This window comes from Antedon mediterranea, chromosome 3 (genome assembly GCF_964355755.1).
Source record: "Antedon mediterranea chromosome 3, ecAntMedi1.1, whole genome shotgun sequence".
NCBI lineage: Eukaryota > Metazoa > Echinodermata > Crinoidea > Comatulida > Antedonidae > Antedon > Antedon mediterranea.
Genome location: NC_092672.1, coordinates 21,145,252 through 21,389,044, shown reverse-complemented (window position 1 = coordinate 21,389,044; position 243,793 = coordinate 21,145,252). Strand labels below are relative to the sequence as shown.

Here is a 243,793-nt window from a genome sequence, read left to right as displayed (position 1 = left end):
TATTTAAATCGCCATTTAAAAAATACCTGAAAATATCAACATGCCCATTTTTTGTCAAACGAATATTTACATTACATAGTAACTTTTTATTTAGTCACTCGTTTACTCAAAAATTGAGGAATTTTTTTATGGTCTCGTAAAAATGTACAATATTATTATTGATAAAAACCGTATAAAATCTAACAAAAAGAAGAGCAAATTCAATGATTACCTGACACGATCATAACTGCTATCCTGTTCCAAAAACCAAGTCACATGCTTCTTCAACCCTTGCTTTAATTATTGTCATGAATTATTCATAAGGAACTATAATTTAAGGCTTTCAATTGGTTAAAAGAGTTTAACCCTATTAAAATTTTAAATTCACATCATTTCCGGGTGATGTTGTCGCGCTTCGATGAATCTCAGAAATCACAAATGACCGCTAGAGGGCTCACTACTTTTTGTCTAGTCTAAATGAATGTGATATCCACCAAAACACGAATTACTAAGACTCATCTTATATACAAAAAAACTGCAGTTACAGCAAGTCCTACAACAGTCAATTACATTATAAAGTCCCATTCCCTACGTTTTTTAGATCTAATCTAAGGTCACAAACTACATTTAATGTAAAAATAAATTCTATACGGTCCTATTGAGATACCTTTTGTCATCTTTAAACAGTTTAAAATGCAATTCTAATAATTTGTTAAATTTTGGCGGCCCACTATAAATCTCAAGATGCATTGCTGATCTTGTTTTTGGTATAGAGCGAGTACACAACTCACACGCACCAGTTAATAGTTAAAATTGGTTTTATAATCCCAATTGTTACTGTATTATATTATATATCAAGCGCCCCTTTTAATCATAATAATAATATTGATAATCATAATATTGATGGTTATGCACACTATATAGCATTGGCACTCAGTTTCATGTGTCAAGAAATCAAAATAAACAATGATTTATCAGCTAAATCAACATGTCCCTGTTATTTTAAAGCCTGTTGTGTTTAAATGCCTTGACCATTGTATGTAGTTGATGTGCTGCTGCATCTTGCCAGCTATCAGCTATATCAACACGTCCCTGTTGTGTTAATGCCTTGACCATTGTAGGTAGTTGATGTGCTGCTGCATCTTGCCAGCTATCAGTTATATCAACACATCCCTGTTGTGTTAATGCCTTGACCATTGTAGGTAGTTGATGTGCTGCTGCATCTTGCCAGCTATCAGCTATATCAACACGTCCCTGTTGTGTTAATGCCTTGACCATTGTAGGTAGTTGATGTGCTGCTGCGTCTTGCCAGCTATCAGCTATATCAACACGTCCCTATTGTGTTAATGCCTTGACCATTGTATGTAGTTGATGTTCTGCTGCATGTTGCCAGCTATCAGCTATATCAACACGTCCCCGTTGTGTCAATGCCTTGACCATTGTAGGTAGTTGATGTGCTGCTGCATCTTGCCAGCTATCAGCTATATCAACACGTCCCTGTTGTGTTAATGCCTTGACCATTGTATGTAGTTGATGTGCTGCTGCATCTTGCCAGCTATCAGCTATATCAACACATCCCTGTTGTGTTAATGCCTTGACCATTGTAGGTAGTTGATGTTCTGCTTTATGCTGCCAGCTATCAGCTAAATGTACACATCCCTGTTGTGTTAATGCCTTGACCATTGTAGGTAGTTGATATTCTGCTGCATGCTGCCAGCTATCAGCTAAATCAACACGTCCCTATTGTGTTAATGCTTTGATCATTGTCTACCTCTTCCAACATGTCATATTCATCATGTCTGTTTTTACCTGTGGTATTACTGATAACATCCCATTGAATACCAAGTCGCACTGCCAGTCGTATCCACCTATCCACAGATGAATAAGAGATCTTGAACAAGCTGTAAAATTAAGGAATGAATTAAAATTTACAGTTTACATTCAGTAAACATTATACAAAATAATGAATATTTATGGACTGGAACGGGTATATGTTCTATTTAACGAGGCAGAAAATATTCTTCCCATTTAATGAAAAAAAAAATTCATCATTTATATACTGTCCTAAAGTAAACATTTATTCAACGTCAATGTCATCTTTATCACCAACTTCCTTGACACTATCATATTTTGTTTATCATTATGACAATAATTTTAATATTACTCTATTATATCTCTATCCACTATCCACATAACTTGCCTTCACTCGGTTGGCTTCACAATACTTAATGCTATCTCAATGGTTCTTCAGTGGTGCACGGTGTATCAGTGGTGCCTTAATGGTGGCTCAGTGTTGCCTCAACGGTGTATCAGTTGTGTTTCAATGGTGGCTCAGTGATGTCCCAATTGTGTGTCAGTGGTGCCTCAATGGTGTCTTAATGGTGGCTCAGTGGTGCTCCATGGTGTCTCAGTTGTGCCTCAAGGTTCCTCAATGGCATCTTCAATAGTGTCTCAGTGGTGCCTCAATGTTGTCTCAGTGGTGCCTCAAAGGTTCCTCAATGGCATCTTCAATAGTGTCTTCAGTGTTGATGCAATGGTGTCTCAGTGGTGCCTCAATGGTGTCTCAGTGGTGCCTCAAAGGTTCCTCAATGGCATCTTCAATAGTGTCTTCAGTGTTGATGCAATGGTGTCTCAGTGGTGCCTCAATGGTTCCTCAGTGGCACCATCAATAGTGTCGTCAGTGTTGCCGCAATGGTGTCTCAGTGGTTCTTCAAAGGCATATTCAATAGTGTATTCAGTGTTGCCGTAATGGTGTCTCAGTGGTGCCTGAATGGTTCTTCAATGGTGTATTCAGTGTTGCCTCAATGATCATCTTCTTTGTTGCCTAAAAATTATCACAATGAAAGTTTAAATCAAGGTATACACTTTCTTTAGTTAATTAAACAAGCTTTCTCACAATGACATAAACTGTTTTAGCACAAAATCCCCTTTTACAGTTTCCTGACACATGATGATAAATAACATTACTATAAAATAATTAAGAATAAATAACACAAATAGTAATAAAACAGTATTTGCCTGCTCAAATGGCAGTTGTAAGCTCTGTCTACACTATCAAATTAGTTTGACAAAAATGTGTGATGTGTCCAAATACGGTAGTGATGTGCCCAACTATGGTAGTGATGTTCCCAAATATGCAAGTGATATGACATCATCATGTCCATAAAATTGCACATCACATGTTTTGTCACATAAAGTTTGATAGTATAGACAGAGCGTTATAATGTTGTAAAGGGTATAAGAACCTTAGTGACAAAGAAAAGTCAGGATGTGAAAACATTCCTGTTATTTTATGTTCTTAACCTGTGTCAACAAATCATTTTGTATCATACGGTCATCATCTAATGGTCCAGCATTCATTCTATATTATGAGGGGGCAACTCAATGTATTCTCAATATATTTTTACCCTTTTCTAAAAATTCTGGTTTGATGCCAGTTATTGTGGGAGAATATTTACGTGACCTACAATCTGTGGATTTAAGGTAAGAAATCTCTCAAATTGACTTACACATTATTTTATTTGGGATTGGTCCAAGCAGCTCAGCAAACTTCTCTCTTTCTGATTCATCTACCAATTTGGATTTGCTCTCTAAATAAAATGTTACATCCCAAATGGTTGGTTGTTCCAATTGATAACAAGCTGTAACTCTATTCAACTCACTTGGGTTAAACTGTTTCAATGCCTTACACAATCTTTTTCTATATGGGGACAACTTCTGTTGATTACTAATGTGTACATTGTTGTCATTCATATACTGTTTTACAAGATCTTTAGCATGTTTAATTTCTGATAGTGTTGCCACTTCAAGCAGAAGGTTGACGTCGGTTGGTTTGATCTTTCCTTTATCAGCGAGTTCATTAAAATAATCATTTGCTTTGTAATCTTTATTGCCAAGGACTTGTAAATCTACTTCATCAAAGAGACAACATCTCAAAAATAAGAATTTTCTCATATTCTTCATAAAGACTTCACTGAAATCATAATTTAACTTGTTTAACTTGTCTTCCAGTGAATTTGGACTTGTTTCTGTAATAAAGAATTATTGTTAATGACTACAATTCACCATATTAATCATAGGCCATGTTTCCTTTTGTTTAGTTGCATTGAGAAAAGGAATAAATCAGGCTCTATGTTAACATATTTTGGCTTCTCCGCTGTTATTTTAGGTAATCCTGCCTCATTGATTTACAATTGTTATGTTTTCATGTTTGTATTTGTTCAAATGAAATAAATGATATGATAAATTTAGTGTTTCTCTCTTAGCAGTAGTTTTTATTATAGCTGGTACTACATAAATGGTTGTAACACTGCCCTAATGATCTAATGTTACTCACCTATACCTGTCCCTAATGATCTAATGTTACTCACCTATACCTGTCCCTAAAGATCTAATGTTACTCACCTATACCTGTCCCTAATGAACTAATGTTACTCACCTATACCTGTCCCTAATGAACTAATGTTACTCACCTATACCTGTCCCTAATGATCTAATGTTACTCACCTATACCTGTCCCTAATGATCTAATGTTACTCACCTATACCTGTCCCTAATGATCTAATGTTACTCACCTATACCTGTCCCTAATGATCTAATGTTACTCACCTATACCTGTCCCTAATGATCTAATGTTACTCACCTATACCTGTCCCTAATGATCTAATGTTACTCACCTATACCTGTCCCTAATGATCTAATGTTACTCACCTATACCTGTCCCTAATGATCTAATGTTACTCACCTATACCTGTCCCTAATGATCTAATGTTACTCACCTATACCTGTCCCTAATGATCTAATGTTACTCACCTATACTTGTCCCTAATGAGCTTGCAGCCAAAGGAGCAGCAATAGGTGCATCTATGCAAAATAAACATATACATTAGTCATAATCAAGAATACCAGTATTAAATCAACTATTCTGCTAATGACACCAAGATGTTATGCTATTATGTATATTCATGTAATTTCAGACAAACTGTCCATATGATACATAATGATCTAATGATAACCACTAACCTGTCTCTAATGAGCTTGTAGACAGAGGAGTAGCAGTCTGTGTATCTATGCAAAATAAACGTATTAGTTATAATAACAAAAACAGTATCACTTACAATTCGTTGTATAAGTTGCGATGTGAAAAACTGTTATTTGATCGTTAGTTGTCGTGTACATAAAGCAAAAATATAAATATAATAAAAAATAAAATAAAAATCGTTAATAAAACTTTTTAAAAAGAGTAAAGATATAAGGAAGAAAAGCAAAGAGATCATGGAGCGGCTGTACCAGAATATACAACACTAAGTATTGTAAAGTTAAAAACTAAAAATTTAGGCGATCTTGTCAAAGGTCAAGCGCCTTCAGTCTGCCACGTTTCGATATTCAATATTGAACTTGACCTGACGTGGTTCCACAATATCTTTATATGAAAATGGTAGAATTGATAGAAAATAATTAATTCAAAATTTACCTAAAAATGGTTTTGATGAGCTTATAGCCACAGGAGTAGTAGTAGCATCTGGTGTATCAATCAACTGACCTGATGGTAATGATGAGCTTATAGCCAGAGTAGTAGTAGTAGCATCTGGTGTATCAATCAACTGACCTGATGGTAATGATGAGCTTATAGCCAGAGGAGTAGTAGTATCATCTGGTGTATCAATCAACTGACCTGATGGTAATGATGAGCTTATAGCCAGAGGAGTAGTAGTATCATCTGGTGTATCAATCAACTGACCTGATGGTAATGATGCGCTTATAGTGGAGCTACACTCAGACTTTCTCAGCTTATATTATGTTTAAGTATGTTTAATTGAAAGTGATTACATAAAAAAAACAGGAAAAATACGGAAATATTTTCCAAAAACTCATTTCTAAAAAATCGGTCAGAAAATAGTGTTTTTTTACAAATTACAGTTTTTCAGTAACTTAGGGGTTATTAGTTTACAATACGTCGCGAAACGCGTTACACTTAGCGACTGACGCGTTTTAGTCGCTGGTCAACGCATTGTGGAAATTTCTTCCCTTTGGTAAATTATGTGTCGAAAAATGGGGAATAAATTTTATACACACAATTAATACGATTTGTTTAGGCCTAAGTAATATTTCCGATAAGAATGTCAGTATAATTTACATGTAACCTCATGATTTTCACTGTACAACAACAGCATTATAATCTTATCAGATTGCTTTTAACTTTAAGCTAGGGCTAGGCCTAGCTAAGCCGTCTGCTCAGCCTAGCTAGCCTTGAATTTTTGTCTAGAGGCCTATGTATTCATAGGCATGGTCGTTTCGCCCCATTTATCGTTCCTGGGTTTTCTCGCATATTAAGAATTGTGAAACACAAAATCCTATACATAACAAGAGTAGTAAAGAATAGTAAAGCGATGTGCAAGCTTAGACCTGACTGAAAAGCAACTATTCAGGCACCCTATCATGGCCCATGGGTAGGCCAAGGTCGGGTGACAGCAAAACAAACTTCACTGCTGTCAGCCTAGCCTAGCTGGAGGCCAAGCCACTAAGCAGCATCGGTACATAGCTACACTCTAGTAGGCCTAGGCCTAGCTTTATTGAATATATAGCCACATCTTTCTCAAATCTCGTTAAATTTGACATTTTAGTAATAGTCTCATAATCACATTATTACACTGTGAAACATAATAGGGTCACATTCAGAATGTTTTAATATACTTTTCGCCCGTCAAAAACAACATCGCGACAAAATAACAGATCGCCAGCAGCTGCAGTAGTGTGATTGTGAAAAATGTCACGTGATCGTACTCCCTAGCAAAATAAAAAACCCAATTGGACCCGAACGGGGGAAAGTGTCTATTTACGCAAAATTGCGCAATGTATACGTGATAAAAATACCAGAAATAGAAAGATCTGGAAAAATTACATAAATATACATTTTACATTTTTTTTTTGGTGAAGAAATGAATTTTTTAGGATTATTCAAATATACCCCCCTTTTGCATGTAAAAGAATAGGAAATTACAAGGTATCCCCCCAAAACGCAAAAAGGCGTGATTTTCAAGAAAATCGTACTCATTGAAAAAAAATTCAAAAAAATATGAAGTATAAGGGATGATATTTTTAAATAATAGTTGAAATGTATGAAAAATAGTAATTTTCTGGGTGGAGCTCCACTTTAAAGCCAGAGGAGTAGTAGTATCATCTGGTGTATCAATCAACTGACCTGATGGTAATGATGAGCTTATAGCCAGAGGAGTAGTAGTATCATCTGGTGTATCAATCAACTGACCTGATGGTAATGATGAGCTTATAGCCACAGGAGTAGTAGTAGCATCTGGTGTATCAATCAACTGACCTGATGGTAATGATGAGCTTATAGCCAGAGGAGTAGTAGTATCATCTGGTGTATCAATCAACTGACCTGATGGTAATGATGAGCTTATAGCCAGAGGAGTAGTAGTAGCATCTGGTGTATCTATGCAAACAAAAGATATCTATCAGTACATGTATTCGTGAAAAAGAAATTATTAAATTAAATAATTAGAATATTTATTTGAATGGTTTTGAACTGAATCGATGAATGTCTTGTCGTTGTACGGTTTTGGTTTGGTTTAAAAGTACTGTATGTTCGATAAAGTGCGTGAGCGTATTAGAATGAAATGCTAGCGTATACAATGTGCGCGGTGTCAAATTGTGTACTTATACAACGTAATTTTGAAAACTACAACCATTTTTCTATATACATACAACGTACATTTCTAGTCTAACAAAAACATTTTTCTAAACTTTCTATTATTTAAAAGTCGAAGATAGCCAGGTCTCGGGTCCATTCTATTGTCGCCACAGATTGATATCTTCATCAGTACTTCTATGAATGGATGATTAGGTGGGAACACGAACGCTAGTTGATCATACCCAGTACCGTTTTGATCGTACGATTAATCGGGAAACCATTTCACGACAATATCTCTACCTGTAACTCCTCGAGCTCCCCCCCATGCTCAATGTTTTTGTTTCTATGAAGCGCCAAAAGAGCAACAATAATAGTACAAGTATAAAACAGAAAGAAAACGAAACAAAAAAACTTATTATCATGATTTTTAAATTAAAATTTATTTGCCAGTATTTATTTCTTCGTACTTGCATGATTATACTATTATCATTACAATTTTAATTTTACATTGTTCCATCTGTAGATGGACTCCACAGAGTTTTCAGCCCTCTATATAATTTTTGCTCTTTTGACGTTCCATAGAAACAAAAACATTGAACAGCGGTAGACCTACTGTACTGTAGGCTAATCATGCGAAATTCGCAAACAGTTTGTGTGCGAGAAAAACGTCTGTAAAATCATCAATTTAAAATTTTATTTGTTACTTTTTATGTGATTCTTTTTCATAAAAGTGCCAATTCTAAGGTGTGGTATTCAGAATAAATGTTGGGAGTTAAAATACAAGGCAGGTGCGAAAGATAAATATTTGTAATCTTAGGTCTTGGGTCTTAGCTTTCGTGATCTTAGGTCTTAGGGGGTCTTAGCTTTCGTGGTCTTAGGTTTTGTGACACCCGTTAAAAATATGTTATATGGTACTTGATATGTAAAGTTTGGAAAATGTTAGTATTTTAAACAATTTTTGATAAGGAAAATGTCAGATGGTGGTTTCAGACAAATCTCATGATTTCAAAATACATGAATAAGGTCTAATTTGAATTGCATAAAACAGTGCATCCTAGTGTTGTTAACAGAATAGTTTATTTAATAAAAACTAACTTTTAAATGTGTATTGAATATTGTGATACTGTTTTTGTTATTATGACTATGTATATCTTTTATTTTGTATAGATACACTAACTACTACTCCTCTGGCTACAAGCTCATTACGGACAGGTTAGTTGATTATCATTAGAGATCCTTGGATAGGGTAGTGTTACAACCACTAATGTAGAAAATATTAGCTAAATGTAGAAATGGTAATAGCTAAATGTAGAAATAACAAATTGCTCATATGTAATTAGTACCAGCTAAGGTGAGAAAATGCTTTTGAAAAACATTGTACTGTAGGCTAGTCATTTTGTGTGCGAAAAAAACGTCTGTAAAATATTTGTTACTTTTTATGTGATTCTTTTTCATGAAAGTGCCAATTCTAAGGTGTGGTATTCAGAATAAATGTTGGGGAGTTAAAATACAAGGCAGGTGCGAAAGACAAATATTTGTAATCTTAGGTCTTGGGTCTTAGCTTTCGTGATCTTAGGTCCTAGGGGGTCTTAGGTTTCGTGACACCCGATGGTAATGATGAGCTTATAGCCAGAGGAGTAGTAGTAGCATCTGGTGTATCAATCAACTGACCTGATGGTAATGATGAGCTTATAGCCAGAGGAGTAGTAGTATCATCTGGTGTATCAATCAACTGACCTGATGGTAATGATGAGCTTATAGCCAGAGGAGTAGTAGTAGCATCTGGTGTATCAATCAACTGACCTGATGGTAATAATGAGCTTATAGCCAGAGGAGTAGTAGTATCATCTGGTGTATCAATCAACTGACCTGATGGTAATGATGAGCTAGCCAGAGGAGTAGTAGTATCATCTGGTGTATCAATCAACTGACCTGATGGTAATGATGAGCTTATAGCCACAGGAGTAGTAGTAGTAGCATCTGGTGTATCAATCAACTGACCTGATGGTAATAATGAGCTTATAGCCAGAGGAGTAGTAGTAGCATCTGGTGTATCTATGCAAACAAATGATATCTATCAGTACATGTATTCGTGAAAAAGAAATTATTAAATTAAATATTTATTTTAAAGTTATGCAGGCCTTCCAGAATAAATACTGCAGATAGATAAATCCTTATTGTGAGAAGAATGATTTCTGCAGGGAAAACAATAGATTTACATGACGCCTCAAGTTATTTGGGATAAATGTTTAGCTAATTAGCCTAAATCTGTTTTATTTTTTAAAAAATGTTAAAAACCCCAAATGCCAATTAGTCAACTGATTTTCATTAGGTTGTAAATAATAAGAATAAATGTTATCTATTATTCAAAGGGCCTTTGCAGATATTTCTAGACACATCTTTGTATATTGTATTGATGTGGTATGAAAAAAAACAAACAAACACACACATGTTCCTATGTCATTAAAACAAACTAATAATGTTGCTATTGAAGAAAATGTTGATGATAATTCAAAATTTCAATTACCTTCCGAAAATAGGTTCTTTAAACGAGTTGTATCCATGAGCTTATCGCCACATTTAACACCATCGAAATCTTGTTCCAAGCATCGTTTAAGACCATGTAAATGAGGCTTCTCTGCTGGATTACAAGCAGTACACAACACACATAGATTGTAGCCAACTGTTTCACTTGTGACAAGCACATTTTGTAGTTGATGCTTCAAATATCCTAACACCTACAACAAAATGAAGAACTTAAGTTAAAAATATTCTTTCATTACATTCTAGTACTGTTTTGTTGAAAATGTTAACACATATTATCCTTACCTCTATGCAGAAGCTTCGATGTGGTTCATTTTTTGGGCCTGTAGTATTGCCATCAACTTTAATTAGATGAGATATTTCCAGCTGATAAGAAAAGTTTACTAAAAAAAGTTAATAAATGCAGAAAGGTTTCATTGGATTATTACAATTACCTTTTGTAGGTTCATGTTCAACATTCATTCATAAACATTTTAATTCAGTAAAAGTGGCAAAATTAGTTCAAAATGTTATGTTTGATTTTCTGTTCTAATATATTTCTTTGAAACTAAATACATAAATAATTTCTGTACCTTTAATGCATGTCGGTTTTCAATTTTCACTGTGCCTAAATTAACCCCATGATCCTTAAAGTCAAATTCACTGCAATTTTGAAACACAACTGGTTCACCAGGTCTACCTTTGACCTCCATCAAGTCCAGAAATGCAACAACCAATGTATTGTATACAGCATTGGGAAGAAAGTCCGTAGGTGTAAGATAGATCGATACCATATTTTCCTCGTCCATTTTAACTTCAAGACTCTCTTTCTTAGTTTGCATCCGAGATGGAACCAAGAATACCCGGTTACTTTCAGGTACCTGCGGATGTAAGCAAAGTGTTGTAAATATAAGTATAACATTTAAGCTAATTTAAGTAATAGCCAATCTAAAATAAGATGTTTAACTTACCTCTGATTTCTCAAAGAGCAAACCAAATGTCTTCATCACTTCAGTAAAGATTTCAAAGCGATGTGGATCTTCCTTTAATTCCTGTTTCCATAAATACCGTAGCAGTCTTTCCTCCAGTATTCCTTCCTCATCAAGCCTTTTCCACAGCACACTGATTTGCTTCTATATTTAAAAAAAAACAGTTTATTCTTACTTTACATAGTACAGTCACATGATCAATACAATTATACTGTTTCACATCAAGTTACTAAGAACAGATTATTAACATCACCTATACATCCACATTTTTGACAATTTAATATCATAATAAAATACATTATCTACCTACCACTTTAATAGACGGTTTAACTACCGTGATCACTTTTGTCACCATTTGAATCATCATTTTAAGATCTGTTATCACAGTGTTTTTCAGTTTTTTGTTAGTACTTGAATATAAAATGATCCCTATGTCATTCATATACTCTATGGCAATGGCGAGCCTCTCTTTGGATATTCCACATTCAGTGCCAATCCCGGAAACCTAATAAAGAATTAAATTTAAATAAAAAAATAACTTAGCGTAGAACTTTAGAAAATATAATGGAAAATTCAATGATAGGCCAGGACAAGAAAACCTTGTTGTGTTTAATTTCAGCAAAACAGGTAACAATCGCATGTATACCCATTCTAGTATTGTATATTGTCAGGTAACAATCGCATGTATACCCATTCTAGTATTGTATATTGTCAGGTAACAATCGCATGTATACCCATTCTATCTAGTATTGTATATTGTCAGGTAACAATCGCATGTATACCCATTCTAGTATTGTATATTGTCAGGTAACAATCGCATGTATACCCATTCTAGTATTGTATATTGTCAGGTAACAATCGCATGTATACCCATTCTAGTATTGTATATTGTCAGGTAACAATCGCATGTATACCCATTCTAGTATTGTATATTGTCAGGTAACAATCGCATGTATACCCATTCTAGTATTGTATATTGTCAGGTAACAATCGCATGTATACCCATTCTAGTATTGTATATTGTCAGGTAACAATCGCATGTATACCCATTGTAGTATTGTATATTGTCAGGTAACAATCGCATGTATACCCATTCTAGTATTGTATATTGTCAGGTAACAATCGCATGTATACCCATTCTAGTATTGTATATTGTCAGGTAACAATCGCATGTATACCCATTCTAGTATTGTATATTGTCAGGTAACAATCGCATGTATACCCATTGTAGTATTGTATATTGTCAGGTAACAATCGCATGTATACCCATTCTAGTATTGTATATTGTCCGGTAACAATCGCATGTATACCATTCTAGTATTGTATATTGTTCTGTATAGTGTTCACAAATAGAATTCTATTTATTTACGAAAATATAAGCTCTGTATAGATTTTAGCACATTTATATCCCAGTACTGTTATGGCTATAAATATTGCTAGTGTACTGTACAGTAGGTAAACAAAGTAACAATAAAATAACTAGATTTGAACTCGTCACGGTGACAAGTTAGGCTATCACGCAACGCATCGTAACATACAGATGCTATTTATTAGGTTTAGTCTACAGTAAGCTGCACCACAACGATTGTACAAACAGCATAGCATCGATCAAAATCGTTCAACAAGCAGTTGACTTTATTGGCATTGTATACGGTTTGTTGACGGTTAGTTTTTATTTTACACCACCCACGTTTATTTAATTGTTTGAATATGATGAAATTTTCAAATTAAAAATAAATATGTCTGAAGGAAAAATAATATTATTGAAAATTGGAAGAAAATTGATAACGTTTACGCGATATGCGCTCTATTGAATGTGACAAACTGATGAAAGAGATGAAAATCCAATTTTTAAAATTCAGATGGACATATGATGATGTCATAACATACTTACGGTCTAAATTTCACATGAATTCATATACAACTCATTACCCTTTACAATTAGTGAAAGAAATAGGGGGGTCACCAGCCATCCTGGAGAGCTATAACTGATTCAAAATAGGCATATTTTTAAACAAATTTGCATAAAATTAACCATTTTCAAGCGCACGATTTTTAAAGTTTGACGCGCATGTGTGTCATTATTTTACATTCATAATTCATCAAAAATTAAAGGAACTTATCACAAAAGGTATACAGAACAACAACCAAGTGCAAAAACGGTCTGTCTAACTCATTAAAAAGATTCATTCGGTTGGTATTCCAAATAAAATATAATAGTAAATAACGATTATTTTATTTACCTGACGTTTCGCCAACTATCAGTTGGTCTGTCTAAGCTGAAATTTTTTGAAAAATGTGAAATGCTTAAAATGTCCTGAAACATTTGATTAGAAATTGATTTTGAGCATTTTTATCTTTCAAAGCGCGCAAACGCGTGAAAATATCAATGTTCAAAATGTTGCTGATGATACAGGAAGATGACCCTTGACATGAAGCATCCGTGTGTCCAAGTTTCATTTGAAAAAGGCTGTTAGTTTTGAATTTATAGTCAATTTAAGAATTTCAGAAAATTGCGTGTAGTTACGCTACGTTACATATATACGTGCATCTGCTGGTCAACATAACTTTCGAGATCTGCCTGACACAAAAAATGAGCAGAAAAAATGAAGTTTTTGACAATAACAATAGGCTATTGCTCTACAGAGAGCGATAGCCTAATAATATTATTCAATTACATTGGAATAACAATCAAAACTTTACCTCTTCAAATGTAACACACAATTCTGTTTCACCAATTCTTTGCAAACGTTCTTGTAAATTAACCCACTTTACTGGAACTTCTCTCACCATTTCCTTCATGTATCTACCAACGTTTCGCCTAAGTTTTGTAATACCTTCATGTGATTTCATGGTGTTATCAACCATGTACATTTCACGATCTACATGGTGAGCATATGGCATTCCTTCCATTTTATCAAACATTTTCTTGTACATCTTCATGACCTTCAATTAATAAATACAATCATTGCTATATACTGTACAATTACATCTAATAAGTTATATGGACGGTGTCTTGTAAACTTAAATGTGTAAACAAATAGAATAAACAGTTTAGAAAGGAAAATTGATAGGCATTATAAATACAATTTACATCAAATTGGCAGCCATTTTGGATTTTTACAACCATTTTGGATTGGAAGGATCTAAATCTCCCTACTCCAATCCAGGAGTTCTTCTACGCATGTGTAGATATCTACTACGTCATCATAATATATATCGTATTTTATTTGCGGTCCGGCCATGTAGTATATTACTCTCACATCGCTATTTTATACCGTATTACTTAAATAATATATATCGCTTTCTCATACCATCCCACAGCTATATATGCTATAATACACATGAAATGAAAGTGTACCAAACATTTGCAGCAGTTGAAAAAGATAGTATGATCGGGTTATGTTTATGCTGTAGGAAAAAGGAGAATCATCGTAAACGAACTAATCATGCCTACTAAACTATTCCGGAATCCACTGTATAGCCGTACCTGCCCTGACGTATGACAAATAATGAATATATTATTTGTCATCCTTCAGGGCAGGATTGTATGATGCCACTATAGCCGTATACCTGCCCTGACGTATGACAAATAATAAATATATTATTTGTCATCTTTCAGGGCAGGTATTGTATGATTCCACTGTACATAGCCGTATACCTGCCCTGACGGATGACAAATAAGACATTTATTATTTGTCATCTTTCAGGGCAGGTATTGTATGATTCCACTGTACAAGCCGTATACCTGCCCTGACGGATGACAAATAATAAATATATTATTTGTCATCCTTCAGGGCAGGTATTGTATGATTCCACTGTATATAGCCGTATACCTGCCCTGACGGATGACAAATAATAAATATATTATTTATTTGTCATCCTTCAGGGCAGGTATTGTATGATTCCACTGTACATAGCCGTATACCTGCCCTGACGGCTGACAAATAAGACATTTATTATTTGTCATCCTTCAGGGCAGGTATTGTATGATTCCACTGTACATAGCCGTATACCTGCCCTGACGGCTGACAAATAATAAATATATTATTTGTCATCCTTCAGGGCAGGTATTGTATGATTCCACTGTACATAGCCGTATACCTGCCCTGACGTATGACAAATAAGACATTTATTATTTGTCATCCTTCAGGGCAGGTATTGTATGATTCCACTGTATATAGCCGTATACCTGCCCTGACGGCTGACAAATAATAAATATATTATTTGTCATCCTTCAGGGCAGGTATTGTATGATTCCACTGTACATAGCCGTATACCTGCCCTGACGGCTGACAAATAATAAATATTATTTGTCATCCTTCAGGGCAGGTATTGTATGATTCCACTGTACAAGCCGTATACCTGCCCTGACGGATGACAAATAATAAATATATTATTTGTCATCCTTCAGGGCAGGTATTGTATGATTCCACTGTATATAGCCGTATACCTGCCCTGACGGATGACAAATAATAAATATATTATTTATTTGTCATCCTTCAGGGCAGGTATTGTATGATTCCACTGTACATAGCCGTATACCTGCCCTGACGGCTGACAAATAAGACATTTATTATTTGTCATCCTTCAGGGCAGGTATTGTATGATTCCACTGTACATAGCCGTATACCTGCCCTGACGGCTGACAAAAAATAAATATATTATTTGTCATCCTTCAGGGCAGGTATTGTATGATTCCACTGTACATAGCCGTATACCTGCCCTGACGTATGACAAATAAGAAATTTATTATTTGTCATCCTTCAGGGCAGGTATTGTATGATTCCACTGTACATAGCCGTATACCTGCCCTGACGGCTGACAAATAATAAATATATTATTTGTCATCCTTCAGGGCAGGTATTGTATGATTCCACTGTACATAGCCGTATACCTGCCCTGACGGCTGACAAATAATAAATATTATTTGTCATCCTTCAGGGCAGGTATTGTATGATTCCACTGTACATAGCCGTATACCTGCCCTGACGGATGACAAATAATAAATATATTATTTGTCATCCTTCAGGGCAGGTATTGTATGATTCCACACTGTACATAGCCGTATACCTGCCCTGACGGCTGACAAATAATAAATATATTATTTGTCATCCTTCAGGGCAGGTATTGTATGATTCCACTGTACATAGCCGTATACCTGCCCTGACGGATGACAAATAATAAATATATTATTTATTTGTCATCCTTCAGGGCAGGTATTGTATGATTCCACTGTACATAGCCGTATACCTGCCCTGACGGCTGACATAATAAGACATTTATTATTTGTCATCCTTCAGGGCAGGTATTGTATGATTCCACTGTACATAGCCGTATACCTGCCCTGACGGCTGACAAATAATAAATATATTATTTGTCATCCTTCAGGGCAGGTATTGTATGATTCCACTGTACATAGCCGTATACCTGCCCTGACGTATGACAAATAAGACATTTATTATTTGTCATCCTTCAGGGCAGGTATTGTATGATTCCACTGTACATAGCCGTATACCTGCCCTGACGGCTGACAAATAATAAATATATTATTTGTCATCCTTCAGGGCAGGTATTGTATGATTCCACTGTACATAGCCGTATACCTGCCCTGACGGCTGACAAATAATAAATATTATTTGTCATCCTTCAGGGCAGGTATTGTATGATTCCACTGTACATAGCCGTATACCTGCCCTGACGGATGACAAATAATAAATATATTATTTGTCATCCTTCAGGGCAGGTATTGTATGATTCTACTGTACATAGCCGTATACCTGCCCTGACGGCTGACAAATAAGACATTTATTATTTGTCATCCTTCAGGGCAGGTATTGTATGATTCCACTGTACATAGCCGTATACCTGCCCTGACGTATGACAAATAATAAATATATTATTTGTCATCCTTCAGGGCAGGATTGTATGATTCCACTGTACATAGCCGTATACCTGCCCTGACGTATGACAAATAATAAATATATTATTTGTCATCCTTCAGGGCAGGTATTGTATGATTCCACGGTACATAGCCGTATACCTGCCCTGACGTATGACAAATAATATATATAGCATTTGTCATCCTTCAGGGCAGGTTGTGATTCCACTGTACATAGCCATATACCTGTCCGACGTATGACAAATAAGACATTTATTATTTTTCATCCTTCAGGGCAGGTATTGTATGATTCCACTGTACATAGCCGTATACCTGCCTTGACGGCTGACAAATAATAAATATATTATTTGTCATACGTCAGGGCAGGTATACGGCTATGTACAGTGGAATCATACAATCCTGCCCTGAAGGATGACAAATAATGTGTGGTGTGTGAATTAGTTTATTGTAATTGTTTATTCATTTAAAGAAACCCAATTAGGGTTGAGGGATGGGAAAGAGGATAGGTACAAAGAGGAACAATTTTTAAATGTATTCTTTATCCACGTCAGTAACGAAATATAAATATAGTAAAACATTTGCGTTTTAATACTTTGTTAAAACTGTCACTGTCATAGATAGTCGATTGAAATAGTAAAGTACATGTAACGATACATTAATTGGCCCCCTGTTGCAATGAATTCTGCTGGTCCCAAGGATTCCAAAACTGCCAAGAACTCAACTTGAGCATTAAAATCTCACGGAATTACATTAGGTTCCCCACTAATAGGTGCCTAAGTAATTAAAACTTTAACGACGTGATCATTCTATACAGTTGACCGGCTGCCGAGACTAAACACTGTTTATGTTGCAAGTATTATAGACACGCCTGAAAGTGTTCTAAAACGTGTTGATAACATAATTTTTGACTTTTTGTGGGATGGAAAAAGAGAAAAGGTTAAAAGAGTAGTTCTTATTATACAGATATTGACTGCTTAGAGGTTAAATATAAGATTTGACATCCCCGAGGGAATGATATTAAGTTCGAGGGAATATATATTTCCCGAAGCTGGCGCTTCGGGAAATATATATTCCCTCGAACTTAATATCATTCCCTCGGGGATGTCAAATCTTATATTTAACCGATATAAAAGGCAATATCTGTTATATTATATAGGCCTAGCCAAGAACAAGTCTGCTGGGTTGGGTGAAGCTAGGCTAGGCCTCCTATAGTATTTGTATTGTATTTAAAACAAGCCTGCCTAGACACCTTACCTTGCGAAGAATAATATACAGATAATTACTAATTAATGATTCCTTGGCAATAAAATATTCACTTAGGCCTAGGTCGTTTAAATTAACAGAAGAATTTCCATCAATAAGCCTATTAATAATAATATTATAATCAGGTAGGCCGAATAAACAACGCCGTGGTTAGGATTCCGGCACCGGAACTCAACTGCCCAGCGTTAGGGATTCCGACACGCTATTGCGCATGCCCAGAGCGAGGTAATCGGCGACTCTATACTTATCAACAGCGATGGATTATTTCATAGCTGCGCCACACGGCGAACTAGCCTAGATGCCTTCTAATATGGGATCCACTAATCTAGGCTAGGGCTACCAGTTAGACTACGTGACCAGTGGGCCTATAGTATTTATTTTGTAATTAAAAAGTGGTTGCTTCATTCATATATAAAATTCATATCATTATGAATTATATAATTACATGACTAGTTTTATGATTTTTCATAACGCATTATACTGTACATATACAACATGCAATCACAAGTTGATTTGTTGACGGCAGCCACCGCGTGGATGTGAAAAAAACTGTTCGGGAAGTCAGGGTCGCAACGCCAAAAACAACATTACGATTCTTAGATAGATACTGATACTTATTAATATCATTATAATTATTTTAACGCGCGGCGTAGTCATATTTTAATTATTAATTCATTTATGGCATAGGCCAAGTTTCATCCATCGCTCCCTCGCTCGCGCAACGACTATCTAGGCTACAGTAAATCCCTATAACTCTCCGTGGTGTGGCACTATTATTAGTGCAAGCTATAATTCACTTCCCAGAGCTCTGGGCATGCGCAATAGCGTGTCGGATTCCCTAACGGTGGGCAGTTGAGTTCCGGTGCCGGAATCCTAACCACGGCGAATAAACAATTCGTCTTCTCTCGATCTTCGCGAGGAGCCGAATCACCGGATGTTCAGCGCGTACTAGTTACTAGGTTACTACCGTGAGTATTGACCAATCACAAACGGTGTTTCATCACATTTAGGGTGGACTTATAACAAATGAGGGCGCTATGTATGCATAGCTTAAATAGTTTAGAAGATTAATTTCTTCAAGCAAATTCCGTGGCCCAGCGGATGAAACGTTGTCTTGCGATGGAGTGACAATTCCACCCGAGTTCAAGATCGAGTAGATTACTTTTGTTTATTTATCGGCAAACTCGAGTGTTGCACACGAAAATTACACAGTCAATATCATCGTACTCGAGAATTTATATGATTAATGACAGATAAGATAAGATAAGATAAATTTATTGAACGAACGCTTTTGTATCAGCGGCACACGTTTATAAGACGGTGCGTTCATTTACAAGGCAATGTAAAAACAAAAAGAAAAGTATCAAAAAATAACATTTAAGTCTTAAAGTGGAGCTCCACCCAGAAAATTACTATTTTTCATACATTTCAACTATTATTTAAAAATATCATCCCTTATACTTCATATTTTTTTGAAATTTTTTTCAATGAGTACGATTTTCTTGAAAATCACGCCTTTTTGCGTTTTGGGGGGATACCTTGTAATTTCCTATTCTTTTACATGCAAAAGGGGGGTATATTTGAATAATCCTAAAAAATTCATTTCTTCACCAAAAAAAAAATGTAAAATGTATATTTATGTAATTTTTCCAGATCTTTCTATTTCTGGTATTTTTATCACGTATACATTGCGCAATTTTGCGTAAATAGACACTTTCCCCCGTTCGGGTCCAATTGGGTTTTTCATTTTGCTAGGGAGTACGATCACGTGACATTTTTCACAATCACACTACTGCAGCTGGCGATCTGTTATTTTGTCGCGATGTTATTTTTGACGGGCGAAAAGTATATTAAAACATTCTGAATGTGACCCTATTATGTTTCACAGTGTAATAATGTGATTATGAGACTATTACTAAAATGTCAAATTTAACGAGATTTGAGAAAGATGTGGCTATATATTCAATAAAGCTAGGCCTAGGCCTACTACTAGAGTGTAGGTATGTACCGATGCTGCTCAGTGGCTTGGCCTCTAGCTAGGCTAGGCTGACAGCAGTGAAGTTTGTTTTGCTGTCACCCGACCTTGGCCTACCCATGGGCCATGATAGGGTGCCTGAATAGTTGCTTTTCAGTCAGGTCTAAGCTTGCACATCGCTTTACTATTCTTTACTAGTACTCTTGTTCTGTATAGGATTTTGTGTTCCACAATTCTTAATGAACGATAAATGGGGCGAAACGACCATGTCTATGAATACATAGGCCTCTAGACAAAAATTCAAGGCTAGCTAGGCTGAGCAGACGGCTTAGCTAGGCCTAGCCCTAGCTTAAAGTTAAAAGCAATCTGATAAGATTATGATGCTGTTGTTGTACAGTTAAAATCATGAGGTTACATGTAAATTATACTGACATTCTTATCGGAAATATTAGTTAGGCCTAAACAAATCGTATTAATTGTGTGTATAAAATTTATTCCCCATTTTTCGACACATAATTTACCAAAGGGGAGACATTTCCACAATGCGTTGACCAGCGACTAAAACGCGTCAGTCGCTAAGTGTAACGCGTTTCGCGACGTATTGTAAACTAATAACCCCTAAGTTACTGAAAAACTGTAATTTGTTAAAAAACACTATTTTCTGACCGATTTTTTATAAATGAGTTTTTGGAAAATATTTCCGTATTTTCCCTGTTTTTTTTATGTAATCACTTTCAATTAAACATACTTAAACATAATATAAGCTGAGAAAGTCTGAGTGTAGCTCCACTTTAACTAAGAAGCGAATTATACAAGTAAAATGAAATTAGTAAAAACAAGGTAATCTTACATATCGAACAATACTTAACCTATATGATGGAGTTAATGTTATTATCTATTTATTATCAGTATTATTAATATTTTCAAGTTTTAAGCGAATATATTATCATTATTATTACTAAAAAAAAAAAATATATATATATATATATAATTGCTAATTGATTTATTATACTGTTATTATTAAAATAAATGCAACTTTTATATGATTATTTGTTCTTATTATATTTAATATTAATAGTTATTTGTAATTTAATTAAATGTGATACAATTTTTATTATACTATTTAGTCTTATTTTTAGTACTGTATTATTTATTTATTTTATTTAGATTTAGGTTACATTATATAATTTTGAAGAAAGAAAAAAAAAAAAAAAAAAAAAAAAAAAAAAAAATATATATAAAAATATAATATATTATTGAATTAGATAAATGGTAAAATAATGTTAGTAGATAATATGGTGGGCGGTAAATATTTATATATTATATATTAAGTGTAGTCTTTCTATGTCTCCATGCAGCAGTTAAGTATTGTTTACAGTGATAGTCTACAATTTCACCGATTCTCTCAAATGGAAATTCTAAATAAAGGTCATCAAGTAAAATATGATGTTGGTATTCGATTGTACCACTTCTAAAATTCTCCCAGAATGTATCATAACCACAATACAATAAATCCATTTTTAGTAAGTTAAAATGTGTTTCTCTTACATTTTTAAGGTTTGAACATTCAAGTAGAAAATGGTCTGTAGTTTCAATTAACTGATTGTTGCATAGCTTGCAAAAACCAGTCTCATTTTCTGACCATGTATTTTTTCTACCTTCTAAATCAAGAGAGTTAGACCTCGCTTTAAACTTTAAACTAATGGAATCAAAATTCACCATATCAAACATGTATGTCTCTGCTTTAGGTTCATGTTTATATTTCAAATATTCGGAGAGGGTTGACTTTGTTTTTGCACCTTCTAACCATTCCTTGATATTTTCTATAGAGTTGGCATGTGTAAAACTCTTGAACCATTGACTTTCCGGATTTAAATTAAACTTATTTCCTAAATCAAATTTACATAATAAATCTTTGATATGGTTAATCCACTTCCACTTGATCCACTTGACAGGGGACACGATAATTACGCGAAAATTACACAGTCAATATCATCGTTCTCGAGGATATATACGATTTACGATCCTCGCAGCGGTAGTCATGTGATGCAGTTTCAACCAATCACGTTCGCGTATTTACATAGGCTATGTAATATAAACGAATATGAAATTGGTGGTGTTAAAGCGCCTTATTTCAGGTCACAGGTTAAATCTTTAAAAATATCTTGGCTTAAAAGATTGTATAACAATGAGGATTCAAAGTGGAAATGTCTGCCAAACACATATTTTAATAGAATAGGCCCAAAAGATATTATTGAAAACATATCATATATTGATAAGAAAAATGCTATTTTTAAAGCCATACCCGATTTCTATAAATCTATACTATGTATTTTAGTCAAACTTAATAGTGGTATGACTAAACGTCAATTATGTTATGATGATATATTGCATCAACAACTCTGGTATAACAAAATGATTTTATACAATGACATGTCATTATTTTTTAGAAACTGGATAAGGTCAGGTGTGCGAAATAGTAAGGATATTGTAATTGAGAATAGGTTCATTAACGCAAATGAATTACTTGATATGCTTAGGTATAAATCAAACTGGATTGCTGAATGGCAAATTGTATTAAACGCAATTCCAAAAGAATGGAAAGAGAAAATCTTTTTAAGGGATAAAAACCAAAAGCACTAAAAAACAACACACGTTCGATGTTTGAATATGAGTAGCAAACAAATATGTTCTTTCTTTATTAAGGAAAAATGTCTAGAACCATCCAAAAGTAAAACAAAATGGGAAACATATTTTAACATGGAGAACGATTGGTCTCTAACATGGAAAAGAAAAATTAAAGATATTAAAGATAATAAACTTAAACAGTTGAACATCAAACTATTGCATTGTATAACACCTACCAAAAGAAGGCTGTTAAAATGGAAAATAAGCAACACAGATACTTGCCTACAATGCAACGTAGTAGAGGATGATGCCCATTTCTTTTATGAATGCACTGAAGTAAAACCCTTATGGGAATATATTAACATTTACACCATGCACAAATTTGGGATCGAGGCAATTATCGAAACATTGTACTAGGTACAGGAAACAAATATGTAGACCACATGTTCTCTATTGGATGCTTCTCCGTTTACAAGGCACATACTTTGAAAAATGTAAACAAATGGACCGGATCATTGTCTCGTCTTTTTATGGCAGAAAAAAACAAAAGATCTTACCTTAACCACCTATTATAATTTATATTGAGGTGAATCTGATTATTTAAAATATATTACATAATAATGTTGTATAATACACATAGGCAGTTTCATTATATCTTATATGAAATATAAATTTAAAAAAAAAAAATTATAAATTAATATTGAAAACAAAAAAGAAACGTAACGCAACATAAGTAACGCACGAGAAGATAAGCAAACAAATATAACCATGAGACATAAAACTAGACACAGGAGTAAGAAAAGCATTTTTAATATTTTTGTTTTTTTTTTATATTCGTATTTTAAAATAATGTATATAATCTGTATATAGGGTATAAATGAATTATATGTCAAAAATACTACCGAAAATAACTATACAACATTAGTAAATGTATCTCCTACAGTACATTTATTAGTTAAGTGTTCACAATTTCAGATGTTGAGAATTATAGAACAAAAAAAATACTAGAAAATTATGAAAAAAGGTGGATAACAGAAAAGAAATATTAATGCTCTGATTCCAAGAACAGTAACGTTGATAAAATAAAATAAAATATATATATATATATATATATAAACCAAACAAAAGTAAGAATAACAATGAATAGTTATTATTATTACTAGAAATAATTGTATTAATCTGTTGATGAAATGAAATGAATAAATAGTGGTTAACGCCACAAAAGAGAAAAAAAACACTGTTTTAATTTGGTCGCCTGGCATGCGTTTGTAGATCCGGCCATGGCGGTACACAAAAAAAGAGGATGCGTAGTTTATACATGGATTTAACATTCTTTTCTTTTCGTCAAATTACTATTTTTCAGTGGTTTCGGAGGAGATACGTAAAATTACGCAACAAATTTAGTAGCATTAATATATAGATTCTTCAATAAAATATGTATTTATAACACTTGCTTTGTAATTCATGTAACTTTTAAATGTTCATATTATATATTGATTGATTGTAAAAACATGTGACCTCAAAATGCTTTGATGTTAATGGGTTGATGTTAATGGGTTGTCTACAGTCAACCTTTTTGTGAGCAACGATAAAGTAAAATCTTAACTTACCTTACCACGTGTAGGAAGGAACTAGTATGCGTGAGCACTTATAAGGTAACATTGAACCGATCTCTACCCATACCACACGTGTGACACAATTCAAACCTTTTAGTTGCACTTCCAGAAAAAATAGAACATGGGCAACTGAAATGAACTGTCTACATTTGTGTGTGTTGGTCAGTTGAGGTTAGTTGAATTTAGTTGCTCAGAGCGCTAATGTCAACAGAGTTGAGTTAAGTTAAGAGAAGAAAAAATCAAATATAAATATACTATAGCTATTTACCTCTTCCTCTTTTTCCGATGCTGTCCCTGGCAACTTGTCCACATGAGTTGCAACCAAACAGATAGGAGGTGACTCTATGTTCTTGCCATCAATTGAAATAGTGTTTCCAGAACCATGTTGTGACACAGTATGTTCATAAATGGATCTTATCCAGAACAAATTCATGTCCAAATTAGTCATTCCTAGCTGACCCTAAATTAAGAATGTATAAATTATGTATAAATTAAAAACCAAATTGTTATAATTAGATGCTACTGCAGACTATTAATAATGAAATTATTATTTATTGTCTACCTCCTTTCTCTGCAGTATCCTAAATGAGAGTGTCTTTAACAATTATTATTACTAAACTGGCCACTGTCTGGGTCCCAAATAGGCGTGTAAACACCATCAAGGTCAGTCAGTCAGACAAGAATATGCTGTCAAAACTAGTCATCCAGGGGTGTTGTTCAGATATGCATGTTACAGTATCAGAGTTGTTTTCAATAACATGACATCCCCCTGAAAAATGTGATTTTGCTTTGGAAAATCAGATGTTCAAAGAACTCTAAAACACCAGTAAACTTTAAACATCTTAAACATCATAAACATTGACCCATTTCAATCAGTGTACCGACCACATCATAGTGTTGAAACTGCACTACTGCGTGTCTCCAATGATGCCCTACAAGAAATGGACAAGGGGACTTAAGCATTACATAATGCTGGATGGCAAGGTTCTTGATTGGTGTTCCTCATACCATTCTGGCTGTCCACAAGGGTAAATTTTAGGACCCCAGTTATTTAGCATATATTTACTTCCAATTCATGAAAATGTCTCAAGGTTTTAAATGTCTTACCATATATATGCCGATGACACCCAGGTTTACATTTCATTTAAGCCAACTGGGGATGTAGGGGTTAAGTTTGAGACTCTTAAAAATTGTGTTGTTGAGCTGAAGACCTGGATGTCTCATAACTTCCTTAAACTGAATGATGACAAGACGGAATTCGTTATTTTTGGATCTCCTCATCAAAAGAAGAAATGCAAAGACCTCATGCTTCAGCATCGGAGAGTGTGAAATTGATCAAGCTCCATATGTCAAGAATTTGGGCATCTTGCTTAACTCATCAATGACCATGAGTAGACAAATTTAGAATAACCAGTAGATCAACCTATCATCTTCAAAATATTAGAAGGATAAGGAGGTATATTTCAAGGGAGGCAACTGAGCAAGTCATACATGCATTTGTGACGTCTATGGTATTCCTAAGGGATCCATACATCGCCTTCAACTGTTACAAAATACATCTGCTCAAATCATAACTGGAACAAGGAAATTTGATCACATCACTCTGATTTTGAAAGATCTACACTGGCTGCCGGTCTCATATAGAATAATTTTAAAGATTTTACTTATAACGTTCAAGACATTAAATGGTGAAGGTCCGCTGTACCTCCGTGATTTTCTGGTCAGGCATGCGTAAGCTCGGAATCTCAGGTCTAGTAGTCTGCAACAGCTTAATTGTGCCTAGGTCCAGGCATTCATGGGGTGATAGGTCATTTGCTGTTGCAGCACCTCGTTTCTGGAACGCATTACCATCCCATATTATATCTAGCAAGTCTACTGATAGTCATGAGGTAATTTCCCGCACTTTTATCGAACATAATTTAAACCAAACCAAATCATACATACAACGATAAGACATCAACCGATTCAGTTCAAAACCAGTTTAAGGTAAACATTTTAAATTTAAATTAATTTATGTTTCTATCCACTCTACCATTTTCATATAAAGATATTGTGGAACCACGTCAGGTCAAGTTCAATATTGAATATCGAAACGTGGCAGGCTGAAGGCGCTTGACCTTTGACAAGATCGCCTAAATTGTTAATATATTAACTTTACAATACTTAGTGTTGTATATTCTGGTACAGCCGCTCCATAATCTCTTTGCTTTTCTTCCTTATATCTATATTTTTTAATTTATACTAACAAATATCTTTTTATTAATATAATAATAATAATATATCAAAAATTTATTAAATAATATTCATGGCATAATATGCAATCTACGATAATTTAATTAATTGATATAACAAATAGGCCTATATTAAATACATTACATCATTGGAATAAAAAGAACAAATCACATATCTACACATAATCATAACATCGTATACTCTATCTCTAACAATTTATTCAATCTTCTATCGACTAAAGCCGAAGTATAGTCGTTATCTCGGGACCGTTCTATGGCCACCACCAGGTAGGCTTACTTCATTAAGGCTTCTATGAATGGATGTACTGGTTGGGAGCAGGAACGCTAGTAGACCAAACCCAGTACCGTTTTGATTACGATCAATCGGGAAATTACCTCATGACGGGAAATTACCTCATGACAACGCTAGAATTATTTCACCTAAAATAAACTTACATTAATTTATACTCATTTTTGTCTAAATTTAATAAAATATGCATATTTTCCAAAAATAACATCACATAATTAAATACAAGTTGGGTAGCAATGGGTAGCATATTGTATATGCTTTCATTTGATACCATACAGTGTGTCCATTGACATTTTAAATATTTAACCCGAAAATGTGTTTTTTGGTCAAAGGTCAGTAAAAGCATTTCCGGTCATTTTTTGGGGTAAAAGTTATGTTAGACCGAATATAAATATGTATATTCTGAACAATTTGACACCAAAAGCAAATCTGTATGACAAGTGGTTTTCGAGATATAAGAACCACACATTTCTAACCTTTGACCCCGATTTTGGGCATGTTCGCCCCAGATAACGAATTTGACACATATCCCATGTTGTTCCTTGGGGTCAAATTATCCTATAACAGTTGAGATATTCTCTCCTAAATTGAATGCATACAAATCTTACTCAGGTCCTACACTAGCAGTAGTTATTAATGAATAAATGTCAATGACCTTTGACCCGACTATCTGACCAATGGCACAAGTAACCCAAAATTTGCAAAAACTTTATTTTGTTGTTTGACCACTAAAACATATATGTAGAAACCACATTTGTCTTTTTAAACCCAGGAGTTGAGGAGTTATGAGCCATCAAATGCCACAAAAAGGTGACTGACCTTTGACCCTCAATATCTCACTAACGCAGCAACTAGAAGGCTGCAAACATTTTTTGGTAATTATTGACACCTAAAGCTACAAGAAAATACCAAAAGACCTTTTATTAGAATTTTTTCAAGGTCAAACCATATATACCCTCTACTATGATGTGTTCAAGAGTGCGCACACATCTGCTGTCAGCTGCCTTTGGAAATGTGTAAGGTTATTGTTTAGCTAGATACCCACATTACTGAGAACACCTGTGAGTAATGTACTGGTAGATCCGTGCACATTAAATTGCCAGTAAACAGAAGCAGTCATGTGGGTTCGATTGGTCTGCTTTTTTTCGTTTTTTTTTTTTGCAAAATTTTTTGTTGTTTTTAGTTTCAAGGTTAGTATTTTTTGCCTTGAGCACTTAGTGAATATGTGCGCTTTATAAATCTTATTATATCTTATCTTATCTATCAACTTCTTGTTCTGCTCTGTGACTGGGTAAGGTCTAATGTAAAACGGTGTGTGATCTGTTGGATCGAAGTCTACCTCGAAACCAGGACATGTACCTAATTCACCATAAAGACTAAAGGATTTTGTATATTTCTAGATAACATTTTAAAGACATTTTTTTCTACTTCATTTAAATCACTATCTTTAAGATTAATTTGATTATGAATCATTTCTATATCAGTATAATCTAACCGTGAATCGTCAGGTTGAAGATGAGGATATTTGTGCAAGTTGTTATTTTGTGTTTCTCGCAATTTACCTTGAAGTCTTATCATGCACACAATTATCTGAAGCAGTAACTGAAGGTACAGTAGTTGTTGACAAATGTGGATAGTGTCTTTAGTATTAAAATGTGCAACTCGGCGACATTTATGTAGAAAAATATGTTTAGTAGTGTTATTGGTAACGGGATTTGAAGCGTTCCCTCTATGCAATTTAACTAGCATGTTGCTCGGGCTAACCTTGGTGAGATATTTTGTAGATAGTAATACAACCTCGGAATTTTTTAGGATGGAAGGCACTTTTCCGTAAAATTGAACCAATTTAGTTTCACCAGGTTTTAATACATCCTTGTGATATGGGGAAAACTGAACTTTTGTGGGTTTGATTGTAATTTTGTGGAAAAATCTAGTGTACTGTTTAGTTCTGCAAGAGTACTGTTACCTAACAAAATATCTGGTCCAGATAAGGAATCAACAATAACAGCACTAACCAACACATTTTTGCATTGAATTATAATATTTATATTAATTGTGCTATCTGCTTGTAAATATTGTCCGTTGCCTATTCTAAATTTTAATGGATGTATAGATTTTACTGGCAATTGAGATAGATATTTTGAACCATTATACGGTACTACCACTAATGAGGGAATTGGTGGCTCCTATATCAAATAATGGAAGTAAAGATTGACCAGAAGGTAAATAACCTTTAACATAATTTCTACTATATAAATGTAATACGGATGGGCAATCACCAAGACATTTGGACTTTTCTTCGACATGGTTATGTGTAGACACGAAATTATCATAAGGGATGGATGTCACCTGGGCTCTAGTGAGATCATCCCAATCTAAAAATGTGGCTGATTGTTGTATGGACAATTAGGACAAGGTGGTTGATATTGACCATGGAAGTATGAATTCTGTTGTGGCATATTCCAATGAGGCCTACTGTAGGTCTAGCTTTGTCATATAAAAGTTGACGACATTCACGCCATTTATGATCAGGTTTGTTACAGTAATGACAAAGTAACGACAATCTGCTACAGAACATATTTGCGAAGTGGACCTAGTACTACGTTGTGCCCTATCAGGTGCATATCTAGGCTTATACGTCTATGAAGGTGTGGTGAATAGTCACCTCTAGATTTACGTTCTGGTCCATTGTTTAAGGTTAGGGAATGTATCTTAGCTTCTAAATTAGCAATTTTATGGTATGTGTAATGTATCACGAACTGCATACTCCAACATATGATGTTGTCGCCCTCTATAGGGATAATAAAAACAGTCGTACACAAACATGGCTCCTGTCGTTATTTAACATCACATGGCGTCAGAAATAATCGGATAAAATCGAACCCCAAAATAGACATCCGCAAAAATGGATCGAATGTATTGAAGCATTAGACCTCCAGAACCACTAAAGGAAAAAGGGCGCTATATAAATCTGGTATTATTATTATATATAATTCATTCACGTTCACATATGAAGCAGATAAAAACAGGTTAGAGCCAGTGTCATAAACAAATTTAGGGAGCGCTGTCAACCATTGAAAAACATAAAATATGACAGATATAAGTTCTTCACTAGAAAACAAGGCGAGAAAGAACAATTCAATGACTTCCTGACAGATCTAAAGACAAAAGCACGACAATGTAAATTTGGTGAGCTAATGACAGCCTCATTAAAGACCAAATAGTCATTGGAATTAGAGATAACACAGTCAGAAAAGGACTTCTAAAAAATACTAAACTAACACTTGAAAAGGCAACCACGTATTGCCAAGCTGCTGAACTGAGTGAAACAAAGACATTGGGTGCTACAAACCAGTCCACAGAGAAAACAATTGAAGTTTTAAAGCAACAGCAGAAAACTGTGACTGATTGCCGTCAGTGTGGGAGAACACACACACCAAGAAAATGACCGGCATTCGGGAAAACCTGTAAAAAAATGCAACAAACCAAATCACTTTCTCTGGCGGTATCTCTTTGTACGAATCTTTCATGGCCCGGCCGGCTCACTGCGGTATACGCGTCGACATATCTGGGATGTATCATATTACATCCAGGGACCAAAATGTGTATTTTTCAGATTCCAGGCGAAAATCGAAAATTCATTTGCAACTACGCATCAACGTACGTTCATACAGGGATAAAGGTACGAGTTATGTTCTCACGGTTGAGTTTACGAATTGTTTCAATTTACCAATAACCCTTGGTGAACCGCGTATGTTCGCTGTCGATTAAAGGGGTTTGGGTGGGGGTTCGATTGGGAAAAGGAAGCGGTTGGCCCGAACCATAAAATAGGGTCTGGTCACCTTTCTTTTTGCGCATAAATCTCGATCTAGGGTAGGGGGGTGAATAGGGTGGCTAGCCACCTCCCTTAATTCTAAAGGGAAAAAAAAGATGCACACAACCCGCGACCGTCGCTAGACGCGGATTCGACGCACTTGACTCTTTTAATTAAGAAGAGTAGGCTAGAGCTATAGTTGTGTATATAGGCCCACATATTGAAAGAGCTAAGAGTTTAATTACTATTTATGAATTCAAGAGTTTAAAAAGAAAAAGCGATTTAAAATCTTCGGAAAATACCCACAACTGAGTTATTTTCAAAACACATGCACTCCCACTACCAGCATCACGTTGTCTTAGCTCGCTCCTCGTGTGACGTCATCACTCTCCAAAAATACACCATTTTCCGCCCTGGTCCGTGTGCAAGCGTTAGCGTGGACCTGTATATTTACACCTCTGAACAAAGTAGAGTGTAATATCGTGAACTTTTTTCTCGCGTATGAAGGTTTTTTATATAATGGTATGCAGTATAAACGATAAAAAAAAACGATAAACATGATGTTCTTTTATTATTATTTCATAGGCATAACATAAACAAGAAATGTCTTGTTCTATGTACACGGCCGAAAAAACGTGTGGCGTATTTGGCATTTTATTGATTTGTGTTATAGATAAGGCGATTACGGCAATCATCATTGTATACTAAATTACATTGAGTTATTCACCCGGCTATAGGGTATATATCTGAGGTTAACAGACCACCAAAGCACAGTCGTACACTAAACACATGCACTATCGAGGCATTTTCGGAGTGCCGCCTTACCAAATGTTCATTTCGTTTGAAGTGTTTTTCGATCAAAGTTTATTATTAGTTCATCGAAAAAGATCCGTATTAGAGTATTTAGGAAGGAATTATTTAAATTTACATTATTATGTGACATTGTTATTAAATGTAATGGAAACAGTTGCTCTAGCCTATTAAACAGTGTGTAAGCATCTATTTTTTCAAAATTTTCTGAGGAATACCCCCTCCCAAACCCACCCCCGCTTTCGCGCGTACGGCCCCCGTGGGGGAATTCACCCCCCCCGTCGGGGAAATCCTGGCGCCACCGAATTTGCTTAGACCCTCGCGAACTAAAGAAGGCTACACGCCGTCAGCACTACCCAGTGAATACTCTAGAATCGGTAATCGCGAAAATGCCAAATGCTAAATTTTTTTCGAAATTTGACGCGACATGGCTACTGGCAGTTAATGCTAAATGAGAAAAGCTAATCACATTTAACACCCCTTGGGGTAGATATAGGTTTAAACGCATGCCGTTTGGTATAAACTCCGCAGGAGAAATTTGACAACGTGCCATGGAAGAGGAGTTCGGTAATATACCAGGAATTGGCCAAATCGTTGACGACATGCTAATAGTCGGAGATAATGATGCGCAACACGATGAAAGGTTGCAAATATTTTTTGACAAAGTTTGTGCATCTGGTCTTAAACTAAATCGCCCTAAATCTGAAGTAAGTGTAGATCACGTTGAATATTCGGGACACCTACTTACAGCCCAAGGCCTAAAACCGAGCCCTAACAGGATTGAGCCCTAACAGAAATGCCCAGACCCAAAACAAAAAACGAATTGGAAACCTTTTTGGGAATTATGGTATACCTTGCCAAGTTCGTCCCTAATTTATCCAACGTGACAGCCCCACTTCGCACACTTCTTGCAAAAGAAGTTGATTGGTCATGAGAATCTCAACATGAGGAAACATTTAAGAAACTCATATATATATCTCCACAACAGCGCCAACATTAAAATACTATGATGCTAGCCAGTCAGTAAGAGTGGCAACAGACACAAGCAACCAAGGTTTTGGTGCTATGATTTGTCAAGCAGGACAACCGGTAGCCATGCATCCCGTAGATTAAACCAGGCTGAAAATAATTACGTGCCTATCGAGAAAAGAAATGGCCGCCATCCAATTTGGATGTGCACGATTTCATGATTATATTTATGGAGCAAAAACAATCGTGGAAACCGACCACAAGCCCATAGTGGGAATATTTAAAAAACCACCCCATAAATTAAGCCCCAGACTACAGAGAATGTGATTAGCACTTCTTAGATATGACCTTGAAGTTGTGTGGGTACCCGGTAAGGAAAACCTTATCCCAGACACGCTAAGCCGTGCTACCCTTAGGGATGACCCCCCACAAATCGAGAACGATGAATACATAGTATCAAGTATTATAAACCAACTACCAATAACGGACGAAAAATTGGTAGAACTAAGCAGAGCATCCAAAAGAGACCCGACACTCGCATTAATACATGTATTCGCAGAGTCCAAATGGCCAGAAAAAGCAGCAATTCTAAGTCTCGAAGTTTATTAGTACAGAATGATTATGGAAAGGTATTTAAGAGGAACCGTAGACACATGTATGATACCAAGGAAAACCATATTCCGCAACAGACACAACATGATTCTGATGTTAATTTGCCTGAACATGATATGCCTGATCAGGATGAAATACCACAAAATTATCACAATAATCCTATTGTCCACAACCCATCAGGCTATGAATCAGTTCAAATTAAACCAAATGTAACTACACGTAGTGGCAGAATATCTAAGGGAGCAACTAAGCTCAATATGAAAGTCGACAAAGTATAAATCAATCATGTAATTTTATTTTTTTAAATTTTTTTATTTTATTTAATCGAAACCAACAGCCATAATTACCGCCACTAACAGGTTTGATACAAACAAAGCCAGGACTGTTTAAAGCACCTTGATTGGTCCTAACATTAATCAAGGGCTTCTCTCGTCCAGTGCCCACCTTGACCAGAGGAAGGGCATAGGCCAATACGTCTGAGGCAGATACTAGATGCAAGGGCTGCCATAAGAGTCAGCAGTGCTGATTTCAAATGCCTAACGGGACCCCCAGCTCCATATACAGCACCCGTTATTCCCAGATGGTCTCCCATCCAAGCTCTAATCAGGCCCAACGTCGCTTAACTTCGGTGATCTGACGAGAACCGGTGTTTCAACGTGGTAAAGCCGTAATGATATACAAGCAAACACAAAGATTAGGTAAACTGTGTTAAAGAGTTATTTAGTGTTAATTATGAGTTATTGTTTTAAGGTTAATAGAAATAATTATATGTACGCATTATTCACGTTTCAGATTTACTTTATTGTAAGAAATTCATGTACAGTACAACATGTTAAATCATAAGAAAAATCACTATTTGTATTACTGCTAAAAGCACCATCTACTCAGTATTGTAATAATATTAAAGGGAGCATGTAATGTATGAAACACACTAACTGCATACGCCAACATATGATGTTGTCGCCCTCTATAGGGATAATAGAAACAGTCGTACACAAACATGGCTCCTGTCATTATTTAACATCACAGTCTGTAAAAAGGTAAGATTCTTGATTTAGGAATGCCTTGTCGGAAGTTGTGGGGTTTAAGTTTGAAGTATCCAGATATTTCTGGGTAATGGTAACCAATTCATCGGACGTTGCATCGTCAGGCATGACCATGACTACAGCACGGTGACATGCTTTATGGAGGAGTGAACTGACAAACTTATTACAAATCTGGTTTTCAGTGCAATTGATTTTGGCTGCATGTTGCCTAATTTTAGTCATATGTTGTTCGGCGGAGTCGGCAGATTTGGAAAGTATGTTATCAAAAAGCTGGACGTTAGCATACGTGGAATGGACTGGAGTAAATCAGCGCATAAATGATTTCTTAAGATCGTCTATTGAATTAGAAGTTTTTCCATAACCTAGCGGTGCCTATCAAAGTGTGTTTAAACAAGTTAACTACCTGTAAAAGTGCGGCATCATCATCCGGTGCTGCCAAGGCATGCGCTTCTAAATAATCTACAAAGCTAAGAAAGTGTGCAGCGCATAAATCGTAATCAATTATAGCGCCATTGAAATGCGCTGGTAGAAAGTCGGTTTGGCGTAATTGCACTGCCATGCTAGCTTACTATGATAAATGTATGTTTAAAAAAAATTGTTTCTATGAAACATAGGGAAAACTATACAGATCGATAATTATTGGAATGTATGATCAATAGAAATGTTTTGCCCGCAACTGGGCTTTAAGATATCAGCGAAAGCATGTTCTAAAACCTGTAACTTTTTCAATTTTCACGCGGTCCCGGCTGCGCGTGGCCGTACTTGGTTTTGTAATACTTCACGTCCGTGTGTATGGAAGGCAATCGCCGCCAAAAGTAAAACGAACTACGTACTTTCACGAACGAACAACATACCTTCACAAACAAACGATCTAAATTAAAACAAAAGAACGTACTTTCACAAATGAACAACCTACTTTCACAAACGAACGAACTAATGTAAAATAAACAACGTACTTTAAAAAACGAACAACCTACTTTTACGGGAACAACGTATTTTTTACAAACGGACAACGTACATTGATAAACGAAACAACCTGCTTTACCAAACGATGTAGATTGCAGAATGAACTAAGGACTGGTCCATTTTTTAAGTCCGGTATAAAAAAATGCGGTCATTTTAGAATTCGGAAATTAAAAAATAAACTAGATTTGAACTTGTCAAAGTGACGAGTTAGAATATCCGCACGACAAACACCACATGTACGTCATACGTTCGAAATTGCGCATTATGCCATTATGACCTGAGGAAAATAAAATGTTGTTAATAGTGAGCTCTCTATTTTGTGTCTAAGAATATAGAGTATACACTATATAACTACATACAGTGTAGCATAGGTAAAATTATCGCCTTTTATTTCAATATTTATCATGATGACATCATCAAAATGAACACGAAGATAGCAATTTTGGAACAACATATTAACGTGTAGAAGAATTTGGATACGTAGAATATAGATGTGCGCTATTTTAAATGTGATGAACTATGACACAAAATATAAAAATACGACTTTTATAATTCAACTGGCCATAAAATTTATATGTCACAACATCCGATATGCAACATTTTTTACATGAATTCGTATCTAGAATTCAACAGCTTCCAGAAAACGTTTTCATGAGGGTCACTTTTCCTCCATTTGTCAGGATGAGTTTTGCTTACGCGAGCAAGATATAGGCTGCTCATTTTGAGCTACGGCATATCCTCTTAAATTGAAAAAGTTACAGGTTTTTTATGCTTCAACCCAACCTAGGCTTAATCTAGGCTTACACTAAAGACAAACATTAAATTAAATTGTTTTAATATTTTAATTTAATTTGACTTACATTTGTTGTTTTGAAATATAAGACCTTAAAAAGGTACAAAAACGTGAAAATATTGTTGCGTTTTAAAAATTTTAATTTTTAAAATTCAAGAGTCAGCACGTACCTATTTTTTTCACAACTGCAAAGACTAATTTGTGGACCATTTGATTGGTCAGTTTTAATGATTTTAACGTTACAGTTGAACTCGGTTCAACTTTAACGATTTCAGATTTTAACGATTATTAACGAAGATTTTTACCCCCTTTTCCTGTAAAATCGTTGAATCCTACAGTACAACGCAACTCAACTTAACGATCAACAGTAAAACAGGCTTAGTACCACACCATTTACAATTTAAAAATTTGCTAATAATGTATTTCTGATTTGTCTAAAATACTTACTTTTGACGAATCTCGTGGATTAGCTTGCTCATCCAATTTGTCCATGACATTAAATGCAACACAGTACGATACTGTATTTGTCAGAAAAAACTGAAACAATTAAAATATGTAGAGTTACCAATAGTCTTTTTTCATTGTTTTAATATGTTCACCTAATTCTTTGATGTATTTATTAGTAAAAATGTCATAACACTTCATAATAATATATGATAAGTTTTCTGTACATATTTTAACCTTGGAAAACAGAATATCTCTATTATTTTGTCTCTTCCTTTACATTTACTTATTTAGCCTGTACAATGACATCCCTCCTGATGGGCAATGATTTACTATATGTATGACATAGTAACTAAAACATACATAGAACATGCAAACAGTAAAATAAACTTTAAATTTGGGAAATATTGCCATTTTTACACTTCGGGGAAAAAAGTACAATGTTCAAATGCAATGATAGACCAGCCAATGTAAAGTAAAAATGTGTTAATTTATTGACTGGGATTTTGAGGCTGATGCATGATTTGTCGCATTTTTAGTTATTTCCTGAGGTGAGAAAATAATAGAATATGAAACAGTTTGTCCACAAATTGCACCCTTACACTAAAAATCATAGTGCTGCTACCATATTTAGAAGTTTCAAAATAGTGATGATGTAAATGTTGAACTATGAAAACATAGACCCGCCATGGGGTGCAGAATTTTTGAGAATATGAAAGGTGTCCTGAAATTGCACTTTTATGCACGTGCAACGTATGCACATTTCACCAAGTCATGATTATGTTAAATAAATTGAAGAATTGTTATTAATAATTTAAAACTTTTCATCAAAAACTAAACAATTTTGTTTTTAAATATTCCAAAAGTCTAAACAATCTTCTTTTGTAATTTTTTCCCTTTAACCCTGGAGCCTTCTAGCAAACTCTGGCACTAGTTTAAGAGTGAATATGTTAAAACATGCCAAAACAACATCATCAATGGAACAACAAAAACAAAACCACATGTTTGTGTGTTTTGTGTGAACAGGGAAATGGCACATGAAAATGAAACTAACACAATGATAACCCTGTTAAAAAGTTCTTAGCAAAATGGTTGAATCAGATATAACTGTTAAGAACACATATCATGTAGAAAAAAAAGATATTAGTATTATAGAGCTTCCATTTTTATTTGTATCTGAACCCAATAAAAAACTTTTTTTTAAATGCGACTCTCATATCAGACCAAAAGTGACAATACAATAATGAAAACATACCCTGTGCGTTATATAGTATTCTAGTTGACCAGCGTAGTCCCATATACTAGTTATGTCACTCACGTTTTTGTTTCCTACTACCATCCTTTTATACGTAGCATTCTTGATTTTATCCCAGATTCCAACACTGCCTTCTACATAAAATAATATAAAATCAAAAAACATTACTATACAGTGTTATAGGCCTATTGAAAATAAACTGAACTGGTCATTGTTAGACAGGGTTACGAAACTCGATTGGAAAAACCTTTAAATACAATACAATAAGATACCTAAGAATAAATAATATGTCATTTCAAGTTGCTGGTGGCAAAGTGTGGAATAAACCTCCCGATATCATTACAGGAGGCTGTCATGTACAAAATCTTCAAACATAAATACAATGCAGAATTTTAAATAAATTTATACTAGAATACAAATCTTTTAAAAAAAGAACAATTATAACAATAATTATGTTAATTGTGATGTCTTTTTCTTTATATAATAAGGAATTATTTAAATAAGCACTTTTTATCATATGTTCTATAAGCAAAAACAAAATGGATATGTATTGTTAAAAGTATTTCTCAATTATTATCTTTACATGGATCATTTGTCAGAACATTATATTTAATGAAAATTGTATTCATTTTAAATAATTATGTTTATAAATAAATAAATAAAAATAATAAAACAATGGGAACATTAGTTAGATGTTGAAAAATGTTTAATTGCTTAGGGTGTGCTTACCTTTTTCTAACCTCTGATCAATTTTTTTTTCTATTGCACTTGAATGGGCTTGCTTTGATATCTCCATATCTGTAGAAAGCAAGAAATAGGTAAACAATTATGATAGAGGTTGTATGAGGTGTGTTTAAAAGAAATAGTAGAAAAGAAAAGTAGTTCAATTGTTTGATGTGTGCATTTCTTTAGGCATATAAGAATAAAAATCTTTCTAAATGAAAAAAATATCCAATATCTAATATACACTTTTGGTATAACCATTGTGCAACCAACAAACGGCTGTATCAGTGGAAAGTTAAGGAAACACAAACGTGTGACAAATGTGGAGAAATTGAAAATGAAAATCATTTGTTTTTTAGTTGTAGATTTATTCAGAAATATTGGAGGAAAATGCTTAGTATCTTTGTAAGTTTAAATCACAATAATATATCATTTAAACAATTAATACTAGGAACGGGAGATAAGCTAATAGATTATATTTACACTTTTGCAGCATTTACTATTTATAGAATAAAAATGTTATCTGCACTAAATAAGCCAGTGGGTAAATCTTTATGGAATTCATTTAAAAGCAATATGTTATATAATATTGAATGTGAAACATATAACAATAAAGAAACAAGTATAGAAAAATGGATAGCTTTAAGAAATAAGATTATGATAATATAATTTCTAATTTGATACGATCAACCGAAAAAGAATTACAGTGATACGGGTTACTGGTGGTACTGAGCTATTATTGTTTTTTTTATCATGTATATAAATATATTGTATAATCCGGGTTGTAAAATGAAAACAAACAAATGAAAATGTGTGAACTATTTTAAAACGGGATAGATGATAATGATGATCCTGTCAAGTGTATAACAAAATATAAGAAAATTAATGAAAAAAGGAGTAATACAGAATTAATATATGTAAAAAATGTTACTTATGAACTGTAACGACATTTACAAGTTAAATAATACGATTTTATGTAATATGAGATAATATGAATGTGAATAAAAGTGGTGTTTGCGCCACAAAAGAGAAAAAAAAACCATTGTGCAACGTCATAATAATTGAATATAGTGTATAGTCACATTTAAGTAGGTAGCTGTCATCAGCATTATTATACACAGTTTCACAAAAAAATAAAGGTTAATATTAAAACTAGCAACATTTAGACAAATGTGTTTATATGCTATGTTGAAACATAAGTATAAGTTGCTTTATCTCACCATTTACATTCTTTATCTTTTTCCATTTTCTAGAATCTTTCTTAGTTGATTGAAACACTGTTGTGGTAACAATGCCATCTGTGGATGGTTCTTTAGAATTGAAACTGTTATAACAAAGTATAGTAAAGTTGAACTCCCAATATGCAAGTTAAATAGATGGAACAAATCAAAATATCATTCTGTTCAGGACAAAACTGGATATTACATTTTCAGTAATGACAACCATGAATTGTAAAAAATACTAGTGTTTCCTACTTATACACATTTGCATATTAGTGGACACAAACTAATCTAATAGGTAAGTTACGTTTTGGTACATAAGGGAACAAGCGGCTGTTTCAAGAGTAGTCAGTATAATTGCAGTCAGTATAACAATGGCCCCGTTTCTGCTGCCAAAAATATACTGTATATATACGGTATATTTTATATACGGTATATTTTTTGGCAGCAGAAATGGGTCTCATAAAAAGTATACCGTATATATATGCGGTATATATACCGCATAAATATCCCCATCGTTTGTGGATATTATACGGTATATTCCAAAATATACCGTATATTTCGTAAACCGTTTTTGCTGCACTCAAAATATACCGTATATGTGACCCGGCCCATGACACGAGGTCAAAAACTAACAGAGCGTGACGCGTTTGTTTGGTTTTTCTGCTGCATTGACACACACGTGTATAAGCAAGCAACAGATCAAAATATCACTGTGGACTGAAGAAATAACTATTTTTGCAATTCAATTGTGGGGAGAAGCGAAGGTTGGGGGGAGACTGCATGGTAACAGAAGAGATACCGAGATTTACAAAAGTATCTCAAACAAAATAAAAGCAGAATTTGTGGTAGACTTAATAACGCCAAAGTTATCGGCAAACACCGTCGTCTTCTTTGCATAAATCTAGTCAATGCCCATTCTACATTTCTAGATTGTTTGTGCGGTGTAAATTCGTTGCCACTTCTGCTCATTAGATTTAAAATAAAAAACAATGCTACGACGTTTTGAGAAACCATCATTGTTTTGTTTTTGTCATGTAACCTCACTACACGAGACTCTAGGTCAATCCATACTTCCGTCTCACGAAATGCATTTTGGGTAATGGAAACCAACTTTTTTACAGCCCACCCACGAAGTATGTGGAGCGGGAACGATGCACGAATTTCATATACGTTATATTTATACGGTATATTTATACGGTATATTTGGGATTGGCAGCAGAAACAGGGCCAATGTTACAATTGTGTTTTTATATATTTGTTGGTGTACACACTATTGTTATGTGTATATGTTATCACAAACTTATGAACTTATTTGATAGAAGTGAATAGAATTAATATAATTTTGATTACTATAGAAACAAAGTAAACTATTATGAGAATGAGAATAATTATTCAAAAAATACAAAATCTTGCCAGTATAAGATATGTATTGTACAAATTTACAAATTATAATATTTTTGTGTAAAATGCAAAAAAAAACCTGTAGAATATTCTCTATAGCAATCTAACAGGTGATGAAGTCTCTTATGACAAAATCAAAATTAATTCTTTTACTGCAGATATATAATTTTAATTGTTACCTTTCTCCAACCATAGCCTTTACACAGCTAGTCTTGCCAGCACCTTCTTTCCCCAGGAACATACATCTTGAATTCACAACTGAGATTTTACCAGATGCAAGTTCTTCTTTATATATTTTAATAGCATCTTTACCTTTGCCAAATATCTCTGCAGGAACTAATTCTAATATTAAATTAAAAAAAAAGAAGATCCCAACAATCACAAGGGTTATTTGCCAAGTGCATATAAACAAAAAAGATAAACTAACAATGTCAAAATGTTAAATCATCCCTATTCACAGTTATATTTTATGTTCAAAGTCTGATAAAGATAATCAACTATTTCTGAAAGTCTACCTTAGCTGGTTGGCCTTTAAAGGACAATTTTACCGATAACCATATTTTGACAATGTATAGGGATGTACATATGATTTCAGAACAATTGCGAGATTTACGATATCACCGCGCGCGCTCGCTGTACAACCGTCTCCGTAAATTACTGTGACGTCAAAGTGTGCTTAGCAAAATCTACCTCATGAGTTTTCTCGGTAAAGTTGTCCTTTAAAGGAAGAATTTAGAAAAATAAAATTAAACTTTACTCACTGTCAAAATATTTTAAAATCTTAATTTTTTCTGACTGGAATGTGCTGTCCACATTGTTTTTTACCATAGACTCTGGTGTCTCTCCTTTCTAAAAACAAATGTTTTTGTTTATTTATTTAAGCTTAAATATTAAGTTGATATACACTCAGACTCAACTAAAACAAAAACCTATTCTGGTTTTATAACAATAATATAAATTTGAACATAAATACTAAATAAATTTGAAATTCAGACACCCCAGCATTAAACAACTTTGGGTTTGATGATTTAAAAAGAATAGTTTTTCAATACAAATTATGTATGAAAAACTATTTTTTCAATCAGGTGTATAGTCTACGCTTTATGATGAGACATCGGAACATGCATTATTAAGCATGTAGGAAGTGGGTCAATGTATCCCATAGAGTTTTTAAATAATCTCATGGATACATACTATAATTACATTGCATGAATTTTTTCAGTTTCTATTCTAATAAAATATTAAAATAAATATTATATTTTTGATTCAAAATAAACATTATCAAATTTTAAAAATATGCAAATATACACCATATATAGTAAATATTTCTTGCTGTTTATTATTCAATTGTACATCTAACTAAAGTCAATTTGTTGATATTTAAAGAACAATTATTGGTCAAAAAAAAAAATGAAATTGTATATAAGGCATCAGACAATGGTACTGACTGATGTATATTTCTGTTTACCTGTATATTCAAACTGTACACTACCGTAATAATAGGAATATATAATTGGCTTTTTGAATGAATTTTTATGGATGTAATATGGTAACATGTAATTAAATAAATCCTCTCTAGATATGAAAATACATAATTAAATCTATATATTAATGCCTTTTCCCGTAATTTTACGTATCTCCTCCGAAGCTGCTGAATGTTACGGTACGTGCTCACATTTGGCAGGCTGATGTTTATTGAGGGGCCACACACGATAGGCTATATCACTTTCCTTAAATTTAAGGATAGACACTAAAAAAATGGCAAAAAATAACAGTAATTTGACATGTTTTGTGAGTTGTTACGTACAGTATTTCAAAGTAAGGAATACTGTAAAACCAGAAACTTTCGCGACATGAAACTTTCGCGAATCGGTTAAATCGGCAATTTGAAAATAAAGTACAAGTAAATATACTGTACTGTAAAAAAATCGTGTCAATTCATGGTGGGTGCGACCTTCGTATATAGCGAATGTTGAGTCGATCCAGAAACGATACAGACAAAAAAGATCTTACAAAATTCTTTCTAAATATAGTATCAGAACGTTCAGTCAGTCACTCAAAAAGACTGAAGAACGTAATTAATGCAGACCTAGTTTTTTTTGGTCACATGGCATGAAACACGATACTCTCTGGCTGTTTTACCGCAATCTCTCACATGACAGTAATTAGGATCGTGTACCTGGATTTTGTGTCACATGGCATGAAACGTAATACTCTCTCTTGTTCAGACTCACGGCGTTAAGGTGCCGTTATGTAAGCGGCGTACATACATTTGTGTCTGAACTAGGCCGCGGATTAGCGTGAGAGAGACGTTACGCCGCGCCAGTGGTGTTAATAACTCTGGCAGTAGAGTGTAGATTTAATAACTCTAATCCAGTGATGCACCAGTGATTTTAACCTTAACCAATAAAAAGACACAACCACGATTAGCAGACAGCAACTACCTGTACCCTAGTATACGACAGCGAAATAGCTATGTCAAATGTATTTTCAGGTTTTCAATTTTAAAGAACAGTAAAGTTGGCGTCAGTGATATGATATTTTCATAAATTAAGTCAATTAATCAGATAATTGTCTGTGTAATAATTAAGTTTTAAATTATTTTGAATTAAAATGCAATTCTACAAGTATTAAGAACAAATCAGTATATTTGAAGGTAACATTATATAAATAAAAATAACAAAAAAACAATTTTACGATGTAAACTTTAATTTGTCATGAATTTATACATATATAGTTTACCTCCGCCAAGGAGGTAAATACGAAAGCCCATTAATGCCATTTGAAGTATATGTTTTTCGAACGTAATCCGTTATAACGAATTAGTAATTCGTTTGAACGGATTAATAATTCGTTTGAAGTATATGTTTTTCGAACGTAATCCGTTATAACGAATTAGTAATTCGTTTGAACGGATTAATAATTCGTTTGAATTAAAATGCAATTCTACAAGTATTAAGAACAAATCAGTATATTTGAATTAGTAATTCGTTTGAACGGATTAATAATTCGTCTGAAGTATATGTTTTTTGAACGTAATCCGTTATAACAAATTAGTAATTCGTTTGAACGGATTCATAATTCGTTTGAATTAAAATGCAATTCTACAAGTATTAAGAACAAATCAGTATATTTGAAGGTAACATTATATAAATAAAAATAACAAAAAAACAATTTTACGATGTAAACTTTAATTTGTCATGAATTTATACATAAATAGTTTACCTCCGCCAAGGAGGTATATACGAAAGCCCATTATTAATGCCATTTGAAGTATATGTTTTTCGAACGTAATCCGTTATAACGAATTAGTAATTCGTTTGAACGGATTAATAATTCGTTTGAACGGATTAATAATCTGTTAATTACTAATTTGTTTAAACGGATTACTAATTTGTTCAAACGGATTACTAATCCGTTCAAACGAATTACTAATTTGTTTAAACGGATTACTAATTCGTTCAAACGAATTACTAATTTGTTTAAACGGATTACTAATTCGTTCAAACGAATTACTAATTTGTTTAAACGGATTAGTAATCCGTTCAAACGAATTACTAATTCATTCAAACGAATTAGTAATCCGTTTAAACGAATTAATAATTTGTTTAAACAAATTAGGAATCCGTTCAAACGGATTAGTAATTTGTTTAAACGGATTACTAATCTGTTTAAACGAATTACTAATTCGTTTAAACGAATTATTAATCCGTTTAAACAAATTATTAATTTGTTTAAACAAATTACTAATTTGTTTAAACGGATTACTAATTCGTTCAAACGAATTACTAATTCGTTCAAACGAATTACTAATTCGTTCAAACAGATTAGTAATCCGTTTAAACAAATTATTAATTTGTTTAAACAAATTATTAATTTGTTTAAACGGATTACTAATTCGTTTGAACGAATTAGTAATTCGTTAAACAAATTAGTAATCCGTTTAAACAAATTAGTAATTCGTTTGAACGAATTAGTAATTCGTTTGAACAAATTAGTAATCCGTTTAAACAAATTTGTAATTCGTTTGAACGGATTAGTAATCCGTTTAAACGAATTACAACATATACTTTAAATGGCACTTGTTGTATATGTTGCAATTCGTTTGAACGGATTACTAATTCGTTTGAACAGATTATTAATCCGTTCAAACGAATTACTAATTTGTTAGAACGGATTACGTTCGAAAAACATATACTTAAAATGGCATTAATGGGCTTTCGTAGGTATATGTAACCAATCGCGTGTGTTTGTTACTTGGCAAAAAAAAATGTTGCCAAGTATAGTATTTACTTTGTTATGTATGTATGTTTGTATGTATGTATGTATGTTTGTTTGTATGTTTGTTTGTATGTATGTTTGTTTGTTTGTTAGCACGATAGCGCCTACCGTTTTCAAGTTATCGTTCTGAATCTGTGGGTGTAGATAGGTATATACTTTTAGACCATACCTATTGAAAATCAACAAAATTGGTTTATTAATAACTTCACGAATAACAAAAATGATATTATTTTCACACCGGCTAGTGTTAAAAGATAGGAGACAATTTTCAAAAGTCAGCGAGCAGTCTTAAAATAACAAGTTTACTGAAATTGCATTTTCTCGAGAACTACTAGTCCAAAAACATAATTTTTGTACAAGAGGCAAGAGTTATAAATTGTGATTTGTAATTTTCAAAACATAATTTGATTTAAGGTACAGGTTTTTTAATACGAGTAGTTTTAAAAAACCTATTTCTTTTCAAATCCATTGTTTTTCGCGTTGCTGTTCTATTGTTATTCAAATTAATCTATTGTTAGTACCAGCGTGTGTCCTTCCTTTTACATAGGGGTATACTTACAGAACATGCCTATTGATTTTCAGTAAAATTGATAAATATTTGTCATGTCACAAAAACTTATCTTCCGTACGATATATTAAATAGTATGCATTCTGTCTTCTTTTAACATGGACATATTCTTTGATATGGACCAAAATATTAGTCGCCTGGTCGAGTGGTTAAGCTTACTCCATGGGTTAAGGCAGGGGCGCTGAAAATCAGCACAAGACAGACAAGACACTCCTCAACTCCTGGTTAATCTTGATTTTAGAAAGATCATTGTTGCAATGACGGAGTTTGTTTGTATTACAAATTATTTAAACCAATTATAAACCCCATCTGGATTTGAATCATGTTAAAACTAATACCTAAAGCAAGAATTTTTTCAAAAGCCGGCGAGCAGTCTTAAAGTAACAAGTAGCTGAAATTGCATTTTCTCGAGAACTACTTGTCCAAAAAACTTCATTTTTGTACAAGAGGCAAGAGTTATAATTTGTGATTTGTAAATTTAAAACATAATTTGATTTAATGTGCACCTTTTTGATGCGAGTAGTAAAACCAATTTATTTTCAAATTCACTCGTTTGATTTTTGCGTTACTGTTCTATTGTTAGTCAACTGAAGCTATTGTTAATTTAAAGGCTTGTTACATAACCATTACACCAAACTCGCATACACATGCTTGAAATGAAATTAGCCTAAATCACAAACAGCATTAAGACAAACACAAATATAATATATTATATCTTTTCCCGGAGAAATCTTATGTAGGAGAATTTTACAGTAGGCGGAGGTATGCACTCTCCGAGTGGCTTTCTAGTTCTATCTACTTTGACCTGATCGGAGTGTTTTAAACGTAAGGCATTGGAATGTTGATCGTTGTGTCTGAACACCTTGGCTTTTAACGCCACGGATTACTGTACGCCTTGCATAGATAACGCTACTTTAACGCCATGAGTCTGAACCTACCCTTATACTAAACTGTTCTCACTACTCACGTTGTTTCCACGCCAAATTCTAGCCTTTTTCTTTACACACATCATAATAATAATTTAAAAGGCCTATGTTATATTTTGTTGGTATCCTCCCTCTAGCCTACAGTAGGTGTCGTTTTTATAATTCGCTAACCCAATGTAGGATTAAATAATTTATAGTGTAGACCGCTGAAACTAGGCTAGCCTCATACCCTGCGTGAACTGAGGCCAACTGATTTTCAGCCAAATTAGGATAACCGATGCGTAGGGCGGCTAAAAAAATTGACGTCTTCTAGCTTTAGATAGGATTTTAATTAATAATTTACTTTTTGCATTGTCCATGCTTCTAAAGGCAATGACAATGGTGGTTACTAACCCTACGAACCACCTTATGATGGACGAGTAGATAATTATCATAACAATACATCGTATGACCTACGATCAACCTAAGTGTAGGCTATAAAAGGTTACGCAAAGATACAAGCATGTGATGTCCTTTGTGTTTACCGACAGTAGGCCTACGCGATGAACAAACAACTATCGCTATCAGTATATAGCCGTGCGTGTACTGGAATATGCTTCCTACTGAATTTTGCGTACTCAATACTTCCTTATTTGCGGCATGAAGCTTTCACGAATTTCAATCACTCGCGAAATTTGTTTAATAAGTCTAATGCTCACGAAAGTTTCTGGTTTTACAATACTTCGTGTATAACAAAATCAATGGACGTAAGTAGTTCCGAATTTTATTCTTGACAATTTGTTTGTTTAAATAAAAAATAATTTGTCAGGGGCCGGGAAGAGTGCGCTTTTATTATACTTAATCATACCATGCAAATTATTATTAAGGCAAACAAGACTGCGTGTGGGGCGCGGCATGGGTTACTGCTAGATCACAATTTAATTACAGAAGTGCCAATAGGTAACAAATCTCGCACACAAAAACATTTGAAAAATATCAAAACCATTGAAAAAATTATAAAATGTAAATGAAGACACACACACTCTCGCCGCATTGCTTGTATCCGTAGGCAAGATACTTTACTTACGTTTGCCTCTCTCCACCAAGGTGTATGGGTACCCGATTAGATCAAAAGACACAACTTTGCGCTGATGTAGCTGCATTATAGAAGCATGTTTCCATACGTGTTTGATCCTAAAAATGACTGGGGTAATAATGCTCAGCGCATTGAGAGCATGCTTATATGCGCTATATAAGAATGAACTATTATTATTATTAAACAAAAACTTATTCCAAATGGTTTGATATATTGTTGAACATGAAAACAACTTAACAATTCGTGATTCTGCACCAATGTGTTTTTATTTCGATTTATGTCCACTTTTTTGTTGTATTTATATGTATCAAATAATTAAACACCCGAAAAACACCCATTTTATACTTTCGTTATATATTATTTGCGTGCATCATCTACACAAGCAGATTTTTTTAGCGTCTTTCGTAAAGTCTGAACAGTCAAAAATAAAGTCTAAAGTTCCATATCCAGTATTGCTTTCATTTTTTAGCTTACAGATATTTCATAGTGAAGGATAGTATATAACAAAATGAATGTCCGTAAATACAGTAGTTCCAAATTTTATTCTTGAAGGTACTTTTATCAGAGTGCACTTTTATTATACTTGCCCATGCAAAGTATAAGCACATATTAAGGCAGGAAAAGACTGTGTCGAACACGGGTTACTGCTAGTAAATAATCAATATCAAAAAGTAAAAATAATAAGTAAAAATTATATCAAAATGCTTGGTAAATTGTAGATCATGGAAGTCAATGTATTCTACTACAATTAATACAAAATAAAAGATCTAAAATATTGCAAAGAATCCTATTATTGACAAAGAACATGAAAATGATGAGATAGGTTTGAAAATGATGAGATAGGTTTTCTGACAGATAGATAATTATTGATGGGACAACCTATTTGGTATATTAGTGTTTTTCTTGTTAAATAAACAGATATTTTGTGTTAATTGAAATTAATACTGATGTTATAATTACTTAATATTGGCAAACGCTAATATTTCTTCAACAAAATAGAACAGCAACATTCCTAATAATTTTCTGTAGATTACCTTATTTTGCAATATTGTTAATGAACAATTTTTTATGAGACAAGTCACAATTTCTAATGTAGGTTCATTATATCCACGACTCAGATATATATGCAGTGCAGTGTTTCCTTCCTGGAAAGAGATAATAATCATGAAGTATACAAATATTGATTACAGATTCCTGCATTATATTCACAAATACTATAGGGTGTGCTTTGGTGTTGTTGAACCTTAGGAAATGTATTAAGTGAATGTATGTAGGAATATTGAGTAAGAGTGAGAAAAAGAGATTTAGAACTGAAATACCAGTAACTGAATATCAGTCACACATTAATTAGAACAATTATATCAGAACAATTAATACTTTGTTGTCATTACTAAACTGAGAAAACCATGTTTGTTTTTGTAATTCTACAATTTGTTAGACATTATAGATAACAATTATATTACAGCATCATATTATGTATCTGTATCAAATAATTATAGGAAAAATGTAAACTGTGATGCTGTATTGTGACACAAACTTTTAAAATATTTCCATATAATATATAGAAATCACATGTAAAGAAATAATTGTTCTAAAAAATCCTGCAACTGTACCTTACCTTATTTTGCGATGCCAATATTGCATTGTCCTTGTTTTCATCATGGAAAGAAATCATAATCATAGGTTTAAAAATACTGATTAAACAAAAAATGTTAAATTGATGTTCTGTTACATCCTGCTGACAATTTAATTCCCAACTGTGTTATGGCAGGCATAAAAATATGGTTCTATTATAATAAATTCACTGATACTAGTCTAGGGTATGCTTGTAGCACCAGCTTTACCCTCTTTAAGATGGTTGTTTTATAATAAATTCACTGATACTAGGGTAGCACTAGCTTACCCTCTTTAAAGATGGTTGTTTTATAATAAATTCACTGATACTAGGGTATGCTTGTAGCACTAGCTTACCCTCTTTAGGAACATGGTTTTAAGCTTTAATTATTTTCTTTATTCAAATACTTAAACATTAGTTTATGTAAGCTATTTCTTACAATTGTCTGTATTACCTTAGTTGGAAATGTTAATACTGTACCTTTATGAGACAATTCACTATTTCAGAAGTAGGATTGGGGGTTGTAATCAGGTATTCATGTAGTGGATTGTTTCCATTCTGTTGAAAAAACAATCATATAATCAAGTTTACAATGCTAATTTACAGATAAAAATGTGAATTGGTTTTCTATGATGGCAGGCACAGAAAAAAAATGTAAAATGTGATGCTGTATTTATCCTATCCTTCAAAATAATTCCATAATTCACATGTGATAAAATAATTTGTTTAACTATCTTAAAAAAGTAAATATTTAACATCTTTCCAACACAAACACTAATGTTTAATTATTGTCATCTTTGGGAAGATGGTTTGCTTTATTTGTTTGTTTATTATTTTATTTTATTCAATCGAAACCAACAGCGATAATTACCGCCCCTAACAGGTTTGATACAAACACAGCCAGGACTGTTTGAAGCACATTGATTGGTCCTAACATTGATCAAGGGCTTCTCACGTCCAGACGTGACCTCCTTGACCAGAAGAAAGGCATAGGCCAATACGTCTGAGGCAGATACTAGATGCAATGGCTGCCATAAGAGTCAGCAATGCTGATTTCAAATGCCTAACGGGACCCCAGCTACATCTCAGCAAACACAGAACGTTTGTAAACGTAATCGAAACGTTTGCATTTGGGTTTTTTAAGGTTTGGTTTTTCTAAAACGTTTCTGTGTAGAAATAAATTATATATTCGAACAATGTTGCATGAAAACGTTTACAGAACGTTATATATAACGAAATAATTACCAATTTTCAGAACAGTTGTGATCATATTTTCGAAACGATTTTAAAACATTGTTTTTTAACATTGCAGTTTATAAGAATTACGTTACATAAAGACACAGAAAAAACGTTATAATAACGAATGCAAAATACTAAAAAAGTCTGACAAATAGAAGAATGAAATCAAACGTTTACATGAAGTAAACAAATATTGATTACAGATTCCTGCATTATATTCACTAATACTATAGGGTGTGCTTTGGTGTTGTTGAACCTTAGGAAATGTATTAAGTGAATGTATGTAGGAATATTGAGTAAGAGTGAGAAAAAGAGATTTAGAACTCAAATACCAGTAACTGAATATCAGTCACACATTAATTAGAACAATTACATCAGAACAATTAATAATTCGTTGTTATTACTAAACTGAGAAAACCATGTTTGTTCTTGTAATTCTACAATTTGTTAAATATTTTAGATAAACATTATATTACAGCATCATATTATGTATATGTATCATATATAGAAAAAATGTAAACTGTGATGCTGTATTGTGACACAAACTTTTAAAATAATTCCATATATATAGCAATCACATGTAAAGAAATAATTGTTCTAAAGAATTCTGCAACTGTTCCTTACCAAATATCACTGATGTTCCGAAATATGTATATACACAAGTTACAAATCTAATATATAATTTTATTTGGAACAATAAAAGGGAAAAGATAAAAAGAAAAACTCTAATTGGTGATGTTGAGATGGAAGGCATTAAAATGCCTGATTTTACTCTTCGTGTTAATGCACTCATGTGTGGCTGGTTAAAAAGAATTATGAATGATGATGGTGCTAAATGGAAAAATATTCCAATGTATTATATTAAAAAAATATGTGATGTTAATGTTTTACTTAATATTGCATGTTATAACATTATTGATGTTAATTCTGATAAAATTCCACTGTTTTACAAAAATATGATAAAAGTACATAAATTATAACAGAATCTCTAAAAAAAACCTGAAACTTATAACGATATAATGAATGAGCAACTGTGGGGAAACCACTACGTTAAACTAAAAAAAAAATCGCTTTTCTACAAGCATTGGATTGACAGTGGCATTATCAGTATTGAAGACATTGTTAATAAGAACACTTTTTTAACATCAAACGAAATACTCGTGGAACTACAATGTAAAACAAACTGGTTAAATGAGTATTTGTGCATTATTAAGGCAATACCAATTCAATGGAAACGTATTATTAAGGAGGTAGATATTTTCAATTGTGATGATAATGATGAATTAGTTGGGACCAAGTATGAGATTAATACTACCAAACTAATATACTCATGGTTTGTGAAAGAATATTCCATTATTCCAATGTCACAACTAAAATGGGAAGAGTACTTCAATGATAACAACATTGATTGGAAAACTTCTTGGTTACGGAAAGTATAATGAAAGATAAGAAACTAGCACAATTCAATAAGATGTTACATAGAATACTGCCTACCAACAAACGGCTGTATCAGTGGAAAGTTAAGGAAACACAAACGTGTGACAAATGTGGAGAAATTGAAAATGAAAATCATTTGTTTTTTAGTTGTAGATTTATTCAGAAATATTGGAGGAAAATGCTTAGTATCTTTGTAAGTTTAAATCACAATAATATATCATATAAACAATTAATACTAGGAACGGGAGATAAGCTAATAGATTATATTTACACTTTTGCAGCATGTACTATTTATAGAATAAAAATGTTATCTGCACTAAATAAGCCAGTGGGTAAATCTTTATGGAATTCATTTAAAAGCAATATGTTATATAACATTGAATGTGAAACATATAACAATAAAGAAACAAGTATAGAAAAATGGGTAGCTTTAAGAAATAAGATTATGATAATATAATTTCTAATTTGATACGATTAACCGAAAAAGAATTACAGTGATACGGGTTACTGGTGGTACTGAGCTATTATTGTTTTTTTTATCATGTATATAAATATATTGTATAATCCGGGTTGGAAAATGAAAACAAACAAATGAAAATGTGTGAACTATTTTAAAACGGGATAGATGATAATGATGATCCTGTCAAGTGTATAACAAAATATAAGAAAATTAATGAAAAAAGGAGTAATACAGAACTCATATATGTAAAAATGTTACTTATGAACTGTAACGACATTTACAAGTTAAATAATACGATTTTATGTAATATGAGATAATATGAATGTGAATAAAAGTGGTGTTTGCGCCACAAAAGAGAAAAAAACAAAACTGTTCCTTACCTTATTTTGCGATGCCAATATTGCATTGTCCTAGTTTTCATCATGGAAAGAAATCATAATCATAGGTTTAAAAATACTGATTAAATAAAGAATGTTAAATTGATGTTCTGTGATATCCTGCTGACAATTTAATTCCCTACTGTGTTATGGCAGGCATAAAAATATGGTTGTATTATAATAAATTCACTGATACTAGGGTATGCTTGTAGCACTAGCTTACCCTCTTTAAGAACATGGTTTTAAGCTTTAATTATTTTCTTTATTCAAATACTTAAACATTAGTTTCTGTAAGCTATTTCTTACAATTGTCTGTATTATTTTAGTTGGCAATGTTAATACTGTACCTTTATGAGACAATTCACTATTTCAGAAGTAGGGTTGGGGGTATTAATCAAGTATTCATGTAGTGGATTGTTTCCATTCTGTGGTAAAAAAAATCATAATAATCAAGTTTACAATGCTAATTTACAGATAAAAATGTGAAATTGGTTTTCTGTGATGGCAGGCACAGAAAAAAAAATGTAAAATGTGATGCTGTATTTATCTTATCCTTAAAAATAATTCCATAATTCACATGTGATAAAATAATTTGTTTTAACTATCTTAAATGGTAACGATGTTAATCTATTTCCAACACAATCACTTTAATGCAAATAAAATATAAAAACCCATGTTTTCACATATCATAAACTAATAGTCCATTCATTACAATTTTTGTGGCAAACCCTATGTTTAGACATTAGACCATAAAACACGCTACTAAAAATGTAAAGGTTTTGGTATTTATAATAGTAAATATGGGTATGCCAAATGGCGGAAAATACAATATTTCAATTATTAAACAATACATGAATTTATTACAAACGTTGTGCGGATATTTAGCATATTTTCTTTTTCTTCTTATCGAGAGTCTTAATAGGGATTAGAAATATCAGGATATTTTTTCTGTATATTCACAATTGGTTTTGCCATTATCAGCATAGTTGGGAGGTCTGTTGAACCCACAAATGTAAAAACGCCCACAAATACATTTGTGGTTGTTTTCACATTTGTGGGTGATGCGTTTTAACATTAGTGGTTGTTTTCACATTTGTGGGCGTTTTCACATTTGTGGGTTCAACAAGGTCTGCTCTTTATAAGTTATTTAACTGAATGATTCAGATTTCCATTTCAATTTCTAGATTGAATTACAAATTGAGAATAATCCTGACATCTGTTAAAAAAATAACATTTACTTATGAAACAGATTGAATTGGGACAAAATTGAGCAAAGTTAGAATATGATGTGGTTCATTGGATAACAAATTATGGAAAATATTCTTTCTTTCATTCAATTGAGATTCGAGCTGTGCGCATGCGTAGATCAATATTGAAATAGAGATGGCTACAGAGTATAATAATAAAGCATAGGTTATAGGATTAAACGCCCTTATTAAATAACTTATATGAAGCATGGGTGGGTGTGGACGGGCACATAATCTCTACCCACTACCATTACTTCATGATGTCAAAATATCCGATAGGTCCAATATATCTCAGCATAAATTATACAACCCACAATCTTCCTATCAGTTTAAAATCGCTGTGATATTAGATATTGTCATCTTTGAAGGAATGGTTTTTTAAATAGGTCTACCAAAAATCACACAATTTAATAATAAAAATAATTATTATTATTAATTATAATTATGATGAACCAGATATAAAAAAAGAAAAAAAAAGAATAGAATAATTTACTAGAGTAGGTGAAAGATTGTTGCCATACAGTATTACTGAAATTGTCTGTACTAGATGGTACGCTCTCTTCGCTCGCGTACCATCTAGGTCGTGCTCACAGATGGTTCTCGAATACATAATAATTTCAGCGTTAAAAAACTGGCGATTTCAAATGTACGTACCACAGGACAATAATACATGTCGTTTACAGGAACGAATAAATAGACACTGTGATTTATGTACTCAACTAAAATTAGCACCCTGGGAATTACTTCCGAAAGAGAAACTTGTCACAAAATGAGACCAATTGTTTAAGTCAAATTTAAACAAACTTAATTTGTGTTTTGTATGTAACATTAGGGTTGAGGGATGGGAAAGAGGATGGGTGCAAAGAGGAATAATTTTTTAATATATTCTTTATCCATGTAGTAACGAAATATTAATTGTTTTCATGTTTTACAAATAATATACCACTAAACACAGTAAAACATTGCGATGTAATACTTTGTTGAAACTATCTCCGTCCTAGTCGATTGAAATAGTATAGTACATGTAACGATACATCACTACGACGTGTATATGTTTATATAATGTAAAACAATTTGTGAAAACCACCTCTATTCGTGGCAAATCATAAATTCGATTTAATCGTCAATAATATTAAATTATCTAACTCAACTTAATTAGTAGGCCTAATGGTTTTCAATTGTTTCTTAGCGCCAATTCATACTTAAGTTGGTTTCTAACCCTACCCACCAAAGTTGTTCTGCGTTTAGGGCATGTGATGCACCGTAGGCCTATCCTCTACTGGCTTTACAACGCTACTCATGCCAGTGAGGGAAGGGTGATGATGTCACGTGGGTGGTTTAACTGCAATAATAAAGATTTGTTTATTTTTTTATTTTATTTTTTTTTTTGGTGTATTAAAATCTTTTTCAAAAGAAAACAAAGAGATGAATCTATTAAAATAAAGAAGATTTAATTTTAATTTTATGACTATTTATTTGATGTTAAATTATGGTTTTATGGAATGAAACTACAAAACAGTATTCGCTGTATAAATGCTGTATTCAGGTTGGATAAGGTATTCAGATTAAGGTGTAGTATAATTATTCAGATGGGTATTGTAAATACTATCTATACATGTTGGTAGTGTATTACTACAAAATGTGAACATATATTGTTATAGTAGTATAAATAATCAAAATACTACTGATATGACCATTCTAAAACTTCTGGTGAATTTCTCTAAATAAATCAATGATTAAAAATGTATAATAATGGCATTTCAACTAAGTATTAAATAGGCTGTGTACATCATAAGTTAACAGTTTTTAGTCTCATTGAGCTTTATAGCTCCATGATTTGGTAGACTGCAATTGTATATTAAGAACAGCACTTAAAATTGATAAAATATAATAGAAATACAATTGAAAGTTTCTAATGTAAATGATTTTAATTAAGATAATTTACATTGTCAGATCTCACTCTGAATACATTTAACGATTTCACATATAAACATCAGTGTGGTAAAATAGATTTAACATTCAATCCAATGGACGGAGTAAAGTTCATTGCATCATTTTGAAACCTTGCAACAATAAAAAATGGCTGATCAGTACGCAAAGGGAATACACATTGTAGTTTTTCATTTTTAGTTTTAATCATATTTTGTCTTTTTATATAGTATGTGTAGGCTGTGAATTCAATTCAATTTAATTTCAATTCAATAACATTTATTCAATAATGGTAAGACAAGAAAAACAAGCATCCTCGTAGCCTCTTTTTAAGGTTTTTATTAGGTGTTTTAATTCATCCTTTTGAACTTTGCTAACTAAACTTTAAATTTAAGTTAGTTATTTTAGTTAAAATAGTGTCACTTAATGACTATGCAACTAAAGGCACGATCACTGTTTTAAATTTTTTTTCATTTTTGAAACAAGTTTATTTTTAATCTTTGATATTTTGTGGATAAATAAAGTTTGAATTAAAAAGAATGTATAAACAAATATTAAGCTTTACAAAATCATTAAAGTTGATCTTTTTATATTGTGATTTTCAAATAGTTTACTGTTGACATTATTGCTTATACTTGAATGAATGCTATAAAGTAAGCATTGATAATCTGTCATTGTTCTAAAATATGAAAACTGTAGCAACACCAACATTACAGTGTGTAGATTTATATTTAAACGAGTTTGTTTGTTATTGTCTTATAATGATGAAGAAGATGAATAAATATAACAATGATAGAAGATGGAATCATTTTAATTATACTACAGACTGTGCAAAGCACTGGTGCTCACTGCTGTTACCTATTTAATAAAACATTCCATAATAATAACAATAATGCTTACATTTTGTAATCATTCCTGATGATGATAAAATAAAGATCGAAACGTTGAATCATGGCTTGCCTCTCGTTATTTGGAGTCAGTTTTATACTATGTTGTATTTATTATTATTTAAATAGATGATTAACAAGGCCATATACATGGCTGCAGTCACATGCGCAAATTTGAGTTAGTGTTTACCGACCGACCTACCGACCGACATATAGTGAGCTATAGAGTCTCATTTGCACATGACTAAAAATGCCAAATTAGACTAAGACAACAAATATTACCGTATAGCTCAGTGATTAAGTTCACTAATTACTGTAGGTTGACCCTGGTCTCCCCAACTTCAGGTTTTTTTTATGCATATACTGAAATAGACCGAATAATGAAATGAAATCATCTTCTAGTTTAATGCTGGTAATTGTTTTTTTTTTATTTTAAATGCTATTTCAATTAAAATGTGTTTCGTAAAAAAGGTCTAAAAAATTAAATTTAATTAAATTTTTTACAGATTTGTTGGCCTTTATTGAACAGTACACTGGTACTAAAAGTGTGAACAAAAAAAGAAATAAGTGATGAGTGAGGGCACTGTGTAATATAAAATGTATAGGCCCTTGTATTGTATTATGGAAAAAATAAGCACAAACTAAAAATTGGTCTAATATGGGTCTATATTACATCCTTTAATATCATTGCTCTTCACTATTTAATGATAAGGAGGTGGTGCACGGAGTTGGTAGTGTGTTGACAATAAAAGAGAGTATGGCAAAATGCATTACTAAAAATGATGAATAAAACATGTCAATACTAAAATATTCAGTACAACTAGCATCTTTGATCATTATAATACACAGGGATCATGAGGGCATTTTTAAGTGACTTGTCTAAAAAACAAATTTGTGAAAATTGCACTTTTAAAATACAAAATCATATTTAAGAACAATTGAAGGTTTGTGAAATTTTAAGTGTTTTTGTTAAAAATGCAATGTCCCCCTGAAAAAAAAAATTATTCTTAACAACATTTTAGTTGAAAGTGCCATTTAGACCAAAAATTTGATCCAAAAAAATGTATTTACCTGAACAAATTTTAAATTAAATATTTTAATGAAAAAATGTTCAAATTAGCTGCCAGCCAATGGGTTTTTGGTTGAATTTAACCATGAAAACATTTTTTTTTTCTACGGAAGTGATTACAGTTACTTTATTAAAACCCTACAAAACAACATATTCAAAATCTGATTTAATTAATCTTCATTTTTCATGATTTTGGGACAATACACCTTTTGATTAAATACTGTTTAAAAAAATAATATTAATTAAATAATGGTCAAGGCACTATTGTAAATGTTTTATAAAGTATTTCAAATGGAAATTTATGACCATAGCGTGAAAAAACATAACGTATATAGCAATATGTATTGATAATAATACACATTAAAGATTATATTTTAAATTAGAGCATATAACTGTACACTGTTGCTACAAAAAAACTGATATTGTTTTGCACACAACTATATTTAAGCCTAATTGTCAAAACTAGATGGTACGCTCGCTTCGCTCGCGTACCATCTAGGTCGTGCCCACAGATGGTTCTCGAATACATAATAATTTCAGCGTTAAAAAACTGGCGATTTCAAATGTACGTACCGCAGGACAATAATACATGTCGTTTACAGGAACGAATAAATAGACACTGTGATTTATGTACTCAACTAAAATTAGCACCCTATTACTTCTGAAAGAGAAACTTGTCACAAAATGAGACCAATTGTTTAAGTCAAATTTAAACAAACTTAATTTGTGTTTTGTATGTAACATTAGGGTTGAGGGATGGGGAAGAGGATGGGTGCAAAGAGGAACACTTTTTAAATATATTCTTTATCCATTTAGTAACGAAATATTAATTGTTTTCATGTTTTACAAATAATATACCACTACACACAGTAAAACATTGCGATTTAATACTTTGTTGAAACTATCACCGTCATAGTCGATTGAAATAGTACAGTACATGTAACGATACATCACTACGACGTGTATATGTTTATATAATGTAAAACAATTTGTGAAAACCACCTCTATTTCGGGGAAAATCATAAATTCGATTTAATCGTCAATAAATATTAAATTATCTAACTCAACTTAATTAGTAGGCCTAATGGTTTTCATTTGTTTCTTAGAGCCAATTCATACTTAAGTTGGTTCCTACCCTAATACCCACCAAAGTTGTTTTGCATTTATGGCATGTGATGTACCGTAGGCCTATCCTCTACTGGTTTTACAACGCTACTCATGCCAGTGAGGGAAGGGTGATGATGTGGGTGGTTTAACTGCAATAATAAAGATGTGTACATAATATACGGCGAGTGAAAACGCTAGCTCATTATCCGTTAAAAAAAATTTATATCCAACCTCTGCAGCACAGATTGAAAAAAAAAATGGATCTAATTTCTGTTATGAGTATACAGTACTTGCCTTTACGACGCCTGAGGGAATAGACGCTTGTGGAACAGAGATTGGAATGTTCCATTCATCGCAAATCAATACATTTGTATAAACGTATATTAATTCTATCAAAATAGTATTTTTTAAAGAAAATCGGCCTGTCTTCAACATTATGATGCTGTACTCGAGCTGTTCAATCGGTTTTCAGCCATTAAAAACAATTATCGTAGGAGGAGATAGGAAAATGCGAAGCATCCTCGCATTATTGTCTGCAGGTATTTATCAAGACGGACATCCATTAGACAGTGTATACCACGATCGAAAAACACCCCTATTTGGGGCAAATCGTTGAACCTAAATTCGTTTTAATCGTCAATAACTAATTATCGAACTCAATTTAATTAGTAAACAGGGTTACATCAGGTGGTTAAAATCAGTACCGAAAGTACGAACCAACTTTATATACCATCGAGTAAACATTCTAGAAATAACGCGCGTTTTACCGAATTTTGCCCTTACGTAAATTTATATATAGATACACAAAATTAATATATTATGATTTGTTTTATTTTATTTGATTTGTTTAATCAATTTTCAATAAATATTCAATAAATGTTCTCCATACATATATTAAAAATACATAAAATAATAATTATATAAACACTATAATAATAACCTATAAAAAACATAGTATGTGTGGAAGGAAACCTATATAAGTTGAAAAACTTTACGCCTAGGCTCCCTGAAAAAAATAATAAAAAAGTTGGGAAGAAGATGAAAATACAATATATATCCAAATAAAAAGAAGGAGAAGGAGAATTGAAAACACCAGACAGTCGAAGATTCAGGCAAGCTCATTGAAAAAAAGGTAATTTTCAAAGAATGCAATTAAATACCAAAGATGGAGTAAAAAAAATTAAAAATGTTTGGGTGCCAACCCATCAAAATACAATTATAAAATTATAAACAAACCCTCCTACTGTATTTTGAATGCTACAAATTGAAATGATTATCTATTTGTGATAATACTCCAGGAATATTAAATATTTTAAATTATATTGAACAATTTGAATTAATTAAATAAATTGTTCTATTTCTGTTGATTATGATTCATTATTAAATTCCTTTTACATATCACTATTACAAACTGTCATGTGAATAACCTTTAGTGTAGAGAACTCAAATTCTTATTTACAGTAAAATTAAAGTGCTATGGACATCTCTGAGTGAAGACATACAATGCTCTGTATAATATTTAATTCCCAACAGTTGATCATTCTGCAAGTATTACATTTTACTAAGAATATAAGCCTAGGAGTATTCATAACCAATTAATAGTGCTTTATCTTGAACTATGAATACAAGAAAAACACGAATTCATAGTATAGGTATAAAAACTGAGCCTACTGAACAAGCTATGAATAAAAAAATGTTGAATGAATGCATTGAGTGATGAAATGAGTAGCTTAGCAGCTGACATAAATAGTAGGATTGACAAGGAAAGAGCATCACTAAAGAGTAACAAGCATTGCTAAAAACAGAAATGTTATGGAACTTCAAAGTAAAAATTAAGGATAAATTTAAAGCTACAACGGATAGTTTGACATGAATGTGTGAAACATCAAATCTAAACAGGATACAATAGCTACATGGAAGCTGAATTGCTACGAGTTGAAAGGCATTTTAGAAGCTACAACCTATGATTTGGTGACATCAAGGAAAAGATCAAATGCACCTTGTAAAGGACATATTTAAAACTGATCTTGGCTTAAATAATATTTCGATTGAAAATGTACACTGAACTAGAAAAATTGAGGTGAAGATCTCTGCCCAAGACACATTATCATTTATAGGCCGCAAAGATCCATTGTGATTCGAAAAGCTAAGGCTATGAAGGCAACAACATTTTATGCCGGCTGTCGACATCTAGAAAAAGCATGTAATGAAGAAAAATTATTAAAAATAGTAATCTTTAGGCCAAATAAAATTAATAACCAGTTTATCGTCCGGGATTTTTAAAAAAACGATGAGGGAGGCCCTTTTTATTTTTTATTTAAATTTATGCAAATTTTTCCAATATGGCCGCCAACTTATATTTTTATTCTTGCATTTCTTTTAAATTCTAAAATGTATGTAAATAAAAATACACTTGAAAACAGTCTCATTTGAACACTAATAATTTTAATTAAGCATTACCAAGGCATAACTTAGTACAAAGCTTAAAATATTAGGTCTATTTAAAGTTCAGCATAGTTTTTACACTTTTGGAGAAAATGCCCTGGTGTTCCTTTTCTTGGCAGCTTTGCCTCCATCCTTACATCCATCACATATAGGATAGCTCTCCGCTTCTTCGATTAAAGATCACATGACACGTTTTAAAAGTAGCAATTTTTCATCAAAATACGTTCTGCATACAACTATATATTGATATATTTAACATTTTTTGCAAAATTTTATGAAAAAAGTGATATTTAACGATGTTTAATAGAGGAAATTTTAAGGTGAGTGACGAAATCCTAAAAATCGGCAATGTCACATTCCAATCAGTTCGTGACGTCACTAATTGTAGTCGTCCGAAATTCGGTCAGAGTGCACCGTCGCACTGCATGTGGTACACCACAGTATCTCCTCCATCCCGGCCCTCCATCTTATTGTGTTGTATTGTATCTCTATTGAGCGAGTATATTTTCATCGAAGTTTTACATTATTTTCCGATATTATGCCAGTCAATTGTGTCGTTGGTGGTTGTGTTCTTACTTCAAACGATGATGTAAGTTTTTTGGCTTTCCAAAAAAACCCAGAATAAGACGCCAGTGGATTCGTTTTGTCCAGTTTACTAGAGCCGATTTTCCTAGAGCCGATTTTCCTAGGCCTAGCTAGCTAGGCCCTAATGAATATATGCAGCGTTCACTTTGTGGAAAACGAATGTTTTGAGTCGTCCTGTATGATGAAAAGAAAATTGGGACTACCATCCACCCTAAAACTTAAGGTGGCCGATGCAGTCCCGACCATAAGAAAAAATAAAAATAGTGAAACTGCGGAGAAACGCAAAAGGACAAGTTCTGTCAAACGCCGGAGACAGGATGTTAATTGTTATTGTAAGTATTCATTCCCATTACTAGTTAGGCCTAGTCTAGTAGGTCCCTGCCCCTAGGCCTATTTTCATTATTCTATCCAAACAAATCTCATTGTTGCCTTTAGTGTCGGGGTCCCATCAGTGGACGTAGGCCTACTGTATCAATATTAATAAAGCTCAACTGATTCAATAGCATTTTAAAGAATATCTACATGCACCCATACCAGATGGCAGAAAAAAAATGGCTTAAACCAGGTACTAATTTATTTGTGCATTTTAAAATCACTAATAATTTGTTAGTACTGTTGTTTTAAATAATTGTGTAAATTTTCAACAGGCTTGTGAGAAGCTTAGACTTGCCCCAAGTCTGTATTTATTGTCTTCTTTTTTTTATTTATTTGTTTTTATTTCGACCGCGATTTTTGTCTGAAAATACAGACTTGTGAAACACGTATAGAAATCGAGTTGCAGATCGCAAACATCTGATAAGAATGACGTAGGTTATCATACCGTATTTGGCTATATGGGGCGGGCGGTATTTAAATATGGATTTCGAATCAACCAATGATCATTTTGTTTCAAAATGAAAAAGATCGAGTACGTACGTACAGTATGCTGATTGTACGATGAGACTGAACAACTGTTGAAAATCGTGTTGCCAAGTTGTTTTGTTTATTAATTGTTTAGTCCTGGCCTAGGCCTCCTTCGTAGGGCTACTCAACTCGTACGTATGACCTTCCAAATAAAACGCCAATAAGGTAGGCCTACATACCACCACCGACCGGCACACAACAGGCTACACCACCACACAGAACAGGACAGGGTCTGGGTGGGAAATAAATCTAATTTTTTTCGCATAATAAATGATCCATTCAATGTTTGATTTGGCGGAGAAGCTAGCCTATCATATCAAGACGAGTTTTCATGTTCTTGGGAAAAATCTCATCAAATGTTTACCAGACTACTAGGCATATAAAATCATTTTTAGCCTTCGGAAACTTTCATCAATGTACCCAAGTACACATTGTCTAAACGTAACATAGCGCATGCGCATCGTCTTAAGGCCCGGTCACACCTAACCGATACCTATCGGACGTGAAATATCGGTCGTGACTTATCGTTCTCAATCGCGGTCACACTTCAACCGAAATCGTTTCGTTGTGATGACGCCCCCAACGGTTAAAAAAAGTTGTTGTTGTATGGATAGTAATTAAAGCAAAGATAGTGTAGTACTACACTATCTTTGATTAAAGTTAAAATATACATGATGGCAGACGACAGCGAAGAAGTACTTCTGATGTATTTGTTATTAAGAAGACAAAAATGTCGACAAAAAAGACGTAGATTGTGGGTACACCCAATTTAATGAATCTAGGGCAATGTATGGGGAATTCCAAACATTGTTCAGAGAATTGTCTTCTCATGAAGACAAATTTTATGAATACTTCAGAATGTCAGAGCAACAGTTCTATACTATTTTAGACTTGGTACGAGGTAAAATACAAAAGGAAGACACCTTTTTTAGAAAGAGTGTAAGTGCAAATGAAAGGCTAGCAATATGTCTTAGGTAAGTATATAATTCTTAAATATAATAAATTAATTGAGCACTAATCATAATTAGTTAGTACTACAGGCCACTAACTAGAGCAGGCCTCTCTAGCGCCTAGGGTACAGTAGTACCTACTTTAGTAACAGCCTAGGCCTAGTAGTAGCACTAGGCATAGTACTACTACAAGACTAGGGTGAGTTACAACTAATTACTATAGACCTAGGCCAAGACCACTACTGATCAGTAACCCCACATTTTCGGCATTAATATTGCTGTGAAATTATTTTGTTAAATTTAAAAAATGAAATAAAAGTTAAGTAATAAATACCCAAACAAAGGAGACCTCAACACTGGTTAATTCAAAATTAAAAACGTTTATTTTAATTGCCTTCTTTGAAGTATTGCCAGCTAAATTAAAATATTTAAAATACTGCAATTTTAAAGATATAGTGTCATCCCGGAAAAATACAAGTTAATTTATTTTTCTTGTCAATGTTGCTAATGTACAAAAACAACATTTTCAACAACCCGAAAGTGTTGTGGAACAATAATAATAATCAATTTTTATACAATTATTTTTATAAAATAAAGTCAAATTTAACAATAAAATTTAAAACCTAAAGCAAATACTCTATCTCAGCCTCATGGACCAATTTGTGAATTTTAAATCGGATGTCAGCCCTGGCCCTTTCAGGCAGTTTTCTTAAAATTTCGGCCATTGACAAAAAAAAAACAATGAATGTCGTCTTTCTTGTTTTCTTTCTGATCTTCCAGATACTTCAAAATTGATTTGTCAATGTCAACACTGTCACTGTCATCTGGTAACTTTCTTTTTTTTGGTGTGGGTTTTTGTGTAGATGTGTGTGGCAAGTCTGGAATGTCCTCATCACTAATACTAGTATTGCTTTTACTTAATACTAATAGTTCACTTGGACTATTGAGGTTACTTGAGGTCCTGAAATGAAAAACAATTGTTAATGGTCTACAGACTTATATTACCTTTGATGTGATATACATTTGAACCACAGGCAAAATGTTCATTTGTTTAGTAAATATATTATGTTGTTTACTATTTATACAGAAGTGAATTAATTATTATTATTAACATTCGATTTTACTTACTCTCTGTGTTGGATAAATGGTTTTAAAAAGGACAAGATGTCTTCGAATTTGTACTTCTTTATGTACTTTTTGGCATCTCCACTTTTAGATGCAGCTTTTCGTTTACTGCTGCTGTAAGCATCCCTGATGTTGCCCCATTTCTTGCGTGCCAAGTCTCCTGTAAATATAACAAAAAAGTGTAGTTTTAAAAATAACATTGAAAATATAAATATCATGTAAACAACTACTGTAGTACAAATAATTAATAGTTACAATAAACATTTTTATCTATTTTTTTGTGTTGAAACGTTATACAAATCAACACATTGCATACTGCACAGTACATTTTAAAGTCAAGGAATAAATTAAAACCATTTATATTTTTTTTACAGATACTTGGCTACTGGAGACTCGTACAAAACTATTTCTTTTAGTTACAGAGTCGGAAAAACAACCATTGTCAACATTGTGCCTGAGGTGTGTGATGCTATTTGGCAATGCATGCACCCTCAATATATGCCTGTTCCAACAGAAAATGAATGGAAAGAAGTAGCAGCTGCATTCGAAACAAGGTGGCAGTTCCCAAACTGTGTTGGGGCCATAGATGGGAAACATGTTGTTATTCAAGCCCCACCATATACAGGATCAACCTTCTTCAATTACAAAGGTACTTTTTCTGTAGTACTGATGGCTCTGGTAGATGCCATGTACCGTTTCATACTGATTGATGTTGGGAGCATATGGTTCCCAAAGTGACGCTGGCATATTTGCAAAAAGTGCAATGGGCAAAGCGATACAAGCCCATCAATTGGCCTTTCCAGCTGATAAAGAATTGCCAAATGCACCAGAGCTTGGTAAAGTTCCCTATGTCATTATTGGGGATGAGGCATTTCCACTGAAATCAAATATAATGAGATCTTATTCTGGCAGTGAACTTGATGACAGCAAACGAATTTACAACTACAGACTTTCTAGAGCCCGGAGGATAGTGGAAAATGCATTTGGCTTTTTGGCAGCAAGGTGGCGTGTCTACCAAAGGCGAATGCAATTACAGCAACACAATGTGGACAAAATAATCAAAGCTACATGTGTACTGCACCATTTTTTACAGAAGACGGGTGACACTGTATCAATGCACAAGTAGATTCTCAAAGGTCTGCACATCATAAAGTCATTCAGAACCTGCGTTTAACAGGAAATCATGCCTCAAATGACGCAATAGCAGTCAGGCACACATTCAAAGAGTACTTTATGTCACCAGCGGGTGAAGTGCCATGGTAAAGGGATGCTTGTTTTGGCAAAGCAGTTTAATTATTCATTATGAAATAAAATAGTAGATGAAATGAGATACATTTCATTATTATTAATTAATAATATTATAATAATGCCTAACAAAAAATGGTTGGTTTGCTGTAACATTGTGAAAATTATTGTGGAGGGGCTGGTGTAAAAAAGTTTTTGTCATTAAATATGTTATGTTTAAAATAATTTCATATCATAGTAATATATTTTAGTTTTAAATTACATTTCAGAGTTGGGAAAAAACATCTTTTTATTATTTTAATATATTTTAAATGATATGACTTAAACTTGAATATATTTGTTAAAAATCTTGTAATTGAATAAAATATATTGTAAAGATTATTATGCAATATTACTATCTATAGTACTACTACTAGTATTGATACTCTATTAATTATTCAAGAGTAATAATAATATTATATATATTATATATATTATATTTGTTAATGTTGTAATTGAATAAAATCTATTGTGAAGATTATTATGCAATATTACTAGTAGTACTACTAGGCCTAGTTTTTTTAATTATTTTTCATTCCATAAATCACATTCTGTGGCCTACGCTTACTAGTTAGGCCAAGCTGGTCCACCACATGATAATTGGTTGACAGTCGTACCCGTGCGCGCGCTCTGACTGACATCTGCGGACTACTGTATACTACTACATAGGCCTAGAGTACTACTACCTAGGCCTAGGCCTAGAAATTACAGACGCCCGCCTAGCTTGGAATAATAGCTGTTAGTTATTCACTTACCAGTCATTCCAACCCTCTCGCCAATCTCGTTCCATATATCATTTTTTTAAATGTTGTTTTTGTATTCGGCGTGTCCCTTGTCATACAGAACTGTGTTATTTGAACGTTCAAAATCAGTGTTTCCAAAACAACGTCTGATGTTGTGTCAGCCATCGCGCCACAGAGAGGAGGAGAGGAGGAGTGGAGAAATTCACTGTTGATGACAGGTATGACGTACCATCATCTGATTGGCTAAAAACAAAATTATCGGGCGATACAAAAAAAAAAATCGCTAAAGAAGCCATTCGACCGATTTGGCTCCCGATGACCGTCTCGATTATCGCTCTAGTGTGACCGCCCCCGCTCTTATGCACTATACCGATATTTTTGTATCGATATCGGTCTAAAATATCGGTAAGGTGTGACCGGGCCTTTAGACGTTGAGTCTTTGAAATTCTGAAATATGAATATTAAAACAATGTACGAGTGAGTAGCCAATGGCATGCGGCTGAAACTAGTCAACTGGATAATTTATGCACCAAGAATTCTTGGTGTCAAACCACGTGACTTATGCGTGTTTCCCCAGACGGAGTATCCAAACTCAAGTAATACACGTATGAAACGCCATATGTGCAAAAATATTTATATTTTTACAAAACTCCGTCTGGAGCCCAGACTAGTGAGAAGCTGTGCGACCTGCTAGAAAATACTCATCTACGAAAGGATGTTCAGAAATTAAGTCCACATGCTCAACATCAGTAGTAGAGGCGTTCCATGGAACCATACTACATTTCACACCCAAAATGCTTGGGTATTCATACAATGGCATGTTAAGCAGGTACTTACTACTATAATTGTCATTTATCCTTACACTTACTATTGGTGTAGCATATTAAAAGTTTACATAAAAATATCAAATATCCAATTTTGTATCTTAGGGCAATACTCGCTGTATTACACTACAATGAAAATTCTGGCAGGGCAGCAGCAAAAGATAGAGATGGAAATGAACGGTTCTCGCTGGTGTTTCCAAGAGCAAAAAGTGGTGGCTACACACTTAAAAGATTATTGACAGATGCAACATTTGGTAAGCCAAACAAATTTGATTGATAAGCTGTATACTATTTTGTTTAATGACTTTGTTCATTTATTGACAATTGCATTTATTTTGTAACCACAGCTTATGTTGACGAGCTTATTTCAGAAACATTATACTTGTGCAGTAGTGGCAAGAAAAATTCTTCAGATTCAATTCCTGAATTAAGTTCACCACCACCACCCGTGTGCTCAACCTTCGTTCGGCCAGATAAAGATGTTGCAATTTCAGATTAATGGTTTGCAAAGTAGAGCAAGACTCAAGAGCAAGAGCCACCATTTTTTTCAATTTACTTCCATAATTTACTGTAGCACATATATAAACAAGAGATAGCATTGTCTTTTTTACTTTTTTTTTTCATTTTAATTTATAAATATATACAGTATAAACAGGGAATAGCATTGTCTTCTGTTACTTTTTTACTTCTTTCATATTATACAGTAATGTTCTGTAAAACGTATAGGCCTAAACAAGGGATAGCATTGTCTTCCGTTACTTTTTTACTACTTTCATATTATACAGTAATGTTCTGTAAAACGTATAAACAAGGGATAGCATTGTCTACTGTTACTTTTTTACTACTTTCATATTATACAGTAATGTTCTGTAAAACGTATAAACAAGGGATAGCATTGTCTTCTGTTACTTTTTTACTACTTTCATATTATACAGTAATGTTCTGTAAAACGTATAAACAAGGGATAGCATTGTCTTCCGTTACTTTTTTACTACTTTCATATTATACAGTAATGTTCTGTAAAACGTATAAACAAGGGATAGCATTGTCTACTGTTACTTTTTTACTACTTTCATATTATACAGTAATGTTCTGTAAAACGTATTATAAACAAGGGATAGCATTGTCTTCCGTTACTTTTTTACTTCTTTCATATACAGTAATGTAGTGTAAAACGTATAAACAGCATATAAATAACAACTTGAAAAAAATTAAATATCTGCAATATTGCCTAATTTAAAGCCTGTGTAGCCATCTTCTTCTGGGTTTGGAAAGGTTCTTCTTCACTGCACATGACGGGAGAACAACTCTATTTTTCCTACCAAGGTAGCCCCAACAGAATCTCACCAGGTTCCTGTATGCAACATGTCTATACTGCCTGTGAAAGTATTGTTAAAAGTTACAGGTTTTAACAAGATACAAGAAAATGGAATGAAAGCATATTGCACCTAGTATTCGTATGCATAGAACAGCTCAACTTACTCTTCATTAGTGTGGGGTAAAGCAGCCATTGCGCCATACTGCTGTTTATATGAAAGGTATGCTACTTGTAGCACCACTCATTTAAACAGACTTCTCTGAATCCTGGATGGCGTGTTAAACACTCTTCATTCATCTCCACTTTCTCCATTTTCTCTCTCGTCTTTGCGATTTCCTGGCAGCAAATGGACTCTCGTGCTTTTGGCATTGGTACACAATTTTTACACATACACCTGAATAAACAGGAATGTCAGATACACTGTTTTTACAGTTATATATGATGTGACAGGGGTTGCATCATTGCCATTACTATTTATTAATTACTGTATTAAGATTTTTTTACAACATTGAATCAATTATGAATGATAAAGGCGAATTAATAGCAAATAAATAAACCTAGGCCTATTAGACTAAAGCTAGTACTCTGCAGTAGTAGCCTAGGCCTAGTAGTAGTACTACTACTAGCTCTAGGGCCTAGCCTAGCTAGGTAGGAGGTCTACTAAGTGTAGGCCTCTACACTAGTAGCTAGAGGCCTATAATGATATTAATAATACAGTATAATAAAAAAAAATAGGCCTAGTTTAGCGCAGCCTATTATTATTACTACAACTTTACTTCATTCATCATCATTATAAGCTATATTGTACGTACCACTCTGTATTGAACAGCATGGCCCTTTCGTCGTTAGCGTTCTCTTCGTGGTCCTCCATCCAAGCCAAGTCTTCAACCTCTCCTCCTTCGTACTCAGTCAGCAGGCTCGAACATGCTTGTGCGTTAGGCCTAGGCCTACATCACCATCGTCATTTTCTATTTCTATATCTTCTTCTTCATCAATATCATCATCGTCAAATGATGAAGAATTGTAATCGAGATTCAAACTAACTAGGCCTAATGTTTTCTTCGGAATCAGATTCCATAATACTGTGTTGTCTTTGATATTACTGTATCACAGAGGCTTTCAGTGTGTTTGCCTTTTTTTTACTCCAACTTGTGACGTAGCAGTGATGACCTATAGGGTTGCCGCTTTTTTTATGACAATTTGTCCCAATTTTGAACAACGTAATTAAAAAATATTTTTAAAATATGAATTCGACCGAATTACTAATTACAAACACTTTATTCTTATTCTAGTAATTATTATCTAGCATATAAGTACAAAAATCTACAATATGTGATTTCAGTGTCATGTGATCTTTAAGTTATGTTCGCTGCCAGAGTATACTGTAGGTCTGGATTGGGGCTGATTCATACAAGCCTATCACTCACACTCTTTCTTGAATTATGCAAGATCAACCGCCATTAACTAGCCTAGGCCGGATCAACTGCCGTTTTGGCTCCGGAGTTTTTTTTAGGGTTATTCCATTATTAAAGTGGGGGTGTGTGGTTATGAATATTGTGTGCAGGTACGTCAATAGAAATGACATTGAGAGCCCTCTTCTGTCAGTTGACTGGTTCCCGGTCTACCGCCTTGTAATTGACTTAATCATGATCGAATTCCAACAACTTAAGAATATACAAAATGTTTACATAATTATATAACAATGTAGATCTATCTAATAATGTTTTTATTTTTTTGCAGATAAAGGAGGATCATCAATAAAATAAAATGATAAAAATTCCAGGCATTTAATATACGGTTTACTGATAAAATATAATGTACCAATGAAATAAACCTGGTGTTCTGAAACATATTTTAATAACTTTTGCCGGCCTAGCGCCTATGTGTATCTAAATCTATCTAAATAATTAAGTTAGTACAGTATTAACAAATAAAGGGTTAGGGTTATGTATAATAAAATGATAGAAATGAGGCATTATCTAATAATGTTTTTATTGATTTTCTTTTCTGATTTTTTTAGTTTTAAAATTCAAGTACCGTTTTTATAGCGTTACGTATCCTGTAAATGGTAACCTAAAAACGTTATCTGAATGTTTCTTTTTACGTTATAGAAATGTAATAAAAATAACGGTTATAGTGAACCTAAACATTAACCAAACACTAACATTAGAAAACCACTATGTGTTTGCTGGACTGCCACAATGGAACAATAGACCTAGGTATGTTAAACAAAGAAATCACGTCAAAGCAGGGTGGAGACGGAATTTTAAGACAAAGGCGTTCTATACAAATGCAAATCTGGTGGTGGAATACAACATGATCAATGCTGACAGAAATTCACGTAAACTCTGCAGTAAAAAAAATGTGGAAACATTATTTGCGTATTAAATCACTATATAAAATGTTCAGCTTGTTTAATTAATATACTGTACAATAATAACCGTACTATGATTTTCTTTTTTAACCTGTTTTGAACGTCTATTTTATCTACTACAAGGAATAATTTCGCCAGTGTGGCATAGCAAAAAGCTATACAAAACAACCTTATTGCTACACATTTCGAAAATTGTGTAGCAAAAAATACAATACAAAAGCTATGTTTCTCGACTAAATCAGTTTGATTAGCAATTTTGCTAAAATTTTTAAATGAAATTTTTCACTGTACTACAGATTCCCACTTGTAATTTTAATGCTAGTCGATATATGATTTCTATACTGTACTTACTGTTTATTACAGCTCATACATGAGTTGCTATTCTCTTGAGGCTCAAGTCGACCAAATAGACAGTTTGATATCCAAGTACAACTTGTAACTAGAATTTAATTCGTCACTTTGACGAATTATAGGTGATCATTTTTATCATTTTATTGACATTCATATTTTTTAAACATGCACCTACGTTAACATACAATCGGAAATTGTTGATGTATGCCATCCTATTATACGCTTATAGTGCTGAGTTGTGCCTATTATATGCCATATACAATATGTACAGTATATACTGTACTGTGTATATCTATATACATAGCATAGGTGAAATTACGGGACCCACATCACATCGTTCTAATTTTTTGGTATGATGACGTTGTCAAAATAAACTTGAAGATAACAATATCGAAAGATAATGAATTGAGTAATAAAATATAACAATTGGAAGAAAATTTGGCACGTGGACGGGCGGTGCGCGCTATTTAAAAATTGTATAACTTTTACGAAAGCGATGAAAAAAAATACTTTTTAACTTCAACTGGCCATACGGTAACGTCACAACATCCAATAGGCTTAATTTTTATATGAATTAATATAAGCTTCGCTTGACGACGTTACACAAATGTCAAAATGTTAACATAGTTCACAAAATGTTATGTTTGCAAGTTTCAGAGAAAAGCGTTGCACAAAAATCATACAGAAAGAAAGAAGAGAAATAAAAAGTTGATGTTGATGATGATTTCGTACAATCACAAGAGGTTATCAGCAACTTCGTTGCGGATAACCAATAACAATACATGATCATTTTATTCTAAATGATCACCTAATTATGAATATTAAATTCCTGCTTCCAGACGACGTCACACTTGGGTTTAATCAGACCTTAAAAAACCTAGTATTTGATTTTCTTTACCAAAATGATTATATATTGTACCGTTACTACTGTATTATTCCAACACGTAATTGCTATTCTCTCTCTCTCTTTTATTTCTAGGCGTTTTTTAAAGATAAATCAGTCCTTAAAAACCTAGCTATTTTGGTTTGAAATAATCATAACCTATTGTACCGTTATGTTGATTTGTTAAACAGTACAGTACATAAAATTTCATTAAATTCAATGTTCAATTTGAATGAAAAAGCTAAACGGTAGTGTTTCAAATTTTGAGTTTAAAAAAAAATGGTTGGGAAGAATAAATATTAATAAAATATATGTAATCAGGTTAAGAAACAAAAACCGCTGTAGCATAGTTTTACTTTTTTTTATCGCTGCACAAAGGTGTCTCATTGAAGCTTACAATATTACATAATAAAGCATATAACAATATCACTCATGCCGACATGGAGCTATGTATACAAACTAAAATATGGCACATGTATATAAACCAAGATCAGTTGTCTTCAAATCACCAACTTTCAACTATATTATAGGCCTACAACTCCGATATTTTACTGCGTTCTCGATTTGATTTTACTGCGACTTAAACCAAGGACCATGCTGCCGAAGATAGGACCACATTTGTTTAATGGATTTGATGACTACCTGGACTTTTTCCAACGAAGGGGTTTTTATCCAACTGCCAAGGATTGCTCGTACTGTAATGTACCAATGTACATGTCTACTCGTAACCGTATTCTCATCATTAATTATTATAATTACATTTAAAAAACGTAATTTAAATATTTATAACCTGTACCATTATATGTATACTTATGTCTTTATTATAACCTGCATTTTATGTGCAATTATTTAGTAATTTTATGTACCATTTATTCAGTTACTGTAATGGAAGTTAAGTAATTAATTAATTGTAAGTAAATAATGATGTAATTTAATAAAAAATATTTATATTATTGAAATGAATTTCTAAATAAAAATACATTGTCAATTTAATTTTGTTGTTGTTATGTTTGGTTTATTTTTTGCTATCCTATGTATTATGATAATTTTGCTATTCTATGTATTAGAATATTTATATATAACAGCATATCAAAATCTTTTAATAAAGAAACTAAACAAAATTTGTAAAAAGTATACATGAATGATTTGCATTTGTATAGAACACCTTTGTCTTAAAATTCCGTCTCCACCCTGCTTTGACGTGATTTCTTTGTTTAACATACATAGGTCTATTGTTCCATTGTGGCAGTCCAGCAAACACATAGTGGTTTTCTAATGTTAGTGTTTGGTTAATGTTTAGGTTCACTATAACCGTTATTTTATTACATTTCTATATTTTTAGGTTACCATTTACAGGATACGTAACGCTATAAAAACGGTACTTGAATTTTAAAACTAAAAAAATCAGAAAAGAAAATCAATAAAAACATTATTAGATAATGCCTCATTTCTATCATTTTATTATACATAACCCTAACCCTTTATTTGTTAATACTGTACTAACTTAATTATTTAGATAGATTTAGATACACATAGGCGCTAGGCCGGCAAAAGTTATTAAAATATGTTTCAGAACACCAGGTTTATTTCATTGGTACATTATATTTTATCAGTAAACCATATATTAAATGCCTGGAATTTTTATCATTTTATTTTATTGATGATCCTCCTTTATCTGCAAAAAAATAAAAACATTATTAGATAGATCTACATTGTTATATAATTATGTAAACATTTTGTATATTCTTAAGTTGTTGGAATTCGATCATGATTAAGTCAATTACAAGGCGGTAGACCGGGAACCAGTCAACTGACAGAAGAGGGCTCTCAATGTCATTTCTATTGACGTACCTGCACACAATATTCATAACCACACATCCCCACTTTAATAATGGAATAACCCTAAAAAAAACTCCGGAGCCAAAACGGCAGTTGATCCGGGCCTACCGTCGCGGTAGGTGGCCGACTCGGCCGAATACTCGCATGATCTTTCTTGAATTCTGCAAGATCAACTGCCACTCCGCCGTCAAATTCACCACTTGCAAAGTCAATAAATATCTGACGGAAGGTAGTACTGCTATCAATTACTGTCCTTGCAAACCATGGCTTTATAACTTTATTCCTCTTGCAAATTAAAACACAAACAAATACCCCCATTTTATCGTAGTTCAACAACGAGTAAGTAAGAAATCACGATGAACAAATAATAAAGAGATTCTCTGTGTACCGCGGAAAAAAAACTGCGCAATGTGAAGTCGGTCGGGCCTCACTGTTCCAGACGTGTACCGATGTCAAACTAATTAGTCACGCGTGTTGCATACTGCAAAACGGCTGCTGCATGACTAAGTAAGGTTGACCTTATTTGACCCGAGCCTAGTACACACGATGTGTGGGCTGTACTCTCGTACGGTATCTAGGCCTACATTATTTTACATTACGATTTACGGAAAGGTAAACATTTTGTAAATATAAATTCAAATAATAATATAAAAAATAAAATAAAAATCGATGCGGCGCCAAAAATCGGAGCGGGCGGGGACGATAAACTGGTTATAAATTTTATTTTGCCTTAAACATATATACTATGTTGGTCATGACTTAGGCTACAGTTGGTAGGTAGGCCTACAGTGTAAAATGTGAAATGTGTAATAATTGGCCCGCCAATAATTTTTATCAAAAAATATATAAATATATTAGTATTCTAAACAAATTAAAATAAAATGTTTTACTTATACACTGTACTGTAACATTGTTTGGGCTGGTGCTTACGCCCCCTCTAATCCGAGGGTGAAGGTTTAGCAATTATTTTTAAACCAAAAAATAATGCTTAACCACAAAATTAAGTATTTAACAAAAATATATTTAAATTTCTTAACTGACAAGCCAAGTGGGCTGTACACTACTGATTCAATCATTTTTAAGTTGTTTAAATGAGTTTTGCTATGTTTTTTGGAGGATTGCAGAGTTTGGCAATTATTTTAAACAAAAAATAATGTTTTACCCCAAATATAAGTGGAATAGTCTTGATTTAACCATTGTTTCTAATTGTAAAAACTTTTAAATGATATTTGAAAAATCATTATCTGATGAAATAATATGCTATTGTCTATATTTCTTTTGAATTTATTTATTAGTTTTAAGTTCTGGTTCCTGTAATGGTCATTACCTTTATTCATGTAATTTATTTTATGTTTTCATGCTACTTTTTAAACAAATTAATGTAACCTAAATATATTTTCTGTTTTGTATTCATTTGACCATTACGAAAAAAATTGTATTGAACTTTAACTTGATAATATTGTTATTTGATTTTCAACTCATCACAAGTCCTCAAAATGAGTGCTTATGTTTTTCATATGTACATTTGGATAAAAGAAAAAGCCAGTATACAATCTAAATTAATAGTTGTGCATTGAATCAGGGCAATTATTAAATACATTACTAAGTCAATGTTCATTTTATTTTGATTCCAAATCTGAGGGAATAATTAATTTATGTGTGAAATTATATGACAATTCTCAATTAAAAAAAAAATTATAACAATACTGCTAGAACATTAGATGAAGGAGAAACCTGAATCATTGAATGTCAGTAACAGAATAAATACTGTACATTCTTATATAATTGACAGAAGGTGAAAAGGTGTAGTTTATAAAACTAATCAAAGTTTTAACATCTACAAGAAATAATTCAGAAACAGAAGGACTTTGATTGTTTCATAGTTTTGTACCACAATACTGTAAATGAAATCTGCATAATTTTATCTAAAATAATACAAGGTTTGGGTAAAAGGAAAATTAACATTAAGTGCATATTTTATAAATTTTTTACAAAAATACTAGATAGTGTAAATTTATTTGGGTTTATTTAAAATATTAAATAATTCAGTGTTTGAACTATCAAAACTATTGGTGGTTGGAAATTATTGTTGGACACAGATACCTGGGTCTTTATACATAGAGAGTAGAAGGCATGGGACCACTTTAGCACTATTTAGTCAGTGGAATCAACTAGTAGCCACATGCTAGAAAGATGTCCTATTGACGCTGCCGTGCTGTTTAAGGATATTTTATGCTGTGGGTACAATGAGTATCTATTTGGACTGCATAGCATTCGCTGGGTTGGTGTTACCTCAGCCGCTAACGCAGGGGTTTAAGGTAGGTTGTTATAAAGCATGACCAATGAAAGGTAAGCCACATTTTAAAGGTTTCCCAGTCATTGGGCTTATAGTAATGTTGTTATGCATTCAGCCATATGTGTACTGTGGTCTCTAGGCACTAAAATAGTTTTTTATTAGTTGTGACCTTGAAATATGACCTTTTCCCCTTACAATCGGACTCGTCCAAGGTTTTGGGGCATAGATCATTGTGGCCAAATTTGGTGAGAATCGGATGAAAACTGTGGCCTTCAGGCTGTTCACAGACACACATACACGTGCACCCACACCCACACACAAACATACAGGGGTGAAAACATAACCTCCTTGGCGGAGGTAATAATTCCATCTATTTATTCATAGGAAAATTGTTATGGGATATAGTTTTATTGAATTAATCTTAATAGATAAATTTTAATTTACTCCGTGAACATGAATGTAAATTGAAAAGATAGGACAATATCCAACTGAAACAAGGATGAACCAAGGTCAATATTAGTTTAAAAAAAAGATTGTACTAAAATAGATCTGCAACAATGAAGAGTTTATAAAGAATTGTAATACATTTATATAATGCAAAGTCATTTACATCCATTGATTAAAATATAAAGTTATGCTACAATAACTTGGCATAAGTATATTTTTGTTAAATAGCTTGTACTGAAATTTGAAATGTGTCTATATAAGTTCTTTTAAAAGTAATCTTTTAACATTAATGTTAGAAAATGTTAAACTTAAAATTATTAAAGTTGAACCTTACGTATAGCTACTGTATGTTTATCCTCAAAAATGTTTTGTTTGATAAAGTTGGATGATGGAGATAAATATGAATGAATAAAACATGATAAAGTGCAACTGCAGACTTTGCAAAGCACTGGTGATCACCATTGTCAGTGGTCTAAAATATTTAATAATGTTAAATGTTGGATACACTCTGAAATTGTTACAGTTGTGTATAACATTTAAGTCTAGTTCAACTTTTTTGTTTTTCTTTGTTGTTTTTCACCTCTAGGTTGTTTAGTGTTAAACAATTTCCCTTTATTTGTATTGTGTATTTACTATAATTTACTATGTGTGTGTGATATATTTAAATAAATGTTAAGAAATAAACATCTTTTTGAATAGACTATAAATATTCCAAATCATCACCTAGTTATGCTAATGATGATTTGTTTATTTTTACATTTTGTATGACATTGTAATGGTGGTTTGATACTGTAATTATTATGTAAGGTGATTTGTTAAAAACTAGCTACGGTAAATAACTTACAAAATTATATTTGTGCCGCTATTTCAGTTTTATTTATGTTTGTTAATCCTGAGTATAAAGAAAGAATACATGTGGCAGATATACTATCTGTATCTTATATTGTATATGGAAAAAATAATTACAACCTAATAACAAAGAACTATAATTGTGGTGTGTATTAACAGATCACTTTAGCTCTCAACCAAATTCTGCATCATCATTCTTGGGATTGGTGGTAAGTAAGTAAGTAATATTTATTGCTTTCCAAATACAGTACAAATAAATAAAACAGTATAATGTAAATGAAATAAAAAGAGAAACATTAAATATAAAAATACAAGACTAGACAAGAAAAAAGCATGGAAAGCAGGGGATGGCCCTTTGAGCCCAGAGGCTTGTTTCCAAAGGGGTCCCCAAAGGGATCCCCAAAGGTGACTATAACCAGGAGGTGGTTGGAGTTGGTGGTGATGTTGTTGAAAGGAATAAAGGAGAGTATGGCAAATGAGTATGATGATAATTATAAAATAAATGAATACAGTTTATATGTCTATCAACTAGCATCTTTGATCATTTGTACCTCTATGTGATATATAGGTAGAATCATACTGTTTCAAAAGTTATTAAAACATTTTGGTAAAAAATGAACTTTTCAGATATACAAAATCATAATGATCTAAAGAAATATTAAAATTGTTAAAAATTGTAGTCTTCATAATACTGTTTAAATTACTGTATATCAATACTGGAATAAGGATGATATATTTCAATTGTGCATATAGCATGTTGCTGTAGTTTAGTTAAGTAAAATTGACACTATCATTTTCATTGTTTTAATTGTTCAATGGAAATACATGACAAAATGTTAATGTAGTGTCATAGCAATTTTCATGACTAGTATCAGAGAAAAAAATATATTGATCTTCAAATTATGCCAATTTCAGCATCAATGGAGTTTTATACATTAAATATTATTACCCAAAATATCATTATGTTTAAAATATAAAATGTTATATATTTAAAAATTACAATGAATAATAATGAAGATGACTTACTTTGTTTGATACATTGACACCTGCTCCTGCATTCACCAGCAGACTGCAACCGTCTGTGGCTCCATTGGCTGCTGCTAAATGCAAAGCTGTCCAACCATTCTATAATATGAAATACATACAATATTGGTTATATCATTTCTCCATGGTTATATCTTACAGTTGCACATATTCATTTGTTATGTAATTTATACAGAGGGTTACTTTACAAAAATCAATTTGCAACTATTTACTGCATCATCATACGCAATGTAACCAAGTCAAATTAGTTTTCAGAATTTGATTTCTACTTTTGTATACATTTTTATAAAAATATGATAATTATGTTATATACTTTTATACAATTTTGTATTATTTCAATTTTAATGTCAAAATGTTGTTGCTGGTATTTAAATTATCAATCACATTTTAGTTTTATTTATATAAATTTTTTTAAATATAAAATTATTGAAGGTTTGGCATACAAACTTTTACTTTCAGGGGCATGTTTAAGTAACTTCATTATGTTAATTATCCTTTATGTGATGATAGAGCAAAGAAATAGTCCATTGCTCTATGGTGTGGTGGTGGAGTTTAGCTAGTACAAGTTCTTGCAAGTGTAGCATATTAGTCTAAATATTGATTGTAACAATGTTAATCTTGAGTTTAATCTGACAAAAAAAGATGGATAATTTAATTGTAGACATCTTTTTGAACCATATTTGTTTCATTTTTTAAAGTTGTTAGATCAAATGGACAGTTTTTAGAAATACCATGACCATTTTTATACCTCCCTGGATAGCTCAAGCCTGTCAGAGAATTAAAATGGGTAAAGGTTTGGCTGATGCCAGAATACCAAGAACCTAACAAATCATATCAATGTGAAAAATATTGAATCTGAAAATCAATACAGTACATAAGAAATGCAAACTTAACATTTATACAGTTTAATAGATTTTAAGATCTTTATTATTTGTGTTATACTTATTGAATTGACTTACAAAAAATTAATAAAATTTACATTAAAACAAATTCATAAAAATTGTTATTCTTTTTAATTCAAAGATATAAAAAAAATCACTGGAAATAAATCATTATACAGTAATTATAACAAAGAAATACACATTATTTATTCACATGTATATATACCAACATTTGAAAAAGATTCAATGCAACTAACAATTATCTATACTATAATTCCTATAACTAATGATTTTATAACAAGCTAATAAATATTAATATATTATGTTGATGAACATTGAAGACAAACAGTGGAATGATATACATTGTGTATAGGATGTGAATAATATTCACTGAGGCTACATACAACTTTCCTAGTAGACCATGCATACTGAATATACCAATAAACAAATAAAGTGCTGTATCACATGTTCCAATCATTGCTTATTCTATTGAAATGTTTTATACTTCAGTAAATAAAATGAATGAAAAAGTAAATTTTCAAAAAGTACACAACAATTTTTTTTTTGTAGGCAGTTACATTCAGGAGAATGGAAGCATTAGGAAACATTTACAATGCAGGCTTATAATAGTTTATTAAGGCTGAAAAAATGGGTACTTAGAAACACAAACTGGACATGAGCACACCTCAAAGCACGTCTGGGAAAAGAGTCTAAATGGGAATTTTTAAACTCAAACTGGGCATGCGCACAGAGAGTCTATGAGATGTATATAGACATTAGTTTGACCTATGTTCAATAAACAATGTTTTGGCTGTCAACATAGGGGCTAAGTATAATTACCGTCAGATATATCATTGAATAATTAATGGTCAAAACAATCCTTCTTCTATGGTAAATATTTTTGGCGAATGGGGTATATATAGATAATGAATTTTTTGATTAGCGAGTACTTGTCGGCTGCTGCTGTACAACGAAGGCTCATGAAAAATTATACATTTTTTTGTTCACTAGAATGTATGGGTATGAGTGGGTCACTCCAACCTTAGTGAGTAATGCCACTCAGAATATGCATAGTACTATAGTCTAGTAATTCAAACTATATTTATGTTACACAAAATGTTTACTACTGATTTTTAAACTGTTATCTCAGAAAGTCTTTCTTATGTTAAAAAGTTGTTTTTTTTTGTTGTTTTTTATTTGTATTCATTGTTGTCTGAATTATTGGAATTGATAAAGTTATTAGCAGCAGCAGTTACTGGCAGTACCAGTATAATGTAGTGAAACAGAAAGATGTGGGCCAGTATGCGTACCAATTTGTCTGGCCAATTTATCTATATTTTATTTTATTGTGGTTATCAACCACATGTGTATTCATACTTTATAGGGTATTTAAATGCGCAAAAAGAAAAATAATGTAAAGGTTTGCTAATGCTTACTGTACTGTACATTATACAAATGGAACATATTTGTTGAGTAGATAATATTTAAACATTACATTCAATCAACTGCTGATGTGAACGATGAATTAAAGTATATGACATCTCAACTTGAACAAATGAAATATTGAGAGGTTTTATGCTAGTTATGTCCACACTAATAGCGTGCACTATAACATTTGTGGAAAATATCAAAACATAGATGGCACTATTAAAAAAGGAAAGATATTAATGTATATAACAGTATAAACATGGGTATTGCAAAGACCGAAAATGCGGTGGCAACGGTATAAAAAAGCAATGATGTACAACAACAAAAAAAGCAATGATGTACAACATGTGTACAAAGAGTCTTAATTTATTATATTTTAGTTTATACTTTTTAAACTATAAGATAATATTGACAATTTATGGTATAATTACAGTAATTAGGCATACAACTAAAATGATTCACAGCCTACTGAAATCATTAAAAATACTACTTATTAAACTAATATTTTTTTAGTACAAATACTTTTAAAACAATATAAACAAGAATTAACTATTATTACAAAGAAACTAAAAAGATTCAGAGTAATAATAAGCAAAACTAATTTGTTGTGTATTGGAATAATAAATACTTTTAATAATAAATTCATTACTTTTTGGTATTTTATTTAGATATAACTATGATTATTTATAAAAGCAAAATATTATTAAACAATAAACTTGTTTTGATATTAGTCAAATGATTATCCAACATGTTTGGTATTAATAGAAAATTAAACTGTTTATATAATTAATACACAGCCATACGTAGCCATAATAACATGTCTATAAAATGTAATAAACCATTATCATTAACATTTTGTTTTACAACTATACTGTTTGAAACATAAAAGTGTACAGCCTAAACAGAGGCTCTCATTTTCATCATTTTTTCATTTATTTCAACCAAATATTCATTTTTAAATTTCAAGACCTGAAATTAGGCAAGTGATCAAAAAAACAAACTAAAAAACACTACACTATCTAGAAGAACCTTGTGAATTCATTTTGAGAAGAGTTAACAAACTAGATAAGATAGATAAGGGTTATGATACTTCAGTTGTATCAATGATTATAGGTCTATGCCCTGGAAATTAAAATCAAGAACATTTAACTGATACTTTCAATCAACTGCAGGTGGTGCCAACTTTACCACTATTCACCTGATATTAAGCACCAAAATGGCAAAATGTATGTAAGCTAAAAAGGCAGAAAGCACTCAACATGTTTGGTGTTAATTAATCATTCAAGAATGTAATAGTGGTAAAAGCAGAACTATATTATTGAGTAAACTTCGATAGCAATTCTGCTAAACAAACTATTTTACTAGCTTATAGTTAAATTATTATTTATTTTTTACCCCATTACCATCCCCAGATTAAATGAACAAAATGCTTTATATTTTAATATCAATTTTTAAATAAATTAAATAAATTGTCATTGTTTGAAATTAATTAAATTTATTTTATTCAAATCACTAAATCAAATTCCATGTGTGTTTCAGTATCGACTGTCACTCAAGCTCAACTTCGGTGACAAACATTTTAGATTGTGTTTCCATATCAAATGCCCATTTGCTGGGTTGTTATTGAAGGTGGGGATCTTTTTACTAGAAAATGTACTGAACCTGTGTGGTTGTGGTGCTGATAGGTTTCAGAGATGGGGACCTGGTAGGGTGCATGGATGACAATTTGATTAAACACCCTCTTTTGAATAATCCCCCACGAATATTACGTCCCTATAGAACATCATTTGGACTATTTCCTTGAGTAAACGCCCCGCCACATGCATTGCATGCCCACAATATTGCATTTACAACATATTTCTATTTGTAGTAGAATTCATTGATTGACTAATAGTAATTACCCCGCATAACAAATAAATAATTCAAATCCTGGACATGAAACGAACAGTCTTACAATTTGTGTTATTCAGTCTTTTCCTAACCATGGTGATAAGGGTTGCCAATGACAATCCCTTTGTTTTATTATCAAACAAATCTATCAATAAGTGTAAAAAGTTTGATCTCAGATAGATATTATCAGGAAAACTAGGTTGTAGACTAAGTTCCATTTAGCTTTTAAGAAATGTTGAAATTCATCAGGATATAAATGTTGATAGTAAATGTACATGTTTTATAGCCTATGATATTATTACAGTACACCTACTCAAAACTAAACAAATTACTGGTTATTGGTCAACTAACTTGAACTGCAACCAAAGCTTTTAATATATGCACTTATTCACGGATTTTAGTATACCAAGTTTTATTTTTTATTTGTGTTTGTTAATTTCTTTCTTTAAATAAAAAGCAAAATAATCACTGTCAAGTACATTGGTTTTTGTTGAACAGTACACTGGTACTGAAAGTGCGAACAAAAAAGAAATTTTAAAAAGTAAAATAAATGATGAGTGAGGGCACTGTGTAATATAAAATGTATAGGCCCTTGTAATGTATTATTTTTATATTTCTGTTGATTATGATTTATTATTAAATTCCTTTTACATATCACTATTACATACTGTCATGTGAATAACCTTAGTGTAGAGAACTCAAATTCTTATTTACAGTAAAATTAAAGTGCTATGGACATCTCTGAGTGAAGACATACTTGCTCTGCATAATATTTAATTCCCAACAGTTGATAATTCTGCAAGTCTAAAGTAATTACATTTTACTAAGAATATAAGCCTGAGTATTCATAACACATTATTAGTGCTTTATCTCGAACTATGAATACAAGAAAAACACAAATTCATAGTATAGGTAAAAAAACTGAGCCTACTGAACATGCTATGAATAAACAAGCACGAATGTGCGATACTCGGGGTACAGCAAAAGAAGCTGTAATGACGTCAGAAGACGGGATGTAACGTCACATACACATCAATAACCTTGCTACCAAATACGGCTATTTTTTGCTATTTCCGGGAGCAGAAGTACTACAACGAATAAGGGAGGAGTAGTACTTTATAAATCGCATTTTTTCCGATTGGTACCATGTTTATGACGTCATAATTGACGATTGAATAATGAACATTTTCTCTCTATAGCTTTGTTCACCTATTCCCCTAGTATATGCATGCAATGTTTCAGAGCTGGCAGACAATGCGTAAAGAACTAGTAGGACTTGAAAGTTGGCTCTGTAGTGTCCAGATGGAAAAGAAGAGAGAGTCCTAGACTCGGGTACCCCAAGTAAAAAATGTTGAATGAATGCATTGAGTGGTGAAATGGGTAGCTTAGCAGCTGATAAATACTAGGATTGACAAGGAAAGAGCATCACTAAAGCAAGGCTAACAAGCATTGCTAAACAGAAATGTTATGGAACTTCAAAGTAAAACTTAAGGATAAATTTAAAGCTACAACGGATAATTTGACATGAATGTGTGAAACATTAAATCTAAACAGGATCAGGATACAATAGCTACATGGAAGCTGAATTGCTACGAGTTGAAAGGCATTCTAGAAGCTACAGCCTAAGATTTGGTGACATCAAGGAAAAGATCCAATGCAACTTGTAAAGGACATATTTAAAACTGATCTTGGCTTAAATAATATTTTGATTGAAAAATGCACACTGAACTGGAAAAACCAAGGTGAAGATCTACAGTATGCCTAAGACACATTATCATTTATAGGCGCAACCGCAGAGATCCATTGTAATTCGAAAAGCTAAGGCTATGAAGGCAACACACTTTTATGCCGGCTGCCGACATCCAGAAAAAGCATTTAATGAAGGAAAATGATTAAAAATGGTAATCTTTAAACATATATACTATATGTTGGTCATGACTTACAGTAAGTAGGTACAATGTACAATTGATAGTTTATGATTCAGAAATTCTAAACAAATCACCACCTTTGTCATACGCATAATGTATTTAATAAAACTGTTATGAACATTTCAGAACACAATTATTGATTTTTTTTATTACAAAATATAACCAGATTTATTATTGACAAAAGAACTATATGAGATTCGCTTTTTATAAATCATTAAACAAAAAAGAATTCTATAATTGGCTTTATTTACAAGTCAACTGAAATCTAAATAACATAGAGAACATTTTGCGGTTATTATAAATTTTAATTTTAATTAAAATTGTTTTAATCAAATTTAATAAGCATAATCTATTTAATAATTGTTTTATATCATCTTATCAACTATTGTACTTTTTTCCCTACGATTTCTAAACCAACGAGAATTACAAAAACTAATGCAGAATTACTTATTGATTATTTTTAAACAAACAATAGGCCTACCAATTTTGATATTTTATTGGGTATCGGTACAATTCAGACATCTCTGATCATTTACCTATTTAAAAAATAATTGATTATGGTTGACGTCTGACCATTCAGACTGAATTAAGCCCTTTTCACATAGAATTACGGCAATATGCCCAACACCACTCCGTGCTAAAACTGCCCGATCGTGATGGCCATTATACAGAAACAAAATCTATTAGGCCTACAAATAGACGCGAATTTAATTATCAGAAGCTGTTATGAGCTAGCACCAGGCGCGCACACCACAGGATATTCCCGCTAGAACTATGCTAACTAGGGCCTAGGCTTACGTACGTTACAGCAAGTTAAATAATCTTTGGACCAACATCTGTTATATTTTTATTATTATTGCCCGTATTCTTCCATTGTATTATTTAACCTAAAAAAATATATATTGATATAATCTAATAATTTGGCCTAAAATAATTGCCACAGTCTTTCTCAATCAAGTAAAATGTCCCAAATTTATCAATGCTTCGCTGCGTAAGCAGGCCTTATATCGTGGACTCTTCACACAGATCAGGCTTACAGTACGACCGTGACGGTAATATTACTGCAATTTTACTAGGCCCAGAGGTGGTCTAACGGTAGCCTGCATTAAGGGGTTTTTACCCTTTTCGCACATATAGAGATATAGGGGCATTTTGCTTTGATCTTTCTCAAACTGATTCATCTAAACTATACAGTTAATTCTAATGTTGGATACATTTTTTTATATACTTTTTGCAGTTCATGAAAAAAAAAACCAAACACTAAAACAACTATGGATGACACCACTCTACCTACACCATCTAAACAAAGTTAGTAAACATAAGCATAAACTTAAACAAATTCATAAATGTTCAAATATCTCAAGATATAAAAAGTATAGCAACAATATTACTGCACTCTGTAAAATTTCAAAGAAAAAAATGCTACGAAACTAAATTCAATCAGATTAAATGTAACATAACAAATGAGAAGTAATACATTCTGTAATTAATCCCGGTAAAGAAAGTAAAAATACACCTCATGTTTAAAAAATGATTGATGAATATTTTTATGATACAAACCTAATTAGCCAGAATGTAATTAAATTATTTTTCAAAAATGTGTAAAACTCTGTAATTATAACCTAAAAATACCAAAGACCTAATCTCTTAATTACTACCTCCCATAAAGCCTCTCATTTATATCTGAAACAGAAGTGCTTAATATAATTAGTAATTTGAATTCTAGTAAAGGTTTAGAGCATGATTCTTAAAAAGGTTGCTCCTTAATTATAAGCCATCTCACATACGCCATTAATTAATCATTCATGATGGGTTATTTACCTAATCATATTACAATTTTAAGTTAATCTTGTATTTCAAAACGGATATACAGTACTTTATATTTTAATATTTACCAATCTTAATTTTAACCATTTAAAAAAAAATATTGAAATATGTACTGTATGCATACCATACCACTTGTCATGCCTTTCCTAAACTCTCTAATTCTGTTAATACTGCATTTAAAAACAATTAATTTTATTAAGTACTTTTCTAGATTTATCAAGAAACTTTTGATGTTGTTATACATGATATTTTCAAGTTGTTTCGCTATATACAACTTTATATCAATATTGATGTATTGTTAAACTTTTTAAATTTAGAGTTAAGTAAGCTAGTGAATGGTTCACTACAAACCAATTATTAATTTATACGGCTAAAACAAATTGTATTAGATATAAACTTAAACACAACAATTGTTATATTTTTGTAATGGAAAATTAATAAGTGAAGCATTCCTTGGTCTTTTAATTGGATTATTGGCTGCCAACAACTTTTATCAAATAAAATATCTAAATTTATTAGTATTCTAAAGAAATTAAAATAAAATGTTTTACTTATACAGTACTGTAACATTGTTTGGGCTGGTGATTACGCCCCCTCTAATTCGAGAGTGAAGGCTTAGAAATTATTTTTTAAACCCAAAAATGATGCTTAACCACAAATTTAAGTATTTAACAAAAATATATTTACATTTTAATTGACAAACCAAGTGAGTTGTACACTACTTATTCAATCACTTTTTTGTTGTTTAAATGAGGTTTGCGATGTGTTTTGGAGGATTGCAGAGTTTGGCAATTATTTTAAACAAAAAATTATGTTTTACCTCAAATATAAGTGGAATAGTCTTGATTTAACCATTGTTTCTAATTAGAAAAACTGTTTTATAATAATTTTTCTGATGAAAATAATATGCTATTTTCTATATTTCTGTTGATTTTATTTATTTATTTTAAGTTCTGGTTCCTGTAATGGTCATTACCTTTAATCATGTATTTTATTTTATATGTTTTCATGCTACTTTTTAAACAAATTGTGTAACTTACATATATTTTCTGTTTTGTATTCATTTGACTATTACGAAAACAAGGGCAACAGCCATAAGTCGCGTGCTAAAACGCATAGTGATACCGGACCGACGGACCGACAGACAGACCGACAGACCGACCAACCGACATAGTGAACTATATTTTCTGTTTTGTATTCATTTGACCATTAAGAAAAAAATTGTATTGAACTTTAACTTGATAATATTGTTATTTGATTTTCAACTCATCACAAGTCCTCAAAATGAGTGCTTATGTTTTTCATATGTACATTTGGATAAAAGAAAAAGCCAGTATACAATCTAAATTAATAGTTGTGTATTGAATCAGGGCAATTATTAAATACATTACTAAGTCAATGTACATTTTATTTTGATTTCAAATCTGAGGGAATAATTAATTTATGTGTGAAATTATAGGACAATAAAAAAACATTATAACAATACTGCTTGAACATTAGATGAAGGAGAAACTTCAATCATTGAATGTCAGTAGTTAGTATTATTGTAATCAATTCCCCGTCAAGGAGCCACTATTGTTGTGTATACAAAGCAAAAGTGATGATACTGTCAGTTTCATAATTTATCTTTGCAGGGAGTCATGTTATGTATGTACCTTGATACCTTGATATGTAAATAATGCTAGTCACGGTTTGTTGTCTTGTAGTCACTGTTCATGGTATGAGAGCTGTGCACAATAGGCGATACGTTGTATTAACGTTGTCGTACACCTTTAATGCTCCGTGTGGAGACAATCTTATATATTATTATTTACTTATGAATTAGTTAGGTTTGATAGACATAATGATGATAGTATGCCCATGTTAACGACGAATTATGTATGATAAGCCGTAGTATACGTTAGAGACGTGCTTCATGGCGCCGTGTCAATTGTTTCTCTGTTTGTTTTTATTTTAGTTTACCGGGTGAACGGATGGATAGAAATAAAGTGAGCAAATATAGCTCGACAAAGAGAAGCTATTCTTCTGTGGTTTTGTCCGCGTTTAAACTGCGGGGGTTCCATGTAGAACAAGGACATTAGGTTATGTTTTTTTAAAGATGTATTGTCCCCCAAAAACATGAAAAATGAAGATTAATAAAATCAGACTTTCATAGGTTATTTGTAGTTTTAATCAAGTTAATCAATTGCGTAGAAAAAAAGAAGAAAAAATCATGTTTTCACTAAAATGACACCAAACCAAAAATCCATTGGTATGGCAGGCAATTTAAATTACAGTTTTTTCAGGTAAATAATTTTTTTTCCAATCCAAGTTTTGGTCAAAGTGGATAACTATTATATGATATTAAAATGGCATAATCAACAAATAAATGTAAAAATAAATTGTTCAGGGGGACAATACATATATAAATAATGAACATGTCCATTATCATTTGTTGTATGAGAGAATGTATCTGGTGGGTGAAAATACCATATATGGCTCTGTGGTCTAGCGGTATGATACTCGCCCTGTAAGCGAGAGGTTGCATGTTCAAATTCCGCCAGAGACATTATTTCATACAACTAAAAAGTATGGAACTTTCACCAATGAGCTATGCTCAACGCGATTATGAGACCATGTTCCGAATATGAGCACTGTTTCTATAATTTACAGAATGATTTATATAAAATTCTCATATATATATATCTATATTATAAGTGAGAGAGTTTGTCTGTTTGTCTGTCTGTTTGTTTGTTTGTTCGTTATACAAAATTATGTTTCTGCACGTAACCATACGTATGGGGTATCAAAATGATGGCAATTGTACCCGGAAGGTTTTAAACTACATTTTTAAAAATTCCCCCGACTCCTGGGGTTTTTGTGGGAGGGGTGGGAGGGGTGGGGCGGGGGTGGTGTGGTGGTTTGTGATGTCATTTTTTGCTAGGGCTCGGGGTTGTAGGCTATTGAATTGTAAAATTATACTACAAAAGTTTTACAGTATTTTAATTATCCTCAGCAAGGCGTATATAGATATACATATTTTATTCATTAACCAATATGACACCTATTCATTTACACATTTAGCAAAGTACTTTAACCATATCCAGCTATGTATCGGTCTCTTGGATTGTCTCATTACAAACATCCATTCCTGTTTGAACACACAAACGTTGTTTACTGTTACTGTGTTCAACTACACCACCAATCCTCCAAGGGAAAAACGCCCATTGTGGGAGAGTGGGGTTGGGAGATAGGGTTTGGGTTCAGGGGATAGTGGGGATTTTGCTTACACCAGAATTGTGGTTGGAAAATGTTAAAGTATTTAATCATCCCTGGGAAGCGGATGGGGTGGAGATGTAGGCCTATCACCATGACTGAAACTGTATTTGAAAACTGTCCATCCTATATGATTGGATTGTACTAGGAAAAGTTACTAAATTTGAACTGTCCAGGGGAGGAGTCAAGGTTTGTTGGTGGCTGGGGTGGTGAAAGAAGGCTGAGGACCGCAGTATCTAAATTACATATTTTAATTATCAGCCAATATGACACCTATTCATTTACACAATTTACAACGTACCATTTAACCATTATTAGACCCATCGTAGCTATGCATACTCCTCTCAATTCGAAGCTTAGGTTGAATTGAATTTGTCCATCACTGGGAAGAATTTGTTTTTAAGAAAGAGTATGGGGTGTTATTGAAGAGGGGTGGAGGTTGGCGAGTATAGACAGATACTCATGGCGTCGGGTGTTATGTACTGAGAAGGCTGTAAACTAATTTTGAAACCCGCCCTGGGGCGTGTATAATTCTATAACTCTGTTTAATTTAAGCATCGTTATGCACATGTTTATAGCTATGAATATGTACGAACACAAGTTAACAAAACACTGAGTTCTAGATTATTAAACAATTTTAGGTAGGGTATGATAAAAAATAGCTATAAGTACAGTTTTTCTTGTTCAAACATTTAATTCTTTATATCAATGTATAGAGTAATGTCTACTCTACATTTTAGTAGAAGAAGAAGTTTAATATTTGATTCAATTTGAATTCAGTTTAAATTTTATGCCATTACTTTACAAATAACATATCCTGAAATCAGAAAAACTACAAACTTTTGTGACAACATCAGTATAACAAAAATGTATTCCCCAAAGTTGTTTGCCTTTTATCCATTCACACAAGGTCCAAGATACCATTACCATCAGAAACGTGCCTGACACATCAAAATTGTGCAGCATGAAACAAATGAGAAATGCATGAAATGCATTCAATAATATTATAATCGTGTATTAAAATTAGCATTACTAATGTAATGATTAAAAAAGTTTTAAAAAGATTGATTAAACAAGGATATTCTGAGACAGATATAATGCAGGATCTGCATTAGTTGTAGTTGTCATACCAACAAGCAACTTCAAGCACTAAGCAATCTAAGCGCTATAGTTTTCATGACATTTATTTAATAGAGAATTACTAACTAAATTACAGTAATCCACCAAATGATTGCTAGATTAACTGCAGCTTTTTAATAGCCCAAAAAATAGCATTTTAAACTTGTTTAATTTGTTGTTGTTAATGTTGACTTGTCTGCACTATCTTGATGGTATAAATATGTTAAATTCAAGATGTAGAATAATTAGACAATTTAATAAAAATTTCAAATAAGAAAAAAATATGAAGGTATTAACAAGTAGCCTCTATACCATAATAAAATAATTCCATTCTTAGGCTACATTTTGTGCTATTCTGTTTGAGGAACAAGCATTTTAAACTAAAATGAAGAATAAAATTTAGGATTCTGATCCTGAATGGTTCTCAATACAAACATTAATTTAACATTAATTTATGACTTAAATTATTTTGTTGGTCCACTGCTGCTGCCATGTCTACCAACATTTGGCAGACATCAACATGACCATTTGCTGCACCCCAATGCAATGCTGTTTCGCCATTCTATTTAACATTTTAAAAATAAATATGTTAGAGAAATGCACATTTTTGTTAATAATAAAAAAAAAAACAAAATGACAACCTTTACATAAAATATCACAGTTGAATAAAAACATATCTTATACTAGTAAGTACAGAATACCTGTTACAATTATAGTTTAAAACTTCACAGTACAATCAGTCAGTTTGATACCTCATTACCCCGAGGTGCCTCGCCCTAATTGCGGTCACTTTCTATTCCCCATATGTATGGATGCATGCAATAACAAAAACAGACAAAATAATAAAGATGTTATGGTTATATGGTATTAAAGTCTCTTTGAACATGATACATATTTGAGGAATGTGACTTTGTCACCTTCACTAAAATCAGGTCACATACTAAGCAGTAAGCGAGTATGACCATACTGATGTAGCCATACCCCTGTACCAGACACCACACAATATAGAATTTGGTATATTTGAATGATTGTTCAGATGTTTTGCCCTACTCTGACGTCATTTGTACTTCATACTAAGTACATTTGAGAATACTTGCGAAAAAAGTTCTTGGGTGGGAGACGAACCCACGACCTCCAGATCACTAGCCTGCCGTTCATACCTCTGACCACTTGATGGCTAGTGGTTAGATTCGAGCCCAAGTACGCAGCGTAATTGTATTAAACTACTGTGGAGTAGCTTTGCGTCAGGGAGTTGAGTAATTGGTCAGATGTTTTGCCCTATTCCCTACTCCACAGTAGTTTAATACAATTACAACCCTATATATTTGAATGACTTCCAGCCCTATAGTGATTATGATCATACTACTGTAGCATAGGACTACCCCTGTACCTACTACACCACATAAAATATAAACAGTAATTATGATCACTAGAGGGTGAGCTCGCTCCCCCTCTAGGAAGTGTAGACGATGGTTTTCGGAATGATAATGTTCTCCTTATACGTTTTCTGTCGGTTACCATTATTGAAAATACTTGACATTCATAAAACTAAACTACTTTGTTTCACAGTGTTTTAGAGGATTAATAACATTTTAAAGTACAGTTTTTATTGTTTGGTAGGTCCCTTTGGGGAGGCGGAGGTCATTTGAGGGAGGTGCTTATTCGAGGGATATATGTTAAATTTTGTAGTTTTAATAATATGGTAACATTTATAATCAAATGAAATCCTCTAGTAGATATGAAAAGTTCTAAAAAAGAATAACAAATGCTTGGTAAATTGTAGATAACAGTGCGGTGAATTCTACTACAAATAGTACCGTATAATTGTGTTGTTATAAATATGTGGATGGACGTTTATTAGATAGTTGGGTTGGGGGGGGGGGGGTTATTATTCAAAGTGATGTTTTATTGGAGAGGCGTTTATTCAAATGAATACCATCCTAATAATTATTATTACATTATTTAATTTAATCATCTTTTGAAACTAACTGCCGTGACAGAGTGGGCCCAAGAAAGAAGACATTATGGTACGGCTTGCAACATGGGCAGACATCTCGGTCCTAACGGGACAAAGATAGCCTACAGTTATTCCTGCAAGCTTACTCAATAAAACTCAGTTATCGGGATTTCACTCGAAAAATGTCTTATCATCAAATCTCCCTATGTAATTTTATAATACTATTCCCCACAATATATTCTGATTCTTTATGGCGTATATTTAATTTGATCTTTATTAATTTGCAGTATAATTCCCTTATTTAACTACTGTACCTTCACACACGCGCGGTATGTTTTAAAATAAACAAAAAAATAAAATGGCTATGATTTGTCCAACTTAAGCTCCAGTCCTACTATATCTGATTTTTTTTTCGTCTTCCAAAGGGACACTGTATTGATTGATGGAAAGTGCCTGTTTCCAGTCACCTTTAGGGTCAAATCTATTATTTTAACTGCTCCCTTGTGTATAAAAGAGAGAAAATATTTGAAACCAGGTTGTTGCAAGGTGAACTTATCTTAAACCCGGAAATTACTTTGACCGGGAAGAATTGAAATTGAAATGAAAATCTAATGTTGAAATCATAAATTGTGTTAAAAAACTCTTTATAACATCTTCCTAAGATAGAAATATGGAACAATAGCGTCGCTGTGAACACTAATGTTATCAAATCTACGTTTCGCGGTACATCTCAGATAGATAAGGTATAGGTATCCAAGGCGGAGATTTGTACCGAAGTTTTTGCATTGTGCTCGCCTATGTCAGAATTAACCATAATTTATAGATACTGCTGTAGCTATAGACCTACCCCTGTACTCGTTTCACCACACAAAATATAAACAGTGCATATGGTCAACTGCTGTTACGCATACTCTAACAATCTTAAGATAATGAAGCCTAGTGTATAGCTACAAATGAATATCAATATATTATCTACAATTGTAACTCAAAGTATTGATATGGTTTGGCATGGTAAAGGTTCTGGTCAAATTCATTTACACAATTATTATTTAAAGAATATTTTAAGGCACTGTAATCAATAACTATTTAAAAGAGTACCCATGGGACTACAGAGGTGATTACTGAGTAATAATTGCATGTAATAAGTTTGTTTGTCCCAACATTTAGTCTGTCCATTTGTCTGTAGTCTATCCAGGGAGATTTATTTTACATCTCCCTGGTCTATCCAATTTTTTTGTGAATTAAATCAAGCAAATTGACCAATCACAATGTGATGGATTATCCGAAATGTTGCTTGTTATTGGTCAACTCACTTGCATAGCGCCTACATTGTGTTGACATTGACAATCAAATCTTTAGTAAACCAAGTTTTATTTCTGGTTGACTATTATTTACTTTTATTGACTTACTACTGTATGTTTGATAGGCTTTGTAGCAGACCTACCACATAGCTTTTAAACAATTCAACATTTACTTTTAATTTGATTATTTATACATCCTCTATATATCTCTTTATTTAACCTCAGATTGACAGGTTACCTTCCTGTTACCTTCACTTTTCTAGCTAATGGATTTTAAGAATGTTAATGACTCTAACAGAAAACCACATTAATTCTCTTAATCCTAATTGGTCAGATGAGATGGGCCAAGCCCAATATTACCATGCACTGACCACATTATTAACACACTCTTTTCTCAACCAGCATCTTAGCTACACCGTTTACTGCATTGTCTTATCAAACATTGTATATTGTATTTTTTATCTATTTATTGAGAATCCTCACTTGATTCACTTGGAATAAATTGCATAGTTTACTGTATACATTTAGTAGTTGTTTTGTTTTACCGTTGCGCCGACAATTACTAAAGTGGTGACCCTCGACTTTCTTATACCGAATTTAACTTAAAATGGAAGGACAACAGCAACAACGACAGCTACCGCAACCTCCAGCACAACCCCAGCACCAGGAACAACCTGTGGTGCCCGCTCCTGACGCAGCAACCGTCAACAGGCCAATTTCTTCGGTAGCGTTGAAACTGCCTCCATACTGGCCCAATGATCCAATATTGTGGTTCACCCAAGTGGAAGCACAGTTCACAACGCGTGGGATTACAGTAGATGCTACAAAATACGCTTACTTAGTCGGATCATTGCAACCTGAAATTGCGCAGGAAGTTCGGGATCTACTTCTCAACCCGCCTACTGATAACAGGTATGTGAACTTGAAAGATACCTTAATACGTCGGACAACTGACTCCGACCAACAGCGCCTCCGCCAACTCCTGACGGCCGAGGAGTTGGGGGATAGGAAACCGTCGCAATTATACCGACGGATGTTGCAACTCTTAGGCGACAGGCCACTTGAATCTTCAATTATGAAACAACTATTCTTAAGTCGCCTCCCAACTAATGTACAGCTTATCCTAGCTTCAACCAAGGATGAGTTGGACCTGGGAAGCTTGACATCATTGGCTGACAAAATTATTGAAGTATCTGTAACTGCAACTGCGCCAACAAGTGTATCGGCAGTACACACGGACAATACACCCTCCTTGTCTGCGACCCTTGAAAACCTGCAAAAACAGATTCAACAACTGTCAACGCAAGTTAATTCCTTGCAATCTGACCGACGGCACAACAGATATCAAAGTCGCAGCACAAGTCGACATCGAAATCGATCGAGTGGTAGGCATTCATCTCCTGCTCAACCTAACAGTACCAATCGCTCAGCTCAACATTCAAACAACACTCCTCAACTCTGTTGGTACCATGAAAAATTTGGAGTAAATGCTCGAAAATGCAATCCGCCGTGTTCGGAAAACTCCAACGCCGACAACTAAATGCGACAAATGTTGCTGGCCGTCAAATCGTAAGTCGCCTTTTCTTTATTGTTAATCAATTATCCAAACAACGTTTCCTCATAGACACTGGGGCAGAAGTTAGCGTTGTTCCACCTACTCGCCATGAGCGTCTACATAGGCGACAAGAGTCTACTTTGACTGCCGCAAATAATACATCTATCAACACTTATGGACATCGCTCTGTAACCTTAGACTTAGGTTTGAGACGAACATCTCAATGGTTATTTGTTGTCGCAGACGTCACACACCCCATCATAGGGGCTGATTTTTTAAGACATTTTGGACTGTTAGTCGATATGAATAATCGACGACTCATTGACACTACCACCAACCTGAGTATTCAAGGTGTCGCCTCCAAAACTTCGCCTCTCGGTCTTATATATACCACCCTTGAGGCTAAGTCCAATTGGGACTACATTCTTACAAAATTCCCAAACATTACACGCCCTTGTTATCAGGAAGCGTCGCTAAAACACGATGTGACACATTATATTCAGACCCATGGTCCACCAATTTCGTCACATCCTTGACGGCTCGCACATGACCGCTGCAAAACAGCCAGACATGAATTTGAACACATGATGCAGCTTGGAATTATACGCCCCTCTAAAAGTAACTGGGCATCACCTTTACATATGGTGCCTAAGAAAACTCCTGGGGATTGGCGTCCCTGTGGGGATTATCGAGCATTGAACAATGCTACTGTTGCAGATCGGTATCCTATCCCGTACATGCACGATTTTACAGCATCTCTGCACGGATCCACTATATTTTCTAAGATTGATCTCGTCCGAGCTTACCATCAGATACCAGTTGAACCTGCTGATGTTCATAAAACAGCAATTACTACACCATTTGGACTTTTTGAATTTGTTAGAATGCCATTTGGCCTCCGCAATGCCGCTCAAACTTTTCAACGTTTTATTGATCAGGTAACGCGTGGATTGGATTTTTGCTACGCTTATATCGACGACCTGCTTGTTGCCAGTTCCAACGCCGAGGAACACGAAACTCATCTTCATCAACTATTCACACGTCTTAATGAGTATGGCGTTGTTCTCAACCCAGCGAAATGCCAATTTGGAGTTTCGTCACTCGAGTTTCTTGGACATCATGTTGATTCGCAAGGTGTCCGACCACTTCAAGTAAAGGTCGAAGCGATACAAAACTTTCCACAACCAACTTCTTTACGCAAACTACGTGAATTCCTTGGACTTATTAACTTTTATAGGCGATTTATACCGCAGTGTGCCCGGATTTTACAACCTGTCACAGCTCTACTTGTTGGGGCAGGTAAGAAACAGGATCCGGTATGGACCGACGCAGCTTTATTGGGATTTAATAATATTAAAGTCGCCCTCGCAAGTGCTACACTTCTCACCCATCCGCAGCCAGATGCACCTTTAAGTATCATGGTTGACGCTTCGGATGTGGCCATAGGGGGTATACTACAACAATGCATTGACAACAATTGGCAACCTATTTCATTTTTCTCACAGAAGTTGAAACCAGCGCAGACGCGATACAGCACATTTGGTCGTGAACTTTTGGCGGCATACCTTTCAGTTAAACATTTTCGTCATTCACTTGAAGGACGCTCATTTCATATTTTTACTGACCATAAGCCACTTGTGTATGCTTTACTCGCCAAACCAAATCGTCACTCGCCACGCGAAATCCGTCATCTCGATTTCATATCTCAATTCACAACGGACATACGCCATGTGAGTGGAAAAGCTAATGCAGCAGCTGATGCATTGTCGCGTATCGAACTTAATACTTTCAGTCACAACACAACTAACATTGTTGATTTTAGTCTTATTGCTGCTGCACAAAAGAATGACGATGAATTGCACAAGCTACTTGAATCACCGTTTTCACTACAATTTCAAAACTTTCCAATTCCAACTTCTGACTCTACAATTCTTTGTGATATTTCCAAAGGCAATCCACGTCCATATATCCCACAAGAATTCAGACGCATAATATTTGACACTCTACATTCGCTATCACATCCTGGTATACGAGCAACACAACGTTTAATTACTGACCGTTTCGTATGGCCAGCAATCAATCGTGATGTACGACGATGGTCTCAAACATGCATTCAATGTCAACGTTCCAAAGTACACCGGCACACCGTTTCGCCACTCTCTACTTTTTCTACACCTGACGCCCGTTTTGACCATGTACATATAGATATTGTTGGACCTCTCCCTCCGTCAAATGGTTTTTCTTATTTACTCACTTTTATCGATCGTTTTACTCGATGGCCCGAAGCCGTACCTATTCCGGATATCACAGCCGATACTGTCGCACACGCATTTGTCAATCGATGGATCGCTTCATTCGGAATACCTTCAACCATTACAACAGATCGAGGAAGACAATTTGAATCTGCATTATTTCATTCACTCGCCAACTTACTAGGAACTAAGCACATTCATACAACTGCCTACCATCCTATTGCGAACGGACTTGTAGAACGTTTTCATCGACATTTGAAGGGTTCTCTCAAAGCACATAATGATCACACTAAATGGACAGAACATTTACCTATAGTACTTTTAGGCATTCGTACAGCCCTTAAGGCTGATCTAGGTCATAGTGCAGCTGAACTTGTTTATGGCACTACTTTAAGATTACCTGGACAATTCTTTAATTCAAACTCTGAACATTGTGATTATTATAATTATATTGATAGATTGCGTGATAATATGAGTAAACTACGTCCCACACCTACCCGCACCAACTCTAACCGTAAATCCTATATCAATCAAGAAATATTTAATTGTACCCATGTTTTTGTGCGAAGGGACTCTGTTCGAAAACCCTTACAACGTCCATATGATGGTCCATTTAAGGTATTAAGTCGAACAGACAAACACTTTGTTCTCGATCTAAATGGTCGACAGGACACAGTCAGTATTGATCGCTTAAAGGTAGCTCATTTGGATACTGATATATTTAAAAGCCAAGAGCAAACCCTCACTCCCAAGCTACAAGCATCACCCCTAGTCAAACCAACCAACCCGTCACCCATTTTGGCAACCCCTCCCCGTACTACTCGTTCTGGTAGACATGTTCATTTCCCTCAACGTTTTGTCTCGTTCTATCATTAATTCTTTCACTGGAAGGGGGCTCCTGTAGCAGACCTACCACATAGCTTTTAAACAATTCAACATTTACTTTTAATTTGATTATTTATACATCCTCTATATATCTCTTTATTTAACCTCACATTGACAGGTTACCTTCCTGTTACCTTCACTTTTCTAGCTAATGGATTTTAAGAATGTTAATGACTCTAACAGAAAACCACATTAATTCTCTTAATCCTAATTGGTCAGATGAGATGGGCCAAGCCCAATATTACCATGCACTGACCACATTATTGTAATATAACGTTTGGGTTGTTGAGGTACTAATGAAGACTCTGACTCGCTTGACTGTCGTAACACATATATTATTTATTCAGTATAATACTTCAGTACAATATACAACTATAAGTATAGATAAGGAACGCGGAGGATCAATGATGCTGTCGGTGAGGTGTGAAGTGTGTTAGTCTGCTGTGAGGTGTGTGCTCCGTGAGGTGGCTGTAAGGTGTGTCTGGGCCCTTCTGAAACTTGGGAGTATATTGGCTCAGTTCATTTGCATAATGTCATTACATCATCTGTGAGGGTAACGATTGGTCCTAAGTTGATCCAAGGGTGTTTAAGTGGGAGTGATTAACGGTATAATAAGGTATTTCTGTGATGGATTACACTGTCAAATCTGTACTTAAATAGTGTCGATCACTCCTGGTTTAACGATGGGAAAGTCACAAAATTAAGCTAAGTGTTCTCTTTAGGGATTCTATTATAAACTAAATGGTCATTAAAACATCTGGACAAACTCTCCTTTGGACTTTCTGGGTCAAGTTTGTGAACCTATTTAAATTCTGATACAAAGGTCAATTTCTTAAATATAAAAGTATATCTTTATATCACATTATTAACACACTCTTTTCTCAACCAGCATCTTAGCTACACCGTTTACTGCATTGTCTTATCAAACATTGTATATTGTATATTTTATCTATTTATTGAGAATCCTCACTTGATTCACTTGGAATAAATTGCATAGTTTACTGTATACATTTAGTAGTTGTTTTGTTTTACCGTTGCGCCGACAATTACTAAAGGCTTTATAACTGTTTTATGTATCATCATCTCCATCAAAGCAAAGAACTGATAACACAAGAATCTCCTGTTCTTCAATTTGCATTTAAAACACAGTATCGGAAGTACAGGGTTAAAGGTCAAACTGGGTGACGCCATTTCACAGCATGGAGCAGCGCCCCCTCCAAACTAGAAGTCAAAACTATTAATTCCTATAGAGGGCTCAGTCAATTACTCTATCCCCCCTATAGTATTAGCAGATCCCCTCCATGATTTTTACTTTCTAATTTGATGAGGGCGCGCTTCTCCATGGCTCACAATGGCGCCACCCATTAGCTCTATTCTATCTCACAATGCCTTTCGAAATTCGAAATATACCAATGTATTTGTATTTTAGTTATTCTGTTTTTTTAGGCTTCATCTTTCACATGTATTTATTCTGAATTAATTTGAATGTTAATGTAAGAGGCTGAATGCAATGAAAAAGAGAGTAGTATTGTTTTACAGTAGAATGAAACTATAAGAATGAAATTGTCAGTCCTAAATGAATATATACGATGGAAAGAAAGACATTTTAAAAATCCCAAATTTTTGGTAAAGGGTGGATGAGTAGAATGTATGACTGACTGATTCTAAGAGGTATCTGTTGACTATTAATTTACAATAGAAATGAAAATACTGACAATAATTAGTACTACTATTTAGTATTAGCTGTTGCACGTGGTGTGCTGTTAATTTACAATAAAACCTACTAGTGACTTTATGACAGGACAGTAGATGAAGGTGGACGGTAGATGAAAGGATACGGTAATCTACACAAAACATTAATCTGCGCATGCTTATGCACAGTATACTGAGCATACTCTGTTCTGTTAATTATCAGGACTTATATTTGGTCAATTTAACATTCAATCCAATGGACGGAGTAAAGTTCATTGCATCATTTTGAAACCTTGCAACAATAACAAATGGCTGATCAGTACGCAAAGGGAATACACATTGTAGTTTTTCATTTTTAGTTAAACTTAATTAAAACATCATATTTTGTCATTAATGTATATTAAATATGTGGTGGCTGTGAATTCAATTCAATTTCAATTCAATAACATTTATTCAATAATGGTAAGACAAGAAAAACAAGCTTCCTCGTAGCCTCTTTTTAAGGTTTTTATTAGGTGTTTTAATTCATCCTTTTGAACTTTGCTAACTAAACTTTAAATTTTAGTTAGTTATTTTAGTTAAAATAGTGTCAATGACCAACTTAAGGAATGATCAATGTTTTAAATTTTTTTCATTTTTGAAACAAGTTTATTTTTAATCTTTGCCATTTTGTGGATAAATAAAGAACAGTCTGTTAACAAATATTAAGCTTTACAAAATCATAATAATAAAGTTGATCTCTTTATATTGTGATCTTCAAATAGTATACTGTTGACATTATTACTTATACTTGAATGAATGCTATAAAGTAAGCATTGATAATCTGTCATTGTTCTAAAATATGAACAACTGTAGCAACACCAACATTACAGTGGGTAGATTTATATTTAAATGAGTTTGTTGGTTACTGTCTTATAATGAAGAAGAAGATGAATAAATATAACAATGATAGAAGATGGAATCATTTTAATTATACTACAGACTGTGCAAAGCACTGATGCTCACTGCTGTTACCTATTTAATAAAGCATTCCATAATAATAACAATAATGCTTACATTTTGTAATATATTCCTGATGATGATCAAATAAAGATCGAAACGTTGAATCATGGCTTGCCTCTCGTTATTTGGAGTCAATTTTATACTATGTTGTATTTATTATTATTTAAATAGATGATTAACAAGGCCATATACATGGCTGCAGTCACATGCGCAAATTTGAGTTAGTGTTTACCTACCGACCGACCTACCGACCGACATAGTGAGCTATAGAGTCTCATTTGCACGCGACCAAAAATGCCAAATTAGAATAAGACAACAAATATTACCGTATAGCTCAGTGATTAAGTTCACTTACTGTAGGTTGACCCTGGTCTCCCCAATTTCAGGTTTTTTATGCATATACTAAAATAGACCGAATAATGAAATGAAATCATCATCTAGTTTAATGCTGGTAATTGTTTTTCTTTTATTTTAAATGCTATTTCAATTAAAAGGTGTTTCGTAAAAAAGGTCTAAAAAATTAAATTTAATTCAATTTTTTACAGATGTTTTGGTTTTTATTGAACAGTACACTGGTACTGAAAGTGCTAACAATATAAACAGAATTTAAGTAAAATAAATAATTAGTGAGGGCACTGTGTAATATAAAATGTATAGGCCCTTGTAATGTATTATGGAAAAAATAATTACAAACTAAAAATGGGTCTAATATGGGTCTATGTTACATCCTTTAATGTCATTGCTCTTCACCTAATGAGGAGGTTGTGTTGGACGGAGTTGGTAGTGTTTTTTGAAAATAAAAGAGAGTATGGCCAAATACATTACTAAAAATGATGAATAAGACATCATACTAAAATATTCAGTACAACTAGCATCTTTGATCATTATAATACACAGGGATCATAGGGCATTTAAGTGACTTGTCTGAAAAACAATTTGTGAAAATTGCACTTTTAAAATACAAAATCATATGTAAGAACAATTGAAGGTTTGTGAAATTTTATGTCCCCCTGAAAAAAAAAATATTCTTAACAACATTTTTGTTGAATGTGCCATTTTAATGTAACATAATAGTTATCCATTTTGACACAAAATTTGATCTAAACAAATGTATTTACCTGAAAAAATTTCCAATTAAATGTTTTAATGAAAATATGTTCAAATTGGCTGCCAGCCAATGCAGCCAATGGGTTTTTGGTTGAATTAACCATTTATTTGTCATTTTATAAGTGAAATCACTAGTTTTTTTCTACGAGTGAAGACATACTGTACTTGAATAGCTCTGCATAATATTTATTTGATTCAGAAATCCTTACAAACAAATCACCATCTTTGTCATACGCATAATGTATTTAAATAAAAATGTTATGAACATTCTAGAACACAACTAATGTTTTTTTTTTATTACAAAATGTGATAGTTATTATTGACAAAAGAGCTATATGTGATTCGCTTTTTATAAATTAATAAAACAAACTATAATTGGCTTTATTTACAAGTCAACAATAACACAGAACATTTTGCTGTTATTATAAATTAATTGTTTTCAAGATTTAAATCATGAAGATTTTGTAATATTGTAGGAGAATTCAACATTGTTTTAATCAAATTTAATAAGCATAATCTATTTAATAATTATTTTATATCATGTTATCAACTATTGTACTTTTTTCCCTACGATTTCCAAACTGATGAGATTTAGAAAAAATAATGCAGAACTTATTGATTATTTTTACACAGACCAATAGGCCTACAAATTTTGATATTTTATCAGGTATTACAATTCAGACATTTCTGATCATTTACCTATTTCAAAAATAATAGAAAATACAGATCTTTACAGTTTATCAACATAGTAGCGTTGAACGCATTTTTTGTTTGGCTAGCAACCATGCAGCGGCCACTATCATTGTGACGTCACACCATGATACTCTATAGGCCTACAAATGTTGATATTTTATCAGGTATTACAATTCAGACATCTCTGATCATTTACTTATTTCAAAATTAATTGATTATGATTAACTTTTAATAAGGTTGACGTTCTTGACCATTGATAGTGAATTACAGATATAGGTGCATTTTGCTTTGATTTTTCTCAAACTGATTCGTCTAAACTGAACAGTTAATCCTAATGTTGGATACATTTTTTTATATACTTTTTGAAGTTAAAAAAAACCCAAAACACTAAAACAACTATTGATGACACCCTCTACACACCCCACCTAAATAAATTTAGTAAACATTAGCATAAACTTTTAAAAATTCATAAAAGTTCAAATATTTCAAGATATAAAAAGTATAGCCACATTTGTAAAACTCTGTAATTCTATATATTCTAAAATGGCAAAGACCTAATCTCTTAATTACCACCTCCCATTTATATCTGAAACAGAAGTGCTTAATATAATTAATAATTTGAATTCTAGTAACGGTTCAGAGCATGATTCTTAAAAAGGTTGCTCCATTAATTATAAGCCATCTCACATACGCCATTAATCAATCATTCATGATGGGTTCTGTACCTAATGATATTAAATGTAAATCCTGTATTTAAAAACGGATACTTTTATACCAATCTTAATTTTACCCATTTTTCAACAAACTCACTAATTCTGTTAATACTGCTTTTGAAAGTACCTTTCTAGATTTATCAAAAACTTTTGATGTTGTTAACCATGATATTTTCAAGTGGTTTTGTTATGGTATTTTGGAGCCTTTCTTACATTGGTTTAAAAGATATTTTACAGATCGAAATCATTATTTCAAATTAATAATTAGTAAATTTTTCAGACAAATTTTTGTATGCAGATAATACAACTTTACATTTTAATAACAATATTGTCTTGTTGAACTTTTTAAATTTAAAGTTAAGTAAGTTAGTAAATGGTTCACTACAAACTAATTATTAATTAATACGACTAAAACTAATTGTATTAGTGAACTTACACACAACAATTTTTATATTTTTTTAATGGAAAATTAATTGTGAAAAGTGAAGTATCATTCCTTGGTCTTTTAATTAGATTATTGGCTGTCAACAATTTTTCTCAAATAAAATATCTAAATATATTAGTATTCTAAAGAAATTAAAATAAAATGTTTTACTTATACATTACTGTAACATTGTTTGGGGCGGTGAAGGTTTATCAATATTGTTTTTAAACCAAAAAATGATACTTAACCACAAAATTAAGTATTTAACAAAAATATATTTAAATTTGTTAATTGACAAAACCAAGTGAGTTGTACACTACTGATTCTATCACTTTTATGTTGGTTAAATGAGGTTTGCTATGTTTTTTTTAGGATTGCAGAGTTTGGCAATTATTTTAAACAAAAAATAATGTTTTACCCCAAATTTAGGTGGAATAGTCTTGATTTAACCCTTGTTTCTAATCAGAAAAACTTTTGTATAATAATTGAAAATCATTATCTCTCCAACTACTTTTCTGATAAAATAATATGCTATTGTCTATATTTCTGTTGATTTTATTTATTTATTTTAAGTTTTGGTTCCTGTATAGTTATTACCTTTGTTCATGTAATTTATTTTATGTTTTCATGCTACTTTTTAAACAAATTAATGTAACCTAAATATATTTTCTGTTTTGTATTCATTTGACCATTAAGAAAAAAATTGTATTGAACTTTAACTTGATAATATTGTTATTTGATATTCAACTCATCACAAGTCCTCAAAATGAGTGCTTATGTTTTTCATATGTACATTTGGATAAAAGAAAAAGCCAGTATACAATCTAAATTAATAGTTGTACATTGAATCAGGGCAATTATTAAATACATTACTTTGTCAATGTTCATTTTATTTTGATTTCAAATCTGAGGGAATAATTAATTTATGTGTGAAATTATAGAACAATTCTCAATAAAAAAACATTATAACAATACTGCTTGAACATTAGATGAAGGAGAAACTTCAATCTAACATTGAGGTCAAAATTATTGAAATAACTGTAAATAACAATTTTAACGTTTTAATATGTGCTGTTTATAGGCCACCGAGTTCAAATGACGATTGGCTCAATCAATTCCACGATGTCGTTGATTTTATCCTATCTATTTTACATAAGTACTGTGGTATAATTTGAACTGGTGATTTTAATTATGATTACAGTGTCGATAGTCCCTTAGTTTATAAGAAATTTAAATAAATTATTGCTCCACTTGATACTATACAATTTGTTGATTTTTTTACCCGTGTTTCTAACACCAAAAGTAGCATTATTGATCTGGTCTTGTGCAATAACCCTGACATTGTAGGTAATTTCAGAAGTCATCCCGGTCTCAGTACAAGTGACCACCTTGGGGTTTATTTTAATATTAACGCTAGACGCAGTAAAGTTAAACCTGTAGATATATATTATTATCAATATAGTAAATGTGACCATGACGATCTTTTTACAACGTTGGGGGCGGTTCCTTGGGGCCTGTGCCTGGAACAATCAGACTGTGAGGAAATGTGGGAAAATTTTAAAGACCTCTTTCTCGCCACTATCAACGATTGTATCCCTAAAGTCAAAAGTAAAAAGAGAAACAGGCCAGCTTGGATAACTCAAGAAATGGTTACCATGGCTCGTAAAAAGAAACGAATGCTAAAAGAGGCTCATTGTCATCCTCATAACCCAAGTAAGATGGACAAATATAGAAAGTTTAGTAATAAATTATCAAACCTAACAAAAAAAGCTCATCTACAATATATTAGGAAATTAAGTGTCGCCTGTGTAAATGGTGACTCCAAAAGTTTTTTTAGTTTTGTTTTTAACGGTATACCCTTGGTTTCCGATATCGATGCGGTAAATGCATTTTCCACATTCTTTGCGTCAAACTTTAACGAACCTAATCGTAATTTCAATGTTAACCATGAGATCTGTAATTGTGTTCACCCAGATATTGTTCCCCTTAATAACATTAATATTACTGAAAAAACTATTTTCGAGGCTCTATTGTCCTTGAAACCCAACAAATCCCCTGGACCTGACGGGATTACACCTAAAATGTTATCCATGTCAGCTCCAATTATTGCCCCAGTGTTGTGCAAAATGTTTAACAAGTTCTTAACGGATGGCTTTGTACCAAAAGATTGGAAACTCGCGAATATCACTCCTATTTTTAAGTCAGGTAATCGTAACGATGTTAAAAATTATCGACCCATATCGCTATGTTCTATTATAGGTAAGGTTTTTGAACGTATTATAGCAGATAACATTCTTTTTCATCAGTCCCACGCAACACGGGTTTTATCCAGGTAGATCGTGTATTACACAGGCCTCAGCGTTATATCATGATTGGTCACAAACAATGGATGTTAGACAACCTCCTGTAATTGATGCAATATTCCTTGATTGGGAGAAGGACTTTGACCGTGTTCCCCATGATTTAGTAATCAAGAAACTGCACAACATGGGAGTATGTGGATCTCTCCTAAAGTGTCTTCACTCCTTTCTCAGTGACAGATTCCAACGGGGAAAGCTGGTTATGTTCTCACGGTTGAGTTTACGAATTGTTTCAATTTCCAATAACCCTTGGTGTACCGCGTATATGTTCGCTGTCGATTAAAGGGGTTTGGGTGGGGGTTCGATTGGGAAAAGGAAGCGGTTGGCCGAACCATAAAACAGGGTCTGGTCACGTTTCTTTTCGCGCATAAATCTCGATCTAGGGTAGGGGGTGAATAGGGTGGCTAGCCACCTCCCTTAATTCTAAAGGGAAAAAAAGATGCACCAAACTCGCGACCGTCGCTAGACGCGGATTCGACGCACTTGACTCTTTTAATTAAGAAGAGTAGGCTAGAGTTATAGTTGTGTAAATAGGCCTACATATTGAAAGAGCTAAGAGTTTAATTACTATTTATGAATTCAAGAGTTTAAAAAGAAAAAGCGATTTAAAATCTTCGGAAAATACCCACAACTGAGTTATTTTCAAAACACATGCACTCCCACTACCAGCATCACGTTGTCTTAGCTCGCTCCTCTTGTGAATGCGGACGTCATCACTTTCCAAAAATACACCATTTTCCGCCCTGGTCCGTGTGCAAGCATTAGCGTGGACCTATATTTACACCCCTGAACAAAGTAGAGTGTAATATCGTGAACTTTTTTCTCGCGTATGAAGGTTTTTTATATAATGGTATGCAGTATAAACGATAAAAAAAACGATAAACATGATGTTCTTTTATTATTATTTCATAGGCATAACATAAACATGAAATGTCTTGTTCTATGTACACGGCCGAAAAAACGTGTGTGGCGTATTTGGCATTTTATTGATTTGTGTTATAGACACGGCGATTACGGCAATCATCATTGTATACTAAATTACATTGAGTTATTCACCCGGCTATAGGGTATATATCTGAGGTTAACAGAAAAACCAAAGCACAGTCGTACACTAAATACATGCACTATCGAGGCATTTTCGGAGTCCCGCATTACCAAATGTTCATTTCGTTTGAAGTGTTTTTCGATCAAAGTTTATTATTAGTTCGTTAAAAAAGATCCGTATTAGAGTATTTAGGTAGGATTTATTTAAATTTACATTATTATGTGACATTGTTATTAAATGTAATGGAAACAGTTGCTCTAGCCTATTAAACAGTGTGTAAGCATCTATTTTTTTAAAATTTTCTGAGGCTCGGGAGAGGGAATACCCCCTCCCAAACCCACCCCCGCTTTCGCGCGTATGGCCCCCGTGGGGGAATTCGGCCCTCCGTCGGGGAATTCGGCACCCCCGTCGGGGAAATCCTGGCGCCACCACTGATTCAGTCGTCATGATGCACTTACCTTACAACAGGATCTTTGTAAAATTTCCAAATGGTGCGAGGATAATAAAATGAAATTAAATGCAAAGAAGTGTAAAGTCATGCACATAACTAGGAAACGTAATTATATCCCTCATTTTATTTATACAATCGAATCCAATCCCCTTGAAGCTGTTAATTCACATAAATATCTTGGTATTAACTTCTCACGTGATTTAACATGGTCTGCTCACGTTCATGATGTATCGATGAAATCTATGAGAATGCTTGGGTTTATCAAACGGTCTGTAGGTTTCAATGACACCGAAATTTTACTACGATTTTTTAATGCACTATGTCGACCTGTTATTGAATATGGTGCTCCTGTGTGGGATCCACATCAAAAACAACATAATATAGCTATTAACAAGTCATTAAGACGGGTTACTAAATTGTGTGTTGAAGGCGATTTCACTGACAGGCTTAAGACAATAAATTTACCAGATATGGTTCAAAGAATGAAATTTCATTCATAGTATAATTTTTGTAGTTAAGTGTTTGCATAAGTTAATTTATTTTGATATATTTGAATACCTTACAATTAATTCTCGGTATCCAGAGTCCCTCACCTTTAAACACATGTATGCTAGAACTAATGCATTTAAATACTCCCTGTTTGTTAATTTCCCTCAAATATGGGAATGTATCCCGCATGAAGTTCGTAACAAAGTCCTGTTTAACTTTGGGGGATTTAGAAGGGATTTGAAAAAATGTATTACTGATAATGATATCGAATTTATCTAGACTATCTCTGTGTTTTTATGTCTATTGCGTTTTTCGTACTATTAGTTGGGAAAGCCACTCGACAGTGTAGTTCTTTTGAACTGATCCGCTTTTGGTTACCCGCAGGTGCTGATAGTACTTTTGTTCTGTTTTATTGAATGATGCCGTACCTTGTTTATAATGTTTGTATGTTTGTTTGTACTGAATCTATATATACATTTACGTAAGGGCAAAATTTGGTAAATCGCGCGTTATTTCTAGAATGTTTACTCGATGGTATATAAAGTTGGTTCGTACTTTCGGTACTGATTTTAACCACCTGATGTAACCCTGTTTACTAATTAAATTGAGTTCGATAATTAGTTATTGACGATTAAAACGAATTTAGGTTCAACGATTTGCCCCAAATAGGGGTGTTTTCGATCGTGGTATACACTGTCTAATGGATGTCCGTCTTGAAAAATACCTGCAGACAATAATACGAGGATGCTTCGCATTTTCCTATCTCCTCCTACGATAATTGTTTTTAATGGCTGAAAACCGGTTGAACAGTTCGAGTATAGCATCATAATGTTGAAGAAAGGCCGATTTTCTTTAAAAAATACTATTTTGATAGATTTAATATACGTTTATACAAATGTATTGATTTGCGATGAATGGAACATTCCAATCTCTGTTCCACAAGTGTCTATTCCCTCAGGCGTCGTAAAGGCAAGTACAGGTACTGTATACTCATAACAGAAATTCGATCCATTTTTTTTTTCAATCTGTGCTGCAGAGGTTGGATATAAATTTTTTTTAAACAGATAATGAGCTAGCGTTTTCACTCGCCGTATATTACACATCTTTATTATTGCAGTTAAACCACCCATATCATCACCCTTCCCTCACTGGCATGAGTAGCGTTGTAAAACCAGTAGAGGATAGGCCTACGGTACATCACATGCCCTAAACGCAGAACAACTTTGGTGGGTAGGGGGTGGGTAGGGTAGGAACCAACTTAGAATTTGCTCTAAGAAACAATGTAAAACCATTAGGCCTACTAATTAAGTTGAGTTAGATAATTTAATATTTATTGACGATTAAATCGAATTATATGATTTTCCCCGAATAGAGGTGGTTTTCACAAATTGTTTTACATTATATAAACATATATACGTCGTAGTGATGTATCGTTACATGTACTGTACTATTTCAATCGACTAGGACGGTGATAGTTTCAACAAAGTATTACATCGCAATGTTTTACTGTGTGTTTAGTGGTATATTATTTGTAAAACATGAAAACAATTAATATTTCGTTAATAAATGGGTAAAGAATATATTTAAAAATTGTTCCTCTTTGCACCCATCCTCTTCCCCATCCCTCAACCCAAATGTTACATACAAAACACAATTTAAGTTTGTTTAAATTTGACTTAAACAATTGGTCTCATTTTGTGACAAGTTTCTCTTTCGGAAGTAATTCCCAGGGTACTAATTTTACAGTACATAAATCACAGTGTCTATTTATTCGTTCCTGTAAACGACATGTATTATTGTCCTGCGGTACGTACATTTGAAATCGCCAGTTTTTTTAACGCTGACATTATTATGTATTCGAGAACCATCTGTGGGCACGACCTAGATGGTACGCGAGCGAAGCGAGCGTACCATCATCTAGTGTTAGTAATTCTTAAATAATTGACAGAAGGTGAAAAGGTGTAAAACTAATCAAAGATTTAACATCTACAAGAAATAATTCAGAAACAGAAGGACTTGATTGTTCCATAGTTTTGTACCACAATACTGTAAATGAAATTCTGTATTTACCTAAAATAATACAAGGTTTGGGCAAAAGGAAAATCAACCTTTAGTGCATATTTTATTATTTTTTTTAAAAAATACTACATAGTGTAAATTTTAGTTTATTTAAAATATTAAATAATTCAGTGTTTGAACTATCAAGAACTATTGGTGGTTGGGCATTATTGTTGGACACAGATACCTGGGCCTTTATACAGTACATGCTGATATAGAGAGTAGAAGGCATGGAACCACATTAGCACTATTTAGTCAGTGAAATCAACTAGTAGCCACATGCTAGAAAGATGTCCTATTCACGCTGCTGTGCTGTTTAAGGATATTTTATGCTGTGGGTACAATGAGTATATTTGAACTGCATAGCATTCGCTGGGTTGGTGTTACCTTAGCCGCTAACGCAGGGGTTTAAGGTAGGTTGTTAAAAAGCATGACCGATGAAAGGTAAGCCACATGTTAAAGGTTTCCCAGTTGTTGGGCTTATAGTAATGTTGTTATATGCATTCAGCCATATGTGTACTGTGAATAAAGTGTATGTAGACAAGCAATTTTACGTCTCTTGTCTGTTATTTAACATTCTTGATACGGTGCTCTACTACAAGGAAAGGGAAGTTGGACTATTCTGTCTTAAAGGGTGGAAATGGGAAGATAAATTTAGTTTACTATTAAACTATAGCACAAAAATAAAAATTTGAAATTGCATAAAAACACCGGAAACATAAACGTATATATTAAATATATTTAGTCATCTGATAATATTTTTTACCACACCGTTTATTTCTCCTTTATTGTAGCAAAATAAAATTAAAAAAATTATGAAACATCAATAATTATTAGAATGTACGATCAATAGAAATTTATTGTCTATTATAAGACTATTATATTGGTCCCATGACAGAATTCAGCTTGTTAAAGCCATAAAAAAGTTAATAAATGAATCAGTTAATGAGATGTAGTAGTAAAATAAACATTTTCTATGCATATTATTAGTTAAAAAATGAAAAAAATATTGCTAAATGTGTATGAAAATGGTCTGAATCAAATCAATAAAGGAAAACACCAGAAACGTAACATTATATTACCTATATTATTTTCATCTGATAATATTTTTTACAACACCGTCTAATTTTCCAATTTGTTTTTAAAGTGCCTCAAAGTTTATGTACAAAAGAATAGAGATTTTACTGTGTAATTTGAACTTTACTGTAGCAAAATAAAAATCCAAATTATTCTGTGATATTATAAAAAACAATTATGGATTATTAGGATGTATGATCAATAGAAATTGTTTGCCTATTAAGACATTTTTTGCCTTTGACTATTATATTATATGACAGACAGAATTTAGCTTGTTAAACCCATAACAAAGCTAATAAATGAATTGTATAATAGTAGTAAAATGAACAGAATATTGCTGGATGTGTAAATGTGTATGAAATTGGTTTGAATCAAATCAATAAATAAGAATAATTCCATCTATTTATTCATAGGAAAATTGTTATGGAATATAGTTTTATTGAATTTAATCTTAATAGATAAATCCTAATTTACTCTGTGAACATGAATGTAAATTGAAAAGATAGGACCATATCCAACTGAAACAAGGATGAACCAAGGTAAATATTAGTTTAAAAAAGGTAGTATTGAAATAGAATCTACAACAATGAAGAGTTTATAAACAATTGTAATACGTTTATATAATGCAAAGTCTTTTACATCCATTGATTAAAATATATAGTTATGCTACAAAAACTTATATATATTTTTGTTAATTAGCTTGTACTGAAATTTGAAATTTGTCTATATAAGTTCTTGTAAAAGTAATCTTTTAACATTAATGTTAGAAAATGTTAAACTTAAAATTATAAAAGTTGAACCTTACATATAGCTACTGTATGTTTATCCTCAAAAAAGTTTTGTTTGATAAAGTTGGATGATGGAGATAAATATGAATGAATAAAACATGATTAAAGTGCAACTGCAGACTTTGCAAAGCACTGGTGATCACCATTGTCAGTGGTCTAAAATATGTCATAATGTTAAAAGTTGGATACACTCTGAACTTGTTACAGTTGTGTATAACATTTAAGTCTAGTTCAACTTTCTTGTTTTTCTTTGTTGTTTTTCACCTCTAATGTAGGTTGTTAATAGTGTTAAACAATTTCCCTTTATTTTTTGTTTACTATAATTTACTATGTGTGTATGTATATTTAAATAAATGTTAAGAAATAAACATCTTTTTGAATAGAATAAAAATATTTCAAATCATCACCTAGTTATGCTAATGATGATTTGTTTATTTTTACATTTTGTATGACATTGTAATGGTGGTTTGATACTGTAATTATTATGTAAGGTGATTTGTTAAAAACTAGCTACGGTAAATAACTTACAAAATTATATTTGTTTCGCTATTTCAGTTTTAGTTATGTTTGTTAATCCTGAGTATAAAGAATAAATGTGGCAGATATACTATCTGTATCTTATATTTTATATGGAAAAAATAATTACAACCTAATAACAAAGAACTATAATTATGGTGTGTATTAACAGATCACTTTAGCTCTCAACCAAATTCTGCATTATCATTCTTGGGATTGGTGGTGGTGACTATAACCAGGAGGTGGTTGTTGTTGGTGGTGATGTTGTTGAAAGGAATTAAGGAGAGTATGGCAAATGAGTATGATGATAATTATAAAATAAATGAATACAGTCTATATGTCTATCAACTAGCATCTTTGATCATTTGTACCTCTATGTGATATATAGGTAGAATCATAGTGTTTCAAAAGTTATTGAACAGTTTTGTGAAAATGAACTAAAAAAATTTGAAATTTTGTGTAATAGAAGTGTACATAATTCCGACTTAATTACTGTATATCTACACTTTGGAATAAGGATTATATTTCAATAGTATGTTGCTGTAGTTTTCATTGTTTTATAAAGAGTTCAATGGAAATGTTTAAACATGACAAAATGTATAAACAAGTTTATTTTTAATCTTTGCTATTTTGTGGATAAATAAAGAACAGTCTGTTAACAAATATTAAACTTTACAAAATCATAATAATAAAGTTGATCTCTTTATATTGTGATCTTCAAATAGTATACTGTTGACATTATTGCTTATACTTGAATGAATGCTATAAAGTAAGCATTGATAATCTGTCATTGTTCTAAAATATGAAAAACTGTAGCAACACCAACATTATAGTGGGTAGATTTATATTTAAACGAGTTTGTTTGTTATTGTCTTATAATGAAGAAGAAGATGAATAAATATAACAATGATAGAAGATGGAATCATTTTAATTATACTACAGACTGTGCAAAGCGAGTGTTGACAAAGTGCAAGGCAGCGAGGCACGCGAGGCATGCCACATATTTGTGCGAGGCATCATTTTATCATTTCCAAAAGTGCGAGGCATGCGAGACATATAGTTTACAATTTCAAAAAGGTGCGAGGCATATCTTAACGTGCTATTATGCTATATTATAGGCCTAATAATCAATCGATACAAGCGTATCTAAATAGATTCGTGTATACACTCATCATGTTGTTTATTTTTATGTAACGATTGTTTTTTCATTCAAGTCATATCGTGTCAAATTTTACTTTTACAAAAGTGCCCAAACTACGGTTCAAAAATCTGAACGCCAATCTTCAACTTTCGATAAACAATAATTGTTATAGCAACACACTCATCAAATGACTGCAATGTTTGTTGGCATTTCGAGCGTGTTCACTCACATGTCTCTCGAACCTAGCAGAGTGAAAATAATATTTTGTCACACCCCTGCGCCTAGATCCGGTAGACCCGAGAGATGGAAAATCCCTCTGTACTATTTAGCAGGTAGCGGAATGATTCAGCCCTCAGCTCAGAGGATTGTGGTGCATTCCCCTCCTATAGCACGTGGTTTTAGCAGCAACGCACAGACTTCTCTCTCTGAGCGGCGTGCCAAAGACATTTTTGACATTCTATTCTCTAGGAACAACACGTGTACCTCTCTAAAGTTGAATAACTGGCGGTGAATAAAAGGTAACTGATATGGCGATCCAATAACATGCCGCAAAGAAAAAAATTGCGACAGAATTCTGGAGCACGTGTGAAAAAAGACTTACGTCCGACAATTGTAATACTAGGCCTAAAATTAAACTTTAGCTAATATGCAATTAGCCCTAACCTAGATAAGAGGCCTATGTAGAAAATAATTTAATCAATTTTGATATAATAATAATTGGTGTAATATTTAATAATGATACACAGTGACAAAATCTATTGAAATTGTACTTGATTTTCACCAAATAATGCGTTAAATATATTCCACAGAGTTTTTAGCCCTCTAATTAATTTTGCTCTTTTGGCGTTCCATAGAAACCAAAATATTGAACATTGAGTGTGCGAAATGCGAGAAAAACAACGTCTGTAAAATTAGCAATTTAATGGATTTATTGTTACTTTTATGTGATTTTTCTTCATTAAAGTAGGCCTACTAATTCTAAGCTGTGGTATTCAGGATAAAGTTGGTTAAAATACAAGGCAGGTGCAAAAGGAAACTAGCCTAGCGGGCCTAGGCCTAGGCTACTTCAATTTCGGTGATTTCAATTTTCAATTTTGAGAAATGATAAAATGATGCCTCGCATTTTTTGATGATGGTAAAACGATGCCTCGCATAAATTTCTGACTTGCCTCGCATGCCTTCCCTGCCTCGCGTGCCTCGCACTTTGTTACTACCCGTGCAAAGCACTGATGCTCACTGCTGTTACCTATTTAATAAAACATTCCATAATAATAACAATAATGCTTACATTTTGTAATCATTCCTGATGATGATAAAATAAAGATCGAAACGTTGAATCATGGCTTGCCTCTCGTTATTTGGAGTCAGTTTTATACTATGTTGTATTTATTATTATTTAAATAGCACATGCGCAAATTTGAGTTAGTGTTTACCGACCGACCTACCGACCGACATAGTGAGCTATAGAGTCTCATTTGCACATGACTAAAAATGCCAAATTAGACTGATACCCCTTTCACACCAAAAGCAAAACTCCGGAGACACTCCGGAGACACCCCGGAGTTGACGTCCCGCTGTTTGGTGTGAAAGGTAAAATCAAGCAACTCCGGAGTTTAAAACTGCGGGATTGAACAGCTGAACATTCTCCGGAGAGCGAACTCCGGGGACACCCCGGAGTTTTGGTGTGAAAGGTACCAACATTAAACTCCGGAGTGTTTCGGGTCAAAAGGTCATCATCACACGATCACTCATTGCTTTAGTTTTATTTCAAAATACTTTAAATATTTGTAAAAAATATATAGCGGGTCTAGAAAATAATAAGTAGTATCAATAAAATATTATATTACTTCTGAGACTTTTGAAATTAATTATTAAATTAAACATATTATTAATTAAAATGATTCTAATGATCGTCGCTATGTAAACAAACAAAATAGAGGGTGACATTTACAATTTTATTTTATAAACCCCGGAGTTGCTAGGTTGGTGTGAAAGGGGTATCTCCGGAGTTTCTCGACGTTTTGAATGGTCATAAACCTCGGGGTGTCTCCGGAGACACTCCGGAGTTTTGGTGTGAAACATTAGGTGTACATCCCCATTAGAACTTTTTGGTCAAAATCCTTATCAGATATATCAACTAAGCAGGTGATTAATGACTTGAATCCTATATCCCTGTGATATTATTAGCTCTCTTGTAATTGATTGATTAGGACAAGGTACATTCTTCAGTATGTTGCAAGGTCAATGGTCAGGCAAAAACTAGCAGAAGTCGGCAATGATCAAAAGGTTTAACGACCTGTTAGCGCGTGTGAAAAAAGACTTACGTCCGACAATTGTAATACTAGGCCTAAAATTAAACTTTAGCTAATATGCTTAGCCCTAACCTAGATAAGAGGCCTATGTAGAAAATAATTTAATCAATTTTGATATAATAATAATTGGTGTAATATTTAATAATGATACACTATTCCTGTTTTAGTAAGCTAGGTATATTACGAACGATTTTTATTTATTGTTGTCCATGTACGTACTAATAAACCTGGCGCTAGTTTCCTTCGCTTGTATTTTTACTCCAAATTTGATAACAACTTTATCGTGTGAATACCACACCTTAGAAGTATACCTCATGAGTACTTTAATGAAAGAATCACATAAAAAGTAACAAATAAATCCTTAAATTAATGATTTTACAGGCGTGTTTCTCGCACACTGTTCGCGAATTTCACTTATTCAATGTTCAATATTTTTGTTTCTATGGAGCGCCAAAAGACCAACGATAATAGAGGACTAAAACTCAGTGGAATGCGTCAATTTCTCATGCATTTATTGGTGAAAAACACGTTTTATTTCAATATATTTGTTAATTTGTCAATAAAAATGCTGTAATATGTTACTGCTGATACTGTTCTGTTTTCAAAGAATAATAATCGATCCTAAATCAACATCACTACCTAGTCTAGACCTAGGACATCCTACTAAGGATATTATGATGAATTTTTCTATTTTATTCTTTAAAAGGTTACCGAAACCGTGTACATTATCAACAGTACACCGGTGAACAGTAACATTTTTCCTTACTGACAGTGACAAAATCTATTGAAATTGTACTTGATTTTCACCAAATAATGCGTTAAATATAAATGGATTCCACAGAGTTTTTAGCCATCTAATTAATTTTGCTCTTTTGGCGTTCCATAGAAACCAAAATATTGAACATTGAGTGTGCGAAATGCGAGAAAAACAACGTCTGTAAAATTAGCAATTTAATGGATTTATTGTTACTTTTATGTGATTTTTCTTCATTAAAGTAGGCCTACTAATTCTAAGCTGTGGTATTCAGGATAAAGTTGGTTAAAATACAAGGCAGGTGCAAAAGGAAACTAGCCTAGCGGGCCTAGGCCTAGGCTACTTCAATTTCGGTGATTTCCTGCCTTGCAATTTTGAGAAATGATAAAATGATGCCTCGCATTTTTCGATGATGGTAAAACGATGCCTCGCATAAATTTCTGACTTGCCTCGCATGCCTTCCCTGCCTCGCGTGCCTCGCTGCCTCGCACTTTGTTACTACCCGTGCAAAGCACTGATGCTCACTGCTGTTACCTATTTAATAAAACATTCCATAATAATAACAATAATGCTTACATTCTGTAATCATTCCTGATGATGATACAATAAAGATCGAAACGTTGAATCATGGCTTGCCTCTCGTTATTTGGAGTCAGTTTTATACTATGTTGTATTTATTATTATTTAAATAGATGATTAACAAGGCCATATACATGGCTGCAGTCACATGCGCAAATTTGAGTTAGTGTTTACCGACCGACCTACCGACCGACATAGTGAGCTATAGAGTCTCATTTGCACATGACTAAAAATGCCAAATTAGACTGATACCCCTTTCACACCAAAAGCAAAACTCCGGAGACACTCCGGAGACACCCCGGAGACACCCCGGAGTTGACGTCCCGCTGTTTGGTGTGAAAGGTAAAATCAAGCAACTCCGGAGTTTAAAACTGCGGGATTGAACAGCTGAACATTCTCCGGAGAGCGAACTCCGGGGACACCCCGGAGTTTTGGTGTGAAAGGTACCAACATCAAACTCCGGAGTGTTTCGGGTCAAAAGGTCATCCTCACACGATCACTCATTGCTTTAGTTTTATTTCAAAATACTTTAAATATTTGTAAAAAATATATAGCGGGTCTAGAAAATAATAAGTAGTATCAATAAAATATTATATTACTTCTGAGACTTTTGAAATTAATTATTAAATTAAACATAATTATTAATTAAAATGATTCTAATGATCGTCGCTATGTAAACAAACAAAATAGAGGGCGACATTTACAAATTTATTTTATAAACCCCGGAGTTGCTAGGTTGGTGTGAAAGGGGTATCTCCGGAGTTTCTCGACGTTTTGAATGGTCATAAACCCCGGGGTGTCTCCGGAGACACTCCGGAGTTTTGGTGTGAAACATTAGGTGTACATCCCCATTAGAACTTTTTGGTCAAAATCCTTATCAGATATATCAACTAAGCAGGTGATTAATGACTTGAATCCTATATCCCTGTGATATTATTAGCTCTCTTGTAATTGATTTATTAGGACAAGGTACATTCTTCAGTATGTTGCAAGGTCAATGGTCAGGCAAAAACTAGCAGAAGTCGGCAATGATCAAAAGGTTTAACGACCTGCCTATCAAAGTTGGACTTATATAAACACATGTCACAGTAGGAGGTTAAGCAAAGATAGTGTAGTAGGAAGATGTTACACTTCGCTCAAAAATTAGAGAACCGCTCGAGACAGGGCGCCTCTCACGACGAGTAGGGATAGACGAATCTGAAACATGAGGAGCGCAATGGCAAAGCCCAATGAAAATGGTGTTTTCGGCAATAAATTGTAAAAATAAGCCACAAAAAACAAACAAAAACTTCTTTTTTGTCTTTATTATACAAAGTTAAAAATTAATATGATGTTTTCATACTGTTTTTGGATCTTTTTAATTGTTAATACATTTATTTGGAGTGAGTTTTGTCATGACATGACTGTAAACACTGAGCTAGGATCAGGAGGAGGCTTACGCGCGCCTGTAGACGCATTCATGAATGGATGGTGGTCATCTCGTACCCAAACCAACCCGTACCCAAACCAACCCGTACCCATAAAAACTCGCTTACCTATCTTGGTAAACCCCAGTTAAGTCTGAAGTCATAATGCTAATTTTACAGTATACAGTATTGTTGTTGACAAACAATATATGATTTATGAATAAATTATAGCAATTCTTCTGCAATTTCTATAAAACTCTAGGGGTAGAATCTGTAAATTCGTTTCTATAGAAATTATCTGTTTCTATAGATTAACATAGAATTCTAAAACTTCTATAGATAGAACATTTTTTGTAAGGGTAGTATAATGAAAGGGGGTAAAGTAGGCCTCCCCGCGGATATTTTTTCCTTGATATAACCTTACCAATAATGAACTCACTGGCTTATAACTAATATTATCAATAATGTTAGGCGCTAATCAGGGCATATACAATTACGATGAATGCACGAAAGTTCGGAGTGTTACAAGCATAATATAATAATTAGTTACAGTATTATTAAATTATTAAAATTAATAGATAATTAACAATAATTGTTTTTTTTTTTCAGTAAAAAAACATACTCGTAGTCCTAAATTCCTATAATGTGCAAGCCTACTGGTACCGTATTCAGTTTATGCAGATCGACTATTTGTATAATATTATTGATTATAATAAATATTGATTGATTGATTGATTGATTATTGATTACATGCCATACTACATATTCTCTTTTATTACCCTTAGAAATAAACCACGTAATGGATTATTATATAGGCATACACATTGTAGGCCTATTTACCACTATAGGCTCCTAATATATTTATTCACTCTGATGAAGAAGTGTTTCTAAAGCTAGGTATTAAATTTTCTATCTATGTCCAATGATAAACAATTAAATGTAAATAATTTTAAAAAGTTCAATTGATTTGCAAATAAAAACATTAAAATAAAAGAAATAAAATACGGGTAGATAAATTCCAGGTACCTAAACAATTCCAGGTAATTGAAACACAAATTTGTATTCCAAAACATATAAATATGATTCATTTGCACTTTCTATAAAGATAACATTACATTTTAAATGTTAATTCGTATTAAATCTTAATTTTACAATCATATTATTCTACTGTTATAATAGCCTATTTCCTATACAATAACTTTCCGTATCCCTACTCGACGTGCGAGGCGCCCTTTAAATTTAGCTCCATGTTGTCTCGCTTTTATTTGCATTGAACGAATAGGAAGTGTAACATCTTCCTACTACACTATCTTTGGGTTAAGTGACATTTACCCGAAGTTTTGAAAAACTTCGGGTAAAAATGAACACATTCTCTAATGGGTCTGTACACGTAATGAAGGGGTATAAGACAACAAATATTTATTTTTATTTATTTATTTATTACCATATTTACAGAGGGTAGCCTATCCAGTTCCTAATAGAACTGATCATTCAGGGCCCTCGATAAAACAAACATACAGTACAATACATAAAATATAAAATATTCAAATGACATAAAAAATATTAAAGGCTTAAAGATTTACAATGATTATATAAAATTCATATAAAAGTTAAAATCGTTGACAGATATATATATACATATATATACCGTATAGCTCAGTGATTAAGTTCACTAATTACTGTAGGTTGACCCTGGTCTCCCCAACTTCAGGTTTTTTTTATGCATATACTGAAATAGACCGAATAATGAAATGAAACCATCTTCTAGTTTAATGCTGGTAATTGTTTTTCTTTTATTTTAAATGCTATTTCAATTAAAATGTGTTTCGTAAAAAAGGTCTAAAAAATTAAATTTAGTTAAATTTTTTACAGATTTGTTGGCCTTTATTGAACAGTACACTGGTACTAAAAGTGTGAACAAAAAAAGAAATAAATGATGAGTGAGGGCACTGTGTAATATAAAATGTATAGGCCCTTGTATTGTATTATGGAAAAAAATAAGCACAAACTAAAAATGGGTCTAATATGGGTCTATATTACATCCTTTAATGTCATTGCTCTTCACTATTTAATGATGAGGAGGTGGTGGACGGAGTTGGTAGTGTGTTGACAATAAAAGAGAGTATGGCAAAATGCATTACTAAAAATGATGAATAAAACATGTCATTACTAAAATATTCAGTACAACTAGCATCTTTGATCATTATAATACACAGGGATCATGAGGGCATTTTTAAGTGACTTGTCTAAAAAACAAATTTGTGAAAATTGCACTTTTAAAATACAAAATCATATTTAAGAACAATTGAAGGTTTGTGAAATTTTAAGTGTTTTTGTTAAAAATGCAATGTCCCCCTGAAAAAAAAAATTATTCTTAAAAACAATTTTGTTGAAAGTGCCATTTAGACCAAAAATTTGATCCAAAAAAAATTAAATATTTTAATGAAAAAATGTTCAAATTGGCTGCCAGCCAATGGGTTTTTGGTTGAATTTAACCATGAAAAAATTTTTTTTTTCTACGGAAGTGATTACAGTTACTTTATTAAAACCCTACAAAACAACATATTCAAAATCTGATTTAATTAATCTTCATTTTTCATGATTTTGGGACAATACACCTTTTGATTAAATACTGTTTAAAAAAATAATATTAATTAAATAATGGTCAAGGCACTATTGTAAATGTTTTATAAAGTATTTCAAATGGAAATTTATGACCATAGCGTGAAAAAACATAATGTATATCATTATGTATTGATAATAATACACATTAAAGATTATATTTTAAATTAGAGCATATAACTGTACACTGTTGCCACAAAAAACTGATATTGTTTTGCACACAGTAACAACTATATTTAAGCCTAATTGTCAAAAAGCACTAAAGTGGAACACCAACAATATTAAAACATAGCAATGCTATAAAACAATAAAGTATACAATGATTAGTGAACAATAAAAACAAAATGTGTTTTAAAATATTCCATGTGTTTGTTATACAAAATGAATAGCAAACTTCTTTTTATTGTGCACACAATTTAGATAAACTTAAATGTCGCCCTCTATGATGAAGTAGCCTATATGCTTGGAATTGTACTAGGAAAAGTTACTATATTTGAACTGTCTAGGGGAGGAGTTAAGGTTTGTTGATTGTGGCTGGGGTGGTGAGAGGAGAAAGAAGGCTGGGGCCCCGCAGTATCTAAATTACATATTTTAATTATCAGCCAATATGACACCTATTCATTTACACAATTTACAACGTACTTCAACCATTATTAGACCCATCATAGCTATGTATACTCCTCTCAATTTGAAGCTTACGTTGAATTGAATTTGTCCATCACTGGGAAGAATTTGTTTTTAAAAAAGAGTATGGGGACGTGATATTGAAGAAGGGTGGAGATTGGTGAGTATATAGACAGATACTGGCGTCGGGTGTTGAGAAGGCTTTAAACTAATTTTGAAACCCGCCCTGGGGCGGGTATAATGCTAGTGGTTAATATTAGGAGAGTCTTTGCTGTATGGCTATGAAAACCTGAGTTATGATGTCATGTCCAAAAACAGCAATATTTACATGTTGCATGACATGATATCCTGACAATTCTTACAAAATTTGAAGTATGAATGAAAAAATGTCTAAGCCACAGAAAAAAAAAATGAAATGATTTTATAGGACACCTAATGTAGTCAGAACTGTTGTATTTATGATTAATCCAAATGTCCAATTAGAAAAAAACAAAAGTATTTTTATTTATTTATTCTATTCACAAAAATATTGTCTGCTATGTATTATAAGCCCAGAGGCCTAGGCTAACTCTATTGGTTTAAAGAATACCTGTACTCACTATTAAACAATAGTTTCACTTTCATTTATGTAATGCCAGTTAATCAAAATGGTCATTTTAATTTCAAAACATGACACTAGCTTAGCTTACTCTAGTAATGCACATTAATTGTATTATTAGTCTTACTAGATATAAACCAAAATTTAAACCAGTAGCCCAATGGTATTCGTATACAACATGTGAGTTGTTTACTAAGGCATTTTTAGCATATACACAAAATTAATATATTATGATTTGTTTTATTTGATTTGATTTGTTTAATCAATTTTCAATAAATATTCAATAAATGTTCTCCATACATATATTAAAAATACATAAAATAATAATTATATAAACACTTAATAATAACCAATAAAAAACATAGTATGTGTAGAAGGAAACCTATATAAGTTGAAAAACTTTACGCCTAGGCTCCCTGAAAAAAATAATAAAAAAGTTGGGAAGAAGATGAAAATACAATATATATCCAAATAAAAAGAAGGAGAATTGAAAACACCAGACAGTCGAAGATTCAGGAAAGCTCATTGAAAAAAAGGTAATTTTCAAAGAATGCAATTAAATACCAAAGATGGAGTAAAAAAAATTAAAAATGTTTGGGTGCCAACCCATCAAGTAATACAATTATAAAATTATAAACAAACCCTCCTACTGTATTTTGAATACTACAAATTGAAATGATTATCTATTTGTGATAATACTCCAGGAATATTAAATATTTTAAATTATATTGAACAATTTGAATTAATTAAATAAATTGTTCTATTTCTGATGATTATGATTTATTATTAAATTCCTTTTACATATCACTATTACATACTGTCATGTGAATAACCTTAGTGTAGAGAACCCAAATTCTTATTTACAGTAAAATTAAAGGGCTATGGACATCTCTGAGTGAAGACATACAATGCTCTGTATAATATTTAATTCCCAACAGTTGATCATTCTGCAAGTATTACATTTTACTAAGAATATAAGCCTAGGAGTATTCATAACCAATTAATAGTGCTTTATCTTGAACTATGAATACAAGAAAAACACGAATTCATAGTATAGGTATAAAAACTGAGCCTACTGAACAAGCTATGAATAAAAAAATGTTGAATGAATGCATTGAGTGATGAAATGAGTAGCTTAGCAGCTGACATAAATTGTAGGATTGACAAGGAAAGAGCATCACTAAAGCAAGGCTAACAAGCATTGCTAAACAGAAATGTTATGGAACTTCAAAGTAAAACTAAGGATAAATTTAAAGCTACAACGGATAGTTTGACATGAATGTGTGAAACATCAAATCTAAACAGGATACAATAGCTACATGGAAGCTGAATTTGCTACGAGTTGAAAGGCATTTAAGAAGCTACAACCTATGATTTGGTGACATCAAGGAAAAGATCAAATGCACCTTGTAAAGGACATATTTAAAACTGATCTTGGCTTAAATAATATTTCGATTGAAAATGTACACTGAACTAGAAAAATTGAGGTGAAGATCTATGCCTAAGACACATTATCATTTATAGGCCGCAAAGATCCATTGTGATTCGAAAAGCTAAGGCTATGAAGGCAACAACATTTTATGCCGGCTGTCGACATCCAGAAAAAGCATTTAATGAAGGAAAATTATTAAAAATAGTAATCTTTACACATACTATGTTGGTAATGATTTACAGTAGGTAGGTACAATATACAATGTGTAATGTTTATGATTCAGAAATCCTTCTAAACAAATCACCATCTTTGTCATACACATAATGTATTTAATAAAATGCTATGAACATTATTACTGCACTGTAAAATTTCTAAGAAAAAATGCATGAAACTAAATTCAATCAGACTTAATGTAACATAAAAAATGAGACGTAATACATTCTGTAATTAATCCTGGTAAAGAAAGTAGAAATACACCTCATGTTTAACAAATTAATGATGAATATTTTTATGATACAAACATAATTAGCCAGAATTTAGTGATTATTTTTCATAAATTTGTAAAACTCTGTAATTCTATATTCCTAAAAATACCAAAGATCTAATCTCTTAATTACCACCTCCCATATAGCCTCTCATTTATATCTGAAACAGAAGTGCTTAATATAATTAATAATTTGGATTCTAGTAAAGGTTCAGAGCATGATTCTTAAAAAGGTTTCTCCATTATTATAAGCCATCTCATGCCATTAATTAATCATTCATGATGGGTTCTGTACCTAATCATATTAAAAGTAAATCCTGTATTTAAAAACGGATAGTTTTATACCAATCTTAATTTTACCCATTTTTTTCAAAAAATAATGAAAAATGTATACTTGTATACTTGTCATACTTTTCTTGAACTCACTAATTCTGTTAATACTGCATTTGAAAACAATTAATTTTATGAAGTACTTTTCTAGATGTATGAAAACATGTTGATGTTGTTAACCATGATATTTTCAAGTTGTTTCGCTATGGTATTTTTCTTAGATTGGTTTAAAGCTATTTTACAGACCGAAATCATTATTTCAAATTAATAATTAGTAAATCTTCCAGACAACCTTTTTTATGCAGATAATACAGTACAACTTTATTTTATTTTAATAACAATATTGATGTCTTGTTGAACTTTTTAAATTTAGAGTTAAGTAAGCTAGTGAATGGTTCACTACAAACCAATTATTAATTAATACGGCTAAAACAAATTGTATTAGATATAAACTTACACACAGTAATTGTTATATTTTTTTTGATGGGAAAATTAATAAGTGAAGTATCATTCCTTGGTCTTTTAATTGGATTATTGGCTGCCAACAATTTTTATCAATTAAATATCTAAATATGTATTCTAAAGAAATTAAAATAAAATGTTTTAATTATACAGTACTGTAACATTGTTTGGGCTGGTAATTACGTCCCCTTTAATCCAAGAGTGAAGGTTTAGCATTTATTTTTTTAAACCAAACAATAATGCTTTATGGCAAAACAATTAGTTAAACAAAAAATATATTTAAATTGACAAACCAAGTGAGTTGTGCACTACTGATTCAATCACTTTTATGTTGGTTAAATGAGGTTGGTTAAATGAGGTTTGCTATGTTTTTGGAGGATTGCAGAGTTTGGCAATTATTTTTAACAAAAAAATAATGTTTTACCCCAAATATAAGTGGAATAGTCTTGATTCAACCATTTATCGTATTCAACTTATTAGTGATGTATTGGATCCTAGTATTTTTGGACGATGGTTGGTAAGAGAGGTTCCCATGCCGCATGTACTAAAGTCTCTAACATTGTTAAAGATGTATTGTCCCCCAAAAAATGAAAAATAAAGACAAAAAAAATCAAATTTTGAATAGACCGTTTTGTAGTTAACATAAAGTTATTCACTTCTACCGAAAAAAAATCCGAAAAAAATATTGATTTCGCTTATAAAAAAATCAAAATAAGTTTACCATTTTTTCGAACTCATCGGCTCAGAAATTAGGCTGGTAGAGCTAACTCATACATATGCATGATATGTTAATGAGCATCCACACAGCAGAGATCTGATCTAACAATGGACGATGCACGTTGTATGGTACAACAACACCACCAGAGAAGATCGACGCGACTCGACTGTGGGTTTCCCTGGGATGGCTGATCGTATAAATATGTAAAGCTGAGCTGTTAATTTGTCGGTATGTAGGCCTAGACGGTTATTTTAAATATAATAATATATATAACGCAATAATAACAGGAAGGTAAATTAATTAACTTAGCCTGGGATTTTTTCAGTTCAGGGCTAGGCCTAGAATAATTAATACATGCTGCTGCATAACTAGGCTAGTAGCAAGCAGACTGTGACAATCGGGTCCCTGCAGAAGATGCCCAGCTAGGCCCTATACATTGTACTCTTCATAGACTGGCCTAGGCTATATGCCATCAATCTTAGCTACATTCCGAAAATACAGCCAGCTTGCTGTACCATATATATTTACAGTTGAAGCTTGTTTAACTAATTTTCATGATAAAAATAAAACAAACATTTTTCAGGGAAAATGGTTGCAATACAACTTACAAGCCTGAAATTGAGAACCTTCCAGCAGCACTGTACAAGTAGACAGAGGGGAAAAGCCAGCTTAGCCATTTTACAACATAAAACAAATGTTCTCTGTACTGTAGTAAGTCAAATATTTATTTTCTATTTTTATAAGTTATAACATTATAAGTAATGTGTTTTAATTACCATAGAAGGTAGTATACTTATTTGACTATGTCAAAGTAAGCAATTTCACTAGCCCAATTTTGCACTAAATATGCATGATCTATTTTTTCCAGATTTTCATACTTTGCTTTTACTTTTTTTAAAGACGTTGAGCTGATGAAGACTGGAACAGAGGTCACCCAAAGACAACAATGATAGACTCGGTATTGGAATATGATTGGATATTGCAGGAAAAATATTTCTGACTCTCCTGCTGCATTCGGCCAATATGTTCTTGTCCAGCTTGTAAAATATTGTATAATTTTTTTGTATTATATGTACAGTATATTATTTTGTAAACATAACATTCAATAAATAAAAAAAAACTACTACAACAGTACACAGGATAAATTCTTCAAATTTACTTACACTTCATAATTTTACTGTAAATATTACAGTGCAAAAGGAGTTAATAAAATATATATATACAGTATATCTTATTGAATTCCTGTATTGTTTTTTGTGTCAATTTTCTACTAATTATCAATGTGTTGATTGTGGCAGTAATTACGACAGCTATAGTCTTCTAAGATCGCTCACATCCATTACAAAGTGTCATTTTAATAGTAAGAAACGTTTCAATAAATTGTGAATGTTGCCACTGTACGATACATTTTATGTTTCTCACTACTTGCTCTTAAGAGTCTTATTGTTCAATCAATCAACCTAAAAAAAAAGAAATTTGTGTCAAAATATCTGCATAAAATGTTTATTTGCGGAATGTTAATTTGAACCTATTGCATTTGATACAGAAAATATTTTTAAAATATTGCATCAGTAAAACATCCAAAACAATATTTAGATTTTCTTTTTTTTTTAATTTTCACTGCCGGATAGATAATTGAAATCTTTAAAAATTAAACCAATTCATCATGATTAAAACAAAAATACATCCCTTCTGGTGGTGGTCTACTGTAGCCCTAGCTAGCAGTGTACTGCCTAGGCCTACTACACTCTACTTCTAGAGACAGAAGTAGGCAGCAGTTAGGCTACTCGAGACTGTCAGTGCTAGTAGTACTAGGCCTAGCCTAGTAGTAGTAGTAGTAGTAGACTAGTAGTACAGTAGCAGCAAATTCGGGCCTAGGCCTAGCTAGGCCTCTCCTGTTAGCGAAACAAAAACTCACCTAAATGAATAAGATTCAACATCAACGTCACCAACTGTAATTCTAACTTAGCATTCTGCTAGCTATAGTTTTCGTGTTTTCTTCAAGATTCGTCTCGCATCACTACTCGACTCTCTCGCACGCATGGCATTGCTATCGTTGTTTTGGAAAGCGTCATCATCCACACGATGTATCCATACAATATGAATATTTATGAGCTAACTCAGGTCAAGGGTTAAATTAAACCGGAACACATTTGTCTTCCAGACAAATAGCTTCCGGTTGGTTAATTTTTGCATTAAATTGCGATTTTCCCGTGTAAAAAATTATTTTTTTCAATCCAAATTGAGGTCAAAGTGAATAACTTTTATGTGCAATTAAAATGGCCTATTCAACAAAAATATTGAAAAAAAATTTTTTTTTCAGGGGGACAATACATCTTTAAAACGTCAAAAAATCAATATAGGATCTAAGTCCGGTTGTAACCTGGCTATGGCTGGTTTGGGTTTATTAGAGGTCAATCAGGGTCTCCCTCACTATAGGTCCAGAGATTTGTTGTTAGTTCTCAAGTTGTGGCATTTTATTACTACAGCGAGTGGGGGTCTAGTTATTGAGGAGATATTTTTTTGGAAGCAAAATATTTTTTTGATTATTCAATTACATTTACTGACGCTAGTGGAGTGAATTGTGAAGCGAGGTATATGACCGTTTGCAGTTTGTCTCGGCTGGAATCAGCATGAGTCAGTCAGAAGCTGTACGTGTAGAGAACTGAAAGGTGTGTTATTGGCATTGCAAGCATTTGCTCCTAACTTAAAAGAGAAACAAATTAAAATATTTACAGATAACAGAGGTGTTGTTTCAATTTGTAGGAAAGGTAGCATGCATGAAGACTTGAATCAGTTGGCTTTAGAGCTTTGCGAAAAAAAATTATTCAGAGACGTCCAATGGGTGCATAGAGAGCGCAATTGGGAGGCTAATCTGCTCAGCAGGGAGATAGATTTTTATGAATGAGATTTTTTTCTATTATTTGGAATGCCATTTGGGGTCCACTCACTTTTGATAATTTTAAGATTCCTCGGTTTAGTAGCTCAGTGTTGGTTGCGTATAGATGCTTTCCAATTGCCAATTGGGAATGGTTAAGTCAAATGACTAAGGAAAACTGAATGGCTACAGCCACAGACCAAGCGCCCATAAACTGGATGATTGTGGCAGGAACCGTATTGGTTAGGCTACCTACTAAATGGTTAATTGAGTTATGGAGTCGATAATGTTGAACAAATGCTAAGTTGTATTTGGTTGTGATGGTGAATGGTGCTATTCCAGGATTGAATCTCCATATTTCAGTATTAAATGGGAACATGATTGCAGTCTAGAAGAAGAAGACAATAACTCAAGTGTAATTGCACATGATATTGGAAGGTGCTAAGCGTAGGTGCAAAGGCGTTGTGCGTAAGAAAATGCAGGTATACAATTTTTACTAAATGCTTGATCTAGTGCTTTCTTTATTTGGTTTTATGAGAAAAAAATAAGGTTATTCATTTGAAGGTGGGGAACTTATCGTTCCATGATAATCATGTCAACATTAGGAGCATTAGGATTAGCATTAGGATCAGCCTAGCGAAGGAAACAGTGTAGTTCTAGCCACAATAAACAATAAAACAAAAATAAAAATTTGACCATAAAAACACCAGAAACGTAACGTTATATTATCTATATTATAGTCATCTGATAATATTCTTTACAACACCGTTTATTTTTTCAATTTTTGTTTAAAGTGCGTCTCTATCATTTATGTACAAAAGAATAGAGATTGTACTGTGTAATTTGAACTTTATTGTAGCACAATAAAAATCAAAATTATTATGTGATTATGAAACAATTATGGATAGATTATTAGGATGTATGATTAATAGAAATTGTTTGCCTATTAAGACATTTTTTGCCTTTGACTATTATATTATATGACAGACAGAATTTAGCTTGTTAAACCCATAACAAAGCTAATAAATGAATTGTATAATAGTAGTAAAATGAACAGAATATTTCTGGATGTGTAAATGTGTATGAAATTGGTTTGCATTAAATCAATAAACTAAGAATAATTCCATCTATTTATTCATAGGAAAATTGTTATGGGATAAAGTTTATTGAATTTAATTTTAAAGGAGATAAATTTTAATTTACTCTGTGAAAATGAATGTAATGAAGGTAGGACCATCCAACTGAAACAAGGATAAACCAAGGTCAATATTATTTGTGCTACAAAAATGAAGAGTTTATAAACAATTGTAATACATTTATATAATGCAAAGTCATTTACATCCATTGATTAAAATATAACTTGGCATATTTATTTTTTAAATAGTTAAATAGCTTATACTGAAATTTGAAATTTGTCTATATAAGTTCTTTTAAAAGTAATCTTTTAACATTAATGTTAGAAAATGTTAAAGGAAATTTAAAGTAATAAATTATAGTTTATACAGAGCACAAGTACTTTCTTTTAACTAAGGATGTGGTATATAATGTGGGTAGATTTCAGAGTTACAGAAGTGTTAGGATGAATGGTATATTGTTTCTACAGGTAATTAAAGTTCCAACCACAGTAATTGACAATGTATTTCTACAGACCAACGGGTATATCTAATAGTGGAACCACAAAATGTAGGATAGGCTAATTTCTAATTGGCAACCAATGGGAATTCAGAGTATTTTAGTTGTTTACTAAGATACATAATAGCACACTTCATTGTTAAATTAGCCGTTTAATAGTTGTACAAACTTTTCAATCTTCCCACCCAGCCATCCCCCGGCATCATCCAACACCTAACTTCAACACAGGCGCTAACTCATATGTTACTCATGCTATTCGCTCATTTGGCTGGTATAATTCTGGGGAATTATTTTTCCCCCAAATTCCACAATTTACCTAACGGATGTCACTTACATCCTTCCGATATACTTAATAACAACAATTTGATTTACTCGCTCCTGTGACAACACACTGGACCTTTAATACAGCGATGTCATATGAGTGGTAGCCCCCAAGAGGCCAAATGTAGTATATTATTAAGCTTTAGTAGTATTTAGCATTGCTTGTACAGTATCAGTAGAAATAAATATTATGTATTGTTAAATGTATACTATGAATAAACTGGGAAAGCTTTACTTATTTGTGTTGTGTGTAAAACTTTTAAAAATTATTAAAGTTGAACCTTACAATAACTATGCTTATCCTCAAAACAGTTTTGTTTGATAATGTTGGATGATGGAGATAAATATGAATGAATAATTACAGAAACTGCAGACTTTGCAAAGCAATGGTGATCATCATTGTCGGTGGTCTAAAATATTTCATAATGTTAAATGTTGGATACACTCTGAACTTGTTACATGTTTAGTAGTATAGTTCCCCGTTCAGTCCAATGAATAATTCATAAATTAATTAATGAATATTAATATATTAATTATGAGTGTACTATTTATGAATAATTAATTAGGGGGTAGTTTTATGAATATTTAATAATTAAAATGGTATTATTTTTTAATAAATGAATAAATTAATTTGTTTAGCGATCTCAGTCCAATGAAGAAGTAATAAGATATTTTAATATTCATGAATATTAATATATTTTTATTAATATGAGGGGTGTTTTAATGAATAATTAGTAAATGAGTGATAGTTTTACGTATAATTTTTAAACGTAATACATGTATTACATGATGTTTAAATAAATATTTACATTTAAATATTAAAGACAATGTGCTTACCTTCATTGAGAAGTCTAATGTACAGTTTAATGAATAAAATCCACAAGTTTAATCAGCTTTGATTACTGTTTTTTATGTTTGTATAAGGAATCATAACATCAATTCGCTGTCTTTCCATGGAATTAGTTTACATGTGAGGCGTGGACAGGTCATTTTTTGTAATTCTGTGATTTTAGCGGGTATGTGACGTCATCCGGCAATGAACCAATAAGATTCCTTATAAGCATAATGCTAATGAAATTAGAATTCGTTGTCCTTGTTGAGATATTCAAAGATATTAAAAGTTATTTAATTATTTTATTAGTTTTTTATCCTTTTGTTTTTTCGTTTAGTTAAATAACCGCATTATTTTTTAAGGGTATTCCTTCAATATATAAAGATGGTAATAAATAAATAAATAAATAAAAATTAAAAATAATGTGCTTACCTTCATTGAGAAGTCTGATATTATAGTATATTTTAATGAATAAAATCTACAAGTTTAATCAGCTTTGATTACTGCTTTTTTTATATGTTTGTATAAGAACAAAATCATAACATCAATCCGCTGTCTATTTTTTCAAATCCTGTGATTTTAGAGGGTATGTGACGTCATCAGGCAATGAACCAATAAGATTCCTTATAAACATAGCGCTAATGAATTAATCTACCAATCATAATTCGTTGTTTTTGTAAGCGTAGCGATCTCAGTCCAATGAATAAGTAATGAGATGTTTTAATATTCGATCGTGAATATTAATATATTTTTATTAATATGAGAGTGTTTTAACGAATACTTAGTAATTGCGTTGGTATTTATTCTATGAATTATTGAATTAAGTATGATATATGTAAATTGTTTTATTTTTAACACGGTACCTGATTTACTATATATATATACAGATTGTTAATTTGAAAACAGTACAGTTTTTCTGCTTTAGATTTTTAACATTTAGTCATCTGTTCTTTATCCTGCTGTTATTATCTATCAGGATGAATTCTACTCAAAATCAATCCGGTAGTAAGAGAGTTTTTTCTTCTTCAAAAGGACAGAGTCCTGTATCTAATCGAGTAAAGATACACAAAGTTTCACATCAACACGGCACAGCAGTACCTTCAAATTGTATGACGTGTTTAATGGCGATTCAACCTCCACCTCCAATGAACGTTGATTTCAATAATGTATCTAATACTGAAGAAGACGAACATTATAGATCGAGAATAATTTCTGAAGAGGAGAGGATTGTATACGACGACACGTCATCGGTAGTTGACTACCACCTATTTCTGGCAAGAAAATCCGATGTAGAAGATGAGGTAGAAGATGAGGTGTTTGCAGAAGAGTACCTGAACCCTGTGCTGGAGGCGGAGATTAAGAAAGAAACTACCGAACTTGAGTACAAAGAAATAATGAGAACAATTGAGAAGGTTTTCATAGAAGAATTTATATTCATTCTGAAGGACATGGTTGAACGTTATAACTTTCACGGCTCAAGATATGAACAACTCTTAACATTTTTTCGACCAATTCTGGCATTGAAACTTGTGGACAATAGCGCTACCCATTTTGAATGGGCGCTAAACTACTTTCATTTACGTTGTATCAATGTTGATGCGTTCGATAAAGCCATAAAGTTGATTACAAATGATTCAGAGCTTTTTAATAAGATTCTTTACCAATTGTAATTTGTACAAATTTAAAATAATATCTTAACACTTTTTTAATTAATGTTACATAATTTTATAATTCTTATTTCTTTTCGGTAAATTTATTATTATTATGGTTATAAATTATATTGAAATAGAATGTGTGTTAAAATAAAGGTTGTGTTTTTTTCTTTTAAAAGCAACAACAACAAAAATGAAATTTGATCTTTGCGTGTTATTTAAGTATTTGATTTATTTTTTTAATTTTCATTTGGGTGAATGAGGGTAATGAATATGGATGAGTACTTAAGAAAAGTATATTAAGATCCTAAGCATCCTGATAGTTTTGGTGGTGTGGACCGACTTTATCAAAATGTAAAAGACGATTTAAATATTACCAAGAGACAAGTTCAAGACTGACTGAACAAGCAATACATTACACACATCCATTCAACGTAAATTCAAACAAAACTGGGTACTTGTAAGTGCTATTGATGAACAATGGGGAATGGATTTGGAAAAATAACGTGTATAAAATTTGATTCAGACAAACTGTTTGCAAAATCAAAGGTTTGACTCTAGATTTCCAAAAATCAAAGGAAGTCAATTTTGAAATAGTTGGTAGCATGGTACGAGGAATCGGACTGGAAAAAATAACAACAACTAATCCTAACAAAATAACCCGTAAACCAAAATCTCACTTAATATTTATTTTGTATTATAAATTTGTAAAAGTAGTTACCCTATTTTAATTCATGGTAAATTTATTTTTCGAATTAATTTAATTTGTTTTATTTTCTGTTGAATTTTTATTATTATTATGTTTGTAAAGTGTATTGCAATAGATTTGTTTAATAAAATAAATTAATTATGTTTTGACTTAATTTATGTCAGTGTAAATTTGTAAAAGTAGTTTTCCTATTTTAATTCATGATAAGTTTATTTCTTGACTTTACTTAATTTTTTTCTTTTCTGTTGAAGTAGAATGTGTATTGAAATACATTTTGTTTTTAACATCAACAACAAAAAATGAAATTTTATCTTTGCGTGTTGTTTAATTCGTGTATGATGTTTTTCTAATTTATTTAAAAAAAAAAAAAAAAAAGAAAACAAGTTTTTGAATTTGTTAAATGTAATTGCAAACATACAAAATAAATGATTGCGATTAAAAATTATATTTTGTAAAGTGAATTACAATAGAATGTGTATTGAAATACATTTTGTTTTTAACGTCAACAACAAAAATGAAATTTGATCTTTGCGTGTTGTTTAACTCGTGTATGAAGTTTTTGAATTTGTTAAATGTAATTGCAAACATACATATTAAATGATTGTGATTAAAAATATTCTGTTTACTTTTTATTTTTTATTTTAAACAGTAGTATTTTTAACAGTAGTTATATTTTATATATAATAAGTAATATTACAAAAATAAACATACAAAATGTATAAAGTATAGACTTATTAAATTTAAATACAATTTCTTTTTTTCAAAATGAATTTCATTTTATACGTGTTTTCAATTTTAAATCTTTTAAGAAAGACACAATACGTACTGATATAAAAACGCACACAAAAGGAAACAAATTTGAGACGCACGGTTTGTAACGACACTTTCAATAAGAAGGCATATTATAAATGTATTTTTACAAAATTTATAAAGTAAATGTTTATTATTGAGAAATATACATTTTAGATAAATGATAACACATCTAAAAGTAATTAGAGAGATCAATACAATATGGTGTTCATAATAATTTGTTTTGATGACTAGACGAAACATCTGAAGACATTCAACGAAAAACAAGCGTTAACACCATACCAGTCACTAAAAATGCCACTGCTTTGAAAAAAACATCTCCCTTCCTACACAGAGACAAATTCTGAACGAAAATAATAAATAAAAATAATTAGTAAACAAAACACGCGCATTATAAATAAAATGAATAATTTAAGAATATTTGTTAAACTACCCACGAACAAAAAACGAAACATACTAACCGACTCATCGTCATTACGAAGTTCAAATAACGAAAACTTTTCCTTGAAAAATCCACAGGAGACACGTTTTACATTTTCTAACTGCAATTCAGTGTCACATTGTGTCGCAACACATGTACATACAACGAGTCCTGTCACAAGTCTGCCGACGTTTATTTTTCTATCGCTCATCATTTGTTCTAATACATAATACAGCGCTTCCAAAGAAATATCTTTACACAATTCTAACACATTAAAATTGTTTTCCAACTCTTTACAAGCACGAATAGTACTCTGGAGGATGGGTGAATCCAAAACAACTAACCCCGTCAATTTATATTCAATGTATGCTAAAACTACTTCCTCTAAATCAACCATAACGCTCGACAAAACAAATGATAATGGATGTAATTACCAAGAAAGTTACAACTTAAAACCTTTATTTTTGTTTTTAAAAGAAGTTGTAACATAGAAACTAATTTTGTCAGGAAATGTGTTTTTATTATTTATGTGATTTATTTGTGTTTAGAAAGTTACAACATTAATATTTAATTTGGTAAAAAAATGTGAATATACGGAGCCGATTGTAATTTTTAATCCTTAGTATAGTGAGAGATTTTATAAACAAAAAAAGAGCGAACGGAAATTAATGATTGCAGATTAGACATATAGAAATGGATTGAAATTGGAAATCTACATGATCAAAGAAAAGAAACCCATTGTTCCGACAGAAGCTAATGACATTTACAAAGGATGACACACTTTGAATAGAATAAATACCGTATAACATAATTAAATTTTGTCAAGATAGTTGTCAAAAATAAATAAAATATATTATACTGAATTTACTTTGTACATTTATTTAATTTAGGCCGTAATTAGGTTTATTGTTCATTTATGATTGTGAAAAAAAAAAAATACATACTAATAAAACAGCATAGGCCTATAAAAAAAGTAAAAAAAAAAATAATGATTCAGTGTTATAATTTTATTTACCTGTCATTATGTTAATAAAACATATTTAAATTTAATTTATGTCATGTTAGATATATTTTCAAGGACATTTGTTACATACAAATAATTTTGTAAAGAAATTTGTTACATAAGATAAATTTGTTAAGAAGTTTGTTTCATAAAAATATTTGTGAAGATAAATTTGTTACATAAAAATAATTTTGTAAAGAAATTTGTTACAAAAATTTATTTTTTACAAGAAGTTTGTAACAGAAAATTATTTTGCAAAGAATTAGTTGCATCAATTGATTTTATCAAACGTATGTAATATAAAAAAATTATGTTGTTGTTGAATAAAATATTTTGTAATTCAGTCCATTTGCTCAGTAGTTTGTTTAAGTTGTTAAGTCTTGTTTGTGTAATATTCTTGTAAATAAAAGAATTTACTTTTAACCTTTGTAATTATTTTGTAAATATCATTTATGCATTTTTTTTTTTTTCGTAAATAATTGAATTTATTTATACTTTTTTTTTTGTATGGGAATCAATATTTGTTTATAAATTTAATTGTGATTATAGATTTCTTCTTTATTTAGTATGTCGATTAATTTCAGATTCAGAAACATGTTACACAAGAAACAAACATTTTCATGAAATTCGTTACATAACAAATAATTTATCAAGAATCTTTTTTTACATAAATTTAAATTTATCATTAATTTTGTTGTAAAATTTATTTTGTCATTAAATTTTGTTACATAAAAAATAGTTGTTTCATGATTCTTGTTCTTTTTGTTCAGTACTTATATGAAAATTCAAGTTAAGAACGCAATGACAATGACTGGATGTTTAGCGTGATTAGAGGACCGCTTTCCTTCGGTAAATCGGTATTTGTTAACAATCTTTTAGAGAATAATTACTTTGACAAGTCGTTTGATGATATGACATAGTGTTATGGCGAATATCAAACTTAGTTTACGGAACTAATTACTGCAACATCTGACACAAGTTATAAGAAGGGTATACTTATACATTGGATGTTTTCGATGTTAGTAAATAACACAATGGTGAATAACTAGATGTTTACACCTTCACTGCTATAATTACAGTTAGAATGTCATAAAGGGTAAATCGGTATTCTTTAAAGAATTAGGCCTATAAAACAATTAAATTGTCGAGTTGCTTGACGTTAGAGAAGTAAATGTTGTTTGTGTTTACATGTGTGTCATAGTAGAGAATGAATTATAAACCATTACATTGTCGAGTTTCTTGACGTTAGAGAAGTAAATGCTGTTTGTGTTTACATGCGTGTCATAGTAGAGTTTTGTGTTTACATGCGTGTCATAGTAGAGTTTGTAATTACATTTTTTTCTCAACAACTATCGACAACATATAATACATTTATATTGAGAAAAAAATGTAATTACAAACTCTACTATGACACGCATGTAAACACAAAACTCTACTATGACACGCATGTAAACACAAACAGCATTTACTTCTCTAACGTCAAGAAACTCGACAATGTAATGGTTTATAATTCATTCTCTACTATGACACACATGTAAACACAAACAACATTTACTTCTCTAACGTCAAGCAACTCGACAATTTAATTGTTTTATAGGCCTAATTCTTTAAAGAATACCGATTTACCCTTTATGACATTCTAACTGTAATTATAGCAGTGAAGGTGTAAACATCTAGTTATTCACCATTGTGTTATTTACTAACATCGAAAACATCCAATGTATAAGTATACCCTTCTTATAACTTGTGTCAGATGTTGCAGTAATTAGTTCCGTAAACTAAGTTTGATATTCGCCATAACACTATGTCATATCATCAAACGACTTGTCAAAGTAATTATTCTCTAAAAGATTGTTAACAAATACCGATTTACCGAAGGAAAGCGGTCCTCTAATCACGCTAAACATCCAGTCATTGTCATTGCGTTCTTAACTTGAATTTTCATATAAGTACTGAACAAAAAGAACAAGAATCATGAAACAACTATTTTTTATGTAACAAAATTTAATGACAAAATAAATTTTACAACAAAATTAATGATAAATTTAAATTTATGTAAAAAAAGATTCTTGATAAATTATTTGTTATGTAACGAATTTCATGAAAATGTTTGTTTCTTGTGTAACATGTTTCTGAATCTGAAATTAATCGACATACTAAATAAAGAAGAAATCTATAATCACAATTAAATTTATAAACAAATATTGATTCCCATACAAAAAAAAAAGTATAAATAAATTCAATTATTTACGAAAAAAAAAAAAATGCATAAATGATATTTACAAAATAATTACAAAGGTTAAAAGTAAATTCTTTTATTTACAAGAATATTACACAAACAAGACTTAACAACTTAAACAAACTACTGAGCAAATGGACTGAATTACAAAATATTTTATTCAACAACAACATAATTTTTTTATATTACATACGTTTGATAAAATCAATTGATGCAACTAATTCTTTGCAAAATAATTTTCTGTTACAAACTTCTTGTAAAAAATAAATTTTTGTAACAAATTTCTTTACAAAATTATTTTTATGTAACAAATTTATCTTCACAAATATTTTTATGAAACAAACTTCTTAACAAATTTATCTTATGTAACAAATTTCTTTACAAAATTATTTGTATGTAACAAATGTCCTTGAAAATATATCTAACATGACATAAATTAAATTTAAATATGTTTTATTAACATAATGACAGGTAAATAAAATTATAACACTGAATCATTATTTTTTTTTTTACTTTTTTTATAGGCCTATGCTGTTTTATTAGTATGTATTTTTTTTTTTTCACAATCATAAATGAACAATAAACCTAATTACGGCCTAAATTAAATAAATGTACAAAGTAAATTCAGTATAATATATTTTATTTATTTTTGACAACTATCTTGACAAAATTTAATTATGTTATACGGTATTTATTCTATTCAAAGTGTGTCATCCTTTGTAAATGTCATTAGCTTCTGTCGGAACAATGGGTTTCTTTTCTTTGATCATGTAGATTTCCAATTTCAATCCATTTCTATATGTCTAATCTGCAATCATTAATTTCCGTTCGCTCTTTTTTTGTTTATAAAATCTCTCACTATACTAAGGATTAAAAATTACAATCGGCTCCGTATATTCACATTTTTTTACCAAATTAAATATTAATGTTGTAACTTTCTAAACACAAATAAATCACATAAATAATAAAAACACATTTCCTGACAAAATTAGTTTCTATGTTACAACTTCTTTTAAAAACAAAAATAAAGGTTTTAAGTTGTAACTTTCTTGGTAATTACATCCATTATCATTTGTTTTGTCGAGCGTTATGGTTGATTTAGAGGAAGTAGTTTTAGCATACATTGAATATAAATTGACGGGGTTAGTTGTTTTGGATTCACCCATCCTCCAGAGTACTATTCGTGCTTGTAAAGAGTTGGAAAACAATTTTAATGTGTTAGAATTGTGTAAAGATATTTCTTTGGAAGCGCTGTATTATGTATTAGAACAAATGATGAGCGATAGAAAAATAAACGTCGGCAGACTTGTGACAGGACTCGTTGTATGTACATGTGTTGCGACACAATGTGACACTGAATTGCAGTTAGAAAATGTAAAACGTGTCTCCTGTGGATTTTTCAAGGAAAAGTTTTCGTTATTTGAACTTCGTAATGACGATGAGTCGGTTAGTATGTTTCGTTTTTTGTTCGTGGGTAGTTTAACAAATATTCTTAAATTATTCATTTTATTTATAATGCGCGTGTTTTGTTTACTAATTATTTTTATTTATTATTTTCGTTCAGAATTTGTCTCTGTGTAGGAAGGGAGATGTTTTTTTCAAAGCAGTGGCATTTTTAGTGACTGGTATGGTGTTAACGCTTGTTTTTCGTTGAATGTCTTCAGATGTTTCGTCTAGTCATCAAAACAAATTATTATGAACACCATATTGTATTGATCTCTCTAATTACTTTTAGATGTGTTATCATTTATCTAAAATGTATATTTCTCAATAATAAACATTTACTTTATAAATTTTGTAAAAATACATTTATAATATGCCTTCTTATTGAAAGTGTCGTTACAAACCGTGCGTCTCAAATTTGTTTCCTTTTGTGTGCGTTTTTATATCAGTACGTATTGTGTCTTTCTTAAAAGATTTAAAATTGAAAACACGTATAAAATGAAATTCATTTTGAAAAAAAGAAATTGTATTTAAATTTAATAAGTCTATACTTTATACATTTTGTATGTTTATTTTTGTAATATTACTTATTATATATAAAATATAACTACTGTTAAAAATACTACTGTTTAAAATAAAAAATAAAAAGTAAACAGAATATTTTTAATCACAATCATTTAATATGTATGTTTGCAATTACATTTAACAAATTCAAAAACTTCATACACGAGTTAAACAACACGCAAAGATCAAATTTCATTTTTGTTGTTGACGTTAAAAACAAAATGTATTTCAATACACATTCTATTGTAATTCACTTTACAAAATATAATTTTTAATCGCAATCATTTATTTTGTATGTTTGCAATTACATTTAACAAATTCAAAAACTTGTTTTCTTTTTTTTTTTTTTTTTTAAATAAATTAGAAAAACATCATACACGAATTAAACAACACGCAAAGATAAAATTTCATTTTTTGTTGTTGATGTTAAAAACAAAATGTATTTCAATACACATTCTACTTCAACAGAAAAGAAAAAAATTAAGTAAAGTCAAGAAATAAACTTATCATGAATTAAAATAGGAAAACTACTTTTACAAATTTACACTGACATAAATTAAGTCAAAACATAATTAATTTATTTTATTAAACAAATCTATTGCAATACACTTTACAAACATAATAATAATAAAAATTCAACAGAAAATAAAACAAATTAAATTAATTCGAAAAATAAATTTACCATGAATTAAAATAGGGTAACTACTTTTACAAATTTATAATACAAAATAAATATTAAGTGAGATTTTGGTTTACGGGTTATTTTGTTAGGATTAGTTGTTGTTATTTTTTCCAGTCCGATTCCTCGTACCATGCTACCAACTATTTCAAAATTGACTTCCTTTGATTTTTGGAAATCTAGAGTCAAACCTTTGATTTTGCAAACAGTTTGTCTGAATCAAATTTTATACACGTTATTTTTCCAAATCCATTCCCCATTGTTCATCAATAGCACTTACAAGTACCCAGTTTTGTTTGAATTTACGTTGAATGGATGTGTGTAATGTATTGCTTGTTCAGTCAGTCTTGAACTTGTCTCTTGGTAATATTTAAATCGTCTTTTACATTTTGATAAAGTCGGTCCACACCACCAAAACTATCAGGATGCTTAGGATCTTAATATACTTTTCTTAAGTACTCATCCATATTCATTACCCTCATTCACCCAAATGAAAATTAAAAAAATAAATCAAATACTTAAATAACACGCAAAGATCAAATTTCATTTTTGTTGTTGTTGCTTTTAAAAGAAAAAAACACAACCTTTATTTTAACACACATTCTATTTCAATATAATTTATAACCATAATAATAATAAATTTACCGAAAAGAAATAAGAATTATAAAATTATGTAACATTAATTAAAAAAGTGTTAAGATATTATTTTAAATTTGTACAAATTACAATTGGTAAAGAATCTTATTAAAAAGCTCTGAATCATTTGTAATCAACTTTATGGCTTTATCGAACGCATCAACATTGATACAACGTAAATGAAAGTAGTTTAGCGCCCATTCAAAATGGGTAGCGCTATTGTCCACAAGTTTCAATGCCAGAATTGGTCGAAAAAATGTTAAGAGTTGTTCATATCTTGAGCCGTGAAAGTTATAACGTTCAACCATGTCCTTCAGAATGAATATAAATTCTTCTATGAAAACCTTCTCAATTGTTCTCATTATTTCTTTGTACTCAAGTTCGGTAGTTTCTTTCTTAATCTCCGCCTCCAGCACAGGGTTCAGGTACTCTTCTGCAAACACCTCATCTTCTACCTCATCTTCTACATCGGATTTTCTTGCCAGAAATAGGTGGTAGTCAACTACCGATGACGTGTCGTCGTATACAATCCTCTCCTCTTCAGAAATTATTCTCGATCTATAATGTTCGTCTTCTTCAGTATTAGATACATTATTGAAATCAACGTTCATTGGAGGTGGAGGTTGAATCGCCATTAAAAACGTCATACAATTTGAAGGTACTGCTGTGCCGTGTTGATGTGAAACTTTGTGTATCTTTACTCGATTAGATACAGGACTCTGTCCTTTTGAAGAAGAAAAAACTCTCTTACTACCGGATTGATTTTGAGTAGAATTCATCCTGATAGATAATAACAGCAGGATAAAGAACAGATGACTAAATGTTAAAAATCTAAAGCAGAAAAACTGTACTGTTTTCAAATTAACAATCTGTATATATATATAGTAAATCAGGTACCGTGTTAAAAATAAAACAATTTACATATATCATACTTAATTCAATAATTCATAGAATAAATACCAACGCAATTACTAAGTATTCGTTAAAACACTCTCATATTAATAAAAATATATTAATATTCACGATCGAATATTAAAACATCTCATTACTTATTCATTGGACTGAGATCGCTACGCTTACAAAAACAACGAATTATGATTGGTAGATTAATTCATTAGCGCTATGTTTATAAGGAATCTTATTGGTTCATTGCCTGATGACGTCACATACCCTCTAAAATCACAGGATTTGAAAAAATAGACAGCGGATTGATGTTATGATTTTGTTCTTTTACAAACATATAAAAAAAGCAGCAATCAAAGCTGATTAAACTTGTAGATTTTATTCATTAAAATATACTATAATATCAGACTTCTCAATGAAGGTAAGCACATTATTTTTAATTTTTATTTATTTATTTATTTATTACCATCTTTATATATTGAAGGAATACCCTTAAAAAATAATGCGGTTATTTAACTAAACGAAAAAACAAAAGGATAAAAAACTAATAAAATAATTAAATAACTTTTAATATCTTTGAATATCTCAACAAGGACAACGAATTCTAATTTCATTAGCATTATGCTTATAAGGAATCTTATTGGTTCATTGCCGGATGACGTCACATACCCGCTAAAATCACAGAATTACAAAAAATGACCTGTCCACGCCTCACATGTAAACTAATTCCATGGAAAGACAGCGAATTGATGTTATGATTCCTTATACAAACATAAAAAACAGTAATCAAAGCTGATTAAACTTGTGGATTTTATTCATTAAACTGTACATTAGACTTCTCAATGAAGGTAAGCACATTGTCTTTAATATTTAAATGTAAATATTTATTTAAACATCATGTAATACATGTATTACGTTTAAAAATTATACGTAAAACTATCACTCATTTACTAATTATTCATTAAAACACCCCTCATATTAATAAAAATATATTAATATTCATGAATATTAAAATATCTTATTACTTCTTCATTGGACTGAGATCGCTAAACAAATTAATTTATTCATTTATTAAAAAATAATACCATTTTAATTATTAAATATTCATAAAACTACCCCCTAATTAATTATTCATAAATAGTACACTCATAATTAATATATTAATATTCATTAATTAATTTATGAATTATTCATTGGACTGAACGGGGAACTATACTACTATGTTTGTATGAACATTTAAGTCTAGTTCAGCTGGTTTCTTGTGTTTCTTAAGGCTGGTTTCCTGTCGACGTAAGAAGTCGAATTTTGCAACGATTCTTGCGTTTCATACGTTTCTTACGTCTCTTACGAAAGTTGAGAAAAAATGGACGTCGTTGACGTTAGTCAAGATCGTATCGGGCCGCAGAGAAACATCTGTAGTTATGCTGCTCCCGAAAGTTGAAATGTTGGCTGTGAAACACACGTCGTATGCTTACGTCGATTTTAGTGTTGTTACGAAAGTTGAAATTTTTTTCTTACGTCGGTCAGATTTATGACGTATTTGAAAAACATCTCTGATTGAGTGTTTCTTTTTAGAGCGGATTTTATCATTTTTCGCGAGAAATGTTGAATGATGTTATTGTACCTGTAGCTACTCAACAGCAGTGTCAGTGCAGCACACCAACATATTATTTTTAGTAGATAGGCTAGGCCCTTAGTATTAGTAATAATACTAATTTAATACTGTACTAATAGGAATTGATTTGACCAAAATCTAATCAAACTAGCCTAGGAGCCTATGCTAGTAGGCCTTTGTACTATTGTATGAATCAAAATATAAATGAATTATCCTGGCCCTCTAGGCCTAGCCTTAAACTGTTTTCAAAATTTAAAAAAAGCAAATCATTTCGGGATTCCTATTATTATTAGACCTACCTAGGCCCTAGGCTAGGCCTTGGCCTGTGGGCCCAGGCATACTCTAATCGAGCATGAGATAGTAGGCCTACTACCGCAGTAAGATACCCATTATTTACAGGCCTATAATAATAATAAATTTAACAAAACAATATAAATTATACAAAATCAAGCAAACATTTTTTTTTAAAGTTACATAATAATATTATATTGCTTACAAAGGGGCTTTCTATATCTTATCTTGTTGAAAATATTCACTTTTCGCGACGTTTCTACCGACAAATAGAACAGAAGAATGTCGGTTTCTTTGAAATGCTGATTGTTTATTGCACGTCCATAAATAGGAGTATTACATTTTGATATGAGTTGTAAACTCCCTGATTAGAACATTATTATATTGAAACTACTGTGCATTTGTAAAGTATGTACAACATCGTAAAGTGGGCTAAAATACAGTAGTAAATACATACAAATGTTATTGTCCGGCTTTATTTCACTATAAGGTCATACACATTACGTCATAACTCTTGTCGGTCATTGGTTGCTTGTTACAATTGCGCTTACGTCTCTTGCGAAAGTTGACTTCAAGTCAACTTTCGTAAGAGACGTAAGAAACGTGACGCAAGGGCGTTCATTCAAGCGTAACGCAACAATTGTTAGGTCATCGGTTTCCTGTAAAATCGTTTGTCGTTACCATTTTTCTTACGTTGCGTCGATTTTATAAATTTTCGATCGTAATCGGTTTCCTGTAAAATCCGCATTTCTTACGACAAATCGACGTAGTCGCAACAAAAGTGATGTTCTTATGTCGACAGGAAACCAGGCTTTAGTTATTTAGTGTTAAACAATGTCACTATTTTTTGTTAACTATAATTTACTATGTGACGTGTATGTATATTTAAATAAATGTTTAAGAAAGAAACATTTTTTTCAATAGACTAAAAATATTGCACCTAGTTATGCTAATGATGATTTGTTTATTTTTACAAATTTTGTATGACATTGTAATGGTGGTTTGATACTGTAATTATTATGTAAGGTGATTTGTTAAAACCTAGGTACGGTAAATAAACAAATTATATTTGTACCACTATTTCAGTTTTATTGTTGTTTTTAGATGTGTCACTTTAAAAAAGTTATTCTGAGTATAAAGAAAGAATAAATAAAGATAGATAAAAGATAAGTGGCAGATATACAATCTGTATCTTATATTGTATGGAAAAAATAATTAATTACAACCTAATAAAAAAGAACTATAATGTGGGTGTGTATAAAAGATCACTTTAGCGCTCAACCAAATTCTGCATCATCATCCTTGGTGACTAAAACCAGTAGGTGGTTGGAGTTGGTGGTGATGTTGTTGAAAGGAATAAAAGAGAGTATGGCAAATGAGTATGATGATAATTATAAAGTAAATGAATACAGTCTATATGTCTATCAACTAGCATCTTTGATCATTTGTATTTCTATGTGATATACAGGTAGAATCATAGTGTTTCAAAAGTTATTAAAAAATATTGTTAAAAAATGAACTTTTATGATATACAAAATCATAATGATCTAAAGAAAAATTGAAATTTTGTGAAGTTGTAGTGTTCATAATACTGTTTAAATTACTGTATATCAACACTTTGGAATAAAGATATATTTCAATTGTGCATAGCATGTTGCTGTAGTTTAGTTAAGTAAAATTGACACTATCATTTTCATTGTTTTAATTGTTCAATGGAAATACATGACAAAATGTTAATGTAGTGTCATAGCAATTTTTATGACTAAATATAAAAAAAAAATATATTGAATAACTTCAAATTACTGTATGCCAATTTCAGCATCAATGAAGTTTTATACATTAAATATTATTACCCAAAAGACCATTATAATTAAAAAACTAGAATTTAATTCGTCACTTTGACGAATTATAGGTGATAATTTTTATCATTTTATTGACATTAATATTTTTTTAAACATGCACGTACGTTAACATACAATCGAAAAATGTTGATGTATGCCATCCTATTATACGCTTATAGTGCTGAGTTGTGCCTATTATATGCCAATACATTATGTACAGTATATACTGTACTGTATATCTACAGTATATACAGTGTAGCATATGTTCCATTTTTTGTGGTATGATGGAATTATCAAAATAAACTCAAAGATGACAATTTCGAAATATAATGAATTGAGCAAATAAATATAAGAATTGGAAGAAAATTTGGCACGTAGAAGCGCTGTACGCGCTCTTTGAAATTTGTATAACTTTTACGAAAAAGATGAAAATACTACTTTTTAACTTCAACTGGCCATAATCTTAACGTCACAACATCCAATAGGCTTGATTTTTGTATGAATTCATATCTACATTTCATCAGCTTTCATAATAAATTATAATCATCAAGGTAACCTTTAATTCTGAAGAGCTGTAAGATATTCAAATTTACGGTGAAGGTGAAATTACACGACCTATGTTAATCAAGTTTTTACGCGTGATGACGTCATCAAAATAAAAGTAGTGGCAAGTCATAAGAAAGTCAATTAATTGAGCAATCACATACTGAAAATTGAGCGAAAACCGGGCACAAAATAACAGAGATGCCTTCTATTGAATGTGAAAAAGAATGACAAAAGAAAAAAATAACTTAATTTTAAATTCAAGTGGCCATTTGATGACGTAAACACATTTTGTACGTAAAATATGTACATGAATTCATATCTACAACTCAACGGCTTCCAGAAAAAGTTAAAAAAATTGGGGGTCATCGTGCATTCTGAAGAATTATTTTCATTTCTAAAATGCCTTATTTTTCACGATTTTCAACACTTTGATGCAATTAATTTGCGCATTTTGTCATTTTGAACCTGCTCGTATAGCGTTATTTTATATCGGAACTGACTCAAATTTGGTGAATGTACTAAAGATGGTGAGTAGAATGCGATTTGTAAAAAAAAAATCGTATTTTTTACGCTTTTTAAGTATCGCGCGCTCAAAAATTTTTTTTTGCGCAGTAATTTTCTGAAACACGCAAATGGCTCTCTAAAATCATGCTCTAAATTGATCAAAACTTAATTTTGAGGTTTTTAAATTTTTAAAGCGCAATTTCACGCGCATAACCCTACGTGTGCGTGCGTTTTTATTTGCTAATATTTTTACAATTGACCTGAAGTTTACGTTTAGTGAGTTACATTAATATGTGATAATTAATTATGGAGATATGATTGATAATGTGATTTCACAAAATGGCGTATAAATTACGTCACGGTGAAAAGTTAGTTAAAGTTAAAGTATTTGAAAGACATTGTGAAATTTTGGTAATCATTGACATTAAACTTTTTGAGATATCTGTTACACAAAATCTGTACAGAAAGTAATAAATAATAACTAGACATGTAACTCGTCACTTTGACGAGTTAGTTATCCGCACGACAAACGCCACGCGCACGTCATACGTTGGAATTTTGTACACGGAAAAAGATTATGGCAATATGACCTGAACTGAAGAGTATCATATGCTGTTAGTGCTGAATTCTGTCAATTTTGTGTCATATAGTATATACAGTGCAAACGGTATAATCTGTATACATGTTACATACAGTGTAGAATAGGTGAAATTACGGGACCCCCCGTTTATTCTTATTTTTAACATGGCGACGGTATCAAAATGAAACACTAAGATAGCAATTTCGGAAGGACATTATCTCAGCAATCACATATTACCGTGTAGAAGAAATTTGAATACGTAAAATATAGATGCGCGCCCTTTTAAATGTGATGAACTATTACGCAAAATATGAAAATACGACTTTTATTATTCAACTGGCCATATGATGACATCACAACGTCGGATTGCAAAAATGTTCACATGAATTCGTATCTACAATCCAATAGCTTCCAGGAAACATTTTAATCATGATTATCACTTTTTGTTCTGACGAGCTATAACAGATTGAAATTTACTGTAAAGATGAAAATAATTGACCCACGTTATTTACGTTTTTAGACATGATGACGTAATAAAAATTAAAATAGTTTTAATTCATGCGAAAGATAGTTGATTGATCTAGACAATATCACAATCAGGGTGAAAATGGAAAACGGATAAGTAGAGATGCGCTCTATTAAATGTGATGAGCTACGACGAAAGATACAAAAATCCTATATTTTAGATACGCGTGGCCATACGATGACGTCACAATGTCCGGTTAGCCATATTAATACATGATCCGATATCTATCACTCATCAACTTCAAGAATATGTCATCCACAAAAAATTGACCGTCCAGTTTAGAAATTACGACTGTTTAAAAAAAGGCATAATTTTGACAAATTTTGACGAATTTTTTAACTTTTTCATCAAAAACTCGCGAAAATTATCCAATTCTACGTGCCCGTATTACGTGATTTTAAGTCGAAATTGTTTAAAAATTTTAAACGCGCGTGCGCGCGTAACTTCGTGTGAAACATGTCATTTTTTTTACACATAAAGTTAGCGCATGATATAAATTAAACTTATGCTAAGTTTCATTTGAAATTGTTATATGGTTTTCGATCTATGTTAAATACGCGAAAAACGTAAAAACGCGCGTAAGTCATGTTGCGTAACTCTGACGTCATTCACAATAAGAGGTGCACAACTTCACGCGAATGCCCATATGTTGACAAAGTTCTGAAATGTTATGTTTACATGTTTTAGAGATACGCTCTGCACAAAAATGACAGAAAGAAAGAAAAATACAGAAAAAAAAGAAGATGAAACAGGACAGTTACAAGGAGTTATCCGCTGAATGCGGATAACTAATAACAAAGATTGCATACAATAACAATAGGTGATCATTTTATTCTAAATGATCACCTAATAAAATGTTATATATTTAAAAATGAAAATGAATAATAATGAAGATGACTTACATTGTTTGATAGATTGACATCTGCTCCTGCATTCAACAGCAGGCTGCAACAAGCTGTCACTCCATTGGCTGCTGGATAATGCAAAGCTGTCCAACCATTCTATAATATGAAATACATACAATATTGGTTATATCTTACAGTTGCACATATTCATTTGTTATGTAATTTATACCGAGTGTTACTTTACAAAAATCAATTTGCAACTATTTACTGCATCATCATATGCAATGCAACCAAGTCAAATTAGTTTTCAGAATTTGATTTCTACTTTTGTATACAATTTTTTATTAATATGATAATTATGTTATATACTTTTATACAATTTTGTATTATTTCAATTTTAATGTCAAAATGTTGTTGCTGGTATTTAAATTATCAATCACATTTTAGTTTTATTTATATAAATTTTTTTAAATATAAAATTAATGAAGGTTTGGCATACAAACTTTTACTTTCAGGGGCATGTTTAAGTAACTTCATTATGTTAATTATCCTTTATGTGATGATAGAGCAAAGAAATAGTTCATTGCTCTATGGTGTGGTGGTGGAGTTTAGCTAGTACAAGTTCTTGCAAGTGTAGCATATTAGTCTAAATATTGATTGTAACATTAACAATGTTAATCTTGAGTTTAATCTGATGGACAATTTAATTGGATAGCTCAAGCCTGTCAGAGAATTAAAATGGGTAAAGGTTTGGCTGTTGCCTGAATACCAACAACCTAACAAATCATATCAATATGAAAAATATTGAATCTGAAAATCAATACAGTACATAAGAAATGCAAACTTAACATTTATACAGTTTAATAGATTTTAAGATCTTTATTATTTCTTTTATATTATATACTTAATAAAATTAATAATAACATTTACATTAAAACAAATTCATAAAAATTGTTATTCTTTTTAATTCAAAGAAATAAAAATAAATCACTTGAAATAAATCATTATACTGTAATTATACCAAGAAATAAACATTATTTATTCACATGTATATATACCGACATTTAAAACAGATTGAACTAAAAAGTATCTATATAAATCCTACAACTAATGATTTTATAACAAGCTAATAAATATTAATATATTATTTTGATGAACACTGAAGACAAACAGTGGAATGATACATTGTGTAAAGGATGTGAATAATATTCACTGAGGCTAAAACTTTCATAGTAGACCATGCTCACCAGGAGTATACCAATAAACAAATAAAGTGCTGTATGTTCCATAATCATTGCTTATCCCATCAACATTTTTTATACTTCAGTAAATAAAATAAATAAAAAAGTTAATTTTCAAAAAGTAAACAATAATTTTCGCGCCACACCTTTAGGCAGTTATTCAAAAGGACGAAAGTATTGGGAAACATTTACCATGGGGAAGCTTATAGTTTACTAAGGCGGAAAACATGTTTCAAGTTTACTCAGGCTGAAAAATGTGTATTTGGAAACATGGAGAGGGAATGGAGGTAAAAAAAAACTTATTTTTTACCTCCATGGACTGGGCATGTGGATACCTCAAAGCAAGTCTGGGAATAAAGTCTAAATGGTAATTTGTAAACTCAAACTGGGTATGTACACAGAGAGTCTATGAGATATCTATGCAGCTTTCAACGTAGAGGTCGAGTATAATACTATCAGGTATATCAATAATGTTCAAATATTTTTGCCGAATGGGGTGTGTATAGATGACAATTGTTTGATTAGTGAGTACGTTTGTCGGCGGCTGTTGTACGATGAAGGCTCATGGAAAATTATATATGTTTTGTTCACTTAAATGTTTGTGGGTATGAGTGGGTCACTCCAACCTTAGGGAGTAATGCCACTCAGAATATGCATAGTACTATTGTCTATAGTAATTCAAACTATATTTATGTTACACAAAATGTTTACGACTGATTTTTAAACAAAAATAATTGATAATAAATCTTTATTTCTTAAATTATTAAATAGAATATCAATTTAGAAAATATCATTTAATGAAGAAAGAACAATAATTAAAACTGTTATCTCAGAAAGTCTTTTTTATGGTAAAACAAATTCTTTTTGCATTCATTGTTGTCTGATTTATTGGAATTGATCAAGTTATTAGCAGCAGCAGTTACTGGCAGTACCAGTATAATGTAGTGAAACAGAAAGATGTGGGCCAGTATGCGTACCAATTTGTCTGGCCAATTTATCTATATTTTATTTTATTATGGTTATCAACCACATATGTATTCATACTTTATAGGGTATTTAGATACGCAAAGAAAAAATAATGTAAAGTTTATTTAATGCTTACTGTACATTATACAAATGGAACATATTTTTGTTGAGTAGATAATATTTAAACATTACATTCAATCAACTGCTGATGTGAACGATGAATTAAAGTATGACATCTCAACTTGAACAAATGAAATATTGAGAGGTTTTATGATAGTATGTCCACACTAATAGCATGCACTATAACATTTTAGGAAAATATCAAAACATAGAGGGCACTTACTAAAAAAAGAAAGATATTAATGTATATAACAGTATAAACATGGGTATTTCAAAGAACGAAAATGCGGTGGCAATGGTATAAAAAATCAATGATGTACAAAATGTGTACAAAGAGTCTTAATTTCTTAAATTTTAGTATATACTTTTTAAACTATAAGATAATATTGAACAATTTGTGATATTATTACAGTAATTAGGCATACAACTAAAATGATTCACAGCCTACTGTGTTAATTAAATCATTAAAAATACTACATATTAAACTAATATTTTTCTACTACAAATACTTTTAAAACAATATAAACAAGAAATAACTATTATTACAAAGAAACTAAAAAGATTCACAGACTAATAATAAGCAAAACTAATTTGTTGTGCATTAGAATAATAAATACTTTAAATAATATATTCATTACTTTTTGGTATTTTATTTAGTAAAATTATGATTATTTATAAAAGCATAATATTATTAAAATATTAAAATTGTTTTGATATTAGTCAAATGATTATCCAACATGTTTGGTATTAATAGAAAATTAAACTGTTTATATAATTAATACACAGCCATACGTAGCCATAATAACAAGTCTATAAAATGTAATAAACCATTATCATTACCATTTTGTTTTACAACTATACTGTTTGAAGCATAAAAGTGTACAGCCTAAACAGAGGCTCTCATTTTCATCATTTTTTCATTTATTTCAACCAAATATTCATTTTTAAATTTCAAGACCTGAAATTAGGCAAGTGATCAAAAAAACAAACGAAAAAACACTACACTATCTAGAAGAACCTTGTGAAATCATTTTGAGAAGAGTTAACAAACTAGATAAGATAGATAAGGGTTATGATACTTCGGTTGTATCAATGATTATAGGTCCATGCCCTGGAAATTAAAATCAAGAACATTTAACTAATACTTTCAATCAACTGCATGTGGTGCCAACTTTACCACTATTCACCTGATATTAAGCACCAAAATGGCAAAATGTATGTAAGCTAAAAAGGCAGAAAGCACTCAACATGTTTGGTGTTAATTAATCATTCAAGAATGTAATAGTGGTAACAGCAGAACTATATTATTGAGTAAACTTCGATAGCAATTCTGCTAAACAAACTATTTTACTAGCTTATACTTAAATTATTATTTATTTTTTACCCCATTACCATCCCCAGATTAAATGAACAAAATGCTTTATATTTTAATATCAATTTTTAAATAAATTAAATAAATTGTCATTGTTTGAAATTAATTAAATTTATTTTATTCAAATCACTAAATCAAATTCCATGTGTGTTTCAGTATCGACTGTCACTCAAGCTCAACTTCGGTGACAAACATTTTAGATTGTGTTTCCATATCAAATGCCCATTTGCTGGGTTGTTATTGAAGGTGGGGATCTTTTTACTAGAAAATGTACTGAACCTGTGTGGTTGTGGTGCTGATAGGTTTCAGAGATGGGGACCTGGTAGGGTGCATGGATGACAATTTGATTAAACACCCTCTTTTGAATAATCCCCCACGAATATTACGTCCCTATAGAACATCATTTGGACTATTTCCTTGAGTAAACGCCCCGCCACATGCATTGCATGCCCACAATATTGCATTTACAACATATTTCTATTTGTAGTAGAATTCATTGATTGACTAATAGTAATTACCCCGCATAACAAATAAATAATTCAAATCCTGGACATGAAACGAACAGTCTTTAACAATTTGTGTTATTCAGTCTTTTCCTAACCATGGTGATAAGGGTTGCCAATGACAATCCCTTTGTTTTATTATCAAACAAATCTATCAATAAGTGTAAAAAATTTGATCTCAGATAGATATTATCAGGAAAACTAGGTTGTAGACTAAGTTCCATTTAGCTTTTAAGAAATGTTGAAATTCATCAGGATATAAATGTTGATAGTAAATGTACATGTTTTATAGCCTATGATATTATTACAGTACACCTACTCAAAACTAAACAAATTACTGGTTATTGGTCAACTAACTTGCACTGCAACCAAAGCTTTTAATATATATGCACTTATTCACGGATTTTAGTAGACCAAGTTTTATTTTTTATTTGTGTTTGTTAATTTCTTTCTTTTAATAAAAAGCAAAATAATCACTGTCAAGTACATTGGTTTTTGTTGAACAGTACACTGGTACTGAAAGTGCGAACAAAAAAAGAAATTTTAAAAAGTAAAATAAATGATGAGTGAGGGCACTGTGTAATATAAAATGTATAGGCCCTTGTAATGTATTATGGAAAACTAAAAATGGGTCTAAAATGGATGTATATTACATCCTTTAATATCATTGCTCTTCACTATTTAAAACAAATTACCGGCCTAGTATTCATTTATTCATGGTCAAACACAGAAAAATATGTACATTATTTTTGTTTGTTCAAGTTAAAAATTCACATAAAGATATAAAAATGAGTTAAAAAATGTTAAAATTTGGTAAAATACAGATAAAATAAATCGTTTAAAATACAAAATACAAGCAAGATTGGTGTGTGTAAGGGTATAGCATAAAATGATCAATGTTTCCAAGTTTCATTGAATTGACTCATTGCAGTAGGGAGAAACGAGTTTCTCATCCTATTGGTTTTCCATCTTGGTACTAAAGACAAGGTAATGATGAGGAAGGGTGATACTCATCCGACATAATTACTTTTTACTTATGGCACTTTTAACAATATATTTAGTGTTCTCTTTAGCTCCTATTATTCTATAAGCTCATCATTAAAATATTTGATTGTATAGTATTAAAAGAGGACGAAAAATCTAGAAATAAAACCCTAGCATAAGTATTTAGCACAATCAAGATGAGCAAGCAAGTTATGTATTAATGTAGTAATAGATGTTCATAAACACCAAGCTAATTGAATTCAGCTATCAAAACTAATTTTTTATTATGTAATTGAATAATAAATACTCATTTCAATAATAAATATTCAACTCATTTTATCTTAATTTTTTTTTAAACTTTAAAGCTAGAATACCAAATAGCAGCACAAGACAGAAAAACTAACAAAGTGATATCACTCTGTGTGTGTGTGTGTGTCATCCATGTGATACCAACATATTTTATGTGTTTAAATTATCCACTTTCAAATAATCAATAATCAGTATTTTGTTTCACATGCTTAGAATTATTTACAGGGGTGGTAGCAGTGTAATGTATTGTATTCATGATCATGTAGAATAATGATACAGCGCCCTCTATCCGATGTGGATTCATGTATTTGTTGGTGAATAAAGCACTCCAGTACACACGGCAAAACGAGGTGTCCATTGTATTTATTTTCGTTAATGAATCACATAATATTAAACATAATATCGGACATTGCATGGTGTCAGAAGTGCAGGAACTGTGAAGTAAGTACTGGTGACCACAAATATAGCGGAATTAACAGGAATTCCAATACCTACGATAGATTGGAAGGCACAGAATTTGCCGGAGGCACTAAGAAAGTTCAAGCGCACAGTGACGCTGATCTTCGAGGGTCCACTGGCTGACAAGCCAGACAAAACCAAACTACGCTACCTCCTACTTTGGGTAGGCGAAACGGGACGTGACATTAAAGATTCTTGGAACCTGGCAGATGGGGACGAAACTCTGGATAAGCATTGGGAGAAATTTGAAGCATATGTCACCCCAAAATCAAACTTCCGGGTAGCACGATTTCAACTCCGAGCGTTAAAACAGAAGGAAGGAGAAGTTATTGACAGTTTCATCACAAAAGCCAAAATCATACTGGCAGACTGCGATTATACAAACAAGGAGGAACAGCTGCTAGACTGTATCATAGCCGGGGTTCACAATGAAACCACCAGAAGGAAACTCATCGCAAAGGACAATAACATGACGGTAGACCAAGCCCTGACCATGATCCGAGCACATGAGTGTACAACCCGTCAAATGAACGACATTCAAGAAGCCCAGTCCATGAAAAGCCAAGAGCAAACGGTCCACGAAATGAGATTCAAGAGGCATTATGAGAGACCACAAAAGCATGGACAATCGTTCCGAAATACAAACTCACACGGTAAGAATTTTCAAGCTGCTGAACCAATATACAATCACAACAAACATCCATCGCAGAGGTTTACCACTACAGGGAACCATAACAAATGTGGGCGGTGTGGTTATAACAACCACAAGGATGGTGTCAGGTGTCCCGCAATTGATGCGCAATGCAACTCATGCAACCGCAAGGGACATTTCAGCCGGGCGTGCAGAACAAAGGGCGTTGAGAAACAGATGAAGGAACTCAGAGTGGAAAGCGACGAAGACGGCGACAATTGCGACCTGTTTGAAATGACAGAAATAACAATATCGGAATTAGAACGAGAGAGGGCCGCAAAAGGTTGGTTCCAGGAATGCCTGGTACAACATGGGTTTCCAGTATCCTTTAAAATAGATACTGGCTCTGAAGCCAATGTAATCTCATCTGATGTAATGTCTTTAATTGATGCTGAATTTCAGCAAAAATTGATAAAGAAACAGGATAGGTTAAAGGGATTTGGTGGCAAAATAGTCAAACCAATGGGCCAAATTCAAATGCTTTTGAAAACTAAAGTATCAAAAGCAAATGTTGAGCAGATGCTAACATTCCAAATTATAAAGGGGCCTTGTTTGCCTATACTTAGTTTAGACTCATGTGAACAACTAGGCATAATTAAGCGGGTGGAATCCATTGAGAAAGAACAAGTAAATTATAATGCCAAATCGAGTCACTACTAGAGGCAAACAAAGATTTGTTTGAAGGGTTGGGCTGTCTTAAGAACTGTGAATTCGACATTAAGGTAGACAAGTCTATACAGCCCAAGCAACTCCCACCACGTCAAATACCGCACAGAATCAAAGATAAAGTTAAAGAGGAGTTAGAAAGAATGACCAAACTCGGGGTAATAGAGCGTGTTACTGAGCCCACAGAGTGGGTCAGCCAAATCACATCTGTTGCAAAGAAGAACGGTAAAGTTCGAATATGTTTAGATCCTAGAGAATTGAATAAAGCCATATTAAGACAACATTACCCAATGAAAACCGTGGAAGAGGTTGCCGCTACAATGCCAAACGCTAAAATCTTCTCAAAACTTGATGCCACATCAGGCTATTGGCAGCTCAAACTAACAAAAAAGGCGTCACTACTAACGTGTTTCAACACTCCTTGGGGCCGGTATAAATTTAACAGAGCCCCATTCGGAATAAACTCCATTGCGGAAGAATGGCAACGGGCAATGATAGAAGGTTTTGAAGGAGTACCTGTTAATATAATAGTCGATGATTTCTTAATTACTGCAAAAGATACCTAGCAACATTTCGAACGGCTCAAAGAGTTCTTAGACCGTGTGAGACATACAGGCCTAAAATTAAATCGAGATAAGTCAGAAATCAACCGAAGCGAAGTAAAATATGTGGGGCATCTAATCACCAGCGAAGGTTTAAAACCAAATTCAGAACGAATTAGAGCCTTGAGAGACATGCCGAAGCCTGTAGATAAAGCGCAGCTCCAAACATTCTTAGGAATGATGACATATTTGGCAAAGTTTCTCCCTAACATGTCCAAAATGAGCGAGCCGCTCAGACTACTTCTTAAAAAGGGGAACGAATTTGATTGGAGTACTGCCCAAGAGCGAGCGTACAATGAGTTAATCATAGCTGCTACCACGGCTCCAGTGCTAAGGTATTACGATCCGACACTACCGATCACACTTGCTACAGATGCGAGCAACCACGGTTATGGGGCAGTCATCATGCAAATGAACCAACCAGTCGCATATGGTTCCAGGTGTTTAAATTCGGCCGAATAAAATTATGCACCAATCGAGAAGGAGATTAACGCTATTGTATTTGGGTGCAATAAATTCCACCACTACGTATATGGTAGCACAGTGGTTGTAGAAACCGACCATAAGCCCTTAATTGGCATATTTGACAAGCCATTACACAAACTGAGCCCAAGAATTCAAAGAATGAGAATGGCACTATTAAGATACGACCTGAAACTAAAATGGGTGCCCGGTAAAGACAATGTAATCGCAGATACATTAAGTAGAGCAACCCTTAACGATAAACCAAAAGACAAAGAAGAAGACACGCCGTTAGTGTTAAGCGTAATCTCGCAACTATCCATCTCTGATGAAAAGCTACAACAAGTCAAACTAATGACCAATAACGACGAAACACTCGCACAAGTAAAGACATTAATTCAAGGTGGTTGGCCGGAACACATTAAAACCCTAGCCAATGACTCGCCAGCAAGGCCATATTTTAAATACAGGAACGACCTCTCATGCTGCGATGATGTCATATTTAAAAATAATCAAATAGTTATTCCAAGAAAAATGCAAAAAGAGATGCTAAAAAAGCTACATGCAAGCCACCAGGGTATGGTAAAATCTAAATCAAGGGCTAAAGGGATAATGTTCTGGCCAGGAATGAACGCCCAAATAGAAGAAATCATCTCACAGTGCAAAACATGCATGGAGATAAAACCACAAAGGCCAAAAGAGCCGATGATTCCACACGAGTTGCCAGATGCACCCTGGATTAAAATAGGAACAGATTTGTTTGAGATTCAGGGAAGGAACTATCTGATACTAACAGACTATTATTCGAAATTCCTTGAGATCATAGAAATACCAGATAAGACTGCAAGCTCAGTAATCAAAGCTACATTGGACGTCTTTGCAAGACAAGGTGGACCACAAATTATCATTAGTGATAACGGTCCATGTTACTCGAGTGAAGAATACTCGAACATGATGAAAGAATGGGGCATAAATAAGCATATTACAATCAGTCCAACCCACTCTCAATCCAATGGTCAAGCCGAAAACACTGTTAAAACTGTAAAAACATAATCAAGAAGTGCACTAAATCGAACGAGTGTGTGTATAATGCCCTTCTCGAATTGAGAAATACACCACTGGATGGAACATACGGATACAGTCCAAGCCAGCTACTAAATGGAAGACTTTTAAGGTCAAAGCTCCCCACTAAACCCGGACTGCTAAGACCACAATACATACCAAACGTATACAAGCAACTATGTGCTAGACAGGACAAACAAAAGTACTATTATGATCAACATGCATCTAAGCCCATACCACCATTGAATGAAGGACAGAAGGTTAGATTTCAAAATGGAAACAAATGGGAGTATGGTACCATGACTAGAGTCTTGAACAACCACGTAGTATGTTGGTAGAAAGCAGCAGAGGAAAAAAATTCAAAAGAAATAGCAAGCACATTTATCCAACAAAAGAAAAAAGTGAACCGTTAGATAGCAGTAAGATTAGTAGTGATGTTGAGGATGAGCCTACTGAAGGCCCAAATACCACTGAGGTCACACCACACCAACACAGTATAAAAACACATAATCAGAAGTATGACTCTGTGCCAGCGCGATCTAATGTAGTAATAACAAGGAGTGGGCGTGGGAGTCCATATATAGATATATAAGTAAAGCGCATTGAGAAAGCAAGTAGAAAGTAGTATCTTAAGTAGCGATTGTTAAAATGTAAATAAAAGAAAATGCCACAATGCAATAACTCATACTATTGAACATCTTTTCAAAATGTCAGTTTATCACAAACTACTGTATGTACAAACTAATTTAAAAAAAAAAATTAAAAAAATAAATATAATAAAAAGGGGCATGTAATGTATTGTATTCATGATCATGTAAAATAATGATACAGCGCCCTCTATCCGATGTGGATTCATGTATTTGTTGGTGAATAAAGCACTCCAGTACACACGGCAAAACGAGGTGTCCATTGTATTTATTTTCGTTAATGAATCACATAATATTAAACATAATATCGGACATTGCAGCAGGACTATCTTAAGGGGATTGCCCAAATGTCCAGGGCCTTAGCCAGGATCTGAAAAGGGAGCGGGATTTAAAGCAAATTTTGTTAAATGACACCTCTAGATGGCCGGAAATGCTTTCGCACATGAAATTCATAATAAATGGCACCTCTAGTTTTTTTTTAACTTCTAATTTTATAGGCCGATTGTGTTTCGTTTAAATTATTATTCAGTAGAAACAATTTAAATACAACTAGAATAGAAGTAGGTAACTTCGAAACTGGCTTATACGTTTGTTGATATCAAAGGTTTCTTAATTAAATGATTGATTGCTGCTATGTCAATTCAGATGGAAAATCCACAGACATACAATACTGGCAATAAAACTATTCCATTGGATGACACACTTTTTCAACAGCCATGTTGGAAAAGGGTGGATTTAGGGGGTAATTTGCTAATAATGTAGTGAATATCCTTAAAAAACGAATTGCATGTTGGAAAAGGGTTAAGACTGAGGGCTGGATTTAGGTGTGAATTGCTAATATTAAATGTAGCATATCTTTTAAAAACTTTTTAGTGAAGAAGAATTTTTTAGGGTAAATTCATGGAAAGTCTGTTTTTTAGCAGCTTAGGGAAGCTCATTAATATTCATGAGATATTCACAAAATCACGTCACCAGTGGATTCCAAACTCGCGACGTCATGTACGTTGTGTTTGTCAACTAATTTACATCTCTCTCCCCTGTCAAACGACGACCACCATTGTGATCCTTGTGAAATACATTTTTTGTAGATTTTCTAAGCTAGGCCTAAAGTGTAATAATAACAGTAGTAGCAAATATTTATTTGACATTTAATGAAATACAAAATTTAGTACAGATACGGAGTCATAAATTATACTATTTTTATACCTCTATAGTACAGATCGTATTATCGGCTTCACGTACAATACTACTCTAGGCCTAGCCTAATAATAATATGGGCGAGAGCCATTCTGACTAGGGATTCCATGCCACGATGGCTACGTTAAAACAATGGGGCCCATGGGCCTAGCTAGCCTACTACTAGACGATTGGCCCATAAATAACAAAACCCATCCTATCAACCAAACTCTTAAACAATCTAAACCTAAAACATTCTACAAAATCGGCTGTAAATATTGAAGCAAAACAAGGTCCGATCGCCGTCCACACGTATGGTGTCCCGATCGTCTAAGTAGGCCTAAAATAAATAGGTTTAGTTTACTCTCCAAAAAATCGGATACTCATGCATCAAGCAAGTAGACCAGGTAGTAGGAAGGAGACCTAGCCGATCTGGCCCAGTTAAAAATTGAGCTAGCCAGTGTAGTAGACCCTATGCGAATTGATACTACCAGGCCTTTTACTATAGGCTGCACTACACAAATATTCCAACTCTCTCATTCGAGCTATATTATCTATACCATTCCGGTAGGTCGAGTCGACCTTCAATCAAATACTGTACATCGTTCATGTTGTGATTATAGACGGGGTATACTCAACCCGACCAGTTTGGTATTGTTGTATCTGCTTATCACGTGACGATGCCAGACATGGGCAGCAGAGAGAGCACGTGTATCGTCGTCTCGCTCGATCCGATCCTCAGCAGGAATGTACAGTATACGTTACGCTTCATTGATTTTGATTTTTCCCTAAGTCGGTGCGAAAATCGGCAAACGTAAAGTGCAAACATATCTAATTTTTCACTGTTTTGATGAATTTTCATAAAAAATTGACTTTATAAATGGGAAGATCGACTAAAATTACATCAGATAAGTATAATTTTACAAAATTAATTGATATGGTTTATGATAACGAGTCGTCGGAAGATGGACCATTTTACGAATTTCCTATTTTGTAACCACAGTGTGATTTTGCCGTAGCTGCACTTGTAATCTGGCCTGATTTCACAGCCTTCGTTCTGCTTCACTGGGCGCTTATATAAATTGAAACTTTTACCGTTCAAGAGACAAACAAATATATTTTACATTTTTTACTATTCATTTTAAACCCGGAACCCCCCTTTAAATGTGGGCATTGGAATGTCGATCTTTGTGTCTAAACACCTTGACTTTTAACGACACGGATTACCTTGTGTTGGATAACAAACCTGACGCTGTGAGTCTACCCTTAGGTATTACTATTAATACCAACCTTTAGTCATCCCAATGGGGCATTAATGTAAGATAGGCCCTGTTTCTGCTACAATATGTACGGCATAAACATACCGTAATAATATATTAGAATTATAATTGTGTGACCTGTTTCTTTTGAAAACTACTTTGTGGGATTGTATGGATTGAGGAATAGATAGCTATGGTTCGATCCCTTAAAATTCCATATGGGACCGGAAAACCCCGTGTCTACCCAACTTGCAGTCATTGTCCATGGTCAGTTTGCTGTTTTCTGTTTACTTGTTTTGACGATAACCAAACTCCACATCTCCTGTTATTACCCTGAAGCCTCGGTTCTATCACATTTAAATAGAGCAAATATCTTAACATTTTCAGTCCACTGTGATATTTTAGTAATTGTTCTAAGTAGGGTATGCTCAACAAACCTTGTGTTATGGGTGAACAATATAGATGGTATATTCATAAGGCAGCAGAAAGGTGCAAGAAATATATGATAAAATATCAGAGATAACGATATCGATAATGATCAAGATAAATATGCGGTATATTTATACCATGGAGCTATAAAAACTAATTTTATAGCTCCATGTTTATACAGTATATTTTTTATGAGACCCATTTCTGCTGCCACAAAAAATACCATATAAAATATACCATATACAGTGTGTACATTCTTGGCAGCAGAAACAGGGCCATAGTATAATATTTGAAAACTTCCATGTGATAGTTTAATGCAATGCTGATTTAGCCATAATTCTGTAAATAAATTCTCTAGCATTAGTGGTTTTACATTTTGGTTTTTGAGCAACAAATATGAAAATTGGTGAGTACCGCCCATGTGCTATGATTTTAAAGTTATTTGTGATTTATTTATCCATTATTATTATTATTTTATCATTCTTTATGAGGGACATATTGGGACCACAATTAATTGGATTGACCATTGTTTCTAGCAGCGTGATTGTATTACATTATTACTCCTGTCTAACTAAATAATTTGCTTGAATTCAAATTATATAGTAGTATAATAATTGCAATGAATTAACTGAAAATACTGGTAAGTTAAAGAAAGCCATTGCATGTATTGTGCTCCTTCTCTTATAGAATTGTTTAATGGAAATTATATAGAACTGAAGTATGATCATAACTGTAATAATGACCATATACACTTAAAAATACAATTTAAAATAAATTATGTAAGAATATATTGGTTTTTTGTTTTTAAGAGAACAGCAAATCTCAATTTAACTTAACAATTTGGCACATTAATATCAATATTATTAAATTACAGTATTTGATTAATAAAATTTAAAAAAGTGTGAGGAGTATTAATGATTAATCAATAACTTTATTGTTCCATGTAATTTTGAAATAACATAGTACTTTAAATATTATAATTTACATTGCAGAAAGTAAGTATATCAAGTGTAAACAAACTTAGTGATGATTTTACCAGCATTTGTAAATAAGAAAGTTTGTAAATAATAATTACAGTACATAGGTGGAAAGGTTAACTGTATTATAATTATTATTTTTGACAATTATGTTTAGCTTTAATCATTTAACATTGCTCCAAACTGGCGTTTTTTATTTTAAAATAAAGAAAAAAGAACACTGTCAGATACACAAGCTGTAGTATATATAAATCATAGATTAATAACATTGAAAGATAAAATAAATTAAAAAAAATGTTAATTAGTTTCATATTTCCTTTATAATCAAATTTTGTAGATGGAAGACTTTCTAATTTAATAGCTACATTGTATATTTTAATAGTAATAAAAAAAATAAAAATGAAGCATTTATTACACACTCTAAGGTATGCAAACACAACTGAACTGTAACACCATCTTTCACATATTTTGTACATTTCTCAAATAAAAAATAAAAAATTCAAATCCTGGACATGAAACAAATTTGGCCTATTCAGTTTTCTTTAAAACTGTATTAACTATGGTGATATAAACAATGGTTTGCAATGAAATAACCTTTGTTTTACTGTCAAATTCATCAGAAAGGCATTCAAACAATGTTTTATCTCAGAAAAATGAAGAAAACTAAGTTTTTAGGAGACAAGTTTATTTAGCACTGAAATTTAAAATTGATCAGGACATGTTTACTAATATGAGATTAATATTAGAGGCCTCAACTTGAATGATTTTCACATAATTAATAGCTAAAATTAGAATATAATTTACTTATTTCACAATATTGGATCATTTATTGACAAAGTTGGGTACATTTTGAAATAAATTAAGAGGCCAGCCAGTTACCATTTGCGACTATTGAAGAAATGCATAATTGTTTTCATTAATTCATTTTAAATATTGTATCAAATATTTCTTTTTTTTTAAACCATTTTCTAAAAAAGTTACATATAATTATATTCAATCAACTTTCTTTCTATAGCTAGCTGTTGTTGAAAAACATCAAGATCCTACTTTAAATTGAAGAATATAATTACATTGCATAAAATAAGATAATAAAATGTTTCATGGCATGCTTAGAATTTCACAATTTTACATATAAATGAAAGATAATATATAAATGAAGTTAAAAAATAAACAAATAAGATATGTATGTTAACAGATGAGAAGTGAAAGAGGATTCTTCCAATGTACTTTACTCACATCTAGGATATTAAAAAGGTACAATAAAGAAGACTACCTTTTAGATAGTTGTTCATTATGTTCAATATAATTAATATGCTTGCAAATTATTCTCTGCATTTCTTTAAATTTAAATCAATTTAGCTATCCATTTTTTTCATTTGAAACAGGTAAATATAACATATGAATTAGACATGGATGCCTTTATAGTTAACACAGGCCGGGTAGTGGGATATTATACTACAAGCAATGGGGTACAGTAGGACGATAGAGCAAAGACCAAAGCTTTCAAGGCACATTCCGAAGAACGATAATACTCTTTATGAGCAAATGTAATTTGGTTTTATTATCTACAGTAATTATATGCTGTAATTTGTTGAAATGTGCCACAATTATATTTGACAAACCTGTCATTTAAAAATATAAACTAATGTATTGTATTTGTTGTATATGTATTAATGTAAGTAAATCATTAAAATAATGAATAAGGTTTAAGATGAGTGAAAATTTTGTAACTATAATTACAACATTAAATCAGACAAAATCTTTACTACTCCAATTTGTAGATTTTGTGAAAAATTAATCTATACTTTTTAAATTGGAAAAAAAAGTTATATACAATTACTTGAGACACTTAAATACAAGTGTGCATGACTTACCTTGTTTGCAATATTCACGTCTGATCCTGCATTGATCAGGCACATACATGTGCTGCTGTCACCAGCTTGGGCAGCATACGATAAAGGTGTTCTTTGATACTGAAAATATTAAGCACATAGAGGTTATTATATTTCATATAATATAGATAATTATCATACCAAACATCATGTTCTTATTCTCAGAGTCATAATGTATTTTAGTAAACTTTGTTATACTGTAATTTAAAAAAACAAACTCAAAGGTAACATTTTTTTCTCTTTTAAATTCCTAATAATAAAGTACAACAATTTGTACAGGTAATGTGATAATGAGGATACTTCCTTTGATTATTGTGTTTGCATACCAGATGGTTATTTGCATACCTGATGGTTATGCCAAGTCAGACAATTCAGAATGAAAACAAATTAGATTAACAATGGATATAAACCAGCTCAGAATCTGTCAGAAGATTTCTTAGTGTTAGTATCAATAGATCAGCACTAGTTTGCCTTGTGTTACAGAAGTTGCGTTGACGTATTACAATATTACTAAGAATAAGCAAGGAGCAATGAATTAACATGGAAATCTGTCAAATCAACCCGCTTCAGAACCACTTTGATTTCTTGTAAGCAAAGATTCATTGGAGATGATGACACAATTGTATTCTGCATGCTCAGAAGGAACCAGTGGTCTGAATTTGTGGCATAAAACATGAACGAGAACTTCACTTTGCTGTTGAATCTATAAATCCAAGTTAATTCTGTCAGTGAAAAAACATCCTAATGTCGAGTCTATGCCATTGTTTGTACTGTACAGATGTATCCTATGAAATGTGGGGTTAATTAAAGGGGGATTCTGGGTTTAAAATTGCTTTTAAATATCGTTTATTTATTAAATAAAAAATATTATAACAATATAGACATGTCAGAATGAAGAAATAATAACGAGAAATTAAAAAAATAAAATTTCATATACATTTTAGGGTAAATTCATGGAAAGTCTGTTTTTCAGCAGCTTAAGGAAGCTCATTAATATTCATGAGATATTCACAAAATCACGTCATCAGTGGATTCCAAACTCGCGACGTCATGTACGTTGTGTTTGTCAACTAAATTTACATCTCTCTCCCCTGTCAAACGACGACCACCCGATCATTGTGAAATACATTTTTTGTAGATTTTCTAAGCTAGGCCTAAAGTGTAATAATAACAGTAGTAGCATATATTTATTTGACATTTAATGAAATACAAATTTAGTACAGATTACGGAGTCATAATATACTATTTTTATACCTCGAATAGTACAGATCGTATTATCGGCTTCACGTACTAGGCTAGGCCTAGCCTAAATCATTTTTTTTCATGGGTGAGAGCCATTTTGACTAGGGATTAAAACGCTATTAAAACATTGGGGCCCATGGGCCTAGCTTGCCTACTACTAAACGATTGGCCCACTACTAAACGATTGGCCCATAAATAACAAAACTCAGTGGATTCCAAACCCATCCTATCAACCAAACTCCTAAACAATCTAAACCTAAAACATTCTACAAAATCGGCTGTAAATATCGCCGTCCGCACGTATGGTGTCCCGATCGTCTAAGTAGGCCTAAAATAGGCCTAGAGGCCTAGTTTACTCTCCAAAAAAGCGGATACTACTGCATCAAGCAAGTAGACCAGGTACTAGGTATAGCCGATCCGGCCCAGTTAAAAATTGAGCTAGCTAGTGTAGTAGACCCTATGCGAATTGATACTACCAGGCCTTTTACTAGGCTACACTTCTTAAAATTAGCAATACTTATGTTTACAAATATTCAAACTCTCTCATTCGAGCTATCAATCAATCAATCAATTTATTTGGAAATTGCACCTTTACATCGGTGGCACACACAGGAAGTGGTGCATCCATATTGAACACAATTAACATAAAATGACGGATACGGATACTTAAGCTAATTTGAATTAAAATTAGTACTATATACTGTGGCAATATTTGTCTGACATGAGTTGATACATTTTAGTTAAATATATTTATATACATAAAGAGGAAGTAGTTACAAAAATATTTGTTGATGACGATATTAAAATTATCATGATAGTTAATATTGAAATGGTTTCATATACAGTATAGTATATAATACTATATTATCTATACCATTCCGGTAGGTCGAGTCGACCTTCAATCAAATACTGTACATCGTTCATGTAGTAATTATAGACGGGGTATACTCGACCCGACCAGTTTGGTATTGTATACTGTATCTGCTTATCACGTGACGATGCCAGGCATGGGCAGGTAAAGCACGTGTATCGTCGTCTCGCTATCCTCTCGCTCAGCAGGAATGTATACGTTACGCTTCATTTATTTTGAAGGCTTTCCCTAAGTCAGTGCGAAAATCGGCAAACGTAAAGTGCAAACATATCTAATTTTTCACTGTTTTGATGAATTTTCATAGAACATTGACTTTATAAATGGGAAGACCGACTAAAATTACATCAGATAAGTATAATTTTACAAAAGTAATTGATATGGTTAATGATAACGAGTCGTCGGAAGATTGACCATTTCACGAATTTCCTATTCTGTAACACAGTGTCATATCGCCGTAGCTGCACTTGTAATCTGGCCTCATTTCACAGCCTTCGTTCTGCTTCACTGGGCGCTTATATAAATTGAAACTTTTACCGTTCAAGAGACAAACAAATATATTTTACATTTTTTACTATTCATTTTAAACCCTGAACCCCCCTTTAAAGGGTTATAAACACCATTGTCCATACATATGAAAAACAATGTTGTAATTATTTATGATTTATGGATTTCATTGTTGTTAGGCCACTCTCAACATTGGACGAAAAAAAAAATACACATTTTTTACCCAAAAAAAATTATGTGGCAATATTTCTAGCTGCTAAAATGTTTAGCAAATTAGGGCGAGTAGACTATATGTAAAGTAATGTACAGTACATTTGCCTTAAATTTGTTTTGATCAAAATTACTGGTTGACGTGTCATTATTGAAATTAAAATATTTTGTTTATACTGGGCAACCTCTTCAGTCAAAGACTGGTCTCCAAGAGGGCCCAGTTATGATCAGTGGCTGTGATGTATAGTACAATAAATTATCTAATTTAGAAATTTAAACTTTAATATGCTGCATTAGCAGTAATGCTATTAGACAGAAACTAAGAAGGTTTATTATTTACTAGTGAATTTAAAAACTGAACATGTCATATAAACACTACACAGCAGCTTATCCCTATTTTGGAATAATAGTGGCATTCAAGCTTCCCTCTTCATAATATTTAAGTCTTGATATACTAATTGTTATCAAAGTATTTTAGTGATGAGTTGACCAGCATCCTGTTTTCACAGTAAAGTAGACCTATGTTAAGTATAAGCCCACCATTAATAATTTGAATTCTAACAATCATCAATGTTTAAATATGCAGTCAGCAGACAGTTAAATATGCCATAAAGCAGACTAAAGATCTATTGTATTGGTTTTTCCATTTTTTATTTATATAAGTTTGATGACCATCTGATCTCTAATGGTTTCAATAATTGTCAAATTCATTTATCAAAAATGATATCTTTGAAATGCTACAAGGGGTATTTCATCTATGTAACTATGCATTTTTTTATAATAGATTTAATTGGATAAAATGATCAGTATTACATTCCCTTTCCGATGATACCATGGATGACAACGTTTAGTGTGGGATGTCGGCCATTTTGAAGGAGTGGTCGAAAAAAATGGCACCTAATTTTTTGGAATTCAGCAACTCAAGAATAACAAAGTTAGCCAATAAAATCTATTTTGGCACAAATATCAAGCTGGAGCTAGTTTTCCTTACATATGTGGCTGTATACTATTGGGCTTATAGTAATATTGTTATATATGCATTTAGCCATATATGTGTACTGTGAATAAAGTGTTTGTAACAAGCAATTTTAGTATTTACGTCTCTTGCCCGTTATTTAACATTCTTGATATGGTGCTCTACTACAAGGGAAGGGAAGTAGGACCTTTCTCTCTTAAAGGGTGGAACCGGTAAGATAAATTTAGTTTTACTAAACTACAGCACAAAAATAAAAATTTGAAATTGCATAAAAACACCAGAAACGTAAACGTTATTATATTACATATATTTAGTCATCTGGTAATATTTTTGACCACACCGTTTATTTTTCCTTTATTGTAGCACAATAAAATAAAAAAAATTATGAAACATAGGGGAAATTATGGATCAATATATTATTAGAATGTACGATCAATAGAAATTTATTGTGTATTATAAGACTATTGTTGTTGTTCTATGTAATATATGCTTTTTGTATTGTTTTTGTATTATTTTTCTGGATAATAAATGAATATGAATATGAATATGAATATTATATTGGTCTCATGACAGAATTCAGCTTGTTAAAGCCATAAAAAAGTTAATAAAAGAATCACTTAATGTGGTATTGTAGTAGTAAAATAAACATTTTCTATGCATATTATTAGTTAAAAAATGAAAAAATTATTGCTAAATGTGTATGAAATTGGTCTAAATCAAATCAATAATGTAAATTGAAAAAAAAAGACCATATCCAACTGAAACAAAGGACGAACCAAGGTCAATATTAGTTTAAAAAAAGGTTGTACTGAAATAGAATCTACAACAATGAAGAGTTTATAAACAATTGTAATACATTTATATATGCAAAGTCATTTACATCCATTGATTAAAATATAAAGTTATGCTACAATAACTTGGCATATATATTTTTGTTAAATAGCTTGTACTGAAATTTGAAATTTGTCTATATAAGTTCTTTTAAAAGTAATCTTTTAACATTAATGTTAGAAAATGTTAAACTTAAAATTATTAAAGTTGAACCTTACATATAGCTACTGTATGTTTATCCTCAAAAATGTTTTGTTTGATAAAGTTGGATGATTGAGATAAATATGAATGAATAAAACATGATAAAGTGCAACTGCAGACTTTGCAAAGCACTGGTGATCACCATTGTCAGTGGTCTAAAATATTTCATAATGTTAAATGTTGGATACACTCTGAAATTGTTACAGTTGTGTATAACATTTAAGTCTAGTTCAACTTTCTTGTTTTTCTTTGTTGTTTTTCACCTCTAATGTAGGTTGTTTAGTGTTAAACAATTTCCCTTTATTTGTATTGTGTATTTACTATAATTTACTATGTGTGTGTGTATATTTAAATAAATGTTAAGAAATAAACATCTTTTTGAATAGACTAAAAATATTCCAAATCATCACCTAGTTATGCTAATGATGATTTGTTTATTTTTACATTTTGTATGACATTGTAATGGTGGTTTGATACTGTAATTATTATGTAAGGTGATTTGTTAAAAACTAGGTACGGTAAATAACTTACAAAATTATATTTGTGCCGCTATTTCAGTTTTATTTATGTTTGTTAATCCTGAGTATAAAGAATAAATGTGGCAGATATACTATCTGTATCTTGTATTGTATATGGAAAAAATAATTACAACCTAATAACAAAGAACTATAATTGTGGTGTGTATTAAAAGATCACTTTAGCTCTCAACCAAATTCTGCATCATCATTCTTGGGATTGGTGGTGGTGACTATAACCAGGAGGTGGTTGGAGTTGGTGGTGATGTTGTTGAAAGGAATAAAGGAGAGTATGGCAAATGAGTATGATGATAATTATAAAGTAAATGAATACAGTCAATATGTCTATCTACTAGCATCTTTGATCATTTGTACCTCTGTGATATATAGGTAGAATCATAGTTTTTCAAAAGTTATTAAACAGTTTTGTGAAAATGAACTAAAAAAAATTGAAATTTTGTGTAATAGAAGTGTACATAATTCCGACTTAATTACTGTATATCTACACTTTGGAATAAGGATTATATTTCAATAGTATGTTGCTGTAGTTTTCATTGTTTTATAAAGAGTTCAATGGAAATGTTTAAACATGACAAAATGTATAGTGTCATAGCAATTTTTATGACTAAATATCAGAGAAAAAAATATATTGAAAAACTTCAAATAATCCCAATTCTAGCATCAATACAGTTAAATAAAAACATTAAATAGCATTATAACATGCAGATATTACTACTCAAAAGATCATTATATTTAAAATACAAAATATAAAAAAATATGACTATGAAAGAATGTATAACTTACTATGTCTTGGATATTGATGTCTGACCCTGCATCAACCAGCAGGTTACAGCAGGCTGGGTGACCTGCCAGAGCTGCCAAATGCAAAGCTGAGCGTCCAACCTAAAATATAAAATCATACAAGTTACATCTTTTACATATTTATTGGTTAATTAATATTTTATATAATTATACATCCATTAAGTGTCAATTTTCAAATTCAATTTGTAACTTGTATTTGCTGTGTGATCATATACGCAATGCACACAAATACTATCAAATTAGCTTTTTTAAATTTTATTTCTACTTTTGTATACATTTTTATTATTATTCCAGTTTTTACATAAAAATGTTGTTGCCTGGTATTTAAATTATTTAACTTTTTTTTTATTGAATATTGTTTAAATATTAAATTACTGGATTGGTTTGGTGTACAAACTTTTACTTTCAGGGGCATGTTTAAAACTTCAATATATTTAAATTATCCTTAGTTCATTGCTCTATGGTGTGATGGTGGCATTAGCTAGTATACAAATAATGAATGTTTATGAGTGTAATGGTACAAATAATGGCACTTGGTGAATGATGAAAGGTTATATCAACTCGGCGTTGCCTCGTTGATATAACCTTTCATCATTCACCAAGTGCCATTATTTGTACCATTACACGAATACAAAACATTCATTATTTGTTTTATATAACATCTAAATAAATTCTAGTTATTTGAATCAAATAAAAGGTAGCCCTAGCCAAAGATTACTACATTTCCTTCACACACATTGATTAAAAACAGTAACATTTGGTGTTTAATAATTTTATATTAAATGTTATATTTATATGGATTTCATAAACACACCTACTTTTGTGTTAATTATGTCAACAAACGACCAAACAATCCTAGGCCTAGCAAGGCTCAAACGCCTAGGCTAGGCCTAGCCTAATACTAGCATGGCCTAGGCTAGACCTAGTAGCCTAGCTAGTAGTACTAGCTTGGCTGAAAGGCAAAACTTCGACAGACAATTGGAACTTATCTAAGCTAATTATGGTTTTTCCAACAATTCCACGTCTTGTAGGGATGTCCCCATTAATTAATCAAAATCCTAAAAACGATCTAAAGCTAATTTAAATGCCTTTTTGAATGAAATTAGTACATAATGTCCAAATCGTACACAAATATCTGCAGCTGTTGCATATCTCGCGGTGGTGTTTACAAATGAAACTGAGACCAGACGACAGGTGGCGCTGTTGTATTTCACAGTACGTACAGAGCCATATCATAGGATAATTTGTGTACTAGATTTTTTTTCATCCGTGAGACGTTTTTTTTTCGTACACAAAAATGTTTCAAAAAGTACTATTAAACGATCGTTTAATAGTGCGTACTATTGCACGCCATGTGACCCACAATCGTCCAATCAAATGACAGGAATTTATTTAGGTGTTATATAATACAAGTTATTGTGAGTGTAGTATATCATATTTTATCGATTGCTTTGGTACTTTCATTTCAATTGGAAGCCTTGCACATGGAATATTATTTTGTCTGTAATGCAAATCTATTATTTTATAATATCAGAGATAATGGTCTGCACTATTCTAAAGAAAAATTTGTTAGTGTACCAACAAAACATTGTCCGTTTCAAGAGGTTTGACGTACACACGTTAGTCTAAATATTGATTGTAACAATATTAATGTTGAGTTTAATCTGATAAAAAAACAAGGCCATATACAAATTTGAGTTAGTGTTCACCAACCGACCAACATAGTGAGCTGTAGAGTCACGTTGCACATGACTAAAATAGATAAACAAGTTAATTTTAGACATCTTTTTGAACCACATAACAGATATGTATAAACATGTTTTCATTTTTTTAATTTGTTAGATCAAATGGACAGTTTTTAGAAATACGATGACCATTTTCATACCTCCCTGGATAGCTCAAGCCTGTCTTTAAAGTGGGTGAAGGTTTGGCTGATGCATATCAATGTAAAAAATATTAAAATTTATACATTTTAATAGATTTTATAACATCTTTATTATTTGTGTTTTATATTTATTGAATTGACTTATTAAAATGATTAAAATTTACACCAAAAAAAATATTATATTCTTTTTATTTCAAGGATATAACAAAAACAATCACTGGAAATAAGACATTATACAGTAATTATAAAAGAAATAATAAACATTATTTATTCATATGTATACATACTGACATTTCAAACAAATTTAATGCAACTAACAATTATCTAATAAAAAATTATATAAATCCTATATAACTAATTTAAAACAAAAATAATTAATCTGATATTAATATATTATTTTGATGAACATTGAAGACAAAAAGTTCAATATATTGTGTATAGGATGTGAATAATATTCACTGAGGCTAAAACTTTCCTAGTAGACCATGCTCACCAGGAGTATACCAATAAACAAATATAGTGCTGTATGTTCCATAATCATTGCTTATCCCATCAACATTTTTTATACTTCAGTAAATAAAATAAATAAAAAAGTTAATTTTCAAAAGTAAACAATAATTTTCGCACCAGTCCTTTAGGCAGTTACATTCAAGAGAACGGAAGCATTAGCCATGCAGAAGCTTATATTATATAACACCTATATAAATTCCTGTCATTTGATTGGACGAATGTGGGTCACATGGCGTGCAATAGTACGCACTATTCAACGATCGTTAAATAGTACTTTTTGAAACATTTTTGTGTACGAAAAAAAAACGTCTCGCGGATGAAAAAAAATCTAGTACACTAATTATCCTATATGATATGGCTATTGTACTGTGAAATACAACAGCGCCACCTGTCGTCTGGTCTCAGTTTCATTTGTAAACACCACCGCGAGATATGCAACAGCAGCAGATATTTGTGTACGATTTGGACATTATGTACTAATTTCATTCAAAAAGGCATTTAAATTAGCTTTAGATCGTTTTTAGGATTTTGATTAATTAATGGGGACATCCCTACAAGACGTGGAATTGTTGGAAAAACCATAATTAGCTTAGATAAGTTCCAATTGTCTGTCGAAGTTTTGCCTTTCAGCCAAGCTAGTACTAGGCTACTAGACCTAGCCTAGGCCATGCTAGTATTTAGGCTAGGCCTAGCCTAGGCGTTTTAGCCTTGCTAGGCCTAGGATTGTTTGGTCGTTTGTTGACATAATTAACACAAAAATAGGTGTGTTTACGAAATCCATATAAATATAACATTTAATATAACATTATTAAAAACCAAATGTTACTGTTTTTAATCAATGTGTGTGAATGAAATGTAGTAAGCTTTGGCTAGGGTAGGGCTACCTTTTATTTGATTCAAATAACTAGAATTTATTTAGATGTTATATAAAACAAATAATGAATGTTTTGTATTCGTGTAATGGTACAAATAATGGCACTTGGTGAATGATGAAAGGTTATATCAACTCGGCTTTGCCTCGTTGATATAACTTTTCATCATTCACATCGTGCCATAATTTGTACCATTACACTCATAAACATTCATTATTTGTATAATAGATTACTGAGGCTGAAAAAATGGGTATTTAGAAACACAAGCTGGGCATGAGCACACCCCAAAGCATGTCTGGTAAGAAAGTCTAAATGGGAATTTGTAAACTCAAACTGGGCATGTGCACAGAGGGTCTTGAGATATGTACAGTATGCAGACATTAGTTTGTAAGACCTATGTTCAATAAACAATAACTGTATTACATAAAATTTCTTTTTGAACAACCAAAAATAGTATAAGCGAACTTACAGTACGTTTCGAAACCTATCAGGTTTCATTCTCAACTGGCGTTTCATCGTCTAGCGTTGTTAATCCCATGACGACGATGAGTTGGTATAGCGCCACCAATAGGTCCAAAAGGACGTGCCCCCTTCTCCAATAGTTGATCATAAATGTGTGACAATTCGTGGGCTCCTTCATCTCTGTTCATGATTTTTCCATGTTTTCTGATGTTGATCGATTCTTTTATTTGCCTTTTTTGAGTGTTGCATTCTTTCTCAAGGATAGCAGCGTTCCAATCAATGAGGTGATTGTGTTGTAGTGCATGATCTGTTATTGCAGATTTATGTACGATTGATGATGTAGACGATCTTTGAGCCCTGGTTAATATCCCTCCCGTGTTGTTTTCTGTGTCTGTGCGATGTTCTTTTATGCGTATTTTTAAAGCCCTCCCTGTTTCCCCTATGTAAGCTTGTGGACAGTTCAAACATTGTAGTTTGTAGATGCAACCGCATACTTGGTCTTTTTCGATGCGGTCTTTCGGATGAACGAGGTTTTGCCTGATCTTATTAGATGGGATGAAAAAGGTGTCAATTTGATATTGGTTGAAAACTCTTTTTATGCGTTCAGACAGACCTTTAGTGTATGGGATCCCGATGTTGCAACGTGACTTTTCTTTAGTAGATGTTGTACCTTTGCTGCGATTTTGATCAAGCTGTCGTTGCTGTTTTTGGAGTCGTTGTTTTTCTACCTTCTTGAATGTCCAATCTGGGTATGTGATCCAATTCCTGTTTCTGTCCTTCAGGTGTTGAAACTATGTTTTCACATCTGTCCACAAGCGTATTAATAACACTGAGTTTGTGTTGTAATGGGTGATTTGACTTGAAATTTAATTTTGGGTAGTATCAATGTTGTTTAAGTGATTGTTTAGATAAGTAGCTGCATGCAAGGGAATGCTGGCAAGAATGTCATCGAAATAGTCCTTTTGGACCTATTGGTGGCGCTATACCAACTCATCGTCGTCATGGGATTAACAACGCTAGACGATGAAACGCCAGTTGAGAATGAAACCTGATAGGTTTCGAAACGTACTGTAAGTTTGCTTATACTATTTTTGGTTGTTCAAAAAGAAATTTTATGTAATACCTATTCCACAACCAGATGAAATTCTTCCAACAAAAACAGTAACTGTGTTTTGGCTGTCAACATAGAGGCCAAGTATAATTACCATCATATATATCATTGAATAATGGTCAAAACAATCCTTTCTCTATGGTAAATATTTTTGCCGAATGGGGTGTATATAGATGACAATTGTTTGATTAGTGTGTATGTTTGTCGGCTGCTGCTGTACAACAAAAGCTCATGGAAAATTATACATTTTTTGTTCACTGAAATGTTTGTGGGTATGAGTGGGTCACTCCAACCTTAGGGAGTAATGCCACTAGGAATATGTATAGTACTATAGTCTATAGTAATTTAAACTATATTTATGTTACACAAAATGTTTACTACTGTTTTTTAAACAATAATAATTGATAATAAATCTTTATTTCTTAAATTATTAAATAGAATAACAATTTAGAAAATATCATTTAATGAAGAAAGAACAATAATTAAAACTGTTATCTCAGAAAGTCTTTTTTTACAGTAAAAATTATTTCTTGTTTATTTTTATTCATTGATGTCTGAATTATTGGAATTGATAAAGTTATTTGCAGACAGAAAACACCATAGAATCTCACCTTTTAAATAAGTTTCGGAATTTGTTTAAATAGTGAGATTGCTCTGTAGAAATAGATTCAACTGGCAGGACCAGTATGATGTAGTGAAACAGAAAGATGTGGGCCAGTATGTGTACCAATTAGAATTAAAAGAACATGTATGTCATGTCTGGCCAATTTATCTATATTTTATTTTATTGTGGTTATCAACCACATGTGTATTCATACTTTATAAGGTATTTAGATGCGCAAAGAAAGAATAATGTAAGGTTTATTAATTTATTACTACTAGATGGTACGCTCGCTTCGCTCGCGTACCATCTAGGTCGTGCCCACAGATGGTTCTCGAATACATATATAATAGTGATTTCAGCGTTAAAAAACTGGTGACTTCAAATGTACATGCAGGACCCGACAATAATACATGTCGTTTACAGGAACGAATAAATAGACACGGTGATTTATGTACTCAACTAAAATTAGCACCCTGGGAATTACTTCCGAAAGCGAAATAAGACCAATTGTTTTGTAACAAACTGAATTTGTATTTTGTATGTAACATTATGGTTGATGGATGAGGAAAAAGATGGGTGCAAAGACGAACAATTTTTAAATGTATTCTTTATCCATTTAGTAACGAAATATTAATTGTTTTCATGTTTTACAAATAATATAGGGCCTACACTAAACACAGTAAAACATTGCAATTTAATACTTTGTTGAAACTGTCACAGTCATAGTCGATTGAAATAGTACAGTAGGCCTACATGTAACGATACATCACTAATTACATTATTAATTAATACAAACGTTCAGAAGGAACTGTCAGTAATAAAGTAAACACCTCTATTTGGGGAAAATCGTAAATTCGCTTTAATCGTCAATAGATAATTATCTAACTCAACTTAATTAGTAGGCCTAATGGTTTTCAATTGTTTCTGAGAGCCAATTCATACTTAAGTTGGTTCCTAACCATCAAAGTTGTTCTGCGTTTAGGGCATGCGATCCTTCGTACTGTAAGCCTGTCCTCTACTGGCTTTACAACGCTACTCATGCCAGTGAGGGGAGGGTGGTGGTGTGGATGGTGGTTTAACTGCAATAATAAAGTTGATTGTACATAATAGAAGACGACTGGAAAGGCTAGCTCATAATCCGTTAAAAAAATACCTTTATCCAACCTCTGCAACACAGATAGAAAAAAAAAATGGATCGAATTTCTGTTATGACTGTACTTGTCTTTACTACGCCTGAGGGGATTAGAAACTTGTGGAACAGAGATTGGAATGTTCCATTTATCGCAGATCAAAACATTTGCATAAACGTATATTAAATCTATCAAAATAGTATTTTTTAAAGAAAATCAACCTGTCTTCAATATTATGATGCTGTACTCGAGCTGTTCAACCGGTTTTCAGCTATTAAAAACAGTTATCGTAGGATGAGATAGGAAAATGCGAAGCATCCTTGTATTATTGTGTGCAGGTATTTTTTAAGATTGACATCCATCAGACAGTGTATACCACAACCACGAAACACCCCTATTTGGGGCAAATCGTTGAACCTAAATTCGTTTTAATCGTCAATAACTAATTATTTAACTCAATTTAATTAGTAAACAGGGTTACATCAGATGGTTAAAATGAGTACCGAAAGTACGAACCAACTTTATATAAAATCGAAAAAAAATTCTAGAAATAAACCGCGATTTATCGAATTTTGCCCTTACGTAAATTTATATATAGATAAATTATACAAATGGAACATATTTTTGTTGAGTAGATAATATTTAAACATTACATTCAATCAACTGTTGGTGTGAACGATGAAATAAAGTATGACACCCCTAAAGTGTAAAAATTAAATAAACTTAAATACAGAAAAAAAGTTTAAAATAACATTTCACATTTCATTGAGTTCAGACAGGTATTTGAGGCAAGTTTTTCTAAGTGAATATATAAATGAAGAAAGGGAAAACTATCTAAAACTAACTAGACTATCTAGACAAATTTTGAGTAATGTAATTAATGTTTCGTGGCCAATACATTTATAGCGGCCGAAAATGTTGGCCAAATTAGGGCGAGTAGACCTTGATATACATAGTGTAAGCCTCTATGATAGGGTCTACTTCACCAGAACAGAAGATCAATGTAAATATTGCAGTATAGTATAAAGTCATTTTGATAACAGCATAAAGTATTGTAGTACAAAACAGTCCCATATAAATGATAATAATGTGACTATGAAAACAGTTAAGTGGAGAAACAATTGTAAAGTACATTTACATTTGTTTTGAAGATAATGTGTCATCATTGTGTAACTTTCATTTCATTTTCAAGTGCATGTGTATGTAAAATGAAATGTGTGAGCTCTCACTGTAATATTGCAGTATAATCATTGTAAGTATGAGTTTAGGGCTTTTGTACATTCCTACTAATAAATGATATTCAAATTGTTGCAACTTCATTTTAATTATTGTTTTTTAAATATTTTTGATCCACTGATTTTTCAAAAAATACAACAATTCTTAAACACATTTCTGCCTCGAGCACCAACTTGGCATCATAGTTTTTGTTCACTATTACTAGTATAATGCCTTTTTTAAATGTCGTACAAAAAGGTCATGTGTTTATTTATTGCAATTCAAAAGATTTCTATGCATAGCTTTTATCTAAAATTGCTTTAAATAAAATTATAATAGTTCACCATAAAAACATACTATACAAATTATTGCTTTAATGTAAGTGGAAATGGTGATGAATTGGTGGTTCTCAATTTGTATGTATAAAATATGAACTGGAAAGATAAATGTACTATAGAAATCCAGAATGTGGGTATTGACGGTAAACAAAATGCATAACCAAAAACAAAAATGTTTCCTCTGTCTGTTTGAGTGCTCTATTCATTAAATTATAAATCCCATCTTTTTATATTTTTGGTATTGGTATTCCTATTTTTCATGGCTGTATATATAAACATGTTATGACAAACTAATTTTAAAATGAGGGCAAGTAGACAGTTAAATATGCCATAAAGCAGACAATTTAATCTGTTGTTTTAGATCTCTATTTTAATTTTTCATTGATCTGTTTTAGATAAATCGACCATGTTTATGTTGGTATTACAACAATCAGAAAATATTCATGAAAAAATTGTAGTATTGCTACGAAGCAGGGAGTTTGCTAACATTTTGACATGGTACAATCTAGTATCAATTAGACTATAACAGTTGAAAAATGACTTAACCACTAAGTTCTTCAAACTTCACCCTATTTGGTTTAGCGTTATTATTACAAATTGGGTATACATTAATTGAAACCATAACTTTCCATAAATCTCTGAATACAATTTTACACTTGATCCTGTGATTCATTAAGATTATTAAATATTCTCTATTTTCATTTTATAGTATTGGAGTAAAGTCATATCGATGCTAGCTTTGCTACAGATTCTACATAACCTATAAAGATGTTGATATAATATGATGGCACCAATAATATGGAGGTTTCGCAACCTTACAAATACGATAATGGAAACGGATAGGTCATACATTTGTTAAACTTTTGAGCCGATATTCGTAAAGCGTATTTGTGTTGAAGAAAATCACTAGTCATAGTTTTTTATCTGTTTTGCACACTTTGCATTGAATAAAAAATTGATTCATGATTATAATATAAATATAGATAATTTATTGAAAGTAATTTAGTAAAAATGCCAAGTCAATTTTGATAAATAGTAGTTTTTAAAGTCCTCTCTCGCTACACTAGGCCTATAGGCAACCATTGCAACATGTACCTGCGCTTCATTCAAATTTACAGCAGTCATATTTTGGATGGCGCTCTCAATATTTCTTTGCCATGCGAAACAGATTTGTACTGGCTTACGAAAACGAATAAGTTTGTGTGACGTATGCAAAACCTCCCAAATGTTTGCACAACTACTGTACGTCCACTTTTATGCTTCTTTGCCAGGAACCTGTATTTGCATGCTATAAAATGTTAAGGACAGAATTGTTCTAAAAGAGTTACTCGATGCAGGGTGGGGGTCTTTAATGTTTTGTAGAGATACATCATTTAGGTCCCTCACCATATTTCAGAAAAGTAGTAATTCAAAAAAATGTTGAATCCTGGAAGTGAACTCACAACTGAGACAGTTATGAAAAGGAGTTGCACAGTATTGCTATAGTTAAGTCACTGATGACAACATTTCTACATAGTATTTTTGATTAAAAAGTTTAAACTGTGATATATGATTTTGATATAAAATCCTAATTATAAAAAAAGTCTTCAGAACTATTAAAATTCTTCTTTGCGATGCTGTAGGGGTAGTTTTATCTATGATATCCACACAAAATACCAGTCTAGAAATGGGTTTTAATACCTTTCAAATAATATTTGGCCGCACACCCAATTTAAAGGCCAGGTGCGGGCCAAAAATTTCTATTGATCATACATTCCAATAATTATTGATCTATAGTTTTCCCTATGTTTCATAATTTTTGGGATTTCATTTGTGTTACACAAGCTTGTTGAAAATAAGCATTTTATTATCAGTAGTTCAAATTACACAGTAAAATCTCTATTCTTGTGTACACAAATTTTGTAAATAGAGAGGCATTTTAAAAAGCTATGAAAAATAAACAGTGTTGTAAAAAATGACTAAATATAGGTAATATAACTTGAATTTTACATTTCTGGTATTTTTATTCAACTTCAGATTTATATTTTCATACTATTATAGCAAAAGTTATCCACCTTTATATCCACCATCTTTTTTCATAATATGCCCCGATGGTACCTCGTATGCTGATACCCGCAGATACCTTAACATCATCGCTCTATCTGAACGCCGCAAGAAGTTGTCAAGAAAATTCTTTGATAAAATGAAAAAAGAAGATCATATATTACACTCTCTCTTACCTAAACCTCCCACACACAACCATCAGCTCCGACGCGTTAGATTGTTCACCCTTCCCAAAGTCCGGACACAACGCACAAACAACTTCATTACTTTCCATAGAGTTTTCAATGATTGGTGAATGATCAGTAACTGAGTTATGATAAGCAAATGGTGAACCCCTATTGGTTTGTGTTACTGGATGTACTGTACTATGATGGCCATTGAAAGACTGATTTGTAAACTATGATATATTTTAGTATTACTTGTTTGGACTGTGTTATACTATATGTTTACATAATTATTTACTATTATATTTATGTAAACTTCATCACTGTTTACTTGATGCAATAAAGGAAATAAATAATAAATAAATAAAGTAGGGAGTCACCAGACATGTTATTACATTAGGTTAAACTACCTAACTACTGAAAAAAAGTCTTCCTGGCAGAATTTTGCCAAATGTTGTATTTGGGGCACCTTAGGCTACTATAACAAGTTGAATTCAGGACAAACCAGCCCACCAATGTGCCTACTGTATATGCCTGGCTTCTAATTCTATTATTAGTGCCTGGTAGCGTTTTATGATATGAAATATGAAGTACATAATGGACTAACATTATGTTTAATATTATTCATTTTGATATTTAATTATTCATTTATGCAATTCAATTTCAAGGTGTGTACAAGGAGGTACAAGGAGAATGAAGTTGCAATCATATTTACTTCTTTTTAATTACACCACACAGAAAACAGGCATTGTTGCTCATCATAAACAAGGGCGGATCTAGCCTTCTAGTAAATGGGAGAGGGGACGCAACCAGTCACCAAGTACATGAGGCACAGGTGGGACCTGTGGTGAAGCAAATTTTGTTAAATGACACCCCTAGACGGTTAGAAATGGTATTCCCGCACGTAAAATTTATGATAAATGGCACCTATAGTTGGTCGGAAATGACACTCCCATAGCGTGTTAAAAATTGGTAAAAAGATCGTAGTCTACTTATTCCGCTGGTAAACACACGTTCAATGTGACCATCAGGGGGAATTCCCTGATAAAGGTACTTCCGGTATGGCAATAACAGTGAGCTTTCAAAGTGGCGACGCGAGACGCGGAAGTCAGTCAACCATGGATACCGTTGCATGCCTTTCGCATCACGAATTATAAACTGTTTCAATTTTATAAGAACGTGATCAGGTCATTGTCATATCGCTAATACTAAAACACCTGCCATCGCCATCCTTATCACCATGATTCATGATGATGATCGCATTTCCCTACTAGGGTCTATAGGCCTAATTTAACACATTGTCATCACACAACAGTTCTTAAATATCTTTCTAAATAAAATACAATCAGTAGTACAAGTCATGTCTTCCAGGCATATGCCAAATCAGCCGGATCTCGTCTCATGATGAGAAGGCCGAACAAACTGGCTTTGCTCTCGCATGCGCAGTAGGATTTCAGTCTTTTTTATCTCGATAATCGCTGCGTCGTGTGTTTCGAAAGCTGCCTATTAACTACTTTAAAAAAATGACACGACTTCAAATTTATCATATTGCCCTAGTTATGTTAAATAATATACATAGTGAAAGAGCGTGTTTTAGGATTTTAGGGCTATAGGCCTATATCTTATTTTAAAAAAGGTCAAAAGGAAAATTATTAAAAAATGACAATGCTGTGGTAATCAGTGGCTGAATCTCTATACTGCTTATTAATTTTATTATCTTAACAATAACATGTAATAACAATGCTGTAAATTTAATAAATAAAAATAGGCCTACATACTTCATCCAGCGGGGATACATATTCACATACTTAAGAATAATGACATCGTAATAAAGTTGTCCTGATGAACAAACATCAATAACAATGCATTTAAGCGATCTTCCATTATGGTACCTCAAAGATAATTTTTTACAGTCTCCAGAGCTAAATGTTCTCGATCTACTGATGCACTTTTTGCAGGGTTTAGTAATCAAAAAATGCAATTGAACATCTTTTCAGTAGTTTTCAAACACACAAACTCTCCAATGTTTTGGAGAGACTATCAGGACTGTTTTCAAATTACAGTATAGGAATCGCTTGGGTAAATGAGTATTCAAATATTTCTCCTGTGCGCTCTTTGTCTAGGCTGATAATATTCTTCAGAATTATCTAGCTAGGCAGCAAAAGAACATGTGTCATACCACTTAGCAAAACACCCATAACAATAATTTTGTGTGACGACAGCAACAGCAATGGCAACCTCTAATAAAGACTAAATTAGCACGGCGCTAAAACAATGTGTTTTAATTAATGAATTGAAAGTACTTTACTTTCTCCCTCTGGATCTGCCATCCATTCCTTTCACCACAAATCAAGACATTAAAAACATTGAACAATATTAGAGTGCTAGAATATTTGAACTGATATTAAAGAACAGGCTTTGAAAGCTCAGAAAACGTGACAATGAATGCAGTTTTAATGTCCTACACCAAACATGAAGATGGAAAATATGTGACTGACATATCGTCACTCGTCACACGAACCGGCGAATCGTCATTTTTGGCGCGAAATTCTTTTTTGTATATTTCGAAAGTATTTATTCTAAAGAACAATTGATGCAAATATCAACTGCGTATCTTATTTTATTAATTAATTATTTTAATTATAATTTGGCGAATATATTGTGATATTATAATCATTCGTCCCACGATGCGTCGAATATCGATTCGTCACTTCGTGTGAGCAAAACGCGCATCGCGCACACTGTTTACGCACCTCAATAAACGGCGAATATGCAATTCGTCACTAATTGCCTGTGATCTGATTGGTTTATTGCATATATCTGGAACATTCCATTATTTTATGGGAAATTTTCAGTCCCGCGAAGTTAGATTGAGCATAGATTATAGAATATTGAACAGTATTTTAACCAGTAAAAACTGATTTTTGTGGTTATTGATAAATTATTTAGTAATCTAATTATATAAATACATTTCAGGAAATGTAATGCAACGTTTCCATGTTTGTTCTTTCGTACGTTCACTCGAGCACTAGCAAAAACATTAAATTAAATTATGGTACTGACAATACATACACAAAACGGTACGGTAACGATTAGGCCTACATCAATGTTATAGTCATAATTATTTTGAAATATTTAATTTTTTAGAGAATAAATAACCTGATTATTAAAAAGAAACATCAAATTTCACCTTTATTGTTAATGGATAATGCTACTAAGGATAATAACTTTCATTTCTGTATACACATTTTTATTAAACAATTCATACATTTTGATGTTAGAGTATTTATATTTTTTTGTTTTTGCTTTTTAAATTAGATAGTTACAGTATAGTTATTATAATCAGTGCGTCACCAAATATCTTTGGGGGCATGGCTATACTAAATACTATCGTATACTATATAGGGTAGTCTGCACAGTATCCTGTGATATGCCCTACAATAAGACCACATTGCTATATACAGTATCCCATAAAATTAGTAAATAATTTAAATTAGCCTTTTAATATGGATACTGTATTAGAAAAGGCAGATAACACATTTAATGTTATTTAATAAATACTATATTGGTCATGAATGGCTAAATGATTGTAGGCCTAATATGCTGAAAAGGCCGTATTGTACAATGGACTGTCAACATTATTTTTTAACTGTTCCCGTAGGGCCTACTAAGGGAAAATTGAATTAAAAACGTTTATTCTAACTATCTAACATTGCCTTGCCTTATGTAGAGATCAAAATAATGTATAAATTAATAATTAAATTTAATTCAATGAACCATGTTTACGTGTTTGCATTATTTACAATAGCTAAAATGATGTTTGTGCATCAGTTAGTCTACTATAAATTATATTTTGCAACTGATTTGTGATTATTCTTTTGCATTTTTAACAGAATAATTTGTTTACTTTATATTATTATCGTGAGGGCCCTATCTAAGATGTTTAGGTGGAACTGCCTATTCATTACCACGCAATCATGGCGAATACCGCATATTTCATAGTCATTGCGTAAGATCCTTGTTCACACGCGAAGTGACGAATATGCGTCGAATATCGATTAGTTACGCGATACGCGGTAAATAATCTTCACACGAAGTGACGAATGTATTAATTAAGTGATTACTCTTTAATTAATGAGTATATTTTTTTATGGACATTTTAAAATTATTCATTTGATATATTTTTTACATAATTAACCACAAAAATAATGGACATTCGCTTATTTTCTTGCGAGAAATGACCGTGCAAAAGGTGCCTTTTTGACAATCGCGATTTTCTCGAAATGGACATTTTGCGGATTCGCCGGTTCGTGTGACGATATAATTAAAAAATATTAACAAAATATACATAAATGTCCATTTATACACAAACAATAAAGAAGATATCTATATTAAAATGTCTGGCTGTTTTAACTTTTACTTTATCGTTTTGATTTAGCTTTTTGCTAATTTTTTTTTTCCATTGAGATCCAGCCACCCACAGCATTGTCATTATTTTTAGTAATTTGCCTTTTTTTTTATTTTCAACTGCATGTTTGAAACATTTATTTTACAACTATGCAATTTGTATTTTAAATTATATTACTTGCTTTTAGAATTAATGAAAACAAAAAAGATACAAATATTAAAATAGGACTATAAACTGAACTGTTATAACATAAATGCTATAATGTATCTCTGGGTATTTGTTCTGTTAAAATGACACATTTATAACAAAAATTAACCACTAATATAGCATTAACAATAATGTAATACATTACCACTAACATAACAATAGTTTAACCACTAGAATATTTGTTATGTTCTGAAAGTTAGAAATCTAGGATTCGAGTTATGTTTGTTTGTCCGCCAACTCTCGTTGGATAAATAATGGTTTTACTACTAAATTAAACTTAACCAAAATCTTTGTTTACTTATCTATACTTCAATGTTTTAACCTTTAGAAAGTGTCTTAATTATCAGATGGAAATGTAAATTTTAATCTTAAACAAATTTTCATTTTTAAAATTATCAGTCGGTGCCCATCCGGCCATCAATTTTTTAATTGTAAGACTTTCCGTATGGAAAGTTAGAGATAAGTCGCATTTCCAGAGAGAGAGAGAGAGTATGAGAAAAAGATTTGTTATTGTAAAACTTGTTAGTGGGTGAAAGGATGACCTAATAAATATCACTGTTTTGTGTATTACGTGTAGTTCTATGTAAACATTTTTTATTTCATTTTTAAAGTGGTTTTAATATTTTGATAAAATAAATGTTATAATAACATACACACACAACTAGGTGAACAACAATCACGCTACTCCACATGTTATGGCATTCTTTTGTAAATTGTTGTTTCCCTCCGCCAGGAGAGACACATTCAACAATCAGTATTCAATGTTCAGTCAGGTAAGTACCACCATTGTGCTTATTTAAATTAACCCTACCCATCTTCCACCTCCTATGTAATGTGCATCAATTCATATAAGATTCATGCACTGTTTTATTAGATTAAGGAATTGTAATGTCGGCCTAGTAGAAACTGTTGCTACCAAGTTACACCGGGACTTTGTCATAATTTAATTTTGTGCATATTTCTAATATACAAACAATCCGCAATGCTTGTTTAATGTACAACACTTTATAATAATAATATTCATACTGTTTATTATATTAAAGAATTACACTGCAGTATTATTAACCTGATTCCGTTGTTTAATGTTACAATGAGATAAAGATGTTACTGTTTCATGTTTATCAACTTTTTAGTGGAATTGTTTTCATATCTGTCAGTTGATATATGAATTAAAATTAAAAAATAAAATAATATTAAGTAAGCTATAACCGGTAGGTAAAAAATATCAGTAGCCCCACCCTCACCCAAATCAAAGTATTCAACATTCCTTCATTCATTATGGAAGTTACTGGTACAAAGGTGTAACATTTTTTTATAATAACATTCATGTACTGCATGCATTTCACCATAGTTCAATTTTGTACATATGTTAAAAAAATATAACCAACCTCATTTCACTTTAATAACATTCATGTACAATAAAAGTATAAATATATAAATCATGTCACTAAATGGTATATTTTTTCCTATTCATTAAACAGACCATGACAGAAATGACAAACAAAATGAAAATGAAGCTAGAAGGATTAATAAAGCAATAAAGGATTTCGGAAATGTTTGGAGATACAACAGCATGTACTAAACAAAATCTCACAGAACCAAGAAAAACATATCTTGGCAGATAGCAGTAATGATCTCTATAAAGTCACTGAACAACACTTGTTGTTTGAGATCCGAAATACAATAAATTTAATTTTTTTTAAATTTTTTAACTGTTTAATACTGTCCAATGATTCCCCTTAACTGCTTGAAACATTGTAGGCCATATGTTTTTAAGTATTACAGTACAGTACTGAATTCTATTTATATGTAAGTGTATACTACAATTTATGAAAATGAAATAAAAACAATATGTTCTTTACAATAAACTACAAAAGATTAAAATGTTTTGTGATTTCATTTTTCCCTAATCAATTTTAATACACAACAATTGCATAAAAAAAGTTAGCAACTTACAGTACAGCATCTCTGTATCAAACATATTTGAAGAAAAAGTTAGGTGTTTCATTATATTTCATCATTTTTTATATTCTACTCAAATTATAATTAGATAAGAGAATTTACTTTGTTCTAATAGGGGATTGGGGAGATACTCTCGTTGTGAATTGTCATTTCCACGTCTCCCACTCGCAAAAAACCGAAGGCGGCATTTTTTATTAAATACACTTAGTCCAAAGGTTAAAAATGAGAACTGAAGGATGGACAGACAGTCAAACTAGGTTCAATAGACCCTATAAAAAGTAAAGACCCTATACTGTATGTCCTACAGTTGTAAAAATATTAAATTAACGAATGAACGGACAGACACTAACCAGGCTAAATTCAACAAACTCGACAATTCAACTTTATTAAGTGGGACAGATAAAAGTTCAGCGTACATGTGAAAAATGTAGTACCATATTTGTCTCAGAGAAGAAAAACATAGAGAATTGACAAAGACACATAGGATTAAAACTGAAGTTCAACAAATTAAAAAATGTTTTCTCCACAAAAAAATATAGAATATTTCCAAAATAACTCTAAACTAATTTTCTACTTTAATGAAGTTTTGTACATTAGTGGTTAATGAAATTGTTTCATTAGTGGTTGATTGTTAGTGGGTGATAAGAAAAAACTGTACAATTTTATTTAGGGTTACAGTTTATTTTGAGGAGTGAAGTTATACCAGAATACCAGACTGATGTAGCATACAGTAGTCGAAAACACATTGAATTATTGCAGAGCATAAAAGTGTCTACTTTGCATCTAAGAAGTTAGTCTGCCTGTAAAAAAATGTCAGTCTTGAATTCAGTGCTTTTTTGCATGTAACAATAACATAGTCTTCATTTGAAATACAGTTATCAATCAGTAAAAGTAAACAGAGGCTGCGCAGTAGTTTCTAATACATCATAGTGAAGCATGACCTTTGTGCAGTTGTTCATTGTTCTTTGAGCTTTTTTCTCGAAAAAACCGTTTAAAAATCGAGTAAATTTTTACGGAGATATCGCAGTTTTTATACCAGCTAACAAATTAATCATATTTTTTATCAAGCCATAGACGTATCATTTGGTAAATCGAAATTTTACCGTTTAAGCAACTTTTTAATTTAATAACCCTAGTGCATTTTGTAGCATATTAAAGACTCCAACTTATTTTAAAATCATATTTTAGTGCGCGCATGAAAAAAATTATATAATTTGTTCTCATGAATATTCAAAAATATACGTATATTAGAATTCCAACGACACAATTTCTTATTTTTATTACTGTATATGACATTTAATTTATGTTTCAGTCTATATTATGACCGTTTAGCAAAACTAAAATTCTTCTATTTTAGTCTGATATTGTATAATTAAATTATTTATGATTTTTACGATCACATACTTAGAGTTCAGTGAAATTGTAGGACTAAATTATATATCGTTTAACGATTTGTGGCTACACATAGGCCTACTATAATAGTATGCCTCAGTTCGTAATATATTATTATTTAATAAATAGCCTAAATAAGGATAATATTTAATCCCATAATGATGGACATATTTAGTGCATACCATAACCGTAATAGGTTCAGGCATAGGTGCGCCTATAGTAAGAATAAACAATCATTACAAGTAGAGTCACCAGTTAAAGTGGAAAAAAAAGGATTACAATCTTATCTGTTTAATTTATCTTGGTGAACAGGAAGTGTGATATAAACTCATTCTGCCTGAACACAATTTCAGTAATATTCACAATAACTTTTTCGTTATTAAGCATGATTGCTATAGTCTTGCATTATTTTAAGAATTATTAGATTTTTTTTCAAAAAAATCTGTCCAGTAGTTAAAAAGTAAAATTTTTCTGAGATATCCTTGTGGCTATTCTAATTATTACACACACCCCACTGCTCAAATGCATGTTGGGGCTAGTTGGTAGGGATTCTCATAGAGGTATTTTCACTATTAAATATATCTATGGTATTCTGAATGTGTACACATAATTAGTAATTAAATAACTCCTTGCTGTTGGAAGTTTATTTTTAATATTAATAAAGTAAATAACAAGATAAAGAATTAGCTATAATTATAACACATTTAAAATGAATGCCTTTATAATTAATTAGTTACCTAAAGTAACTTTACTCCACTTTTTTTACATATAATATAATAATTTATTTGGAAGCTACACTTTAGAAACAGTGGCACACTTCTTGAATGAAGGTGCTTCCAGAGTAAGTAAAATAAATAAATATTATTTAACAATAGGCCTATTAGTACAAGGAAACATACTGGAGTCAACTTATTTGACAAAACAACGCATTTCAATTGGACAATTGGACAAATGTTGAAAATTAATCAAAATATTAATTAAGCACCTGATATCTATATATAAATTTACGTAAGGGCAAAATTCGGTAAATCGCGCGTTATTTCTAGAATGTTTACTCGATGGTATGTAAAGTTGGTTCGTACTTTCGGTACTGATTTTAACCACCTGATGTAACCCTGTTTACTAATTAAATTGAATTCGATAATTAGTTATTGACGATTAAAACGAATTTAGGTTCAACGATTTGCCCCAAATAGGGGTGTTTTCCGATCGTGGTATACACTGTCTAATGGATGTCCAATTTGAAAAATACCCGCAGACAATAATACGAGGACACTTCGCATTTTCCTATCTCCTCCTACGATAATTAAATGTAAACAAACTCTCTATTAGGCCTATAATAAAGATTTTATGGTTATATGGTATTAAAGTCTCCTTTGAACATCCATGATACATATTTGAGGAATGTGAACAATTCAGATAAAATTAAAAAGGAGTACTAGAAGAGCAAATGTTGAAATTAGTTGTATCAAGTTATAAAATGAAATTGAAAAAGTCGCCAAACAATTATATTAGGATACAAACCATCAGATAGAAGGCCTGACATTTAGAAAAATCAGCATCTTTTCATTTGCAATTATTATTATTATTATTATTATTATTTATTTCTTTTATTGCATCAAGTAAACAGTGATGAAGTTGACATAAATATAATAGTAAATATATATGTGGGAATTAATCTATTCATGTGATAATTAAATACTGCCCCCTATAGGTGTTACTGCCCCTATAATTGTAACAGTCTTTTTCAAATGATTTTCTTTCTTTTGTATTCATGAACCGGTCAAGGAAGCAGATAGTTTTGTCTCTTATTTAATTAAAGATCTGATTAAAAGGTAATTACTCTACTTTATACATATATTACTTTGTTATACATTTATAAGATTCTGTTATGTTTAAGAAACATTAATGTTGTATTTTAAGATGATTGCATTCATAGGCCTAGACATTTGTTTTGGGTTAACCTTGACTCATGGAATGTGCAGTTAGGAAGCCTATTGAATAGTATTGTGTTACAATCTTTGAACTAGGATTTTATGCTATATAATGTTATAATATATACTTTTGTGATAAACCTTCTTTGTATTAACAAAATATGTTTAGATAGATTTAGTAATGTTTAGTTTATAGAAGATAGTTTCTAGTTAACAGTTTGTATAAAATAGTTCATCCTACAGTTCACACTTGATTAATTTGTACACACGAGGCTACCATGCTCGTGATAGATTGTCATGTAGTGCGCCCTCTATTTATCATACAAAATGGCTGCGCCCATGGATTTGTTATTGTTTATATATTTTACACAAACCTAAGATTATAACTCCTTGATTCAATGAATAGACTAAGTTTAGTATTCAAATAGTGTGAGTAAATTCCAACATGCATTTATTCTAGTAATATAATAGTAATATTCAGGCACCTATGATGCAATTGTGTAGGTAATTAATTAGGTATTTGTATACTCTAACAAAGTATACAGAGGCTGTTTAGGTAGACGTGCCGTTTGATGTAATAGTCGCAGTCCTCAGAGAGAATCCTTTTTATTAGAGTCGCCTGTTAAGTTGAGGTCGTTACTAAGAATTGGCTTGTATTTTAGAATATTATTTACTTTTGTTTCTCATTGTATTTATTTTGTGGTTTTCAGGACCATACTGATCTCTACTGTTATGCTAAAAACAAATTAAAACCAAATACACCACCGGACCGTGGTAAAAGTGAGAAAAGGCGTGTTTTTCCTTTTGTGTTGTCGTCCACATCCTTACAATTTGGTGTCAGAAGTGGGATCGTGGATCGTATTTGGCTTTAACATTAGAGATCAGTGATGGCAAGCAAGGCATCGTTGCGAGATGTGCAGAGGACGGTTGATGAGCTAAGAGCCGAACTAGAAGCAACTAGGCGTGCTGCCCATGGTAATGGAAACACAGTATATGTTCTCCCAGAGAAGAAGATGAGACACTTTGTGGGAGCCGGAGGGGAATGTGTAGAGTCCTTTGTTGAAGACATCAAGGCAGCTATAAAAGTCAGAAAATTGCGAGGACAGAATGCAGCTGATTTTGTTGTTTCTCACATTTTATTTCGTAATATTAAGTTTGAGGACAAACTCAGCTTAAACAGGGGAGTGTGGGGATTAATCTATTCATGTGATAATTAAATACTGCCCCCTATAGGTGTTACTGCCCCCTATAATTGTAACAGTCTTTTTCAAATGATTTTCTTTCTTTTGTATTCATGAACCGGTCAAGGAAGCAGATAGTTTTGTCTCTTATTTAATTAAAGATCTGATTAAAAGGTAATTACTCTACTTTATACATATATTACTTTGTTATACATTTATAAGATTCTGTTATGTTTAAGAAACATTAATGTTGTATTTTAAGATGATTGCATTCATAGGCCTAGACATTTGTTTTGGGTTAACCTTGACTCATGGAATGTGCAGTTAGGAAGCCTATTGAATAGTATTGTGTTACAATCTTTGAACTAGGATTTTATGCTATATAATGTTATAATATATACTTTTGTGATAAACCTTCTTTGTATTAACAAAATATGTTTAGATAGATTTAGTAATGTTTAGTTTATAGAAGATAGTTTCTAGTTAACAGTTTGTATAAAATAGTTCATCCTACAGTTCACACTTGATTAATTTGTACACACGAGGCTACCATGCTCGTGATAGATCGTCATGTAGTGCGCCCTCTATTTATCATACAAAATGGCTGCGCCCATGGATTTGTTATTGTTTATATATTTTACACAAACCTAAGATTATAACTCCTTGATTCAATGAATAGACTAAGTTTAGTATTCAAATAGTGTGAGTAAATTCCAACATGCATTTATTCTAGTAATATAATAGTAATATTCAGGCACTTATGATGCAATTGTGTAGGTAATTAATTAGGTATTTGTATACTCTAACAAAGTATACAGAGGCTGTTTAGGTAGACGTGCCGTTTGATGTAATAGTCGCAGTCCTCAGAGAGAATCCTTTTTATTAGAGTCGCCTGTTAAGTTGAGGTCGTTACTAAGAATTGGCTTGTATTTTAGAATATTATTTACTTTTGTTTCTCATTGTATTTATTTTGTGGTTTTCAGGACCATACTGATCTCTACTGTTATGCTAAAAACAAATTAAAACCAAATACACCACCGGACCGTGGTAAAAGTGAGAAAAGGCGTGTTTTTCCTTTTGTGTTGTCATCCACATCCTTACATATATAAAAAAAACATAGTATAACACAGTCCAAACAAGTAATACTAAAATATATCATAGTCCACAAATCAGTCTTTCAATGGCCATCATAGTACATCCAGTAACACAAACCAAAAGGGGTTCACAATTTGCTTATCATAACTCAGTTTATGATCATTCACCAATCATTGAAAACTCCGTGGAAAGTTTTTTGTGAGTTGTGTCCGGACTTTGGAGAGGGTGAACGATCTACGCGTCGGAGCTGATGGTTGTGTGTGAGAGGTTTAGGTAAGAGAGAGTATAATATATGATCTTCTTTTTTCATTTTATCAAAGAATTTTCTTGACAACTTCTCGCGGCGTTCAGATAGAGTGATGATGTTAAGGTATCTGCGGGTATCAGCATACGAGGTACCATCGGGGTATATTATGTTACACGCTCTTCTTTGGACATGTTCGATTTGGTCAGATTGTGCTTTGGATAAACTCGGGGACCAAACAGCACAGGCATATTGGAGAACTGGTCGTATCACTGCTTGATAGTATCGGTGCAATTCAATTATTGTTTTAAGAAATCTTTAGTATTAATTCAAATATTTAAATGTTTACATAATGAAGAATCAAGTTCAATAACTTTGTCACCTAGACTAAAAGCAGGTCACATATACTACCATACTTTTAATTTCCAGCCCTACGTGAGTATGATCACACTGATGCAGCCATACTACTGTACCCACTGCACCACAAAATATAAACAGTGTGTATATTTGAATGATTTCCAGCCCTATAAGTGATTATGACCATACTGCTGTAGTATAGGACTACCACTGTACCTACTACACCACATAAAATATAAACAGTGATTATGACCTACTGCTGTAGCTATAGGCCTACCCCTTTACGTACTAGTACACCACACAAAATATAAACAGTGATTATGATCATACTGCTGTAGCTATAGGCCTACCCCTGTACGTACTACACCACACAAAATATAAACAGTGAGTATGACCTACTGCTGTAGCTATAGGCCTACCTTTGTACTCCTTACACCACACAAAATATAAACAGTGTGTATGATCATACTGCTGTTACGCATACTCTAGTAATCTTAAGATAATGAAGCCTAGTGTATAGCTACAAATGAATATCAATATAATATTATCTACAATTGTAACTCAAAGTATTGATATGGATTGGCATGGTAAGGTCCTGGTCAAATCAATTTACACAATTATTATTTAAAGAATATTTTAATTTAAGGCACTGTAATCAATAACTATTTAAAAGAGTACCCATGGGACTACAGAGGTGATTACTGAGTAATAATTGCATGTAATAAGTTTATTTGTCCCAACATTTAGTCTGTCCATTTGTCTGTAGTCTGTCCAATTTTTTTGTAAATTAAATCAAGCAAATTAACCAATCACAATGTGATGGATTATCCAAACTGTTGCTTGTTATTGATCAACTCGCTTGCGTAGCGCCTACATTGTGTTGACAACCAAAGCTTAGTTTTTAGTAAACCAAGTTTTATTTCTGGTTGACTATTATTTACTTTGCTTACAAAAAAGCAAATAATCACCCTCAACTAGCACTGTATGTTTGGTAGGCTTTATAACAGTTTTATGTATCATCATCTACATCAAAGCAAAGAACTTATAGTAGTACTAGATGTACAGGGTTAAAAAGTCAAACTGGGCGAAGCCATTTCACAGCATGGAGCAGCTCCCCCTCCAAACTAGGAAGTCAAAACTAATAATTCCTATAGAGGGCTCAGTCAATTACTCTATCCCCCTATAGTATTAGCAGATCCCCTCTATGATTTTGACTTTCTAATTTGATGAGGGCGCGCTACTCCATGGCTCACAATGGCGCCACCCATTAGCTCTATTCTATCTCACAATGCCTTTCGAAATTGTTACACGCTTCGGACGAACAGGAGATTCTTGTGTTATAAGGTACAATAGTATAGAAATATACCAATTTATTTGTATTTTAGTTATTCTGTTTTTTGTTTTTTTAGGCTTCATCATTCAAATGTATTTATTCTGAATTAATTTGAATGTTAATGTAAGAGGCTGAATGTAATGACAATGAGACTATTATTGTTTTACAGTAGAATGAAACTATAAGAATGAAATTGTCAGTCATAAATGAATATATATGATGGAAAGAAAGACATTTTAAAAATACAAAATTTTTGGTAAAGGGTGAATGAGTAGAATGTATGACTGACATGACTCAGAAGCCGGATTCTAAGAGGTCTCTGTTGACTATACATTTACAACAAAAATGAAAATACTGACAATGATTAGTACTACTGTATTAGCTGTTGCACGTAGTGTGCTATTAATTTACAATAAAACCTACTAGTGACTTTATGACAGGATGGTAGACAAAGGGGACGGTAAATGAAAGGATACGGTAATCTACACAAAATATTAATCTGTGCATGCTTATGAGCATACTCTGTTCTGTTCATTATCAGGACTTATATTTGGTCAATTTAACATTCAATCCAATGGACGGAGTAAAGTTCATTGCGTCATTTTGAAACTTTGCAACAATAAAAAATGGATATACAGTACGCATGGAATACACATTGTAGTTTTTCATTTTTAGTTATAAACTTAATTAAAACATCATATTTTGTCATTAATGTATATTAAATATGTGGTGGTTGTGAATTCAATTCAATTTAATTTCAATTTAATAACATTTATTCAATAATGGTAAGACAAGAAAAACAAGCATCCTTGTAGCCTCTTTTTAAGGTTTTTATTAGGTGTTTTAATTCATCCTTTTGAACTTTGCTAACTAAACTTTAAGAGCCATTGTCTGTAAAAATCAAAGATTTGGTGGCAGATGTAAAAAAATGGATTTCTCTCAAATTTTTACCATGAATAGACATTTCAATAAAAAGCATATCTACAACATTCATTTATTTTTTAGCCTCCGTTGCCATGGCAACGGTCAATTATCCAAATTTTGATGTTTTTGCCATTTTTCACAGTTTTTCTATAGTGAAAAAGTACAAACTTTGTATACTTATTTGAACCAAAAATACTTACAGTATACAGTTTTTGTTTATAGCAGTGTAAACAACATGTATTGAGTTCCATTTAATGTAGAAAAAAAATAAATTACAAAATGGAGTTTGGTTGATACCATTATTTTAAAAATGGGTGTTTTTAAAAAATATTTTTTTTATAAAAGTATACCTCATAAACGTACCTATAACTTCCAAAGTGGTGTTTTTAAATCAATGAGGTTTTTTAATTTGATAGTCAATAGGTTTGTCAACAATAATCACAAAAAAAACTGGGGTAAATTGTGTACATAGGTTTTGTGTTGCCAGGAAAATACGAAAAATACAAAAAATATAACAAAATATCAACAAACAAAACACATGAAACACAATTTAAATATGGCTATTCCAATAATAAAATGTATATGTGGCTTGTCATAATGCTACTAGAGTCATACGAATAGTTTAGATAAAATAGGAGAATGTGTTGCCAGGTTTATTTCAATTAATTGCCAGAAAAACAGTATTTTGCATTGAAATATTTAGTTGATGGAAAATGATGTTAAACTTGGAAATAATTGCGTCAATGGTTTTATAAATTTTAAAATCTATTTTGTGTAAAGGGATACAGAAAGACCTCCCAAAAAATCTGACCTTGTAAATAGGTCATTTGAGGTCAAAAGGGGTCAGAATGCAAAACAGGACAGGTCCCCACTTTACTACAACTATTAATGTTTTATCAAAATTTACAAGATAGTTCATAACAATTCTCAACAATTTTCATATTTTACCTATAGTGTTACCTTAGCAACCATTTCTATGTGTAACTAAGGAAAGTAATTTAAAAAAAACGTAAAAAATGGCGTTTTTATAAATACAAAAAATTGATTGCATTTGTAATTTTTCTCAATTTTACTTCTACTGCATTCCATTAATGACAAACTGATTCGTCTAAACTGTAGACTTAATCCTAATGTTGGATACATTTTTTTATATACTTTTTGAAGTTAAAAAAAACCAAAACACTAAAACAACTATTGATGACACCCACCTAAATAAATTTAGTAAACATTAGCATAAACTTTTAAAAATTCATAAAAGTTCAAATATTTCAAGATATAAAAAGTATAGCCACATTTGTAAAACTCTGTAATTCTATATAGTCTAAAATGGCAAAGACCAAATCTCTTAATTACCACCTCCCATTTATATCTGAAACAGAAGTGCTTAATATAATTACAAATTTGAATTCTAGTAAAGGTTCAGAGCATGATTCTTAAAAAGGTTGCTTCATAAGCCATCTCACATACGCCATTAATTAATCATTCATGATGGGTTCTATACCTAATCATATTAAATGTAAATCCTGTATTTAAAAACGGATACTTTTATACCAATCTTAATTTTACCCATTTTTTCAAAAAAATAATGAAAATTGTATGCATACAATACCACTTGTCATGCTTTTCTTGAACTCACTAATTCTGTTAATACTGCTTTTGAAAGTACTTTTCAAGATTTATCAAAAACTTTTGATGTTGTAAACCATGATATTTTCAAGTGGTTTCATTATGGTATTTTGGAGCCTTTCTTAGATTGGTTTAAAAGATATTTTACAGATCGAAATCATTATTTCAAATTAATAATTAGTAAATCTTTGAGACAAATTTTTTTATGCAGATAATACAACTTTATATTTTAATAACAATATTGTCTTGTTGAACTTTTTAAATTTAAAGTTAAGTAAGTTAGTAAATTATTCACTACAAACTAATTATTAATTAATACGACTAAAACTAATTGTATTAGTGAACTTACACACAACAATTGTTATATTTTTTAATGCAAAATTAATTGAAAAAAGTGAAGTATCATTCCTTGGTCTTTTAATTAGATTATTGGCTGCCAACAATTTTTCTCAAATAAAATATCTAAATATATTAGTATTCTAAAGAAATTAAAATAAAATGTTTTACTTATACATTATTGTAACATTGTTTGGGGCGGTGAAGGTTTATCAATATTGTTTTTAAACCAAAAAAATGATGCTTAACCACAAAATTAATTATTTAACAAAAATATATTTAAATTTGTTAATTGACAAACCAAGTGAGTTGTAAACTACTGATTCAATCACTTTATGTTGGTTAAATGAGGTTTGCTATGTTTTTTTTAGGATTGCAGAGTTTGGCAATTATTTTAAATAAAAAATATTGTTTTCCCCAAATATAGGTGGAATAGTCTTGATTTAACCCTTGTTTCTAATCAGAAAAACTTTTATATAATAATTGAAAATCATTATCTCTCCAACTACTTTTCTGATAAAATAATATGCTATTGTCTATATTTCTGTTGATTTTATTTATTTATTTTAAGTTTTGGTTCCTGTATAGTTATTACCTTTATTCATGTAATTCACTTTATGTTTTCATGCTACTTTTTAAAGAAATTAATGTAACCTAAATATATTTTCTGTTTTGCATTCATTTGACCATTACAAAAAAAATTGTTTTGAACTTTAACTTGATAATATTGTTATTTGATTTTCAACTCATCACAAGCCCTCAAAATGAGTGCTTATGTTTTTCATATGTACATTTGGATAAAAAGAAAAAGCCAGTATACAATCTAAATTAATAGTTGTGCATTAAATCAGGGCAATTATTAAATACATTCCTAAGTCAATGTACATTTTATTTTGATTTCAAATAATAATAATAATTAATTTATGTGTGAAATTATAGGACAATTCTCAATAAAAAAAACATTATAACAACTAGATGATAGACACAATGATTTATGAAGTCAACCAAAATTAGCACCTTGAAACTTGTCATTAGAGTTGAGCGTTGGGGATGAGGTACAAAGAGGAACAATTTTTTAATATATTCTTTATATTAAATTATTCTTTATATTTCTTTTATATCCACTCAGTAACAAAATATTTTTTTTATAGGCCTATAAATAATATACCACTAAATAGAGTAAAACATTTCCGATTTAATACTTTATTAAAACTGTCACTGTCTCATGGTCGTTTGAAATAGTGAAGTACATTTAAAGACCACTAATACGTTTATATTTTTGTAATTATTAATTAATACAAACGTTGAGAAACAACTGACAGTAATAAAGTAGTATTATATTATTATGTGTTTATAATCTAAAAGTAGGGGCTACCCACACACTCACAGTGATAACGTTTATTAGTATATTTGTTTATATTATATCTAACAGTATACCAACACACTTTTGATTCAAATGGCGATCAAAAGTGGTTAATACCTATTTGCAGTATTGTATAGAATTACAATACTATTTCTGTTTATTCTCCAAGGGTCTATAAATTTACCTACTTGTGTTAAACCATGGAGGTATGCAAGTATGGTTAAACGAAATAATTTGGAATGTTCCATTCATTGCAAATCAATACATTTGTATAAACGTATATTAAATCTATCAAAATAGTATTTTTTTTAAAGAAAATCGGCCTGTCTTCAATATTATGATGCTGTACTCGAGCTGTTCAACCGGTTTTCAGCCATTAAAAACAGTTATCGTAGGAGGAGATAGGAAAATGCGAAGCATCCTCGTATTATTGTATGCGGGTATTTTTCACGATGGACATGCATTAGACAGTGTATACCACGATCGGAAAACACCCCTATTTGGGGCAAATCGTTGAACCTAAATTCGTTTTAATTGCCAATAACTAATTATCTGACTCAATTTAATTAGTAAACAGGGTTACATCAGGTGGTTAAAATCAGTACCGAAAGTACGAACCAACTTTATATACCATCGAGTAAACATTCTAGAAGTAACGCGCGATTTACCGAATTTTGCCCTTACGTAAATTTATATATAGATACTGCTTGAACATTAGATGAAGGAGAAACTTCAATCACTGAATGTCAGTAATTCTTAAATAATTGACAGAAGGTGAAAAGGTGTAAAACTAATCAAAGATTTAACATCTACAAGAAATAATTCAGAAACAGAAGGACTTGATTGTTCCATAGTTTTGTACAACAATACTGTAAATGAAATTCTGTATTTACCTAAAATAATACAAGGTTAGGTAAAAGGAAAATCAACATTAAGTTCATATTTTATTAATTTTTTATAAAAATACTACATAGTGTAAATTTTAGTTCATTTAAAATATTAAATAATTCAGTGTTTGAACTATCAAGAACTATTGGTGGTTGGACACTATTGTTGGACACAGATACCTGGGTCTAGGTCTTTATACATGCTGATATAGAGAGTAGAAGGCATGGAACCACATTAGCACTATTTAGTCAGTGAAATCAACTAGTAGCCACATGCTAGAAAGATGTCCTATTCACGCTGCCGTGCTGTTTAAGGATATTTTATGCTGTGGGTACAATGAGTATATTTGGACTGCATAGCATTCGCTGGGTTAGTGTTACCGCAGCCGCTAACGCAGGGGTTGAAGGTAGGTTGTTAAAAAGCATGACCAATGAAAGGTAAGCCACATGTTAAAGGTTTCCTAGTCGTTGTAGTACGGGTTATTATGTCTTCCAGTTCGATATTTGTGCCAAAATAGATTTTTTTAGCTAACTTTGTTATTCTTGAGATGCTGAATCCAAAAAAGTTAGGTGCCATTTTTTTCGACCACTCCTTCAGCCGCAATTTTGTATTTCAAAATGGCCGACGTTCCACACTAAAGCTGGTCATCCATGGTATCATTGGAAAGGGAATGTAATACTGATTATTTTATTCCATTACACCCATATCAATAAATGCATAGTTACATAGTAATTGCGAAATTAAACAAATCACGTGATCAATAAAGGTTAAAAGGCAATTTCACCAAAATACTGTACTGTTTGGTATCGTTGGATAGATCTTTTTATTCTGAATACAGTTTTACTAATATCTATTCTATTTTACTTTGTTTATTGTCATAATTTTCCAAAAATGTAAATAAACTGTTTTAAATGTTCCTTGTTGTTTTATCATGCTAATCCTTATTTACATACCTGTCCTATTGGTATATAAGTACTTTAGGCGTTGTTTTCTGTTCTTCTGATGATGAGAATAGTTTCTCGAAACATATCACATTTTAAGGCAGTTTGCCTATTCATTAAATGCCTCGCTATACTCATTTTAACAATGAAAAAAGTAGTCTCCTTCATATTAAGATAAATACGGTTTTACTTATTGGATTTACCATTCATTCAAATGTTTGTTTGATTTTCTTTCGACTTTGTCATTGTTCATTTATATGTTTTATATTATATATTATCCAAATACTGAATAAGTACCGTACGGTACTGGATTACACTTAACTTCAATGTCAAGTTTCCGAGTTATTTAATTTAAAATCAAAATAACTATTGTCCGTGAACAAAGGTGAAATAAACTGTTGTCAAAGCACATCTTTGCTTTGTTTCGTTGAATAGCTTTTTAAATTCTGAATCTATTTTTTTTTTTAGGTAGTTTACATTTCTGTTTTTCGTAAAAAGAAAAAAAATGCTACGGGTCACGGTATCATTTGCGTAGCGTTCAAAATCATTTGCATTTTTGTCAAAGCGGGTACCACACAATATAAAGCCATTGTGCACAATGCAAATGTTAATTGGCATGTCTTTCCCTTTCTCTTTGAACGTCAGTTTACACGTAATAAAGAAAAGTAAGTGTCCTACTGCTGCCTTTACTACCTTTACAAACTACCAATCGATATTGTAGAGAAACGAATTACGGTATTTTTAACGTCCAAAAATTCCCTTTGATTTTTACGTATGGTTTGTGATTATCGCAATATAAATCCTAACTATACGTTGTTATCATCAAAAGTCACATAGAATAATTAATCAAACTATACTTGTTTGTGGTAACTTAACTTTAAGAATTTATCGGGAAAAAGGGAAGCAATATCTACTTTCCAGCAATAATATTCAAATTAGTTTGAGAAAAACGAAATCTTTTAACTACAGACACTTTATAAATATGTACCGTATGTAACGATTTATGTTATTGAATTCCCTTTTATAAATTTGTATTTTAATTTTGTTACTTTTACTGCATGTCTCAGTTATATTTATCAAAAATGCAGTGGGGGTTTTTTTAAAGAGTGAAGTGCGACCACACACCGGTAGGGGATGGAATCGGCTTTTCAGTCATCGATGCGTTTTGAATTATTATTATTTTATTGTTCTTTGGCATGATCCCATTGTATCCGTTTGTTGTTAGTATTGGTATTCTTAATGAGTATGAGCATATGCCACCGATTTAATTGTATATTCAATAATTATGTTATCATCTGAAACGGTGGAAGATTATTCGACTACTTATACACAGTATAGATGAGCTGTTTTCTATCCTTCCTTTATGGTCACACAAATATCCAATATATAATATAAGAATATGTATATAAATTAATTTAAATAAGAAACAAGTTTTTTATCGATTTACTTTATATATATAGGCCTATGCTTACAACATGCAACCATGCTATTGGCAGAAAACCATGTTTGAAAAAAAAACATAGATGCCACTGCACTGGATATAGTTATAAATAAAACTACATTAACTAGCAGAATTAAGAGAAATCTAAATTACTTTCCAAAGTTACGTTTCTGCCGTAGTAGTTGTATGAACTTGCTCAAATAAAGGTACTAAAATCAATTACTTTACCTCCAAGATCATGTTTGCGTTGCAACTAATTTACCTGCAAAGCAATGGTTGTTTGATCTTGTTTTTTACTTGCAATGCGAAAACCGGGCATATCGAGGATCTTGATAGTTAAACTAAACTTATATTAGAGTATTTTCACACACTGAAATTGTTATTATAACCAGATAAATGTTACCAAACATTTGAATGAATTGTAAAACCAATAAGAAAAACCGTATTTATCTTAATACGAAGGAGACCTTTTTTATTGTACATTTAAAAACAGTTTATTTACATAATTGGAAAATTATGACAAAAAACAAAGGAAAATTGAATAGATATTAGTAAAACTGTATTCAGAATAAAAAAGCTATCCTACGATACCAAACAGTAAAGTATTTGAGAAAATTAAAATGTTGACCTTTTGACCTTTATTGGTCACGTGACTTGTTTTATTGTTAAATAACTATGTAACTATGCATTTTTGTATATAGATGTAATGGGATAAAATGATCAGTATTACATTCCCTTTCAGATGATACCATGGATGACAAAGTTTAGTATGGAATGTCGGCCATTTTGAAATACAAAATGGCGGCTGAAGGAGTGGTCGAAAAAAATGGCACCTAACTTTTTTGAATTCAGCAACTTAAGAATAACAAAGTTAGCAAATAAAATCTATTTTGGCACAAATATCAAGCTGGAGCTAGTTTTCCTTACATATGTGGCTGTACTATTGGGCTTATAGTAATATTGTTATATTGTACTGTGAATAAAGTGTTTGTAACAAGCAATTTTAGTATTTACATCTCTTGCCCGTTATTTAACATTCTTGATATGGTGCTCTACTACAAGGGAAGGGAAGTAGGATCTTTCTCTCTTAAAGGGTGGAACCGGTAAGATAAATTTAGTTTTACTAAACTACAGCACAAAAATAAAAATTTGAAATTGCATAAAAACATCAGAAACGTAAACGTTATTATATAAAGGCCGGTGCACACCAAACGCGAAGCCGCGAAGCGTCATGCGTCATTCGACGGATCGCTTTGAAAGTTGAATTGTCATGCGTCTATTAGTTTTTCTTGTCGGTTCCCACTAAACGCGTCACGATGTGCTGATTCGTCGTGATTGCTAGGCCTAGGAGATAGTGTGTTGGCCAATACAATGCTACATTAAAAATAATCAGAGAAGATGACTCTGAAGTATTTCCTATGTAAGTTTAACCAGAGAAGAGTTAAATTAAAATGTAATTTAACTCTTCCCTGGTTACACCAATCACAGTGTTTGGTTTTGGTGGGAAAATATTATTCTTTTCCAAAGCCTGAAATGTGCATGATTGTATGTATATATCACAAGGAAAAAAGAAGATGTATCCAATATCAATACAGTTACAAGAATTAAAGCATTTATTGCATGTTGATTACACGTACATGTGATCTGCTGACTGTATTTATTAGTGGTGTACTTACAAATATCAACAGAGGTTATTATAACCATATAAAACATTTCATATAAACACGAACTGGGAATCTTCATGGGTTTGTCACTTTCAAAATATAAACTATAGGCCTATATATTAATGTAAAGTTTTCACATTTATTTTCTAAATAAAATAATAAATTTAAAATGTATCATCCCAAAAAAAAATGAAAATTGAAGAAATATTATTATTGTTAAAAGTGAATAACTAACCCTAAAGTGTTATACTGTATTACACACAACGAAAATGTTTTAAATTATATTTTCAGGAAGACAATATATCTTGTCCAAAAAATGACACTAAACTTAAAGATGTATTGTCCCATAGAATCATGAAAAATGAAGATGATTAAAATCAAATTTGAATAGGCCATTTTGTAGTTTTAACAAAGTTAATCACTTACATAGAAAAAAACCCCAAAAAAACTTATGTTTTCACTTATAAAATGAAAAAAATTCCATTATCTGGCAGCCAATTTGACTATTTTTTTAGTATTGGAGTATAACAAAACATATACATATATTTCCATGTGTTCTCTATTGCTAAAGAAAAGACATTCAGTTCAGCTTTCCTTCTATAACCACTTAATAAATACTAGTTACAGTCCAACTCCTCCTTAATCTCTTCCATTTTCTATTTAAAAAAAAAATGAAACAAGTATTAAACAAGGCCAACAGCCATTAAGTCGCGTGCTACAATTCATAGTGATACCGGACCGACAGACAAACAGACCGACAGACAGACAGACCGACAGACAGACGGACCGACCGACATAGTAAACTATACTGACCGAAATTACTGAACATGTTTAAAAATGTTGAAATGTTTAAAAACATTTATATTTTTTTAATTTACACGTGCGTAGCCTGTCACATTTGACGTGCTCATATAACGTAATTTCGAGTTGAAAAGTAATTCAAGAAAACAGAAAAAAAAGTATGCGCAATAACATTTAACGCGCAGTGCGCGCGCAAAAATCTGCGCACTCATGGCAATTTTGTAAACGCTTAAAATTGCCTGAAACGTACTCTTATTTCATCGAAAATAAATTTTGAAAATTTTAAGCGCGCGTACGCATGCGTTACATGCGCTACGCACGTAATTGTATTGCCATATGATGATTTATGCCCTGAAATTTATGAGTACCAAATTTTATTTAATTGTGATTCATGGTTGTTAAGATATGATTACAAACGTGATTTCGTTAAATCGTGCGTAGACCGCGTAATTTTTTATTGCGCACCATAAAAACATAACCACATCGATTCCTGGCCATAAGGAATATTCTGTGAAAAATTTACTTAGCTAGATTAAACTGATATCAAGATAAGGTCATAAAGCGATAAAACGCATAGTGATACCGGACCGACAGACAGACAGACAGACCGACAGACAGACAGACAGACCGACCGACCGACTTAGTGAACTATAGAGTCGCTTCCACGCGACTAAAAATTGCTATAGTAAGGCATATTGCTCAAATCATTTTTTTCTGGCCAATGTATGTCACCAACTGACATACCCATTTGAAAAAAGTCTATACAAACCTGTATCAGCCTCATAATTGCCAGTCCACGTTTTTGAGGAGCAATTGCTCGTAATTCCATGGCAATAATATACTGGCCGCTTAAACTACTAGCTTGGTCATTGGTGGAGTTTGTAACGCTGGTAATAGCCTGAAGGATCCCATTTATCAATGTTCATCTAATTGACCTAAAAAAACAAACAAAAAACAACAATATTTATGTATTAATATTACTACTACTAGGCCTATAGACTTACAACACTAAATCAACTAAATATTAGGCCTATAAATATTAATTAATAATAATAAGTAGGCTAGGCCTAGCTAGGCCTAGTAGTACTGTACTCATAGTAGTAGGCTTAACCTAGGCTAGGCCTGGCCTAGCACATAGTAGACTAGTAGGGATTAGTAAGTATTATGTAGGAGTGTTGACAAAGTGCGAGGCAGCGAGGCACGGGAGGCAAGCGAGGCATGCCAAATATTTGTGCGAGGCATCATTTTATCATTTCCAAAAGTGCGAGGCATATAGTTTACAATTTCAAAAAGGTGCGAGGCATATCTTAACGTGCTATTGTGCTATATTATAGACCTAATAATCAATCGATACAAGCGTATCTAAATAGATTCGTGTATACACTCATCATGTTGTTTATTTTTATGTAACGATTGTTTTTTCATTCAAGTCATATCGTGTCAAATTTTACTTTTACAAAAGTGCCCAAACTACGGTTCAAAAATCTGAACGACAGTCTTCAACTTTCGATAAACAATAATTGTTATAGCGACACACTCATCAAATGACTGCAATGTTTGTTGGCATTTCGAGCGTGTTCACTCACATGTCTCTCGAACATAGCAGAGTGAAAATAATATTTTGTCACACCCCTGCGCCTAGATCCGGTAGACCCGAGAGATGGAAAATCCCTCTTTACTATTTAGCAGGTAGCGGAATGATTCAGCCCTCAGCTCAGAGGATTGTGGTGCATTCCCCTCCTATAGCACGTGGTTTCAGCAGCAACGCACAGACTTCTCTCTGAGCGGCGTGCCAAAGACATTTTTGACATTCCATTCTCTAGGAACAACACGTGTACCTCTCTCGCAAATAAGGTGAACAGCGATTGCTAGGACAAGTTCAATAACTGGCGGTGAATAAAAGGTAACTGATATGCCGATCCAATAACATGCCGCAAAGAAAAAAATTGCGACAGAATTCTGGAGCGCGTGTGAAAAAAGACTTACGTCCGACAATTGTAATACTAGGCCTAAAATTAAACTTTAGCTAATATGCTTAGCCCTAACCTAGATAAGAGGCCTATGTAGAAAATAATTTAATCAATTTTGATATAATAATTGGTGTAATATTTAATAATGATACACTATTCCTGTTTTAGTAAGCTAGGTATATTACGAACGATTTTTATTTATTGTTGTCCATGTACGTACTAATAAACCTGGCGCTAGTTTCCTTCGCTTGTATTTTTACTCCAAATTTGATAACTAACTTTATCGTGTGAATACCACACCTTAGAAGTATACCTCATGAGTACTTTAATGAAAGAATCACATAAAAAGTAACAAATAAATCCTTAAATTAATGATTTTACAGGCGTGTTTCTCGCACACTGTTCGCGAATTTCACTTATTCAATGTTCAATATTTTTGTTTCTATGGAGCGCCAAAAAAGCAACGATAATAGAGGACTAATACTCAGTGGAATGCGTCAATTTCTCATGCATTTATTGGTGAAAAACACGTTTCATTTCAATATATTTGTTAATTTGTCAATAAAAATGTTGTAATATGTTACTGCTGATACTGTTCTGTTTTCAAAGATAATAATCGATCGTAAATCAACATCACTACCTAGTCTAGACCTAGGACATCCTACTAAGGATATTATGATGAATTTTTCTATTTCATTCTTTAAAAGGTTAACGAAACCGTGTACATTATCAACAGTAACATTTTTCCTTACTAACAGTGACAAAATCTATTGAAATTGTACTTGATTTTCACCAAATAATGCGTTAAATATAAATGGATTCCACAGAGTTTTTAGCCCTCTAATTAATTTTGCTCTTTTGACGTTCCATAGAAACCAAAATATTGAACATTGAGTGTGCGAAATGCGAGAAAAACAACGTCTGTAAAATCACCAATTTAATGGATTTATTGTTACTTTTATGTGATTTTTCTTAATTAAAGTAGGCCTACTAATTCTAAGCTGTGGTATTCAGGATAAAGTTGGTTAAAATACAAGGGTGTCACGAAACCTCAGACCACGAAAGCTCAGACCCCCTAAGACCTAAGATCACGAAAGCTAAGACCCAACACCTAAGATTACAAATATTTATCTTTCGCACCTGCCTTGTATTTTAACTCCTAACATTTATTCTGAATACCACACCTTAGAATTGGCACTTTCATGAAAAAGAATCACATAAAAAGTAACAAATACATTTTTAAATTGATGATTTTACAGACGTTTTTCTCGCACACAAAATGACTAGCCTACAGTACAGTAGGCCTACCCCATGGGCCATGTTCAATGTTTTTGTTTCTATGGAACGTCAAAAGAGCAAAAATTATATAGAGGGCTGAAAACTCTGTGGAGTCCATCTACAGTGTGGATGGAACAATGTAAAATTAAAATTGTAATGATAATAGTATAATCATGCAAGTACGAAGAAATAAATACTGGCAAATAAATTTTAATTTAAAAATCATGATAAGTTTTTTCGTTTCGTTTTCTTTCTGTTTTTATACTTGTACTATTATTGTTGCTCTTTTGGCGCTCCATAGAAACAAAAACATTGAGCATGGGAGCTCGAGGAGTTACATTACAGTATACAAAGAAACACATCTGTAAAATCATCAATTTAAAGGATTTATTTATTTGTTATTATGTGTTTCTCCTTCTGAAAGTACTTATAAGTCCTAATTTTAAAGTGTGGTGTTCAGGATAAAGTTAGTCAACAAATTTGGAGTCAAAATACAAGAAAGGCAGGTGCGTAAGAAAAACATCCTCTGAACCAACACAATGGAGTAAATATATACCAACAAACAACCCGTCAAGTTTGTTTGTTGTAAAGAAAAAATATACATTTACTCAACGGGCGAAAATAATGTGAGTTTATCTATGTTTTGCGGTAGTATTAAATTATATTTATGGTAATAAATGAAACCTACTGTGTTTAAAATTATGTATGGATAAACAAGTATTGTTTTTAAGCTGTAGTATATCTTAGTATTTGTAATCTTAGGTGTTGGGTCTTAGCTTTCGTGATCTTAGGTCTTAGGGGGTCTGAGCTTTCGTGGTCTGAGGTTTCGTGACACCCTAAAATACAAGGCAGGTGCAAAAGGAAACTAGCCTAGCGGGCCTAGGCCTAGGCTACTTCAATTTCGGTGATTTCCTGCCTTGCAATTTTGAGAAATGATAAAATGATGCCTCGCATTTTTTGATGATGGTAAAACGATGCCTCGCATAAATTTCTGACTTGCCTCGCATGCCTTCCCTGCCTCGCGTGCTTCGCTGCCTCGCACTTTGTTACTACCCATTATGTAGGCCTATAAGTACTACTTGGCATGGCCTAGCCTACTAGGGTATAATATACCCTAGTATATACCTAGCCTAGGCTACATATGTAGCCTAGGCTAGGTAGGCCTAGCTAGGCAATAGTATGGCCTAAACCTAGGTAGGCTAGAAATAAAAAGGCTTGCCAACTCACTTTACAAATTGATCTCTGACGCGTTTTAGGCCTAGTTTTTCTGGCATTCTTCTACACAGATGTTTGTCTGGAATTATTGTCTTCATGCATTAATCCTTATGTTTCTGTCTATGTATGACTTACTTCCCTTATCGTAAAGACAAGAAGGGTAATGACAAAGTATTTCCATAAAGACCTCGCTCGTCAGCCACCATTTTTTTGCCGTCGGTGTCTCGTCTATGAGAGATATTCCCGACTTCTGATTGGTTGACGAACGCGAACCGCGCTCGCGACGCCTCAAAAAGTTGACCAAGGTTCAACTTTTGAAAATTCGCGTGCGAAGCCTTCGCTGCTGTCGTTTTCAACGCGTTGAAGTTGAAATTCGACTATCGTACACTGTTCGCTTGTATGTTCACACTGGAAGCGTCCGTCGCCTGCCGCGTGCGTCACTTTTTAACGCGAAATTCGCGGCTTCGCTAATCCACGAATAGTAAATACTTTTGGCTAGGCCTACCAGCTAGACGTGACCAGTGGGCCTATTTATTTTGTAATTAAAAAGTGGTTGTTGCTTGATTCATATATAAACTTCATATAATTATGAATTATATAATTACATGAGTTGACTAGATTTATGATTTTTCAAGTACAAAATAAAAGATTTCATATAATGCATTATAAACTGTACATAACATTCAGTCACAAATTAATTTGTTGACGGCAGCCACCGCGTAGATGTGAAAAAACTGGGGGTCGCAACGCTACTACAGCATTACGATTCTTACGGTAGATAGATACTGATTCTTATTAATATCATAATAATTATTTTAACGCGTGACGTAGTCGTTTTCAATTATTAATTCATGTATGGCCTAGGCCAAGTTTCATCCATCGCTCTCTTGCTCGCGCAACGACTAACTAGGCTACAGTAAATCCTCTCAGGTAGTGTGGTGTGTGGCACAAGCTAAATTCACTTCCCAGAGCTCTGGGCATGCGCAATAGCGTGTCGGATTCCCCAACGGTGGGCAGTTGAGTTCCGGTGTCGGAATCCTAACCACGGCGTTTATTTTAACCTCGTGACATGCAATCGTGTTTTGAAACTAGGGTGGGTGTTTTCCAAAGTTATTTTTAGTGCGCATATTTTGCTCACCACCGGCATCTGAGCTTATTTTTGAAATATTGTAATAATAAATTAAATACATTTTAATATATAATATAAAATATATATTATATAATATAATTTTTATTTATATGAATTTTATTGCGTATTTATTTTAAACTATGCAAATATGCCTCTATTATTAGTGACAAAGGACAAGGAAGCCCGGGTCAAAAACATATTCACACGTCGTCCACGATAAACACATTTTAACTTTAAAACAAAACATAGTAATTATTGTAATTTTGAATTGGTACTGTATAAGGTCACATCTTTAAAATATAAGTTTCCTATTAATTATTTTCTAATGAATTATTATTAAAATACAGTATCATGTCACATGTCGCCCTGCCAAACTAAACTTTATGAAATGAGCTTTGCGCTGCGTCTGTAAACTCTCAGTCAGGAGAGTTAGCCTGCTAAACTTTACATTGGAAGAATAGGGATGGAGCTTTACGTCCGCAAACTCTCCAGAGTCACGAGAGAGTTAGCCTGCTAAACTTTACATTGGGAGAATAGGAAATGAAGTTAGGATATGCTGAAAAAACTTGTAGTACACATGTTATCAGTTGATTAATCTATTATGTAAAGAATGCTAATTACTTGTGCAAATAAAGTATAGCAGGATACCTGCTATAATTTAGCAATTTTGACTGGTGAAAATAAACACATGCATATATAAATAATGTAAACTTTTAATGATAAGGCTCTGATTAATTTCTTTACAAAATAGGATAACAAAGCAAAATAAAGAAACTATTTGTTGTGCATGTCAACAAATATTTGTGGTATACATTTTCAAACAAATTTAAATATACTAATAGTCTAGATTTTGAAATAGTACTAACTTTGAATTATCCTACAATCCCAGTATCAATGACACTAAACATAAATTATTAATTTAATTGTACTGGCCACCTATATTTAAAAATGTTTGAAATACAATGTGTGAAAGTACCTTGTTTTGGTGATTTACATCAGCTCCCTTATTGAGAAGGACCAAGCAGACTTCATCAAAACCTTTATATGCAGCTTCAATCAGAGGTGTTGATCCATTCTAAAAATAATAAATGCATATGATAATTCAATTTTATCATACAAATACTTTCATATAAACTCTTCTAAGTGGCATTTACCATCAATTTGCCAATTTATTTTGTATTTTAAAAGAATGACAGGTTATTATTACTTACAGTAGGCCTACATCTTGTATTGAAAATTCACCCTGTTGAGTTCTCATTTTAATCATCAAACCTCATTAGGCAAATTGCAATCAATATCATCAATATCAGCCTTATTTATATTTGTATTATTTTTAATATTTGATTAATTTTTATTTACTTTTTTAATTTTCAAGATGAGATGAAAGGTACAGTAAAATCATATCAGTCAACATTAACTGTTAATATGAATGCTCTATAATTGTTGACACTTGATTCATGTATTATTGTATCAATGATAACAACAAAGTTCAAGATACAATAAAGAAGTGTTAAAGTATCAATACATCGTATAATGAATTATTAATATTACAAAGTGCACAATGATCCCATTATTTTGTGATTAAGCTGTTCCTAAATTTGAATACAGTATTGACTTGATAAACACCTATTTTATTCAAATATGAGAAAAAATGCATTATCAAACCTGTATGATTTACGATTGTTAAAAGAATATACAATTGCAAGGTATTAGATACTTAAAGCATTTAAGCACTGTATATATGTATATACTGTAGACAATCTGAGCCATGCATTAAAGAGGTTCTTTAAATGAACTTCTGCTATTGTCTATTCCTATAAAAATGTTATCAATATTTTTACATAATTTGTTATGTATACAATAATTATAAGAACATATGCTTTTCATTTTCAATAACACATATATATCACATTCATTTTTATTTTTCAATTTCCAGATACAGCTGTAAGTTAGTTGGAACAATTTTATGTAATGGTTTATAATTTAGTATATTTTTCCATTTTTCATCTTCTTTATCAGATGATGTTTTGGGCGTTGAGAGCAACATTTCATTTGTCTAAAACCCGAGAAGTAATAGATTTTGATTTGAAGCATGAGTATATACGTTTTGCTGTTGGCTTCATGTTTGTTATAATACATTCATCCTTAATATGTACAGACATATTGTTGTTATGATTCTTAATTATACTTACAATCTTTTGGAATGGCATCAACTAATAAAGCATATTGCAATAGTCAGCTCTTCTACATAATGTATGGAGGATTTCAATAGATGTTTTCAGCCGGTTAAAATTGATTATGTCATATATTTTGTTAAACCCTGAATCTATCCTTTTTTTTATAGCCTTGTTTCTACATAAGTACTAATTTCATGGTAACTGTTTTCATCATCAGATTTTGGTGGGATGAACATGACATAAATTAAGATAAATATGATTACTTCCACGCGAAATTACAGAAATTTTCAAAATTAATGCTTTCATCACTATTGTAAACAACAACTATTAAGAATAATATAATAGGCAAAGTATGTTTGTGCAAATAGAGTACAAGGAGGAAAACAGTGATGAAAAACAGGATGAACCAGGAGGTAAATTTATATTGAAATTTTTCAAGGTGATTATTGATTAAGGTTGTGGGAAGTGAATTAAGTAAACTAAAATATTTAGTAACTTGTACAATAAAAAGAATAGTCAATGTGAAATAGGGTTAACAATGCAATCAGCATGTATGAGTAGCCATAATGCATTTAAAATCAAAATCAGTAAGTCATTAAAATAAAAGTTGATATGGTTTAATTGACTTTTCAATTCTTTTAAGGCTTAAATAATGAAAAATTCAAGAGAATTAAATTAAGTTCACAAACTGAGAATGCGCATTAAGTTAAAGCAAGTGCAGGTGTTGGTTGTAAGAAATCTTGTGTGCGTAACTTTGTGAAACATGCCATTTTTAATCCATAGAAAGTTGACTCTTGAAATGACTTAAATTAAAAAAGTGTCAATACAAAATGACGTTTGGTTTTTTGATCTATGATCAATCATTTAAATTCATAAAATTTAAAAAAATAGTAGGTGCACAACTTTACGAAGTTATGAAATGTGGAATGAAAGAAGAATAATACAGATAAAAAAAGTTGATGATCATTTTATACAATCACAAGGAGTTATCCGCCAAGGTGTGGATAACTAATTATGCAGCCATTTTACAAAAAAAATAATTATGCTAAAAAATGTTTAATATCTTTTGAAATAAAGTGTGGTAGTTGATTAACTTGGATTAATGTAAAAAAAAAAAAATCCAGATTATTCTGTCCTAGCGAAGGATAGCGAATAGGTCGAATAGAAAAATGATTTGACCCCATGTGTATCATCACATACAGGGTAGATGTTTTTATTTTTGGGGTTTTTTTTTTGGTGTATTAAAATCTTTTTCAAAAGAAAACAAAGAAATGAATCTAATAAAATAAAGAAGATTTAATTTTAATTTTATGACTATTTATTTGATGTTAAATTATGGCTTTATGGAATGAAACTACAAAACAGTATTCGCTGTATAAATGCTGTATTCAGGTTGGATAAGGTATTCAGATTAAGGTGTAGTATAATTATTCAGATGGGTATTGTAAATACTATCTATACATGTTGGTAGTGTATTACTACAAAATGTGAACATATATTGTTATAGTAGTATAAATAATCAAAATACAACTGATATGACCATTCTAAAACTTCTGGTGAAGTTTTATTAATTTCTCTAAATAAATCAATGATTAAAAATGTATAATAATGGCATTTCAACTAAGTATTAAATAGGCTGTGTACATCATAAGTTAACAGTTTTTCAGTCTCATTGAGCTTTATAGCTCCATGATTTGGTAGACTGCAATTGTATATTAAGAACAGCACTTAAAATTGATAAAATATAATAGAAATACAATTGAAAGTTTCTAATGTAAATGATTTTAATTAAGATAATTTACATTGGCAGATCTCACTCTGAATACATTTAACCATTTCACATTAAACATCACTATGTTAAAAGACCTACTTAACAAACAATAAATTATATAGACACATTTAATATTAAAAACTCATTACAATCCAGCATTTGAGCAGAGAAATATTATTGAGGAAGGTTTTCATTTAATTTTCTCCCTGTTACCTTATTCAAGCTGTGACAATTGTATTTATCATGGCTCTGCACAATCATGAACAAACATCAGAATGCTTGTCAATATTATAATTATTAATAAAGTACAATTATATAAAAACAATCTGATCTCATCATAATGCACTTTTATATGATGATCTAGCAAACTCAAGTAGAATAATATAGGTGGTGTCTGAGCAGCATTGTGTTGAAATGCATTGAATAATAAGACACAAAGGTGTACAAGGGTGTCTTTAGCTGTGAGTGTGATTGACACGTTGCACTATCATAGACGGGTAGATGTTATTGTGTATTAAATAGTTAAAGAGATGATAGCATTTGGTTTATTCTATTAAAAAAAGTGGTAGGTTATATAGGTTATATGATAATGTTACTATTGTAGTTTTAATGGAATGAAACTATGTTATGGAATGAATCTACAAAGGCATAGTGTTATTCGCTGTTTAAACACTGTAATCATGTTGGATAAGGTATTCAGATTAAGGTGTATGTATATTCAGATGGGTAGTGTAAATCCCAAATTATTTTTTAAGTAATAATTGCATGTAATAAGTTTGTTTGTCCCAACATTTAGTCTGTCCATTTGTCTGTAGTCTATGCAATTTTTTTGTAAATTAAATCAAGCAAATTTACCAATCAGAATGTGATGGATTATCCGAACTGTTGCTTGTTATTGGTCAACGCACTTGCGTAGCGCCTACATTGCGTTGGCAACCAAAGCTTTAGTAAACCAAGTTTTATTTCTGGTTGACTATTATTTACTTTTGACAAAAAGCAAATAATCACCGTCAACTAGCACTGTATGTTTGATAGGCTTTATAACAGTTTTATGTATCATCATCTCCATCAAAGCAAAGAACTGATAACACAAGAATCTCCTGTTCTTCAATTTGCATTCAAAACACAGTATTGGAAGTACAGGGTTAAAAGGTCAAACTGGGCGACGCCATTTCATAGCATGGAGCAGCGCCCCCTCCAAACTAGGAAGTAAAAACTATTAATTCCTATAGAGGGCTCAGTCAATTACTCTATCCCTCTATAGTATTAGCAGATCCCCTCTATGATTTTGACTTTCTAATTTGATGAGGGCGCGCTACTCCATGGCTCACAATGGCAACACCCATTAGCTCTATTCTATCTGACAATGCCTTTCGAAATTGTTACGCGCTTCGGACGAACAGGAGATGCTTGTGTTATAAGGTACAATAGTATAGAAATATACCAATTTATTTGTATTTTAGTTATTCTGTTTACTTCATCATTCAAATGTATTTATTCTGAATTAATTTGAATGTTAATGTAAGAGGCTGAATGTAATGACAATGAGAGTATTATTGTTTTACAGTAGAATGTAACTATAAGTATAAAATTGTCAGTCATAAATGAATATATGATGGAAAGAAAGACATTTTAAAAATACAAAATTTTTGGTAAAGGGTGAATGAGTAGAATGTATGACTTACCGATTCTAAGAGGTATCTGTTGACTATTAATTTACAATAGAAATGAAAATACTGACAATGATTAGTACCACTATTTAGTATACGGTAGCTGTTGCTGTTAATTTACAATAAAACCTACTAGTGACTTTATGACAGTAGAGGTGGACGGTAGATGAAAGGATCACGGTAATCTACACAAAATATTAATCTGCGCATGCTTAATGCACATTATACTGAGCATACTCTGTTCTGTTCATTATCAGGACTTATATTTGGTCGATTTAACATTCAATCAAATGGACAGAGTAAAGTTCATTGCATCATTTTGAAACCTTGCAATAAAAAATGGCTGATCAGTACGCAAAGGGAATACACATTGTAGTTTTTCATTTTTAGTTAAACTTAATTAAAACATCATATTTTGTCATTAATGTATATTATAATATGTGGTGGCTGTTAATTCAATTCAATTTAATTTCAATTCAATAACATTTATTCAATAATGGTAAGACAAGAAAAACAAGCATCCTCGTAGCCTCTTTTTAAGGATTTTATTAGGTGTTTTAATTCATCCTTTTGAACTTTGCTAACTAAACTTTAATTTTTAGTTAATTATTTTAGTTAAAATAGTGTCAATGACCATGCAACTAAAGGCACGATCACTGTTTTAAAATTTTTCATTTTTGAAACAAGTTTATTTTTAATCTTTGATATTTTGTGGATAAATAAAGTTTGAATTTAAAAGAATGAACAGTATGTTAACAAATATTAAGCTTTACAAAATCATAATAATAAAGTTGATTTTTTTGTCTTGTGATTTTCAAATAGTATACTGTTGACATTATTGCTTATACTTGAATGAATGCTATAAAGTAAGCATTGATAATCTGTCATTGTTCTAAAGTATGAACAACTGTAGCAACACCAACATTACAGTGGGTAGATTTATATTTAAACGAGTTTGTTTGTTATTGTCTTATAATGAAGAAGAAGATGAATAAATATAACAATGATAGAAGATGGAATAATTTTAATTATACTACAGACTGTGCAAAGCACTGGTGCTCACTGCTGTTACCTATTTAATAAAGCATTCCATAATAATAACAATAATGTTTGAAACGTTGAATCATTGTTATTTGGAGTCAGTTTTATACTATGTTGTAAATATTATTTAAATAGATGATTAACAAGGCCGTATACATGACTTTAGTCAGGTGTGCAAATTATACGGCCATACTGCGTTGAAACACCGGTTCTCGTCAGATCACCGAAGTTAAGCAACGTTGGGCCCGGTTGCGTTCTGGATGGGAGACCGTCTAGAAATAGCGGCGGGTGCTGTATATACACCAGAGAGTGATGGTGGAAAGGTAATATCGAACTAGCATGTGATAGGCATGGGTTCGAGGTTATCTGTACCATACTAATTGCATCCTTAGGCAAGATGCTTTACTCTCATTGCCTCGTCCTTCGGATGGGACGTAAAGCCGTTGGTCCCGTGTACTTAACAGTGCACGCTAAAGAACTTGGTACACTATTCGGAAAGAGTAGGGGATCGTCTCCCGGTGTGCTGATCTGGTAGGCGCTGCACTGCTGGCTGCCGTGGGTCCGTGGAGGGCCTAATCCGAATTTCCTCAGTTTCCAGTTAAACTTGAGGACCAGTAATAATACATTTTATCATCATTCCTGATGATGATCAAATAAAGTTTGAAACGTTGAATCATTGTTATTTGGAGTCAGTTTTATACTATGTTGTATTTATTATTATTTGATTAACAAGGCCGTATACATAGCTTTAGTCACGTGTGCAAATTTGAGTTAGTGTTTACCGACCGACCTACCGACCGACCTACCGACCGACATAGTGAGCTTAGAGTCTCAGTGATTAAGTTCACTTAGGTTGACCCTGGTCTCCCCAATTTCATTTTTTTTTTGGATATACTGAAATAGACCGAATAATGAAATGAAATCTTCATCTAGTTTAATGCTGGTAATAGTTTTTTTTTTATTTAAATGCTATTTCAATAAAGTTGTTTTGTAAAAAAGGTCTAAAAAAATTAAATTAAATTAAATTTTGTACAGATTTTTGGGTTTTTATTGAACAGTACACTGGTATTGAAAGTGCTAACAATATGAACAGAATTTAAGTAAAATAAATGATGAGTGAGGGCACTGTGTAATATAAAATGTATAGGCCCTTGTAATGTATTATGGAAAAAATAATTACAAACTAAAACTGGGTCTAATATGGGTCTATATTACATCCAATAATATCATTGCTCTTCATTATTTAATGAGGAGGAGGTGGTGGACGGAGTTCGTAGTGTGTTGACAATAAAAGAGAGTATGGCAAAATGCATTACTAAAAATGATGAATAAATCATACTAAAATATTCAGTACATACAACTAGCATCTTTGATCATTATAATACACAGGGATCATAGGGCATTTAAGTGAATTGTTTAAAAAATTGCGCTTTTAAAATACAAAATCATGTAAGAACAATTGAAGCTTTGTGAAATTTTTTTTGTTTTTGAAGTTTTTTTGTTAAAAATGCAATGGCCCCTGAAAAAAAATTTTCAAAATAAATAATTTAAAGAAAAAATGTTCAAATTGGCTGCCAGCCAATGGGTTTTTGTTGAATTTAACCATTTATTTGTCATTTTATAAGTGAAAACACCATTTTTTTTCTACGGAAGTAATTACACTAACTTTATTAAAACCCTACAAAATAACATACTATTGATTAAATACTGTTTAAAAAAATATTAATTTAATAAAATGGTGAAGGCACTATTGTTTTCAATGTTTTATAAAGTGTTTCAAATTGAAATTTATGACCATAGCGTGAAAAAACATAATGTATAGCATTATGTATTGATAATAATACACATTAAAGATTATATTTTAAATTAGAGCATATAACTGTACACTGTTGCCACAAAAAACTGATATTGTTTTGCACACAGTAACAACTATATTTAAGCCTAATTGTCAAAAAGCACTAAAGTGGAACACCAACAATTAAACGCCCTGACTTACTAAAGATAAGATAATGGTGAGGAAGGGTGATACTCATCCGACATAATTACTTCTTACTTATTGCACTTTTAACAATATCTTTAGCGTTCTCTTTAGTTCCTATTATTCTTTAAGCTGTTTTACTGATTTCATTAAAATACTTGATTGTATAGAATTAAAAGAGGACGAAAAATCTAGAAATAAAACCCTAGCATAAGTATTTAGCACAATCAAGATGAGCAAGCAAGTTATGTATTAATGTAGTAATAGTAATGTTCATAAACACCAAGCTAATTGAATTCAGCTATCAAAACTAATTTTTTATTATGTAATTGAATAATAATTACTCATTTCAATAATAAATATTCAACTCATTTTATCTTAATTTTTTTAAACTTTAAAGCTTGAATACCACAATACAGATAGCAGCACAAGACAGAAAAACTAACAAAGTGATATATCACTCTGTGTGTGTGTCATCCATGTGATACAAACATATTTTATGTTTTTAAATTATCCACTTTCAAATAATCAATAATCAGTATTTTGTTTCACATGCTTAGAATTATTTACAGGGGCGGTAGCAGGACTATCGTAAGGGGATTGCCCAAATGTCCAGGGCCTTAGCCAGGATCTGAAAAGGGAGCGGGATTTAAAGCAAATTTTGTTAAATGACACCTCTAGATGGCCGGAAATGCTCTCACACATGAAATTCATAAGTGGCACAATGATTGATTGCTGCTATGTCAATTCAGATGGAAAATCCACAGACATACAATATTGGCAATAAAACTATTCCAATGGATGACACACTTTTTCAACAGCCATGTTGGAAAAGGGTGGATTGAGGGGGTAATTTGCTAATAATGTAGTGAATATCCTCAAAAAACAAATTGCATGTTGGAAAAGGGTTAAGACTGAGGGCTGGATTTAGGTGTAAATTGCTAATAATGTAGCATATCTTTAAAAACTTTTTAGTGAAGAAGAATTTCCATTGATATTTCTGTTTACATAATAAGGTTTACAATATAAATTATTAATAGAGAGATCATATGCTCAGTCAGTCAGGGAAGAGGACAAAATGCTTCCTACTTTCTAGGAGTTTTATGTGGAGGAGTTATCAGCCTTTGATTAATCACCTTTATTTTTAAACATAGTACTGTTCAGTGTCTTATGGTATGTTCAGACTCATGGTGGCGTTATGTAAGCAGTGTACATACTTTTGTATGTGAACTAAGCTGCAGATTACCGTTAGGAAGCTGTTACGCCTCGCCATTTGCGTTAATAGGAACCCTATCAAGAGAGGATTACCTTGTGTTGGATAACAAACCTAACGCTGTGAGTCTACCCTTAGGTATTACTATTGTCATGACGTCATTTGTTTTCAATTTGTGAGTTGCGTGCCAGTGCGCGTACAATACGCAGGCTGAACGAAATCATATACAATTTGGTATCGTGTGAGATATTCATGCTGTGTAATCATCTTTATTTGTTATTTGGAACCCTTTGGGTGAGTTTAATTAGAATCGTTTATTAATATGTTTAGCCAGGAGTCTGCAGGGTAGTCTTTGAGTTGTGTACACCTTTAAAAATTAGATATTTTATTGTTGTTAAAGTTCATATATCTAGGCCTCGCTTGACGTTATCACTTTGAGTCGAGTCGGCGTACGAGTGTCTACATCTTTCTATTACTATAGAGGGGGTAGTCGTACTATTCTTTATTATCATATGTTTCGAAGTATTTGTTGACTACAGAACTATCTACTTAGTGTATTTTGTTTGTTCTTATAGACAACCCAACACAGTTGTTGAATAATAATAAATCTAATAAAGACAACATATTGCAACAACGTGTTCACCTCATTATTTCTCACCGATTCCACAACAGCTTCAACAACTAGTGAAATAATTACAATGGCAGACTTAAACAAACTGAAGCTTACCAGACGGAACAGCAAAGGTCAGTTAACAAGGACTCTGTCCATGATAGAATCACTACTTAAAGAAAATTGCGAACCAGATGTTTTAAAAACTTACATTATCAAGGCGGAGGAACAGTTCAGAAAAGTTGAGTTAAAACACTCTGAACTGATTGATGTAATTGAAGACCAGGGAGAATTTGATACGGAAGAGAAATGGATGTCAGAATGTGAGATGGATTTCCTTCAAAGGTTGGTATGTGCAAAACGGGAGATTACCCTGCGCCACTCACAATCTACAGTCGATGTACCATTCTCAACTCCAACAACTCCTCTTCAAACATCAGCCTCAACGCAGCCTGCTGGTACGGTTGCCTCGCCGCCTGCATTCAGTTCACCTACACCTCGACCTGCTATGGCAAGGTCAACGCCTACCATGGCAAAGATGAAGTATCCTACATTTAATGGCAACATCCGGGATTACAAAAGATTTAAAGAATTATTTACACATTGTGCAACTAATCTAACTGAGATTGAATGTTTCTACCAGCTAACTGAATCTATGATTAACAGCAAAGAAAGAAACATGGTTAAAGGATGTATCGATGTGGCTAGAGCTTGGGAAGTGTTAGATGAACGCTACGGAGACAAAGACAGAGTGGTTGATAGTCTGTTGAAGGATCTAGAGAATTTAAAGTCCTATGAAAGTAAGGACAAGATCAACATTCCAGCCATGAGTCGTTTTGTCCAAACCCTTCAAACGTTTGAAACCAGAGCGGAAACCATTGGTTTATCTGGAGAATTGAACAGCAAAATCATGCTGAGCCAAATAAAACAGAAGCTACCAGAAGAACACAGAATAGCTTACTATAAAAGCGTTAGGGACAACGACACAGGTCATTCTCTCACTGGCTTGGTTAAATGGCTGTACAGCCAATTATTGTTACTTGAGAAAGCTATGCCCATGACTGAAACTGAATCATCTTCATCGTCAAAGAAGGCTTCAAATGCTGCTGTAGTGTCATCTGCAGAAGGATACAAGTCAGACTACAATAGAAATCCCGAGTGTGCACTGCATCCAACTGCGAATACCCATTTCTTAAAGAGTTGTAACAAGTTTCGAAGTTTGTCTCAAAAGGAGAAATATGAAGTGATGAAAAAGAACAGAATCTGTTTTAGATGTGGTCACAACAATTGCTCTGCTGGTAAACCTCCATATGATAAGAATTCCTGTCAATTTGCCGCACCTTGTGGAACTCCATCTTGTGGAAGTAACCTTCACTTTCCGGCTGTTTGTCCTGTCTTGTATGAAAAAAAGGATCAACCCAATCTTAATTGCAATGCTCAACCATTTCAACCAGCGGATCCAACCACAGTTGTTAAGCAGGCAGGCATGGTCACCAACAATGGAGAAAGTAAATTACAAGTGACTTTACCTACTGTTATGGGGTACCTGAGATGTGGCAAAACCCGCCGTCTAGTGCGTATCTTATTGGATGGTGGAAGCCAAGCGACACTTCTGCGATCGGGACTCATTCCACTTACTAATCAAGATGTTTATCAAAAACACGATCTGAGTCTGGTTGGTGGTAAGAAATTACTAAGAAACTACGATTGCTGAATTGCTACATTGAAGACGTAAATGGTACATGGTCTTCCTTGTCCACTCACCGTCACAGAAATAGACGAACCCTGCGGAGATGCTCCTATAGTATACAAAGAACAGCTTAAACAATACAGTCATCTAAATGAAATTGATTTACAAGTTGCTCCATACCCAACTATTGATGTACTGCTTGGTGTCGATAACACACACTTAATGATTTGGGAAGAGTACCTCCGAGGTGAATGTATCAATGAACCTGTAGCCGTGAAATGTCCTTTTGGATGGTTTATCCAAGGAGGACAACTCACCACATCAGCACTCTTCAACTATGTTAATGTGTCTGCCGTTGGACCAATGGAAGATTTTCTTGGCATTGAGACAATGGGTTTAGAACCAAAGAAGTGCAAATGCTCCGAACATCTTACAAACCGCAAGGCAACGGAAGCAATTGATCAGAGTGTGAAACAACTGCCAAATGGAACTTATGAAATTAGATTGCCTTGGAAAAGGGCACCAAATGACCTTCCAGATAACTATGGGTATGCTGTGAAGAGACTGAAGAGCCTAGAAAAGCAATTTGAGAATAGAAGCATAGAATGGGAAGTGTATTGCGAACAAATGAGAGATCAACTGAAAAGAGGTGTCTCTCGTCGAGTGACAGAAGCAGAGCTACAAAGAGATAGAGAGGCTGGAAGGAAGATGTGGTTTTTACCACACTTTGCCGTAACCAAAGAATCTAAAACAACACCTGTGAGAGTGGTATATGATGGGAAGGCAAGATTTCAAGGCCATTCTCTTAATGATTATTTATATAAAGGAGAAAATGTTAATACAGATCTTTTTGATGTTGCCCTACGATTCCGAGAAAACGAAGTTGGTATAATTGCCGACATTAGTAAGATGTTCCAGGCTATTAAAATCAGTTCTGATGATGCCCGCTTTCATCGATTTGTGTTCAGAGAGAATCCTAACCATCCAATTCAAGTGTACGAGTTGACGACTGTTACATTTGGTGACAAGCCATCACCAACTGCGGCTATTGTGACTTTGAGGCATATAGTATCTGAGCATGCACCCGGTGATAAACAATTAGAAAGAATTGTTACTGACCAGTTTTACATGGATGATTTGAATGAATCTGTTACTGATGCTAATGAGGCCGACAACTTAAAGTCTAAACTCATTGAGACTCTGAAGAAAGGAAACTTCAATATCAGGAAATGGCAATCCAATGTTAGGAATATGTGTGATGAATCAGAAGACGCCACTGCTGCAACAGCTTTGGGAACAAAGTGGGACCTTGTGAACGACACTCTAAAGGTCAAAGAGGTTAAACTAATTCAAGGTCTAATCCCAACTAAACGTAGCATTCTGAAACAAACCGCTTCTTACTATGACGTATTCGGTATGCTTTCCGGTATCCTTGTCCGACCGAAAACACTGTTACAAAAACTGTGGCAACTAAACATTGATTGGGATACACCACTTAACCAGAGAGGTGAACTTTGTGCTATTCTCAGTGAAATCAATAAAGACCTTGAAAAAGCAAGTGACATAGAAATTCCAAGATGTCTTATTCCAGAGCCATTTAGAGGAAAAAGACCATTACCAAAAGTATCTCTGCATGGTGCAAGTGATGCTTCAGAAGATGCTATGGGTATCGGAGTTTGGCTAAGGTGGTCACATGAAGAGTCAACTGAAGCTTATTTGTCGTTTGTGTGCGCCCGAGCCAGACTCACACCACTTAAACAATCAAGCATCCCCAGGAAAGAACTTCAAGCAATTCTGCTGCTTTCAAGGCTGATGCTCACTGTAAAGAATGCTTTGAGGTTTGACATAGTTTATTCAAAGATTTGGACAGACAGTATGACTGTCATCAGTTGGCTGAGAGGTCAATCTAAATCTTTCCGATCGTATGTTGCATACCGTGTAGGTGAGATCACTTCTGAATTTGACCCGATCAAAGATATTGCCTTTGTACCATCAGACCAGAACACTATATATATTGTTTCAAGAGGAGGAAACATTGACGATATGAAGAAAGTCATCGATGGACCAGGGTTCCTACGATCACCACCAATCTCTTGGCCTAAAACTCCGACAAATGTTCAAGTAGCTTCTGAAGATGGAGAACAAAAGAAATTCCATGTCCGTAATGCTAAGACACTAACACTCAAAATAAAGGCTATCCCTGAATTTGAAAGAATACTTGATCCCACCAAGTTTTCTAGTTGGCCAAAACTTAAGATGGTCACAGCAAGAGTTGTGTCCTTAAAGCAGTTACCAAAGAACCAATGGTTAAAGAAGTTAACTTCACAAATTTCTGAGTGGCCTTCACCACATGCATTGAAGGAAGCTGAGTTGCTTTGGATCCGACAGGGACAAGCTGAGATAAATTTCAATGATCACAACATCATGAAGCTAGATCCAGTCTTCGATGAGAAAGAAGGAGTGTACCGTGTTGGTGGACGGATTAAGAATGCACCACTGTCGTATGACATAAGACACCCTTACATACTACCGAAGGGAAGCCATATCAGTTTACTGATTGTTCGGGATAGACACAGACACTCTTTACATGGGGGCCACCGGAGAACCGCATCAGAGGTAAGAAAGAAGTTTTGGATTATTGGGGATACCAATATCTCAAAAACAGTTGTACGACAATGTACTATTTGTAGGAGACACAAAGGGAAGCCAATAGAGCAGAAGATGGCTGACCTACCAGACTTCCGAGTGAAACCATGCTCACCGCCATTTAGTTCCACACTCGTAGACTATCTGGGCCCAGTTAACGTTAAACTGAACAAAAATACCACCACAAAAGGATATTGTGCAGTTTTTACGTGTGCCGTGACTAGAGCTGTACACTTAACCTGTGTCCAAGATCTTACTACCCAAGCGTTCCTACAAGCAATGGAACGATTTGTAAGCATCAGAGGAGCACCATCTTTGTTGGTGAGTGACAATGGCACATGTTTCAGAGGGGCTGACAATACAATAAATGAGTTGAATTTGAGACTAGACCAGACGAAGATACGAGAACAATGCCAACGTTATAATGTGCAGTGGAAATTTGGACCACCAGGTGGACCTCATCACCAAGGAGCTGTTGAGCGCATGGTTCAAGAGGTGAAGAAAGGCATGAGACAGTTGGTGAAAGCTGATAGACTAACATTTGTTGAATGGGAGACGGTGTTCTGTCAGATATCTGGTCTTATCAATAGTCGACCTTTGACAGCCAAGTCATCATCGCCCCTGGATCACCCGCCATTAACTCCTAATCATTTCCTGATTGGAAGAGGTGATTTACAGTGTCCGGAAGTACCGTGTGAAGAATTCCATGGAAATTTGAGAAAACGGAGAGAAATTTGTAACTCTATGGTGAATGGTTTCTGGCACCGATGGATGGAGTGTATCCATAAGCTCTCACCAAGACTTAAATGGCAGAAATCAATGGAGAATGTAATGGAAGGTGACATAGTACTTGTCATTGGTGAGAACAAGAAACGTGGTAGTTGGAAAATGGCAGAAGTCAGTAAAGTTTATCCAGGGAAAGATGACCTTGTTAGGATTGTTGACATAAGATTTGCAGATGGTATCAATGCTAAGAAACCGGTTACTAAGTTGATCATGCTAATGAAGAGCACCGAACGTTCAGACATGTAGTGATATGTGGATCAGATGATGTTCCTTGACCACTGTGATTGATGATTTAAAGTGTAATTGACATTTATGAACTTTTCATTGTTACATTTAAAGTTGTAGACTTTGTTACTAGTTGTGACTATCCGTCACTTTTTAGGGGGCTGGGATGTCATGACGTCATTTGTTTTCAATTTGTGAGTTGCGTGCCAGTGCGCGTACAATACGCAGGCTGAACGAAATCATATACAATTTGGTATCGTGTGAGATATTCATGCTGTGTAATCATCTTTATTTGTTTTTTGGAACCCTTTGGGTGAGTTTAATTAGAATCGTTTATTAATATGTTTAGCCAGGAGTCTGCAGGGGCAGTCTTTGAGTTGTGTACACCTTTAAAAATTAGATATTTTATTGTTGTTAAAGTTCATATATCTAGGCCTCGCTTGACGTTATCACTTTGAGTCGAGTCGGCGTACGAGTGTCTACATCTTTCTATTACTATAGAGGGGGTAGTCGTACTATTCTTTATTATCATATGTTTTGAAGTATTTGTTGACTACAGAACTATCTACTTAGTGTATTTTGTTTGTTCTTATAGACAACCCAACACAGTTGTTGAATAATAATAAATCTAATAAAGACAACATATTGCAACAACGTGTTCACCTCATTATTTCTCACCGATTCCACAACAACTATTAATACCAACCTTTAGTCATCCCAATGAGCCATTAATGTAAGATAGGCCCTGTTTCTGCTACAATATGTACGGCATAAACATAACGTAATAATATATTAGAATTATAATTCGGTGACCCGTTTCCTTTGAAAACTACTTTGTGGGATTATATGGATTGAGGAATAGATAGCTATGGTTCGATCCCGTAAAATCTCATATGGGACCGGATAACCCCGTGTCTACCTAACTTTCAGTCATTGTCCATTGCTGTTTTGTACTGCTTACTGTTCACTTGTTTTGACGACAACCAAACCCCACATCTCCTATTACACTGAAACCTCGGTTCTATCACATTTAAATAGAGCAAATATCTTAAGATTTTCAGTCCACTGTGACATTTTAGTAATTGTTCTAAGTAGGGTATGCTCAACAAACCTTGTGTTATGGGTGAACAATATAGATGGTATATTCATGACGCAGCAGAAAGGTGCAAGAAATATACAGTATGATAAAATATCAGAGATAACGATATCGATAATGATCAAGATTATACGGTATATTTATACAGTATATTTTTTATGAGACCCATTTCTGCTGCCACAAAAAATACCATATAAAATAATATACAGTGTGTATATTCTTGGCAGAAGAAACTGGGCCATAGTATATATTATTTGAAAACTTCCATGCGATAGTTTAATACAATGCTGATTTTGCCATAAGTCTGTAACAAATAAATTCTCTAGCATTAGTGGTTTTACATTTTGGTATGAGCAACAAATATGAAAATTGGTGAGTACTGCCCATGTGCTATGATTTTAAAGTTATAATAATAATAAACAATATTTGTCATTTATTTATCCATTATTATTATTATTTTCCCATTCTTTATGAGGACATATTGGGACCACAATTGGATTGACCATTGTTTCTAGCAGTGTAATTGTATTAAAATTTCTTGATTTGATGTAATGCAGCTGACATTATTACTCCTGTCTAACTACATAATTTGCTTGAATACAAATTATATAGTAGTATAATAATTGCAATGATATTAATGCAGGATATAATTGCAATGAATTAACTGAAAATACTGGTAAGTTAAAGAAAGCCATTGCATGTATTGTGCTCCTTCTCTTGTAGAATTGTTTAATGGAAATTATTTTCAACTGAAGTATGATCATAACTGTAATAATGACCATATACACTTAAAAATACAATTTAAAATAAATTATGTAAGATTTAGAACTGTAATTTCTCAAATAAAAAATAAAAATTTCAAATCCTGGACATGAAACGTAACAAAACAAATTTGGCCTATTCAGTTCTTAACCATGGTGATATAAACAAGAGTTTGCAATGACATTACATTTGTTTTACTGTCAAATCAGAAAGATGAAGAAAACTAAGTTTTAGATTTAGCAGACAAGTTTTATTTAGCACTCAAATTTAAAATGGATCATGACAAATTGTTATAGTAGGACATGTTTTATAGTCTAGAAAATTTGAGGAACATTATTTTTTTTTTTAACTTGCTGATAGTAATACACCGTTATCCTCTAGCAACAAACAAATCATCATGTCAACCTTGTCTTTAGTTTTAATAAAGTTACTAAGTATGAGACTGATTAGAGGTCTCAAATTTAATAATTTTCACATAATCAATAGCTAAAATTAGAATATTATTTACTTATTTCCAAATATTGGATCATTTTATTGACAAAGTTGGGTAAATTTTGAAAAACCTGACTTTAAAATAAATTAAAAGGCCTGCAGCCAGTTACCATTTGCGGCCATTGAAGAAATGCATAATTGTTTTCATTAATTCATTTTAAATACTGCATTAAATATTTCTTATTGTATATTTTTTTTTAAACAGTGATCATCGACTGAATTTTCTGAAAAATTTCCATACAATTATATTCAATCAACTTTTTTCTTTTTAAATAGCTATAGCTGTTGTTGAAAATTGAAGAATATAATAACATTGCATAAAATAAGATAAGAAAATATTTTCAAATAATGGCATGCTTAGAATGTTTCACAATTACATATAAATGAAAGATAATATATAAATGAAGTCAAAGAATAAAACAAATAAGATATGTATGCCAGCACAACAGATGAGAAGTGATAAAGGATTCTTCTAAAGTACTTTACCCACATCTAGGATATTAAAAAGGTACAATAAAGAAGACTACCTTTTAGGTAGTTGTTCATTATGTTCAAATATAATTACATGCTTGCAAATTATTCTCTAAATCTATTCTCTTTTCTTTAAATTTAAAACAATCTACAGTAGCTATCCATTTTTTCATTTGAAACAGGTAAATATAATATGAATTAGACATGGATGCCTTTATATTTAACACAGGCCGGGTAGTGGGATATTATACTACAAGCGATGGTGTACAGTAAGACGATAGAACAAAGACCAAAGCTTTCAAGGCACATTCCGAAAAACGATAATACTCTTTATGAGCAAATGTAATTTGGTTTTATCTACAGTAATTATATGCTGTAATTTGTTGAAATGTGCCACAATTATATTTGACAAACCTGTCATTCAAAAATATAAACTAATGTATTGTATTTGTTGTATAGGCCTATGTATTAATGTAAGTAAATCATTAAAATAATGAATAAGGTTTAAGATGAGTGAAAATTTTGTAACTATAATTACAACATTAAATCAGACAAAATCTTTACTACTCCAATTTGTAGATTTTGTGAAAAATTAATCTAGACTTTTTAAATTGGAAAAAAAAGTAAAATGTTTTGTTAAATATATGACTTACATCACTTGCAACATTCACATCTGATCCTGCCTTGATCAGGCACATACATATGAGGTTGTGACCAGCTTGGGTTAAAATATTAAGCACATAGAGGTTATTATATTTCACATAGTATAGATAATTATCATACCAAACATCATGTTCTTATTCTCAGATTCTTATTGGAGATGATGACACAATTGTATTGTGCATGCTCAGAAGGAACCAGTGGTCTGAATTTGTGGCATAAAACATGAACGAGAACTTCACTTTGCTGTTGAATCTATAAATCCAAGTTAATTCTGTCAGTGAAAAAACATCCTAATGTCGAGTCTATGCCATTGTTTGTACTGTACAGTTTAAAGGGTTATAAACACCATTGTCCATACATATGAAAAACAATGTTGTAATTATTTATAATTTATGGATTTCATTGTTGTTAGGCCACTCTCAACATTGGACGAAAAAAAAAATACACATTTTTTACCCAAAAAAAATTATGTGGCAATATTTCTAGCTGCTAAAATGTTTAGCAAATTAGGGCGAGTAGACTATATGTAAAGTAATGTACAGTACATTTGCCTTAAATTTGTTTTGATCAAAATTACTGGTTGACGTGTCATTATTGAAATTAAAATATTTTGTTTATACTGGGCAACCTCTTCAGTCAAAGACTGGTCTCCAAGAGGGCCCAGTTATGATCAGTGGCTGTGATGTATAGTACAATAAATTATCTAATTTAGAAATTTAAACTTTAATATACTGCATTAGCAGTAATGCTATTAGACAGAAACTAAGAAGGTTTATTATTTACTAGTGAATTTAAAAACTGAACATGTCATATAAACACTACACAGCAGCCTATCCCTATTTTGGAATAATAGTGGCATTCAAGCTTCCCTCTTCATAATATTTAAGTCTTGATATACTATTTGTTATCAAAGTATTTTAGTGATGAGTTGACCAGCATCCTGTTTTCACAGTAAAGTAGACCTATGTTAAGTATAAGCCCACCATTAATAATTTGAATTCTAACAATCATCAATGTTTAAATATGCAGTCAGCAGACAGTTAAATATGCCATAAAGCAGACTAAAGATCTATTGTATTGGTTTTTCCATTTTTTATTTATATAAGTTTGATGACCATCTGATCTCTAATGGTTTCAATAATTGTCAAATTCATTTATCAAAAATGATATCTTTGAAATGCTACAAGGGGTATTTCATCTATGATATCCAAACAGATTTCTAGTCTTAGAATTGATTTGAATACCTTTCAAATTGGCAGCACTACGCACAATTTAACTTTTATTTAAAGACAATTTAAATTTAAAAGACAAAATCAATAACCAATTTTAAATAACCCAAAAGTAGGCAAATATTGACCAACAATGACTATAATGATGAGTAGCAAACCAATCTATATTACAAAACTTAAAATGTGTTACTCTGACTCTTCCTAAACCAGAAGACTGATAGCTAGCGCCTTTTGAGCTGGGGCACCGTTTGATTCCCCTTTATCTATTAAGCTATGTTAAAACAGCAAGTTTGTGCGAAAAATGTGTTTTTGACCAATTTTTTTACAAGCTGTCGAATGCTATGTCTGTGAAGTTGGTTACTAGTTCCTAGTTCCTTATTCAAATTGAATTAAAGGGACAGTCACAAATATTTTTAAAAACAGATTTTAATATGTAATAACTATCTAATTGAGTGGTTATTGCATCAACATGTTAGACTTGACCTCCTCTACTTCTTCCAGTCAAAGTTCAATAACATTTTATGCATTTACGCCCTCTACGGCGAATAAGTAACTAGCTTTTATGAACGTTATAACACTTGACCTACTTAATATTTTCAACATATTTTGGTATCCCTTGACCTACTTTACCATTTGCCACCCTAGTTCCGCGAACTTTTTTGCATCTGCGCCCTCTACGGTGAATAAGAAACTGGCTTTACGTACGTTATAACACTTGACCTACTTAATTTTTTCAAAAATGTTGGTATAAATCAATCACCCTTGACCTACTTTACGATTTGCCACCCCAGTTCCGCAAACTTTTTTGCATCTACGTCCTCTATAAGTAACTGGCTTTTATGAACGTTATAACACTTGACATACTTAATTTTTTTTTTTTTATTTACTATGAATCGATCACCCATGACCTACTTTACCATTTGCCACCCCAGTTCAGCAAACTTGTTTGCATCTACGCCCTCTACGACGAATAAGTAACTGGCTTTTACGAACGTTATAACACTTGTTATAGGTGATAATTTAAGACATTTTCAAAATTTGCTATACAAAGCACAACAACCACCAAAAAATATGAAATTGTTCATAATATTATCATGTTAATAATATGGACTCATATTTTGGTATATCATGTAATAAAACCTATTTTGTCAAAAATTGTCATTAAATCTTAATATATTATTTATTCATTTTTATAGGGTAGGCCTGCTTTGCTCATGTACACTCTAGTATAAATTAACTTACAATAACGGGTTTTTTATAATTTAATAACATTGGCCTGTTTTTTTGTTTTTATATTTTAAGAAATGACAAAAAATAATTTAAAGTTTGCTCGAGATACTTTACTGTCAGCGTAAATATATTCTTTAGCTAAAAATACAAGGCCTACTGTACAAATAAGATTTTGGAGTCAGATGAAATGTAAAAATAAACCTAGTGATTATCCTTCTGTAATGTATCATAAAATGGCTTCAATTCTACTGTTTATGACAAGGCTTCATCATTATGAACTTTTTCACTCTTTAACGTTTTTGATTCACAAGGGTCGCCTGAATGTCCGCATCTGCCGGATTACAACTTAGATAGTCTTCAATTACAATATCCATCCAATAATTGTTTTAAATTTACTTGAAAGCATCAATGTTTAAAAAAGTTATAGGATACAATGAAATAAGTTTTTATTCTTAAAAACATGTAACACAGGACCCTTAGATTGCTAGCCGACCGTCTTAATCATCAAGCTACAACTCTATTCTCAATTGTCTCAATGTTGAGAAATGCCAATTTATGTCTATTTTGCTCTTTTAAAAAAAATGAAATTTTGTTCCGTTATGCTTTAAATATACAGGATCTTGAGTTAATAAAGATTTTAATCAAAATTTACAATTTAATTTGTGCTACTATGTTAAGGCAACTTCTATTATATTACAGTAGTTAAATTTTCAATAACCGATTATTAATCTTTTAATTATTTAATTTTGTATATTTATGTATAGGTCCCTTATACTAAGAGACTTTTTAGTAAGCTTGTACAAATGTTTTACTTGGTGCAATATTTTTTGTATTTTGTTGTTTTAATTTACAGTATGTCTTAATTGCTCTTTACCCCTTTAGCACCTAAAGCGCCCAAAACCACCCTGCGTATTACTACCTAAACATCGCTTATGCAAATAGAAGGCACAAAAGATGATGTCATATTCTATAAGGGGATTTTCAAGCTTTACGTCACTGTTTTTCGTTAGTTGCTAGGCTTCGCAGAACGAGAGCTACATCGTGTTTAAAAGCCAGGGCGGTTATAGTAATTGTTTTGCTTTATTTGCCAATGACCATGTGCTTTGTTCTGTTCTGTATCTGTTTATTGGTCGAATGAATAAATGAAATGAAATAAAATAACAAACATTTAAAAACTGTGTTGTACAATTCAAGTTCTCATTTTAGCATTGAATGATGAAATCTTTTACTCACATAAAAAATATTGTGTTTTATGTGTATATAAGATCTTGCCTGCACAAACGTGAAGTACATTTGCTAATACAAACAGTTGATTACAAGTTTTAATAGATGATTTTGAGAATTTTATTTCATACAAATAATAAGTGTTGTTCATAATTATTTCAGAATAAAATTATTCATACTATTTTGGCATATTATTACACATTTATTGATCAATTCTGGGTTTTTTTAAACATTTTAAGAATGTTATTCGATTATAAGTAAAATGAAGAGTGAAATTTCAGATTAACACTTTCACCGTCAGGCATTCAATACAGGAAGTACCCCTCACCGCCAGCCATTTTAGATAAATTTACCTGTTTTTCAAAGCTCATAGCAAAGGTGTTTGTAATCAGAATAACATGCAATATACACTCAAATAATGAGATAGAAATAAACTTTCCAATGGTACCAAACACTTTATTGAAATAAAACTGTAATACCACATTATTGTACAAAGAACTTGGCTCACTTTTAGCACTTTAGGCTCAATCGGAGAACAAAGCAGAGATAATGAGGTTTTTAGCCTGGCTGCACCGTCTGTCAGTGTCACGATTCTCAACCTATTCTACAAACTAGCCTAGAGGCCAGGCTAGCTAAATTATCTCCAATTATTTATTACATTTTATAAACTAGATTTAGGTACAAATATACCTTCATCATCTGGGGATAATAAATACTCATTTTCAGAGTCAGAGTCGGCAAATATTTCTGCAATTGCTTCATCCGCAGTAAGCACATTATGTTGTTTACGGATAGGACGCGATGTAGGCCAGCTGGGGTCAATGGCACTAGGGGTTAATAAGGTATCAAAATATTTGCGGTCCATATCGATTTGGATGTTGAAATTTCTACATGCGGTCCATATATACCTGATCTAACAAATTGTGCAATAAAAAGCCAAAGACGGAAATTTCCGCCTTTGGCGGTCTGGCGCTAGGCATTGAAAGACGGAGATTTCCGTCTTTGGCTGTGAAACATATAATGAATAATAATGAATGTATGACTTATTTTGAACATTTTGCTCCATGCAGGCATATCTGATTGCAGATTTCAGTACTGCCCACTTGAGCAGCAACATGTAATGCTGTATGACCATTCTATTGAATATATTAAACATTAACAATATTATTAGAAAACATACAGTACAACGTGATAATACGTAATAAAATAAAATGATTAAATATCTTATAGTTTTATACAACTATTGAATAATAAATGTTTATCTTGCATTTTGATCTACTTGTCCTATTTTCCCACAACAATGTCTTCAGTTAATTTTCGAAACAATACATTTTTAAATATTGTTTTATAAAGCATGTACAATTTATTGTTTTGTGTGAGCTATTCCAATTTGTTTTACATTTGAAAATATACATTATGCTTCTATCGGTTAATAAAATAATTGCTTCTTACTTATGGCATTTTGTTTGTTCTATATGCATAGATAGAATATTGGTCAAAATAAATATAAGGCCAAAGAAAATAAATAAAGCAAAACTATTTTGGGCAAAAAATAGCAGACAAAATATTTGACATTCTTGTTTTTTACTATTTAGTTTTAGTTATCTGTGATATGCTTTGAAATATTTTGATAAGGTGCAATATGAATGACGTTTGAAAATAACTTACATTAGACAACAATTTATCAGATTTACTTTAATGTGTGTGTGTGTGTGTGTGTGTTTATCTAATGAATTAATTGTCATAGTGACATTGTTATTAAGAACAGTATGTAGAAGAATCATTATGAAACAAATAAATTCACTTTAAACAGAGATATTATGTACTGTGATCTGATCAATAGAACAGTAATAAGTGACACAAAGCTACTCCACAGTAGTTAAATACAATGAATACCTCTATGATCTTATAGCATTAGCTGTGATTGAACATGCAAAATTAAATTAAGACTCAACAATTTGTAACTATTGATGATTTGGTCCTTCTAATCCTATTATTAAAAATAGGCATACAGTACATATCATACATCACATACCTTCTACTATATATAAGTAAAAACATTACATTATTGGAGATAATATCGATGAAAATGTACAGAATAATGGAATGCCATAATAATGAAAGTTGTTTCACAATAAAACTTTATAAATTAAAAATGTCCTCATTGTTTGTATAATCCTGTTTTACTGTTTCACTATTGTTGTAATATCCTTTAATTTATCACACTTCTCACACAAATTATTAGTTACAAAGTGCATTGTTTATTACAAAGTGTGACAGTATATATCTTCTTGATATGATACTTCATAATTGTTTTCATCATCATTGTGTTCATTATACTATACATGCTATACCTTTTCAACTATGTTGTCAGAGAATATGACTCAAATCTTCGGTAAGGCTTTAAAGAGATTATACCTTAGACATTAAACCTGTTTCTTGTGTTGGATATTTTATGTGGGCATTTTAATTCATAGAAACAATTCTGCTTTGCTATGTATTAAATTTGTTATCTATTGTTTGATAACAACTTGAATGCTTGAATCATATGTAATTAGCATTGGTTATTGACAGAGTTGTACAATTGTAATCTTGTATACAATCATTGATTGTGCTATAAAGTGCTGTTTATTATCTAGCCTACCTTGCATATAAACAAAAATACATTATAGATGTATGTAATTATATGTTTAAAAATTCATGGGATTACAAAAAAATGAATTTGAAAACTATACTATAAGAAATTGTTTTCGTTTCATATATAGACCAAACCATTTAGTATAATTCAAACTAATATTTAAGAGTGAGGTTTACAGTCGTAAATTTAGAACTAGAGAGCAATGCTTTATGTAGAAAGTTAAATGTAGCTTATGCAAGAATTGTTGGCTATACTTGTGTACCTTTATCAGTATATTGTTGAACTAATTTTTTAATTTAAATTTGAAATTTCTTGATTATAACCACAATACTGTTAAGCTTCTATTAAAGCAATTTTTTCTCGTAAACACAAACAAAAAATTACACCAGAGGAAAGCCAAAAATCTGGGAGGGCAGGGGACGCTAAACAAGTTTTGTTTGTTATGTGGCCTTTCAGCAATTTACATCAGTTTTAAATAATACAAAATTAGCTGGAATACTGTAGATTTTGAATGCTAAATAATAGCTAGATTTTGTATTTTAATTAGCCCATAAAAATTAGAATGTTGTAGATTGTTGAAAGCCCTAAAATAGCTAAATTTAGCCCAACAATGACAAAGATATATGAGTAGCAAGCCAATATAATTTAATACAGTACTAATAGCCTTGAATTTGGTTCCTAACCAAAAGATTTCAAATTATAACAATGGTTCCAACTAACATTAACACAAGGCTGTAGGAGCAACTCAAATAATTTTAACTATGATATGCTGCCATTGGTTAAATTTAAACAACTTACAGTAGGATCTTCAAAATTATACAGAACAATATACCACAAAAAAATATGAAATTTTGTATAATATATGTGTGTGTATATGTAATACATATTTTGTCATAATATTATTATGGTGTTATGGGCTTATGTATTTGCTCTAATTTTAGGTAAGAAGAGCCCTTCTATCAAAAATAATCTTCACTACCTTTCATTTCAGCATAGATATATCATTTTAATCTAGAAATATCCTCAAATTATAAAGAGCAAAGGAATCAAGGTGAAGGTTGATGATAGACGTGATTCATATTCACAACTTATTTTTTTTTAATGTACATACTTATTATATCAACAAATGTTATTCCTATTTTCTGACCTGCCTAATACTAAAATACAGTTAAATATTCAAAAGAAGTTTATGCTATGAAAAGTGTTATGAGTATTCTATTGAATGTTAATATCAATTTATAAAAACATACTGACTTTAATACCATTTAATTTTACTTTGATGATTGAGGTGTATGCTATCAGCATTTTTATTAATCAATAGCAAAAATTGTTAAAAACTGTGGTGTAAAATTCATTTCACACTTTATTTCTAAAAGCAGCATTCGGCAATGAATTATGGAAAATAAATGTGTATATTATTTAATACACATATTAATGTTATGGTATAACAGTGTGTAAAACAGTAACTTGAAGTATACATGTTCTTAATACAAAAATTTGATTGCAAATTTAAACAGAATAGTAATAGTATGAGAATTTGTAAAAAAGAAGAAAATAAGTTATTACACATGTGTTTATAACTTATAATATTCATCATTTCTATATTGACCTATATACACACCAGTATTGTGTTATTCTATTCATTTTAAGAATGTACAAGATATATTTAAAAATAAAATATGTTTGTTATGAGAATTGGTATTATTATAATATAACTACAATAGTATAATAACATGGATACTACAGTAGTGTATTGTCAACTAAACTAATCTTCCCATAGAGATATTATATAATATCTATGATTTTCCTAAAGTCTTATAGTGGTGGTAGCATCTAAATTCTAAAAACAATAGTTTAAATTTATTGATTTGTTTCACTGAAGGTTTAAATTAATGTTAAACTGTGTGTATGACTTACATTATTCTGCATATTGACATCAGCTCCACCACCTAAGACCAGTTGGCAGATGGTTGTATTACCTGCATAAGCAGCACACATTAATGCTGTATCGCCATCCTATTGAAAATATTAAATAATAAATAAGGTTACAAAACATGTACATCATATTCCCTTATATCTAACACACAAAAAATGACTAATATTAATAATCTTATAAATGATATCCTTAATTTAATAAAAGTTAATATTTTTTTAATAACCACAATCAATTTTAAATGATTATTTCTACAAAGCATTGTAAAATGTATTGTTTGTGTAAACTATTCTTATGCTCATGATCAAGGTATACTTGAATTCTGAAATATAAAACAGATTATACTATTACTATATCATCTATAATCAATTTTATTTTGAAATTGTTGGATTGAATGCAAACTATTGTGTAAAGAAAAGGTATCCTACATGTTTTAAACAATTTTATTTATAGGATTATTTTACAGTGCAGTTATAAAACTAGAATATTTATTTTAAATTTCAAATTGTGTTGTAGCTGTTAATAAGACAGGTTTTCACTATTCAATTGCACCACTCCAACTTGTAATAGCCGTACTTGTTGATAATCATTTAGGCCTAATGTTTATTAGTGTGTTTTGTGGAAGGCGTTTCTATTTTATACACAATTGTTGACAATGACAGTGTAATTACTGTATAACATCACCTTTTAACAATCATATTATTTTGCTGTGTCAAAAACATATCTAATAAAATTAAGCAATTAAAATTTAATGTCTTTTTATAACAAAAACGATACGGTATAGGCCTAATACTAATTTTCAGCTTTGCTTTGATATACATTTAGGATCTAACAGACAGTATGTTATCATAATCATTGAAAGAATAACAAGAATTATTGCTATTATACTATGTTATACTAAGTACCAAAACAAATTAGATAAATTAGGCCTGAACATAACATAATAATTAAGTTTAATTTGTTAATATTTTTATCATGTAAATATGTTATATTGTACTTTTATTTTGATCTTGTATTTGTGATTTGATAATAATAAAATAGTAATACTGTAGTAATAAAACAGTCACTATATTCAAAAATAGGGAGGGGAAAAGGGGTTTGTGACAAAGTTTGAACAATCGGCACGGCATCAGGAACTGGTGGTGGATGGGGATGGCAAAAGGCTTCTCTAGTGTTCTACCATGTTTTAGGCTGTTTTATTATTAAAAAGTGGTTAAGTCTTGTCAATGTGTTAAGGTTATGGTACATTTTATAAAGTGGACAAACTGCTGTGAAATCCGTTCTTTCATATAACAAAAATACAAAAGCTGATGAGTTATATTACAGTATGTGCCTTAAAAAAGTAATCTATTTTCCAAAGAGAGAAAAATAGGCATTATTTGTTAATATAAGCATGAATGATATTATAATATAATGTAGGACTTTTTTATATATTATATTTAAAATCAATTTAGTATAGAGCTGAATAATAGAGCGTTTCGTACTATTTCACATCACCATCATACCTATTTTTATGTTGCAATCATTGGCTGATTTAGAGGGGAAAATTATGCAAAGCAGAGCATGTGTAATTATGGCCATCTATGATATTCATCTTGATAAATTTGTATAATTTAACTTTTAACTGAAGGCTACAGGGTTACCAGAACTGCATCGGTTTGTTCTTATGTCTCTTTATAAGTTTCATTCAACATTTATTTATAAATATTTATATTTATCAAGAAATAAAAGAAGCATATATTTACAATAACTTTAATGGTAACATTATATAAGAAGTCTGAAGTGTAAAGCTAAAACCCCTAAATTAATAATTTTTTCCAAAGGATTATTCCCATTTGGCGTCAGCTACCATTTTGTATCAGATCGAATAATATTCCACAATTCATTAAAATAATAATAATATGTAAAAAGAAATTTGTTAAATAACTTTGACCCTGACAATACATGCACATGGGTATTACCTTTTTCTATTGCAGGTATTATATTATTTATTGTTATTTATTTAAGCAAAAAATACACTTTACAAAATATAATAAAAATCAACAAATTTAACAAACAAAACGCAAAAGAAAATATAAAATCATAGTCACTAGCTGCCAGGAAAGCACAAAAGCAGACTAAGCCACTGTCACCAATTAGGTGTGTACCTCCATTATGCTTGTTGTGGTCAGGTCTTAAATGTTGCGCTTTATATATGAAATTGAAAATAGTATAATTTCAGCTATTTTTATATCTTAAATGTTTGTGTTTTTATGTTTTGTTATCTGTTCAAGTTGTTAAACATGAATGGAGGTGCTTGCCACCTGTTCACCCTTTGCTGCCTTGTGCCTTCTATTTTTCTTTCAGTGATAAAGTTTAATAAAAGAAATGTATATATTTCTACTACTCTAGTATGATGTTAATAAAAGTTTGTTTAGTTATCAAATTATTATTATATTATTAATAATTATATCATTGTTCAGATTCTGAAATTAATTACAATTACAGGGGATTGGGTTACCAAGCCATTATTCAAATCCGGTATTAGCCAATCAAATTGTCTAAGCAAATTGTATTGAAAGAAAGAGTACTCAATTATATTGACAAACCATCTAACATACAGCTAAGATAAGATATAAACACACAATTGACAAACCATCTAATATACAGCTAAGATAAGATATAAACACACAATATACAAACCATCTAACATACAGCTAAGATAAAACATAAATATGATGCTTTTAACAATCAGTGTGTATGTTAACTGCAAATATGCAACCAGAGAACAATTATAAAAGATCTTAAAAACAAATTAGTATTGATGTACTTTAATTAGTGTCAAGTAATTTAACGTTGTATATCAAATTCATTACAAAGGAAAACAAATTGATGTATACCTGGTCTTGGATGTTGACAGCATTGTTGCTAATAATGAAATGGCAAATTTCTTCAGCAGTTTTTTCCCCTGCAATCTATGAAATAAAACATATAGATCAATATGCATTCAGTTACATTTTTCTTAAAAATAC

General features: G+C 32.1%; 6 protein-coding genes, 2 long non-coding RNA genes and 2 pseudogenes across 9 annotated transcripts; 5 read left to right on the top strand and 5 right to left on the bottom strand.

Annotated features, from left to right (window-relative positions):
- Positions 1-2,523: 2,523 nt before the first annotated feature.
- LOC140043707 (uncharacterized) lies at positions 2,524-4,039 on the bottom strand. The gene is made up of 2 exons (XM_072088204.1): positions 3,489-4,039; positions 2,524-2,803 (listed from the first exon to the last, which is right to left on the bottom strand). Exons 1-2 carry the CDS (start codon positions 3,940-3,942, stop codon positions 2,781-2,783), a joined length of 477 nt encoding a protein of 158 aa, XP_071944305.1. The 5' UTR covers positions 3,943-4,039; the 3' UTR covers positions 2,524-2,780.
- A 744-nt stretch (positions 4,040-4,783) lies between these two features.
- On the bottom strand, positions 4,784-214,549 carry LOC140044138 (uncharacterized). The gene is made up of 28 exons (XM_072088617.1): positions 214,214-214,549; positions 173,197-173,295; positions 167,025-167,123; positions 151,283-151,381; positions 79,583-79,681; positions 53,449-53,526; positions 53,105-53,134; positions 50,069-50,146; positions 49,592-49,621; positions 49,008-49,118; positions 41,885-41,972; positions 41,303-41,465; positions 39,720-39,823; positions 38,506-38,574; positions 37,777-37,910; positions 36,525-36,614; positions 24,795-24,986; positions 13,846-14,088; positions 11,453-11,647; positions 11,125-11,286; positions 10,747-11,034; positions 10,460-10,540; positions 10,158-10,368; positions 9,302-9,685; positions 7,181-7,432; positions 5,453-5,719; positions 5,002-5,046; positions 4,784-4,842 (listed from the first exon to the last, which is right to left on the bottom strand). The coding sequence occupies exons 3-28, from the start codon at positions 167,067-167,069 to the stop codon at positions 4,784-4,786; spliced, it is 3,597 nt and encodes a 1,198-aa protein (XP_071944718.1). The 5' UTR covers positions 167,070-167,123; positions 173,197-173,295; positions 214,214-214,549.
- On the bottom strand, positions 33,828-33,945 carry LOC140045602 (5S ribosomal RNA; annotated as a pseudogene).
- On the bottom strand, positions 64,623-67,539 carry LOC140043706 (uncharacterized). The gene is made up of 3 exons (XM_072088203.1): positions 67,388-67,539; positions 65,352-65,508; positions 64,623-65,184 (listed from the first exon to the last, which is right to left on the bottom strand). The coding sequence occupies exons 1-3, from the start codon at positions 67,392-67,394 to the stop codon at positions 64,920-64,922; spliced, it is 429 nt and encodes a 142-aa protein (XP_071944304.1). The 5' UTR covers positions 67,395-67,539; the 3' UTR covers positions 64,623-64,919.
- On the top strand, positions 95,675-97,101 carry LOC140043705 (uncharacterized). The gene has a single exon (XM_072088202.1). It carries the CDS (start codon positions 95,794-95,796, stop codon positions 96,724-96,726), a length of 933 nt encoding a protein of 310 aa, XP_071944303.1. The 5' UTR covers positions 95,675-95,793; the 3' UTR covers positions 96,727-97,101.
- LOC140043704 (uncharacterized) lies at positions 128,361-128,984 on the top strand. Of its 2 annotated transcripts, none has more exons than XR_011844360.1 (2): positions 128,361-128,466; positions 128,656-128,984. It is a non-coding gene; the product is annotated as an uncharacterized lncRNA (long non-coding RNA). The 2 variants fall into 2 exon arrangements; XR_011844361.1 differs by having other exon boundaries at positions 128,423-128,466; positions 128,624-128,984.
- Positions 207,034-212,541, bottom strand: LOC140043703 (uncharacterized). The gene is made up of 3 exons (XR_011844359.1): positions 212,121-212,541; positions 208,415-208,580; positions 207,034-207,500 (listed from the first exon to the last, which is right to left on the bottom strand). It is a non-coding gene; the product is annotated as an uncharacterized lncRNA (long non-coding RNA).
- A 5,526-nt stretch (positions 214,550-220,075) lies between the features above and the next one.
- On the top strand, positions 220,076-220,196 carry LOC140045725 (5S ribosomal RNA; annotated as a pseudogene).
- A 3,045-nt stretch (positions 220,197-223,241) lies between these two features.
- Positions 223,242-225,411, top strand: LOC140044136 (uncharacterized). Its single transcript, XM_072088616.1, has 2 exons — positions 223,242-223,381; positions 223,663-225,411. The coding sequence occupies exon 2, from the start codon at positions 223,786-223,788 to the stop codon at positions 225,409-225,411; it is 1,626 nt and encodes a 541-aa protein (XP_071944717.1). The 5' UTR covers positions 223,242-223,381; positions 223,663-223,785.
- Positions 225,412-225,432: 21 nt separating this feature from the next.
- LOC140044135 (uncharacterized) lies at positions 225,433-229,065 on the top strand. The gene has a single exon (XM_072088615.1). It carries the CDS (start codon positions 225,433-225,435, stop codon positions 229,063-229,065), a length of 3,633 nt encoding a protein of 1,210 aa, XP_071944716.1.
- The last annotated feature ends 14,728 nt before the right edge of the window (positions 229,066-243,793 follow it).

Bases quoted from the DNA above. Each gene is read 5' to 3' on its own strand.
- LOC140043706 (XM_072088203.1), bottom strand. The intron at 65,185-65,351 runs GTAAGTAAAATC...TTTTCATTTCAG, and splicing joins CCATTTATCCAACACAGAGA to GACCTCAAGTAACCTCAATA.
- LOC140044135 (XM_072088615.1), top strand. From the start codon at position 225,433: ATGGTACATGGTCTTCCTTGTCCACTCACCGTCACAGAAATAGACGAA.
- LOC140044138 (XM_072088617.1), bottom strand. From the start codon at position 167,069: ATGTGCCTGATCAATGCAGGATCAGACGTGAATATTGCAAACAAG. The intron at 151,382-167,024 runs GTAAGTCATGCA...TTCATATTATAG, and splicing joins ACGTGAATATTGCAAACAAG to AATGGTTGGACAGCTTTGCA. The intron at 39,824-41,302 runs GTAACAATTAAA...TTGTTATAACAG, and splicing joins AAGGCTATGGTTGGAGAAAG to TTTCAATTCTAAAGAACCAT.
- LOC140043705 (XM_072088202.1), top strand. From the start codon at position 95,794: ATGGAAGGACAACAGCAACAACGACAGCTACCGCAACCTCCAGCACAA.
- LOC140044136 (XM_072088616.1), top strand. From the start codon at position 223,786: ATGGCAGACTTAAACAAACTGAAGCTTACCAGACGGAACAGCAAAGGT.
- LOC140043707 (XM_072088204.1), bottom strand. From the start codon at position 3,942: ATGAAGAATATGAGAAAATTCTTATTTTTGAGATGTTGTCTCTTTGAT. The intron at 2,804-3,488 runs GTAAGTCAATTT...GATAATTTTTAG, and splicing joins AATCCCAAATAAAATAATGT to GCAACAAAGAAGATGATCAT.